At 36.8% G+C, this 270,284-nt stretch overlaps 18 protein-coding genes, 6 long non-coding RNA genes and 1 pseudogene across 47 annotated transcripts in view; 15 read left to right on the top strand and 10 right to left on the bottom strand.

Annotated features, from left to right (window-relative positions):
• The window catches only part of LOC145208042 (uncharacterized), a 2,416-nt gene extending 2,191 nt beyond the window's left edge, over positions 1–225 (bottom strand). Inside the window, exon 1 of the mRNA XM_080078871.1 lies at positions 216–225. Within this exon, the coding sequence (XP_079934997.1) occupies positions 216–225 (10 nt within the window). The remainder of the gene's footprint in view (positions 1–215) is intronic.
• Positions 226–235: 10 nt separating this feature from the next.
• LOC145207899 (uncharacterized) lies at positions 236–2,001 on the top strand. Its single transcript, XM_080078854.1, has 2 exons — positions 236–1,549; positions 1,954–2,001. The coding sequence occupies exons 1-2, from the start codon at positions 236–238 to the stop codon at positions 1,999–2,001; spliced, it is 1,362 nt and encodes a 453-aa protein (XP_079934980.1).
• Positions 2,002–4,275: 2,274 nt separating this feature from the next.
• LOC145227852 (uncharacterized) lies at positions 4,276–5,899 on the bottom strand. The gene is made up of 2 exons (XM_080092779.1): positions 5,731–5,899; positions 4,276–5,019 (listed from the first exon to the last, which is right to left on the bottom strand). Exons 1-2 carry the CDS (start codon positions 5,897–5,899, stop codon positions 4,787–4,789), a joined length of 402 nt encoding a protein of 133 aa, XP_079948905.1. The 3' UTR covers positions 4,276–4,786.
• Positions 5,900–11,153: 5,254 nt separating this feature from the next.
• On the top strand, positions 11,154–11,494 carry LOC145227862 (uncharacterized). Its single transcript, XR_013859993.1, has 2 exons — positions 11,154–11,206; positions 11,267–11,494. It is a non-coding gene; the product is annotated as an uncharacterized LOC145227862 (long non-coding RNA).
• A 9,061-nt stretch (positions 11,495–20,555) lies between these two features.
• LOC145214669 (uncharacterized) lies at positions 20,556–22,547 on the top strand. 2 transcript variants are annotated; one of them, XM_080083257.1, is made up of 4 exons: positions 20,556–20,823; positions 20,885–20,986; positions 21,139–21,280; positions 22,446–22,547. In XM_080083257.1, exons 1-3 carry the CDS (start codon positions 20,711–20,713, stop codon positions 21,275–21,277), a joined length of 354 nt encoding a protein of 117 aa, XP_079939383.1. In that variant the 5' UTR covers positions 20,556–20,710; the 3' UTR covers positions 21,278–21,280; positions 22,446–22,547. The 2 variants fall into 2 exon arrangements, with proteins under 2 accessions (XP_079939383.1, XP_079939375.1); XM_080083249.1 differs by lacking the exon at positions 22,446–22,547 and having other exon boundaries at positions 21,139–21,504.
• Positions 22,548–24,687: 2,140 nt separating this feature from the next.
• On the top strand, positions 24,688–31,995 carry LOC145214630 (methionine aminopeptidase 1D, mitochondrial-like). Of its 3 annotated transcripts, none has more exons than XM_080083205.1 (4): positions 24,688–24,747; positions 27,630–27,766; positions 27,825–27,977; positions 31,305–31,995. In XM_080083205.1, exons 1-4 carry the CDS (start codon positions 24,735–24,737, stop codon positions 31,944–31,946), a joined length of 945 nt encoding a protein of 314 aa, XP_079939331.1. In that variant the 5' UTR covers positions 24,688–24,734; the 3' UTR covers positions 31,947–31,995. The 3 variants fall into 3 exon arrangements, with proteins under 3 accessions (XP_079939331.1, XP_079939317.1, XP_079939322.1); XM_080083191.1 differs by lacking the exon at positions 24,688–24,747 and adding an exon at positions 24,754–26,766; XM_080083196.1 differs by lacking the exon at positions 24,688–24,747 and adding an exon at positions 26,701–27,525.
• Positions 31,996–32,638: 643 nt separating this feature from the next.
• LOC145214648 (pre-mRNA-splicing factor syf2-like) lies at positions 32,639–34,945 on the bottom strand. The gene is made up of 2 exons (XM_080083218.1): positions 34,441–34,945; positions 32,639–33,948 (listed from the first exon to the last, which is right to left on the bottom strand). Exons 1-2 carry the CDS (start codon positions 34,802–34,804, stop codon positions 33,590–33,592), a joined length of 723 nt encoding a protein of 240 aa, XP_079939344.1. The 5' UTR covers positions 34,805–34,945; the 3' UTR covers positions 32,639–33,589.
• Positions 34,946–36,486: 1,541 nt separating this feature from the next.
• On the bottom strand, positions 36,487–42,344 carry LOC145214656 (uncharacterized). Of its 2 annotated transcripts, XM_080083231.1 has the most exons (6): positions 42,199–42,343; positions 41,376–41,540; positions 40,907–41,066; positions 40,628–40,722; positions 37,247–40,310; positions 36,487–37,023 (listed from the first exon to the last, which is right to left on the bottom strand). In XM_080083231.1, the coding sequence occupies exons 1-5, from the start codon at positions 42,314–42,316 to the stop codon at positions 40,165–40,167; spliced, it is 684 nt and encodes a 227-aa protein (XP_079939357.1). In that variant the 5' UTR covers positions 42,317–42,343; the 3' UTR covers positions 36,487–37,023; positions 37,247–40,164. The 2 variants fall into 2 exon arrangements, with proteins under 2 accessions (XP_079939357.1, XP_079939364.1); XM_080083238.1 differs by lacking the exons at positions 36,487–37,023; positions 37,247–40,310 and adding an exon at positions 40,317–40,484 and having other exon boundaries at positions 42,199–42,344.
• Positions 42,345–50,282: 7,938 nt separating this feature from the next.
• LOC145225443 (uncharacterized) lies at positions 50,283–52,983 on the bottom strand. The gene is made up of 2 exons (XR_013859895.1): positions 51,694–52,983; positions 50,283–51,020 (listed from the first exon to the last, which is right to left on the bottom strand). It is a non-coding gene; the product is annotated as an uncharacterized LOC145225443 (long non-coding RNA).
• Positions 52,984–53,517: 534 nt separating this feature from the next.
• Positions 53,518–54,432, top strand: LOC145207764 (uncharacterized; annotated as a pseudogene).
• On the bottom strand, positions 54,366–55,872 carry LOC145207632 (uncharacterized). The gene is made up of 4 exons (XM_080078741.1): positions 55,839–55,872; positions 55,664–55,772; positions 54,496–55,587; positions 54,366–54,432 (listed from the first exon to the last, which is right to left on the bottom strand). Exons 1-3 carry the CDS (start codon positions 55,870–55,872, stop codon positions 55,377–55,379), a joined length of 354 nt encoding a protein of 117 aa, XP_079934867.1. The 3' UTR covers positions 54,366–54,432; positions 54,496–55,376.
• Positions 55,873–56,747: 875 nt separating this feature from the next.
• LOC145225419 (uncharacterized) lies at positions 56,748–61,797 on the top strand. 5 transcript variants are annotated; one of them, XM_080092123.1, is made up of 9 exons: positions 56,748–57,258; positions 57,514–57,595; positions 57,666–57,777; positions 57,833–57,952; positions 58,014–58,156; positions 58,227–58,360; positions 58,424–58,493; positions 59,639–59,745; positions 60,044–61,011. In XM_080092123.1, exons 5-9 carry the CDS (start codon positions 58,135–58,137, stop codon positions 60,167–60,169), a joined length of 459 nt encoding a protein of 152 aa, XP_079948249.1. In that variant the 5' UTR covers positions 56,748–57,258; positions 57,514–57,595; positions 57,666–57,777; positions 57,833–57,952; positions 58,014–58,134; the 3' UTR covers positions 60,170–61,011. The 5 variants fall into 5 exon arrangements, with proteins under 5 accessions (XP_079948249.1, XP_079948239.1, XP_079948269.1 ...); XM_080092113.1 differs by lacking the exon at positions 60,044–61,011 and adding exons at positions 61,019–61,140; positions 61,208–61,797 and having other exon boundaries at positions 56,750–57,258; positions 58,014–58,360; XM_080092143.1 differs by having other exon boundaries at positions 56,750–57,258; positions 58,014–58,132.
• A 4,531-nt stretch (positions 61,798–66,328) lies between these two features.
• Positions 66,329–67,448, top strand: LOC145206945 (katanin-interacting protein-like). Its single transcript, XM_080078557.1, has one exon. It carries the CDS (start codon positions 66,404–66,406, stop codon positions 67,082–67,084), a length of 681 nt encoding a protein of 226 aa, XP_079934683.1. The 5' UTR covers positions 66,329–66,403; the 3' UTR covers positions 67,085–67,448.
• A 16,298-nt stretch (positions 67,449–83,746) lies between these two features.
• LOC145222507 (DNA-directed RNA polymerase I subunit RPA12-like) lies at positions 83,747–87,717 on the top strand. 3 transcript variants are annotated; one of them, XR_013859358.1, is made up of 5 exons: positions 83,747–83,946; positions 84,155–84,295; positions 84,454–84,552; positions 84,706–85,353; positions 85,704–85,777. XR_013859358.1 is itself a non-coding variant. In XM_080088654.1 (5 exons), exon 5 carries the CDS (start codon positions 87,256–87,258, stop codon positions 87,613–87,615), a length of 360 nt encoding a protein of 119 aa, XP_079944780.1. In that variant the 5' UTR covers positions 83,781–83,946; positions 84,155–84,295; positions 84,454–84,552; positions 84,706–85,921; positions 87,235–87,255; the 3' UTR covers positions 87,616–87,717. The 3 variants fall into 3 exon arrangements, 2 of the variants coding, with proteins under 2 accessions (XP_079944772.1, XP_079944780.1); XM_080088654.1 differs by adding an exon at positions 87,235–87,717 and having other exon boundaries at positions 83,781–83,946; positions 84,706–85,921; XM_080088646.1 differs by having other exon boundaries at positions 84,706–85,777.
• Positions 87,718–87,824: 107 nt separating this feature from the next.
• On the top strand, positions 87,825–106,745 carry LOC145222482 (carboxylesterase 1F-like). Of its 3 annotated transcripts, none has more exons than XM_080088630.1 (9): positions 87,825–88,451; positions 91,586–91,775; positions 91,840–92,036; positions 95,760–95,923; positions 95,981–96,126; positions 96,247–96,462; positions 97,672–97,828; positions 101,498–101,744; positions 106,123–106,745. In XM_080088630.1, the coding sequence occupies exons 1-9, from the start codon at positions 88,294–88,296 to the stop codon at positions 106,274–106,276; spliced, it is 1,629 nt and encodes a 542-aa protein (XP_079944756.1). In that variant the 5' UTR covers positions 87,825–88,293; the 3' UTR covers positions 106,277–106,745. The 3 variants fall into 3 exon arrangements, with proteins under 3 accessions (XP_079944756.1, XP_079944753.1, XP_079944761.1); XM_080088627.1 differs by having other exon boundaries at positions 95,981–96,141; XM_080088635.1 differs by lacking the exon at positions 101,498–101,744 and having other exon boundaries at positions 95,981–96,141.
• Positions 106,746–108,610: 1,865 nt separating this feature from the next.
• On the top strand, positions 108,611–116,350 carry LOC145207490 (carboxylesterase 5A-like). Its single transcript, XM_080078691.1, has 9 exons — positions 108,611–108,762; positions 108,888–109,083; positions 109,823–110,019; positions 110,287–110,450; positions 110,571–110,719; positions 111,107–111,331; positions 111,426–111,582; positions 115,681–115,927; positions 116,170–116,350. The coding sequence occupies exons 1-9, from the start codon at positions 108,611–108,613 to the stop codon at positions 116,348–116,350; spliced, it is 1,668 nt and encodes a 555-aa protein (XP_079934817.1).
• A 206-nt stretch (positions 116,351–116,556) lies between these two features.
• Positions 116,557–168,182, bottom strand: LOC145209001 (ubiquitin-protein ligase E3B-like). 3 transcript variants are annotated; one of them, XM_080079966.1, is made up of 22 exons: positions 167,946–168,182; positions 167,065–167,159; positions 160,248–160,666; positions 160,081–160,185; positions 159,931–160,014; positions 153,843–154,006; positions 147,159–147,264; positions 144,605–144,808; positions 144,439–144,548; positions 142,359–142,528; positions 136,197–136,379; positions 130,394–130,565; positions 130,212–130,333; positions 129,487–129,598; positions 129,272–129,420; positions 122,625–122,731; positions 122,098–122,229; positions 121,761–121,951; positions 118,976–119,161; positions 118,416–118,627; positions 117,815–117,994; positions 116,557–116,923 (listed from the first exon to the last, which is right to left on the bottom strand). In XM_080079966.1, the coding sequence occupies exons 1-22, from the start codon at positions 168,080–168,082 to the stop codon at positions 116,724–116,726; spliced, it is 3,540 nt and encodes a 1,179-aa protein (XP_079936092.1). In that variant the 5' UTR covers positions 168,083–168,182; the 3' UTR covers positions 116,557–116,723. The 3 variants fall into 3 exon arrangements, with proteins under 3 accessions (XP_079936092.1, XP_079935696.1, XP_079936151.1); XM_080079570.1 differs by having other exon boundaries at positions 118,445–118,627; XM_080080025.1 differs by lacking the exons at positions 116,557–116,923; positions 117,815–117,994 and having other exon boundaries at positions 118,445–118,627; positions 119,040–119,161.
• Positions 168,183–169,940: 1,758 nt separating this feature from the next.
• Positions 169,941–170,354, top strand: LOC145236303 (uncharacterized). Its single transcript, XR_013861937.1, has 2 exons — positions 169,941–170,008; positions 170,049–170,354. It is a non-coding gene; the product is annotated as an uncharacterized LOC145236303 (long non-coding RNA).
• Positions 170,355–171,368: 1,014 nt separating this feature from the next.
• Positions 171,369–175,599, top strand: LOC145223477 (uncharacterized). 2 transcript variants are annotated; one of them, XR_013859484.1, is made up of 7 exons: positions 171,369–171,574; positions 171,808–171,882; positions 172,390–172,548; positions 172,962–173,921; positions 174,155–174,229; positions 174,737–174,895; positions 175,309–175,599. It is a non-coding gene; the product is annotated as an uncharacterized LOC145223477 (long non-coding RNA). The 2 variants fall into 2 exon arrangements; XR_013859483.1 differs by lacking the exon at positions 171,369–171,574 and having other exon boundaries at positions 171,581–171,882.
• LOC145223466 (uncharacterized) lies at positions 174,710–176,980 on the bottom strand. Of its 2 annotated transcripts, none has more exons than XR_013859480.1 (5): positions 175,950–176,980; positions 175,640–175,784; positions 175,466–175,567; positions 175,261–175,389; positions 174,710–174,882 (listed from the first exon to the last, which is right to left on the bottom strand). It is a non-coding gene; the product is annotated as an uncharacterized LOC145223466 (long non-coding RNA). The 2 variants fall into 2 exon arrangements; XR_013859481.1 differs by having other exon boundaries at positions 176,616–176,979.
• Positions 176,981–177,860: 880 nt separating this feature from the next.
• On the top strand, positions 177,861–258,663 carry LOC145223418 (integrator complex subunit 3-like). 3 transcript variants are annotated; one of them, XR_013859474.1, is made up of 27 exons: positions 177,861–178,443; positions 180,132–180,264; positions 180,512–180,598; positions 181,107–181,190; positions 181,254–181,367; positions 182,776–182,860; positions 187,300–187,433; positions 189,577–189,651; positions 189,829–189,936; positions 193,633–193,752; positions 194,423–194,577; positions 194,808–195,048; positions 199,381–199,537; positions 199,670–199,780; positions 199,864–199,959; positions 200,026–200,110; positions 200,427–200,538; positions 206,281–206,393; positions 207,104–207,268; positions 207,534–207,693; positions 207,914–208,058; positions 217,206–217,368; positions 217,559–217,741; positions 218,903–219,028; positions 222,002–222,142; positions 223,681–223,831; positions 225,326–225,860. XR_013859474.1 is itself a non-coding variant. In XM_080089848.1 (27 exons), exons 2-27 carry the CDS (start codon positions 180,193–180,195, stop codon positions 258,540–258,542), a joined length of 3,189 nt encoding a protein of 1,062 aa, XP_079945974.1. In that variant the 5' UTR covers positions 177,862–178,443; positions 180,132–180,192; the 3' UTR covers positions 258,543–258,663. The 3 variants fall into 3 exon arrangements, 1 of the variants encoding a protein (XP_079945974.1); XR_013859475.1 differs by having other exon boundaries at positions 218,903–221,832; XM_080089848.1 differs by lacking the exons at positions 218,903–219,028; positions 222,002–222,142; positions 223,681–223,831; positions 225,326–225,860 and adding exons at positions 256,264–256,370; positions 257,890–258,016; positions 258,289–258,409; positions 258,474–258,663 and having other exon boundaries at positions 177,862–178,443.
• On the bottom strand, positions 228,322–230,393 carry LOC145223445 (uncharacterized). The gene has a single exon (XM_080089873.1). It carries the CDS (start codon positions 230,049–230,051, stop codon positions 228,561–228,563), a length of 1,491 nt encoding a protein of 496 aa, XP_079945999.1. The 5' UTR covers positions 230,052–230,393; the 3' UTR covers positions 228,322–228,560.
• On the top strand, positions 241,290–255,874 carry LOC145223435 (uncharacterized). The gene is made up of 22 exons (XM_080089863.1): positions 241,290–241,430; positions 241,839–242,001; positions 242,337–242,494; positions 246,798–246,991; positions 247,230–247,325; positions 247,393–247,488; positions 248,982–249,080; positions 249,813–249,842; positions 250,026–250,133; positions 250,772–250,801; positions 251,040–251,150; positions 251,534–251,563; positions 251,638–251,745; positions 251,817–251,846; positions 251,907–252,008; positions 252,079–252,108; positions 252,237–252,344; positions 252,531–252,764; positions 253,253–253,373; positions 254,236–254,312; positions 254,598–254,711; positions 255,014–255,874. The coding sequence occupies exons 1-22, from the start codon at positions 241,298–241,300 to the stop codon at positions 255,212–255,214; spliced, it is 2,373 nt and encodes a 790-aa protein (XP_079945989.1). The 5' UTR covers positions 241,290–241,297; the 3' UTR covers positions 255,215–255,874.
• On the bottom strand, positions 258,229–262,023 carry LOC145223455 (calcium homeostasis modulator protein 6-like). The gene is made up of 7 exons (XM_080089880.1): positions 261,183–262,023; positions 260,733–260,929; positions 260,538–260,664; positions 259,482–259,590; positions 259,243–259,336; positions 259,017–259,138; positions 258,229–258,948 (listed from the first exon to the last, which is right to left on the bottom strand). The coding sequence occupies exons 1-7, from the start codon at positions 261,358–261,360 to the stop codon at positions 258,729–258,731; spliced, it is 1,047 nt and encodes a 348-aa protein (XP_079946006.1). The 5' UTR covers positions 261,361–262,023; the 3' UTR covers positions 258,229–258,728.
• Positions 262,024–262,822: 799 nt separating this feature from the next.
• On the top strand, positions 262,823–265,160 carry LOC145209030 (uncharacterized). Of its 6 annotated transcripts, none has more exons than XR_013854989.1 (4): positions 262,823–262,845; positions 263,194–263,383; positions 263,669–263,766; positions 263,865–265,160. It is a non-coding gene; the product is annotated as an uncharacterized LOC145209030 (long non-coding RNA). The 6 variants fall into 6 exon arrangements; XR_013854988.1 differs by having other exon boundaries at positions 262,834–262,859; XR_013854991.1 differs by lacking the exon at positions 262,823–262,845 and having other exon boundaries at positions 262,852–263,383; positions 263,669–263,745.
• Positions 265,161–270,284: the final 5,124 nt, after the last annotated feature.

Below are 270,284 nucleotides of genomic sequence, written 5' to 3'. Positions count from 1 at the left end.
TGACTGCTTTAACAAACTCCTCAGAATTCTTTACCGTGTATTCTGTGTTATCCACCAAGGGCGCCAATAGACTGTTATTCTAGACCGCAAGGAGTATGACGACAAGATTTATAAGCTTTTGCGCGATTCTGATACTTACAGGAAATTGCCACGTGACCCGACCCGAAAAACGGAGCAAGTTCTCAATAAGTTTGTTTCTATCTTGCATAAAGAACGGAAATGCATTTCGGATGCAATGTTTCATCAGTTGCACAGCACCGATGGTTCTGCCCCACGGCTGTACGGACTGCCAAAAGTCCATAAAACAGATGTACCCCTTCGGCCAATCGTGTCTTTTGTTGGAAGCCCGACTTACAACCTCGCGAAATACCTGGCTCGTCTATTGGCGCCCTTGGTGGGTAACACAGAATACACGGTAAAGAATTCTGAGGAGTTTGTTAAAGCAGTCACAACACAACGGCCACTGGATGAAGACGAAACGTTGGTTTCGTTTGACGTAGTCTCGTTGTTTACCAACGTACCAATTGACCTGGCACTGGAAATCGCTAAGTCAAGACTGCTGGAGGACTACAGCCTTAAGGATAGAACCAAGTGGTCATACGAGGACATTCATCTTGGACTAGAGATTTGTTTGCAGCAGACTTACTGCACATTTAGAGGCCAGTTTTACAAACAAGTGTATGGCACGGCCATGGGCTCTCCAGTGTCGGTGGTGGTTGCCAATATGGTTATGGAGTCGGTGGAAGAACGCGCTCTCCAAACGTTTACCACACCACCACGATTCTGGCAAAGATATGTGGATGACACGTTCTGCATCATCAATATTAGCCAGGTTACAGCGTTTCTAGATCACTTAAACAACGTGCAACAAGGGATCGCATTTACCATGGAATTGCAACGTAACAACCGGCTTCCTTTTCTGGATGTGAAGGTATTACTGGCAACAGACGGGAGACTTTCCACGCAAGTGTACCACAAACCAACGAGCACCAGGCGCTACTTGCATTTCACGTCTCACCATCCTCTGCACCACAAGAGAGCTGTGGTGAAAGCGCTAACAGATCAGGCCCGAAGGTTGACCACAGAACCCGGAATGCTCCAAACCGAATTACGAAGGGTGCACCAGGCCCTGCGGTTAAATGGCTACCCGAACTGGATCCTCCGTGACCGAAAAACCACGGGTGCTCGGAAAAAGGTTCAGTCCAAAGAGCGTGCTTTTGTTACCTTGCCATACATTCCTAGGTTAACAGACATAATACGTCGCATGTTAATCGACTTTGGGATCTCGGTAGGGATTAAACCAGTCAACACCCTACGTCAGATGCTGTCGCACCCCAAAGACCCCATTGATACAAACGCGGCAAGGGGTGTGGTGTACGCGATCCCATGTCAACAGTGCAAGGAGATTTACATTGGCGAAACGGGAAGATCTCTGAATACGCGCCGTAAAGAACATGAAAGGGATGTAGCCAAGAAAGATGCTAAAAAATCGGCATTAGCGCAACATGCTACTGTCCTCGGTCACACCATAAACTTCTCTGCTGCCCAGGTGTTAGCGAGAGAAACCGATTTTCACAAGCGAGGTTTCCTGGAGTCGTGGAACATACATTCTCACACCAACACGATGAACGTTAAAACGGACGTTCTAATGCCGATAACTTATCGGTCGCTTTTGCACCATTGAGCCAGGTGTTATCACACGACCATTGGTGCGCATTGCGTTTTTTCTACCGCCTTTTTGTGTGTGTTTCGCCGCCCTTTTCGCTTTATAATAACTTGTGTTTGCAATGTATGTCATTACCCTGATGAAGGTGTTTCGTATGGGACATTGGTTTTGCCAATGCAAACTTCCTCAGCCACTGTTATAAGCATACCAAACAGAACTAAATTCAAATTATAGTAAATAAAATGGATAAGAAGAATAAACTTTATCTATAGCCAAACATTCTCCAGGTGAAAAGCACAAGTAGAAGAGATCCCAGTAGAAGTGCGGCTGTGTGAGCCAGAACGCCAGCGCGCGAGCTTGAGTTGTTTGTGTGTACGTCACTGCACCAGCGGGGCAGCTCGTGGGCGTACGCTAAGCCCGCGAGAAATCCTGTGTGGATCTAGCCTAAGAATTGCTTTTGCGGCAATGAACCGAATTGTCAAGGCAAAGTTTTTCAGCCAGTTACTACAAGAGATGTGCCGAATATTCGGTTTGCCGAACTTATTCGGCCGAATCGGTCGTTTTTGCAAAGATTCGGTTTCGGCCGAATAATTTGTTGCGATTCGGCCGAAACCGAATCTTTGTTGAACACAAATTTAAGGCGTTAAACGTGTCTTTCTTGCTTATTGAGGTCCACGCAATCTTTCAAAAGCCCAAACATAACGAAAATCGAGTCAATTTTTATCTTTTTCAACACATTATCGTTTTTCCCACTGTAGTCAAAAAAATTAGTAATTGATTGGCAGGTTGCCAATCATGCTTGAGGCAATTTTAAACCCCACAGAACTGAAATGAGGACGAAACACGACCATTCTGCACTAGTTGCCTGGTAGATAAACATTTTTTCATTGCAAACGAGTACGACTTCGCGTGACGTCATAAATGATTCGGTTGATTCGGCCGTATTTATTCGGCAAAACCGCCAAATATTTGGTTTCGGCCGAATCAAAATTTAGCCGATTCGGTACATCCCTAGTTACTACTACACTAGCCAACATGGCCTATGTCTTGTCATCAGGTGCACTGATGAGAGCTAAAAGGTCAAAACAGTGTGCAGTATTTGCAGCTTACTTATCATCTACCTATTGGCTTATTAATCATATTGCCATCACTTTGGTTCCCCAGCATTTGCTTAGGCATTTAAAAATCAGTTTTTTCTGTAGTTTATATCCATTTGTGGTATTGAACAGATTTTGTGGGGCAATAATGTTCTGCCTTTTACTTCCAACAAACTGGAGGGCCATTAGATTAGGGTTGCCATACGTCAGGATTTTCCCTGACATGTCAGGGAATTTAGTGTTTAAATCTGCGTCAGGGAGAAATGTTAAAATGTACTTTAAAGTCAGGAATTTAATAAAAAAATATAGATTATACTATGAAATTAATGTACCAATGGAGAAAATTTCTTGTAGTTAGCTACAACCGCGTCTATACCATAAAACGTAAAGAGGTAAACTGGCGGCGCGCAGGTTAACGCACAAGGTTACTGTTTCGTTTTGCAGTGTGTGTGCGCGCGTAACAATACCTGTTTGTTACTAGTTGTCTGACAATACGCGTTAAATACAGAAATAAAAATCCGCGTCTCAAGAAAACGATAGATACGGCAAACACTAGCGGCACTATAGAGTCCGGTTTACTTCAGGTCTAGAAGGTAACGTCAGGTCAAATGTTTGGAAAATGCTTGTTTTTAACGTTATTTATGATTTTAAACCTTCACCTGACCCGAATAGCCCTAACCGCCGGCATTTCTACAAGTCTGCAAAAAAAGAAAGAAAAAAATTAAACTATTATAAACTATTTGACATTTGACCTAAAGTGAACCGGACTCCAGTGCCGCTAGTTTTTGGCGTTAAAGTATCTACCCAAGAAAACACAGCGATGCTATGTGGGAACTTGGGGAGTTTCATTTGCTTTAACTGTGTATCTAATATGCATGGAATTAAATAACATCAAAAAGTCGTATGTCGTGAGATATAAAAACGTTTTTACAGTGGCATTTTATTTCAAATTTAAAAAGGTTTTTAAAAGGGCGGCTCCCGGTGTTTTTTTTTCTGTGAAAATTGGAAATTGGTCCGAATAGTTTTTAGAGTAGCAAAGGTTGGCAACATGTGATATATGTGCTCAGGTTTTTTTTAAGGTTTGGTTTGGGTGACCGCTAAGTAGTTTTAAGAGACCGCAAGTGTTTCATTTAAATACCAAAAAATAGCCAAATCCAAATTTTGGGAAACCGCTGGAGAAATTTAGGGGACCGTTTCGGTCCTCCAAAACACCTTAAAAACACTGTATGTGCTTATTGTTTCAAGGATAGTGAGAGTAGCAAGCTTAGCCTAATAAACTTAACTAAAGAGAAGCCTACGCAGCAGTGGCGTAGGAGCATATGCTGCCGCCCCTGGCTTTCGTTGAAAATGCCGCCCTAAGTAGACTGCAGCAAATTGTTGAAATAGTTTTATGTTCAAGCATCTTTCATTAAAAATAATTACAAATAATGTGCCGCGTCTCAGAAGTTCTATATTGCTCGAGAAAGAAGCCTCACTGTCTCAGCGTTAAGGCCAAAAATAAAAGACAAAAAATGGAGAACAAATGTATTAGGCAAATATAAGATCAATAGCCGCCTCAAAATTAAACTTTTCGAGCTTTCGCCGAAGCAAAATCAGCGATAATATCTTCGAAATCAAGTTTTTGAACGTAGTCTCTTTCTATAGAAAGAATCGATAGAGCTGATAGCCGATCATCATTCATGGTAGAACGTAAATACGACTTATTATTTTCAGTTTTGAGAAACTCCTCTCACAGCTCGCAATTGAAACACCAATGGTAAGATAAAGTTTCAGACACAAGCATAAATATGGTGTCGAATCAAGTAGGTGTGATTTAGCTAACCACTGTAAAACATCAAACGCTGTTGCATTACGATCAAACGTGGTTTCACTACTTCGCACCAGCCTCTTAATCTGTCAATTTCCACAGCTAACTCCAAAAAGTCCACCTCGTCGTCATAAGTGCCTTTAAAAGCGTTGGTGAATCCATTGTGACTTTCGCTTTGCAGCAGCACGTGAGGATTCAAAGACCCAAACATATCATTCAAGTGGTGTATGCCGGTAAACCTAGTTTCAGTTTCAAGTTTAAGCTGTCCAAAGCTTGAAACATGCGTCGTCTTACTTCTCCAACAACACTAAGGCCAGCATCTTCTGCATGTTCGCCAGGCATTCTCTTTTTTCTGCAAACTCTCCGATCTTCAACTGGAATCTCTAGCTCTGTGCATTTTTTGATCGCTGCATCCACAGAACCTTTAACCAGATTATCTCGTTCTTCCACTAAAAAGTTGACAAACGCTTTCATCTTGTTAGAGCAGTGGTTCTTAACCTGGGGTTCGTGGACCCCCAAGGGGTCCGTGAGATGGTTTCAGGGGGTCCATGGAGGGAAATATGTTAAGTATCATTAACCAACAGAAGAATATTTTTAAGTTTCTCAACCACTTTTTCAATCCTGCATACGAGTGCACGCTGTTTATTACACCTTAATTATGCCAAGAACAATTACTTTTTGTGATTGTCTTCCCTATTGTGACATCATAACACACATGGACAATAGACTTTATAGGACAAGTGATTTGTGAAGTTATATATACCAGAAATATTATCAATTCGATGTGTTGGCCACTACAATATAGAAACGTCATTGATTTTAAAGGACTGTGAAGGTGGATTTAAATGCTTCAAAAGCATGACAGGGTATAATGCAACAAACGTGAAACATATAAAGACTTATGGTAAATTGCGTTGGGGGTCCGCACACTTACAAAATTCTTAAAAGGGGTCCGTGACTACAAAAAGGTTAAGAACCACTGTGTTAGAGCATTGAGCTAACAGCAGTCCTTTTTGCTGCAAGTAAGTTTGGGTATCATGAGATTCTTGCAGGATTACTTTCCAAAAACATAAGAAGGAAAAGAAAGAAAAATTTTGAATCGCTTCTAGAATACCATGAGCGTCACCTCGTGTATTAAGATTTTCGTTTAATTTTCTTACCATCAACACACTTGTGAGCACTTTTCAAACTTTCGTTCAAGCACTCGAAATCTATCAAGCGGTATCCTTTTGACATTACAACTGGCATCATAACAGTTTCATCTTGCAACGAGTTGTACCGTACCAGTAGATTTCTTCTGCAGTTTGGCTTGTGGTTTTGTGAGGACATTTTCCTCTAAATCAGGGGCGGGCAACTTCTCCAGTCGGCGGGCCTAAATGGGGGAAAATGAAGTACTTGGCGGGCCGGATTCCTGAATCGATACATTAATCGCGTATTTATCCAGATTTAAAACGGATTCTTGACCACCTAAACCTAAACCAAATACAATCAAGGACGTCACAGTTACAATACAGTCCAAACAATCTAACTAATATAACATAAAATTATTCAACACAGGAAATTTAATGCATACACCACAGACTTACATACTGCTGAAACACTAACTAGGCTACACGTGTGGAAACAAAGGAAACCGTGAAAGCAGGCCACACACATGGAGGGCAGTTATGTCGTAACAATGGACGTATGGTGCAATGGTAACAACGGCGGGAAAGTCTTTTGCTATTGGGGAGCGGTACTGTCCGTTACAACTATAATTTGACGCAGTAAGCAAGTAGTGGGGGATTGCGGCAGACTGTTGCCTCGGGCCACATTATCATGTAAGACCTGAAACTGTCTGCGGGCCGCTCAAAATCCCGTCGCGGGCCGGATCCGGCCCGCGGGCCGTATGTTGCACACCCCTGCTCTAAATGGACCCTTGTGGTACTAAGGCTAGTACAAGTACTTGGGGATACAGCACTACATGTAGGAGTAACAGCACTGTCATCAACTCTTTCTCTTTTTCAAGATGGAACTCCTCTAAGTGCAGATCTTTTACTTTTTGGGGGCATTTTATTTTTGCAGTTATTCACAACAGTATTGGTAAGCTATGCTATAGTAATAGAGTCAAAAGATAAAATTTCCTTTTTTATAAGAACAAAAAACGTTTTTTAAAAAATATTGACTTTTATCCAGAAGTGTCCCCTTAAGTCAGGGATGTCCAAACTTTTTTTGATGGGGGCCAATTTTTACCAGGTGAAGATGCCCGCGGGCCAACGTTTTTTCGGAATCAGAGCGCAAATATACGGGATTTAAGGAAATTGTGGGATTTAGTTCCATGGAAAGCTTTTGCTTGAAGTGGCAAGTCGCCAAAACCCCACAACGTAATCCAAACTCTGACGTTATATACGCAACAGAATTTGAAAAAAACAGCCGCGGGCCAAGTGAAAAGCCGCCGGGGGCCGCACTTTGGACACCCCTGCCTTAAGTCATTTTGCCGCCCCCTTGCAGCGTGCCGCCCCTGGCGCAAAGCCAGAACCGCCAAGTGGCTGCTACGCCACTGCTACACAGAAAGTTAATTGACACGGATCAGAGTATCGTATCTAACGGTTTCTCGTGTCGCTGTCCGCGTGACTTCCGAATATTGGATCGCAAAAAGGTTAACCCAACGGTTCTCAAACATGGGGTCCGCGGTCCTTTAGGGCAGTGGTTCCCAACCTTTGCACACCGTGGGACCGGTAAAAATGTAAAAAACATACCACGGACCGGCAACAAAAGATCGTAGTGAATGCAACAGATATTTGTAAGCTTTTTGTTCACCAAAGTTGTCGTTGTGCAACATAATGCGAGATTTAGGCATTGCCTATGTATTTAGGGCGTAAAATTAAAACCAAACGGAAATCAACTCAACTCAAATCATCTCAAAAGCGAAGAATAACTATGTTTTACAAAAAATTGTTGAATGCTAGACACAGTTTGTGACAAAACAATCATAGACGTCACAAAAGCTTTGTTAAACAATTTGCGGGTATCAACGGTGGAGAGCTATCCCAGTTTTACAGCCAAGCGTAAACTGACTTTCGCAGTTACCAACAACTTTGCAATAGGCCTACTTGTCATTGTATTTTAAAAAGTAGCTTGACATAAAGAAGATAGTTTGCGGACCGGCAAAATATTTACGCGGACCGGCGGTTGGGAACCACTGCTTTAGGGCTCCGTTAGGCAATTTGCGCAAACCGCAAAAAGCTGAAAGTACAGTTTGTGCAACTAAATAAGTTTAAATCAAAGTGAAATTGAGAATTGACCGTCTCCATTGCCAAACAATAGGCTTTATTGCATGTCAACTAACAAAAATGCAATTGTTCGCGCACAATGGTAATGTTTTTTGTCTTGTCTGTAATGTCAGATTTAGATCATTGTTATGCAGAAAATTCTGCAATCAATTTTCCTTTTTGTGAAAAACACATTCAGGCTTAAGGACCACAAGTCCTCGAATTAATGGCAAAGGGGCCGTTTAGAGAAAATGACGAAAGTTTGAGAGCCACTGGGTTAACGCAACTGAGATAAATTTTGTCAGGGATTGTATATCATAAAATATGGCAACCCTACATTAGATGGCTACACTAACCAATATGCCATATGTCTTTTAATTAGCTGCACTAATGAGACCTTATAGGTCGAATTAGTGTGTTCTGTCTACTTATACAGCTTATGTTTACAAAATCCTTATTAGTAAATCACTTGACTTTATACTGCACTCGGATATAATTTTCATAGTAGCCTACTGTTAGCTATAACATTATTATTAAAAAGCTAACATGAAGTGGTTTCCATATTTTTTAATTTGGAAAAAGAAGCACATTCTAAAGAAAGTACAGACACTTTTGACAGTTTAATTTTGATTTGTTTTCAGATCGCCTCTTTTTTGGTTTGGGACATTTTAGAAAAGAGCTTTTTGGCAAACGTGAACGACAAGACATAAATAAATAAATCCACGAATATTAAAACCTATTGGGTACTTTCTCTTTATCCATATCAACTTCCAGGATATCACATGTCCTTTTTAAAAGAGGTTCTATTGAAAAACGTTTGCAATGCACAAAACAGTCCAGCTTGTTGGTTGACCAAAAAACTTTCTCTCATTTCATTTCAGGTACACACCAGCATTTCAGGTACACACTTTGTGAAAGATGCAGTAACTCTAATGAAGGATAAGTAAGACCTCCAGGGGTTTGCTCATATAAAGAAATCAGCTGGCCCTGTGATTGCATGGTTGTTTATGTTGTCTAGCAATTGTTTTCGTACCTTAATTTTTTTTCAAATAAACTTTTTGCTTCACAGCACTCTCTGGCATAGTCTCTCATTTAATCCGTTTTTTTATGGAAAATCTACCCTTTGTTTACAGTTTAAATTGAGTAACTTTGGAAAAACATATGGTCTTCGTTTAAGCTTGACTTTTCGTCTGTCCGGAGTTCCTGGTCGGTGTCAAAGTCGTTAAACATCAGCTCATTAAAGATGCAGTCAGTTTGGAAAAGTTCCATTTTCACCAGACTTTAATTTAATCAGTAACAAGCTTTATGCACCCTTGAATATGTTAGGTAAAACCACGCAAAAATCACTTCAACGCGTTTAAATAAGGACTAAAAGGCAAAAAACTCAATAATTTTTTTCCCAACAGCACAATTCCAACCATACGTAGTAATATTACACATGGTAGATGCACAAAACCGACCACACACGCTCAATTTTGTCATTTGCCTGCTGTTAAAGCACCAACTCAATGCAAGCATCCGACAAGCGTGCAGTGTTAATCAAGCGTGACGGTAACAATAGCTGGATTACCATGTTAGTATCACTGATCTCTATAAACCAGTGGTGGCCAAACTACGGCCCGCGGGCCGCATCCGGCCCCCAGTCCTTTTTCATCCGGCCCGCCAAACACCTTGCCTGGTTTTTTTCAAGCACCATGTTTACCACTGTGAACAAGCAGTGCAACAGCGCTGGCTGCTACTAGCAGTAGCTTGTGGCAAGCGTTGTTATTTTTAGAATAAATGCCCTTGCAGTTTTATTTTTACAACAGTCTGCCAACCATGACGTAAGTAGCTAACGGCAACCAGTTACGACAAATTTTACGTAAATCTTATTTAATCCGGCCCTCCAGTGGCAAAACAGTTGCAAATTTGGACCTCTGGTACAAAAGTTTGGCCACCCCTGCTATAAACACTGGATTGCGCTACTCCGTTGAACGGTTGGGTGATTTTTGAAGCAAATTGAAGCGTAATGGCGGCTGAAAAGGAAGCCCCAAAAATGCATTGTGGGCAATGGGGAGAGAGTGGAAAAATGACGATAATTTTTATTTTAGGCATTTGTGTAGCGATTTTGGCAGATATGATTTGTAGATTAATAGGACGCATGTATTCGAGTGTGTAATAACCAATAAATATGCGTAGATTGACTGTGATGTGTATTAGTGTATGTGTACTCCAGATTGGAAAGAATGGCCTGCGCGGAGGATTTATCCTCCGCGCAATATTTTGGATTTCCCCTTGTAATCCGCGCAAATTTAGGCTTTTTACGTGTAATCCGCGCAAAAAATTGTTGTCCGCGCAACTTAGCACAGCTTTCGTAAGTAACTATAATAAACTTTCTTTAAAATTTTATATTTTCGTTTTACAATGAAGTTCTATGTCGTCACAAGCCTTATTTCGCGAAGAATCCACGTAAATCAGTCAAGCACATCGAAACTTTCCGATCATCACGCTTGAAATAACATTTCTATTTCGCTAACGTAGTCGTTAAAAGTACATTTATCTGTACTTTTAGGACGTAGTTTGACCATAGATAACTTAATTCACTAGATGCGCAACTCGGCGAAATCGCTCAGACAAGTCACGCTTGAATGAACCAGTACACATGGGCTTCTTTACAATGGCGGGCAATGGGTGAAGAGTGAAGATATTGGCAAAAAATCGCAATTTCTTGCATTAAACGTCAAACAACTTTGGAATTAAAGTGATAATAAACTTGCAGGTTACGTAAGTGTCATGTATCTCGTGTATTTTATTTGTTTTTAAAAGTTTATTGTGTGTTTTGAAAGGATCACTAACCGTTTTTGTTTGATTGATTTTTTATGTTAAATATACCGTGGACAAGACTAAATTCTCGTATTTGTGATTTAGTTGTATTTCTGTGTAATAGCTAGGTTAGCCACACCGTGCCAGCCAATGGCAAAAAATCTTTGTTTAAAATTTGCAATCCTGAATTTCAAAGCAACTCTGATATGAAGAAACATTAGAGCAATTTACAAAAATGTGTGCTCTCATTGCGTGACCAACTTAGGGAGACATAATACATGCTTCATAAAGAAACGTAATATTAATTTCCTTTTAACCCACTTCTGTTGTCAAAATCAAACAGTAAGTCTTTTAGAGCATTCATATGTGAAGATCACTTTGAAAAAAGCGATCTGCTGATTATTGGTTGCAGAAAAAAGTTAAAAATTGGATGCTTTGCCAAGTTAGTACACACTTCTTAAGTTAACAATTCATTTTAAACAACAAGTTGTACAACATTTAGAAAAGTGGTCATTTTATAGAAAAGGCAAAAATACCTTTTGGTAGAACAATATAAAAATAAAATTGTTAAAGCATACATAAGGTACAGTTATGTTTATTATGAATTAATCTGGGTTTCTGTATGTTAAAATTTTTGTGGTAGACTTTGCATCTCAAGCAATGTTGAGGTTGAATGGGCTCCATTTTATGGATGGTGAGTTAAACCACTATCCTTATCAACTTTAAATGCATTTTTAAGTATAACACCTGCTTTTAAAACAAGATAGTTTTTACCATTAGGTTTTTATTGTTTTTTTGCATCATTACAGGGGAGTTGGATAACTTTAAACTTTGTACGGAAGTAAGCAGGAAAAACAAGAATATTAACAAACATGTCATACAAGCATGGAAGGCACAACCATAATTCGCTCACCTCACTGCAAGCCAGTAGATATGGCAACACATTTAAAACTAGATTACCTAATCTTCAAACACAGTAACAGAAAAAGGGCCGGTAATGTGTAAAATGTGTGCAAAGTATGGCAAAAAATGGAACGCAACAGAGTGCAGCAAATGAAATCCAGTGCAACCAGTGAAGAAGAATTGGTAACAGTGGACGACCGAATTCATTAGGATATCTTGGTATGCAGATTCAAATGTTTCTCATTTAATTTTGGAACAGTAATGTGTCATTTCCCATCTGCAGGATTTGGTTGAAAGTCAAAAACACTCACTAATGAGTGGCAAGCCTCATTTTTTAAAAATGCAATGTAAAAATGCTTCAAAGACCATTAATCGGAGACAGTACCACCCTGATGTGGTTCATTGGGTAATTGAGTTGTTTGCTAGAGCTTCAGCAGCATATAATCATCTCAGAACCAGTGGTGTTCTTATATTGCCACCATCACGTACTTTACAGTAGTACAGGTATAAGTTGCAATTTTACACATAGTTTTTTGAACTGACATATCATCACACAATCCTAAAAAACACTGTAGATTGTTAAAAATATTGGCTCTGGTGCATGTGGTATCAACCAATCGGCAGTCAATGCTCTGTGGATGAAAAGTTAGTTAACAGCAGCAATTTATGCACTTTTTCATGTTTTTTTTAAATTTATTATTTTCATGTAGTCAGGAAAATTGGTATTCTAGGAAGGCCTAAGGCCACTTAGTTGGATTTATTGACTACGGGGCCAGAAATGCAGACACCATAATGGCAACCCATATATGTAGCAAGGTGGTACACATAATGCAAATTGTCCAATTCAGCGAATTCAAAGTCCAAACTTGCTACATAAATAAGGTTAATTGCCATTTTTTTATGATATTATTAAGAAAATTCCAAAAACTAAAACATTTTTATCAAACTAAACGTCGCAGCTCAAAAAACTATCGACAAGACGACAAAATATGTGTATGTTCTTACCAATGCACACAAAATGTGTACTTGTTCATTCAAGCGTGCAACGTCTGAAGGTAGGCAAAACCAATATATTCGCGTTCATGGTAATTAAATTAGATTTGTTAAAATAAAAATGTTTAAAAAATACATCAACATAACATAACTACACATTAAAAGTTACATCTTGTTCTATGTATTAATTCACCCGAGAGATTTTTTTTAAAATTTAGTCGGCAGACGAGTTGCGCATCTAGTGAATTAAGTTATCTATGGTTTGATGGTTTGACTATTAAATTGACTGTCGGCTGGGCAAGTTACATAAAATAATGTTTTCTGTATGACAAATAATTAAAAACAGGTAAGAGCAGTTTGGCAATCAAAAACTATCCTCACAAAACGAATCAGCAAAATGTTTGAATCGTTATGAAAATATAAAATTGTACAATCTAGCAACTGCTGCGTGCGCAATGGAGCAAAACCGAAGATTCGTCGTGTTTATTGCTTTATTTAGTTGTTCTTTTTGTCGACTGAATAATCTTGCAGGCGTTATATACAAATTGCGTTAATCGTTAAATCCACCTGTCAATCAAAAGTCTATCGATCCGCGCAGAAAATTGTAATTCCGCGCAAAAATCCGCGCAATTATTTTGACGAAAAAGATATCCTCCGCGCAAAAATAAAACTTTCCAATCTGTTGTGTACTGGGAATACATTATTCAGTTAATGTTGAAATAAATCATTATTAAGTGGTAATAAATGTTTTATTGTGCAATATAAGTAGTTTACATGCATTTATCAATATTTAAGACACAAATCCAACAAGAATGGCTATTTTCTTCACACAAGACGATGTGATACTTTATTTAGCATCACCTTGTGCTGATCCAAACTGCTGTTTTTGATTGTCAGCAAAGTCTTGGAGCTAAAATATGGCTGTTTAAAAGTTTTTTTGTAGTAGGTTCAACATTATTTTGCTTCTATGTTACAAACCATAAATCTAGTAAGCTCACAATTAGCTCATTTAATCTACCCTTTTCAGTTTGCAACCAACATGCGTTGAATAATTTTTTTCTAATGTTGTGAATTCTCAAACTACAAACTGTTAACAAAATTCTAATATCTCAAAGAGATACATGTGCATACAAATACATTTAAGACATCATAGCAGTTAGGGTGGACAAGTTTAACTACCCAAATGAGTTGCCTATTTATGTACTATTTCAGTCAGAATCATGAAATATTGTTTTTATTCTACTTAATAAGCAATTTTCTGCAAAAACACACCTGCACACCAGTTATCACCAACACTTAAATTCTTGCTAAACAGGACTGAAGGCAACAAATACACCAGACAAGTTCATACAGATATCCTGTATTTTTTGTTAGATGATCACCATTATAACAGATGGTGCATTCACAAAATAAAAAAACAACAACCTCAAAGTTGTTTAAGTTTAAAATGTGCAGCATATCATGTTACAGGCAGTGTCAGAAATGATTACAAAACATACACAGTGGAAGTAGAACAGTATACACACAAAAAATATTTAATCTGATTCCAATCCCTCTGTAATGCATTTGTTGTCGAAAAAGGTTGTATTGTAATCTTGCAGTGTCATAAAGCTTGAGGGTTTGGGAGGAGACTGAAACATTCCAGTGGAATTTTACCAGAGACAATAAAGGTTGCTTAATGGAGAAATATAAACCCTATTATGTCTGAAATGTTTGAAAACAAATTTATCATAAATGTAAAATAGAATTGCAAAATTTCATAATATCACCATGGCAAGATAATAAAGACCCAAACCAAATGCACTCAATCGAGAAAAAAAGTCAAATAGTGTTAAAATAAATGAAATATTATTTTAGTTTTTGTGATTTTAATTAAAACATTATTCCACATGTTGGTCAGAATTTCCTGAAGTTTGATAACAGTCAAAAACACCTACACCAATACACATCATAGTCAATCTACGCATATTTATAGGTTATTACACACTCGAATACATGCGTCCTATTAATCTACAAATCATATCTGCAAAAATCGCTATACAAATGCCTAAAACAAAAAATATCGTCATTTTTCCACTCTCTCCCCATTGCCCGCAATGCATTTTTGGGGCTTCCTTTTCAGCCGCCATTACGCTTCAATTTGCTTCAACCGTGACGGCCAGTAGCGCAATCCAGGGTTTATAGAGATCAGTGGTTAGTATACTATGGTCTCACAACGCCAACGCATCAACTGTGAGCTATAAACTCTAAAACTCTCTCTCGTTTTACTTTAACGCTAACCTTCAGGACCTGTGGCCCCAATAAGTAACCCCTTAGGACCTGGTACGGTACTTGGTGGCCCCAATGTGTCAAGAAGACCGAATGGCAAATTGCCGATTAAATCAAAAATACGAGTGAACTTCCACATGTGATAAATCCAAAGTCAAGACATTTGTAACATATCCTTAATTCTGTGCATTGCGAAAGAAAGGGGTTACGCCACGACGGAAAAATGACTTAATGTCTCTTGGCGAATGTTTCTAGTGAACCGACACGGGTGGTCCCGAGGGCCCCGGTTGAGAATCACTGACGTATAGTTCATTCAACAGGGGCTAAGTTTAAGCGGGTTTGGTCTGGGCTTAGCGAGCTAAACAAGGTCAACTAATGGCTTAATAAAATTAACACGTGCTAAGTGAGGGCTCTGTGGACAGATTGGGAGCGGGCTAAGCTGGCTGTGCGAGCGAAGCGGGATTACAGTTTAGGCGTAACCTGGAGAAAGAAGGCTCAATATAGCCATATGCAGCAATGGTTTCTAAAGGACTACTTAATAATAGGGCGCAAATAAAAGCGATTTTTTTATTTGAATTTTCGGAACTTGAATTAAATATATGTGTCGGTTTACCTACGTCACTTTGACAATTTGGAGCAAAATACTTCACTTTGGCATTATAAAGCAAAATAGTTCGATGTGACCGACAATTTAACTTCTTCGAGAAGTTAACACAAGGGGAAGTTAAAGTATTGGACCTTTATTTTAAACTAAACAATAATAGGAAGTGTGATGTATATTGCTTGACAATGAAGCCTATTAGCAAGCTTTAATGTAAAACAACACAACATTTTACATGTCCTGCAGTGCAGCTAAGACAAACACAACTGCAGCGTTTTGGTCTTTGGCACGCTGTACAGAGAGTAGGCTACAGACAGAATGTAAATGTGGTGCAAACAAACAATTCATCTTAACTTTAAATCCACAACATACTTGTTATTATAATTTTTACTAACTATAGAAAGTACTGAATTGTTTAGTGGCAAAGGTTTACAACCAATTGCCTGTGTAAGAACGGGTTTATCACGTTTCCACAATTTTACAAATTTTGACACACCCTATAATCATTATATAATGGAACACCAAAAAAGTTTCCTAAGAAAAAATGTGCACTAAAAACATTTTTTGCACTGAAAAATAAATGTTTGCACCAAAAAATAAATGTTTGCACTGAAAAAAATGTTTGCACTAAAAAAAATGTTCGCATCGAAAAATAAATGCTTGCACTAAAAAATAAATGTTTGCATCGAAAAATAAATGTTTACGCTGAAAAATAAATGTTTGCATCGAAAAATAAACGTTTGCACTGAAAAATAAATGTTTGCACTGAAAAATAAATGTCTGCCAAAAAGTTGTTGAATTGCACTTGTGGGCCACCGTATTATAGAGATCAATGTGCGCAACCAAAAAGAGTTGTGTTCAAATTTTTGGTAGAGCTACTAACACCATACGTTTCGCCTGATCCAAAAGTGCTTAATTTCGATAGGTGGCGTAAAGAGCTGAATTATTTATTTAGCGGCTATAAATGGGTTGGGTTGGGAAATATTTACATAAAACTTTTACATTAGTAACTAATTTTTTTTTGGTTAGTTTTATTGAATTTTAAGTGCTAATACCTTACCCCAACCTCAAATAAGTAACCCCTTAGGACCTGGTACGGTACTTGGTAAGAAAAAATGTGCACTAAAAACATTTTTTGCACTGAAAAATAAATGTTTGCACCAAAAAATAAATGTTTGCACTGAAAAAAATGTTTGCACTAAAAAAAATGTTCGCATCGAAAAATAAATGCTTGCACTAAAAAATAAATGTTTGCATCGAAAAATAAATGTTTACGCTGAAAAATAAATGTTTGCATCGAAAAATAAACGTTTGCACTGAAAAAAAAATGTTTGCACCAAAAAAAAAATGTTTGCACTGAAAAATAAATGTTTGCACCAAAAAATAAATGTTTGCACTAAAAAAAATGTTTGCATCGAAAAATAAACGTTTGCATTGAAAAAAAATGTTTGCATCGAAAAATAAATGTTTGCACTGAAAATAAAATGTTTGCATCGAAAAATAAATGTTTGCACTGAAAAATAAATGTTTGCACTGAAAAATAAATGTCTGCCAAAAAGTTGTTGAATTGCACTTGTGGGCCACCGTATTATAGAGATCAATGTGCGCAACCAAAAAGAGTTGTGTTCAAATTTTTGGTAGAGCTACTAACACCATACGTTTCGCCTGATCCAAAAGTGCTTAATTTTCGATAGGTGGCGTAAAGAGCTGAATTATTTATTTAGCGGCTATAAATGGGTTGGGTTGGGAAATATTTACATAAAACTTTTACATTAGTAACTAATTTTTTTTTGGTTAGTTTTATTGAATTTTAAGTGCTAATACCTTACCCCAACCTCATAGCCCTAACCGTTCCCATTTTTTGAGATATACCGTTTTGAAAATTAAGCACTTTTGGATCAGGCGAAACGTATGGTGTTAGTAGCTCTACCTCTACCCAAATTTTTCTGTGGGCCCTTTTGGGCGGCATCTAGTGGACGAACAACCCCATTCTATGCTCGAACTGTGTTTAACAATTTGTCATGACACCTAAAATATTGTGGTAAACTTTTGTGTTGTGGTGTAAATGTTTCGCCAAAATGAGACTTGGTGCATCGATGTACCGTGCACTTCATTGGACATGTCTAAAAGACGGGAATACGGGACGACGGAAATACGGAAATACGGAAATCGAGGTCTAAAAGACGGGAGAGACGGGAAAAGTGCCAAACTAAAAGACGGGAGAGGCGGGACTACGGAAAATCGCATATTCATGTAGAATGAAAGACGGGACTGGGTGAAAGTTCACAGACCGTGCTTATAGCGTTAGACGGGACTATGGAAAAGCGTTTGTTAGACATGACTAAAAGACGGGACTGGGTGAAAGTTCACACGCAGTTCTTTTTGCGTTAGACGGGACTACGGAAAAGCGTTTGTTAGACATGACTAAAAGACGGGACTGGGTGAAAGTTCACACGCAGTTCTTTTTGCGTTAGACGGGACTACGGAAAAGCGTTTGTTAGACATGACTAAAAGACGGGACTGGGTGAAAGTTCACACGCAGTTCTTTTTGCGTTAGACGGGGCTACGGAAAAGCGTTTGTTAGACATGACTAAAAGACGGGACTGGGTGAAAGTTCACATATAGTTCCTACAGCGTTAGAGGGAACTGGATGATTATGAGGATTGCTCTTAAATTCTTAGCAGCACATGTTCCTTATCTTTTCGTGGTTACTTTGACCGGTCCCTGAAAGAAGACTTGATAAAAACACAACTGCAGATTGATGGCCGGACAGCGACAACAAATGCCAGCAAAAGTTTAAGTCAGAAACTAAATTTGCCTCCCATATATACGCTTGAAAATATGACGGACGAAACATCAAGTTCAACTAACGAATGAATCCAAAACTTTAACTAAATTTTGCAGAGCTAATGTAGCCTAAAAACATGAGCAGTACCGTCTTACGCAAACAGGAATAGCCCGACTGTATGTTAAGAGAGTTTTCTAAACTGTTTTTTCATAATAAACAACATTCCCCTCGCCAAAACTGTGACATAAAAGCTCGTAACTGGCTTAGATTTATTGCCAGCGATGCGACTGTTAAAAACGTTATAATAAAACGTCTAAAGATAAACGTTTATGACCAGTTGAGAATGTGGAAAAGTTGTAATTGCCCAATATTTCCGCTCTCGAATGAATGCTTTTCGGACCTTTTTGAAACAAACGACCAACACAACCTGTGGTCCAAATACGAGGAAGGGCATTGCCAAGAAGGTAAAACTCGAGAGAAACAGATATTTTGCAACACCTGCTTACCTGACCAAAAAAACGTGTTCCGTCTAACGCAGAAATAAAAATTGAATACTTTTTGGGTTTGTTTCGTGCTTCTTTCTCTTTTGCCTCGTTTACAACTAGTGATGGACCGAACCCATCTAAAAAAGTTCGGGCCGAAACCTTTTGCGGTAGAACTGTTTCGGCCAACCGAAACTTCGGATAGTGATCGCGTATTGCAAGCATAAGAGTCTGTAGGCTACTTTGTTAAGAGCACATTCCTCGGCCATTATTTGACAAGAAATTAGACTCCCACATTTGAGGCCACCCATAGATATAGGAAGCAACAAATTGTTTGATATGGACACGTCGATCAATCAAACCAGTGGTGCCTTTTTCGCGCACTAACGCTACAAGAACTAAGGTACCTGCAGCTAACAAGGCCCATTAAAAAACTATTGCGTATAACTAAAAAACCATTTAACCGTTCCAGGCCAAATTCGGCATGATTGATGCAGAGGTTGGTATTAAACATCCATTAGATTTTGAGGACGTTTGCAAGTTTTGTTTTTGTAGAATAACAGGTTAAAAAAATTAGAAATTGGGCCTTAATACAAACCTATGCTGTTAATAAAGCCCAACATTTTCATGTTTTTAAAAATAGTCTAGAAACCAATCAGACTCAATTATACTTTGCTTCAGTCAAATAAAAGTTCAAACAAGCAACGTTATTAACTCATATTACACATATACTGTTAACTAAGACATATAACTGTTAATCTGAAGGTACTAAAAAAAGAATAAATGACCCCTTGACATTTGATAACCAAAAATACTAAATGAAAGATTACTTCCACAAACATCTTATTCGGACTTTTTATCTCCCTAAGAAAGCAAAAAAGCAAATTTTGTGCATATCAGTCGCCTTTAGTATAAAAGACACTTGAGAAAATGACAAACTATCGTTGGGCCTTATTGCAAGCAATGGCTGACAAACAAAACCGTAATAAAATTTATTTGAAGTAATTCTTTTTTCCAGATCGGATAATGCTCCAATTAAACTAAAATGACCCCATTACTAATATATCTTAATAAGTTTTCATTTCGACAACACAACTTTTTCATTTTTGCTACCAATTTTAACAAAAAATAATAAAAAGTTGAAAATAAACTCTTCTTAATTTGGATTGGTCATGATAACAATTACATATAACTTGCAGGTCCAAAACTTTGTAAATCATTTTAAGTACATATATATTTTAAAATTACATCAAAACGGAAGCATTTTTTCTGGCACATAAAAAAATATTAGCAGTGGGCCTTATTACCTTCCGGGCCTATATACCTTCAGGTACCTTATATGTGAATTTACATCCAGCCCCGTCTTTTAGTCATTTTTAACAAACGCTTTTCCGTAGTCCCGTCTAACGCTATACGAACTGCGTGTGAACTTTCACCCAGTCATGTCTAACAAACGCTTTTCCGTAGTCCCGTCTAACGCTATAAGAACTGCGTGTGAACTTTCACCCAGTCTCGTCTTTTAATCATGTCTAACAAACGCAATTCCGTAGCCCCGCCCAACGCTATAAGAACTGCTTGTGAACTTTCACCCAGTCCCGTCTTTTAGTCATGTCTAACAAACGCTTTTCCGTAGTCCCGTCTAACGCTTTTAGCACGGTCTGTGAACTTTCACCCAGTCCCGTCTTTTAGTCATGTCTAACAAACGCTTTTCCGTGGTCCCGTCTAACGCAAAAAGAACTGCGTGTGAACTTTCACCCAGTCCCGTCTTTTAGTCATGTCTAACAAACGCTTTTCCGTAGTCCCGTCTAACGCTATAAGCACGGTCTGTGAACTTTCACCCAGTCCCGTCTTTCATTCTACTTGAAAATGCGATTTTCCGTAGTCCCGCCCCTCCCGTCTTTTAGTTTGGCACTTTTCCCGTCTCTCCCGTAACCCCGTCTCTCCCGTCTTTTAGACCTCGATTTCCGTATTTCCGTCGTCCCGTATTCCCGTCTTTTAGACATGCCCCACTTCATTCCGTCGGAAGAACAGTTGTAGGAGTCACTTTGCATTATGAAATTAATATGGAAGTTACCTTCTTTTTCTAAAAGTTTGTCCTTGCAGTGTTGTAGAACAAAAACAAATAAACCCTTATCTGAGTCTACCTCGGGAGCATCACTGCCTAAGTAAGATTGGTGTTTTGACCATTAAGGCCATTCCCAATTCCTGTTGACAATATTTTTTCAGACCTGGTTTTTTTGGAAGACATTTTGGAAAACTGATTTTTGCAGGATTTTCCACCAGCATATTTATTTGGCAACAAATTCAATTGAATTCAAAATTCCACAAGTATGTTTGAGTTGGGAAACAATTGTTGACATAATTTTTGTTTAACTTTTTTCAAGGGAATTTTACAAATTAAAACCAGAAAAATAAACTGCTGGCAGTACACTGTGAATTATAGATATCATTAGCTAAAGATCAAGAGTTTTTTTTTTCAGGAATACAAAGGTGACCACATTAGGAGAGTTGGTGCAAAAACTGCCACAGTTGCCTTCAATAATTTACAGCATATTTAAAGTTGAACCCAAAAAGTCTGCTGCTGAGGTTCTTAAAGACCACAAACCTAGCCGAGGATAATAGGTAAAATCAGCAGTCTCCACCTGTTCCAGATTGGAAAGTTTTATTTTTGCGCGGAGGATATTTTTTTCGTCAAAATAATTGCGCGGATTTTTGCGCGGAATTACAATTTTCTGCGCGCATTGATGGACTTTTGATTGACAGGTGGATTTAACGATTAACGCAATTTGTATGTAACGCCTACAAGACTATCCAGTCGACAAAAAGAACAACTAAATAAAGTAATAAACACGACGAATCTTCAGTTTTGCTCTATTGCGAACGCAGCTGTTCTGCTAGATTCAACAATTTTTCATTTTCATAACGATTCAAACATTCTGCTGATTTGTTTCATCGGGATAGTTTATGATTGCCAAACTGCTCTTAACTGTTTTTAAATATTTGTCATGCAGAAAACATTATTTGATGCAACTTGGCCAGCCGACAGTCACTTTAGTAGCCAAACTACGTCCTAAAAAACATATAAATATACTTTTAACGACTACGTTAGCGAAATAGAAATGTTATTTCAAGCGTGACGATCGATAAGTTTTGATGTGCTTGACTGATTTACGTGGATTGTTCGCGAAATAAGGCTTGTGGCGACATAGAACTTCATTGTGCAACAAAAACATAAAATTTTAAAGAAAGTTTATTTTAGTTACCTACGAAAGCTGTGCTAAGTTGCGCGGATTACACGTAAAAAGCCTAAATTTGCACGGATTACTAGGGGAAATCCAAAATATTGCGCGGAGGATAAATCCTCCGCGCAGGCCATTCTTTCCAATCTGGCACCTGTTAACACTGCCACCTAAGTTTATGTAACATGCACTTCAACAAACATTCTCTTATCAATGCACTGCCCCTTTCCTGAAGGGAATACATGTTGTTTTTGTCCTTATATTTTTTCGGTCTAATGCTGGTTTGTGCCAAGCATTTGGTGAAGAAAGTGTGCTTCAAAAAGTACATGATCTAGATTTAGAACTTTCATACTTGTTATGGGTCCCCTTCCCTGAAGGGGACACATATTGTTTTTGTCTATATTTTTTTCCCTCGGTTCACCCACAACTTTTTAATCCCTCGGTTCACCCACAACCCCCCAAAACGTGAAATTTTTAATGCGGATTTGTTCCCACGTTTTGGTCAAGAAAGAATGGTTCAAAATTTTTCAAATTTACACACATTACAGATATTGGTCTAAAGACGGTCCATGTGAATTTTGACCCCATTTGATCCGTTGGTTCACCCACAGCCCCCCGAAACGTGAAATTTTTAAAACGGCTATACTTGCTAAAGCAGATGATTCTGGAGTTTCATGCTTTTTTGATTGGTACATTGCAGCGTATTTTAAAGTATTTTGTAACTTGAAGTTGTATATACCGATTTTCACCCCTTTACCCCCAAATATTTGTTTGTTTGTTCACATGTTAATGAGGTCAGAAATACAAGAATTAACCTGCTGAACATTTAAACAGCTGTGGATAGGGTGCTCCTTGTTGGCTGTTAAAAATTTCAGTGCAATCGGCTCAGTAATTACTCCTACAGCCCCAAATATGTTTTTACATGCTGTCTTTTGTCAAATTTGTGCTCGATCAGTGCACAGCTGACGCAATGGGAGTGATTGACGATAGCGGCGCATAGAAAAAAGCCTCTGCTTCACGCATGAACGCAGTCGTCACTTGACCATTTTCTCACTGGTTGGAGTTAAGATGTTACGATGTTAGTGATATTGCGCTGTAAACATTAACGCTGCGGGGTCACGACAGGGACAGGCAATGTGTATGACGTCATGACCGTATTTGCCTGTCGCTCAGTGCACAGCTGACGCAATGGGAGTGATTGATGGTAGTGGCGCATGGAAAAAAAGCCTTTGCTTCACGCATGAACGCAGTCGTCACTTGACCATTTTCTCACTGGTTGGAATTAAGATGTTACGATGTTGGTTATATTGCGCTGTAAACATTAATGTAGGTCAACTTATTCGTGTTTCGAAACGCAGACCGACAACGCAGCACGATTTGTTACACCTGTGTAACGTGACTTCTCAAACTGAAAGCGTTAATAAAAGTGTTTCAGAACAGGTTTTGGACATAAAAAGGCCAGCTAAGCAATCGTATTGTTGGTATTTATGAACTTAACGGCGCCAGGGAACGCTATGTGCGGATTAAGAAATCATAATTCAACAAACAAAGCGCTGCGACTGTTAAAAAACAAGTTTATAAATATGTCTTTAATACGTCAAATGTCATCTGTGCAATTCAAATTCTTACCTAGCATATGCATGCACCATTCATCCTGTTACGAACTCAAAATATATGTGTGTTTGGGGACCCATTGGTTTTTGCTAGCAAAAACAATTATGTTATAACAGGCCACAAAAGTATTGGTACCAGACTGAATGTATCCATCAAATATATATCCCTTACAATTATAATAAATGGTGCATAAATATGGCACAGTTTCTGTAAAATGGAATATATAGGAAAACCCATTCCAGTTTAACTATGATTGTGCCCTATTTTTACTGTTACCAAATCGCATATACACATGTGTAGTATATGCGATTTGGTAACAGCCATGAAAAAGATAGGGACCCAATGAAATGTAGGTGCTAAATATATATTCTTCATAAATATAGTAAATGGTATATGTGATGCATCGTTAAATATGATGTAGTATATATAACTGGCAATATATAGGAAAACCACTATTCTAGTTTTAGTGTGGTATTGTGACAAACGTTAACCTTTATCCGAATTATAATTCAATACCGCCTAATTTCTAAGGCTTTTATTATTGGGGGGCCGTAAGTATTTTTTCATGTTCTTTTCAACAATGCGTCCTCCTTTTTGTGGATGGAAATTTGGTAGCCCTACATAAGATGTGATTTAAACTCGATAAACATGCTTCGGTTTCGTATGTGTCAGGAAAAACTTTGTTGATCTACATAAAAATGAAAATATAAATTTGACTTTTTTGAAAGCCGCGATAAATAGTCTTTAAATTCTAGTTGTCAGCTTTGCCGCCACATGACCATGGGTCAGGGTCAACTTGTACGTATTACAAACACAGTTAAGAATGATTTTTCGTCATAACATAGCTTCTTTATTTTTGACAAATCAATTCAAGAATCAATACTTAAGTCATGTATAAATTAGGCAAAAGGGTATTGTTGAACACTGAGGAATGGTTGCTATTAAAACGGTGTCAAAAGTTAGGATAATGCTTTCTAATAATTTGTCCTTAAGGATCTAAAACTAACTACATTTGTTTACTGTAAATCCGCACAAACACGCATATGGGGACCCATTCGTTTGTGCTTGCAAAAACAATCATATGTGTAGATCAAATGATGTGTATAGTAAATTGGTAAATAGGAAATAGAATATATAAAATGGAAGTATATTAGAAAGCCATCTGTCTGGTTTATACTACTTCGTAAGTGTATGGCAATATAATGTAAACGGGATATGGACAAATGATTTTGAAGTGTGGGTTGATGTTTTCTACTAATTTGTCATTCTAATAAAGAATCTAAAAATAAAATCTAAAAGAAAGAATTTGAAAACCTTTTTACCATGACTGATTTGCATAAACATGTGTGTGGGGACCCCACAGATCCATTTGTGTATAGTAAATTGATAAATACAGTACACCAGCGGTTCCCAACCTTTCTGGTGCCGTGACCCCTTAAAACAGTTCCCAAGTTGTGGTGACCCCACGCATAGGCGTCAAGTTTTACAAAAATGCAAGGTGGTGGATTTAAATTATGACGTCACTAATGCGTGCAGCCAAACGAGCTCCAACTCAAAGCCCAATATACTTTTAATAAAAAGCAAAGTTCGTCAATTTTAACAAAAAAATGTTTTTAAAATAATATTGATTTGGAACAATTCGCTTTAACGTTTTTTTGGTTTAGCAATGTTTAGAAACAGTTTCGTGAAGTCGTTGCTTTTGTATCACCCAAAGTGACCACTTATTACAGAACAATCGCATTGTACACCATAGTGGCCAATACATTCACTGCCAACAATTGTGTGTTTGACGTCATACAAATAAGGCAGCACGCTTGTTCAAAAGCAAAACTTTCGTCAGCACGCTTGTTCAAAAGCAAAACTGTTCCCAAATTTGTTCAGATTTTACGGTGTTTCGTAAGATACCCGATACAAACAAACCCAAATATCCACGGTGTTCGCCACCACCCAGTCACTGCCTATGACCCCAGGGATAAAATTAGTAACATTAAAATTAACTTCTAAATACCGCAAAATATATTTCTCACTATACTTTCTTTTCCTAATACTTGTCTTTCGATGCATCATTGACAGCCTGAAATTTTACAAATTAAATTTTAGTTCTTTGACTATTAAGTTGGAGGATAGTGATATTATCGCGAGAATACAAAACAAGTTGGCAGGTTCTGATCAAGGCAATAATTAGCATTTTGTGAAAACAATTAAGTCTTCGAAAATTAAAGATCCACCCCAGATGTAGTTACTAGTTTACATACTTTAGTAAAACAATGAAGGGAAGGAATGTGGTGCCCAGTTCTTTTGTTTTTTATTTGCTAAATTAGTCTATGGCCTAAAATGAGTTGGGAGCCATTCCCTTAGGCGACCCCAGGCAAATTGTCAGGCGACTCCAGTTGGGTTCGAGACCCACAGGTTGGGAACCGCTGCAGTACACAATGTATAAAACGGAAATATATAGGAAAGCCAACTTTCTAGTTCCATTTTTTTTTACTTTTGAAAACATGACAATAGTAAGGAGGACCCATTCCTTTTTGTTTGCAAATAGAATTAAGTTAGTACAGGGGTCGCCAACCTTTACCACTCTAAGATCTGTTCGGATCAATTTCACTCAGTAAAAAAGCGTTGGGAGCCACAAAGGCGTTTTGCAATTTGAAATGAAATGTCAATATTTTGTCACAAGCCTTTCAAATTTTTGTTGTTAGTTAGTTTTTTGCATGTTAGGCACACATACTTAACTGGTCTTGTCATCCGTAAAAGCAAATTAAACTCCCCACGTAGCATTGGATGTTTTGTTTTTATCAGACGCTGATTTTTTGTTTAACACGTATTGTAAGCCAGGTTTTAACAAACAGGTATTGTTGCGCGCATAGGCGCCGAAAACGAGATGCCGGGTATGCCGCATACCCAAGAATTGGACCAACGTTAGTCATGCGTTTATGGAAATTATATTGATAAGATCCAATCCGTAACACGCACAATTGATTTCAATCGGGGTTATTGTTTCACAACCCATGAATTGTTCGCATTCTTTACAATTGTAACGTCTTCAAGAAGCATTGGAATTTAAACAGGGTTATACAAAGTACAACTAAGGTATTGGCGCTCGCTTACGGGAGGAAGGGAAACGCCGTAGCCCCGGGTTATAAGTCAACAACCACATGATGAAAAACTTTGGAATACAGTCCAATCTGCAAGGACAACGACTGTCTATATTCAACCAAAAAAAACAAAGCTTATTGTTATGTCGCAAACATATAGGTTGGTAGCTTTACAAAAATTGACGTGTCAGCTTATCGAAACTTTCTGGCATTTTAAGGCATCGTTAAAAGTACACTAAACTTTAAATTTAGTAATGCGTCACTTAACTCACTGGGTTAAATAGGCGACACGTTGTAATCGAAACCAGCGACTTTAAAAGGTATAAAACATTATCGTAGTTGGCGACGTATGATGACGTCCGAGCTAAATCTTTTTTATCTTTATTGTTCCGCCTTCCCGTAATTTCAGCAAGTGGGTGAAATGTTTTTGCAATGTGTTACCGCGCACAAACATGCATTGAATTGCAACAGAAGGGTTTGGCGGTGGAATTACGTTGCGTAAACTTATATACTGCAAGCTTTAACATAGTCTCACCACATATAACGACAAAAAATATATTTGGTATTTCATGATGTCATACAATATGGCATACCCGGGAAAAATTTAAAATCGGCGCCTATGGTTGCGGGCACATATACGCTGCAAACCGAAACAATAATCTCACATTGTGTATTAACCCACACGCCGCCAGTTATGCTCTTTCAAAATGTTCGTTTTATAGTAAAGACTCGGTCAATTGTAGCTACTAGAAGCGGGTTCGCTCATGTTATTGCAATGCAATTTTTTTACAACTTTTGTGTTCTTCATAATTGTCGGCATAAATGTCATCAAAACATTTGGTAATTTTAAAAACTGAGCCGCATCAGAGACATCAAAGAGCCGCATGCGGCTGCGGAGCCGTGGGTTGGCGACCCCCAAGTTAGTAGGTCACATAGTGTGTATAATAAATGGGAAATACGACATAGAGTGTATATCATGAAAATATATAGGAAGGTCAATTTTCTAGTTTTGTTTGTTAATAGTGCCAGCTTCCCAAATGACATCCTCTATGAAAATTTGGAGCAGATTAGTCAAGTTTACCAGTGCTATTGCAGATACCACAAACAAAAGGATTGTCCAACAAGGGGCGGTGAGCAAAGACACTTACTTAGTTCCCCCGGTTTGTACAAATACCTTCCAATTCTTAAATATGCCTTCTAAACATTTTATATTTATAGCATATCAGGAAACCTGATTATTCTCACAAGTCAATGCTATTGACCAGATTGTCTTCTTCCATTGAATTGAAAAACAAAGAGCAAATCAAACAACTTAAGGATGCATGTGTAATTGCGAAAAACATACTGGCAAAAGCAAAATTAATGGTTGAGGTAAGTATCACCATAACTTTTGCTAGAGATGGATAGGTAGTTTACTTTGTCATTAACTTTGTTTTAGTTAAATATTTATCTGTCTCACATATTGTTTTTGTCCGTATTTTTTTCTGTCTGATGCTGGTTTGTTATATGCAATTGGTCAAGAAAAAGTGCTTTAATTTTTTTTCAAATTTAGACACATGTTAGTTATTAATCCAAATTCGATCCTCCTGAAGTTTGACCCCGAATGACCCAGCGGTTCACCCATAGGCCCCCAACATGTATTTTTTTTAGAAACGGCTGTACTGACTAACGTACTTCATTTAGGAGTTATATGCTTTGTTGTTTGGTGCAATATAAGTTATTTTAAAGAATTTTGTACCTTAAAAAAAGATTTACCCATTTTCACCCCTTAAACCCCAAAATATTCGTTTCTGTCTAACGTTGGTTTCTTAAATATGTTTGGTCAAGAAAAAGTGCTTTAAATTTATTCAAATTTGCACAGATTTTAGTTATTAATCCAAATTTGATCCTTCTGAAGCTTGACCCCAAACGACCCAGCGGTTCACCTACAGGCCCCCAAAACGAAAAAAATTAAAACGGCTGTACTGACTTAAGTACATAATCTGTGAGTTTCATGCTTTGTTGGTTGGTGCAATGTAAGGTATTCTAACTTTGTAACTTTTTATTGGATTCACCCATTTTTAATGTGCTGAAATGTTAAACAATTGTTTGCAGTAGTTTTTCGTTTAGTATTCAAAAAATTTGGCCTTAATCGGCCAAATAGTTACGTTTACAGTCCATAATATGTGTACACTGTCAGTCAGATAGAAGTCTCAACTTTTAAAGAAGTAATTCACTGGTTTACAATTAAGGCGGGTGAATGCAGCAGGAGTGCTCAGCTTGATGTCTGAGACAGTTGTGTTGGTGATTAGAAATCAGCTGTTTTTGCGCAGCCATGCTATGTCGTTTTGTTAAGTTTTCACGCACATTTTCAGTTTTGGAAAATTGTGTTTAAAAACTGACCTTGAACGACAACTTTGATCAAAGCAAGAGATTAAATTAAAAGTATTTTTTTCGTTCTTTTTTAATGTTTTTGTAATTATATGACATTAATGGTGCAAAAAGAATACGGACAAATTTTTTTTATTGTTGGGTTAACGCTTTCAAAAAATTTGTCCTTAAGAATCTAAAAATCACCGCGACATTTGTTTACTGTAAATCCGCACAAATGCGCGTATAGTGAATTGGTAATTATGGGTCCCCTTCCCTGAAGGGGACACATTGATTTTACTCGAATTTGTTTGTTTTTTTCTTTTGTTCTTTCTTCCCAAAGTTTGTCCGCCACGTTTTTCCATCAAATGTTTGATGGATTTGGATGAAATTCACACAGATGGTAGATATAGGTATGTAGATGTGCATTCCACCTTGTTTTTGTTGATAACCCCAGTATTTACCCCGCAAGCCCCCTAAAATGGGTTATGTTCTGCCTAGAGTGTGTCCGACTCATTTTTCCATCAAATGTTTAATGGACTTGGATGAAATTTTCACAGATGGTAGATATAGTAATGTAGATGTGCATCCCACTTTGTTTTTGTTGTTAACCCAGTATTTACCCTGCTAGCCCCCTAAAATAGGTTATTTTCTTGCCGAAGTTTGTCCGACTCATTTCTACATCAAATGTTTGATGGATTTGGATGAAATTTACACAGATAGTAGATATAGTTAGTAGATGTGCATCCCACTTTGTTTTTGTTGATAACCCCCAGTATTTACCCCGCTAGCACCCTAAAATGGGTTATTTTCTGCCTAAAGTTTGTCTGACTCATTTTTCCATCAAATGTTTAATGGACTTAGATGAAATTTACACAGATGGTAGATATAGTTATGTGGATGTGCATACCGCTTCGTTTTTGTTGATAACCCGAGCATTTACCCCGCTAGGCACCTAAAATGGGTGAGTTTGTAAACAATGTTGGAAGTGGCTAAAATTAGTATAGCTTGCAGAGTATGACATTTATAGGTGTCGATTGTTGTGTTCAACCCTGTAGCCCCAACATTTACCCCACAAGCCCCCAAAGTGTAAAACGTATTTGTATGTTACTGGGCACCACAAACGAAAAATTCTTTGTCGCAATAGTCTTACAAGGGCAACCAGTTGTATGTTACTCATTGGTGGGTTGCTTGGTGGACATTTTTGCGTCATGGCAGTTAGGGGTTTGTTAAATCCCTATGATGTCAGAAGCATTAACGGTGGTTGCTCAAAACACTCTAGTGGTTGATTTTTTAAACATTGGCAGATTGGGCTGAAATTTTGCAATACTAATGATTGAGTCATTGAGGTTTCATTTTTTTAGTTTAGTGTCCAACCCCATTTGTAACCTTACTAGTCCCTAAAATGGGTCAGTTTATAAAACAGTGTCGGAATTGGCTAAAATTTGGGTAGCATGTGGACTATGGTTCTCTCTTGAAATGCACTATTTTTAACTTTACATGTGTGGGGACCCAAAAGTTTTTGCATGCAGAAACAACTAAGGTTATAAAAGACGATGGCTAATATGGGACCCAATACAAAATAAGCATAGGAAATATATTTATGTTTTAAAATAGGTTATAGTGTAAATACAACAACAAAATGTGCTAAGCCACCCTTCTAGTTATCGTATAGAATATATAAAATGGAAGTATATTAGAAAGCCACCTTTATAAGTTTTTTTTTAAATTTAGATCAGTGATTCCCAACCTTTCTGTGGTTGTGTAGCGCTTTAAGGTTACACATCGTCACCGCATACCACCCATACTTAGAAAGTATTTTCAATCAGACAACTGTTACATTCTGAATCTATAAATGCAGGGCAAAGCGTCATTTGACACAAAATTGGGTAAATCATATTTTAGCTCTGACATTGTATAAAAGGCATTTAAAATTTAGTACATTTATTCAATGTACCTTTTCCTCTTCTAGTATACCCTAATTCCCTCGAAACTGGTTTGATGGTGGGCACATAAGTGTTTCTGTTTGAGTTAATTCACAACAATTTAACACAAAATATTTTGTTCGTAAAGCTACAAGCATCCTAAATTTGCATGATTATAGCAAGTGATTTACAACCCAATGTTTTAAGTAACAAACTTTTTATATGTCAACTAGGCGATTTGTGTGCAAAAATACTGAATAAATAAAATACCAACAGTTGGGAACCACTGATTTAGATAAATCAAAGCAATAGCAATTCACATGGCAGCTAACTAGTTTGGTAAGGTGCAAAATATACAATTTTTAGCTGAATAAAATTGAAGATTGTTAGATTTGCAGTTTTGACCTGCCATTAAACTCTTTAGCCAGGTGTGACGACAGAGCACATTAATGGAGTAGTTCATTCTGAAATCATTAAATGTGGAGCCTTTCCCTCACCACTGAGTTACAAAGGGTTTCCAAAATCGTGCTGTACATCTGTTAACAATGTAGTCTGCCATGGTATTCCAGATGATCGCCCACTCCTTAACGGTGATATTATCAACATAGATATTACAGTTTTTGTGAATGGTTGCCATGGTGACACATCAGACACTTTTGCTGTAGGCAAAATCGATAAGAGAGCGCATAAGCTAATATTGTCAACACAACATTGTCTAAAACTGGGAATTCAAGCTTGCGTTCCAGGAAATAACTTCAGTAAAATTGGATGTGCAATTGAAAAATTTGCCAATTCTCGTGGCTTTTCAGTTTGTAAGGAATTTGTTGGGCATGGAATTGGATCATACTTTCATGGACCTCCAAATGTTCTACACACAACAAATTCTAGCAATCTTTTAATGAAGCCTGGTATGGCATTTACTATTGAACCTATTTTAATGGAAGGCTCAAACCAAATAAAAAGACTATCTGATGGATGGACTATTGTATCAAAGGACAACTTAAGGTCAGCACAAGCGGAGCACACAGTGCTGATCACAGATACTGGAGTTGAAATTTTGACTTGATGTATTACATGTTCATGTTTATTGGTAATAAATTACAAGCATGATTGTGGTTAAGTGGGCAAGACCAAATTAACCCCATCGCACTCCACCAGATCGGAGTAATAGGTAGTGTTGGCGAGCTGCTAACATAACGTGTTAACAATAGTTGGCAAATAACTGATAGATGGTGCAAAGAGCTTTAGAAATATTAGAAATATAGCAGAATTATGCTAAAAAGCCGATGGTTAGGAATATTTGGGTTAGGGTAAGTTTTATAACTAATTTAATATCTAACCCAGTGGTTCTCAACCTTTCCTGGACCGTGGCCCCCTTTTAAGTAAAGTAACTCTAAGTCCTGTGGCCCCCTGAAAAAAGGGTAATGGCAACCTTTGTTGGAATTCGGTACTAATTTCGGCTTTAAACAAGAATCCATAATCGTAAAAAACCTCAATATGGAAAAATAGTGTGTGAAATAGTCGATTAAATTAGGGAATAAAGTTATTTGCAACACACTTAATTATGCGCATTAAAAATGAAAATAGCTTTTAGTGGGTGTTTCTGGTGCACCTGTGGCCCTCCGGAACACAGCTCTTAAGAAAAGGTTGATTCAGGTTTATTAAAACAGCCTAAACCAGTTCGCGAGTTTGAGTTCACTTCCGGTTTGACTGATTCTAAGTCTATGTACACTATCTGACTCTGAAAAAGAAACATAATGAGGTTGTCTGTTTTATATGGACGTGCAGGTCCAAAGTACATGCATTAAAAACAACTCAGAAAACCTGATCGATAACGAAGGGCGCGGTTGTGTAAGCAGGACTCTGTGTGCACAAAAGGGTGAAAAATGCAAAGTATTTGCTTAACTAAAAGAAGTAAAAAAATGGTGATTCACAAGCTAAAGACTGGCGACCGAATTTATGCACATTAAAATTCAATATTAGAGGAGAAATATTCTTATTCTCAAATTACACAACATCTGGCCAACATAAACCTCCCTAAACCAAATTCAACACAGGTAGAGTCAAGCAAAAGTCCTACAACTCTTTTTATCAGACGTTCTGGCCAGATATTTAAACCTTACTTACTGATACCTGGTCCTACGCTGCAAAAAAATGGTAAGTCAAGGGGTCGTCACTTTCATCCCCAAACCAAAAAAATCCTATACTTGCAACCAATACGACCCATCTCCTTATTAAACACTGACAAAAACTATAGAAAGCCATTATCAACAGGATTAAAGCTCAAGTTGACCTTTTAATTACCTAAGATTAAAATGGTTTTAAGAAGGGGAGGTATATTTGCGATAATCTAATATAGTTGCAACTTTTATAAAGTTCCAGACACCATACTTTCTCTAGAAAATTTCAAAATGTTTGACACCGCAGACTGGAATTAGCCTGTTTGTCTTCTAGTTTGGACAGAATCTTATAAACTGGATTAAATGTTGTTATGCTCGACCTATGAGCAGAATTATGCCGCGGATTAGCCCAGCCAAGAAAATGGAGTCCTACTCAACACCAACATGCAAAAAGTAATGTACAAAATGTCGAAGGTAATTAACCCTTTTTACCAACTGCCCAAAGATATATTTTTATATTTCTTGTTTAAAGTGATTTATATTACTTTGATTAGTATTTTGATTGGCAATCAGAAACTCTGCTAGTGTTTTATACAGCTGTGCCCCTTTCAAGGTTTTGTTTAATTTCAGCAGTATATTTTCCATAAAATTTTTCAAGTCTTTCATTGTGTCTTGCATTACTTTCATTGATATAGTCAATGTCTTTCGACTCATCATGTGCCCTTCGTCTCCTAAAGTTTTTCTTTTTCTCCATCTGTGCTTCAAGGTCCTGTACCATCCTGTCAATTCCTTCTTTTGTGTCTTTTACTTGTCCAGGGAGCAGTGTGTTTATTCCAGCATAAAATGTTTCTTCTCCCATTTCTTCTTTTTGTTGGTTGTACTCTTCCATGTTTGGCTTAATTTGGCGGACAAGTTTTCGGTAATGACGAGCTCCTGCTTCCTGAAACGCTGCCCAAAACATTTTGTAGTTAAGCTTACTATTAAAATGATTACATTAAATGTTAGTGTGTTGTTGATCATTAAAGAGCTCTCTAGGTTATAAGTTATTTGGGTACATCTGCTAACTTTTACTGGTACTTAACTTTTTTAGATTCCATTTTAAATAATTATATCACCAAATGAACCGTTTTGTTAAAGGTACCAAATTTTAAAACCTTATTTAACATTTTTTGTTGTGCAAGTTAGACATATATATATTTATAATGATATAGAACAAATACAAAAATTAACATAAACCAATAGGTGTTGGGGCATTAATAATGGTTTGACAACACACATGTAAATTTTTGACCATCTAATGAAAGAAGACATTACAAGTCACATTATTAACACAATATGTGCAGTTTTTTAATGTATTTGCAAACAATGACACAATCAGGCAATTATATCTTGTATACAAGAAATACGAGCAGAACACACTGCAGAAATAACAAAACATACTTGAAAACCCTTGATCTGGATCTTTTTTCCTTTTTTTATTTGAGTCCCACCGATCAGCATCAGCTGCAGATACGTCCATGACCTTTCTTCTTTCATAGTCAACACCTATCTCCTCACATTTTTTTCGTTTCTTTATGTCATCAAGTTTCCATTCAACTCGCTGCTGTCTACTTTCCCAGTTTGATGGAAGCTTGTTCTTCCGGTCCTCCTCAACAACTTCTGCACGGTTTAGTCTCTTAGACTCAAATCTTCGATTTTTCAGAGACTTCAACTTTTCCAAATGTTTGTTGCATTTGCTTTTGGGAGAATGAGATGATGCACTTGTTTTGTCACATGAACCTTCTATGTTATTTAGTGCTTCCATGTTCTTGATGTCTATTATTTGCACCAAACGCACAGTCGCACAGGCAATGTTTACCAGTGAAGGCGCACAGCTATGCTAAAACCGAACGATTTTTGAAATCGAAAACTTACTTTAATAAATACTTGATTTAAATATTTCCTAACCATATCTTAATGATATAATACATTTCACGTAAGGTACTATGACAAAATAACTTAATATCTTGTAATCTTTAATTTTTTGGTATTATATTGGTATTAATCAGAGTTTTCTGTACTCTTTGTAATAATTAACCTAACCTTCGACGGAAATGTATTATATCATTAAGATATGGTTAGGAAATATTTAAATCAAGTATTTATTTTAAAGTTAGTTGTATACGGTTGAAATGCCTATAATCCAATGCCTCCCCTGGTTGGTGTTTTGGGGCCTACTCGACTGATCCCATGTGCACCAACCAAGAACTCTACAAAGGTTATAGTACTGTTCTTTGTAATTTTCTTGTTAGCCTTAAGGCCCGTTTAAACTGTGCGTATCGCGCTCGCTCAAATCTGCGTAAGCAATGATTTTAAAAGTAATGATGAGAAACTGCACCAAAAATCCATTGTTACGTCATTCTCCTGTAGAAATGGTTTCGGACACGGTCACGCTTCGATGCATGACAAGAAAGGTCCTCTGCTTGTATTCACTCTGTCAGGTATACAGGTGGAAAACACGAATTTGGAGCTGTGCGCATGTTTTAGCTTGTCTGGTTCTGTTTATATGTGTGACATAATTCTTGTTACGTACTCAATTCACGTAAAATAGCGTCTTATTTATTGTTGCGCACAGGTTTTGATGACGAAACTTGGGTTTTGCAAAACGAAATGTACAGTATAATTACATATGCTTCTTTAACATAATGTATTAGCCTCCAATTAATGATGTATTAATTGTTGTTAAATTAGCCCTGGAGAGTTGTTTTTATCTGATTTGCTATTGAGTGACCTATAAGAATGGCAAGAATGTGCTGCATACCCTTTTGCGACAAAAAGGCACCGATGTCAGCCTTTTTCGTGTGAAATCGAAATCGATGTGCAGCAAAAATGATCAAAACTGGGCAGAACAAATGGAAAAAATTATTCTGCTTTCAGGATCTGTAGCCAAGCTTATGAAAAGTAGAGGGGGAACTAAAATGATGAGACGTGCTTGGTTTGCTGATTTATTCAATAAGTGGTTTGACTTAATGAACACAAGAACAAATCCAGGGTACAATCCAGACTTACAGCCATACAGATCGTTGGAAGACCCCAGGCTTAATTGGCTTTCGGACACATTTTTGAAAGAGTTGATTCAATGGAAAAACTGCTTGACAGTAACAGCCTCCGAACAAGCAAAACAGTTTTTGAGCAATTCAACATAGGGCCTACTCATTACAACCCATGCAATGTTAGAGCTTATAAAATTTATGTTGAAATTCTCACCAGAAGGTTGCTTTTAAAATCATTGGCGTAAGTTTGTTTGTTTCATTTTTTCTGTCTGGCTTCGCGCTTGACTGATTTCGGGCGCTCAAGTCTCGTAGAAATGAGCGAGCGATCGCCTACCGAGCGTTTTTCTGCGTATCAGGCAGCTTGAACCTGCGCAAACGGTTTGTATTATCGCTGTGTGCGGGGAATCAAAGCCTTTCGTTTGTTGATTGTGATGCAATAAATGACTATTGCAAGCAGAGGAAACTCTTTAATATATCCAAAAAACTTTAATCTCTCACAGAAGCACTATTTAAACTGCACAAGATTGCAGTATACCTTCGGAGTTCCAGATCAAATCGCTTCACGAAATTATTTCGATTAAAGAATAATTTTTTTGTTAACATAGGGCACAAAACATCAGAATAAAAATAACAGAGGGGGAAATTCGAAGTTGGTGGTTGACTTTAGTGGGAAACCACACCAAAAAGGTTAAGAACCACTGGTATAAGAACTAATAAATAAACTTGCAGGCAGGTAGAACAGTGGAAAAGAAATAACACGTATTCCGATTTGATTCATGTAAAAAAAGTATGTGGTGCATATCTCGACATACAATTTTCTCCTGTGAGGCAAGTAACAGGTCGTATACATCAATGATTTTGCTGACACTTTAAGAGAGAGCTGTTTTTGTCGACAAAATTCTTCTGCAATGAAAGACTTTCTTCAATTTTTTTGATATGGAATGTTTCTGTTGATTTTTTCCAGCTTTAAGCATTTTTTCCGGATGGTGAACTGCAATAAAAAAATAAAGATAAAGTGTATGCTCATTTAACTTGACAATTATGGGTTAAATAAAAGAGGCTTGAGTTTAGTCACCAATAAGCAGTCTAAGTGTTATAAAACAAAGTTAATATTCAATATTAGGGGTTTTAACTGTGCTAAAATTCAAAATAACATCAGCCAGAAATACAGAAAGAGTTGAGTTTAGAAAGGCAGTAACAAGACAGCCACTTACTGTGAATCATTTCAATTCAAATCCAATATACAAGCCCTCATATGACAGTGTGCTGGTCCTCACTTTGCTTCATATAAAGGTAATAACTTGAAATTCTTCTCACTGAAAGGTCTCTTTGCATTGCTTCATTGCCAGAACCTTGATGCCAATCAGGTACTTCAATCTTGATTCTTGGCTCATTTTAGTGTTTAACATATTCATTTTACAGCTTAGAATGCATTTTACAGCTTAAAATGCATTAAAATGCATTTGTTTATCACAGCAAACATAATATTTGCCAATAAAAAACAAATTTAATGCTCCACTGCCATTACCGATAAAACCGTCCGCAATCGGGCTGTGTTATAACACAGGTTCTAAAGATTCTAATCCCGCCCGATAAGAAACGCATTATTCTGTCATTTCTGCGTAACACAGCCGATTTTAATCGGGGACTTCCAGACGGATCGGGTGCATGAAACGTCACGATTCGTCATGAAACCGGAGCTGCAGTTCCACCATAGATAACATATTAATGGCATATTTATTTTAAAAAAATGAAAAAAATGCCGATCAAGGCGGAAATTATACTTGTCAAAATTATACTGCAGAATAAAAAAATAAGTATAATGAAAGTTATCTGTATTATTGTGGTAGGACCATTAAGTAAAAATATCTAGGGGGTGCTGCAGCTCCGCAGCACCCTAGCACGAGCCGCCCCTGCACTTAAGTGGCCCGCGCAATCGTTCGTAAACTGCATGTGGCCCTTTGGCCAAAAAGGTTGGACACCCCTGTCGTAAGTAAACCAAACTGTGTAGCAAGTTAATTCAAATGTGAGCAAAAAATCAGAGCCTGTGAAACATAACGACCACAACGTTTCGACAAGTGCTATTGTCATCATCAGGTTATAAGAAATGAAAACGACAGAAGGCATGCAACTAGGTGACGCACAGCCGTAAAAAAGGGACGACACGAAGTAAAATTCCTGATCTTTGTTCAATTCCGGGTTATGTTTTTGTATGAAATTCAAGAAGCATTAATTTGTATCCGTGTTTTGTGCTGCCTAATACGTATGCGGGTCAGTTTACGCGGTGGGTCGGGTGCTATTGGAGGTGCGAGCAGACGTGTGACTTTGCATTGTTGAAGTGTTCCATTATACGTGTGCACAGGTTGTGTCGGGTTTGACTAATGTATGCCCCGCAAGAGCAAGTTAGACGTTAAACCACATTAGATCGAGACCTTGTAGGCTGATGTTCTTTGATGGGAAAAAGGCGTTGTAGTTTTTTCGTCTCGTGGATAAAAGCGGATTTTCCCTTCGCCAGTGCGGTCCATAAACCGGCCCAGTTCCTTTGCGGAATTGATGGGAAACTAAAAAGGGGAGACGCATTACAACAGCATGGGTTGAATTGGCTGAAGGTTTTGTCCGGGTAGAGAGTTTCGGCGTTGCCGCGTTGCAACATGGCCAACACAAGATTGCATTTGAGATGCGTCGGCGTGAAGCTTGACCACTTGGTGTGAAGCCCTGTGTATGTTGGTTTACGATAAATGGATGTGGAAACTTCGTTGCCAGTATGGAAACTATTAAGACCGCCTCCGATTTATCCACGAGACGAACAAACTATACAACGCCTTTTTCCCATCAAGAACACCAGCCAACAATGTCTCGATCTAATGTGGTTTATCGCCTAACTTGTTCTTGCGGGGCGTCATACATTGGTCAAACCCGACGCAACCTGTGCACGCATATTATGGAACACTCCAACAGTACAAAGTCACACGTCTGCTTGCACCTCCAAGAACACCCGACCCACTGCGTAAACTTTTCCGACCCAGACGTAGGCAGAACTAAACACCGATACAAATTAATGCTCCTCGAATCTTTATTCATACAACAACATAACTTTTGAATACCTGACTTTTTATATTTAAACAATTCGAATTGTGTACTGCTGTTGTTTACAACAGTACTATTATTGATTACTAACACCCGATTTCGGTACCTGGGAATGCTCTTTGAATTGTGTGTCCCAATTTTACGCATAAACAATTCACGAATACAGATTTAATTTTATCGGACCGGTCTTCAAAAAACTACAAATATTCTGCTAGAATAACGCTTGTATTAGTGTATCATCTCCGGGACACATGGGCAAAATGATTTAAAGTTTTTACCCTTAAAAATTGTACGGCCCGGTAACGAACTTCTCGCGGACCGGCACCGGGCCGCGGCCCGGCGGTTGCCGACCACTGAGCTAAAAGATACTTTGTTAAATATGCAACCTGGTGGCGAAACGTATGTGACGAAAGTGTTTTTTTATAATCAGAAGAGATTATAGTAGCCTAAAGCGAATATTTTTAAACTAGTGGAAACACATAACGGGACTTCATGACCCTAGCTGCTCCAGTGGGTTTATTTTACGTATTTATTTTACACATAATTACGTATCGAGCCCGACAGAAGGGTTTGTTAAGTTTCACTACTTAAATAAGTAAAAAACTAAAACGTTTACCACGGGGAATAAAGCCCGAGCGTATAAACCAAATACAAATAAGTAAGCCAAGAGCCTCCAAAATATTTATACAATTAAACTCTCTTGCGTGTGTGTTTTAAGGTCATGTTACACAAAGTTAACAGTAAAATAGTGTCGCACCACTGGCTACTAAAGTATTTATTTTCTAAAGTAACTTACACGTTGCATCTTAATGGCTGAATTCGATTCAGGATTATACTGTTTGTCAAACTGAACAAACAACAAACACCGTCCAATGTCACCTCGCTCTGGGCATCAATACATATTGCCATTGCGAAATGTTGCTGAATCAATTTACGATTGCCTTTACAAAGCCTAATCACAAACATAGCTTACTGCAATTTTGACTTTTTTTATGTTAAATGTGACCGTGCTGTTGTTTGTTGATGGAAAATCATGGGTGCGTTTTTAATGTTTGCATGAAGTAATAAGATTTCTCCAAAAGTCTTCTACTGACATTTTGTTTCTGTCAAGTGCATTCATTGGCTCAAAGATGTTGAGATTTGAAGTAATCCGCTGGCAAATGACTGGTATTATCTTCTTTTTCAAGCCACCTGAATGTTTTTTTAAATTGTACATTTCGTCCAATAAACTTGGAAATACAAAACCATAAACTTTATTGTATTTTTCTGACATTTATATGCGCCTTGTGATTTCAATGCGTCTTAGCAGTGGTCGTGACTACATCCGTAACAAAAGATCCTAACCATGGAAATTCCCCCATTCACCTGTAATATATTTGCGTCCCATTCATTCAACTAACAAAATAAAGGGATTGGACCATGTTGTTAGGTTTATAAAATACCGGACTGCTATACCGAGTATGTATTTAGTCAATGATTTTTTTTAAACATATTAGAAGTCATGGTACCTGGGTCTAAACTATGAACAGCATTTCGCAACCACGTATCTTGCGGGTCGTTCCCAAAGAGGCTATCGGACAAAACGATAACAACCTTTTCACAACTGAAAAACAAAACAGTCACTGGCGACAATAAACAGCAACATGAGACCATGAGCTAGCGAATTCATGTCGAATGCATATCTTGATATGAAAGCTTGCATTTATCACTTCGAGAAGGAAAATGTAAAAAAAGTAGTGCTGTATTTAAATACACAAACTAAGTCTACAACCTTAGTTTAAACTTACGCTTTCATTGCTGCCAAATGCTCGTCAGCAAACATACTTCCAACAGATGGCGATCCTCTGGCGTTGAAACACGAAATGCCAGCACTATCCAACTTGAATTTTAGTTCTTCTTTAACGAAACGCGAGTCATCGAGATGATAGAGAAGATACACTTGGGAGCCTGTTTAAATAATATAGTAACGATTAAAATTGACAGAGTATAGCTGTGTTTAATGCAACCCAATTCCTTCCTCATCGACTACAACAGAATAATACGCGTGTTGTGGAAACATAAATCGAGGTTTGGTTACAACGAGTACAATCGATTCTATTGTCTTCAAATACCAGTTATAACACCAAACGTAAAAGGAACCATCCCGTTACAGTCTGTTACCACATTAAAAATACTCATAGCTCTATCAATGTTACACCTCTGCCTATTATGCGCATCTGGAGTCTGCGCTGGTCAATGTAAAAATAACACTGTCACCATGGTCGATTCCGCTTTTAACCCCTTCAAGTCCTGTGATTCGACTGTTGTGTTCGCTGGATGACGAAATTGCGGAGCTTTGTATAGGACGAGTCGGGACATTGTGTTGTTGAACTGGAATCGGACAGCGAGAGTTGAGTTCTTCCATCCTCTGATGTTTCTTTTCTGTTGCAAACAATTAGTGTTTTCCAATTATGCCTTTTTCGTATTTAGTCCCACGCTGACAGGCTTTTATTGCACGTTAAGTCTCTTCGATCATTTTATGGCGGACAAACAGTATATTAAAGTGTTCCTGAGGTATTTAGTATGTGTACATTGGCGCAGCCAGGAAGGGACCAAAGGGGCCATGGCCTCTTCCAAATTTTTGAAGTGGTGAAACTTTATTTCAGTATTGTACATTATTTACTAAATTATTTTCACATTGCATTATTACTTATCACATTGTTACTAAATTATCAAAAAACGACTGTTGCCACCGAGTTCTAAGACGAAGTCCATATATATTTATGCAAGTGTGAAAACAGTAAATGAAGCTTTTCTTGTTCCTGTCGACCCCAGTTTGAAAACCACGTGCTTGATAAAAACGCATCTTATGTAATCGGTATCGGGCTACAACTTTTTGGTTGCCCACGCCACTGTATACGTACAGTAGGATACGCGCAAAAGTAAAACTGTGTTTAGCAGTATTATTTGAGCGATTGCTCTGTACCACCCATAACCGTTAACCAACTTCTACCGATAAACCAGAAAGTCTTTTACCTTAAGCTTTTCAGTACAATTGGTTTCGTAAAATAAGTAAATGACAAAAACAGAACATATTTACCAATATCAGATGCCAGTTGCTTAGCAGCATCATGGCGTTCTATCTTGTTAAGAATCCAAAGCAGTCGTTCAACCGTTTCTGGTGGCTCGCGAATAGAAAGTTGCTTTAATAACGCCATAGCTTTTCCTTGTTCCGCAAGCAAAGGAATCTGAATTTAACAACTGTCCTTTAAATAGGGTGATAAACCTTATGTGTCATGTAGGCCAGGGGTGTCAAACTCGTTGAGTTCAGGGGCCACATTGTAGTTTGGAAATTATGCCGAGGGCCGCATGTGATTTTTTATCCAGTTTAAACAACCTTTTCGCTACGACGGCCGCATTGCAGATCCTTAATACACCAACAGCCGCCAATTACCTACTGGATATATGTATATATATATATATATACCATTTATTGACGCCACAAAATCCCTGATTAATTTCTAACATGATAAACAGATTGAGCTGCACAGTGTGAAGATCAGTTTTAACTGTTTATTACGTCATAATCTATAGTGTGACGCTTTTGGTACCTGTTTTTTCGCATTGTTTGCACACAATAGGCCTACAAAAAGTCTGACGCATATGGCTGCTAGGCTGGTAATACTATTTCCAGTAACACAAAATCTGTTTAGAGCAGTTGATTTTTAATTACATAGCCGCTACATATATTTTAATTAACAAGTTCACGGCCGCACAAAACCTCTCCACGGTCGCATGTGACCTTAAGGCCCTATTCATACCACATGAATTTTTATGTATTAATTAAATTTCTGCAAATGTCTGTTTGAATACCAGCTTTCACTTCGAAAATTGAGAAAAAATTATTATAATTAGATAAAAATCTGACAAAATACTACAATTGTTGTTAAGTGTTCGTGGGCCGCATTGGAGGGCTTTGTGGGCCGCATGCGGCCCGCGGGCCGCGAGTTTGACACCCCTGATGTAGGCTACTAAAAATTAAATACGACTACCTGGCGGTTCTTTTTTCTGTAAATAAAGTAACACGTAGAGTAACTTTAAATAAAAATAAAACTTTTAAATTACTTCGGCACAAGAATATCCATATAATTCCGCCACATGTTTCCAGTTGGATGCAATTGGCATATCTCGATCTAAGTTTTTGGCTAAACCTTCTCGAGCCGTGTATCCCAAATCTCTAAGTAGCATTCTGTCTTTTGGGACCGTATTTTCCGTTGCCGGATACAAATCGGTGGTTTGATAAGAAACTCGCGGCTCCGGTGTATGTAAATAGCAGAAATAGTTTTCGGTTACTTCATACTGTGGTAATTTAGGGATAGTCTGGTTGATATTTGAAAACTCACATCCACCTCTTTTCAGTTCGTCAAAGGAATTCTGATGCATTTCGTTTTTGGTGTAACAATTGATTGTAATATAAAGGCTAATTGCCTACAAAAATTAAGTTGTAACAATAAATTAAAACACGTGCACCAAACTTACTTAACCAGAAAAATTTGTCTAAACCTTTAAAGCTCGCGATTGTTTAGCACTGTTAATGCATGCAACGTTCTTCCAAATCCAACAGAAAAAGCGACACAGTATGAAACTCTATAGGACAGGGGAACCTTTTTTGCACTTCGGACCGTTTTTTTTTAACTAAGAAGTTTGCGTAAGGTCACAGACATGTGAAAAACGTTATACGAAGTGTTGCCACTAAAATACAAGATTTTTTAAACAAAACTCTGTTATAACCAACGCAAAATATGAACACAATTTATAGTAGGATAAGGGAAAATGGCCTCAGCCTACCACCCGGATGATGTTTCACACAGGGAAACCCATTGAACTAGAACACTTGCTTTTGGTACACGCGTACGATTTTGCACACTGCAGATGTTTGCACAAATCCCTTAGCGTGGGTTTGGGCATAGGAGGAACAAAGGCAAAAATACAATAGCCAAATATCTATTTTCCTTACTGTCATTAATGTTTTGCTAAACGACCGTTTACGAGAAAAAATCTCGTGAAAAACGCGGCTAGAAGCTTCAAATAGACTCTAGCGCAGTGGTACTTAACCTTTTTTCCTTGCTGCACCCCTTTCAAATCACCAACCAATTTTCGCTCCCCCTTCTGTATTTGCTTAAATAGAATACACCTAACCAACCTTAATGGTTCAACATCCTCCGCACCCCCTAGGAACAGTTCTCGCACCCCTTGCACCCCTTGCACCCCTGGTTAAGAACCCCTGATCTAGCGTTTAACTCACTGCTACGCATTTAAACTTCCTATTATGCTGTTCTACTGTGTTTTTACCGCATAACAATCGTCAAAAATGTCAAAATAGCTTGGTGTTCACTACATAATAACTTAATACAGACAATAGCGCTTCGTGGGCGCAGGAATTTGAGCCGAGGCTATGATAAGAGGAACCAAATATTGGCGATTGCGCAACCACAGGTGTTTTAAACGTCTGTACGTACATTGTTGAATGCGGAACTTGATTTCACAATGAAAGGTCCTTCGGTAATCAAGCTGTTATTTGTCGAAGGCCTGACTACATTGAAAATCATGGTACATGGAAAAGAATTCATAATCTGCCTACATATATATTTCGCTTTTGTACAAATCCTCTGTCAATTCCAGACTCTTGGTGTCTAACTTTCGAAATGCACTCCTTTGGACAAATCACTGTTTATATTTATGATCTAATAACAAATTTATGAAACAAATGTTGTTGTTCTCTGCCACTTTAATTAGCCTACCCCATTTTGTACCGACGAACACAATGCTGTTTTTGATTGAAGCTGGCGATAACAACCCTTGTTGCTCAAACCCGAGAAATAAAGTTTTACGCTTTGCTGTACAAACAGAAGTGGTTCCGTCGGTTAAATTTGTGGGTATTCCCCTTTAGGTTATCCCTTATCATTTGGTGTAATTTATACTGCTGAATGTGCGCGCGTTGAATTACAGATATAAGGGTGCATCGTCATATAACTATCTCGGTACTTGATTCCTTTAAATGAAGCACCAGAAGAAAGTACGGTACTCTTTCTGCCTATCTTACTTTGCTTAATTGTCCCTGCTTTCCACACACAGCTTGTAGCGAATCCAGATAAATTGCATTCTTTCTTTTTGCTCAATTTACGTGTGTTGATTTAATTTGCCTGTTGCTACTTAGAAATTCTGAAAAGAAGTTTTTCACGAAGGAATTGAGTCGATTTTGTACGGTGGCTGGTACGTCTGAAACGCACAAAAAACGTGGAACACAATGTAAACGCGAAACACATTTAAAAAACAAAACACATAACTTAGAAAAGCAAAATACATTTGGAAAGTGAAACACATTAAAAAAAACATTAAAAAAGGGCGAAACTTAATGTCAGCTCAGTAAAGTTATTGTATTATGGCGTAATATTCTAATTATAATTTAATTATGACACAAAATAATGATAAGATTGTGCTTTGGGCTCAACAACAGGGTTGCCAGGTGGCCTAAAAATCGGTCAAAAAACGATAAATTGGCCTAATTTCACATGCTGTGTCCGACGCCTAAAAATCATTAGGACATTTAGTTTTTTGTCCTAATTTGTCCTAATTTTGCTGATTGAATAATTTTTTGTCTCCTTCTAATTTTTTGAAGGTTGCAAATTTTCTTTTACGATTTTTACATGCCGACAAACGTCATTGGTCGTCAAGAACTGTTGATAATTTGTCGAATCCATTGTCATTAACAATGCACATTGTCACTAAATATCATGCCTTGGCAATGCAAATGCGAGGCTCATATTACGAGCGCGCAAAATCAAAATAGCTGCGCACATCAAGCCAAATGAAATATAAGCAGTTGTTAGGTTGAGTTATTTTGCTTGGTAAAAGAGCACATTGGGATTTACTCTAAAACAGGGGCGGGCAACTTCTCCAGTCGGCGGGCCTGGGAAAATGAAGTACTTGGCGGGCCGGATTCCTGAATCGATATACATTAATCGCGTATTTATCCAATGATTTAAAACGGATTTTTGACCACCTAAACCAGTGGTTCTTAACCTTTTTACAACGGCCGAACCCCTACGATATTCTTCACCCTTTGGTCGAACCCCAAAGTTACATCCGATTTTTAACCCATTTTATTTGAGGGTCATAATTAGTTTTTGTTCAAACTTAGTGGGAACTGTTACAGTTTGTCATTTTGTTAAATTCTGACATAATAATACAAGCAACTTGTTTCATGGCTGCTTTAAATCCGGCAATTTTTGCTTTTACCAAAATAAGCATTGTATTTTTAGCATCTGTACACAAACATGAAAAAGATGAAGTAATAAACATGAAAAACAAACATGAAAAAGATGAAGTTTTTGCTGCCAACAAAACTTCGTTGTTTTTCTGCTTACGAACAACGCGAACAATGCTCTTTGTTACGTCAAAAAAATTTAGCGCAGGGGTCCCCAACCATTTTGCTAGGACGGCCGCATCGCAGATTCCCCAACGGCCCGCCATTTGCCTGCTTATTTTTGTTTTAAAATTCTTGGTTTATGTCATATATTTACCATCTAATAGCGCCCAAAAAGCCCAGATTAATTTCTAGCTCAGTGCATTGATTGAGTTGCACAGCGAGGAGATCAGTCTTAAGTGTTGATGATGTCATTATCTATATTGTGATACTTGTGGAACCTGTTTTGTTCGCATTGTTCGCACACAATAGGCGTACAAAAAGATAAACACATACGGTTATTAGGCTGGTAATACTCTTTTTAGTACCACAAAAACTGTTTAGTGTAGTTTAAAACACCCCTGACTCAGTTTAACCAGAGACTACTAAGCAGAGACTGCACACTGCCCATTTAGCCACGACATAAATGGGGCGATATCTTTGCCAATACGCAACGGATCGAACTAAAATTTTGTATATAAGTTTGAATTAAGTATTCAGATTTTTAGGAATTTTAATCTGATACTTATTAAACTTCATTTGTGTTTTAAAAATAAAAATGTTCTCTGCAAGTATTAAGATCGGTTCCGCTTGAACGCGACCACTAAGATTTCAGCGTTTACAATGGAAAAGGATAGGAAAAAGTGGTGTTGTCGCCTGTTTTTTTCGTGTTTTTGTGAAGCGTAGGCTTTTAAATCGGATATTAATGGTTGTTAAACCAACTATAATACTTAGATATAAAGGTAAAACACCCATCCAGCCCATGGAAATACAGGCCCAAGGTAGTGGTAGAAAGCGAGATTTCTGATATGACCACATGTGTTCAGTCAAAATTGCAACAGGGGTTGTAACCAAAAATTGTCACTTGCCACTTGCCACCGGTTCAGTGACAATTGCCACCGATTCAGTGACAAGTGTTTCGGTTGTCACCACTGATCTCTATAAACCCTGGATTGCGCTACTGGCCGTCACGGTTGAAGCAAATTGAAGCGTAATGGCGGCTGAAAAGGAAGCCCCAAAAATGCATTGCGGGCAATGGGGAGAGAGTGGAAAAATGACGATAATTTTTGTTTTAGGCATTTGTATAGCGATTTTTGCAGATATGATTTGTAGATTAATAGGACGCATGTATTGGAGTGTGTAATAACCTATAAATATGCGTAGATTGACTGTGATGTGTATTAGTGTAGGTGTACTGGATTTACGTTATTAAGTTAGTGTTGAAATAAATCATTACTAAGTGGAAATAAATGTTTTATTATGCAATATAAGTGGTTTGCGTGCTTTTTTAAGTATTTTAGACATGAATCCAACAAGATGGCTACTTCCTTCACACAAGATGATGTATTTCTTTGTGTGACATTACCTTGTGCTAATCCAAACTGCTGTTTTTGACTGTTATCAAACTTCAGGAAATTCTGACCAACATGTGGAATAACATTTTAATTAAAATCACAAAAACTAAAATAATATTTCAACTATTTTAACACTATTTGACTTTTTTTTCTTGATTGAGTGCATTTGGTTTGGGTCTTTATTATCTTGCCATGGTGATATTATGAAATTTTGCAATTCTATTTTACATTTATGATAAATTTGTTTCCAAACATTTCAGACATAATAGGGTTTATATTTCTCCAATAAGCAACCTTTACTGTCTCTGGTAAAATTCCACTGGAATGTTTCAGTCTCCTCCCAAACCCTCAAGCTTTATGACACTGCAAGATTAAAATACAGCCTTTTTCGACAACAAATACACTACAGAGGGATTGGAATCAGATTAAATATTTTGCGTGTGTATACTGTTCTATTTCCACTGTGTATGTTTTGTAATCATTTCTGACACTGCCTGTAACATGATATGCTGCACATTTTAAACTTAAACAACTTTGAGGTTGTTGTTTTTTTATTTTGTGAATGCACCATCTGTTATAATGGTGATCATCTAACAAAAAATACAGGATATCTGTATGAACTTGTCTGGTGTATTTGTTGCCTTCAGTCCTGTTTAGCAAGAATTTAAGTGTTGGTGATAACTGGTGTGCAGGTGTGTTTTTGCAGAAAATTGCTTATTAAGTAGAATAAAAACAATATTTCATGATTCTGACTGAAATAGTACATAAATAGGCAACTCATTTGGGTAGTTAAACTTGTCCACCCTAACTGCTATGATGTCTTAAATGTATCTATATGCACATGTATCTCTTTGAGATATTAGAATTTTGTTAACAGTTTGTAGTTTGAGAATTCACAACATTAGAAAAAAATTATTCAACGCATGTTGGTTGCAAACTGAAAAGGGTAGATTAAATGAGCTAATTGTGAGCTTACTAGATTTATGGTTTGTAACATAGAAGCAAAATAATGTTGAACCTACTACAAAAAAACTTTTAAACAGCCATATTTTAGCTCCAAGACTTTGCTGACAATCAAAAACAGCAGTTTGGATCAGCACAAGGTGATGCTTAATAAAGTATCACATCGTCTTGTGTGAAGAAAATAGCCATTCTTGTTGGATTTGTGTCTTAAATATTAATAAATGTATGTAAACTACTTATATTGCACAATAAAACATTTATTACTACTTAATAATGATTTATTTCAACATTAACTGAATAATGTATTCCCAGTACACATACACTAATACACATCACAGTCAATCTACGCATATTTATTGGTTATTACACACTCCAATACATTAATCTACAAATCATATCTGCAAGAATCGCTATACAAATGCCTAAAATAAAAATTATCGTCATTTTTCCACTCTCTTCCCATTGCCCGCAATGCATTTTTGGGGCTTCCTTTTCAGCCGCCATTACGCTTCAATTTGCTTCAAAAATCACCCAACCGTTCAACGGAGTAGCGCAATCCAGTGTTTATAGAGATCAGTGGTTGTCACCGGTTTCAGTGACAAGTCGGTTTGGTTTCGGTGACAAGTGCAAAGAAAATTAATTATTACGAATTGTTCCCGATCGTTGACAAGCTATTAAGTCGCAAGTTGCTGTGGAGTGTGGTGTCTTAACCAGGAGCACATGAGATATGGCTTGATGGAGATTTTCTAAGAAGTGGTGCACAAAAATGGGATTATTTTTTTGATGGGTATAACACTAATGTGTGTGTAATAAAGATCTCTTAAAATTTTTGGATATAGTTATTATAATTTGTGTGTACTGTGATATGTAAACTTTAGGATCAAACTTATTTGTGTGTTTTTTTTGCAATTTTGCTCCTTGTAAACATTATTTTTTTTCTTTGTCAATGTGGCTTTTGCAGTATGGATTATAATAAATAAATACAAAATACTTGAATACATTTCCTGAGCAGTTAGGCAAAGTCCTAGGCCAGTGGTTCTCAACCTTTCATGCACCGTGGCCCCCTAAAAGTACCTTTCGGGCCTCATGGCACCAGTAAGTGGTAACTCAGTAAGACCTGTGCCCCCCCCTAGCAAAAATGTATTTAACAAACTCAACTAAATTATAAAGACCATGACCTATCTGGATAAGTTTTTTTCTAAAAATAAACCACAAAATAGTCGATTAAATTAGGTTATTAAATCATTTGCAACATATAATTAATTCTAAGCTTTAAAATAGAAAACGGCTCACAGACTTTTGGTGGGTGGTTACAGTGAGCGTACACCCATGACTCCCTAAATACAGCTCATAAGCCCTGGTTGGAATCCCCTGTCCTAGGCAGATGCACTACAAGCTAAATAAATCATTCATCTTGTTTATTGATGAACTTGCATGTATACTTTTGCTGTTGCTCAAGGAGGTGAACAAAATCGTAAGCACATCTAACAAAACAGTAGTAAGAAAAAAACATGGTGATTAATGTCTGTGTCACCTTGCTGCAGAAACATAATTAAGAAGAAATATAAAGGCAATCTAATAATTGTCATATAACATATCATAATGCAGTAACAAACAAAAAGCTTGGCAATGCACATAGGCTTGTGTGTGTGCCAAAGGAGGAGAGTGCTTGCTCGACACTAAAGCTTAACTACAAATTTATCACCTCTAAACATTTTTCATTAAAGTATCGCATGCTAACACATAATGAGTTGGTTATAGATAACAGAACAACTAAACATCCATGTAAGCAAATGTCTTTGGGCAATCGCCAAAAGGACCATTAAAACCCAACATGGAAAGAGTATTGATGGCATGATAGATAACCATTAAAGTAAAATATTCCACCAACTAATGATTAAATGGTGGATATGGTAGAATTCCATAAACATCCACAAATTTATTCACTGCCCTCAAACAACATTTAATTTACACTGACTATTATCAATCAATACAATATGCTAAAACAATGAAATTTATGTAATGCTTGCATTCCTGGACCAGTTTATGTTCAGTTGCAGGTCAACAATATTGTGATGCAAATAAAATGTCCTCAAATCTTATACAGAAATATGCTTCGTAGAGAATCACACATCAATTCTGAAACGATAAATAGAGCCAGCAATTATACAACAAATACAGAGCAATGTAGGTTAGCTTTGTACTAGAACAAAAATTTAAGTCGAAGCAAGATATAAGTCAAAAATTGTCACTAGTTAAATGTTGCTTTCACTCTGATTTAGAATGCAACATCATGGCTTCAATTGACAGTCATGGCCAGTAGACACCATGGCTTTAAGTAGCTGCCATGGCCAGTGGGCATCATGGCTTTAAGTAGCAACATATATGGCCGAGAATAAGTTCAGCATCAAGTATTTAAATGAGATACCAGGTATAGCAACCTTGATATAAACGTCATAAAAGAACAGTTTATTGTGCAACAACATAGGGCAAAATGTTCCTTGCAACCAAGGAACTGCTAAGGTATTTCTTACAACCACCAAAAGGGATTGTGAGCTAATCAGAGGCAGAGCTAACTTTTCCAGCATGGGGTTATTTTTTCAACATGGCCTTAAGATTAAAGTGTCTTAACTCTAAAAAATCAAGTCTCAACTACGTTGAAGGGTATCAAGACAACTACATGTGATAATATGTAATTAGTCCAAAACAAAAAGTTGGAATCGCACAGTGTTCACAGCACTTGACTCCCTAACATTAGCAATTGGAAAAAAGTAACATAACACGTTTGGCATAGCTTGCTAAAAAAACTTACATGTTGCTGTCTCAATGAACATAATCGTCTGAGTGTTTGTCCATTTCAACTTTTGCATGTATTTTCATGCTCCTGTGAGACTTCATGTCAGAGAGTTTTTGTATGGTGAAAATTAAAATGTTTATGAGATTACTTTCCCATGTTGGGAAGCAAAGTTAAGTCCTTTTACGGATTGAATTAATCTCATTTTCTTCCAATCTTTCAGCTAAGTCAGGCTCACAATTGTATGAATTAAGTAGAAATTTCAACAATTGAAATTTGTAGACTTGTTGTTTTCAACGATTTCAATCTGACCAATTCACAATGGCGGGATTATTCCATGAACACATGCAAATTCTTTGCAAACTAACGACGATGTTAAGTTCAGTGAAAAGGTGTTCGTTCGGTGACAAGCGATCGATTCGTTCGGTGACAAGCGAACTTTTCATGCAGTGACAACCGAACCTTCAGTGGCAAGTCTCATCCGATCTTTCAACACGTCCAATCATAGAAATCAAATACATTTAACAGACGCAATCATCTACATCAGTGGTTCTCAAACTTTTTTATTGTCGGGGCCAAATGGTAGTTTTTTAAGTGTGTAGGGAGCCGCAAAAAAACAAAACCTTGAGAAAATCAATAAAGATTATTACTTTGAAAGCTAAAATAGCAATGTTTGGTGGTTTTCTGAGGTCTGGTGCGAGCCGCAATATATGTAGTTGGGAGCCGCATGCGGCCCCGAAAACCGAGTTTGAGAACCACTGATCTACATTATACATACACATCAAAAAAATTAGCATGCAGAATTTTTCTTTTTCACCTCACCAAAATTCAATCTGAGAGTTTTATTCGCATTATAATCGTCCACGAATGGATATTTGCTTGTCTCGGCATCGAGGTTTACATCTCTTGCCGGTGAGACATTTAACACATTTACTTGCCAACAAAACTTGCCCCTTGCCAACCAGACTTGTCTACAAAACTTGCCACTTGCCAACAAGACTTGCCACTTGCCAACAACGCTTGCCACTTGCCAACAAGACTTGCCACTTGCGGTAGAGCTACTAACACGATACGTTTCTCCTGATCCAACAGTGCTTAATTTTGGATAGGTGGCGTGGCTTACACCTCGCTTCTGCGCACCTTTTTTATCTATCGTTTTTATGCGACGCTTGTTTCGCACCTTTTTATCATTCTTTTATGCGACTAAAGTGTATATAAATGGGTGCAATTGATGTGGCCTTCATATCACTGATGATGGCATGAGCATTTGCCGAAACGTTTGAACAATAAAGCATGTCGCTTTTTGCGTTTGTTTGTCGTATTTTTATAAACACGATTTTAGGTTTAAAACCACAAAAATCGAAGTTACTAGTCAAATATTTACGTTTTAAATCTAAAAACACTGACACCTTGCGGATATTTTGTCACTTAGCTCAAACGTCATGTGACGTCACCTCGTACCAACTTGGTTTGGAGCTTGTTTGTGGTCGGTGGTTGTTTACGTTCTGCGACGCCAATTACGTTAGTCAGTTTAGGTATTTTGGTGTTTAAATGTTTTCATTTTTATACTCAAGTGTGCAAAAATGCCTGCAGTGTGTTCTTTGTATGGTTGCAATTCAAGAGGAAAATCAAAAGGCCAGCAATATGACACTTTTTCGCTTTCCAAATATATAGAGATTGCGGTCAGCTTGGATTAAATTTGTTAACGTGAAAAAAATGGAAGGGACCAACGAAATACAGTGTTCTTTGTAGCCTACATTTCACAGATGAATGTTTCACAAATAAAATGCAGTATGACAGGGGCATGGCAAAAGTTCTGGTGTTAAAGCCAAATGCCATTCCATGTATTCATTAAAACAGCCTTCTTCAGCAAGAAATGGCATTGAGAGCGGCTGCAAGAAAAGTAGCATATGGTATGCTTTAGTTAATTGTTTTCTGACATAATCTCATTTAACATTATAGTCTTTAATATTACCATTATGTCATACTAATTTAGTTTATTGTCATGCCATTTACTTGGTAATAACAAAAAAGTGTGGTTATGAAAAAAAGCTGTGATAATATCAGTACATTTTCATGTAGGGAACCACCCAATCTAAGCTATGAACCAAAATACATTGTGGGTAAAGGAAAACTTCTTTACCTCTTAAATGGTGTACCAGAAGTAAATTAACTGCAGATTTCCCTGGACACTCAGCTAAATTTGGTACATACACAATGATGGATGATGGATCTTTGCAACAATAAAATTGTTGCTATTAACCTTGTTCATGTGTTCAGTTGGTAATTTCATAATATTTTCTAGAGCAATGAAGTGGCAAACAGCAATGATATGGAAAAAGAAGGATTCTTGGGATGCATTGAAAACATCACAAGCAAAGGATTGTTTATTAAAGTCTTTGTGACTAACAGGCATCCACAAATCATTAAATACATTAGTGAAGAATCGTCAGAAACAAAACAATATGTTTGGCATGTAGCTACAAGTATGATAGAAATAAACATGAGCATACACCAGTATATTTGTGTTTATGGTTTTGAATTTAGAAATCGAAAAGAAACTGAGAGCATTTTCTAACAAAGCCTATTGCAAAGAGTTGGGACCTTGGGTGAAAAGCATATGCAACCACACGTATTGTTGTGCAGCAACGTCACAAGGGAATTCACAACTTTAGTTGACAAGTGGCTGTCAGTCTGGCAACGTAACTCTGAAGTCTTCCCCAGCACCATTCAACAAATTTTCTGTAGGCAGTATATCTGTAACGCATAGAGGTTCCTGGTGGCATATTGCATGTTAGTAGTTAGTACAGTAAAACTTACTCGCGACGGGTGTTAATTACCCTCATCATGATTTCCCAATTGACGTTTAAATCGATAACATGCTGCTTCAAATACATACACGTTGAGACATATAGATTCAAATCCAGGACATGCTTTTATACAAAGCAGATGCGATTCAGAATATTCGTTGAACTTGGCTAACTGCTGTTGCACTTACTAATTTCATGGCAGCAAACGCATGATTTTCTCTCCTCCATTATTACATAGTTAGTACATAAACACCTACAATAATTCTGTTACGTGGAAAATACCTTTTGTCAACAACAAAACATCTACCTTTTTAAGCAAACAGTTGTTATTTATTGCTTAACTGTCAACTACGTATCTACGTTAATTTTATCAGTTGTGAACAATAAAAAAATGTACGCATCAAAGCTAAAACAAGCAATAAAAACAACAGCTGACCAACGACATATTCCATAATTATTATTAGCCATAATTACTTCCCAAACAATACTGGTAAGCTGCCATGCCTGAAGTTTGTTTGTGGCAAAAAAAGCAACAGGCCTGGAAAAATTGAATAGGATTGATCGGGCATAAAACTGCAACGCATGGGTTGCAGCAACTTGGTTTTGACCGCGACAAGAACCTAAATCTACAAATCCAATCATGGAATCTGAATTTGCATCGTACACAATTGATTCTTTCACTAAGACACAAAGATAAACAATAGTTCCAAAAAATTTAGAGATTTCAGAATAAATACCTTTCATTTCATCCACAGAAACTGTTAAAAAGCGTTGGTGTGGTTGTGCGCAATAGAGCAAAACTGAAGATTCGTCGTGTTTATTGCTTTATTTAGTTGTTTTTTTTGTCGGCTGGATAGTCTTGCAGGCGTTACATACAAATTGCGTTAATCGTTAAATCCACCCGTCAATCAAAAGTCTATCGATCCGCAGAAAATTGTAATTCCGCGCAATTTTTTTGACGAAAAAAATATCCTCCGCGCAAAAACAAAACTTTCCAAACTGGTAGTCATTCAAAGTCCTGGCACTTGGCAAGCGAAGAATACCACTGCTGCGAAGTTCATTGTATGCAGCTTTGCTTTTACTTGCCAAACTCAAACAAAACCTGATTACAAAGCTTTGTTAAGTGGTAATAAATAAATAAATAAATAAAATTGCCCATATGTTAGAAATATTCTCACTTTATAATTTCTGGGTGATATCTTTCACCACTTGCATTTTTCTTATTCAGTTTGATTTGTTCCTCCCAAAAGATTTTGTGGAAATCATCAACCTCACCTGCTTGAGTTGCTACAAAATGTGTATAAAATGCCTAAAATGTTTGGTCAGCTGTGACATCATTAAAAAATGTCATACCACTTTCTACTATCATTTGAAAATCATTAGACATGTCATTGTCTACACCAGGGGTGGGCAACCTCCCAGCTAACACAAAACATTATGGCAACTTTCACAACATTGTTTAAAGGTTGTCATATGGTTTGTAAGCGTTTTTTGGTTGCATGGTATAACGTTAGCTTTGAACGTAACTCAAACGGTATTGTTACGGTTTAGTAAACACGACTTTGAAAAAATGTTTTGCTGTGGTTGTAATATAACGTGTTAGTAACGTCATCGTTCATACGTAACGCCATAAACGTTCTTGTAACTTTTTTGGACAAAATAATAAAAACGTTTTGTATTTACGTTATTATGTGGTTGCAGTTATCTGTTTTAAAAACGTTATTTTAGTTACGTATCAAACCGTACGTTTCTGTAACATAACTAAATAACGAGATAAAAACGTTTTGTATTTACGTTTTTAAGTAGTAGCATTTATCTGTTTTGAAAACGTTTTTTTCAGTTACGTATTAAACCGTACGTTTCTGTAACATAACTAAATAACGAGATAAAAACGTGTTGCATATAAACTGTTGGTAAAACGTCATGAAAATAATGTATCAAAGCGAACATACTTGTAACCTTTCTAAGTTACGAATACACAAAACGAAATGTTTTGACAATATTCACAACGTTGTTTAAAGGTCACCAAATGATTTTTTTGTGTGTTGATGAAAATGTTACACCAAGGTTCGGTGGTGGGCTATTAAGTTAACCGAAAAAGTCATAAAATGATTCATGAAAAACGTTCTAAAAACAACGTTTTGGTGTGGTTGTAATCCGAGGTGTGGGTAACGTCATGGGATATACGGTACGATATAAATGTTTTTGTTGGATTATTTTGGACGATATAAATATTTTTGTCTAAAACGTTTTAACTAACTGTTTTTGTGTTGTTACATATAGTGGTTTTAAAAACGCTTATTAAGATACGAATGAAATCAAACGTTCCTATCATCTTACCACACAACGACAAGCGTAAAGAAACGAATCAAATCCAACGTTCTTGCAACCTTACCACTCAACAGAACAAACACGTGCCTCTTAAACGCTTTTTTAATTAACGTAATTTAGTCATGAATCAAATACATCGCTAACTTTAAACCGGTATTTGCCGAAAAAAAGTTTTAGCATTCATGTTTTTATAATGGTAAACACATTACTTAAAAATCAATGACACAATTAATAAAGAGAAAAAAGGTATGCGTAAACAAACTTTGAAACGGTGCGGCTATAATGATGCAACCGCTTATGAATTGGGAACCACCAAGCTAAAATCAGGGGCGGCATGGTTCATGGCTGTAAGTGCGGCCGAACGTGCGTGCAGTCTTGTCGTGTGCGAGTGTGTTACAAGTTTAAGCTGTGCATCAAAGTATTTCCGAAAAGATAATAAATGGTACAGTATAGAAATTAAAACAGAGTCAGTGAACAGTTTGCGGGAGCTAACTTTTTGTTGAAAAAGTGTAATGTTTCAATTAGTTTTGCAGAATGCTAAACAATGTTTGTTTTAAATGACCCAAAGTAAATTTTGTTTAATGTAAGAGAAAATTTTCAATTTGTAATAGCATGGAAACCCTAAGAGTTGTATTCTAGGCCTTTTTTTATCAGCAAAATTGTATTTTTATATTTTTCATTAAATTTTGTTTTGCAGATGTCGTTTGCCATAGTGGAATTTATAAAGGAGCAAAGTGTCGAACTTGTACATTCAACTTGGATAAAAAAAAAGTGAATCTGTAAGTATCTTTTATTATTTTTGTCTTTTTGGTATTCTGATGGTAAATCAGTCATGTTTATATTTTCCAGACAACACAGTGTTTCTGGCCCAAACTAAATGCTAGACAGAAGGCAAAGAAAGGTGAAATTCCAGATCCTAAAACATGGGATACTTTTGAAATACGGATTTTCTCAGCTACAGGTAAATTGTGCTTTTATGACAATGAACAGTTTTTTACTGCTACTTTATGCTTCAGATGATTTTGAAATTGCACTGAAATGGGTAGCCAGGGCAGAATTAACCTCAAATGTGGAAAGTGATGATGAAGTGCCAGATGTTCGTTTAAGAAAAAAAGTGTGTCGATACTCTCCACCAGGTAACATTCTGCACTAATGTAGTACAAACCATACCTGTTTTCTAAAACATTTTCTTTCCAGTTGATAGATACAAACACATAGAAGCAAACAAGGAAAAAAGCTTGAGCACATCTTCAAATATAGTTCAAACAAAGACCAACAAATCAAATCCAGCGAAAGTGCTCTTCACAACATAAATGGTATGCATGTGCACGTTTACTTGGGTGGGTCCTTGCCAGATTATTGTAATTTTTTGCAGCAAAATTAAACATGTTATTGGAATTACAAACATAGTTAAACAAAGCATACCCAAAAATGATGATGGTAAAGTCCTGGAATTTGACATGCTGGAAAGACCGCTTGAATCCATACTGGAATTGAAGGATTTGGATAACAAACTTCATGACAAGGAGTTATGCAAATCACTGGTATAGTACATGTGTCTTGTTTACATATAAACTGCCCTGAATGCAAATCAATTTATCACATAGGTCAAATATTTAACCAATATTGGAGGGACCAGTGTTGGAGACAATGTGCGGCGTATGCTGAAGGCTGTTGGTTCGTATGGTTTATGGTCACAGTATAGCTATAAAGGAAGAAAAGGAAAGGAGGCTTTTTGTGGAACTGTTATGTGTAAAGTTATTTTAAGTAGGGTTGGCAAGCCGGTCAATTGACCGGTCAAATACAGTCAATTGACCAGTCAATTGACAGCACTTTATTTAACCGGTCAAATACTATTTTTAATTTTAAAAATCAAATGTGGTAAATTTTCTTGGCTTTTTGGTTGTTGAAAAGGATAATTTATTTCTAATAACCCTCAGGTAGAACAGTTTAAGGCATACTTTTGTAATGAGTGCTTTTTAAGCTAATGTAAATGTGTTTTGTTCATTTGAAATAAAGTCCATAACAATTAGGAGATACTATTCATTTGAGTTAATTCATTGGTATTTACTTATTCATTTTGCAAATGTTGCACATTTTTACTGACAGATAAAAAATCTAAGTAATTTAAAGCATCTGTGTAAACTTGTAGGTCTACAGTCCATTTTTCTATAGTTGATCCAAAAAATTTTTGTAGCTATATTTAGCTTATAATGGCCCAGAATAGATTTTTGTGGATGAGTTACAGGTCAGTACTTATTGGGATAAAGTACGTACATATCAAGCTTTTGTATATTCCTTTTTTGTCATGAATGGAGATCTGACAACAGCGTAACAGCATAAATTACGATGTTAAGCAGGATAAGCGAGTTTTGCAGTTAAATCTCAGTCAAAATTAGACTTTAATATGATGTATATAGAATATAATGAGAATCCAGTTCACAAATGTGATTACTGAATGAAAATTACAGGCACTCAGGTGGGGACATTGATGAAATGAAGCATGCAATGCGGTTGAAAAAGTCTGTAATATAATATAAACTGAACATTTCACAAACAAATTTACATGAGTTGAAACCTTCTTTTCCATTACTTATGGTTTAGCAGACGATTTAACTATCAACTTTTAACTAAAAATGCAATTTAATAGTGTGTATAGTATTTGACCGATATTTGACCAATTTGACAAGTATTTGACCGGTCAATTGACAAGATTTTATTTGACCGGTCAAATGCCCAACCCTAATTTTAAGTAAGTATTTTGCCGGCGAAAAAATGTGAAACTGGTTGCAAAACTGAAAATATGCATTTGTGATTTTTAGAAAGTGCACTGCGTTCTAACAAAGATCTTAAAGCCAGTGCAGTTAAGGTGGAGATAAAAGAATTTTTAAAGCATGCACCATACAAGCCTGGCGGAATTAACTATAAGGTACACAGATATTTTTTAATTTTTCACCCTTGATTTAAACTGCTCGAGTGAGTTACATTAAACTTTCACAGCTGATAGATACAGTTTGTAAATCAATTAGTTGCTTTCAATTTGCCCACTCCCCCCTTTAGTTCCCTTGCCATCACCAAAATGTAGCTTTATACACTAATGTTGTATGTTGTGCAATATGTGCTAATATACCCTTCTAGTTTATCAACACACTTTTTATACACAGATACTACAAGTGATACATTACTAGTTATTGATTTTGTAAGCTTAAACCATTTTTGTGTTTTAGAATAGACAGGCTGACATGAACATCTCAAGTTCAAGTTCTTCTGGCACACCCACTGTCCTGTCCTTGATTTCGTTTGTTTGTATTAAAATACTTAAAAAAATTGGTGTGCGTACAACGTTGCAGTAATCGTTATAGAAACGTCAATGGGAGTCCACACAATGTCGTTCACACAACTCACTTGAATAACGTGAGGAAAACGATACGAGTAACGTTAGGACAACCTAAACTTAAACCGCCAGTTGACGTGACAATCTTCGTTTTAACAACCGTTAAATTAACGTAACAAAATCGGCAAACTGAAACGTTGTGTAATCGTTGTTTTAACGTTATTATGGCGAAAAAACGTACGTTTGTTTAAACGTAATTAAAACGAAAATGGGAGTCCACACTTTATGGTTTTTATAACGTCACAGCAAACGTTTTTGGTAGTTTCAAAAAGTCATTACGCAACGTTGCCACGACGTTAAATTGTTTGCTGGACTGCGGCCCTTCAGTCAAGGTTGTGCGGCCCGCAAAGACGCTTCGATTTCAAAAGTACTGGCAAACGAGTCCAATTATAACATATTTTTGAGCTGATTAATGCGCCTGATGCTCGTTTTCTGCGATCTGGCAAAATGTGGCTAGATTTAAATACGAATTATACTTGTAGTTAAGCATATTTGGTAAGAAACCAAGCAAAATCACTTTGTGTTATACACAGGTGCGGCCCGCGATCCCATTTTGACATTTATAATTGGCCCTACAGTAACAAAGGTTGCCCACCCCTGGTCTACACCAACACAATCCTTGTCTTGTAAAAAAACCTTTACCTCTTCTTCTAGTTCAGAAATTCTTTTACATAGTTAACTACCTGTGGTAAACTTTTAACTTGTTTTCAAAAAAGTGTTACCTTTTTGTTTTTACTCTTAATGTGCTCTGCACTCTTTCCTTCAAACAATGTCCTAATTGCACTTTTTGCAATGTTGTGTTTTTCAGATACTTCTGTTATTGTTACGGTTATCGTTCATATCTAAGGATGAACAGTTGGAACACCTCGTTGAACCAGTAATAAAAATGGAGCAAGCTGATGAACTGCAGGAAAATACATTTTAAACAATGCAAGTTTTAATGTTTTACACAAAAGAGAATATTAAACCTCACCGGTTTGCTATAATTTTCACACAGGGCATCAAGTTCGTACTCAGTGGATCTCCCTGTTTGGTGGTGTAATGTGGGACGGAACCTAATCCTGTGCTTCCTTGACAAATATTTGATGCTGATATACTTTCAAGAAGTTGGCTCATGGTTACGCTCCTGACACACAACTTTTCGAAGTGACTGGCAAGACTAAACAAACTTTGTCTTCAAAAACTTTTTTTTCCCAACAATTTGGGATTTTTGCATTTTTAAAAGCTGAAAAGTTTTTATAACACAACTAAGGAGTCACTTTTCTTTCTTATGGTGGTTGCCTGACACTTTTTTCATTTTTAAAACTTTTCTGGGGCACATTTTGTGTTGGAAGACTTCCAATCTTCAGCTGTTTACGGCTGGCTTCTATTAAATAAAGAAAAAAAAAATTTTAACTCAACTTTGGCACTAAAATTACCAATAAGTTGAAACTGGGTAAAAAATGACGCTGTCTTTTTTGTATAGCTCCATGATGTGTTGATCGCTTCTATACCCAAGAATAATTTTTTCAAGGCTATCAGCCCATTGGAACTGTGATGAATTTGTATATTTTTTGTTTGGAACATGAAATAAAGTGAATTGTGGTGCCCGGTTGTCGCATTGTGGCAGACAGCAAAGCTTAGACATATTTTATGATTAAATCATTACCTAAAAATAGAAAGTTGTAGAACTTTTTCGCTCTGTTAGAGCTCATCAGATTGCCTGGCAGGCAATGAAATGGTCAAAAATACACTTACCTTTGCTGCTTTCAGTGATTTGTAGCTAAACCATAGTTTAGGTTTCCCTTGAAAATAAAAAAAAATGCTTCTTGTTTTTGGTCGGAATTCTAAAATTCATCGGTGAAAACTTTATGAACCTGACAAATAGGCTCTGACCCAATTTGCTTTATATTTACAAACAATTTCTCTTCCTTGTTGCACAAAACCTGTTTCAGTACGAGGTATAATTATACCACCGTGAACAATCTCTTTTTTCAACAAGTTTGTTTCTTTTGCATCAGAGATGGAAACATGCGATGACAATTTCGTATCGTTTTGCGCGCTATACGCTTAACCGTTTACATTTTTAAGCAAAAATAACGCATAGAACACAAGCGAACTACAACAAAATGCTGAACAAACTTCTATGCACTGAACCGTGACGCAGGACGAAGGAAAAGTCCTAAAAGTCCATTGTTACGTCAGAGGTTCCACTCATGTTTTTAATACTCTTTGGTTTAACCTTCCAGTGTTTTGATATTGAGCAAATATAAATTGCCATTTGTAGCGACTATAGACCCTAAAGTTTGACAAAAACGAGTATTTGTATTGTACTTTAAAAAGACCTTCGTCGAACCCCTGATTCGGCGTTGCCGAACCCCTGGGGTTCGATCGAACCCCGGTTAAGAACCACTGACCTAAACCAAATACATTCAAGAACATCACAAATACAATACAGTCCAAACAATCTAACAGTTCTAACTGATATAACATAAAATTATTCACCACAGCAAATTTAATGCAAACACCACAGACTTAGATACTACTCAAACACTAACTAGGCTACACGTGTGGAAACAAAGGAAACCGTGAAAGCAGGCCACACACTTGGTTGGCAGTTATGTCGTAACAATGGACGTATGGTGCAATGGTAACAACGGCGAAAAAGGTTTTTGCAAGATTCTGCATCCAACGTCTCAGCCCGCTTTTTCCTTGCCTTGCTCTGAATACACACATAGGGCACTAGCGTTGGGGTAAAAATAACACTTTATCCTCATCTTAGAGGGTTAGCTTAGCGCGGGATAAAAGGAGTTAGACCGGTGGTTCTCAAACTTTTTCATTATGTTTTCAAAACGGTCACTTTGCCATAATTTTGAGGGCTCGCGGTCCTTAACCCTGAGTGTATATTTCAGAAAAACGAAAGTTGATTGCAAAATTTTAGATAGTTATGCAAAATTGCGCGTAATAATGACCTAAAGACAGCTTGTGACATCACAGACAAGACATAAACATTGCAGTTGTGCGCGAACAATGGCATTTTTGTTAGTTGTCATGCAATAAAGGCTACTGTTTAGCAATGAAGGCAGTCGATTCACAATTCTACTTTGATTTGAACTGATTCAGTGGCACAAACTGACGCCAAATAAGATTATAGAAGTACTTTACCTTTTCGCGGTCCCCCAAAAATTGCCTCACGGACCCCTAAAGGACCGCGGACCCCAGTTTGAGAACCGCTGGGTTAGATAGACCGCCGGTGTTTTTATGTGACAATTATAAACGAAACAAAGCGGTGACGTCAGGTAACTTGTTCACTTACGACAACAAAATGAGCTAACAGGGCGCGAAACCAGAAAAAAGGCATTGTGTGCAGGATTTGGTCCGTGTGTCGCTGCCAGTAAAACGGTAATTGCACAAAAAAGGTTTAAAATCAAACAACGTAAGCACTGAATCAAATTAATTACTATATGGTCGACAACATTGTAGAATTACGAAAGATGTCGAAAATGTTTGCTGTACATTTGTACTTCAAAAGACCTTTTCGTCGCATCCCTGTTTTGGTGTTGAACCCCGGGGTTCGATCGAACCCATCAGGTTAAGAATCACTGATGAAGATGAACATCAATTTGTTCTGTGTCGATGGTTCGGAGTTGATTTTCTCCAAAGTGTAATTCCGGGATGTAAAGCCCATCAGGTCAGGACTGCCTGAGCCTGACTCAGTTCTTCTTCTTGATTTTCGGTCTTAATGGGTATTTTACTTAGGGCTACTCTAAAATACGCAATCTACTAAAAACAACTAATTAAGACGTTAATGGTTAGGGCTATTAGGACCAAAGTGAGGGTTTGTAATACAAACAACTTTACAATTTAGTCTCAGATACCTTTTGGGCCCAATTTGTGTTGACATGCAGTACCATGTAGTGTTTAGTACCACTCTCAACACATATAAGAATATTAAGCCCAAACTGGGCATCTAAAACTGAATTATATTTATTATTTTAACCGTCAACATTTTTAAAAGCTGCATACGTTTTATAAATAGATTGCGTAGTAGATTGTGTATTTTAGAGGAGCCCTTTTACTTATTCTTTGCTGAGCAAAACCACAACGCTTCCATTCGTATTTTGTTACATGGTGTGGTGTTAAAATTCTTTGTCGATGAGATCCTTATAGAGGTCTTTTTTCGTTTCCTTGTGTTCATTACTTCATTGATAAGAATATGTCACAGCCAGTGTTGCCAGGTTGCGCTTTTGTCGCCGAATTGGGCTACTTTCGACATCAAGTTGCGGGCTTTTTTCATTAGTTGCTGGTTGCGCCTTTTTGGGCGGGTTTGTAAATGACATTTTCTCCCGTATGACGAGTAATGATTGCATTATTATTGTGACGTGGAAAACGTTGTAAGTTCAATTTCGACAAGAAAAGAACTAATGAAACTGCCGAGCGTCGGAGATTTAACATCCAGCTGAGCAAAAGAATGCTCAGTCCACGCAATGCAATGTTCATTTTTCAAACAAAGAAATTTAATAAACGCCTTCGTTGTTACCACGTAATAAGAATTGTCTCTTGGCAAAGACCATTGTTTCAAAGGTCATTTTACTTTGTTATTAATGCGAAACATGTTTTTTTAAGTAGAGATTACAAAACTTTAAAAAAGCATGAAAAGTGGGTAAACAGAGTGTGTTCAATACGGTGTTACTGGAAACAGCTCAATTTCACGTTTGAAATGCACAAAAATTAAATCTGAAACGGAGAAACCTGAATAAAAACAGGTGAAAGTAGTAAAAATCAATTGTATTTCAGGTATTTGTAAAATTGGGCTCCTTTTGGGCTACTTTTGACGGGTAAAGTTGCGCCTTTCCACAATTTGACCTGGCAACACTGGACAGCGACCAAACAGGTTCGGATTAAAATTGTTAAGTTAGCAACAAAGCAGTGACAAGTTTGAATCAGTAAGTTGAATGTATTTTAATTTTTTAGTTGGCAGAAATAGGGTGCGTTTTGTGTTTTTGTGATGGTTAATTTTATTCCTTAGTCTTTAATTTGTCTGTTTCTCTGTCGGAATAAAGTTGTAGAACTTAGTTGGGTTGGGGTTGTACTTAAACAGTTAACTTTGAATATCTTTTGCTGAGTAATTCGTGGTTAGGCTTAAGTTAGTTAAGGACCTAAGGCAGGGGTGTCCAACACGTGGCACGCGTGCCAAAAGTGGCACGCAGAGCATTTGAAAATGGCACGCAAGTTTTTGCACATTCAGATGGTAAACATTAGGATTTGTCAGGCAATTTATATTTTTCTATTGATTCTTTTTGGCCGTTATTCTAACTTCAGTAAAGATGATCAGTATTAAGGTTACACAAATCCACTAATTAAATTGGTCGTTTTTAGACTCGATCTGTCTACTTTTAGGCGTTTGAAACTGGCAAATTCTTGATCATTCCGGGCCTTTATGCTGTCGTATTATATTCCATGTTATGGATTCTGCGCTTTAAGCGACATGGTATGCTATGAAAGGTTTCTGGAGTATCATAAACAAGTTTGACAACTTTTCTACCTTTAAGACGTTTAATACATGGTTTGGAAAAAGTACCAAACGTTGGCACGCGAGTATATTTTAAAACCTAGATTGGCACGGCGGTGCTTTCGAGTTGGACACCCCTGACCTAAGGTGACAGTGTAATATTAACACATTAAGGAAATAAGGTGTAATAATAACACCACAAATGCAAATGTGTAGCATGAAAAAAGCTTACACACAAATATAACAACGAGTGATCAGTTTTAAACATTTCTGTTGGTACTGCAAATACCAAAACAATACAAGCAAATTGCCAAAAAAATATTCAGTAAAGATTTTTAAAAGAATACTTCCTGGGGGCGCTTTTATATAACATAACTTATAGATCGAGGACAAACAGACAGTTATTTTTTGTTGTCATGATGTTGTCCCTGATACCAATCAGTTATAGTCGCAGCATGATTAAATAGATTTATGAGTATACTTGTCAACGGTAAACATAATCAGATCACAAATTGCGTTGATTTACAGTTGGCAGATAAACATGTTAATAGAGCTTAAATATAACTGCTATGTGCAGTATGACAAGTAACATGTAAAATTGATTTATATATTTTTTTTTTAACTTAGGAAGGGTTCATATACTGTGGTATACCAAAACAGGACATTTGTAAATACTTCCAAGATAATTTAAAATACTTACACATGGAGTGTCAAGGACCTGATGATACAATAATAAGCAAACATGACAAATATTTGATTTCCCTGGAAAAGCAAAACAAATATTTAAAAGGGTTAAACACAAAAAGTAAATCAGCTGAGGAACTTGAGAAAAGGGAAAAGGCGTTTTCCCCATATGTAAATGGAGCAAATGCAGTTCAATGCTGTTTTTCTCCAAGAAAGAAGCACAGAAAGCTGTCTTCAACAGTACATAAGTCAAGGGCATCACTTACCTGTTCAAAAGATTTTCATCAAAGTGTATTATTTACACCACGCCCAAAATCAGCATCAAACCTACCCACACAGTCCGTATCAATCAGAACAAGAAAATTCTGGGGTCAAGGATCAATTCAAATCAAAGCGGATGGAGGTGACACCTTTAGGGCGGTCAGGGGGAATTTGGATCACTCATATGTTGATGACTTTGAAGAATGTGATAGCTCAGACGAAAACATTGTAGAAACTTTTGACCGGCAATTTGAAGGGTCTGAAGATGAAGAAATCATTCCGGAGGCAGTGTCAACCAGAAAATGTTGGAATGATGCACCACAAGTTTCAGGTGGAGATGTTGTATGTGAACACATTTTTGAAACTGCCAACTGTTTAAATATTAACTTTGACGACATTCCCATTCTTGGACAAACAAATAGATTAAATATCTCTTGACAAACAGATTCACTTTAAATTTACAGTTTCAATTGAAATTACAACATTTGTTTTGTACGGTTTATTTTTAACTCCGAGTGATTGAAAAAGGCCTTTAGTTCTGCATCATACATTTCTTCAGTTAACGAAACGATCAATATAATAATTTTTCAGTTTATATCAAAATGAGCTCCTGAATAACATGCAGATACTTAGTAAACTGTGGTTATTGTTAAGCTGATGTCAAAAGTTAACAGTTATCAGAAAATAAAATCCTTTTCTTTCATTGGATAATTGTGCTGTTACAAATTTTAATTTTGCAGTGTGTTGGAAATTTTGTTTACATGATTTCTTTTAAATAAATGCAATATTTTTGTTTGTGTGATTTGCTGTGTTCGGTCAGTGCAGTGACGTTGAATTGTTTAGCATACAGTTTTTATACATGCAAGTGTGGTGGCAAACTTGTCTAACACAATGTACCTTTTGTTACACTGTCTGTGATCGCTAATATATTATTTAACTAATGCAAAGCAGAACAATTATATACTTAACATTTACTTCTTATGTAGTGTATTCCTTATGAAGCACGATACATTAATTGTTTCATTTTTTGTATGTTACCCAGTGAACCAACAAAAATATAGCAAAACATTCTTAGTTACCCCTTTAACAGATATAACCCCTTAATTACAATGTGCTGTAGGGCAATTTTTTGTTTGTGCTTGAGACTTGTTATATTCAAGGTTTAATGTTGTATTCTCGATCAGAGCAAATCAATAGAAGGAATAATACGAATACAAGCACGGTTTATATAGCACCTAAAAGTCATAAATCAATTAGCATAGCAGCACAAAAATGCGAATCATGTAACTAAAACGCAATGTGCGAAATGAGTACTACACAGGCCTCGTAATGTCTAATACTTGACACATTCCCCAACAAAAACACAAAGCTGCGCAATAACAATATTACGTCATTAACAACAAAAACATTGCGGAGGATTGCGACGTCGCTTGGACCGTCGCGGATCATCTGGACCGTAGTCGGTAGTTGTCTGGGATGATACTGGTAAATCACCAGAAGTTTATCTTCCACATGCTGATCTTCGACATGAGCATCTTCATTTACCGGTGTTGGAAGTTCACCGGGATTTTCATCTTCGAAAGATGCGTGTCGCGGACGGAGCTGGTCAATGTGGCGGCGCCACAGTTGTCCCTGAGATATCACCTTCACAGTGACCGATCGGGTGCCGTGAACTTCTGTTACAACGGCTGGAACCTAGCGTGGATCATGGTTGTGCGTCGGTCCGCAATCCAAAGCGTTGCACGACATTCCAACCTTTGTGCAAAGCGATGTTTTTTCGAGTTTGCGCGTGACATTTCTCTTGATTGCCTTACTTGGGCAATGTGTGGCGGTGAAGGAAAAAGTGTGTCCACCTTCGTTTGCATCTGACGGTTATTAAGAAGTTGACTAGGAGAATACCCGTTCCCACTCGGCGTCCTTCGATATTGCATGATACATTCGATTATCGCTTGCTTCGGGGGTAAGGCATTTTGATGCTCGGCACAACTGTGACATTTGTGACAAATATCCTTGATGTCTCTTTCAATGTTTGACCAGTAAACAGCTGTTCTGACCGGTTGCTTCATTCTCTGCATTAACAAATGACTTTGGTGCAAATAACTAGTACTTCACGTTGAAGTTTAGCAGGTATCACCGTGTGGCGGTCATGATATTAATGTGCACAAAGTTTATACTTAACGTTAGCATGTTGTTTGCAATAATGTTGCACAGCATGTAGGGGAAGTGTTTAACCTCTTTATAGGCCTAACTGGATGTAAGTGTTGGTATTTCCGTTCTCATGCAAGTCATAAGATATTTTGAGTCATTTTGTTATTCTAGAATGTTCTGCACAAACATAAGGTGTTTGTTCATCATTACGCATACTGCCTCGTGTTTATACTGTTGTTTCCGTTTCAAGTTTAAAGTATAACACAGCCACTCGTACTTGAGAAGAAGCATAGCAGCTCGGGAAGAGGGCGCTATGACTTTATAAATTGCACCTTTGCCATAAAATGAATTCTATAACTTAAAGGAAAAAAGGTTTCACGCAATAGCCAATATTTTGCTCTACTATATATAGCTTGTTTTCGACTTTGCCGCCGGTCTATTTTTGGTCTATTCTGGGTATATTCTTAGATTATTTTTAGTCTTCTGGTAGTCTATTTTCTTCTATTTTTCTCCCTTTGGGGATGTGGAAGCTGATTTAATCGTTCGCCTTTGAAACGTTTACTCAAGAATACAAAGAAAGACACGCTGTGGGGCTGTTAATCAGTCAGCTATTATTGAGATGCAAAGATCAGACTTACCAAACAATTTGCAATGAACATCATCGTTTACACTGTAGCCGCCTTTAACAAGTCGCCATCGAGGCAGGTGCTGCTACACCCGTTACATGGTACGGTTTTGTAGTGATTGTCTAACGCAGGGATCACCAAACTTTTTTCACGGCGGGCCGGATAACATTAAAAATATCTTGCGAGGGCCACATTGGTTGCAAGCCCTAACGCGCGTCTTTCCGGGACAAACAAAAGTGCAACCTTTTTTGTGCTACGGTCAAACAGTAAAATTGTTTTAAAAATTATTGAATCTCTTCTACAGGCACAACTCATTTATTCCATCACAATTAACAATGTATTGTCGTATGATTTCCACGTCTCAAAAAAACTTAGGTGTGATCGGATATATTTTGAAACCAGTCGCTGAATGCTGTATCGCATTCATGTACTGGGGCTCCTCTAAAATACGCAATCTACGCAATCTACGCAATCTACGCAATCTACGCAATCTACGCAATCTACGCAATCTGTACGCAATCTGCTTATAAAACGTATGCAATCTTTAAAAAATGTTGACGGTTAGGGCTTTTAGGGTCTGGGTGAGGGTTTATAATAAAATTAACACTATAATTTAGTTTTAGATGTCCAGTTTGGGCTTAATATTCTCATATGTGTTGAGAGTGGTACTAAACACTGTATGGTACCGCATGTGAACACTTGTAGAGAAAATTAGACCTGAAAGGCATCTGAAATTAAATTATAAAGTTAATTGTATCACAAACCGTCACCCTGACCCTAATAGCACTAACCGTCAACATCTTAGTTAGTTTTTGTTAGTAGATTGCGTATAGCTTGCGTAGATTGCGTAGATTGCGTATTTTAGAGTGGCCCCATGTACTGTCCGATATCCACCTTGTAACTTGGTTGTGGGGCATTTTAGGACAAGATGGTCTGTGTCTTGCTTAATTGCTCCACAGTGTGGGCATTCCGAACATGTGGGCAGTGCGAGCGTGTTTTGGTCGCAGTCGGTTCGCTGCTACCCAGTTACATCTATGTGCTAAGTCGAAACCTGGCAGTGGAGTTGTTGGGTCGTCTACTAGCTCTCCTCCAGCGGGCATGTTATTAAACCAATATTGTTTCCATTCTTCAGTCATATCGAAAGTGTTGTCAGTCTCTAAGTTGTAGATTGGATGCCTGGATTTTAGTCTACGTGTTTTTGGTGCTTGTCTTATAATTTTGGTGAGGGGAATTTCCTCTGGAAGTGTTTGAAGATTCTGTATCATCTTCATAGCTGATGCTCTGCGTCGTAAGTGTGGGAGAGGTATTGCACTCATTGTTGGTAGCCAAGTAATAGGGGTGGATTTTAGAGTTCCTGATATTATTCGCATTGTTCTGTTCAGTTGGATGTCCAATTTTTTAGTGTGAGTAGCTCCCATGTTGAAGCACAGTATTCTGCAGCGCTGTAACACAAAGCCAAGGCAGATGTTCTCAGGACTGATTGACTTGCTCCCCATCTAGTGGCTGCTAGTTTGTTGATCAGTGAGTTTCTAGTTTTTATCTTGTTTGATAGTTTCTGCAAATGTTGTCTATAATTTAAAGTTCTGTCTAATGTTATTCCAAGATACTTCGGATTGGGGTCCGTTGGCAGTTGCTTTCCATCAATTATAATATTGAGTTGTTGGTTTGCGCGGTGATTGTCCAGGTGGAAAAGAGTTGTCACTGTTTTAGTGGTGTTCATTTGTAGATACCATGTCGTGAAGTATTCCTGGAGAGTGGTGAGATCAGCTGTGAGTTGGTTTTGAATCGTTGTTAGACAATTTCCTTGATAAGTTAGTGCCCAGTCATCCGCATAGCCGAATTTAAGACATTTGGTTTTAGGCATGTCTCTGATGTATACGTTGAATAGTGTAGGGGCCAGTACGGAGCCCTGAGGTACCCCGTTTTTTATTTTAAAAGTTGTGCTGGTGTCGGAACCTACACATGTGTAGAAGCGACGAGTACCTGTCATTTTTGATATGATTCGCAGCATGGTTCTGCATTTTATTATTTTGGCTAGTTTTAGTAGAAGACCATCATGCCATACTGTATCGTAGGCAGCTGATAAATCTACGAATATTGCTCCAGTTGTGTTTTTTAGTTCATATCCTGTTTCAATGTGTGATGTTAAAGCAAGGACTTGTTCACTGGTGCAACGATGTTTTCTAAACCCAGATTGTTCAGAGGGTAAGAATGGTTCGACTAGTGGCGTTATTCTGGCAAGTATGATTCTTTCCAAAACTTTGTAGGTGCAGCATAGAAGAGAAATTGGCCTGTAACTGCTTGGGTTGGTTGGATCTTTTCCTGGTTTCAAAATTGCTATCACTTTTGCTATTTTCCAATCTTTGGGAAGTTTTCCAGTTTGAATAATGTCTGTCAATGCGGTCCTCAGCTATTGAAGACTGTTATTTCCTAGATGTTTCAGCATTTCAGGGTAAATTCCATCTATTCCAGCAGCTTTGCTCGCTTTTGTTTGCTTTAGCGCCTCTTTTAATTCTGACATTAGTATATGTGATGACAGGTTGGAATCTTCCGTGTATGTGCGGTATAGTTGTTGATATTCTTTTCTTACAGATTTTTCAAAAGTGTGGTTTGGTTTATGGTGTCCTCGTTGTTTAATTTCCTTTGCGATTTGGTTTGCACTTATCGGAGCTGCAGTTTTGGGCTTTGATGTTGAATTAAGGTCCAGTTTATGTAGAAGTGCCCATGCTTTGCGGCTTGAGTGTTTGAAGTCGAGATTTTCAACTGTACTGATCCATCTGTTTCTCCTGTCTTTATTAAGCGATGATAATAGTTGGTCTGCTGTATTATTCTCATTTGTTTCTTCGTAGGCTTTGAACAAGGCCTCACTTTCTTTTGACCAGCAGGGAACATACCTTTTTCGTCTACCTCTTGGAATGTAGCGTCTTGCACTTTTTAAAACTAGTTTGTGAAATCTGGGTATTGTTTGAGCTGATGGAGGAATATGGATGCATGTCTGGTCCACGGCTTTAGCAAAGTTTTCCCAATCAGCTTGTTCGAAGTTCCATCTGTTTTTTGGAAGGGAGTTGATGATAGGAATTTTTAATCCAACTGTAGTTATTATGGGCCGATGTTGGCTATGTGGAAAGGAGGGCAGAATTTCTGTAGTTGCTGGCAATGGATCAAGGTTATCGTTTTTTGATACGAGGCATAGATCTGTTGAATAATCTTTGTTCCATCTTGAGGAATGAAAGGTACCCTGGGTTTTGGGGTAGTATAGTAGATGAAGATTTGTGTCATTTATCCATTGTCCTAATTGTTCGCCTGCTTTGTCGTTTTCATTATATCCCCAGTCGGTGTTGTGGCTGTTAAAGTCCCCAATGTAAACAGTGGGGTGAGGAAAGGGTGGGAGAGGAGGATTCGGCCATTCTTTGTTTGGTGGTTTGTACAAGTTAACAACCGTTAGTTCTTTGATTTTTACTGCTCATCTGTGAGTGTTGTTGGATGTTAAGACTGATTGCAATTCTGTTACTTCAGAAGGGTTTTTGGCATAGGTGCATATCCCGTATTTGTCATGGCAGATTTTTGAAATAAGAGTGTATCCTGGTATTCGGGTCTTTGATTCCGGTGATGTTGCTGTAGCGTGGGTTTCTTGGAGTAATGCGATGTCGACTCTGTATTGTTGGAGGATTTTCCCAAGATATTCGCATTTGGGCATTGAACTTCCCTCGATGTTAAGTGAAAGGATCTTAGTCTGGTTACAGAGTTCCATGGAGCCTAACTTATTTTTCGAACCTGCTGGGCTCTGTAGGTTGTCAGCAGGAACGCGAACGTTTTTATTCTGGGCCACGTTCGATCCAGCATTTTGTTTCATTTCTTTGTAAAGCATCATAGTAAGTAAGGTAGTTATTCAGAGACGTGTACCCAGGATGGCGCGTTGCCGTTTGGGTACCGGGTTGGACTCGATCTTAGTGATTGTAAGCCCCTACACCAACGACAAGGTGTCGAGTCCCTTCGTAGGGGACAATTAACAATAGAAAGCCGTTTATTCGCGAACAATAATGAAGGCATCATTGATAGTTTTGGTTTGGTCTGTGATAAAACTAACAACTTTTGGATCATCTTTTGCGTTCTGTAAAATTAAGTGAACTTAGTCCTACATGTTGTTGCAGAAATACTTTTACATTAAATTAACTTTTAACGTTTAACTCAAGTTTTAGTTTTTCCAAGATATATATTAGGAGCAAACACTCGAAGGTCGGATGAAATGACGTCAGAGTTTGCGGTAGTTCTCGGATTCTAACTCGGTTTGGCCAAGCCCAAGTCAATTGCTACCTGCAAATTTTACTTTCAAAGCGCAGACAAGCCCCGACGAATGACGCATTATGATTTGTATAAAATGCATTGTGACATCACCATCAAAAACACGCAGCAAACAAAGTACAGTGAATAGTCACATCTACTTACTGGTCGCTGATGGAAGAGATATGACAAAAATGACTTTGACGTTTTGTTTCGTTTTACCTGCTCTATCTTTTCCCAGCGCCCCCTTAGTGAGAGCAAACGCCCCCAGGGGGGCGCTGGCGCCCCGTATTGAGAACCATACTGATATAGTCAAACCCATCTCTATAACCAAAGTAGGCCTACATGACTTTTGTTAAAACATGTAAATATGTAACAAAATATATCTTAAGTTACTTTTTTATCTGACAACACAGTTTCCTGTTTGCCGCAACGTGAACTCTGTGTCGGTTGAAAGTGCTCAATACTCATTTTGAGCCATGGTTATAGTACGTTTAGAAACTAAAATACATTGCTTTATTTGACACAACAAAGACGCCGCAACACCCTGTTTGGTGTAGGGTTGAATTATCCGGATAACGGATAACCGGTTAACCGATTAACCGAAGAGTTTTTTGCTATCCGATATCCGGATATTTTTGTGTCGGTTAACCGGATAACAAAAGAATAGAGCTGCCTGCGTAAGCATTTTATGCATTTTAACATAATTTTAGAAAACACGCAGTTACTGTGCAGTGACAGATGCAACAGACGACTTTATGTTAATCCTAATTAATACGAATATTCACTTTGTTGTACATATTCCCTACTGATGTTGTTGTACATTTCCCTATACTGATGTTAAAATTCACGAGAGAATTGAAGTCACACTTATAAAATAGAAAATGCATCCATTGTAAGGTGCTTTGCCCGAAAGGATAAATTTTGAGATTCGAAAAAGAAATGTATACGTTTAATAACAAAGTTTGGGGCTTATTTTCGCTCAGAAAATTGACTGTAGGGCAAAATATGAAACAACTGATGTATCATGCTTTTTCAGAACTACACTGCTTAAGCAGTAATTAAAATGCGTAAATTTGATATATGCCGGACAATTATAAACACTGAAACGAAATCTGTGCCACAATTGAATGATTTTGTAATAGGCTTATTATTATCCGGTTAACCGAATAGCTAAATTCAAAATATCCGTATATATCCGTTATCCGGATAGTGGAAATTATTGATATCCGAACCAACCCTAGTTTGGTACATGTTGTTAAAACGTTTTAACCACTATCAAATTAATAATAGTAATAACTTAGGTGTTTTATGACGCTTCAATGTATAAAAAGCTAAATAAAATTACGTAATTTTAGGCTTGGGGCAATGCTCTAGCTATCATTTTTTTGTCTGAGCGTGTTGTTGATGGGTAAAATAATAATGTGTGGGCCTCCAGCAGGTAAAAGGCTAAAAAATATTTTGGGGCTTCTGCCGACCACTACTCTGGTTATGTCAAACTTTAGATTAGTATAGTTTCTTTGTAAGTAACTTTATGGCAAAAAACATCATAACAGAAAAACTATGAGTGAGATGAAGCGAATCAAAAGACCCTTTCTTACAAACATTGCAGCATTGTTCCCAACCTTTTTTGAAGCGACCCAAACACTTCCCAAAATTTTGTTTTGTAGTTTCTCGCGACCCATAGACATGCATTCTTGCTATTTTGGTTGTATTTTTGTCTGTAAATCACAAAAGCTTTCTGAAATTCCTGGGCTAGATTAGAAAATCAAAAAATTAAACAAATATTATTCGTTTTTTTTTCGACCTAACAACTTCATCGAACTAAAGTCTAGAACAGTGGTTCTTAACCTTTTAATAACGGTCGAACCCCTACGATATTCTTCAGCTTATGGTCGAACCCCAACAAGTTACATCCTAGGTTTTTAACCCATTTAGTTCGGTGGGTCATAATTAGTGCTTGTTCAAACGTAGTGGAACAGTTACTGTTTGCCATTTTTTTAAATTCTGAAATAATAATACAAGCAACTTCTTTTAGAATTGCTTTAATTCTGGCAATTTTTAGTTTTTACCAAAATGAAGCATTGTATTTTTAGCATCTGTACACAAACATGAAATAGATAAAGTAATAAGTTTTTGCTGTCAAAAAATTTAGTTGTTTTTTTGCTTACAAACAATGCACACAATGCTCTTTGTAACGTCAAAAAAAAAAGAAAAGAAAACCATAGTGCAGGGGTGCAGCACAACCTTTTTGCTAGGACGGCCGCATGGCAGATTCTTATTTCACCAACGACCGCCATTTGCTTATTTTTGTTTTTAAATACTTGGTTTATATCATATATATATACCATATAATAGCGCCCAAAAAGCCAAGATTAATTTCTAGCTTGGTACACAGATCAGTCTTAATTAAGTGTTTATCATGTCATAATCTATATTGTGATGCTTGTAGTACCTGTTTTGTTCACATTGTTTGCACATCATAGGCGTACAAAAAGTGACGCAAATGGTTATTTGGATGTTAATACTCTTTTTAGCACCACAAAAACTGTTTAGAGCAGTTTAAAAATCAAAATATTTTGCAAAAGAGTTTTATTTACGTCACGGCCGGCAGTACATATATTGTATAATAAACATGTTCACGGCCGCACAAACCCGGGATAGGGATAGGCCTTAGTGTAACCTTCCAGTTTTTTGAGATTTGGCAAATAGAAATTGCCATATTTTAGCAACAAAAGATCCTAAAGTTTGACGAAAACGAGTATTTGTATTGTATTGCGAAAAGACCTTCGTCGAACCCCGGTTAAGAACCACTGGTCTAGAAATATACCTTGGCCCGAACTTTACAGCTGTTCATTACCAGCCAGACAACGCGCAACAACATAACTTATGACGTCACAAACTGAACTAATCTTTATCACGCAAAGTTGTCATAAAATTATTATTTGGCAACCATTTAAAGCCATGTGAAAATAAATAACGCTACGAAGCCCTTATTGTCACAAAAACAGGCGGCCCAACAAAATTTTCCGGCGACCTAACTTCGCGACCCATATAGGTTTGTGTTTTTTGTTCGTACACTGAAACTGAAGAAGGGTAGGCACAATATATATTCGGTTAAAAAATCATCATACCGATTGGTTCTGTTTGACCTAGGTTTAAGTACATTGGGTTTCAGATTAAAGCAAGTGTTTTCAACGCCAAAAAGTAAATGCAAATATGCAAAATAAAACGTTCAGACCATGCAAGCGTGTTGGGCGCAACATAAATTATAAGCTTATAGAATTAATTTATGAAAACTTTTATGCAAACGTATAGCTAGGTATCAGGGGCGGCTCGTGCTAGGGTGCTGCGGAGCTGCAGCACCCCCTAGATCAGGGGTGTCCAACCCGTGGCCCGCGGGCCACATATGGCCCGCAGGAAGGTTCTGAGTGGCCCGCGCGGTATTTTTCGAAATGACTCATATTATGAACTTTAATTAACGCTTGCTCAATTTATGGCGATCTTACATTCCGAGGATTGGCATTTATTGTTTGCTTTATTTCTTTGTCAATAGAGTAATACACAACTGTTCAAGTTACGTTTATTGCATCACAATGCACATTGTTACGCATCACAATTTCTGCCTTGTTACGTCTACAATCTTATTCTTGCTTCAAGAGTCAGTCAATATTTATTGCTTCATTGTTGTACATCTGAAATCAAACACTCGCGCAAAACGCATTCAGCAGTGAAATATCTCACGCACTCTGCAGTGATATAGATTATGCCAAATAAGAAACGAAAAGCAAGTAACGCTAACAGAATATACTAAGAAAAGTGGACATGTGGACAGCCATTTTAAGATTACAAATTAGCAGTTAACACTCAAGTGGCCCGCGCAATCATTCGTAAACCGCATGTGGCCCTTTGGCCAAAAAGGTTGGACACCCCTGCCCTAGATATTTTCACCTAATATTCCTACCACAACATTACAGATAACTTTCATGATACTTATTTTTTTATTCCTAAGTATAGTTTTTATAAGTATAATTTCCGCCTTGATCGGCATTTTTTTCATTAAAAAAAATTATAGCATTAATATGTTATCTATGGTGGAACTGCAGCTCCAGTTTCATGACGAATCGTGACGTTTTATGACGTTTTGCACTTGTGCGCACTTAGAAAAGCTACATGCCGGGCGAAATAGGCGACTGGTTGCTGCGGCTCGCGCAGCTCCACCAATCACGCAGCGTGTGAACCGGCCGCTGTAGTTGTGTTGTCTGTTCCGGGTCTATATTGTGCTCCAAAACCAAACCCGTTTGCTATATTCTAAGTTCGTTAGTGAGTACAGTTAAACAATTTTTTTGCCATGTTTTAATTTATTTGTTGGAAGGTTAGTCGTAAATTTTAAGATGACTGTAAGTGGGCTTCAGTTTTTGCAGTTATTATTGAATTAGAAAGTGTATCTACCACCTTGAAAAAGACAAAGGTCATCTAACACTTTGAAAAGTCACGATTAACCTTTATAATAAAAACCTGAATAAAAAGTTAAGAAAACTGGGATAAAACATCTTCTATTCCAAATATGTCATGCAGGAATAAGCAACCACAAGAACTACTCACACTGTAAAGTTAAATGCCTCACTGAAATTCAGGCAATATTAAATGCAGAACAAACAATTGCACAAGCAACAGAAATTTTGAAATACCTTAGTGATGACAACACAAGCAACAGGAATTTTAAAATACCTTAGTGGTGACAATTTCAAGTTTTGGTTTCTTAACACACCATGTGGACAGTATTTGCAACCAAGTGCAATCTTGTGTATTGATATAATGGACATGTTATGTTTCTTCAAACAGTAGCTGCTAAATTGCTTCACAGGAAATGTTTCTTGAGAATGAACATTCTACAGGGGAGATAGTAGTGACCACCAAACATATCCTGTTGTTAGAAAAGTTACTGAAACTTTCAAAGGAAAAGCCAGTCAGCCAGCAATTTCCATGAGTCTCTCAAAGGCAAAACGGTTCTTGAAAAGGATGTCAACACTGAAAAGGATGCAAACTTTTCTAAGGAACACCATTATTTCCAAAAAGACTTGCACTTGCAGTGATAGCAGTTTCTTGGTTGTCATTTGGAAATCAAGGAAGAAGCTATCACTTATTTTGCTTAAACTATAGCTTTATGATTAATTTTGGTTGTAAAATAGAAGCACAAGGTTTAATAAGATGTTTTAAATTTAAGTGAGAGTGTTGTAATTTCCAAAGCGTGCAGAGTTTTGTACTTCAAAAAAGGAATTATAAGCTATTTGCCACCAAATAAAGCAGCACGTTTAGCAGTTAAAGAAACTTACAAACAATTGATAGTTGTACACAAAAATTAAGACAAGATGTTGAATAAACAAGTTCTGACAGAAATGTAATGTGGTTGTTGAATTTGTCAGTTATGATACAAACAGCTTTATGGCTGTTTTTTTTTGTGGCAATTATAATCTGTGACGTGTAATGGAATATGTTGAAAATGCTGACTGTGGCTATAAGGTACTTAAATGATACATGACCATATTAATGACTGAATAGCAAGTGTGTTAGTTAGTAGTCATTGTTATAACCAGTTTTACTTAAATGTTGTCCAATTGAAATACTTCCGACCTTTTTCGACTCATTAATTAATATTTTTTTTCTATATACTGTTGTTGTGTTTTACCGTATTCACAACCGCTTTGTTTCGAGTCTGTGCCACGTGTGTTTTTGTGCCACATTATTACTGCATGTTATTGAGTTTGGCCTGTCGCTGTGCAAGTAAACAAAATTCCCCAATGATACCGTCTGCTGTTTACACCCGTGTACATTATTGCGTAACAACCATTACGTCTCAATGGAGTTGCTAATTAAGATTTGTACTACTTGTTTTTTCTACACAAAACAATGACTAGAAAACTAGAAATGTGGCTTTTCTATATATTGCCAACTTATATTTGTCCAATAAAGGCTAAAATTTGGAGCAGCACCCCCAGAAATTTTAGGCATGAGCCGCCACTGCTAGGTATACTTGAATGTAATAGTAGTGTTCTGCTTGCACGGATCGAGTTATTGAATCGGATAAAGTAAAATTAATAGTGAAATGTATTTTTTGCTTTTCTGGGGAGATTATGTCATAAATTTATCAATTGTTTAGGCTGCTATAACAATTGTGCAACAGGTATGAGCTTAATTCTGTATAGTTTCAAATCCTCTCACCCAACCACTATATAGTTACAGCATTTAAATGTGGCCTATTTTAACACGGAATTTGAAAAAAAAGGTTTTTTATTTTTTCATTAAATCTTTTCTTATTATCTTTTCTATTTTTTTAAGGCACAGTTGGTGGATATATATGAACGGTGGCCCACAAACATTTTTTTGCCAGCAATTTGTTTTTCAGTGCAAAGATTTATTTTTCGATACAAACATTTATTTTTGAGTGCAAACATTTTTTTTTCCAGTGCAAACATTTTTTTCATTACAAACGTTTTTTTTTTTCAGTGCAAACATTTTCTGTTGCTAACTTTTTTAAGCAAACATTTATGGCAAAATCACGTGAGGCTTACACGTCGTATCAAAAATAGCGAACTGAAATTGCGCAGGCTACAGTCGCTTAAGGATGCCGTCTAAAACTATACGCCGGCTTAGCCCTCGGACCCGGTGCCCCTGCACATACAAAACGCAGATAAAAAACTCACTTAACCTAAAGTCTTAATGTCTCTTAGCGAATGTCTCTAGTGACCCTACAACCGTGACCCCTCAGAATACAACTCCCCCCTAAATGTCTCTTGGCGAATGTTTCTCATGACCCTACGCGCGTGGACCCTCAGAATACAACGGGCGTTCGAGCACCCCGGTTGAGAACCACTGACGTAGTTCAATGAACAGGGACTAAGACTAAGCGCTTAGCGAGCTGAACAGGGCCTACGGGCTAAGTGAGGGCTATGTGGACTGATTGGGCTAAGCCGGCTGTGAACGCAAAGCGGGAGTAAAGTTTTGTCGTAGCCGGGAGGATGAAGGCTCAGTAAAACCATGGGCAGCAATGATTTCTAAAGGACTACTTACTAAAATGAGGTACAAATAAAGGGGATTTTTTTATATCGGAAATTAAATCAAACACACGTGTCGGTTCAGCTACTTCACTTTGACAGGCAATATGAAGCAAAATAGTTCGATGTGACGGACAATTCAATATTTTTTTGAGAAGACAAGGGTTAGGTGAAATGTTAACACAAGGGGTAGGTGAAACCCTTATTTTAAACTAAACAATAATATGAAGTGTGATCTATAGCAGTGGTCTTCAACCTGTGGGTCGCGACCCCAAGTGGGGTCGCCTAAACTTTTTCTGGGGGCGCTATAAATTCAATTTATTGGCGTTTAAAACTATAAACAAAAAATGAAACGTTTTTGTTCTAGTTCGCAACCTTTCCTCATGTTTTGCAATGCAGCTTAGTAGCTCGTGTCACAATCTAATCATTGTGATGCAATAATCTATATAAAACACCAGTTGTTCTACCCATTGTTACGCGATAGAGACCCATGAATGACATGTTGTGTCCAAAATAATACAGCGGGTACAGCTAAAATTGCATAAATTGACTGATTTCTGCAAACTGGTGAGCTTTAACGCGAATTAGATTAAAAAAACTTTTGGGTTCTAACATTTGAGCGTAATAATGCGCACTGGGTGCTAGTATTTAAAGCAGTGGTTCTAAACCAGGAGGGCACGCCCCCATAGGGGGGCGCCAGACATTTCCAAGGGGGGCGTGAGCCAAGGTTAAATTAACTTTAATTTTGCAAGTGTAGTGTATTGTTTGCGAGCACAAACGTTTTCAAAAAGAAACGAATATGATGATGCAATACCATTTCGTAACACAAATTTTGAGTAATTACATACGTGGCAAAGTTTTTATAGTTTGTCAGTTTAAAACAGGAGTCATTTTTTAACTACGGGCCGGATAAGTTTAACAATCACGCTCGAGAGCCGCATGGGTTACAAGCCCTGACGCAGCCTTTCCCAAACTGGCACTCGCGAGGTGATTTTGACCAGACCCTAAGGGTTCATGTCTTCCCACAATCTTATTTGTATTCAGATTGTGCCGCTGTTTAATTGTAAAATTATGAAAAATATAGAAGTGTCACATCCCAGCTAATGCACGTTTATTCTACCACAAAGAACTAAAAAGGCAATTGTTCGCACACAATTATTTACTATTCTTTGCTTTTGTCTGTGACGTAACAAACTGCTTTTGGATGATACTATGCCTTGTAATCTCGTTCCAGGTAAAATTATTACTAAAATGTATTATGAATGTTTGCACAATCTTTAACGCCCCCGGGCCGTAGTTAGGTGATCCCTGGTTTACAACAAACTTCTGGTAGTTTCATTGCTGCATGTGTTCGAACAAACTGTCGTTTTTTGCCTGTTTCAGGGGGGCGTGAAGTGCCCGACAAACACCTTAGGGGGGCGTGGACAAAAAAAGGTTAAGAACCGCTGATTTAAAGTCTACTTAAAAATTACGCGGGCATAAATAGCTTCAGTTTCGGCATTACTTGAAACAATTTTATCCCTATAGGAAAGAAATGGGGTCGCATGTAAAGTCTGCTTTAATTTTCTTTAAAATTGGGGTCGCTTTCAAAAAAGGTTGAAGACCACTGATCTATAGCGTATTGCCTGACAACGAAGCCCATTAGCAAGCTTTAATGTAAAACAACACAACAGTTGACATGTCCTGCAGTGCAGCTAAGACAAGCAACCCCAGCGTTTTGGTCTTTGGCACACTGCGCATCAGAGAGTACAGACAAAATGGAAATGTGGACAAGTGCAACAAACCAATTCATTTTAACTTTAAATCAACAACATACTACAAATCCACAACATACTTGTTATATTAATTTTTACTAACTAGAAAGTACTGAATTGTTTAGAGGCCAAGGATTACAGCCAATTGTCTGTGTAATGTATACGTGCCTATAGGATACAAGTTTAGCACGTTTGCACAATTTTGTAAATTTTGACACATCCTAAAATCGAACACCAAAAGAGTTTGCACCAAAAAAGTTTGCAATGAAAAAATGTTTAGACTAAAAAAATGTTTGCACTAAAAAATAAATGTTTGCAGTAAAAAAAAACTGTTTGCAAGGAAAAATAAACGTTTGCATCAAAAAAATGTTTGCACGGAAAAGTAAATGTTTGCACTAAAAAATAAATGCTTGCATGGAAAAATTAATGCTTGCACTGAAAAATTTATGTTTGCACTAGAAAAATAAATGTCTGCCAAAAAGTTGTTGGATTGCACTTGCGGACCACCATATATATGGCCAGGTTTTTTTTAAAGGTTTGGTTTGGGTGACCGCTAAGTAGTTTTAAGAGACCGCAAGTGTTTAATATAAAAACCAAAAAATAGCCATATTTGCTTAAAAGTAGTTGCAAGTCCAAATTTTGGGAAACCGTTGGAGAAGAAAACCAAAACACCTTAAAAAAAACACTGTAGGCTATATGGCACAGTTAACGCTCTGCAGCAAAACCGTATTATAAGTCGTTTCGTTTTCGCTATAAAATATCGAATTATGTCAAAAAAACAGCATTGTAGAATTTTAGCAAATTAGCTTAAGCAGCACCAAAAACCGCAAAGATCATTGAGTTTTAAAACAGGAATACTTTTATACGTTTTGCGAAATTAATTGATGTCTTTTGCTCATAGCGATTCACTGGGAAATCGATGTAAGTTACTTTTTGCATCTGATCTGAGATAAATTAAACAACATAAAACTATTTGGGTATAAAGTCTATCGATATCGATACAATCTATATTCTATTCTTTATATGTTTTGCGCAACCGATTCCACGCCAAACGAGGTAAATGAAAGGAAGTTCTAGATTGATAGCTTTTGTTTAAAACTTGCGTAAGTTCCTGGAACTATTAGCCAAATTACACAATCAGCTACATCCTGTTGCCCAGTAAGGTTACTTGTCAACAGCTGGTCCAAATTTCATGTAAGTTACAGCAAACACTAGGCTTTATATTTTTTGAGGTGCATATAGGCTGTTTAGCGTTGCTAGGATAAAGTTATTGTGTTTAGGCTAGACTTCCTGTTATCATCAACCTTTATGACAGGCTATCTGCTGGTTAGGACATGTAGCCTATGTGATATGTGTGTTTTAGGCAGTTAAGAAAATGGTAATGTTGGTTACTCATTGCATTCGGATGTTTGTGATCACCGGTATTCTTCGTGCAGGTGCGTTTTGACTGAAAATTTAATTTGAAGCATTTGTTTTGTTACACAAATAGAAACTACAATACAAAACAACATATAGTATTTTATGTTTTTACATGACAGTTTTGTAGGTGAAAAGTATAGCACAGTAATATTTAAAAACACCAACAAAGGTGGCAATTTTAGCATGACGCGTGAAAAAATCGGTAATATTGTTTTTTCCCTTTAGGTTTTTGTATTCATTGCTATTCATGCAAATACAACAGTGATGATCCTGGCACCTTTGGGTGTGGTTCTTTGAATCTCGATACGACGTACTTAATGGAATGTCAGCCACGTTACAGTTTTTGTTCAAAGGTTACAAGACAAGGTAATAGCCTACCTTTCGATTTTAGAATGTTTTATTTTTAGTTTTGCCCGGGCTAGGCCTACATTAAAGTAGCCTATTGGATCCCCGCATATAACTATAAGTTACGTTAAATTTCGATTTATTTTGTCAATTCGGCAAACAACAGTTTGTGTTTTTAGTTGCTGGAAATAAGGTTATTGATCGGTCCTGCGTGAAAGTTCTAGGGGCGTCAACATGCATTACAACTCAAAACGAAAGGCTATGCTTATGCCACGAAGGTAAACAGGATATAGTGTAGTTTAAATAAAAAAGTTCTAATTGTGTATTGGTTAAAGTTGGTGAGTTTGTATTGATACTCTTCATACATTTGGGGAAAAACTTTACAGACAAGCAGCTGGTTGAGCTTCGTCAGCTTTGTTTTGTTTTTTCAGACGGATGCAACAGAGCAGCATCAGTCAAAGAAAGAAATAACACTTTGAATACTAGTTGTTTAATGGTTATAACATTGGGACTAACACATTTGTTAAATCTATAATTTTTTTGTGAGATTTTAAATTTTATTTTACTTTACGCGGGAGATTTGTGCACATAAAAAACGAGATTTTTGTGTTTTGAAAAACACCCTAAATAGCAACCACGTGACGGGTTGTTTGTGTTTCGATTGCAGTGAATTAATATTTGTTGTTACCTGTTTCGCCGTGTCATTAATGTTTGCACAGTATTCGCTGAAGCTTTGTAGTTACGTCATAGGGTGTGAAGTTGCGCCCAGTGTGCAGCCGTTTGTAATCGCAAAACGCTTGTGTTTGGTTAGCGTTGTAATTTGCCAGTCTGCAGAGTGGGAAATTACAACGCTAACCAGTCTGCAGAAAAATAAATTTAGCACGCCGCATTTTTGGCGTTGCACGCGGAAATTTTGCATTAAAGGCATTAATTGCCCTATCTTAAACTCTATAGCTTGCTTTGCGCCTGCTGAAATTGGTCTTGCACGCGAATTTACAGGCCGTGCACGCGCGCACGCGGGACATATAGGTCCTGCACGCGCGAGATCTCGTCGGGAACTGCCATGTTCTGCAGACTGGGTAATTTGGATTATTCGTTTAGTAGAACTTTGGTGGTCGTGCAACTTTCTTTCCGGTGTACACGTTTTACAATTTTCCAGCAACTTTGTATAGCCACACATAGCAGTTTTTTATTTGCACTAGTATATATTGTTATTAGTTTTCAATGTTATTGTTGCAATTTACTTTCATTTAATGCGTGCAAATAAAGAATTGAATTGAAAATGGAATTAACAATAATATATCAGTTGACTTTTTTATTTCCTATGTACAATTAAAAAATTAGGCTGCACAACCTGTGGCCTTGAACAGCATGTAAACTTAAATGTATGTACTGGCGGTTGTGATGTAAATAACAACCTTTTTGCTAGATATTTGGATTGCAAAGCTGGTTTGGACTTTGAACATATATTTGGGGCTTGGAAATATATCAACTCGGAAACCATATGCTTGAGACTTTCTGTAAGCCTATTCTTATGGACAAACAGTGGGAAAAAACGAGTGGTCTTAAATACTGTATGTGACCGCATGTTATTCCGCTTAAAATACTGCATTGTATGTGAAATGTGGAAATACAATCCCAACAAAGGTAAAACAAACCAGATTCTAGTGTAATTTTATTTACAAACCCTCACCCAACCCGAATAGCTCTAACCCAGCGGTTCTCAACCAGTGGGCCATGGAAGCATTTTCATTGGGCCACAGACCAATCAAATGAAAAGCTTTTTTATAAAATTTACTTTCATTTGTGTCAGTACACTCAATTTTACAAGAATAATGGCTTGGGGAGGAATTGAGAAGGGATGTAAGTTTATTTGAATTATTTTATTTACGGTATAAAGTTACTTTGCATTTCTGCAACACCTTTTGTTTATAATGTAATAAACTACTTTGTGATTACAATAAAGCCAGATAGTAGCAGCATATCCATTGTCCAATTACTCTGGTCATAACTAATGATGATTAAAAGGGAAAGTGCTGTTTTATGATTTTTTTTTGCTTTAAGTTATTTTAAACTTAACATCTGTTAAAATATGATCTGCATTTTTTTTTGTTCTGAACCTATTTTATAGTTGTGTTTTTCTTTCATATAAATTTACTGGGCCACAGAATTTTTGTTTAATGAAAATGGGCCACTAAAGAAAAAAGGTTGAGAACCACTGAGTCCGCAAAATTTTATTTTCACAGAAGCATATTCAAGTCCTTTACAACTTCCTGTCAGGTGATAACATGCGCTATCATATGGTATTTAGTACCACCGGGAAAAACAGGCATCATTAGCTTCACAATATCGATAGTAACGTCATAAACAGTTACGACTGGTCGCTAGACTGTTTAGCTCAATCTGTGGAACAAGTTAGAAATTGACTCTGGTCAAGACTGATAAATCCTTATCAATGACATTTTTTGCAATCTTCTATTCCGGAAATACTAAAATTGAAATCTCATTATGTTTCAAAACAGGCTAATCCATTACTGTGTGTGATATAAATTATGGCTTTACCAGTTAAACCAATAGCCCCCTAAAGAGGTTAAGTTTTTAAACAATTTATGCCTTGTTTACAAATTGAGCATTTTATTGTGGTTTTTTAAATCATGTGGTTTTTAAGCTGTGTAAAACTCTATGTTTAACCCTAAAATACCAAATACTACCTGCTTGATAAAATCAATTTATTTAAAATTTGTGTGGTACTTCAGTGTTACAAACTGTTTGCAGCAAGAAACAAGGTTACACAAAGCATTGCCAAATACTGGAAATAGGTAACACTGTATGTGCAATGGCTATATGTGCTAAGCCACTCTTCTACCTTTATCTTGTTCAACATTAGGTCTTAGAAAACATCAGGGAAAGGGTCCTACTGTCAAAAATGGCATAAATAAACTCTTTTCAATATAATCCAGATATATATAGTGCCTGCGGAAATGAACTTTGTGGTGGAAACTGGGTTTTGTCCTGATTGTGGCGCAATTTTGCCTCTTCCAGTTGATCCTGTCATGTTGGAAGTTCACATTTCATGTTGTTGTGGATACAAAATAAAAAGCACAAACTGCAATAACATGGTGGTGACAAAAGCAGAAATTGTTTTCAATGAGATAAAGGAAAAGGAAAAAAAGATTAAAGCACACAGAGACATGATTGGTCCAACAATAGAAAGAACTTGCAATAAATGTGGACATAACAGTATGACGTACAAAACACAACAAATGCGATCTGCTGATGAAGGAATGTCTATTTTCTACTATTGCATCAAATGTGGAGGCATGGAGAAGGAGGATTCATAGACAAATATTATCCAACAGTCACTTATACCCAGGGTTGCCATCGACTTGAAACCAAAAATAAGGACAAACGAAAAATTAATTTTTTATGCGAAATAAAACAAACGTTTTTGAACAAATCTTTGCATTTATGCGAGCCGTGACATATCATATGCATTTTTTTGGCAGAAACGATCTGTTCCAGCCACTCCTTGTTCGTAAAAAATACTTCGTGCATCTCACAACAGCTCAGGTTTAGGTTTACTTTTACTTTTAGCAGGGATTTGACCAGTAATTGTTGAAAATAAGACAAAAGAAGGACTTAAGTCAAAAATAAGGACATTTCTTAGAAATAAGGACAATGAACTTTTCTAAGACATAGCCCTTGAAAATAAGGACGGTATGGCAACCCTGCATATACCTCTTGTTTGTGGTATGTTACATGTTTGCAATGCAAATGTGCATATGTTTAAATAGGAGCTGAAAACCTGTTACTTTACACAAATCATTCTAATTGGGAGTAAATTATGCAACTTTGTATAAAACAAACTTTGTACATTTGTTTCATATTGATTGGATGTATTAATTCTTTTGTGATCCATTTTAATATGGTTGATTGTTTTGACATTTTGGGTGCTACGTGTTTACTAATTGTTACTTTAACTTAGAAATTGTATATATGAAATCTCAATTTTTTGCTATATGATGCACAAAGTTATATACCTTCCTAATTATGGCAAAGTTAAGTGCTGTCTCGTGACAAGGGCAAATGATGCAAAAGCCATACCTGTGCTGAATTACCTAGGAATCCCATTTGCCCAACCTCCTGTTGGCAATCTGAGGTTTCTGCCACCACAAAGGTAAGTAAATTGATTTCATTGAACTGGTTGTAGTAATTATGGGTCCCCTTCCCTGAAGGGGACACATATTGATTTTACTCAAATTGTTTTTTTCTTTTTTTTTCTTCTCCCCAAAGTTTGGCCGACTCGTTTTTCCATCAAATGTTTGATGGATTTGGCTAAAATTTACACAGATGGTAGATATAGTTATGTAGATGTGCATCCCACTTTGTTTTTGTTGATAACCCCAGTATTTACCCCGCTAGCCCCCTAAAATGGGTTATTTTCTTCCCAAAGTTTGTCTGACTCATTTTTCCATCAAATGTTTGATGGATTTGGGTGAAATTTACACAGATGGTAGATATAGTTGCGTAGATGTGCATCCCACTTTGATTTTGTTGGTAACCCCAGTATTTACCCCGCTAGCCCCCTAAAATGGGTATTTTTTCCCAAAGTTTGTCTGACTTGTTTTGCCATCAAATGTTTGATGGATGTGGCTGAAACTTATACAGATGGTAGATATAGTTATGTAGATGTGCACCCCACTTTGTTTTTGTTGATAACCCCAGTATTTACCCCGCTAGCCCCCTAAAATGGGTTATTTTCTTTCCAAAGTTTGTCCGACTTGTTTTTCCATCAAATATTTGATGGATTTGGCTGAAACTTATACAGATGGCAGATATAGTTATGTAGATGTGCATCCCACTTTGTTTTTGTTGATAAACCCAGGATTAACCCCACTAGCCCCCTAAAACGGGTGAGTTTTTTAAACAGTGTCAGAAGTGGCTGAAATTTGGATAGCTTGTAGAGTATGCCATGTATAGGTGTCAATTGTTGTGTTCAACCCTGTAGCCCTAACATTTACCCCACAGAGCCCCCAAAGTGTAAAATGTATTTGTATGTTACTGGGCACCACAAACGAAAGATTTCTGTGGCGCAATAGTGTTACAAGGGCAACCAGTTGTATGTTACTCGTGTGCGACTTTGTGGGTTGCTTGGTGGACGTTTTTGCGCGGGCTTGTTAACAGCCCTATGACGTCAGAAACATTAACAGTTGTTGCTCAAAACACCTCTAGTGGTCAAAAGTTTAAACATTGGCGGATTGGGCTGAAATTTTGCAGTACTATTGATTGGGTCATTGAGGTTTCATATTTTTTTTAGTTTGTGTGTCTGACCACATTAGTTACCCCACTAGCCCCCTGAAATGGGTGAGTTGATTAAACAGTGTCTGGATTGGCTAAAATTTAGGTAGCATGTGGACTATGCTATTTGTAGGTTTCGATTGATGTGTTTTACCTTGTAGCCCCAACATTTACTCAACTAGCCCCCTAAAATAAATGAACTTTTAAAAAACGTCCTAATTATATAAAATTTGCAAAGTTTCTTGAACATACTAAGTCCTCAAATGTTATGTTTTGCCTTGTAGCACCACAACTTAACCAACTAATCCCTAAAATGGGTGACCCTTTTAACAATGTTCGAATTGATTAAAAATTGGACAGCTTGAATTTGCTATATTGAGTACAGGACCCCTATATGGGAAAACTTTAGAACAGGAATACTTGCTATAGTACATGATTGATGAGTTTGGTGGGTGCATTCAAAGCATTTTGTAACTTTTAGTTTGTCACAAGAGGGCTTTTTAGTTGTGATAAACTTAAAAAAATCTAATAAACTTTGTTGTTGGACATAAAATATAGACTGCATGCTACTAAAATCCTCACAAGAAGGTCAATAACTGGTTATTCAGCTTGGCTACTGCATGGCAAGAGGTTACTAGAGATCAACATACATGTTGCAAAACAAAGTTAGGAAAAATTAGTATCCCAAACTGTGTAGTCTATTAGTAGTTTAGAAAAAAAGGTTATTGGCATTAACTGACTTGGCAAATTGGTGGTATGATTAACTAGAACTATCTTTAATTAAATTCAAGTTTACTAAATTTTATTGATTATAATCAGGGCAACAAAAAAATATTTTTTTGCTGGTGTCAGTAATGTTTTATATGATTTTGACTAATTTTAGTACCCTGATCTCAAAAATGCAATCGGTTTATCTGTAACACGTCTAGTTTTCCTGATATGGTACATCCACGTTTGAAAAACAATCCATATTTAGTGAAACTAATTTTGAGTATTTTATTTAGAATTAACGTTTTTGCAAGACAAAATTTCAAATTTAATTTTAAATGTAACAGGTGGACACCCCTAACAAACAAAATTCAACACATAAAACAAAAAATGGTTTTAAATTTGTAAGTTTTTAGGTATATATATCGGGTATAGGCCTACACATGTACTTTTGGAACTTTAGAAATGACTGGCAGCAACATCGTCCTATTTAATTAACCAACAGTAATTAGCCAGGAATACATTATTCCACCTTTCCTGATACGTTCCATTTCACTGATATCCTGTTGGAACCTTTCAGCTTAATTCTCATCATTTTCCCCCCTACGTTTTAAGGGAAGTGTAGCTTTATACTCATTTTCATAAAAAAAATTCAGACTGCTTACAAAGTTAGTTACGTACTCTTTCTAGTAATTTTAGTCCCTTTCTATTGTTTTTGTCCATTACTGCAATATTCCAATCAACATTAGGTAAGTGGAGCCCATTGCTTGTCCTAAACCCCCAAAGTCACATCAAAGTGTGCAAGATATGCACATTTGATACAGATCTTTTTTTTCTTTTCAGTTGTGTTGTAAGGGTATTCACCAGTAATGTAGCATATAACATCTTGGTTATTCATGCAACATCTCCTAGATGACCTAGCTACTATTAATTTTAGTTTTACCACCTTGCTTTACTAGTCTAAAAATCACTCCTTGAAACACGTATAGTTTAAAGTTACCGCTAGCCTACACCAAGCATTTTTAGACAGAGCATTAGCACAGAATACATATTCATGCTATGAAACTGACTGCACTGTAGGAAATTGATGTGTATAATGTAACAAAACACTAACAAACACATAAAAGCGTGATTTTAAAGTCATTGAATCAATATTGTCATAAATTTTGATTTTGTAAATAACTCAAAAAGTTGACCTGATTGAAGAAAACCGCAATGATTTTTGAAGTCAGCACCCCAAAATTAGTCAATATCAGTTTTAACATTAAAGACACCAAAAATTCTGTTGACCAGTGAATTATTTAGGGCTTTGCCTTGGTCTGGTGTGTTGGCAAAAAGAAGTCAGAGACGAATCCCAATGCAAAATGTTTCAACATGGGAAATGGCATTACAGTACCTGCCTTATAAACATGCATTTACTCAGAGGGCCTGTGATGAAGATTGTTTATATTTAAATGTGTTTGTTCCAGAAGTTCAACACAACACAAAACTTCCAGTATGTCTTACCCCAAGATTTGTTTTGAAACTGATTGGCGTTGATTTGATTGTTGGACATATAGGTTATGATTTGGTTTTATGGAGGTGCACTTCAAGTTGGACCAAATTTTTTTATGGATGGAACAGCTTTGGCTGGGATGAATCAAGTTATAGTGGTTGTACCTAACTATAGAATAAATATTTTTGGGTTTATGGCATTGGGTTTGGACTCCAGATGCAAGGGAAATATGGGGTTACTTGATCAGCGACAGGCAATGGTGTAAGTTTTATTTTACTTTTTTGTTTGCAGGACTGACTTCCACTAAATATTCCAGGAATGATTTCATTATGTATGCTCTAAACTTTTGTGTAATTATGGGTTCCCTTCCCTGAAGGAGGCACATATTGATTTTACACAAATTTGTTTTTTCTTTGTTTTTGTCTGAAGTTTGTCTGACTCGTTTGTCCATCAAATGTTTGATGGATTTGGATGAAATTTACACAGATGGTGCATATAATTATGTAGATGTACATCCCACTTTGTTTGTGTTGATAACCCTAGTATTTACCCCGCTAGCCTCCTAAAATGTTTTTTTTACCCAAAATTTGTCTGACTTGTTTTGCCATCAAATGTTTCATGGATTTGGCTAAAACTTACACAGATGGTAGATATAGTTATGTAGATGTGCATCCCACGCGTCCCACCCCACTTTCTCATGGTTATCTCTTGAAATGCATTATTTTCAACTTTGAATGTGTTGGGACCCATGAGTTTCTGCCTGCAGAAACAACTAAGGTTTTAAAAGACGGTGGCTAACATGGGACCCAATGTAAAATGAGCATAGGAAATATATTAATTTTTTAAATAGGTTATACAGACGAATCCGGTTAATCGCATACCGGTTAATCGCATAATCCGTTTAATTGCATCGCAATCAAAAATCCCAAACTGTCGCCCATCGTTTGTTAAGAAAATTGTCCGGTTAATCGCATACCGGTTTATCGCATAAACCGGATATTCGCATCGATTTTCAACAAAATATGCGATTAACCGGATTGATGATCTCTATGTGTAGGTCAAACAGACCGAGTTTTTTGAATAAAAGACGACGATATGATAGTAAAATCCTCCGGAGGTAATGTACGCGAAAAAAACGTAGATGCATGTTTGCATTCTACACCAAATAACGCATCTAACGTTGAAAATGAAAAGTCTCGACTATAAAATATTTTGGAAAAGTCTTAAGGAGATTAAATCGGCGTTCAGTTTACCGCTGTGCGATAACTAGGAATCGTTATCTCAAAGCTGTGCACATTGTTCCTTTATTGTTGGCTTATCTTATCGCCAATAGTGATATAACCAGACATGGGGTCGAATACACGCGTCCTGTATTCGAATACTTTACGAATACCTGCATGACTGTATTCGAATTCATGAATACTTTGATAATTTTTGAGTGACAGCAATTCGAATGGTATTCGAATAAAACGAGTCAAGTATTTGTATTCATGAATTGTTGACCAAACTACAACGACAAGTAATTCGAATACTATTCGAATAAACCAAGGCATGTATTCGTATTCATGAATTCTACGCACTTTTTAAAGTTCGGCAATTCGAATAATGCGAGTCAGGTATTCGTATTCACGAATTGTTTCGTAATGTTAAGGTGGCAGCCATTCGAATTGTATTCGAATAAAGCATGTTAAGTATTAGTATTCATGAATAGTTGACCAAAAAAACAACAACGTGTAATTCGAATACTATTCGAATAAACCCCAAGCGTGTATTCGTATTCATGAATACTTACTTTTTGAGATGAAGCAATCCGAATTGTATTCGAATTAATAGTTCTAGTTATTTGTATTCACGAATTGTTCAGTTGTTGTAAGAAGCAAACAATTCGAATAACATTCGAATGCAGCGATTTGGATATTTGTAGTTGCGGAAAATAAAAGAAATAAAATGCCCCGAAACTTAAAAGGTATTCGATCAAAAAGTAACATGGGTTGATGAATTGCATATTTATTGGTAAAAATGTAAATCAACGAGCTTTTTTGCCACATTAGCTTGACTGATTTAAGTCTCCGTTTAAAAACTTCACCAAATTTCCGTGAAATGTTTGCTTCATGAACACGCTACACCTGTCATGTGCTGAGAACAACCCAATGTTGTAAGCTTTGTAACACAATTCCATTTATGTAACGTCACAATTAAACTTCTATATGTCATTGTTTCGTAACATAAACAAAAACTTGTCAAATCAGGTCACATTCACTGCCAATTTGAATTGTATTCGAATCTATTTGGCAAAAATGTGTAGCAAAATATTCTCGACTACTTCTAGTCCGGAGGTAATCGACAATTCGAATTGTATTCGTAAAAATGTAGTCATGTATTCGATTTTACGTATCTTACGTTGCCAAAGGCTGACAACAATTCGAATTGTATTCGTAAAAATGTAGTCATGTATTCGATTTTGCGAATTGTTACGTAGCCACAGGCTGACAACAATTCGAATGGTATTCGTACAAATGTAGTCATGTATTCGATTTTACGAATTGTTACCTTGCCAAAGGCCGACAACAATTCGAATTGTATTCGTAAAAAATATCGTGTATTCGAATTTGCTAATTCTTAGGTTGGCAATAACCTACAACAATTCGAATTGTATTCGAATAAATTTACTCAAGTTTTTGGTATCATGAATTGTTGGTTCAAAAGTTAACTTCAACTATTCGAATTGTATTCATGCACTATCGAACGAAAGGCAAAATCATTCGAATACAGCACGAAGGTGCCAAAACCTGTATTCGAATGCATTCGAATACGAATGACGAATACGAATGGCCCCATGTCTGGATATAACAAGCGTTTAAAAGAGTTCAACACGTTAAAATTACGAAACTGGTGTTCCGGCAGAGACGCTGATTGTAATTTCTTACTATGTGCGAACTGCACCAAATTCGAAGTATTAAACTGTATTGAAATTTGAAAAATGTTAAATGTAAAAACAAATGGTTAAAAATGTTCTTCTGTTATTGTTCATGACCCGCAAAACACGTAATGGTTGCAAAAAATGTTAGCTCGCAAGTAATCACACTATGTTGTTTAGATTCACGTAATTGGTAACGTGCCAATGATTGACATATTTTATGTCGTCTATTCGTGACCTTGCGCAACTTATCAGGTGGATCACCGATTAAGAAAGGCATTTATTCCTCTAGTATTTGTTGCTGGTTTAAATTTTTGAAGCAACGATCACACGTTGATCACGTGACAGTCACGCTAATCTTGCAGCTGCAGTTTAGCTGAGTAAGCTAGAAAGTAGCGCCACAATCTGAGTCTTTAAAGGTTTGCTAAAATGAATTATTCTTTTTGTCAATTGAATAACGGGTTATAATAGAAACTGATGCAGCTCGCCTTTGCACCTTTGCGCTGTAAAATGTGCCGAAGTTGGAAGTTTGACCATGTTTCGGTCGTGTACTTTCGGGTTTGGGCTTGCTTGCAAATATGCACAGCGCTTTGCCGCTTAACGCGTTGGTTTGAACAACAAAACGAAATAGGTCAGAAACAATTTTACGTGTATATTAAGCGAGAGGCCTTTATAAGGGAAACTACCCAAAACAAAGCTAAAACGTCATAAACTGTCGTCATAGGGAACGATTGCACCATAGCCACGACAGTTAGGAAGCATGACGTGTATTGCGCTGAGAGTAGCACTTTTTTCAATTCGGCCACAAAAGAGAGAAAATACTGCTCCGTTGCCATAGTTGAGCGTCACTGCAACTTACTTTTAGCTGGGAAAGTGTAAATGAGCACTTTTGATAACCGCGTGGACTGTTTACATAGCAACCGGATTATCGCATAATCCGGTTAATCGCATCAAATGCCCTTGGCAAATCGATGATGCGATTAACCGGATTCGTCTGTAGTGTATGTGCAACGACAAAATGTGCTAAGCCACCTTTCTGGTTTGCAATTATTTTCCCTTGCATTTAGATGGGTGAATGAAAATATTGAGCACTTTGATGGTGACAAACACAATGTAACAATATTTGGGGAGAGTGCTGGTGGTATATCTGTTAACATGCATATGATTTCTCCACTCTCTAAAGGATTATTTCACAAAGCGATAAGCCACAGTGGTGTAGCAACTTGCACAAGTGAGTGTTGGGAAACCTGGTTGACATTCACTGCAGTACTATAAACTTGTTGTGCAGAAATGTTTGTTAAGGACCAAGAACGAGCAATGAAAGAATTTTTAAAGATTTTAGGTATCCAAGATACGAACAAAGATGTGGTTCTAGAAAAACTTCAGTCTATTTCTGCTGAAAAAATTCTTCAAGCCAATGAAACTCTTCTACAAGTAAAAACTGCTCAAGTAGCTATAAACAGTTTTACTGTAGGAGCTTTAATTTTTTCATGGTGCCTCATGTCAGCAAAACTTGTGCAAGCTTTAACTTTATACACTACTTTGTTTATATAGGCCAGATATACCTGGTTACCAACATTGGACAATCATTTCTTTTCTGACCTGCCTGAAAATCTGTTAAGTAATAGCTGCAAGATTCCTTACATGTTGGGCTGCAATAGTGATGAGGGCAGCTGGACAATGCAGTTGTTGACTCCAGGCTATAAAATTGGTTTGTCACGTGATCAATTTATATTTATTGCATCTGCCATACTTCGGTGGTATGACAAGGTGAGACATTGCCTGTTTAACCAATGGTTTATTTATTGGTCCCCTTACCTGAAGGGGACACATGTTGATTTTACTAGATTTGTTCGTTTTTTTTTTCCCAAAGTTTGTCCGACTTGTTTTTCCATCAAATGTTTGACGGATTTGGATGAAACTTACACAGATGGTAGATATAGTTATGTAGATGTGCATCACACTTTGTTTGTGTTCATAATCCCAGTATTTACCCTGCTAGCCCCCTAAAATGGGTTATTTCCTTCAGGTAGATATAGTTATGTAGGTGTGCATCCCACTTTGTTTGTCGTGATAACCCCAGTATTTACCCTGCAAACCCCCTGAAATGGGTGAGTTTTTAAATAGTGTCGTAATTGGCTAAAATTTGGAGAGTATGCCATTCATAAGTGTCAATTGTTGTGTCCAACCCTGTAACCCCAACATTTACCCCACTAGCCCCCAAAGTATAAAATGTATTTCTATGTTACTGGGCACCACAAACGAAAGATTTCTGTGGTACAATAGTGTTACAAGGCCAACCAGTTGTATGTTACTCGTGTGCGACTTTGTGGGTTGCTTGGTGGATATTTTTGCACCGTGGCAGTTAGGGGTTTGTTAACAGCCCTATGACATCAGAAGCATTAACAGTTGCTGCTGAAAAGACCTGTAGTGGTCAAAATTTTAAACATTGGCGGATTGGGCTCGAACTTTGCAGTACTATTGATTAAGTCATTGTGATTTCATATTTTTTTAGTTTGTGTGTCGAACCCCATTAAGTACCCTACCAGCCTCCTAAAATGGGTGAGTTTTTTAAACAGTGTCGGAACTGGCCAAAATTTGGACATATTATAGAAATTACCATTCATAAAAGCTGTTTGTTGTGTTTTTCCCTACAGCTCCAATATTTACCCCACCAGCCACCTAAAATAAGTGAATTTTTAAAAATATCGAAATTAAATGAAATTTTCAAAGTTGTAGCTTGTAGAGTTTGCTATTTATAGGTGTATATTTTTTGTTTTACCCCGTTGTGCCACTATTTACTCCTTATTTTCTTTGAAACAGAATGGTAAAAAGGACATACTTTAAACAGTATCTGTGTGAATCTGATTTGTATAATTTTTACTCTACATAGTATTATTATTCAAGCCCAGTTTCTTCTGTAAGTATGTTGTACATGAGATCTATATTTGACTGTTTTATTTTTACCTTTAATCACAGAATTTAAACACCAAAAAAGCGTTGCCAATTCTGGTAGAAAAATACTCTAGGGGAATTGAAAACGGTGACAAGTTGTTTTACTCAAAAATTTTGGGAAACATCTTAGCTGACTGCATTTTTCTCAACCATATTGTCAAGGTAGCAAGAAAACATGCAGGTGGGCCTATTTTGCTATCATGTCCTGTAGAACACTGATTTTGCTCTATTGTTTTGTTTTTGTCTTTTCTTTCCTGCAGCTTGTATAATTCATTTCATCATAAAGGACTTTTTAAATTTGTACAATGTTTACAGGTGGTGAATATAGTCATGTAGATGTGCCACCTGTTTTGTTTGACCAAAGTAGGCATTTGATAGTTTAAAAGAGTTTATCATTTTGGCCTGTGTGCAGCATATGACCCGATCTAGTCTCAAAGGGGTCAAAGAAAAGATAGGCATTATTTGCTTTTATTTTAAAACCAACCCCAAATTAGGTTTTATTATGGGCCTCCTTCCCTGAAGAGGACGCATATTGATTTTACTCAATTGTTTGTTTTTTCCCCCAAAGATGTCTGACTCGTTTTGCCATGAAATGTTTGATGGATTTGGCTGAAACTTACACAGATGGTAGATATAGTTATGTAGATGTGCATCCCACTTTGTCTTAATACAGATGAATCTGGTCAATCGCATCATCGATTTGCCAAAGGCATTTGATGCGATTAACCGGATTATGTGATAATCCAGTGGCTATGTAAACAGTACACGCCGTTAACAAAAGTGCTCATTTTCACTTCCCCAGCTAAAACAAAGTTGCAGTGATGCTCAACTGTGACAACGGAGCAGTATTCTCTATCTTTTGTTGCCGAAAATTGAAAAAACTACTCTCAAGTCAAAACTAGATTTATTACTCTCAGCGCAATACATGACGTCATGCTTCCTAACTGTCGTGGCTATGGTGCAATCGCCTAATGCAGTAGTTCTTAACCAACATTACTCAACAAGCCCCCTAAAATTAGTAAATATTTTAAAAATGTCGGAATTAAGTAAAATTTGCAAAAGTTTATTGAACATACTATTTGAAGTCCTCAATTGTTGTGTTTTGCCCTATAGCACCACAATTTTATCAACTGGCCTCTAAAATGGTTGACTGTTTTAACAAATTGATTGAAAATTGGACAGCTTGTAGAATTTGCTATTCATAGGTGTCTATTTGTTTTATTTTACCCTATTAAACCACTATTTATTAGAGATGTACCGAATATTTGGTTTGCCGAATTTATTCGGCCGAAATCGGAAAAATTTTCAACACATTATCGTTTTTCCCACGGTAGTCAAAAAAATTAGTAATTCATTGGTAGGTTGCCAATCATGCCTAAGGCAATTTTAAACCCCACAGAAGTGAAATAAGGACGAAACACAACTATTTTGCACTGGCTGCCTGGTAGATAAACATTTTTTTCACGCCAATCGCGTAGCGTACGACTTTGCGTGACATCATAAATGATTCGGTTGATTCGGCCGAATTTATTCGGCAAAACCGCCGAATATTCGATTTCGGCCGAATCGAAATTTAGCCGATTCGGTACATCACTACTGTTTATTCCTTTTCTTTAAAAAAGAACGTTAAATAGGACATATATACATCAAACAATATCTGGGGTGAATCGGATTTTTATAATTTGTACTCTACATAGTATTATTATTTAAGCCCAGTCCCGATCACTGTGTTTTACCTTACAGCACCCGACTTTTTCATGGTTATCTCTTGAAATGCAGTATTTTCAACTTTACATATGTGGGAACCCATGAGTTTCTGCCCGCATAAACAATTAAGGTTATAAAAGACAGTGGCTAATATGGGACCCAATACAAAATAACCATAGGAAATATATTAATGTTTCAAAATAGGTCATAGTGTATGTGCTAAGCCACCCTAGTTATAATTTGTTAGTTTTGTCCAACAACTGGGTTGAGGCAAATTTGGTTTGGTTTTAAGTGGGGATGTTCAAAGTAGAAAAACTGGGTATTCTAGAATAGTTGTTTTGGATCTAGAATTTCAATCCAGTTTTCACATCATTTTTGCTGTGCAATCAGTAATGTTGACAACAATGAAACCATGAGTGTAATATAAACATTATAAAACATATTTCTCATTTAAAATGTAAAAAACACCCAAAACAGAAATAAACCAAGGGGGAAAACTTTGCACAACTGCATTGAAACAAATTGTACAAAGATCGAGAGAAATTAGCACAATTAAAGATAGCTAAATTATAACATTGTTATGGGGGAAGGGGTCGCGTCTTGATTTCACTCATTTTTTTTTCTCCGGCAAAGTTTGTCCATTAACTTTTGGCATTCACAGACAGTAGATAAAGTTGTGTAGATTTGTTGTCTGCTTGTTTGACTTGATAACCTGAGTATTTACCCCAATAGCCTCCAAAGTGTAAAACATTTTTGTATGTTGCTGCGCACCACAAACAAGATTTTTGTGATTTAATAGTATAATAAAGGCAACAGAACATATGGTTTGTGTGTTTATGCATTACTTGGTGGATGTTTTTGCACATGCCAGTTACAGGGATGTTAACAGCCTTATGACGTCAAAAGCCTTAACGAATGCTGCAAACAACACCTCTAGTTGTCAAAAATTTAAACATTGGCCGATTTGGTTCAAATTTTACATGACTCATGGTTGGGTCATTGTGGTTTCATATTTTATACTTTTGGATATAGAACCCCATCAGTTGCCCCACTAACCCCCTAAATTGGGTGAGTTTTTTAAACAGTGTCGAGATTAAATAAAATTTGGACAGCTTGTAGAATTTGTCATTTATAGGTGTCAATTGTTGTGTTTAACCCTGCAGCCCATACATTTACCCTGCCAGTCCTACTGAAATAAGTAAAATTTGTAAACTATGTCCGAATTACCTGAAATTTGGACAGTTGGTTCATTTTGCCATAATTACGTGTCAAAGGTGTGTTTCACCCTATTTAACCTGCTAGTCAGCTAAATATAAGAAATATATTAACATTTTAAAATATGTTATGTACACTGTATGTGCAATAGCAAAATGTGCTAGGCCACCCTTCTAGTTATTTAGTAGTTTTTATTGCCTCTGGTAGGATTAACTATGTTGTGAGCATGCTGAGGTAATTTGGTTTGATGATAGAGACTGACATAGATTTCTTAGTGTACAAATGTATTTATGTTTAACTTCAAACAACTGCAAAAAGGCACCCTAGCAAAAATAGTTGGGACATAGGTTGGTTAATTTTCAAATTCCTTTTATACTACCTACCCTATTGCAGTACAAAAGTTAAATTTGAGTGTGTACCTAGTATATTTTTATTTTTATCTTGGGTTAAAACGTTAACTTACTGTTTTTTGCGATATTCACATACGATCCCATATTTATAAATTGTTGTTGTCAAAGTCAGAAAACAATTAAACACTGAGAAGATGTTGCTAACCGCAATGCATAAACGTAATCACTTATACGTAATAAACAAGTGTCACATGCTGATCACTAAATATGCCACCTATGCTCCACCATCCGTATGGCAGTATTATAGTGCCTACTGACTTAATGCCAACCAGTCCATTGCAATGGGTACAATGGCTGGGCGTGGACGTAAAAGCGTAATGCACATGTTTACTAATGGCGAACGCACACTTATTTCTTTTCCAATTATCCGATATAAGAGCAAAATTGGATTTGATATACTACTTTGAACAACCCTAGTTCATGAATAATTTCGTTGGATAATTTGCATGAATGTGTTTGGCCTGAGAATCAGTGGTTGTATTGAGAATGCCCTGTGAAAAAGCATTTTGCTACTTTAGATTCTGGTGCCCCTACATACTTCTATCACATGACCCATACCTCACTCTTCAACCATGACATTCACTTTGGTCCACTATCAGCTCATAAGCCTGATTACATCCGGGCTGATCATTCTGATGATATAGCTTTCACCTTCGGAGCTCCTTTCCTACCCAATGGAATTAAAAGTGGTTTCAAGTTTTCTGATGAAGAAAAGAAACTGAGTGATCAAATGATGACATACTTCTCTAACTTTGCCAAAAATGGGTAAAATTCAAAACTTTTATCACCAGAGATATATTATTTTATAATACTATATTTCAGAAACAAAAAACATTATGACTCTCTGATTTTGACAGATCCCAAACTTAAAAACTTTCCATGCGGCAGAAGTTTTAAAAAGAATGTTTATTAATAAGTCATGTGTATAAAAGTGACACTCATGCTGTTGTTTTTACTCTACTAAACTTTCCAGAGAATTATTTTCGAAGGCCAAATATGCCCACAACATAATTATGGGTCCTCTTCCCTGAAGGCGGCATTTGTTTTTCAATCATTTTTTTTTCTGCCACAGGTTTGTTCTAGCCAAGTAAGAGTGCTACAATCTTATTTGAACTTACACACTTGTTAGTTAGTTATCCAAAGTTGGTCCTGCCCAAGTTTTATCAAAAGTTAATCAACTGTAATTCTTTCTAAAGTAAATGATTCAGGAGTTTTTTCATATTTGGTTGGTCTATTGTAAAGTATTTTAAACCATTTAAAAAATTTCAGTTGGATTCACCGATTTTCACCCCATCATCCCGAAACATTTTTTTTTATATTTGTTGGTCCTTCAGCAAGAAATACATCCCCTATTGCAGGGGTTCTTAACCTGGGGTGCACGCACCCCTAAGGGGTGCGAGAACTGTTCCTAGGGGGTGCGGGGATGCTGAATGATTAAGGTTGGTTAGGTCTATTCTATTTAGGCAATTACAGAAGGGGGAGCGAAAATTGGTTAGTGATTTAAAAGGGGGTGCGAAAATTGGTTGGTGATTTGAAAGGGGTGCAGCAAGGAAAAAAGGTTAAGAACCACTGCCCTATTGTGTTAAATTTTTTCACAGATGTTTGTTGGATGTTCCTTGTTATTGTCAAAAAAATTTAGGCTGACCGGTTATGTGTCAAAGCGCCATTGATTCCCACAGTAATGATTACTTAGTGTTCTCTGTTCTCCCTGTTTGGTATAAAGTTCTTTCTGTTTAGTATAAAGCTGTAAAGTTTCTACTTTTAGTTAAATGTATCACACTTTGAAGGGTGACAGAGGTTACTTACAATTGTTGTTGGTCTTGCCACTGTGCTGCCATATACAGTAGTTTATATGGTTGTATGTTTTTCAACTTGCACATTTTACCACTTTCGTGTTTTGTTTTTTAATGTCAGACAAAACTTTGTGGGTAAAACATAATAAAATGCATTTCACCGAAAACCAAGTTAAAAGGTCATTAATGCTTTAAATATTTTATTCAATTTTATGAACCATGCAGTCAATGTTCAGTGATAGATGTAGTGAAACATGTAGCTGTTTATCTCAATTTGACCACAAATCCACATTTCTTTGTCTCATGTACTTTCTACCGGTGGAAAAAAAGTAACATTGTGTCCCAAAAAAAACAAAGCAAATGAAGTTATCATAGTAGATGCATTTTTTCATTTATGAATGTGTATAGAGCCATTTGTTTCTGCCTACTGAAAGAATTATGTTGCAAACGTGTAAAGAGTAGAATAAATAATTGTGTAGTATTGCATTTTAGTATGCACTAACAAAATATTTAATGTACTGACAGTTATTGCTATTTCAGTAGATTTTTATTGTTTTATTTATGGGTCCCCTTCCCTGAAGGGGACACATATTGTTTTTGTCCGTATTCTTTTTTTCTTTTTTCTGTCTAACGCTGGCTTGTGAGACGCATTTGGTCAAGAAAGGGTGCTCCAAATTTATTCAAATTTACAGAGATGTTAGTTAATAATCCAAATTTGATCCTCCTGAAGTTTGACCCCGATTGACCCAGCGGTTCACCCACAGGCCCCCAAAACGTAAATTTTTTGAAACGGCTGTACTGACTAAAGTACAGCATCTAGGAATTTCATGCTTTGTTGTTTGGTGCAATGTAAAGTTTTTTAAAGAATTTTGTATCTTATTTTCGGATTCACCCATTTTTTTCCATTTAAACCCCGAAAGAAACGGTTTTAGTTTTAAGGCAGAAATACATGCCCTATGGTGCAGAAATATTTGAAAAAGTTAACAATTGTTTAAGCAGGATATTCGTTTAGTATTTAAAATTTTGCCAGTTACCTTTACAACTCATAATATGTGTACGCTATCAGTCAGATATAAGTCCCAAGGGAGGTATTCACTGGTTTACGATTAAGGCGGCAGAGCGGGAGTGCTCAGCTTGACGTCTGGACAGACGTTTTATGGGACAGTCGTTTCGGTGATTAGTAATCATTTTTTGTGTGCAGCAATGCTGTGTCGTTTTATTAAGTTATCACGCGCATTTTCAGTTTTGGCGCAGGTTTTACACGTAAGACGTAATTCGAACTCGATAAACGTACTTCGATTTCGTTTATGTCAGGCAAAACAGCGTTGATCAACATAAATATGAAATTTAATAATAAACTTAACTTTTTCGAACGCCGCGATAAATGATCTTTAAATTCTCGTTGTCAGCTTTGCTGTCTCATAACCATGGGTCACTAAAGGTCAACTTGTAGGCATTACAACACCGTTACGAATTTTTCGTCATAACGTATCTTCTTTATTTTTGACAAATCAATTCAAGAATCAGTACTTAAGTCATGTATCATAACGTAGCGTTTTTTTTTTTGACAATCAATTTAGGAGTCAATACTCAAGGCATGTATAAATTAGGCTTAACAGTATTGTTGAACACGAATGACGGCGTGCTATTGAAAACGGTGTCAAAAGGTCAAACAGTCGTTTGGCGTGTGCACCCTGAGAGGTTACTACAGGTCAATGGTAATCGTTTTGCGAAACAAAGTTAAATGAAAAACAATTTGTTATGTATACACTTGTAGCAAATTGCTTTTTAATTTAAAGTGTCTGTAACACAAACTGTTACAGCTTTCTAAAAAAAATTGTGTTCAAAACCCGACCTTGGAGGACTATATCTGGGTCAAAGCAAGAGATTAGATTTAAGTCTTTGTTACGTTTTTTTAATGTTTTTGTAATTACATGACAATATTAGTGCAAAAAGAATACGAACAATTTTTGTTGTTGTTGGTTTAATGCTTTCTAAAAATTTGTCCTTAAGATTCTAAAAATCACCGCAACATTTGTTTACTGTAAATCCGCACAAACGCGCGTGTGGGGACCCATTTGTTTTTGTTTACAAAAACAATCAGATGTGTAGATCAAATGATGTGTATATAGTAAATTGGTAAATATTGTATAGAATATATAAAATGGAAGTATATCAGAAAGCCACTCTTCTAGTTTCTGCTGGTATTTACAGACACTTCCTATTTTAAATTATATGTATGTTACATTACACCAGGGATCTTCAACCTTTTTGGCGCAATCGCCCCCTTTCCAAGGCACCGGCTCAAAATCGCCCCCCTATGAGATTGTTGTTTGTATGAAAGTTTTTGAGCAGATGCGGGCGGTTAGCTTCGCCTAGCAACACGAAATCTTTAGTCACAGCTTCAGTTAACAAATAATTTAATTGCTACTACAACACGCCAACTCTATTTCACGCAATTCTTTAAACGCATCTAAGAAAAATCTGCTCACTCATAGACAAAACAATATTACGATTATGCGCAAACAATTGCCTTCTTTTGTTGAAAACAATGGGACATTACTCAGTAGAGGAGAATCCTAAATGAGAAATCTTAAATGTTTGGGAAGCGCTTGTGTAGACCTATAAAAGCGAAACAAGTGTGAGGCAAAGCTTGTTACAGTTGTATTTAAAAAGTATGGCCTCTCACCAGTCAGCCACACATAGCCTCAATAAAGTGTCCCCTGTGGCTAATTGAATGCCCAACCTTGCTTTCGAGATCAAAAAAGTACAAACAATCCCCAGTAAACACAATGTATTCAGTTAGCAGCATGTTTATGCTGATGCGTCCCTTGTCCCTGGTGTTTGTTTGGAAGACGAATTATATCTGCTTGTGAATTAAAGGTAGCTGAGTCTCACAGTTCTTGTACGTATTTATGCAATCAGTAATGTTGAAATCGCCCCCTTTTAAAGTCAAATCGACCCGCAACTTCCAAAATTGTCGCCATCGCCCCCTCGGTCGACGAAATCGCCCCCGTTGAATAACCCTGCATTACACCATATCAGTGGTTCTTAATGCTCATTATATGCCACATATATTATTAACTTTTTTTCATAAAATGTTTTTAATGCAAATCAAATCACCAAAAATATTCAATGTGTGCTAAGGTAATTCCTACTTGCAAGGGTTTTACTCTGAGTCTATGTCCATATATTTTAACACATTGGAATGTATAGCTGTCACCTTTTACAATGGATGATATCATACTTGGTTTTGGTGCAATTCCTTTTTTGTCTCAAAATGTCACCAATTTGTCCACAAAAATATCTAACATAACCTCAGTTAAACATGTGTTTTACTGTTGATGAAGGAATCCGAATGATGGTGCACCAGTGGACCGCATATGGCCGAGGTATGACTTATACCAATGGCGCCACATGGTGCTGGACACTCCACTGGATGAGGGATCAAACTTTGGTGTGGAAACCCTGAAATTATACACGCAACAGTTTCCCAATCTTTAGGTCAAGTTATAATCTTGGTGTTTTCACATGATAAAGGAAATATTGTGGTTTGGGGTGGAGAACTTCCCTTTTTTAAAAAAATATGCATATGTTATGGTAAATAAAAATAATGCACAACCTAATATTTTTGCATCATAAGGAATCAAAAGTTATGCATCAAGGGAAACAAACTCAACTTTACAATTCAACCGGAAATGTTTTTTAATTTAACTGTTATCTTTTATGCATATGCTTTCTTTGTAACTTTTGCATCTTATAATTTGGAGTGAAATTGCACTTATTGTAATACTGTGATTTCAGAGCTATCTTTTTTTGATTTAAGGAGAATGCCTTTAATGGGCCTGGTATACTGTGATTTAAATGAAACAATTATACCAATCAATCATTTCCTTTTGCTGCTGTCATGTTTCTTGTTGTCAACTGTTATAGTGTGGATGCAAATAAACAGCAATAAGTTACGTAAAAACAACAGTTGCATCAGAAAGTGTATTTTGTTGATTACAAATGTATCTATGAACAGTGATGTGCTCAAGTTTTTATTGTGGAAACATGTTACCTGAAACTAGATTTTGACAGAAGTTGCTTCGCTTTATAATGGGAATGGCTTTAAATCGATGATTAAATCTCAGGGATTAAAAAAGAATTATGAGCCCCCTTACATATTGTTTTTGTCCATATTTTTTTCTGTCTAACTCTGGTTTGTTCCACACGTTTAGCCAAGAAAGAACGTTTACAGGACCCCAAACGTGAATTTTTTGAACGGCTGCACGTAGGCTACTACACCAATTGATCCAAGAGTTTCATATTTTGTTGGTTGGTTCATTCTAAAGTTTTTTAACTTGTAGTTAGATTCACCCCTTAATCCCGAAGTTTTCGTTTATGAGTTTACCAGTTCAAATTACAAGTCCTGATATTTACCGTAAATCCGCACAAACACCCGTGTGGGGATCCATTCGTTTTTGCTTGCAAAAACAATCATATGTGTAGATCAAATTATGTGTATAGTAACTTGGTTAATATGATATAGAATATATATTATGGAAGTATATTAGAAAGCCACTTTCTAGTTATTTAACGATTTTACGTCACAACGCAACTTTGTTTTGTTGGCAAATAAACTGGAAAAACAATACATAAGTTTTCTATAAATTATTGTTGAACACTAAGGACTAAGGTGTCAAAAGGTCATTAACGGTCGTTCGAATTTCGCGCGGCAAAAGATCACTGTAACGTACATCAATACACGTTTTGCGAAATATAGGTAGGCCTAATAAGTGAAGAACAATTTGTTATGTATAGCCTACCTTTGCTGCAAAATTCTAAATTTTTAGTGTTTCTTATACTGCTGGGTTTTTTTAGGAAAATTTTTAATAGTTTTATAACTATAGGCTAGGACAGCAAGCAATAGCCTATATCTATTAGAGATTAATTTCGCAGAGGATTGGAGGTATTTTCTACCGTTTTGTAAATTTATGACAAATAATAATTTGTAAAGAATATGGACAAGAGTTTGGTTTAACATATATTATTAACTTTCGGTACTAATTTCGGCTTTAATTCGGTACTAATTTCGGCTTTAAACAGGTCGAATAGATTAAACAAGAATCCGCAATCGTGAAAAAACTCAATATAGACGAATAGTATGTGAAATAGTTGATTAAATTTTGGAATAATGTTAAAAAGAAAATGGCCTTTAGTGGGTGACAGGGTGTTTCTGGTGAAATCTACACCCGTTTTCTAGTTACCATATTGTTTGTTATCGTTATATGATCTCACACCAGAACGGCCGTAGGACCGCGGACCTCAGTTTTAAGAAGCTGTAATAAACCCACCACATGATTAATAGTGAAGTAAGTTATTGAATGCTGGGGCAAAATCGTTTGCTTACCACCGTTTAAGCAAACTGACTAACATTGCGCTACCTCGTACAATCTGTCAGCAAGTGACCTTTGAACATTGACTGAGAACAAAAAAATGTTGGGTCGTCAAAAATCGTTTTTCTGTAGCAGAATCAACTAGGTTAAAACGTTGCACTAACCAATTCCTATAAAAAAAAAATTTTAAGGAGGTATGCCTAAATTATGCTTTGCGCGTATTGTTTCTTAACTCGTATTGATGAAAACAAAACAGTTATCGACTTGTGCAGTACGTTATATTGTTAACTAGTGAATGATTTACTTGGTGACTGTGAGTCCGGCGGGCTTGTAAAGTTACCAGCGAAACTAAAAGGATGTATTGGTTCGATTGACTTTAAGTACTGCAATAAATTGTACTTAAGTATGAAACAAAAAAATCTTGCAGGAAAAAACTTAGAAATAGAAAAAGGAACTTAACATGGACTGTCCAGTTATCGTAACATCGCAGGGGGCAATTCAAGGCAAAATATCCAAGGCAATCGATCCTACAGCTAAACCGGTCCTTAATTTTCTGGGCATCCGCTACGGTAAAGCTCCGGTTGGTAAGCTGAGGTTTATGCCACCGGAAAAGTGAGTTTTTTATCGTATTTCTAACCACCTTACTAACTTGTAATTCGCAAACAGCTAGTAGGCTAATCCCAATTTTCAGTAATTTTTGACGCCTAATATGATTTGATATATTTGTTTGTTTTTAGGTCCGGTTCTTGGAAGGGAATTTTTCACGCGGTCGAAACGTATGAACTTTGTCCGCAAAATGTTTTGGTTGCTGGTGTGTACGATGACTTTATTCCCTACAAAAATCCCTTGGGGTTTGATACTTCAAAACCAAGCGAGGATTGTTTAAAACTTAATGTTTTTACAACTGACTACAAAAAAGAAAAAAAACTTCCGGTATAACAGATTCATTTTTTTTTTTTTCATACAACCTGCGTTTTTATTTTTTATTATTCAGACATAAACGTAAAGGTGATTTGTAAACGTGCCTCTAAGCAAGAGTCATATTTTTTCAGTCACAGCATAGCCAATGTTCGGCTTTTCTTGTAATTGAAATACATTTTGAAATTACTTTTTAAATCTATGGTGATGCAAAATTAAGACGCAGTAACTATATAGAAATATAGAAACGCTATGTAGTAACTTTTCGCAAACAAAATGTTTTGTCTTGGATTTTTTCGTTACAACTAAAACAAAAACGATTATGCGCTCATCATCCAATTAGTTTCCAGGGAACGTTTCTATAATGTAGGTCATAGAATATTTCATAAATTAATCTTAATAAATAAGTCACATTAACCAACTTTAAGCCTTTTCTTGAGAAAATGAATACCGAGGATGGCCACCAAAAATGATTTAGCACCCGCAGTGGCATAAGTAGGCCGTATAAAAACAGCTTTTAAATGTTTCCAAAATTGGTACAATATCGACAATGATGTTTGTATTTCGACTGCGTCCTTAACCCTCGATCTTTCTGTACATTTCTTAAGATGTTTTTGTACAGACTTCGTTGTGTTTAGTACTTACAATTGTTTAAAGCTTAAACATTAAGTTCCGCAAACAATAATATTAGTATTCTGTGCTTTTTTAAAAAACAAAAACAAAAAAACTTGACATTAGTATTCTGGCTTGACAGGTATTGGTTTGGTTTACCGGAGGACACTACCAAAGACATTATGGAGGACGTATTGATGGAACAGCATTGTCGGGAATGAACAATGCTGTTGTGGTTGTTCCCAATCACAGAGTTAACGCTTTTGGATTTCTGTCTCTCGGCAAAGGATCTGTGTGCCCGGGAAACTTGGCGATTCTTGACGCAATTTTGTCCCTGAAGTACGAGTCACGAAAAAGTATAATTATGTAAAATGGATGGGATTAAATTGCAATAGCCTTTCGGTCGATATGTATGTGGTACTTATTGTACTTGACCACTATATAGTTCTAAACCACATCCAACCTTTGATTGACAACTGACCGAACAAGATGTTTTGCCACTTATTTTAACCACCTTCTCGATCTTCTTTCCGATTTAGTTGCGAAACCAAAGCAGAACAACTTACCTACGCCCAAACAAATACAAATAGCACCTTTTATTTATAGATGGGTGAAGGAGAATATATCATCTTTCGGTGGTGACCCAGAAAATGTGACCATCTTTGGAGAAAGTTCCGGCTCAGGAATAGTTCATTTATTGATGCTTACCCAATTATCGGCCGGCCTATTCCACAAAGCCATCCTGCTTAGTGGGGCTGTATTGTGTCCATGTAAAGTATTATAGGCCATGCTGTTCATCAAACAACATTACACATTAGTATAAGGAATATTTTATGACCAAAATGACGGTAATAGTTTATTTAAAAAGTGTTCCGTACTCTTACCTTCAGTTATATTTACGGACGACCTGACACCAGCTCGCGATCTTTTTCTGAAAACTCTTGGGATTGAATGGAAGAGTGAAAACGAAAAAAAAATTTTAGAAACATTGCAGTCTATGCCAGCTGATAAAATCTTGGAAGGACAGAAACATTTTAACGTAAGAATAATTAGTAGTTATTTTGTCATTGATGATTATTGCATGGCTAAACTAAAATCAATTATATAGAAACACAGTTTTTTTAAGACTTGACTTAACATAAGTCGGGTTATTGACCAGAAAAGACTGGGAACTCGCGGAACAATTTCGGGGCTCGGTCTGGATTCGATAGATAATTAGTTTCTTGTCTTGTCCACCACTGTTTCAACTTATCTGATGCGGTAAATTACCATACAGAAGGCAAATATAATCGTAATTCAATATAATGATAACCGCCACAAGGAAAGCGTAGAAAACTTACAGCAACTTAACTTGAGGTTGAGATTTTACAAGCCGGACATTCCACTGCTAAGATTCGATGCAATTAACGGTTTCGATACTTTGCAGGATTTTATTTTATTTCTTCCCAACATCGACGGCCACGTTATCAAAGAATCCCCGCGGCTTTTGATACAAGGAGGTCACGTGCATCCAGTGCCACTGCTGATCGGTTGTACCAACAGCGAGGGTGGCACATTGCTTTCTTTTAGGCAATACACCAACTTTATGGAGGGTATCAGCGAAGAAGATTTTACGACCACGTTCAACAAGATGTTCGCTATGATGCATCCAGTAGGCCAGTTGTATTTTTTTGTAAATTTTAATTACTCGTGTTTCAATTTATTAAGGTATTGTATGGGGTCATTCAACTGTTACTTAATCATAGGGTAAAAGCGTCAAGGCAGGCCTAGAAGCTTCAAAAGTATTTTACTCGATGAAAAGTAAAGAAGCCGACCCAGAGAGATACAGTTGGCTACATGCACAAATGGTTGGAGATACACTGTTCGTTGTACCGACCATCATGGCAGCGTCTGCACATGTCGGTGGGTTTTTTATTAAGGCATTGCAGCCTTATGTATTTGCGTGGCCCATTCATTTTTAAAAATTAGCATTTTTTGCCCCATACTCGGTGTTTCAAACTGACTTGTTTTGAGTCACAATATTCTTTATTCTCACAACCATATGATGTTGACGAAAGCCATAGATCGACCAAAAATGCACGACGATAGGCCTACATATTTTTTGTAACAATTATGGGTCCCCTTCCCTGAAAGGGACACATATTGTTTTTGTCCATATGTTTTTTTCTTTTTTCCCCCGTCTAACGCGGATTTGTTCCCACGTTTTGGTCAAGAAAGAATGGTTCAAACTTTTTCAAATTTACACACATTATAGATATTGGTCTAAAGATGGTCCATGTGAATTTTGACCCCGTTTGATCCCTCGGTTCACCCACAGCCCCCCAAAACGTGGAACTTTTAAAACGACTATACTTGCTAAAGTACTTCATTTAGGAGTTATATGCTTTGTTGTTTGGTGCAACATAAGGTATTTCAAAGAATTTTGTACCTTAAAAAAAGATTTACGCATTTTCACCCCTTAAACCTCAAAATATTCGTTTCTGTCTAACGCTGAAATGCGTTTGGTCAAGAAAGAGTGCTTTAAATTTATTCAAATTTGCACAGATGTTAGTTGTTGTTCCGAATTTGATCCTCCTGAAGTTTGACCCCAAACGACCCAGCGGTTCACGCACAGGCCCCCAAAACGAAAAAAATAAAAAACGGTTGTACTGACCCAAGTACATAATCTGAGGGTTTCATGCTTTGTTGGTTGGTGCAATGTAAGCTATTCTAAAAAAAATTGTAACTTTTTATTGGATTCACCCATTTTTACTCCTTAAACCCCAAAATAATAAGTTGTAGGCCAGAAATACAAGCTCTAATGTGCTGAAATGTTAAACAATTGTTTGCAGTAGGTTATTCGTTTAGTATTTACAAAATTGCCTTAATCGGCCAAATAGTTTCTTTTACAGCCCATAATATGTGTACACTGTCAGTCAGATAGAAGTCTCAACTCTCAAGGTAGTAATTCACTTGTTTACGATTAAGGCGGGCGAATGCAGCGGGAGTGCTCAGAATTCACTTGTTTACGATTAAGGCGGGTGAATGCAGCGGGAGTGCTCAGCTTGACGTCCAGACGGACGTTTTACGAGACAGTCGTGTTGGTGATTAGAAATCAGCTGTTTTTGCGCAGCTATGCTATGTCGTTTTATTAAGTTATCATTTTCAGTTTTGGAAAATTGTGTTTAAAAACTGACCTTGAACGACAATATGAAGGTCAAAGCATGAGATTAAATTGAAAGTAGTTTCCTGTTCTTATTTCCTGTTTTTTTGTAATTATATGACAATAATGATGCAAAAAGAATACGGACAAAACTTTTAAAGTTGGGTTAAGTCTAAAGTTGGTTACGTTTTTCCTTAAGAATCTAAAAATAACCAGGATGTTTGTTTACCATAAATCCGCACAAACGCGCGTGTTGGGACATGGGCGTCCGCACAAAAAACACAGGGGGGGGGGGGCATCGTCATATCGCCGTTCGAGAAATGGTATTTAAGGACAAAATCAACTGACAGTGGTACGTAGCACAGTACTCATTCTTGCCAAACCCAAAGTAGCAAAATATTACACACACAAAAACAATATCAACTATCATTAAAATATCTGGAATGTTGGCGAAATATTTTTACCGGATACGGGATTTAATACATTTACAAACCAAATCAGATGTCACAACAGGCACAGTGAAGATATCACATTGTGGCTTTTTAACACTTCCACCAATGACGTAAAAAAGCTTTCCGGACTCACAGAGAGGGTGCTGAGCGTGTGTTTTCAGAGGATATCATGCCCGAGGTAAAAACTCTGGCAGATAAACTTGGTGTCGACTTGACTGTACCCAGGCAATTCGCACGCCAGATCCACCGGTCGAATGTGGGAGGCACCATTGAAGAATATTATCGTCGTACCACCTATATCCCTTACATGGATTCCTTGATCCAATCTCTCGAAATTCGCTTTGGTGATAGCAACAAACCGTATTTCAACATTTTCAAATTGCACCCCAAAGAAATGCAGCAAACAGAAAGAGGGGAGTTTAAACACATCGTTCTATCTGTAAAGGAAATGTATGGCATTGACAATCTTGTCGAAGAAAGTCTAGCGTGGTATGACGTACAGAGGCACATGCCACTGAGCAGCTCCTTAGGCATGATAGAGCTGGTGAAGCACACCAACATGTTTCCTGCAGTGCAAGTGCCCCCCCCCCTGCGGACGCCCATGTGTGGGGACCCATTCGTTTTAGCTTGCAAAAAACAATCATATGAGTAGATCAAATTATGGCCAGTGGTTCCCAACCTGGGGTTCGCGGACCCCCAAGGGGTCCGTGAGATGGTTTTAGGGGGTCCGTGGAGGCAAATATTTATAGCACTTTTAACCAACCGTTCAATATTTTTAAGTTACCAAACCGTTTTTACAATCCTGTGTACATGTACTAACTGTTTATCAAACCTTTCGATAAGGAAAACATACTTTTTTGCGATTGTTCGTCCATCGTGATACCACAACACACATTAACAATCGAAATTATAGTGAATGTGTTTCAAGATTTGTACATCAAAAAAATTATCTCTTTGTTGCGCTAAAGGCTACAGTACAGAACTTTATTGAGATTAAGGGACTGTAAAGGTTGATTAAAATTCTGCCCCAAAAAGCGAAAGTAATAACGTATAATGCAGGAAACGAAAAACAAAACTAAATTAGCCTACTTGGGGGTCCGCGGACCTATAAAATTTATAAAAGGGGTCCGTGACTACAAAAAGGTTGGGAACCACTGAATTATGTGTATAGTAAATTTGTAAATATCTAACAATGATTGTGACTATTTTTTACTGTTACCAAATCGCATATGCATATGTGTGGGGACCCATTAGATTACGCTTGCAGAAACAATTTTGTTACCCAATGAAATGTAGGTGCCAAATATATATCCATTATAAATATAGTAAATGGTATATGTGATACATCGTTAAATATGATGTAGTACAGGGCTTCCCAAACTTTTTTGATCGCGACCCCTCTTAATCTCTTTAAATTTTCCGCGACCCTGCACGGATAACATGATAAACAATGCAAAAAATACGCTTGTTGTTTTTATTGAAACGACTAATTCGAGCGAAAACGAAAAGCAACCAAACGGTACTCAGAGTCTACTACTTTACACATCCAAACACCGATACCTTGTACGTGCTTTAGCCTTTAGTTTCTGTCACATTGTTTTGCAAATAGGCACTACTTATAACCTTGCACCAAGTTTAGGCCGTTGCAGTGCTTTGCAAACGGACATTAAACACTGCTTAGGAATCGTAAATTTCTTACCTATTTTTATTAGAGAACGTTATTGCGCCACACAATACTTAAACGTTAGTCTACAACTCTATATGTCATCTTTTTGTTGCATTAAAATGCCTGTCTATTTCAAACCAATTGCAAGTGTTGCGTTTCAACCGACGTTTGTTCGATCAATGGCGTCACTACAACCGCGTTTGCTGTTAGCTGAAAACGTTTTAAAACTGACGTAACTTGAACAAAAATGACATTTGACGTTATACAAAGGTCAAGGCCGGGGTGGTGCGGCATCCCCGTACTTTACGCCAGTGTATGGAGTACTTCCTTCAAAATTGGTACAGCTCTTTGCGACCCCTAGTTTGGGAAGCCCTGATGTAGTATATATAAACTGGCAATATATAGGAAAACCACTATTCTAGTTAAATCTTTTTTTATGCAATTCATCTTGTGCTATATGAGAATGTGGTGTGTAGCTTTTAATCCATAGATATTCTAACGTAAAACAATGTGATCAAATATGGGTTAATTGCACCGTCAAAAGTAGTGGATTATGCCTTTCGAGAGTATCTCGGGTGTGGTTTGATTTGGCATCAGACATAGTCATTTCAGTCGATCAAAAATCTCATAAAATAAATTTGTTTTTGTCGATTTGTTAATGCTTTTCTCAGTGGCTTCAGCACCAAATTTAAAAAATCTACAATGCAATTTACTGGAATCAATATTTATTAATTTTTAAGCACTAGGAAACCCGACCTATCTGTTTCAAATGACGCAAACACCAGACTTTAATCATTCTCTGTCAAATGGTCCTGGTATCAAGAACAAAGCAACTTTTTGCAAGTGTGACCACGCCGATGATCTATACTTCATTTGGGGGAATCCTTTCACCGAGGGTGACTTGTCGGGTGGTGCAAAGTTTACCGACGACGAATCTGAACTGAGTCGTCACGTGATGCGATACCTGGTTAACTTCGCACGTTCTGGGTAAGTCACTTAAAACTGCTTGTTTGCGAATTATTGAAAACAATTGAATTGACCGCGGTCGTCGGGAGCAAAAAAAATAAACAAAAACGCACCGAGAATAAGTTTGTCTGCACGTAAAACGAATCAAATTCTTTAGGTTTTAGCCCAGCTGATTTACTTTTCCTATTGTAAAAAATGTGCTCTACATATGCAACGACTATTCATTTTACGCGACTTAAACAGCCCAGGTTATTTCTTTGTAGAGACCCCAATAAGCCAGAAAAAGTGGCCATGCAATGGCAACCGTATACAATCCAAGGTGACCGTCCTCATCTGATACTCCAGATGCCCCTGAAAAGTGGCAAAAACCTCGCTCTCCGAGAAGTCGATTTCTACACAAAAGATTTACCTTCTCTTTCCAGCAATGTTACATCGAAAAACTAAGTTCAGCACGAAAAGTCGCAACATATAATTTTGTGTGCAATAAACGACCCACTTAATACTTTAGGAATGTGTTTTTTGATTAAAAATAAAACTTTATGCAACACGTTATTGTTTCAACACAAATTAAAAACAAAAGTTTAGAAAACTCGGCCACCTATTTTCTTAAGATTCATTTGCATGTAAACGGCAAACTGCTAGAAACGACAAAAAGTTCTATCGCAATGTATTTTACCACGTATATAATGTTGAACAAGACAACGGGTGACTTTAATTGAAATACCAAAAACTTGATAAAGTTGCAGTATTTGAATAAAAAAAAACAGGTCTAAAGGTCATGACAATTCAAAACCAGTGTTGTTTGCGATCGCTTGTTTTAGTTTCTCTTTGAGGACGTCCTTGCTGGGATAATTCGGTAATTTAAGAAGATTGAAACACGTCGAAGCGGTGGGCAATCGGTGGGGATATTTCTGTGACTTTGAATTGCTGCCTTTGGTAGCTGACAAACGAAGAAATCCGCGTAGCACATTAGCAACTGTATCGCCAGGATCTTCGTCGTCTGGCACCTCAACACATCTGTTGAAACGGCAAACATTAGCATTTTGCAACAACAACGATACACGAAAATATTTAAGAATGATTGGTTCAGGGATGCACTACCTGCGGCCGTAAACATGTACATTGAAATACATGTACTGGCGGCCGCGGCGTAAATAAAACTTTTTGCCAATTAATTGAATTCCGAAACAATCCTAAAAATATTTTGTGGGACTGGAACGAGTATTGTCAGCCTAATAGGCATATTCGACTTTTTGTACGCATATTGTGGGCAAACAATGAGAAAAAGCAGGCGCCACTAGCGTCACAATGTGTATGATGACGTCTTAAACAGCTAACACTGATCACCGTGTAGACTGTTCTGCTCGATCTTTGCACCAAGTTACAAATTAATAAGGGCTAACCATTTAATGACCATTTTAACGCGGTTTTGGTGAAATGCAGTTCATCGTTTAAATTAATTTCGTGTTTGGGTAAAAAAATCATGCATGTAATCTTCTCTGCACTTAACTAACGAAATTTTTAATTTTAAATGGCAGATGTTGCCAATTTGCACGCGCGTGATGCATAAAACAGGGATCTCCAAATCGTAAACTTATTAATCACTCTTATGGCGCGGCATGTTGTGCAGATTCTACAGCACAAAAGTTTAGAGTTTTACATCACAAAGAGTGGTCACTGTGCCGATTGGGCTAAAATTACAATTGTTAGAAACTTCAACACATTAGGAGCTGTATTTCTGTTTCAAAGGACCTGTAAACACAAAAACAATAATATTAGGGAATAAAAAAACGCAAATTTGGTGAATTCCACCAAAGGCTTTATTTTTATTGCATATAGCTGCTTAAAATTCTTTAAACCTAGACAAGAATTCATCGTGCAATTAAATTGATTATCTTTTTGACCCGCCTGATCGTAAACTGAGGTTGCAGTTGTTGAAAGCCCAGAAGTGGAGGCCTCGAACACGAAGTGACAAACTTAAGAAAGGCAGAGCGTTGCGAGGGAGTGTAATCACGCTCGAGAATGTCCCACAGCCAGAGCACGACCCGGTGGCGGGAATGAAATCCCCCGTAGTAGACCACATTTTTTCTGCACAAAGGTTAAGTGTGGTAAAATACTTTTCTAACCTATGTTTAAAGGTCGTTGCTTTAATTAAATAGGCCTAAAAACCCAGCGTATACGTACGAATTTATCTGCTTTTGACTACCAATCAAATCAGCTGGCAAAAACACATAATTTTAAACAAAATGTTGACACACGAAGCTATTACTATTTTGACACACACGCCCAAAACAGTTGCCGACCCCTGTCCTAGAAACATAAAATTCTTTGACTTCATATTTACAAGGAAAGATACCGACAGATACGCTTTATCGAGTTTAACCTGATATGTGTCATTGAGGGTTAACATTGGTGTAAACTGGGAGTTTAGTTCAAAAGTTTGCATATCTACTATCAGTGCAAATAATGCATACGAATAATAGTTTGCATTTCCTTGTGCAGTTTTTACTTATGAAGTATTTATCCAGGGATACCAACTTTAAGTCAGCAAGGTCCATGTCAACATTGTCTCCGGATATAAGTCTCTGCAGTTCGGGGGCAGAGAACATCGAAGTCCATTGGGGTGAAATAACAGAGCGAAAACCCCGTACAAATGCGCGGGTCTGCTGCTGTATTTGAGTGTGCATTCGGTAATGAGCCAATGTGTGAATGTACATGATTCTAAACACAGAAGCATTTTTTGACATACGTACGGAGTAAATAAAAGACAACATATACATGTCGCGAGTCGTTAGGCCAGGAAGGCTTATGGCCAACAATGCATTCGGAAGGAGTAACGAGGGATGTAACACCTTTTCGTATGCTCATAATCCAACAAACCTACAGAACTTGGGGCAGACAATATACAGTTTGTCATTTTTGAACAATATTTGTCATTCTTTTGTCAACATGCACGCCGTAACAGGTTTATCATGTTTAAGACTGCTTATAAAATGTTACATACAAGAACACTAACTGCCTGTAAATATTATATTTTGACACAATTCACGTGCGGTTAACGTATTTCACCTATTCTCGTTGGTGACCGAAATCGCCGAACCTCCCGGTACCAAATCGTGTGATTCGACCTTACCCATCACATCTTCCTCAAAGGTGAAAGTCAACCCCAGGTCCGCAATATCACCATCGTAACGTTTGATCCAAGTAAGATTGTTGTAAAACTCAACGTCCAAAGAAGGCAGTTCGTCGAGAGGACTAATAAAAAAACGAAAAAAAATCAGTTATAACGACACCAAATAAAGCTGCAGCACAACTAAACTAAAACTAGAAAGGTGGCTTTCTGATATAGGGGAAAGTCGTGTAATTTGGACCCCCTAAGTTTGAACCTTCATAAAATAAAAAGTAGTCCTTCAATTAAAGGGCGGTTTATGCGATTCGTTAAGTTATGACGCTAAGTATTCATTTGCAAAAAGGCAATGTTTGGATATTAACGTGAAAAGAGTAAAATGCATTTAAATTTTTTTCGCGAAGTGGTCCATTTTACACGCATAGTGTGTAATTTGGACCAAAGTCGTGTGTAAAATGGACCTCTTAAAATCCATACGACTTCTCTTCCATAAGTTCCTCAAAACGAACGTTAACAGCCTCAGATACCAACCTAATCAAGCTTTTATTACATTACCACAATGTTTCACAAAATATTTAAATTTTAATGAATGAAATCAAAAATGGGATAATAAATTAAAATGAAAAGCATCTTAAAGATAAAAAGACCATAAATGGAATTACTAAGCTAGCTGAAATGGAAGAAAACTCGCAGAATACTGCAAAACAGCAACATGGCAAATTAAAGAAATAATTGATTAACCAAAATATAATGAATGTAAATCCTGCACTGAGCTTTATTATAAGCTGCCCGGTCCAAATTACACACTTTCACACACAATTTTTTTACCCAATTTATTTTACTTTTGGAAAGTGTTAGCGGATTGTTCTTTGTATGCTAAATGCATTAATAATTGTAACTCACAAAAATCATACCCACTGAGATTTACACTAAACAGTAATTTAGAAACGCAAAAAGTTTGAAACCTAAAAAATTTTATCAAATTTGCAAATTCTGTTTTTCTCTTTATAACAAACGGAAAGTATAGCATCAAGTTTGGAGCTTGGCGGCCGTAAGCCTTATATCAAGTCTTCTTTCAAGTGGTATAAAAGATATTCTGCGACTTTGCGTATATTCCGAAATATAAGCAAGTTCCAAATTACACGCAGGGTCCAAATTACACGACTTTCCCCTACTTCAATTTTGTATCTTCTATACCAGGGGCGGGCAACTTCTCCAGTCGGCGGGCCTGATTTGGGAAAATGAAGTACTTGGCGGGCCGGATTCCTGAATCGATACACTAATCGCGTATTTATCCAATGATTTAAAACGGATTTTTGACCATCTAAACCAGGGGCGGGCAACTTCTCCAGTCGGCGGGCCTGATATGGGAAAATGAAGTACTTGGCGGGCCGGATTCCTGAATCGATACATTAATCGCGTATTTATCCAGTGATTTAAAACGGATTTTTGACCACCTAAACTAAATACAATCAAGAACGTCGCAATTACAATACAGTCCAAACAATCTAACTGATATAACATAAAATTATTCACCACAGCAAATTTAATGCATACACCACAGACTTAGATACTGCTGAAACACTAACTAGGCTACACGTGTGGAAAGAAAGAAAACGGAGAAATCAGGCTACCCACAAGGTTGGCAGTTATGTCGTAACAATGGACGTATGGTGCAATGGTAACAACGGCGGAAAGGTTTTTTACTATTGAGGAACGTTACTGTCCGTTACAACTATAATTTGACATAGTAAGCAAGTAGTGGCGGATTGCAGCAGACTGTAGCAGCGGGCCACATTATCATGTATGACCGGAAACTGTCTGCGGGCCGCTCAAAACCCCGTCGCGGGCCGGATCCGGCCCGCGGGCCGTATGTTGCCCGCCCCTGTTCTATACGATATTTACCAATTTACTATACAATATACACAGCATTTGATCTACACATATGATTGTTTTTGTAAACAAAAACGAATGGGTCCCCACACTCGTGGTTGTGCGGATTTACGGAAAATCTCCGCTATGCATTAAATCGCCGCAGTTGTAAACCAGCGAATTACTCCCTTGGGCTTTCCAGTGTACACATATTATGGGCTGTAACGGTAACCATTTGGCAATTGAGTCAAAATTTTGAACACCCGGTGCAAACTTTTTTTTTCTTAAAATTTTACATTTTAGCACATATCGGGCTTGCATTTTTGACCTAAGAAACTGGAAAAACTCAAACCGATTATTTCGGGGTTAAAGGGTTGCAAAATGGGTGAATCCAATAAAAAGTTAGAATATTAAGTGGAATATATTACATTGCACCATACGTTTTTGGGGCCTGTGGGTAAACCACTGGGTCATTTGGGGTCAAACTTCGGGAGGATCAACTTTGGATCAATAGCTAACATCTATGTAAATTTGAATAAATTTATAGTTCTCTTTCTTGACCAAGTCAGTGTTTAAAACATTACGTTTTGGGGGCATATGGGTGAAGCGCTGGGTCATTCGGGGTCAAACTTCAGGAGGATCAAATTCGGATTAATAAATAACACTTGTCCAAATTTCAATAACTTTAAAGCACTCTTTCTTGACCAAACGAGCGTCACAAACCAGCGTTAGACAGAAAAAAAAAATACGGACAAAAACAGTATGTTCCCCTTCCCTGAAAATACTCCAGGTGATGTTCTTATTTTATGACAAAAAAGTACTAAAAAAACACAAAGGTAGAGGACCGACAATTACCTGTATAACTTAGCCTGATGTTGGCCTAGTAAATTGCGCAGAAAGAAGTTTGCAAAAGGGATATCAAGCACAATGCCCTCGTATACAGCTTTACCGAGCATTCGTCCAACAAACGAGAAGAGATCAAGATGATTATACTGCATGTGAGACAGAGGTGAAGGATATAGCTTACTTTCACCACCACCTGTCACCTGTGCATAGGATCATGAAGTTTATCCCTTTCTTGTAAGTTGTAGTCAAGTTGTAAGTACCAAAGATACTTTAAAAACGTCACTGTAAGATCTAGGAACCCAACGCAAAAACCGCTCACTGAATCCCAACGCTTGCACAACTCTACCTTAAACAGATTCATGTCGGGGTTGAAAACTTTCTTGATAATTTCCTCCAGAAATTCTTTAAACACGCCATCCTGATCGATTCCTGCCTCGTCCAACCCCAAATCATTGAAAAACTTCACTCTAATGATTCCCTTTTAAAGTTGCAGCGTAAAGTCCGTTTAAATACTACAATATTGGGTACAAATGCTCAACTTGGCAGTTTACTTTTGCTACAGAAAACTGTAACAAGTAAAACCCATCAACAAAAACTAGAAAGGTGACAATTTATATATACTACATCCTATTAAATAGTTATTCCAATAAAATTTTTGTCATACTTGCAATGGGAGCACGTATGTTGACTAATTTCACTGAGTCACTATACCTTCACGGCATTTAACTACATATGTGCTTCTGCAAGTAGAAATAAATGGGTCCCCGTGTACACGCAAAAAAATCTACGGATGAAAACAATGTGTCCATTTCAGGAAAGAGGACCCCAAAATTTTTATTACGACTTGGCGGAGAATGGGCATTAAAATCGGACCTTAAGCGCATCAGAGGAAATGTTACTGAGTTGGTCAAATCCATCTTCAACCAGGCGACTTCTCCTCACTCTAATATGGATCGAAGCATCATTTCCCGGAGAGATACCTGTCACAAAGGAAAATCAGCATACAAACTAGAAGGGTGGCTTAGCACATTTTGTCGTTGCATTTACACTATAACCTATTTTAAAACATTAATATATTTCCTATGCTTATTTTGTATTGGGTCCCATATTAGCTATCGTCTTTTATAACCTTAGTTGTTTCTGCAGGCAGAAACTCAGCGGTCCCCACACATGCAAAGTTGAAAATAATGCATTTCAAGAAATAACCATGAGAAAGTCGGGTGTTGTAAGGTAAAACACAGTGATCGGCATAATAATACTATGTAGATTAGGTGAAAAAATATATACGCCGATACATATATATATGGTTCTGCTCAATTAAGGAGAATAACTAAAAAAAGCATGTCTTTAACATAGTGGTTGTCAATGCAAAAAATTAGGTAGTTTATTTTTTAAAACGAAAAGCAAGATGTAGCTTAGATTTATTGACCAAGAGTACAATCACATTACATTATTAGTTGAAAAACTTTTGAATATCCTGATTAATAACGCCTCTCGCCCTTTCATCTCAGATGTTTAAAATTATTTCAATTATTTGATTATTTGATTTAAAAGGAAAAAAATATTTGATTATTTGAAAATTTAAAAACCTTTATTTGATAACAGCCCTAGTAGTGGCATAATGGGGTAACAGACTTAAAATAGTATGTTCAATGAACTTCGCCAATTTCATATAATTAAGACTTTTTTCAAAAATTCACTTATTTTAGGGGGCTAGTGGGGTGAAAATGGGGCTACAAGGTTAAACACGACAATCAGCTCCTATGAATGGTCCAAATTGTCCAAATTTCAGCTAGTTCCAACATTGTTTAAAAAACTGACCCATTTTAGGGGGCTAGTAGGGTTCGACACACAAACTAAAAAAATATAAAACCTCAATGACCCAATCAATAGTACTGCAAAATTTCAGCCCAATCTGCCAATGTTTAAATAATTGACCACTACAGGTCTTTTGAGCAACAACTGTTAATGCTTCTGGCATCATAGGGCTGTTAACAACTCCCTGCCATGGCGCAAAAACATCCACCAAGCAATCCAGAAATGAGTAACATACATCTGGTTGCACTTATAACACTATTGTGCCACAGAAATACTTTGTTTATGGTGCCCAGTAACATACAAGTATGTTTTACACTTTTGGGGCTTGTGTGAATCAACACCTATAAATGACATACTCTACAACAGTGGTTCTCAACTGGTGGTCCATGATGACTTTTTGGGTGGTCCACAGGACGTTATAATTAGTGATCAACTGGAACTAGTTGCATGTTATTTATTGAATATTCAGTACAAAAAAGCTTATCTAAGTTATTGACTATTTATTGTTAGCTGTCAGTTGTTTAATATCACTTCTCGAAATTATGTATTGAAGGAAAATATTTTTAGCCAATATGCTTGTTGTGAATGCTTTCTTCATCTTATACTTGACATTTGACTGTTCCACGATATTAATTAACTTGAACTGGTGGTCCATGGCCTGAAACGGGTTGAGAACCCCTGCTCTACAACCTATCCAAATTTCAACCGATTCTGACACTGTTTACAAACTCACCAATTTTAGGGGGCTAGTGGGGTTAATACTGGGGTTATTAGGACAAACAAAGTGGGATGCACATCTACATTACTATATCTACCAGTCAAATACTATTTTTAATTTTTAAAATCAAATGTGGTAAATTTTCTTGGACTTGCTTTTTGGTTGCTGGAAAGGGTAAATTATTTCTAATAACCCTAAGCCGGTATAACATTTTAGGGCATACTCTTGTATTAATAAAGGCTTTTAAAGCCAATATAGATGTGTGTTGTTCATTTGAAATAAATGCCAAAACAATTCGGAGATACTTTTCATTTGAAATTAAGATCTGATTTACATTGTGGCAAACTTTGCAAGGTTTACAATGCAATTAAAAAGCATGGATCACTTCTAGCACCGTTTTATCTTAATAAAAATCGAGTGTGATATGTCCATGAGGGGAAGTTAGTTCATTAGTATATAATTGGGCATTTTTGCTAATGTTGCACATTTTTACTGACAGATAAAAAATCTAAGTAATTTAAAGCATCTGTGTAAACTTGTAGGTCTACAGTCTTTTTTTGTATAGTTGATCAAAAAATTGTTTGTAGCTATATATTTAGCTTATGATTGCCCTGAATAGATTTTTGTGGATAAGTTATTGGGATAAAGTACGTACATATCAAGCTTTTGTATATTCCTTTTTAGTCATGAATGGAGATGTGACAACAGCGTAACAGCATAAATTACGACTTTAACAGGATAAGCGAGTTTTGCAGTTAATTCTCAGTCAAAATTAGACTTTAATCTGATGTACATAGAATATTATGGGAATCCAGTTCACAAATGTGATAACTGAATAAAAACTAGAAGGGTGGCTTAGCACATATTGCCCTTGCATATACACTATAACCTATTTTAAAACATAAATATATTTCCTATGCTTATTTTGTATTGGGTCCCATATTAGTCACCGTCTTTTATAACTTTAGTCGTTTCTGCAGGCAAAAACTCATGGGTCCCCACACATGCAAAGTTGAAAATAATGCAATTCAAGAGAGAACCATAAGAAAGTCGGGTGTTGTAAGGCAAAACACAGTGATCGGCACTGGGCTTAAATAATAATGCTATGTAGAATACAAACTATAAAATTAGATTCACCCCAGATATTGTTTGAAGTATGTCCTATTTAACGTTTTAAAAAACTGACCCATTTTAGGGGGCTAGTAGGGTAACTAATTGGGTTCGACACACAAATTAAAAAATATATAAAAACCACAATGACTCAATCAATAGTACTGCAAAATTTCAGTTTTAAAATTTCAACCACTAGAGGTGTTTTGAGCAACAACCGTTAATGTTTCTGACGTCATAGGGCTGTTAACAAGCCCCTAACTGCCATGGCGCAAAAACGACCACCAAGCAACCCATCAACGAGCAACATACAACTGCTTGCCCTTGTAAGACTATTGCGCCAAAGAAATCTTTCGTTTGTGGTGTAACATACAAATACGTTTTACACTTTAGGGGCTTTTGGGGTAAATGTTAGGACTACAGGGTTGAACACAACAATCGACACCTATAAACGGCATACTTTTCAAGAAATCCAAATTTCAGCCAATTCTGACACTGTTTAAAAACTCACCCATTTTGGGGGGCTAGCGGGGTAAATACTGGGGTTATCAACAAAAACAAAGTGGGATGCACATCTACATAACTATGTCTACCATCTGTGTAAATTTCAGCCACATCCATCAAACATTTGATGGAAAAACGAGTCGGACAAACTTTGGGAAGAAAAATACCCATTTTAGGGGGCTAGCGGGGTAAATACTGGGGTTATCAACAAAAAACAAAGTGGGATGCACATCTACATAACTATATCTACCATCTGTGTAAATTTCAGCCAAATCCATCAAACATTTGATGGAAAAACGAGTCGGACAAACTTTGGGAAGAAAAAAAAGGAAGAAAACGAAAGAAAAAAAACAAAAACAATTCGAGTAAAATCAATATGTGTCCCCTTCAGGGAAGGGGACCCATAATTACAGACACACAGGTGGGGCCAATGATGAAATGAAGCATGCGATGCAGTCGGAAAAGTCTGTAATATAATACAAACTGGACATTTCCCTTGTTCACAAACAAATTTAAATGAGTTGAATTATGGTTTAGAACAGTGGTTCCCAACCTTTCTTGGACCATGGCCCCCTTAAAGTAACATTTTGGCCTCGTGGCCCCCTTTAAGTTACCTTGTAGGACCTGTGGCCCCCTTAAAATGTAGATAGCAATCTCGCGTTGGAATGCGGTATTAATTTTGGCCTTAAACAGGTCTAATAGAGTAAATGAGCGTGATAAACCTCACTACAAACAAATAGTATGTGAAATAATCGATTAAATTCGGGAATAAAGTTAAAGTGAAAATGACTTTTAGTGGGTGTTTCTTGTGAATCCACGCCCGTGGCCCCCCGGAACACAGCTCGTGGCCCCCCTGGGGGGCCATGGACCCTGGTTGGGAACCACTGGTTTAGAAGAAGAATTAACTTCCAACTTTTAACTAAAATTGCAATTAATAATGTGTATAGTATTTGACTGATATTTGACCTATTTGACAAGTATTTGACCTATTTGACAAGTATTTGACCGGTCAATTGACCAGATTTTATTTGACTGGTCAAATGCCCAACCCTAATATATCCCTATACTTAAATAAAAATGGGTGCCATATTATCTACCGTCTTTCATAACCTTAGCTGCTTCTGCAGGCAGAAACTCATTGGCCCCACGCATGCAAAGTTATAAACAATGCATTTCAAGAGATAACCATCAGTCAGTTTGGTGTTCTAAGGTAAGACACAGTGATCATTACTTGGCTTAAAAAATCATGCTATTGAAAGAACAAACTATGCAAATCTGATTCAATGCAAACATTGTTTGAAGTTTGTCCTATTTAATGTTCTATTTTTAAGAAAATAGGGGTAAATAGTGGCAAAATAAAGTAAAACATAACAATTAACACCAATAAATAGAAAATTCTACAAGCTGTTCAAATTTCATGTAATTCCGACACCGTTTAAAAAAATTCGCCCATTTAGGGGGTGGGGTAAATGGTAAAGCTATAGGGTGAGACTTAACAACTGACACCTAAAAATGGCATAATCTACCAACTGACTTAACTTTGGGTAAAACACAATAATCAACATTTACAAATAGCAAATCCTACAAGCTATCCAAATTTCATTATAGTTAAATGTTGTTTGCAAAATTAACCCATTTTATGGGGCTAGTGGAGTAAATGTTGGGGCTACAAGGTAAACAGATCAATCACTTCCACAAAGTTTGACAAAATATCTTAAGGGTTCCATGCCACTAAAAAGGTTGAAGAGCACTGTTCTACATGCTACCGAAATTTTAGCCAATTCCGACACTGTTTAAAAACTCACCCATTTTAGTCAAACTAAGCAGATGGCACATATACATGACCATATCTACCACCTGTGAAAGTTTTATCCAAATCTACCAAAGATTTCATGCCAAGTGCATGGACAAACTTCACTTCACCAGAGAAAAAAGTAAAAATAAGGAAAAAAGAAAAAAAAAGTTAAATCAAGATCCCTTCAGGGAAGGGGACCCATAATAAAAATAAATTAATAGAAACATGCTTCAGTTATTCTTCATAATTTGGAAGAACTTTATGTATTCCCATGTGTATTTTTTCGCTTTATTTTAACTGCTCTTTCTTAGATACTTGCTGAAATGAATAGTGATCTGTAAGATTTTATAATATTAGAAAGCATTAAAACAACTTTAAAAAATGTTTGTCCGTATTATTTTGCATCATTATTGTCATATAATCACAAAACCAGTAAAAAAGAATGGAAAACATAGATTGAAGGGGGCCACGGTCCACGAAAGGTTGAGAACCACTGGTCTAACCAAACATTTGGCCACCTGGCAGACCACACCTTTTGGAAACCCAAATACCAGTACAGTACATAAACTGCATTTTTTTATTCAAATTGTCATTTTAAAGATAACATTTGCTTTAAAGGTAGAAGAAAGGGACAGTTTAGACGCCGACTTGCTACAGACTAAAATTTGTAAAATTATTTCAGTTCAACAACTGGAGCTTTCCAGACATTTTAACGGAAATTTTGAGGCTCATTCTCGGTACGAATATCTTTTGCACAATTTACAAAAACTAAACCACTGAAACATTTAAGTAAGTAAATCAAAGATAAGTTTTAACTTAAAAGCATATAGAGCCAATAAATGATAAGCTGCAGACAGTGCACACTGTTTCGACCTATAAGGTCTCATCAGTGCAGCTGGTGACGAGAGATCGGCCGCATTGAATGGCTACACTAGCCAATGCGGCCGATCTCTCGTCACCAGCTGCACTGATGAGACCTTATAGGTCGAAACAGTGTGCACAAGTTTTAACTTGTTGTTTAATGTCACCATATCATTTTGCTAACCTTTTCTATGCACCAAAACGTTAAACCGCAAAAAAAGATCTAGTTAATATCTTCTCTGTTAATACGAAACAAGGGATTCAGGTAAAGTTTAAAAAATAAAGTGCAAACACAGGTTGGGAGAATTAAAGTGCGACCCACAGGTTGGGAACCGCTGCCCTAAAATGCATTTACATAATTGTATCGTACCCACTGACGTAGTAAGGGGGCTTTGACCTTTGTATAACATCATAATCGCATCTTTGTTTAATTTATGTCAAATTTAAAATGTGTTTCCCATAAACACAATTGCATTTGTAGTCACATCATTGAGCAAATGTGCCAGAAGAGCTCTTTAAACTTGATACTATGCCTGGCAGCAATAGCTTATATAAAACACTGAATATAAATCATATTTTATGACCTCGAAGTATCTTAAGTTGGACATAAAAGTCAAAACCTTACTATAATGTGCTTAAATTTTGTAAAAAGTCAGAAAATTATTAGATAGAAAGCCCAACATTGAACTTAGACACAACAAATGTTTAACTTACCCAGCAAGTTTTTGTCAGCAGCAACAAAGCTGTTGAACAAAATCACACGATCCTTATGAGGAATGATAAAAGGGATTTTTTCCATTATTAGTTTGGCACGTGCAACCCCTTTTTCAACCTCACCCCTTATAGTGCTTGGCTTAACATCTCTGTGGAAATTAAAAGTTATGCAAAATATTTGGAAATGAATTGCAAAACAAAGCACTCTGACTTACTTGCACAGCCAATGGCCATTTGGTGTAAAGGCTCTTCTTGCATCGCGGTCGTATAACATCATAAGCAATGTGTAGGCTGAATTAAATACTGGGTACATCGGACTTTGCAAATCTACAAAATAATAATGTACTTTTAAGTGAAGCAATAATTGTTTCCTTTTCCTCAAAAAACAAAATTGTGTAACATTCAATGTGGATAGATTTGTTTGGCCAATAAAGCATCTAATGCTCGGAGCTGGACCAAAAACTTCAAATGAGAAGTATCATAAAAATGACAAAATCAGTACCATAAAAAAGTGCAGTATCATAAAAATGACAAAATCATTACACACTTTTGGCTGTAAATGACATATTCATAGTTTAAACCAACTCTATGTTGTTATGATATACTATAAACTGTTCATAAATGTATAGACAACCTATTTAGCACCAAAAAGTGAACACAGAATATACATGAAAGCAGAAATACCAGAAAATACATGCAAAGCAGCATAAGTTAGGTTTCATATCATGCTTTTTTGGTTTTATGACAAAACGGATGAAACATGTCAGTTTGGTGCAATAAAATGTTGAACTTTTGTGACTGCTTATTTTGTTTGATTTACCAAATAAACAGTTACTATACATTCACACCTTAATGGAATCTGTGAGTTTTATGCTACTGATACTTGCAGTCTAATTATTTTGAAGATCACATGCTTGCCTTTGGAGATACTATAACATACCTGTAACGATGCAACTCCATATCACCTTGAACACAAACTGAAGAAGAAAATTCGAAACTGTCACCAATTCTTCAAGATGGAATGGAACCTGTTGGTCGTAAAACTCTACATCATCCAATATCCTAAAAATGAAAAATTTAGGCAGGCTGAATTTGTGATGTTTAGTTAGGTTAATAGCTTACGATAAGATATGAGCAGTCATGTCACAAAACAGAGTGAAAACGGCAAAAATAGGCTCAGCAGCATCAGGAGGTAGCATGAGGGAGGAGAGAAAGAGCTGAAGTCCACCAGAGGAGCCAATCTCACAGATAAACCTCCAAAGACGACAAAGAACTTCATCCATAAAGGTTAGGCCTAAAGTCGAAGGAAACATTTAAACTGTTTATTTGTGAATTATTAAACCATATGACTCATCACTTTTATATGTATTGTTGTTGTTTAACAGCATATTAGGTGTAAAAATGACAATATGTATAACAAAACCACTCCAGGAGCGGAATATGCTAGGAATCGAAAAAAAACACCATTCCCATACCGCCCAGTTCACAGTGCTTTTGAGGATTTTTCTAATCGTCATGCAAAGATCAAACTAAGTTGTTCCATTTAAAACTCAGTGGTTTTCTGTTTTATTTATCTGTACTGTTTGCTGTTGGTATCTGATAACAGACGGGACATGCCAAAAGACCGATTTGCCGAATCAGCAATCTTAACAAAGATTCAGAAGTAGTTTGTCATAAGTGGGGTAAAAAATAGCTGCTTAAAACAAAAGTAAAAGCATTCAACATGCCAAATATAGCCTATACTCAATTTTTATTTGCCCTGTAAAACTGGCTGAAATAAATCCTACATGTTATTGCTGGAATACTTTCGCAGTAAGTTAACTTCCAACAGTTATCTAAAGCTATATTTTTTCTAAGATTTATGTATATTTTATGGGACTAAATACTTTACAGATGAGGATAAAATGATAGCGCTGACAGGGTCCGGACTTTGGGCTGTAGTTAAGTGACCTTTGCTCTATACCAGCGGTTCCCAACCTGTGGGTCGCGACCCCAACTGGTGTCGCCTGACAATTCGCTTGAGGTCGCCTAAGGCAGGGCTGTCAAACATGCGGCCCTCCAAGGGTTTTTGTGCGGCCCGCAAGTAACTTTTAAAAGTTATTTTTTTACTCATGCGAAATACCCTGTCAGACCAGTGAGTTTAGATGATATGATACAATCATTCTCTACTAGTGGTATATGCAACGTTTCAGTAGGATGATCGAAATAGCCCACCTTTATAATCAACAATTGCGATTGTTGCGTCATTGTATTCCATTGTTTTTGGAGAAAGCAATTAAGCACAGTTGGTTCTTTCACACTGCGCCACTGTAGCCTATATTTGTACATAGTGGCAGTAATGAACTTTTTCTTTTAAATCTTTGAATTTTTGTTGTTATCATGTTACAATGTTTCAATAGTGCGCCCCTAGACTTACTTTAAAGTTTGTTTAGGTTGTTTGAGTTTGACACACCTGGCCTAAGGCATGGTTCCCAACTTGTTTTAGGCCAAGGGCCACTAGCCCCAATCAAATAAATACAGTAAATTTTAATTTAGGGCCTACTAATTTTTGACCTTAGGGTCATCGCAACTTGGCAAATGTTATCATGGGGTCACGGCACCAGAAAGGTTGGGAACCGCTGCTCTATACAAACATAGAGGAAACCACCAAAACATGTTTATTATACATTCACAATGAAAAGTCAATGTGCCAGACAGCTTTTTAGCTGTGTAGATGCTGGTAATCGTTAAAATCGTGGTTATGGCTGATGTTACATTAAAGTGATTAAACTTTACTTTTCTTTGTTCCTTTTTTAAGTCAAGTCATAGATAAAATGTTGCGATATGGGTAAAGTCATTTTGAGTTGGGATTAGTCTGTATGATCCCTCAGACATGTTGTGATGCACAGGTCGAAAAACACTTGTCAATACACACTCATGGCACACATGCAGCATAGTGTTCGAAGTAACAGCATCATATTTTTCATACAATATATGCCCTCTATTTGAAAGCAGTTGTATAAATACACATTGAGCTTACTTACGTAGAAAAACATGCAACAACTGAACTGCTGTATATTGTGGCAGAATAGCAAAACAAACAAAAAATGCAACATCCATCAGCTTTTAAAGAATTATACAACTAACTACAACACTACAGCTTTGTTCCAACCAATTAATCAACTCAAGTTTAAAGAGCTCTTCTGGCAAATGGGATTTTATTCTGACGTTTCGATGTCCTATACAGGTCGTCTTCATCAGGGTAAATAACACTGAATGCGACTAGTACAGTGCACGATAAACAAAGGAAAAAAGAATGGAAAGCAAGCCCGTTGTTTCATTTGTTGGTACTCCAACCTACAATCTTGCGAAGTACCTAGCGAAAGTTATTTCTCCGCTCGTGGGCAATACAGTATGGACTGTTTCGAACTCGTCCAAGTTTGTTCAAGAGATAGCACAGTTGCCACCCCTGTCCAACGAAGAGGTAATGGTGTTGTATGACGTCGTGTCACTTTTTACAAGTGTTCCTGTGGAATTGGAGAAGGACATCGTGTCATCCAAGATTTTAAACGACTATAGCCTTAAAGACAGAACCCCATGGGTCCCGTTGCATATTGTGGACGGTTTGCGGATTTGCTTGGGAGCAATCCTTTTTAACATTTAGGGGAAGCTTTTACCCACAGGTTCAAGGCACAGCGATGGGTTCCCTGGTCTCTGTGGTTGTCGCAAACATGACAATGGAAGCGCTTGAGGAAAAAGCCTTATCAACATTTGCCAACCCACCAAGACTCTGGCGGCGATATTTTGACGACATTTTTTGCGTCAATGCTAAGAACAAGGTTGAGGCATTTCTACGGCATCTCAACGAGGCGCAACCAGGCATTTGGTTTACCATGGAACTCCAATCGGTAAACTGTCTTCCATTTTTAGATGTTCAAGTCACAAGTACCAATAATGGTGTCTTGTACTCGAGAGTGTACCACAAGGCAACGAGTATCTCAATTTTCGATCTCATCACCCCACATACCAGAAAAAAGCGGTGGTTCATTCCCTAAAAGATCAGGCACAACGCTTGTGCACTCATAGCGACAACTGCGAGGCGGAACTGACAAAGGTTCGCAAAGCCTTGAAATATAACGGCTACCGAACTGGATTCTCCAACATGTCCCAAACAGGTAACCCATCTGAAAACAGAGGGTTTCGTGACACTTACATACCGAAACTGACGGATATTCTACGGCGTATGTTGCATGACTTCAGCGCAGCGGTTGGCGTTCAACCTGCCAATACTCTCCGCAAGCTACTGAGTCACCCAAAAGATTCAATCAACACCTTTGAACAACGTGGTGTTGTATATTCTATTCCCTGCGCCGAGTGTCCGTTAAAATATATCGGGGAGACTGGAAGGTCACTCAACACCCGCCGAAAAGAACATCACGGGATGTTGCCAACAGCGACACGAAGAAGTCGGCCCTTTCCAATCACGCAGTATCACAAGACCACCGTATTGATTTCAATGCGGCGTCTGTTGTGGCCAGGTAGCCTGACTACATGAAAAGACTATTTCTTGAGTCTTGGAATATTCACCAACGGGGCAACACAATGAACATCAAAACAGACGTGATGCTTCCAGCGTGCTACAGACACCTGCTTAAAGATTAGAGGCCCAATCATTTGTTATCGCGTGGTGTTTTTGTTGCGTTGTGACATGCTTGCATTCCATTCTTTTTTCCTTTGTTTATCGTGCACTGCACTAGTCGCATTCAGTGTTATTTACCCTGATGAAGACGACCTGTATAGGACTTCGAAACGTCGGAATGAAACACACATTTGCCAGAAGAGCTCTTTAAACTTGATACTATGCCTGGCAGCAATAGCTTATACAACTAGAAGGGTGGCTTAGCACATATTGCCCTTGCATATACACTATAACCTATTTTAAAACATAAATATATTTCCTATGCTTATTTTGCATTGGGTCCCATATTAGTCACCGTCTTTTATAACTTTAGTCGTTTCTGCAGGCAAAAACTCATGGGTCCCCACACATGCAAAGTTGTAGATAATGCATTTCAAGAGATAACCATGCAAAAGTCGGGTGTTGTAAGGTAAAACACAGTGATCGGCACTGGGCTTAAATAATAATACTATGTAGAATACAAACTATAAAATTAGATTCACCCCAGATATTGGTTAAAGTATGTCCTATTTAACGTTTTAAAAAACTGACCCATTTTAGGGGGCTAGTAGGGCAACTAATTGGGTTCGACACACAAACTAAAAAATATATAAAAACCACAATGACTCAATCAACAGTACTGCAAAATTTCAGCCCAATCCGCCAATGTTTACAATTTCGACCACTAGAGGTGTTTTGAGCAACAACCGTTACTGTTTCTGACGTCATAGGGCTGTTAACAAGCCCCTAACTGCCATGGCGCAAAAACGACCACCAAGAAACCCACCAACGAGCAACAAACAACTGGTTGCCCTTGTAACACTATTGCTCCAAAGAAATCTTTCGTTTGTGGTGCCCAGTACCATACAAATACGTTTTACACTTTAGGGGCTTGTGGGGTAAATGTTAGGACTACAGGGTTGAACACAACAATTGACACCTATAAATGGCATACTATACAAGAAATCCAAATTTCAGCCAATTCTGAAATTGTTTAAAAACTCACCCATTTTAGGGGGCTAGCGGGGTAAATACTGGGGTTATCAACAAAAACAAAGTGGGATGCACATCTACATGAATATATCTACCATCTGTGTAAATTTCAGCCAAATCCATCAAACATTTGATGGAAAAACAAGTCGGACAAACTTTGGGTAAAAACACCCATTTTAGGGGGCGAGCGGGGTAAATACTGGGGTTATCAACAAAAACAAAGTGGGATGCACATCTACATAACTATATCTCCCATTTGTGTAAATTTCAGCCAAATCCATCAAACATTTGATGGAAAAACGAGTCGGACAAACTTCGGGAAAAAAATACCCATTTTAGGGGGCTAGCGGGGTAAATACTGGGGTTATCAACAAAAACAAAGTGGGATGCACATCTACATAACTATATCTCCCATTTGTGTAAATTTCAGCCAAATCCATCAAACATTTGATGGAAAAACGAGTCGGACAAACTTCGGGAAAAAAATACCCATTTTAGGGGGCTAGCGGGGTAAATACTGGGGTTATCAACAAAAACAAAGTGGGATGCACATCTACATAACTATATCTACCATCTGTGTAAATTTCAGCCAAATCCATCAAACATTTGATGGAAAAACGAGTCGGACAAACTTTGGGGAGAAAAAAAAAGGAAGAAAAAACAAACAAAACAATTTGAGTAAAATCAATATGTGTCCCCTTCAGGGAAGGGGACCCATAATTAATCAACTCTTGGAAATAGAGTGTCTAGCAAGGGCAAAATGACATTTTGACATATATTTGGGGCTGTAAAATTACTACGCCATTATCTTACATATTTTTAAATTACATTTCGAGGTCTGTTGCTGTTCACGCCAAATGCATTGACCATAAAAAAAGTTTAAGCCCCCTTAAGTTAACAAATCTCAGTTAAACAAAAAAGAACAGAAAAAAAACTAAAACAATATGTCTACGATCCAATATCTGGGTGTAAAACACTACAACGTTTTGACAGTTTCTATTGTCATTGTCAGGTGCCCAAATAAGCCTAAAATTAAAAAAAATTAATAAAAACATGCATTTCCTTGGAAAAAAATACTATGCCAGAAAAATAGTAGAGTCACCATTCTTTTTGTTGAATATTTAAACGTTTTTAGTGTTGAACAGATTTTCTGAATTATTGTAACTCCATTTGCCAAACTCTTTCTTGCAATTAACCAGAATTAAATCGAAGAAAATGGTACACTTTACCTGTTTTAGCTGTCAGAACAATAAAGTCACGTTGTCACCCATTTACCTGTTAGCATTTCTAGCTGCAGTTGTTTATTAAAGATAGACAGGGACCTTCGATACAAAAGACAAGCACTACATGTGTTTTTAACTTCAACATAATCCATCTTTCTCCCTCCTGTAGGTAGGAGAACTTTTTCAGGGCGAGAAGAAGCAATCCTCTTTAGGAATGATCCAAACTTGTCTGAAACTAAAAGGGTGGGCTTAGCACATCTTGTCACTGCCCATACACTATTGACTATTTTAAAATGCCAATATCTTTCCTATACTTAATTTATATTTGGACCAGTCAAATACGGTGAATTGACAGCACTCTATTTGACCGGTCAAATTCTATTTTTAATTTCAAAAATCAAGTATGGTCAATTTTCTTGGGCTTGCTTTTCTGTTGTTGGAAAGGGTTAAAAATTTCTAATAGCCCTCAAATAGCAAAGTTGAGGACATACTTTTGTATTAATAAGTGCTTTGGAATTCAATATAGATGTACTTTGTTATTCGGAAATAAATGCACAAAACAATTAGGGGGTACTTTTCGTTTGCAGTTAAGATCTGTACAAAATGTACTCAAAAAGAGCAGCAGACGATCAGCGTCAGTGTAATGTTTTATTTTTGAAAAACAGAAATATTAATTTCGCCTATTTGGGCATCGTCAGTTTCCGTCTAAAAAGAAAAGAACGATAAAAACACATAAAAGCTAAAACGGTAAAATACTACGGTAAAATACAGCCGCAAAATCAGACTAAAGCGATGAAAAACAATGGAGAAGGTCTGCCTGATAAGTGTAGACAGATCCATCGGTCACCGCCCTGTCACACAGGCTGATTCTTGTAGTCTACTATGACATTACACTTACAGTTAAGATCTGCGTGCAATTAAAAGACATGGGTAACTTTTAGCACAGTTTCTATGTAAATTAAAATTGAATATAATTTGTCCATGAAAGGAGGTGGTTTACTCATACCATTGCGTATTTACTAGGCCAGGTGTGTATTTACTAGGTCAACAGGCCAAGCTATTTAGTGTGGCCCCTTAACAACACATTGATTCAGAGAAAAATGCAATACTTTTGAGAATTCAGCAAAATTTTCCACTAGTTTTTGGTAAATCTTCCCAGTTGCTATACTATACGCAACAAGTACAAGCTAAACCAGCGTTTTCCAACTGGTGGGCTATACAGTAGTTTGCAAGTACTTCACCGAATATTATGTAATGATTCCCTTTGTATGGTAAAAAATATTTTGTTGTTAAAGCCAGTGTTGCAGCGAAACTCTGTGTAATCTTTACAAACAAGAAATATACAGAAGCTTGGCATGTACATACATTGTTTATCCCAATAAATCTACTTTCCCTATAATTAATCCACAAAAATCTATCCAGGGCAATTATAAGCCAAACATCTACAAACAATTTGGGAACAAATTTCCAATTAAATGTGCAATGATTTGAGTAAACTACCTTCTCCCATGGACAAACTATACTCAATTTGTATTTATGTAGAAACTGTGCTAGGAGCTATCTATGTTTTCTTTTACTAAATTGCGCTGCAGATCTTGTAAACGAAAAGTATATTTACATTGGCTTTTACGACACTTATTAATACAAAAGTATGTCCTCCACTTTGCTAATTGAGGGTTATTAGAAATTGTTTATCTTTTACAACTAGAAGGGTGGCTTAACACATATTGCCATGCACATACACTGTGACCTGATTTCTTAACACACACACACATATATATCCTACACTTATTTCGTAATGGGTCCTAAATCAGCCACAGTATTTTATAACCTTAGTTGTTTCTGCAAGCCGAAACTCATGGGTGCCACAAACATGCAAAGTTGTAAATAATGCATTTTATAAAATAACTAGAAGGGTGGCTTAGCACATATTGCCCTTGCATATACACTATAACCTATTTTAAAACATAAATATATTTCCTATGCTTATTTTGTATTGGGTCCCATATTAGCCATCGTCTTTTATAACTTTAGTTGTTTCTGCAGGCAAAAACTCATGGGTCCCCACACATGCAAAGTTGAAAATAATGCATTTCAAGAGATAACCATAAGAAAGTTGGGTGTTGTAAGGTAAAACACAGTGATCGGCACTGGGCTTAAATAATAATACTATGTAGAATACAAACTATAAAATTAGATTCACCCCAGATATTGTTTGAAGTATGTCCTATTTTACGTTTTAAAAAACTGACCCATTTTAGGGGGCTAGTAGGGCAACTAATTGGGTTCGACACACAAACTAAAAAATATATAAAAACCACAATGACTCAATCAATAGTACTGCAAAATTTCAGCCCAATCCGCCAATGTTTACAATTTCGACCACTAGAGGTGTTTTGAGCAACAACCGTTACTGTTTCTGACGTCATAGGGCTGTTAACAAGCCCCTAACTGCCATGGCGCAAAAACGACCACCAAGCAACCCACCAACGAGCAACATACAACTGTGAGGTAAATACTGGGGTTATCAACAAAAACGAAGTGGGATGCACATCTACATAACTATATCTACCATCTGTGTAAATTTTATCCAAACCCATGAAACATTTGATGGAAAAACGAGTCGGACAAACTTTGGGAAGAAAATAACCCATTTTAGGGGGCTAGCGGGGTAAATACTGGGTTTATCAGGACAAACAAAGTGGGATGCACATCTACATAAATATATCTACCATCTGTGTGAATTTCATCCAAATCCATCAAACATTTGATGGAAAAACGAGTCGGACAAACTTTGGGGAGAAAAAAAAACAGAAAAAAAACAAAAACAATTTGAGTAAAATCAATATGTGTCCCCTTCAGGGAAGGGGACCCATAACTATGATAAATTTTGGTACTATAAGTTTAACCTGTGCAAAAAAAAGTCTGGAGAAATAATGATGATGCATGAGGTACAAACTAAACAAGTTGCATTTAAATCGGCAATTGTTTGCAAACCTATTTTATGGGTAAGTGGGGCTACATCGTAAAACTTAACCATCATTATCTTAAAATGGCATATTCTACAAACTGTCAAAATTTTATGAAATTCAGACATTGTTTAACATGATAACCCTTATTAGGGGGCTAATGGAGAAAGTGATGGGACTGCAGGGCAAAACGAGACAATGGACACCTAAAAATAATATATTGCACAAAGAAAAAATCGTTGGTCAATGGGGTAATGGTGGGGCTTACAGGGTAATAGACATCAATGGATGATGTATTCTATAAACTGTGTAAGTTTCATATATTTTTGACATTGTTTAAAAGTTTACCCATTTTAGGGGGCTGGTGAGGTAAATATTGGGGCTACAGGGCGACACACAGCCACCAAAACTATTATATACCAAAATTCAACAAACTCTCCAAATTTCATCCCATTTGGACGTTGTATAAAAAAACGGAAAAGCAAACCCAAGAAAATGTACCATATTAAATTTTTAAAATCAAAAATAGTATTTGATATGAACTTGACTGGTCACATGACCAGCTTGCCAACACTAGTCCGCACACATGCAAAGTTGCAGAAAATGAACCTCAAGAGAAAAGTGTAAAAAGTTTGGTGTTGAAAAGACAAACACAGTGATCGATACCTTTCTTCAATAATCATGTCATGTAAGAAACAAAGTATCCAAATCTTATTCCAATCTGACAAGTTTGTCCTATTTTATGCTCTATTTAAAGCATTGGTTTTCAACCTGTGGGTTGGCCCAGAACCCTTTCTCTTTTTAGACCAAAGTGAAACTTTATTCTAGCGATTATCAAAAAAGTATGGAAATTTTTTCTAGGGGGTCGATTTACATTTGCTTGCTTAAATGGGTCGCGGTATGAAAACGGTTGAAAACTGCTGATTTAAAGAAACAAGGGTAAATAGAGAGACTATGTGGTACAACACAACAATTGACACATATAAATGGCAAATTTTACAAGTTGTCCATATTTTATCCAGTTCGAACATAGCTATAAAAATTTACCCATTTTATGTGGCCAGTTCGGTAAATCGTGGGGGTACATGGTTAAACACAGGAACTGACGACTGACAATAGCATGTGCTATAAACGTTTAAAAATTCATTCAATTTGGAAATTGTTAAAAACATATTTTAGGAAGCTGGTCGAGTAAATGTTGCAGCTTAAGGGTAAAACACAACAAACAACTAAGATTTTCAAATTTTCAATAATCAAATATCTTTTTCCTTTCAAATCAAACTAGAAGGGTGGCTTTCTGATATACTTCCATTTTATATATTCTATATGATATTTACCAATTTACTATACACATCATTTGATCTACACATATGATTGTTTTTGTAAACAAAAACTAATGGGTCCCCACACACGTGTTTGTGCGGATTTACGGTAAACAAATGTTGCGGTGACTTTTAGATTTTTAAGGAAACATTTTTAGAAAGCATTAACCCAACAATAAACATTTTTTGTTCGCATTCTTTTTGCACTGTTATTGTCATTTAATTACAAAAACATTAAAAAAGAACGAAACAAATACTTTAATTTAATCTCTTGCTTTGACCCAGATATTGTCGTCCAAGGTCGGGTTTTGAACACATATTTTTCTAGAAAGCTGTAACAGTTGTGTTACAGACACTTTGAATTAAAAAGCAATTTGCTACAAGTGTACACATAACAATTCGTTTTTCATTTAACTTTGTTTCGCAAAACCATTGACCTGTAGTAACCTCTCAGGGTGCAACGACTGTTTGACCTATTGACACCGTTTTCAATAGCACGCCGTCCTTAATGTTCAACAACACCGTTTGACCTAATTTATACATGCCTTGAGTGTTGATTCCTAAATTTATTGCCCAAAAAACGCTACCTTATGACGAAAGAAAGTTCTGAACTGTGTTAGTAATACCTACTAGTTGACCTTAAGTAACCCGTGGTCATGCGGCGGCCGACCTGACAACGAGCATTTAAAAAAAACACATTTATCTTGCAAAAATGTCAAGTTTATTTTTTCAACTTTATTTTGATTAACAAGTTTTGCTTGACATATACGAAACCGACGCACGCTTATTAGGTATAAATCACGTCATAGGTGTGAAACCTTTGCCAAAACTGAAAATGTGATAACTTAATAAAACGAAATAGCATTGCTGTGCAAAACAGCTGATTTCTGATCACCAAAACGACGTCTCGTAAAACGTCTGTCCGACGTCAAGCTGAGCCCTCCTGCTATCGTAAACCAGTGAGTTACTCTCTTGGGACTTCTGCCTACAGTGTCTTTCTTGACCAAACGAGCGTTAGACACATTTACGTTTCGGGGGCCTGTGAGTGAACCGCTGGGTAATTCGGGGTCAAACTTCTGGAGGATCAAGTTTGGATTAATAACTAACATATGTCCAAATTTGAATAAATCTGAAGCACTCTTTCTTTACCAAACGAGCGTTACAAACCAGCGTTAAAAATTTTACGTTTCGGGGGCCTGTGGGTGAACCCCTGGGTCATTCGGGGTCAAACTTCAGGAGGATCAAATTTTGGTTAATAACTAACATCTGACAAAATTTAAACAAATTTGAAGCACTCTTTCTTGACCAAACGCATATAACAAACCATGTTTTAAAAATTTTGCATTTTGGGGGCCTGTGGGTGAACCGCTGGGTCAATCGGGGTCAAACTTCAGGAGGATCAAATTCGGGCTAATAACTAACATCTGTGCAAATTTGAATAAATTTGAAGCACTCTTTCTTAACCAAACGCGTCTAACAAGCCAGCGTTAGACAGAAAAAAGAAAAAAAAAAGGACAAAAACAATATGTGTCCCCTTCAGGGAAGGGGAGCCATAATAATTAAAAATTCCTAAGATGTAAGGGAAGGAGACACATAAGTATACAAATGAGAAATATATGGTTTGATACAAATGAGAAAGTAGGTTTGAAAGCATTTGATTTGTTAAAGGCTGCTAGACTGTATGCTACAATACACCATCTTTGTATACCAATATGTTTATCATGTAGCTGCCAAACTATTTGTCAAAATTTGACTGTACAAGTGCCTAATGTCATATATTATTAAATTAACAGTAAATATTTTTTTTTCATACAATACAAGAGCAAAGAGATTTATTTTATCAAGTGTTTTTTATGAATCTCAGTTTAATGGATCTATTTACTAATTACATTAAATGCAATTAAGAAACCAACAGGCAGTTACATTTTGCCTTGTCTTTCTGTCTGGAAGATATTCGTGCAGCTTGAGTTGGAATTGTTCCTTCCTCATGAAGGGACTTTAATGTTAAGACATCATGAAACACAGCTTTCACAAACAGCGGGTTCCATAATAATTCAATTTGTTTTTTAACAAGATGCATTGAGTCGGAGTGCCTAAACAGAGGCAGTTATTGCAACATCCAGTCAGCATATTTTGGCAATCCTTGGGATAGGTTAAAGCAGTGGTTCTCAACCTTTCATGCACTGTGGCCCCCTAAAAGTAACTTTCCGTTCTCGTGGCTCCCCAAAAGTAACCCTATAAGGCTGGTTGAGAACGATTGGGTTAGAGTGTGCAATTTCTGGTGCTATGAAAGCTTTGTACAATCATTGTGGTTTCTTCAGTTCAATTTATCAATGTGTAAATTCTGGATAAAATCTTGTGTTCATAATACTCAGATTTGGGTCACGGTCCAAAAAGTTTGAGAACCACTGCCATATAGTATAAGTGTTGGCTCAGCACAGTACTTCATTTTTTTTAAGTGTTAAAACTAGAAGGGTGGCTTAGCACATATTGTCATTGCACATATACTATGACCTATTTCGTAATGGGTCCCATATCAGCCACTGTATTTTATACCTTTAGTTGTTTCTGCAAGCAGAAACTCATGGGTCCCCCACACATGCAAAGCTGTAAATAGTGCATTTTTGAAATAACTATAATAAATTTTGGTGCTATGAGTTTAAACAGGACGAAAAAAAGTCTGCAGAAATATTCATGCTGTGTGAGATGGAAACTACACAAGTAACATTTAATTTCGGCAATTGTTTGCAAAATTTACCTATTTTAGGGATTAGTTGGGCTACATGGTAAAACTCAACAATCAACACCTCAAAATGACATATTCTACAAACTGTCCAAATTTTATTTTTTGTTTAAAAAGCAGACATTGTTTAAAAAGTTAACCCTTTCAGGGGGCTAATGGGGTAACTGATGGGACTGCATGGCAAAAGTGACAATTGACACCAAAAGATGACTTTTGCACAAACTGTCAAAATTTCAACCAATTCCTGCATTGTTTCACAAATTTACCCATTTTAGGGGACTAGTAGGGTAAATATTGGGGTCACAGAGTAAAACATAACTATCGTCAGCTTATTATAGCAAAATGAACAAACTGTCCAAATTTCATTCAATTCGGTGGGCTAATGGGGTAAACACAACAATTGACACCTATAAATGACAAATCTCACAAGCTGTCCAAATTTCACTTAATTCTGACACCGTTTAAAAAACTCACCCATTTTAGGGGGTTAGAGGGGTAACTGATGGGTTTTAACACCCAAAAGTATAAAATATGAAACCACAATGAACTAATTGACAGTCATGTAAAATTTTATCCAAATCGGACAATGTTTATAATTCTGACCACTAGGGGTGTTGTTAGCAACATTCCTTAACGCTTCTAAGGCTGTTAATACCCCCTCTGACTGGCATGTCCAAAACGCCTACCAAGTAATGCACAAACACATGTACCATATGTTCTGTTGCCTATATTATACCGTTACACCACAGAAATCTTTCGTTTGTGGTGCGCAGCAACATACAAAAACGGTTTACATTTTGGGGTCTAGCGGGGTAAATACTGGGGTTATTAAGTCAGACGAAGCAGATTGCACATCTACAGAACTATATCTACCATCTGTGAAAGTTTCATCCAAATCCACCAAAGATTTCATGCCAAAAGTGCATGGACAAACTTCGGCGGAAAAAAGAAAAAAAAAGAAAAAAACAGAACAAAAAAAGAAAGAAAAAAAACAGAAAAAAACAGAGTGAAATCAAGATGTGTCCCCTTCAGGGAAGGGGACCCATAATTATGTGTGGTATTTGTGTCATGTTTAAATGTCTATGGCTATACTTTCTTGAACACACATGTCTGCAAGAAAAAAGTTTAAAGTAGTTGATTGTATTTTGAACTACACAAATGCCTTAGATAAGTAACATGCAAAAATATTTTAGCTTTAAAAAAGCAAATGGGTGAGTCGGTTTCTTTAAACTTCAATTTGTCATTTTAAAACAGCCTTACTCTGATAAATTTCCTGAAAAATATCCCAACACAACATGCCACATGGACGCGCTGGTCTTTTGTCTGGAGGAATTTTCATTCAGGAAGCATAAAAACTGGTTAATGAGCATCTACACATATATTGCATTAACACATAAGTGATGCTTAAACATGTGTGAAAACTCACCACAACATCAACATGTTTATTTTGTAAAATAATTTTCTCCGCACACAAGATTTGAATAAGGTTTGCACACATGCAGAGTGCTTGCGTCACATGAACAGGCTTGGCATTTTGTGGTAAGATTCCATATTTAGAACAGGCATTTTCCACATGTAACAGTGAGATAACTTTTTCCAATGTGGGTGTTTCAAGAAATGTTTGTAAACACTGAAATTCAATCAGAAACAACAGGTAAAAAAATTACACAACTTAATTTTATAGAGACTGCTGAGGCCTTTTTTAAATGAAATACATAGTAGGACAGTTTTAACTATTAGAGTTTTTTGCTTGCTTGGTAAAAGAATACATCTGCACTAAAGCAACCATCAAGTGGGAAATTATGTTGAAACATAATAAAGCACGATAAAAGTGCAGGGCACAATTGATGGATTGGGGCAGAATATGCTATGGTTAAACATCTTTACAAGGCACAACATTATGTTACTGGAGCTCTGAGGAAAGTAAGGTTTTTGGGCATGACTGGCTCTGGGATGTTGGTGGAACCAATCGAGCAGGTCCAAAAACTAACCACCCTTGTTAGGGAAGGAGGATTGGGTTGGAACAGTTGACTGATTTGGAGTCGGAGGCAATGCTTTTGAGGATCCATAACTAGCATTGGTACTTAATTTTCCATTAGTTTACTGCATCACTTCTACTGAAGTTATATGTCACAATTGTTATAATAAGTAGTTTTTCTGTTTCATGTTTTTAAAGACAAATAGATAAAAAGAAACAAATGCAATTATTAAGTTCAAAGTTTTCAAGCTTTGAAACATTTGACCAAAATAATTTTATAACTAGGAGGGTGGCACATATTGCCATTGCACATACACTATGGCATATTTTGAATTAATATGTTTCCCTAACTTATTTTACATTGGGTCACATAGAAGCCAGTGTTTTTATAACCTTTGTTTGTTTCTGCAAGCAAAAACTCATGGGTCTAGTTTCGGCTTGCAGAAACAAACAAAGGTGATAAAAACGTTGGCTGTTATGGAACCCATAATAAAATAAAACTAGAAGGGTGGCTTAGCACATATTGCCATTGCATATACATTATAACCTACTTTAAAACATTACTATATTTCCTATGCTTATTTTATAATGGGTCGCATATTATCTACTGTCTTTATAACCTTGGTTGTTTCTGCAAGCAGAAACTCATGGGTCCCCACACATGCAAAGTTGTAAACAATGCATTTCAAGAGATAACTATGAGAAAGTTTGTTGTTGCTGTAAGGTAAAACACAGTGACTGGTACTGAGCATAAACAAATATGCTGTATGGACTACAAACTATTCAAATTTCGTTCCATTCATCCAAATAGCATATTTATTTACGCTCGGTACCGGGCACTGTGTTTATCTGACAACAACAAACTTTCTCATAGTTATGAATAGGGTAAATGATAGTGCTACAGGGTAAAACAACAATCGACACCTATAAGTGATTTGATGGAAAAACGAGTCGGACAAACTTTGGGGAGAAGAAAAATGACAGAAAAACAAAGAAAAAAAACAAAAACATTTTGAGTAAAATCAATATGTGTCCCCTTCAGGGAAGGGGACCCATAAAAATACAGATAAAAACAATATGTGTCCCCCATAATAACTGGGTATTCTAGAATAATTGTTTTGAATGCAGAATATCGAACCCAATTCTTACATAAATTTTGACTATGCATTTAATCTTGACAACAATGAAAGTAATGAAAGAACGCAAAACCGTTCACTGGCTTTTGGATGTCAAAATCGGAAAACTAGTAACCGACGACACAACGTTGCAGAAACGTGGTCACTGATGTGTAACAAAAAAGCGTCACATACTAACCATTAAGCATACTTTTCATGGACTGCCGCCTTTATGAGTCCTTTGACGTGGTTTGAAAGGGTCAATATACACGGTGCCGATGCAAATAAGAAATGGATGCACATTTACAAACAGTCAGAGAAACGGCAATATTTGATTCGAATCTGACTGGGCCCAAAACATACAAAATGCTTTAAAACAACTTCACAATGCAATTCCTGGGTTGTATAGCAAGTGCAACTGTTTTCAAAATTAAACATGTGCAATTTTTAAGGAAGGGGATCCACAAATATAGACTACTGTTTGGAATGTACAATCTTTATGCAATGAAACCAATCATATAATTACATGCATCCATCTGTGTAAACAAATTGTCTGCACATTTTTCTTTGCAGTTGGCCTGTTTGTGTCAAACGTCAATTTTAGCTGAAATAACAACTGAAACTTCTAGAAAACCCAAACAGCGATACAGACACCAACAAATTCATATGTACTCAACTATGTTTGGCGACCTGCAGTAAACCAAGCTGATAATGAACAAGCACTAACAAACACTTTATCAACAACTTAAAAAGAGTAATCACCATTGCTACAACCCAGTATAATTAGACAGGTTGAACTAAACTTAAGTAATTATAAGTCGAGTTTATTAACATCTTGTGGTAAACATTAAATATATTTATCATTGTTTTTAAATTTGAAACGATACCTGAGAAGCTTTGATGCTCATGTGCCAAAACAAAGAGGGGACAGATAATACTGACATACTAAACATAATAATAGATTCATCACTGAACTTGTTGGCTGACATCAATCTGCAATACAAACCATATGCCGGAATTTACAAAAGAATGTATAAAACAAAATGTGACGGGCGAACCAGCATACCACCACAAACAATCAAATTTACATATACATTTTTTAAGATTGTAATGATCATGTATTTCCTATGTTACATTGATAGGTTTTCCACTACCTTCCACAAATGTAGTTGTTAATTTAGCAAAATCTTAGGTATTTGCAATGTCATGCACAAAATATGTATAAGGTGACACACATATTTGACAACAAATTCTGTCAAAAAAACAGCCACTAACCAATTACGTGCTTACAGGTTGTCTGGTCACAATATACCTTTCTTATCTGAATAAAGTAAGACTACATGCAGGCCTTCCAAAATATTTTGGAGCACTGCGTTTGAGTTTGTAAAATCATCCAAGTTAAATTTAAATCCCAACCCTGACATCTGATTTAATTCAGACACTATTTAAAGTTTTTCCTTTTTAATGTTCTATTTTCAAGGTGAGGAGGAGTAAATAGTGGTAAAATAGAGTGAAACACAACAATTGACACCTATAAACAACAAATTCTACAAGCTGTCCAAATGTAATTTATTCATTGTTAAAAGAATTCACCCATTTTAGGGGGCTAGTTGGGTAAATGTTGGACCTCCAGGGTGAAAAACAACAATCAACATCTGTAAATGGCAAATTCTGCAAGCTGTACAAATTTCATTTCATTGTTTAAAAAACTTACCCATTTAAAGGGGGCATTGGGTAACTGATGGTGTTATACACCCAAACTAGTAAAATATGTAACCTCAATAACCCAATCAAAAGTCTTGTAAATTTTTGTCCAAATCGACCAATGATTAAAATTTTGACCACTAGAGACATTTTAGCAACAATCAGTAATAATTGGGAGGTCATAAGGCTGTTAACAATCCCCTAACTGCCACGCCAAAAATAGCCACCAAGCAACCCACAAACACCAGTAACATTATGTCTGGTTGACTTTATAACACCATTACACTACAGAAACCTTTTCTTTTAGTGACCAGCAAAATAGGGGGCTAGTGGGGTAAATGTTTGGGCTAGAGGATAAAACACAAAATCAACCCCTATAAATGGTATATTCTAAGAACTATTCAAATTTTCAGCCGATTCCCACACTGTTTAAATAATCACCCAGTTTAGGGGGCTAACGAGGTAAATACTGATTTTATTAAGACAAACGAAGCAGATGACACATCCACATGAATATATTTACCATCTGTGTCAGTTTCATCCAAATCCATCAAACATTTCATGGCAAAACAAGTTAGACAAAGTTTGGGAATAAACAAACAAAGAAATCATGAAAAATCAATACATGTCTCCTTCGGGATAGGGGACCCATAATTATGATTTGTGTCAGGGGCGTATCCAGAAATTTTTAAGAGGGGAGTCTAATATCTACCATCTGTGTAAATTTCAGCCAAATCCATCAAACATTTGATGGAAAAACGAGTCGGACAAACTTCGGGGAAAAAATACCCATTTTAGGGGGCTAGCGGGGTAAATACTGGGGTTATCAACAAAAACAAAGTACAAAACTGTTCTAATCTCATGCAATACATTGTTATAAGTTTGTGGGCCTAAATAGCGTGAAACACTGACATTTCAAATGGCATATTATACAAACTGTCAAAATGTCATTTCACTCAAATATTGTTAAAAAATTCACCCATTTTGGGGGGTTAGTAGGGTAAATACTAGGGCAGCAGGGTGAAACACAATAATCGACAGCTATAAATGCCAAATTCTACAAACTGTCAAAAATTTATCCAATTTGGACAGGTTTAAAAAATTCACCCATTTTAGGGAGCTAATGGAGTAAATATTGGGGCTACAGGGTGAAACACAATAATTAGGATCTACCAATGCCAAATTTAACAAACCATCCAAATTTTATCCAATTCAGACATGGTTTAAAAAATTCACCCATTTTGGGGGTCTAGTGGGGTAAATATTGGGGCTACAGGGTGAAACACAATAATTAGGATCTACCAATGCCAAATTTAACAAACCATCCAAATTTTATCCAATTCAGACATGGTTTAAACTAGAAGAGTGGCTTTCTGATATACTTCCATTTTATATATTCTATACGATATTTACCAATTAACTATACACATCATTTGATCTACACATATGATTGTTTTTGTAAACAAAAACTGATGGGTCCCCACACGCGCGTTTGTGCGGATTTACAGTAAACAAATGTTGCGGTGGTTTTTACATTCTTAAGGACAAATTTTTAGAAAGCATTAACCCAACAATAAAAAAAAAAATGTTCGTATTCTTTTTGCACTATTATTGTCATGTAATTACAAAATTCAAAAAACGTAACAAATACTTAAATCTAATCTCTTGCTTTGACCCAGATATAGTCCTTCAAGGTCGGGTTTTGAACACAATTTTTTTTAGAAAGCTGTAACAGTGGTGTTACAGACACTTTAAATTAAAAAGCATTTTGCTACAAGTGTATACATAACAAATTGTTTTTCATTTAACTTTGTTTCGCAAAACGAGTACCATTGACCTGTAGTAACCTCTCAGGGTGCACACGCCAAACGACTGTTTGACCTTTTGACACCGTTTTCAATAGCACGCCGTCATTCGTGTTCAACAATACTGTTAAGCCTAATTTATACATGCCTTGAGTATTGACTCCTTAATTGATTGTCAAAAAAACGCTACGTTTTGAAAAAAGTTCTGTGCTGTGTTTGTAATACGGACTAGTTGACCTTAAGTAACCCGTGATCATGCGGCGGCCAACCTGACGGCGAGCATTTAAAAAAAACTTATTTGGCAAAAAAGTCAAGTTAATTTTTTCATCTTAACTTTTATTAACAAAGTTTTTCTTGACTTATACAAAACCGAAGCACGCTTATTAGGCTTAAATCACGTCATAGGTGTGAAACCTTCGCCAAAACTAAAAATGTGAGTGATAACTTAATAAAACGACATAGCATTGCTGTGCAAAACAGCTGGTTTCTAATCACTGAAACCACGTCTCGTAAAACGTCTGTCCGACGTCAAGCTGAGCCCTCCCGCTATCGTAAACCAGTGAGTTACTCTCTTGGTACTTCTGCCTACAGTGTCTTTCTTGACCAAACGAGCGTTAGACACATTTATGTTTCGGGGGCCTGTGGGTGAACCTCTGGGTCATATGGGGTCAAAATTCACATGGACCATCTTTAGACCAATATCTGTAATGTGTGTAAATTTGAACAAGTTTGAACCATTCTTTCTTGACCAAAACGTGGGAATAAATCTGCGTTAGAAAGAAAAAAAGAAAAAAAGAAAAAAGAAAAAAAAAAAAAAAGAAAAAAAAAATATAGACAAAAACAATATGTGTCCCCTTCAGGGAAGGGGACCCATAAAAATTCACCCATTTTGGGGGTCTAGTGGGGTAAATATTGGGGCTACAGGGTGAAACACAACAATTGACGCTCTAAAATGGCACAACGAACACACTGTCCAAATTTCATCCAAATCAGACATTGTTTAAAATTTTACCCCTTTTCGGGGGCTAGTGGGGTAAATATTGGGGCTACAGGGTGAAACACAACAATCGATGCCCTAGAAAAGAACAATGAACAAACTGTCCAAATTTCATCCAAATCGGACATTGTTTAAGGTTTCACCAATTGTAGGGGGCTAGTAGGGTAAATATTGGGGCTACAGGGTGAAACACAACAATCGACGCCCTAAAATGGAACAATGAACAAACTGTCCAAATTTCATCCGAATCTGACACTGTTTAAAATTTACCCATTTTAGGAGACGGGCATGCGAGCGTTTTTTGCACAATGTGCTTGAAAATGTGCAGGTCAAAATGTGCGCACATTTTTCGAAAATGTGCTGGTCAAAATGTGCAGGTGCCAAAATGTGCAGGTCAAAATGTGAGCACATTTTTTGAAAATGTGCAGGTCAAAATGTGCGCACATTTTTTGAAAATGTGCAGTTGCCGAAACGTGCAGGTCAAAATGTGCAGATGCCAAAATGAAATGAAGTGTTGATATTTAACGTCAAACTATGCTGAGTTAAAGCACTTAAATAAATGTTTCATTAGTGTTGTGGTTATAAATTGTGCCAAAAATATTAGTTATAACCTATAAATTAAAATCGGATTTAAGAGAAACTTGTAAAAATGCATGTTGTGTTTGTCAGATATGGCAAAGCATGAAATTATCTAGCATTCAGGTTAGAGGAAACAGCTTCTATAGATTATAGTATACTCATATAGCAGTCCAGCTATTGTTTCCGTCACGCTTGATTAACACTCCACGCTTGTCGGATGCTTGCATTGAGTTTGGTGCTTTAAGAGCAAGCAAACGACAAAGCTAGGCTCATGTGGTCGGGGGTTTATGCATCTACCATGTGTAATATTACTACGTGTGGTTGTTATTGTGCTGTTGGAGAGTATTTAATGTACGTTTTTATCTTTTTAGTACTTCTTTAAACGCATTGAAGTGATTTTACCTAACATATTAAAGGGTGCATAAAGTTTATTACTAATTGAATTGAAGTCTGGTAAAAGTAGAACTTCCCCAACTGGCTGTATCTTTGATAAACTGATGTTCAACGACTTTGGCCTTGACCAGGAACTCTGGACAGACAAAAGTTCAAGCTTGAACAAAGATCATGTTTTAAAAAAATAAAATAAAATGAAAAAAATTTGTTTACAGAAGTAAGCAAAATTGTCAGCATGTTGTCAACCATGCAACCACAGGGCCAGCTGATTTCTTTAGTGGAGCAAAATTCTTGAGATCTCACTTATCCTTTATCTGGAGGTCTCACTTATCCTTTTATGAGTTACTGCAACTTTTACGAAGTGTGTAAATGCCTGACAGGAAGTTTACGGCCAGGCAACAAGCTAGATTTTTAATGCATTGCAAAAGTTTTACACTGATCCTCACAAAGTTTCCCAAAAAAGACATATGTGAAATTCTAGAAGTTGATAACAAAAGAAACGAGAGGAAAAGCGGATCTGGACTACCATATGAATATACTGTGATTAAACTCAAAACCAAGTCAAAGACCCAGCTGTCCAGTGATTTTTATTCGGTGAAAACAAATGAATTATTAGAAGTTTTCCATCCTATGGGTTATACTGCACAATTGACAAAAGGACTTTGTGTCTTTGGAAGAAACTCAAATGACAACCTTCAAAAAGAAAAGGACAACCACACAGTTGCACAACCTAATGTTTGACATTTTTTATTTGTTTGAGGCTCATTTACATGACATAACTTGGTATACGGGTATTTAATTAGGTTAGTTTTGAAACCCACACAAATAGTTGATGTGATGTCGTAATTTTAAGTTTGCTAAAACATTCATGTTATTGCTTCTGACTTGCTATTGTGTGGACCAGATAGGCTAGAAAGACCGACTGTAAGAATACCATAATACACCAAAATATCATTAGATGCTTTTGCAAAATTTGTAACTGTTTCCTGACTAATAAACAAACTAAATCTGATGTGAACAATTAGAGACATGAAGAGACTGAAACAGCCAAAAAGAAAAGTAGGATAGGAAAAAAAATTTTTGAGACCGCTGTGGGCATTCTGTATTATATTTTTGGTAAAAAATATGTACAATGTTAACAAAACAGGTTTAGAAAAGGATAATACTGAGATGTCATGAAAAAAATGATGGATGTGCAATGCAAAAGTATAAGATCAGTTATTTACCACTGCATTTGTTTGAAACCTCATTGTATTTTCAGTTCTTTGCCCTGAAAGGTCATATTCTGACCGGTTAAAAAACTTAATCCACTGCATTTAACAAGAAAAATAACATACCTATATAAGTTAATTGATTTGCACAGAACACTATTTAAAATAAAAATGCAGGGAAAGGTATATAATAATTATGTAATTGGGACAAAAAATTGTTTGTGTGAAAGGGACAGAAAGACTTTTACTGTGAAAGCGAGAAATTTTGGCACCTGCACAATAGTTTGGTATCTGCACATTTTGACCTGCACATTTTCGAAAAATGTGCGCACATTTTGACCTGCACATTTTGGCACCTGCACACTTTGACCTGCACATTTCGGCACCTGCACATTTTCAAAAAATGTGCGCACATTTTGACCTGCAAATTTTGGACCTGCACATTTTGACCTGCACATTTTCGAAAAATGTGCGCACATTTTGACCTGCACATTTTGGCACCTGCACATTTTCGAAAAATGTGCGCACATTTCGACCTGCACATTGTGCAAATTCTTGCCGTAAGCCCTGTTGCATTTTAGGGGGCTAGTGGGGTAAATACTGGGGCTATCGAGTCAAACAAAACAAATGGCACATCTACATAAGTATATCTTCCATCTGTGAAAAATTCATCCAAATCCATCAAACATTTCAAGGCAAAACGAGGTAGACAAACTTTGGGAAGAAAAAGAAAAGAAAAAAACAAATCGAGTAAAATCAATATGTGTCCCCTTCAGGGAAGGGGACCTATAAAATGACCATTCTTCTATAACTACTTTTGAGTTATCCACACAAAAAAGGTTAAAGAACACTGTGGCACAACACAACAGTTATTATTCTTACCTGCTGACAATTGTTAGTGTTGCTTGCAATGAACTGGTGTTGATAAGCGCAAGTCCATTTTTGCTTAATAATTGTGCAATGATGGACAAACAGCCATGTTGTTGCAGTTCACATAAAATACCAGCACAAACTTGAGATAAAACAGGATGCAAAGCTGTTCGTTTCTGCATAAAGCAAAAAATTAGAAATAACTAGAATAGTGGTTTTCCTATATATTGCCAGTTTATATACACTACATCATATTTAACGATGTATCCCATATACCATTTACTATATTTATTATGGATATATATTTGGCAATTACATTTCATAGGGTCCCTATCTTTTTCCTGACACTTTATAACATAATTGTTTCTGCAAGCATAATCTAATGGGACCCACACATGTGCATTTGCGATTTTGTAGCAGTAAAAATAGGGCAAAATCATTGTTAAACTGGAATAGTGGTTTTCCTATAACTTACATTCCATTTTACAGAAACTGTGCCATATTTACACACCATTCATTATAATTGTAAGGGATATATATTTGATGGATACATTCAGTATGGTACCAATATTTTTGTGGTCTGTTATAACATAATTGTTTTTGCAAGCAAAAACCAATGGGTCCCCACACACACATATTTTGAATTCATAACAGGATGAATGTGCATGCATATGCTAGGTAAGAATTTGAATTGCACAGATGACATTTGTCGTATTAAAAAAATATTTATAAACTTTTGTTTTGTAACAGTCACAAAATCAGCCAGAAACTGTTAACAACGTTTCAACATTTATTTTTCCTTAATAGCCCTTTGTTTGTTGAATTATGAATTTTAATCCGCACATAGCGTTCCCTGGCACCGTCAAGTTTCTACATACCAACAATATGATTGCTTAGCTGGGCTTTTTATGTCCAAAACCTGTTCTGAAACAGTTTTATTAACGCTTTCAGTTTGAGAAGTCACGTTACACAGGTGTAACAAATCGTGCTGCGTTTCGAAACACGAATAAGTTGACCTACATTAACGTTTACAGCGCAATACAACTAACATCGTAACATCTTAATTCCAACCAGTGAGAAAATGGTCAAGTGACGACTGCGTTCATGCGTGAATCAGAGGCATTTTTTTCCATCAACACTATAGATAAAGATATGGCGCCGATAGCGGCAGGAGGGGCCTGTCGTTAACCGCAATAAGACGCAAAACTGGGTGATACAACAATTGCATAACTAACGTTTTAAATGATCGACAAACATATCTTAATTGCACAGTGCAAAAAGACTGCCTGATAGCACGTCCAGTTATGCGCGAGGCCGAGATATTCGCTTTTGAGTGGGCAAGTTTGCGCTTTTTGCGCCCAATTGGGCTTTTTTTCGACCTGGTGTTGCGGGTTGTTTTTTATGAGGTGGAAAATGGATGACTCCAACTATTTAAACTTTTAACAAAGTTTCAACATTTTTTTCCTTACTAGCCGTTTGTTTGTTGAATTATGATTTTTAATCCGCACATAGCGTTCCCTGGCGCCATTAAGTTTCTACATACCAACAATACGATTGCTTAGCTGGGCTTTTAATGTCCAAAACCTGTTCTGAAACAGTTTTATTAATGCTTTCAGTTTGAGAAGTCACGTTACACAGGTGTAACAAATCGTGCTGCGTTGTCGCTCTGCGTTTCGAAACACGAATAAGTTGACCTACATTAACATTTACAACTCAATACAACTATATAACATCTCAACATCTCAAATTCCAACCAGTGAGAAAATGGTCAAGTGACGACTGCGTTCATGCGTGAAGCAGAGGCATTGTTTTTCCATGCGCCACTATCGTCAATCACTCCCATTGCATCAGCTGTGCACTGAGCGAGCACAAATTTGACAAAAGACAGCATGTATAAACATATTTGGAGCTGTAAGACTAATTACTGAGCCGATTGCACTGAAATTTTTAACAGCCAACAAGGAGCACCCTATCCACAGTTGTTTAAAATTTCAGCAGGTTAAGTCTTGTATTTCTGACCTCATTAACATGTGAACAAACAAACAAATTTTTGGGGGTAAAGGGGTGAAAATGGATATATACAACTTCAAGTTACAAACTAGAAGACTGGCTTTCTGATATACTTCCATTTTATATATTCTATATGATATTTACCAATTTACTATACACATCATTTGATCTACATGTATGATTGTTTTTGTACACAAAAACAAATGGGTCCCCACACGCGTGTTTGTGCGGATTGACAGTAAACAAATGTTGCGGTGATTTTTAGATTCTTAAGGACAAATTTTTAGAAAGCATTAAACCAACAACAACAAAAATTTTTCGTATTCTTTTTGCACTATTATTGTCATATAATTACAAAAACATTAAAAAAATGTAACAAATACTTTAATTTAATCTCTTGCTTTGACCCAGATATTGTCGTCCAAGGTCGGGTTTTGAACACAATTGTTTTAGAAAGCTGTAACAGTTGTGTTACAGACACTTTAAATTAAAAAGCAATTTGCTACAAGTGTATACATAACAAATTGTTTTTCATTTAACTTTGTTTTGCAAAACAAGTACCATTGACCTGTAGTAGCCTCTCAGGGTGCACACGCCAAACGACTGTTTGACCTTTTGACACCGTTTTCAATAGCACGCCGAGTGTTCAACAATACCGTTAAGCCTAATTTTTACATGCCTTGAGCATTGACTCCTAAATTGATTGTCAAAAAAAACGCTACCTTATGACGAAAGAAAGTTCTGAACAGTGTTTGTAATACCTACTAGTTGACCTTAAGTAACCCATGATCATGTGGCGGCCAACCTGACAACAAGCATTTAAAAAAACATTTATTTTGCAAAAAAGTCAAGTTCATTTTTTCATCTTAACTTTGATTAACAAAGTTTTGCTTGACATATACAAAACCGAAGGAAGCTTATTAGGTTTAAATCACGTCATAGGTGTAAAACCTTCGCCAAAACCAAAAATGTGAGTGATAACTTAATAAAACGACATAGCATTGCTGTGCAAAACAGCTGATTTCCAATCACTGAAACGATGTCTCGTAAAACGTCTGTCCGACGTCAAGCTGAGCCCTCCCGCTATCGTAAACCAGTGAGTTACTCTCTTGGTACTTCTGCCTACAGTGTCTTTCTTGACCAAACGAGCGTTAGACACATTTACGTTTCAGGGGCCTGTGGGTGAACGGCTGGGAAATTCGGGGTCAAACTTCTGGAAGATCAAGTTTGGATTAATAACTAACATATGTCCAAATTTGAAGCACTTTTTCTTTACCACACGAGCATTACAAACCAGCGTTAAAAATTGTACGTTTCGGGGGCCTGTGGGTGAACCGAGGGATCAAACGGGGTCAAAATTCACATGGACCATCTTTAGACCAATATCTGTAATGTGTGTAAATTTGAAAAAGTTTGAACCATTCTTTCTTGACCAAATTGTGGGAACAAATCCGCGTTAGACAGAAAAAAAAAATACGGACAAAAACAATATGTGTCCCCTTCAGGGAAGGGGACCCATAAATACTTTAAAATATGCTGCAATATACCCATCAAAAAAGTATGAAACTCCAGAATCATCTGCTTTAGCAAGTATAGCCGTTTTAAAAATTTCGCGTTTTGGGGGGCTGTGGGTGAACCGAGGGATCAAATGGGGTAAAAATTCACAATATCTATAATGTGTGTAAATTTGAAAAAGTGTGAACCATTCTTTCTTGACCAAAACGTGGGAACAAATCCGTGTTAGACAGAAAAAAAAATATATATATATATAGACAGAAACAATATGTGTCCCCTTCAGGGAAGGGGAAAACCTAACCACACCCTACCGCTAGGCTATTTTTTTTGCTTCTGGCTTGGTTGCAATTTAAGTTTAACATTGTCTTCAAAATCTTTTAAACTCACAATTTCTCATTGCATCAACTTGGACAATAGTAGACATAAATACTTGTTTGGGCTTCAGTCCGACTCAAATGTCAGTCATTGTTTAGGTCAATGGTGCAAAACCTTTTTTATTGTTGATGTCTGAATAACAGGTATACGTTTTACCAGTAGCCACTTTATTTTTATAAATTATATATAATTGTAAAGAATCTTAATGATTTTTTTACCAATCACCTAAATTGCACAAAGTACAGTGCTAAGACAGCATTAACCCAAAAGTTTTGTCCATATTCTTTTTGCATCATTATTGTCATATAATTACAAAACAGTAAAAAAGAACCTAAAAAAACTTCCAATTTAATCTCTTGCTTTGATTTTGATATTGTCGTCCAAGGTCAGTTTTTCAACAAAAATTCTTCTGGAAGCCTTAAACGAGTACCATTGACCTTTGGTAACCTCTTACGGTGCAGACACCGAACGACTGTTCAATGACGTTTTGAAACCATTTTCAATAGAATGCAGTCCTTGTTCAACAATACAGTTTTGCCTAATTTGTACATGACTAAAGTATTGATTCTTGAATTGATTTGTCAAAATTAAAGAAGCTACGTTATGACAAAAAATCAGTCTTAACTGTGTTTGTAATGCCTACAAGTCGACCGTGCGACCCGTGGTGATGCCGCACCCAAGCTGACAACGAGAATTTAAAGACCATTTATCGTGTCAAGTTTATTTTTTACATGTTTACGTTAATTCACAAAGTTTTGCTTGACATATACAAAACCAAAGCATGTTCATCCAGTTTAAATCATGTCTCAGGTGTGAAACCTTCACCTAAACTAAAAGTATGTGTGATAACTTAAGAAGACAACATGGCATTGCTGCGCAAACACAGCTGATTTCTGATCCCTGAAACGACTGTCTTGTAAACATCTGTCTGTCTGTCTAACAGTGTACACATATTATGGGCAGTTAAAGTTATTATTTGGCGGATTAAGGCAAACTTTTAAATACTACAAGTAACCTGCTGCAAACGATTGTCAAAAATTTCAGCACATTGGGGCTTGTATTTCTGGTTTTAAACTAATATCGATTATTTTGGGGTTTAATGGGTGAAAATGGATAAATCCTTTTTAAAGGTAGAAAATTCTTTAGAATACCTTACATTGCACCATTGCACCAACCAACAAAGCATAACACTATATGATGTACTTTAATCAGTACAGCCGGTTAATTTTACGTTTTGGGGGCCTGTGGGTAAACCGCTGGCTCATTTGGGGTCAAACTTTAGAAGGATCAAATTTGGATTAATAACTAACATCTGTGTAAATTTAAAGCACTCTTTCTTGACCAGCGTTAACCAGAAAAAAGAAATACGGACAAAAACAATGCATGTCCCCTTCAAGAAAGGGGACCCATAATTTACCTACTTTAGGGGATGTTTGGTCTGTTCTGTTGTGGACATGTGACAAGTATTGTTAGTTTACAGGTCAGGTTATTTTCTGTCACCATCAACAGTATCTCTTCCCAGTTTTAGATCCAGTTTCACATACATGTAATATAAAAGTCATGCAGCCAGCAACAAAGGAATTTTCCTGCTCCAGCTCTTGTACTATTTTGACTTGTGCTGTAAATACTTAGATTTCATCCAATTCTAACATTGCTTACAAAATGTATCCAGTTGAGAGGGCTAGTGTAACTGATGGGGTTCTACACTCAAACTAATAAAATACCAAACCACAATGACTCTAACTACATTCTTGTAAAAAAAATTCACCATCAACCATGTTTTAATATATTATCCACAAAAGGATTTCATGCCAAATGGGGATTAAAACTTCTAAGCCATGACTTGTCTGTGGCTGGGTAAAGTTATAACAATGGCCACAGGCTGTGCACTCCGGTTTATTTAATGTGTAATCTTAGTTTGAACTTGTAACCAACTTGCACCGATAAGTAATAATGACAACAACGATTGTTCAAACCTCTGTACTAAGATGTATTCTATGTCAATGCATAAGCTCTCTGGGAGCTATATTTTTCATTTTTTTAACCAATGGAGAAAGAAATGAAGCCGCCTTGATATGCTTCAGACTATTAGTGTAATCTTTGGTAGTGTTATTTAACCTCCAGACATTTCACCATTACTTTAGTTTAAAGCTTTGTTAAACTAATACAGTATTAAACAACTAACAATATTAGGTCTTACCTTCAAAACTTTCCAATGATTCACATCAGTAAAAGTAATTAACATCCGCAAATGTACAGAAAGTTGATCAGGTTCTTTACTAATCTGAAAAACATGTTTTTTTAACAAAACAATGGTAACAACACTTTTAACACATAGAATTCCAGCCACCTGAATGTTTTTGATAAATTTGCAGCATATCCACAACAGCTTTTTTAGCTGCTTAATCCAAACGTTCACCAAATGTTTGTGTACAGACAAAGCAACATATGCGATCTGAAAAATGCCAAGCTAGTGGCTTGAAGTTATCATAAACATTAGAGACAGTTTAAACTTACCTTTGTCGATGTTTCTTTATCAACATTGTTGAGTAAATACTGACAAACAAACAAAAAGCGGTCTTTGTCTTGATGTTGATGAAGGACGAACAGAAACTTTTGAATGATTCTGTACAGTTGTGTGTTAGGAATAACTTTTAATGAAACTTTCTTTTCAAGCGTTTTTGGAAAGCCACCAGTTGCTGAATTTGTGTGATTTTTTACTCCAGGTTGTTGGTTTTGGGTTTTAGCCCCACTATTCTGCTTATCTTTTGCATTTGAAGTTTGCTGTAGGGGCACCGCAAAGTTTCCATATGCACCTGTTAATGTGTTGGAACCAAATGAAGCAAACTTCCACTGATCAAGAGCAACCTCTGTCTTTTCATACTCAACTTCCTTCACAGGGGTTTGTTCTAAGTTTTTGTTTTCACATTGTGCACCTGTAAATGAAAAACTTTTCAACAACTGCCGATGTTTTGTAACTATACATACTCCATACATACATGTGCAATTTACATCAGTAAAAATACATTATGGAAAGGTAATTCTAATGACTATTGTTTTCTATTCCTCACACATTTTTATTTCCTTACGTACATACAAATCAGTGTTTCATACCGGAACGGACTGTTATACTGGAACGAAATAAATAATTTTTGGCTCAAATACCGGAATAAAATGCCAAAATAAAAAATATTCAATATACCGAAATGGAACGAAATACCGTTATTTCTTATTCTGGTATTTCGTTCTGGACATTTGACATGAAACAATCGATAAAACTTTCGCGCCGTTAAGCTATAACAAAAATTGAAGCTCCTACAATTTACATCCGTTCGACCATCATTGACAAATGTTATGTGGCGCAACTACCGACAATAATTCTTGTGTGTTGCAACTTTCTTTCTTTTTTCACTTAATAGTTGTAAAGACCACAAAGAAATGTTCTTTTGTTAAGACCGAAATACCGAAAAATAACGTTGCAAATTTATTTAGGTCAGACCGCAATGAAATGAAACTAGAAGACTGGCTTTCTGATATACTTCCATTTCATATATTCTATACGATATTTACCAATTTACTATACATATCATTTGATCTACACATATGAATGTTTTTGTTTACAAAAACTAATGGGTCCCCACACGTGCGTTTGTGCGGATTTACAGTAAACAAATGTTGCGGTGATTTTTAGATTCTTAAGGACAAATTTTTAAAAAGCATTAACCCAACAATAAAAAAAATTGTTCGTATTCTTTTTGCACTATTATTGTCATGTAATTACAAAAACATTAAAAAAACGTAACAAAGACTTAAATCTAATCTCTTGCTTTGACCCAGATATAGTCCTCCAAGGTCGGGTTTTGAACACATTTTTTTTTAGAAAGCTGTAACAGTTGTTTTGCAGACACTTTAAATTAAAAAGCAATTTGCTACAAGTGTATACATAACAAATTGTTTTTCATTTAACTTTGTTTCGCAAAACAAGTACCATTGACCCGTAGTAACCTCTCAGGGTGCACACGCCAAACGACTGTTTGACCTTTTGACACCGTTTTCAATAGCTCGCCGTCATTCGTGTTCAACAATACTGTTAAGCCTAATTTATACATGCCTTGAGTATTTACTCCTAAATTGATTGTCAAAAAAACGCTACGTTATGAAGAAAGTTCTGAGCTGTGTTTGTAATACCGACTAGTTGACCTTAAGTAACCCGTGATCATGCGGCGGCCAACCTGACAACGAGCATTTAAAAAAACATTTATTTGGCAAAAAAGTCAAGTTAATTTTTTCATCTTAACTTTTATTAACAAAGTTTTTCTTGACATATACAAAACCGAAGCAGGGTTATTAGGTTTAAATCACGTCATAGGTGTAAAACCTTCGGCAAAACTAAAAATGTGAGTGATAACTTAATAAAACGAAATAGCATTGCTGTGCAAAACAGCTGATTGCTAATCACTGAAATGACGTCTCGTAAAACATCTGTCCGACGTCAAGCTGAGCCCTCCCGCTATCGTAAACCAGTGAGTTACTCTCTTGGTACTTCTGCCTACAGTGTCTTTCTTGACCAAACGAGCGTTAGACACATTTACGTTTCGGGGTCCTGTGGGTGAACCTCTGGGTCATACGGGGTCAAAATTCACATGGACCATCTTTAGACCAATATCTGTAATGTGTGTAAATTTGAAAAAGTTTGAACCATTCTTTCTTGACCAAAACGTGGGAACAATAGCCGCGCTAAAAATTTCATGTTTTGGGGGGCTGTGGGTGAACCGAGGGATCAAACGGGGTCAAAATTCACATGGACCATCTTTAGACCAATATATGTAATGTGTGTAAATTTGAAAAAGTTTGAACCATTCTTTCTTGACCAAAACATGGGAACAAATCCGCGTTAGACGGAAAATAAGAAAAAAGAAAAAAAAATACGGACAAAAACAATATGTGTCCCCTTCAGGGAAGGGGACCCATAAACATCAGTGAACAACGAAATAAAAAATTTGCTCAGAACGAATAACGTTATTTGGTTTCGTTCCATTCCAGTATGAAACACTGATACGATATAAATGTGTGCTCTCGCCAATGGTAAAAATGTAAACACATGCGTTACGTTTTTACATTGATGCCTGGTCATTGTACCAGTTGCAAAAGACAGCAAATCAAATCATTGAGAGCTCTACAACGCCATAACGCCAAGTCACAACTCGCTATAACAACGCCATAACGACAGTTGTGCATTGGCCGCATAATTAACAATTGTCGCACTTGTTGTTACACATCTGGGCACGTGATTAGGTTTATGCCATGCACTTGCGACGTCTTACCGGCGTCTTATTGTTTTCCGACTTTGACAACAAAACATTTTTAACAGTCATGGCGTTAGGCAGCGATTGGAAGCACGGGATTGTCTATCAATATCACAAAAAACAGTGAAGGAATCCCAAAACATATGACGACTGGGTCATTTTTTAACCCCATACAAATATAAAAATGTAGTGAGTAAACGCAGCAAACTTCACGTTTTGTGTTGCAAAATCGCAGGCAGTTTAATTAGGATTTAAAAATTTATCACCCAATGTCCCAACTTTGTTTGCTAGGGTGCCTGTTTTTGCAGTTGTGTTAGGTTAACAAACATTATATATTTGCACACTAGGGAGTCTATGTCAGTCCTCTTCCACCAGACAAATCAAATTACCACAGCATGCTTGCAACACAGTTACTTCTACTTAATGCAATAAAAATCACTAAATAAAATTGTCATAATTAATTTTTAACCTTATGCTAATTCTTCTGGCTTTGTGGATTTTGGGGAATTTAGTTTCAATGCAGTTGTGCAAAGTTTTCTCAGAGTTTTTTTTTGTTTTGTTTGGTTCCTTTTTTACATTTTAAATCAAAAATATGTTTTATAATGTATTAAACTGGTCTACTTTCATTGTTGAAAAGATTAATGATTGCACAGTCAAAAATAATATAAGAATTGGATTCGATAATCTAGATTAGAAACAATTATTCTAGAATACCCAATTATTCTACTTTGAATATCCCTACACTCGACATTGGCAAATTCCATTTGGGCACTTTGAACCTTCTACAGTCCAAAAAATAACTTTGCCTTAGCTGAGTGTATGTCCAAAGTTGGTTTTAAAACATATGCAACTTTCTGGGAATATAAACCTAGTTATTCAAGAATAATTGTTTCGCATCCAGTTCTTACATTGTACTTACATACACTTGCGATCTAACATATATAACAACCATTACGTGTTTGGTGGGTCATGAAAAATATAACAGAAAACATTTTTAACCATTTGTTTTACATTTAACATTGTTCAAATTTCAATACAGTTTATTACTTCGAATTTGGTGCAGTTCGCACTGAGTGAGAAATTACAATCAGCGTCTTTGCCGGAACAACAGTTTTGTAATTTTAACATGTTGAATTCTTTATTTAAATGCTTGTTATATCACTATTGGCGATTAGGTAAGCCAACAAAAAAGGATCAATGGCCACGCCTTTGAGATGACAACTCCTAGTTATCGCACAGCGGTAAACTGAACGCCGATTTAATCTCCTAATAACTTTCCAAAAATATTTTATGGTCAAGACATGTCATTTACAACGTTGAAATTAGATTAGCGTTATTTGGTATAGAATGTAAACACTGGCGCCCAGTTATAGGGAGGCGGGGAGGTGCCGCCTCCCCGGGTATCTGCGTCGCTGGCTACGTCATAAACAAGTTTTGCGTCAATTTATGCACATACAGTTTTGTAGTACCTCTGTTACTACTGCACATTCACCGACTGTCTAGTTTGAACAGACAAACCTTTCTAAAAAATCAAACAACGCATGTTGTTACATCACAAACGTATACTTGAAGTGTTATATGCAGGGTTGCCATACCATCCTTATTTATAAGATTTGTCCTTATTTTGAAGGGCAATGTCTTAGAAAAAGTTTTTGTCCTTATTTCTACTAACTGTCCTTGTTTTGTCTTATTTTTAACAATTACAAGTCAATGCTAAAAGTAAACCTAGACCTGGGCTGTCGTGACATGCACTAAGTGTTTTCTACGAACAAGGAGTTGGAACAGATTGTTCCTGGCAAAAAAATATGACGTGTGATGTGTCAGGGCGCGTATAAATGCAAAGATTCGTTCAAAAACGTTTCTTTCGTTTGATATGAAAGTCCAATTGTTCGTGTGTCCTTATTTCGAGTTTATGGATGTCGATGGCAACTCTGGTTATATGCAATGAGCCATTGGATAAAAACATGCAAGAAGTGTGTACTAAAACTCGGTCAGCAACATCGACACAAATTGACATCGTTTACAAAGGGGGTAGCCAAATTTTTTCAGGGTGAGCCGGATAACATGAATATGACATTAGACGGCCACATAGCTTACAAGCACAAATGCAGCGCCGTTCCGCAATTGTGGTCTACAAAGCGCTTTTGTTAGACCAGCAGGAGCTACAATGTTATTGAGAGATAGCGCTACTGTCGAACAATAAAATTATGAGGCATAAATTACTAACTTCTCATTTATGTCATTACAATTAACAAAGAAAGGCACCTGTACACGCACAGCTATGAAAGCATTGATACTTTAAGAAGTCTTGTCTGTGATTTAACAAACTGTTTGTGGATCATTTTTATGCGTCCTGTGAAGTGTAAAACTAGGTAAACTTAAGACCACATGTTGTTATGGGAACACTTTCGTAGCAAATTAACGGTTAACTCATTGTTTTCCAAGATTTATATTTAGAACAAATACCTTCGCGGGCTTTACTTTGGTAATTCCTGATTTAAAATAAACTAAACTTAAATGCAATACATGCAATTTGCTGTGTAAATAGAAAACATGTTTGAAACCAATCAAACAACCTAGAAACGTAAGAAACGATTATTATAATGGCTTTTTAGACGCATGTGCGCCTTGTTGCGTAAAAATAAAACATGCTTTGCAATAATTGTTGCGGGGAAAGAAAAAATTTATTACTGTATAGTTGGGTCGGCATCAGCTGCTAATGTATACCAGTACAGAAACACTGCAAAGGGTGTAACTTGCGACGTTAGGTGACGTCCGGGCTGAAAATATTTCCGTCTTTACCGAGTTATAAAATTCTGCCTCCCCGCCGATTTTAGCAAGTGGGCGCCTACGAATGTAAACATGCATCTATGTCTTTTTCACGTACACCACCTGCAGAGGATTTTAATATCATATTCGAAAAACCTGGTCTGTTTGACTTTCACATAGAGATCATCAACCCGGTTAATCGCATATTTCGTTGAAAATCGATGCAAATATCTGGTTTATGCGATAAACCGATATGCGATTAACTGGACGATTTTCTTAACAAACGATGGGCGACAGTTTGGGATTTTTAATTGTGATGCAATGAAACGGATTATGCGATTAACCGGTATGTGATTAACCAGATTCGTCTGTATATGTATAGTCAAGCAAATACGAATAGGTCCCACACATGTGTTTGTGGGAATTGGTTATGCTATAAGTTATTTTGGTTGTTTTTAGATTCTGAAGAACAAATTAGTAACTTAGGAAGTATCAAACCAAGTTTCAAAGAAACAAGGTTTTGTCCAAATTGTTTACAAAAAAAAAGCAGAATGGTAGAAAGTACTTCCAATCTGCGAATTTAAGCACATCGCAATGTACTCTGCACATACTGACATGCAATCATTAGCAACACTAGCAAAAAAGTAATGTGTCATTTCATGACGTCATTTTGTAACATCATATAATGTGAGATGCCCAAAAATTTCAAAGTCAGCACCTATGGTCCCACACATACAAAGTTGTAAATAATGCAAATTCTGAGATACCCATCTTTAAGTTTGGAGCTGTAGGTTCAACCAATTAATATTCTGCTCAAATAGTCATTATGAGTGAGGCTACAAACTCCAAATGTCATCCAAACCACACCTAATAATGATATATTCTACAAACCGTCCAAATTTCATCTGAAATCAAGATGTGTTCAGGGAAGGGGACCCATAATAAAGGCAAATCAGGTTTGATTCGTAAATCAATGATGTGGTGTTGGAATTGGGTATTAATTTCGGCTTGAAACAAGATGAATGGAGTAAATCACAAACCACACTTACGATCAACCATAGTTTGAAAATCGTGTGGGATTTGCAACACACACTCAATTCTGCACATAATAAAAAAATGGCTCACTGACTTTTGGTGGATGGATGAAATCACTAACAATTGTTGCTAGTTTTCTTTTATATCATGCTTTTTACCAGGTTTCCTAATCTCCAAATAAAAAGGAATTTATACAATAATTTTTTTTAAATATTTGCTCATACCTGTTTGGTTTTGACTGTTTTGTTTTGATGTAGCCTTTTTCTGGTACCCAATCAATTCATCTAGTTCCTTGTACCATTCTTGTTTGATTTTTTTTCTGTAGATTATGGTAAAAATGAGAAAAAGTGTAAACATTTGTGCATTTGTTTTATTCAATTTGAATACATTTCAAGAATATGAATTGAAGGAGGCTTGTTTTTTGGAGAAATTGGAGAATATCTGACTGTGTTAATTGTCAATGCAAAGAGCATGCTTTTTGTGTTTGTTGGTCGCAGAAGGCCTGATTGCATAAAGTGTCAATAGGGGAGACCTGACTTGCATGATTGTTGATTGGAAAAGGCCTTACTGCATAAAGTATCAGTCCTTTGTAATTTATTGATTGGAAAATGCCTGGCTTTGCTGATCGTTGATTGATAAGACCTGACTTGATTGCACACCAAAAAGGTCTCACTTTGTCATTGTTAATTTAAAAAGGTCTGTCTTCTGATAAAAGCAACAACCCCTTAAGTCAGCCTTTTCTAATGACACTTTATGCAATTAGGTGTTCCCAAATCTACATACAAAAGTCAGGCTTTATGTGGTCAACATTTACAATTATAAAAATCACAAAAACTAAACTGTTTTAATTTGCAATTTACACAGTTGGGGAGTTTTCAATCAACCATGGCGAAGCCATTTTCTCTGCAATTCGAAAATCAGGCCTATTCAAATACTACAAGTAAGTCAGACAGCCCCCCCCCCCCCCCCCCCCAAAAAAAGATAGCCAGGCTTTTAGTCAACGTATTTTGAGAATAGTAGGATGCTCTTATGATATGACCTGTAATATTAGGTTCCTTTTTCCACAGTAAATTTTTTCCTCAAATTTCTTTTATTAAGTACCAACCTTGTCATGTGCCCACGAACAGCTGATTGTACAACAATTGCAGCACTTTCTTGTCGACGCTTTAAAGATCGTACTTCTCTTGCATGTCTAGCACTCTCAATTAGGTCATCACTTTTTGTATGCCCAGATTGATACATCTTTTTTCATCAGGCAGGCATTACATTTACACAATTGCAACAGTGACGTCACTAACAATACTTCCGCCACACTAGTTCTGGTTCAAAACCAAGAGAAAAACATAAGCTGCAGACAGTTTCATGAGACCATATGGGTTGAAACAGTGTGCATTGTCTGCAGCCTAGTGATCATTTTAGGGCAGTGGTTCTCAAAGTATGGGTCGCGACCCAAACATGGGTCGCGCAGGGTGAAAAAATGGGTCACGCTTTGGTGATTCAATTCTGTCCAAACGATATTACTGCATTAAGTAAACACAAACGAATTTACCTAATGTTGTAGTAGTAAAGTCCCCTCACTCGACCACGATGCACAGTAAAATGAACTAATCATTGACAATAGCCTTCTGATTTTTGCTGTTACGCACATGGCGATTGTTACGTCATAGCACGGGGAATAAAAGTTAATCATGCAAAACTGAACGTGGATACGTACCAGTTAGCGTTTGACGATGAGTATTCTTACACGGAAACATTTTTAGATTTGGGATTCACTTCTATCAATGACCATGGTGCTACAAAGCCACAATGTGTGTTGTGTTATATGTAGTATTGTCGAATCGAACTTGTTAAACCTGCAGCCATTTTGACATGGGCAGACTCATATGCGGCGACAACGTGGCCTCGCCCCTCGAAATTGTTACATTTTTTAATGTTTAAGGCTTTATCGGGAGATGTTCATAATACTCAGATTTGGGTCGCGGTCAAAAAAGTTTGAGAACCACTGTTTTAGGGGAAGTAACGTCAGTAAAGTAAAAGTCATTTAAGGTCAATTTTATGTCATTGCCATGCCCAGCCATAATGTTTTCTTCTAAATGCTGAGAAACACTGATACTTTAATAACATCTTGTTCATCAATGTCAATTTGTGCTTACTTTTCATGTCACATTAGCTGATAGTACAAAACTGTTGTACAGTAATCAAACAAAATGGGATCATGACCATTTTGAATGGTTGTGACAGATTTGCATAAGAGACTTTTGCCTTAGAAGTAAACTTGCTAGGTGAAGTATTTAAAGTAGGCGGAAGCAATTTTGCGGTAGTGGTATACAAGGCATATTTCCAAACTAAATAATAAACTTATCAAAAAAAGCAATTTTGTGACATTGATCACAGTTTCCCATCTGAGAGTGCTTGCAGACAAACAGTGCTGAAGTTAGGCACAAACAAGTTACAGCAAATAAGAAATGGAGTAGATGGCAAAAAGATTTTTCTGTTTGGCACACAATATTTAAATATTCTAATTAGAATCCAAAAAACACTCATGTCAGTTATTAGTTTTTATTATACCTTGATGCAACTTTATATTGCTTGGTGCATTTTTTCGGTTTTATAATGTCGATTATGAATCTTCAATGGCGCATTAGGTACTGTGCCCCCTTTGCTAGAAGCTCCAGTGATGACTCATTTTAAAGGTATGAATGTAGAGAATAACATTCGCAAACTTCAAAGAGCTGCATTAAATTTTAAGGCCAGCGCACATCAAATATTGTTGGGGGTGAATATGGCATATTGTTATTAATATTTTGACATGACTCCCCCATTGCTAGAACATTGTGTTTGGACTTATTTTAAAGCTTGTGTTTTGGAGAAAACTTTGCAACACATTTTATGGAGTACCCCCCAATATGACGTTTATATCGATGAATATTAATTTTAAAAAACATGTATTAATAACTACAAAATATTTTTTTGCGTGTTGAAAAGCTTTGAAAGCGTAGAATATTGTGTCAAAATTTCAGTGTCGTATCTCTTTTACTTTTAGAGCAATAGCGATCGTTGGTCAGTTTCACTCTGGTACAACGTGTATAGCAGGGCTGCCACTGAGAATTTTAAGATATCCCAAGGTTACCTCACCAAAAATCCCAAGGTTTGTCCAAAAATCCCAAGGTTTGTCCAAAAATCCCAAGGTTTGTCCAAAAATCCCAAGATAACCAAAAAATGGCAAATACACAGTTTAAATCCTAGCTGGCGCAGGCAACATAATCTATATGGTTACACCAGGTCCCAGTCATCTGTACTTTTGAAAAGACGCTAAGAAATACCAGAAAAATACAAAAGAAAAAGATATTTTTTGTACATGTTTTTAGTGGCACATAATACACCGAAAAGCCTGTAGCAATAGCCTGACTCATAAGTTTTGACAGAGAACTTCGATCAACTTACACTTCTTCGAACACAAAATTGATGAAGCACTGTTACGTAAATCGTTACATAAAAAGATGATTTTTGCAAATGGATATTTTTTGTTCGCAACAATAGTATTAATTGTATCTTAAACGTATTAAATGAATAATTTAAAAAAATCCCAAGGTTTAAAAAGTTTTTCCCAAGATCCCAAGCTCAACACTGAAATCCCAAGATCTTGGGAAAAATCCCAAGGAGTGGCAGCCCTGGTGTATAGTGCTTGGTGCAACCTCATCTACAAATATAAAGGAGCACCTAATGGTAGTGATCCACCGAAGTTTCGGTTGGCCGAAACATTTCGGCCGAATACGCTGTTTTTCGATGTTTCGGTTTCGGCCCGAACTTTTTTGAAAATTCGGCCGAAACCGAACTTTTTGATTGCATGGAATTAATGCCCAAATTAGCATTTATACCTGTACAAAACGTCATAAATTAACTAATTGTTGTATCTATAAAATACGAGCCACTTTGTCTGCAAAATATTGCACGTTTAGTAAAGATTCCAGATGGTGTAAGTGATTTTGATTTGTCATAATTCACTTCACTCGCATCAACGACACAAGGTTCAGTTGAAAACATCCATAAGAACAGGATTTTTGGCCGAATATTCGGTTTCGGCCCGAACCTTTTTAGGCGGGTTCGGTGCATCACTACCTAATAGTATAAAGGTCACAAGGTGCACCAAGTGATTTAAATGTGCACCAAACGAAATAAAGGTGCACTAAGCAATGGATTTTTAGGTCAATAAAAATTTCAAATATATTGGCTCACAAAGCTTTCACTTTAATCACTAATAAAATATTCTACGATTTTTAGGCACTTCCAGCGGACATACGTTCTCAATATTTTTTTAAGTAAACGTAACTTTTTTTTTTAGTAAACAGCTCTGATCTCACTTCAACGGGCTTCTCTAAAATACGCAATCTACGCAATCTACGCAATCTACGCAATCTACGCAATCTACGCAATCTACGCAATCTACGCAATCTACGCAATCTACGCAATCTACGGAGGCTTTTAGGGTCTGGGTGAGGGTTTATAATAAAAATAACACTATAATTTAGTTTTAGATGTCCAGTTTGCAACAGAGGTCGTGGCGCAAACACGCCCCGGTGCACATTCTGCAAACACGCCATCGTGGCGCAACACGCCCCGGTGCACATTCTGCACATCCATGTTGAGAACCTCAACATGCCGATGAACATGTTGAACATCACTGCATATACGTATTATTGCTAAGTTTAATCAAGAAATACAGCTCCACACTTGGTAAAAATACTTTTACTACTGTTTTCTGTAATATTTAGTCAAGTTTTGCGTTTAACAACGTTCAACATGCCAGTGAAGGTGGTAAACATGTTGTGCATCACTGGATATACGGATTATTGCTATGTTTATTTTTGAATTACAGCTTCACACTTGATAAAAATACTTTTTCTGCTGTTTCCTGTAACATTTAATCAAGTTTTGGGTTTGTTAACATGTTCAACGTGCTGATGAAGGCAGAAAACATGTTGCACATCACTGGATGTACGGATTATTGCGAAGTTTGATCAAGAATTACAGCTCCACACTTGGTAAAAATACTTTGCTACCGTTTCCTGTAATATTTAGTCAAGTTTTGGCTTGAGGTTGATTGTCAGGGGGAAAAAGTTTTACATTTTGTGTTCAACATGCCTATTAAACACACAAAATAAAACTATCCTTACTACGCTCAACAGATTTATTATAGAAAGTTTTTTTAGCATTTTTGCTTTAGACTTCATGTTGAACTATGCAAGGGTTACCAGACAGCCAATGTCTGGAGTATTATGGTCTTGTGGCCTAACCTGCAGTACCACTCTTTTCCCGAGGGACTCAAAAGTTTACATTTTAACTGTTGTCTGATGCATGATGCTACCTCCAGCATGAATTAAAGGCTATTTGGTGATTTGTGTGTTGAAAGCTAACAATACTCTGTTAAAAGGATGGGATGGGATCATGTGGATATTTATTAAAACCGTTCAGGATTTTGCTTTTGCAGATATAGTAACCCTAAACATGTGCAACAACTAAAGTAATATGCAATTTTGTTTATTTAACAGAATGAGAAATGGAAGTGAACAACAGAAAAAGCTTTTAACTACATACACAACATGGTCATACGGAATTAGGCATATGGAAGAATCAAAACTTTCTGGGATCCCAATGCAATTTGTATGATCCACCTCCAGCATCTGTCACATCCAAACTGAAAAACAGTGGTATGCACTAGTTATAAGTTTTGTGAATCAACACATTGGTTAGATAAAATTATCCAATTTCTAAAAACTTTTCAGCACTGGCTGCAAATTAGCTAATTTTTTTGCGATGGTGGACTAACATATTAAACCAAACTTATCTTCTTAGTACCCCACCCCAGATGTACATGCAGAAACGCATAGCTAACACGTTGAGGACTAATGATGCTGCTTTACAACAGTTTTAACATCGAAGATAATTATTTTGTACTTGTGATGGCAATAATGTACATTTTTTTCATCTTACATATGTACTTCTTATAAGATTAGCTTGCAGATGTCAAGCTTTTAGCAAATAATAATGGCAATGAAACAGCTTTTAAAAATACCTTATTTCTTTGAAATGTTTTGTGAGAATATCTTCTTGCTTTTTGTAGGGCCTGTCCTGTACTTGGAAAGTACACTTCCATTGCCATGCTGGAACTCAACTTTGCGGCTTTGAACAAACATTCAGCAATCTGGAACACCATAATTACTTTGTTTAATAAACATTTTACCACATTACTGTTTTTTTGCATTTACACTGTTTTTAACCTTAAAAGACAAAAATACCACAGCTGTGTGGATCTTGTTGAATTCTGTGTTTCATGGTTCTGTCTTTGGTAACTTTTAGATGCTTGTCCCTTTTGATTCTTTCTTTTTGCAAGCAATAAAAAAAGGTTTATGAATTGGCAGATTGTAGGGTTCTAGATATATCATTTAACTTACTGGAATTTTGACACTGCTCCTCAAATATGTGGTTGGTTTGAGTTGTACAAATTAATTCATGCTACAGATTCTAAATTACCAACAAGTTCCAATGATTTCTAGCTTTGATGTGTGCACCTAGGCTAACAACATTGCATGAAGTGATCTGCCAAACAAAAAGTTTAAATGTTAAATTGTCAAAAAAGCTTATTTAGGGTGTGGCCTGACAATATATTCTAGTTTTGTCAAAAAACTTTTGAAACCCAATTATAAGCATTAACAAAAGATTTGATTCTGATCTCACTTCAACGGGCTTCTCTAAAATACGCAATCTACGCAATCTACGCAATCTACGCAATCTACGCAATCTACGCAATCTACGCAATCTACGCAGGCTTTTAGGGTCTGGGTGAGGGTTTATAATAAAAATAACACTATAATTTAGTTTTAGATGTCCAGTTTGCAACAGAGGTCGTGGCGCAAACACGCCCCGGTGCACATTCTGCAAACACGCCATCGTGGCGCAACACGCCCCGGTGCACATTCTGCACATCCATGTTGAGAACCTCAACATGCCGATGAACATGTTGAACATCACTGCATATACGTATTATTGCTAAGTTTAATCAAGAAATACAGCTCCACACTTGGTAAAAATACTTTTACTACTGTTTTCTGTAATATTTAGTCAAGTTTTGCGTTTAACAACGTTCAACATGCCAGTGAAGGTGGTAAACATGTTGTGCATCACTGGATATACGGATTATTGCTATGTTTATTTTTGAATTACAGCTTCACACTTGATAAAAATACTTTTTCTGCTGTTTCCTGTAACATTTAATCAAGTTTTGGGTTTGTTAACATGTTCAACGTGCTGATGAAGGCAGAAAACATGTTGCACATCACTGGATGTACGGATTATTGCGAAGTTTGATCAAGAATTACAGCTCCACACTTGGTAAAAATACTTTGCTACCGTTTCCTGTAATATTTAGTCAAGTTTTGGCTTGAGGTTGATTGTCAGGGGGAAAAAGTTTTACATTTTGTGTTCAACATGCCTATTAAACACACAAAATAAAACTATCCTTACTACGCTCAACAGATTTATTATAGAAAGTTTTTTTAGCATTTTTGCTTTAGACTTCATGTTGAACTATGCAAGGGTTACCAGACAGCCAATGTCTGGAGTATTATGGTCTTGTGGCCTAACCTGCAGTACCACTCTTTTCCCGAGGGACTCAAAAGTTTACATTTTAACTGTTGTCTGATGCATGATGCTACCTCCAGCATGAATTAAAGGCTATTTGGTGATTTGTGTGTTGAAAGCTAACAATACTCTGTTAAAAGGATGGGATGGGATCATGTGGATATTTATTAAAACCGTTCAGGATTTTGCTTTTGCAGATATAGTAACCCTAAACATGTGCAACAACTAAAGTAATATGCAATTTTGTTTATTTAACAGAATGAGAAATGGAAGTGAACAACAGAAAAAGCTTTTAACTACATACACAACATGGTCATACGGAATTAGGCATATGGAAGAATCAAAACTTTCTGGGATCCCAATGCAATTTGTATGATCCACCTCCAGCATCTGTCACATCCAAACTGAAAAACAGTGGTATGCACTAGTTATAAGTTTTGTGAATCAACACATTGGTTAGATAAAATTATCCAATTTCTAAAAACTTTTCAGCACTGGCTGCAAATTAGCTAATTTTTTTGCGATGGTGGACTAACATATTAAACCAAACTTATCTTCTTAGTACCCCACCCCAGATGTACATGCAGAAACGCATAGCTAACACGTTGAGGACTAATGATGCTGCTTTACAACAGTTTTAACATCGAAGATAATTATTTTGTACTTGTGATGGCAATAATGTACATTTTTTTCATCTTACATATGTACTTCTTATAAGATTAGCTTGCAGATGTCAAGCTTTTAGCAAATAATAATGGCAATGAAACAGCTTTTAAAAATACCTTATTTCTTTGAAATGTTTTGTGAGAATATCTTCTTGCTTTTTGTAGGGCCTGTCCTGTACTTGGAAAGTACACTTCCATTGCCATGCTGGAACTCAACTTTGCGGCTTTGAACAAACATTCAGCAATCTGGAACACCATAATTACTTTGTTTAATAAACATTTTACCACATTACTGTTTTTTTGCATTTACACTGTTTTTAACCTTAAAAGACAAAAATACCACAGCTGTGTGGATCTTGTTGAATTCTGTGTTTCATGGTTCTGTCTTTGGTAACTTTTAGATGCTTGTCCCTTTTGATTCTTTCTTTTTGCAAGCAATAAAAAAAGGTTTATGAATTGGCAGATTGTAGGGTTCTAGATATATCATTTAACTTACTGGAATTTTGACACTGCTCCTCAAATATGTGGTTGGTTTGAGTTGTACAAATTAATTCATGCTACAGATTCTAAATTACCAACAAGTTCCAATGATTTCTAGCTTTGATGTGTGCACCTAGGCTAACAACATTGCATGAAGTGATCTGCCAAACAAAAAGTTTAAATGTTAAATTGTCAAAAAAGCTTATTTAGGGTGTGGCCTGACAATATATTCTAGTTTTGTCAAAAAACTTTTGAAACCCAATTATAAGCATTAACAAAAGATTTGGATGCAGCTGCAATATACTTTGTTATGTATAAATGTTTACCTCTCAATTCAACAATATCAAGGGGAGAGCTGCTATAAATGGTTCGGCAAAATTTAGCTCTTAATTTGTTGAAAAACAGAGTTGACAAATGAAGCACTTTTTATAGATTAGTGGTAGCTTTGCAGACTATCATACAATGATTTGATACCACCCATCTTGAAAATGACTTGGGTAAAATATTATATTTAGAGTTTTTCCTGTCTTAGCTCTGGTCAGATAGCTAGCTTATTTATGCAGCCAATTGAAAAACAGTTGGTCTATTTAGCAATAAATCTAATAAATATCTTAAAGCTGTGTATGTCACATCATGGGTAACATTAGTATAGTAATGTGCAATATGGTTTTAACCATAAGCAACATAGGTTTAATAATGAGCAACATAAGTTTAACAATGTGCAACCTATAAGTTTAACAACATGCAACATAAGTTTATCAAAAAATGACAAAATCTCTAAATCTTTCAAGCTATCAGAAATGCCGTAACAATGTGCAAAATTAGTTTCATCATCATCACCATGTGCACGGTGCAACATTGATGCTACCCCTTGCAACACCGTTGTTACCTCATACAACAAGTCACCTCGCGCAATGCGTACAGCCTGGTTCAAGTGCTGAACTAAAGCCAACAAGAAAAGCTTTTGAACAATGTTCTTGACAATAACTTACCCCACGTGAACGTTGAACCAAACCTTACCACCTAAAAATAGCACCTTGTGCAAGCTGACAAAGCGCAAACGTCATGTTCAGAAACTGCACCTAGTTAACCAAGGTGTATAACACGTTAACCTGGAGGTACAACATGTCAATCGCCATGTTCAACATCCTCAACATCAATGTGCCGAGTTCGTAACATCAATGTGCAATATCGAAACATTGATGTGCAACATGTCATCCCGCCATGTGCAATATGACAACCGCCATGTGCCAGATGTCAACCCGTATGTTGAACATGTGCACCAGGTGGAGTTTTTTGCTCGCGAACCCGTCTCCCAGTTTGGGCTTAATATTCTCATACGTGTTGAGAGTGGTACTAAACACTGTATGGTACCGCATGTCAACACTTGTGAGAAAATTAGACCTGAAAGGCATCTGAAATTAAATTATAAAGTTATTTGTATCACAAACCCTCACCCTGACCCTAATAGCCCTAACCGTCAACATCTTAGTTAGTTTTTGTTAGTAGATTGCGTATAGATTGCGTAGATTGCGTAGATTGCGTATTTTAGAGTAGCCCCATTTTGGGGCTTCGTTTTGCAGCCGCCATTACGCTTCAATTTGCTACAAAAATCACCCAACCGTTCAACGGAGTAGCGCAATCCAGTGTTTATAGCAGTGGTTCTTAACCTTTTTATAACGGCCGAACCCCTACGATATTCTTCAGCCTTTGGTCGAACCCCAACAATTAGTTACATCATTAGTGGGTCACAATTAGTTTTTGTTTTTTTGTCAAACGTAGTGGCAACAGTTACTGTTTGTCATTTTGTTAAATTCTGACATCATAATACAAGCAACTTGTTTCAGGATTGCTTTAATTCCGGCAATTTTTAGTTTTTACCAAAATAAAGCATTGTATTTTTAGCATCTCTACACTAACATGAAAAAGATGAAGCAATAAGTTTTTGCTGCCAACAAAATTTCGTTGTTTTTCTGTTTACGAACAATGCTCTTTGTTGCGAGGAGATCAGTCTTAAGTGTTTATGATGTCATAATCTATATTGTGATGCTTGTGGTACCTGTTTTGTTCGCATTGTTGGCACATAATAGGCGTACAAAAAGTCTGACACATATGGTTATTAGGCTGGTAATACTCTTTTTAGTACCACAAAAATTGTTTAGAGTAGTTTAAAACACCCCTGCCTAAGTTTGACCTTCCAGTGTTTTAATATTGAGCAAATACAAATTGCCGTTTTCAGCGACTATAGACCCTAAAGTTTGACAAAAACGAGTATTTGTATTGTACTTCAAAAAGACCTTCGTCGAACCCCTGATTCGGCGTTGCCGAACCCCTGGGGTTCGATCGAACACCGGTTAAGAACCACTGGTTTATAGAGATCAGTGGGAAAAGCCCTAAAAGTCCATTGTTACGTCAGAGGTTCCACTCATGTTTTATAATCTCTTTGCAACGAGGCAACAATCGCAATTGCTGATTCTAAAAATGGGCTATTTCGATCATCCTATTACAACGTTGCATATTCCATTAAAAGAGAACAATAGTATTATGCAAACTCACTGGTCTGACAGCGGGCTGCGTGTTTGACACCTCTGCGTGCATGACGCCGAAACGTCAGATGAATTGTACATATTTGTTAAAAACATGTCTGGTAAAAATACTATTTTCACGCATATAAACCTTGTTAGGTTGGCTTGGTTCATTTAGCGTCATCATAACATTATCTTTTTTTACTGTTGTGGATTTTAACATTAGGTGATCTCCCTTAACGCCTACACGCGTTGGTCGATATGTCTTGTGTTGTATCATTCATCAGTACTGTCAGTAAGTTTTAAGTTACTAAGATTGCTTCAAAGTTTGTTGTTGAGAAAGTAGTTTTTTTGACGTTTTTCACCTTACAATTAAAGATGTGTTTTGTTGGATGAAATAGGTTATAAAACTTGTTGCACAGATGTAATCTCGCAGGTGGGAGTATTGTAAAATGGATATATGACACTAAAAGGTCTGATATTTCAAACGCAACAGAAGCTGTAGTGATGTCAAAAATAATACTTTTTTGTCATTAGTGCATAATTTGGAATGACATAAACCAGTGTTTCTCAACCTTTTTTCTTGTACCGCCCCTTTTACGTGTTCTTTATTTATAAACGCCCCCCTCAAAACTGACAAAAATAAAAACGATTTTATTTCACGAACAATATTAATGCGATAATTGAGAGCCCAATGTCTAACAAGCTTTTTTTAGCACTTATTCATAGATTTTCTAATGGTTAATTCAACATGATACCACGAACTACATACAGACACAGTGTTCATTGCTTTTGACTTGGTACATGTGACGGGCCAAAACTGCAATTGTTTTGCTTGGTCGAGCACCGTGCATCTCATCATGTTAACGCTCGGTGTATTGTGACTCCCTAAAACGTTGCCAATTCCCTGTTTTTACTTACCCCCTTTTTACCCCCCAAGATGTATGGGTCCTTTCTGCATAACACATATGGAAAGCCAACGCCAAGTGAAACACCAACGTTTTTTATGTAACAAACTGCAATTGAGGGTGTTAACACCATTTGACATTTTTGAAAACAGTCACTTTAATTCTTGGGGACCCTACTTCTGTACGTCAGCAGTAAACAAATGACACGTTCAATTGTGATGTTACAAAAACCGTTTATGACTGGCCTTTTACATTATTGTGTAATAAGCAAGTAATTACTTGTAGTACGGTTTTGTAGTGATTGTCCAACGCAGGGGTCATCTTGCGAGGGCCACATATTACAAGGCCAAACGTGCGTCTTTCTGGGACCAACAAAAGTGTAATCTTCACTCGAGTCAGATCATGCTACTGTCTAATAGTAAAATTATTTTGAAAATTATAGAATCTCTTCTCCAGGCAAAACTCATTTATTCTTTCACAATTAACAATAGAAAGCCGTTTGTTCGTGCACAATAATGAAGGCATTGATAGTTTTTATTTCGTCTCTGATAAAACAAACAACTGTTGGTTCATTTTGTGCGTTCTGTAAAACTAGGTATACTTAGTCCTACATGTTGTTGAAGAAATGCTTTTCCAGTAAATTAACGTTTAACTCAAATTTTATTTTTTCCAAGATATATATTAGGACCAAACACTTTCGCAGACCGGATGAAATGACGTCGTAGTTTTGCGTAGTTTGGTGACCCCTGGTCTAACGGCTCAGTTAATGCGGCCGAGCGCTGATCATAAATTGCCATGTGCGACGATCGGTACCAAGTACTCGACAAGCCCCGACAAATGACGCATTGTGCTTTGTATAAAATGCATTGCGACATCACCATCAAAAACACGCAGCAAACAAAGTACACAATACAGCGAATACTGAGTCAAATCTACTTTTAATGGTCACAGACGGAAAAAATATGACAAAAATTACTTTGACGCTTTGTTTCGTTTTACCTGATCTATATTCCCCCCAAACTGTCAAACAGGACAAAGACATTTTAATTTATTACAGCTATATGTATATTTACAGAATTATAATATAAGTACAACCATCGACAAGTATAACACAGCACAAATTGTAAACAAGTGTCATGGCTCATTCCACATCAAATCTAAAACTCTTCAACATTCCATCCCTTGAATCAAAAGACGAATTTGAAGAGGTATTTAACAGAAAGGAGAGTTTTTTGTGCTGATTTTTTCCAGCAAAATAATTACAGTTACTATATTTTCTATGTATTTTACTTTTAATGACAATGTTTGCAATTTGGAAGTACTATTTAAAGCACACGGGTTTGTCTATTCTTTTCTTTCCAATCTGGCATATTTACAGATAATATTGCTACTTTTTTCACCTAAATTATAGTTTGTCAAACATAGTACAATACCAGTATACACTGTGTTATTTAGAAATTGGAAAGATGTTTTAATGTTGTTTCTGAACTTCTTGAAAACATTGCATCAGAGCGAGAAGCTAATGATATCCTTACCAAACATGTAAGCATTGCGCTGTTTTTATTTGCTATGTTCTTCTATGTGTCAAAACAATTAATGGAACAATTTTTCAGCATGGTTGTACAGTTGTCATGTTGTAGGTCTTACATAGAGTCATAGTTGGAGTTGGTGTTGAACTCCTTTAGAAACTAGGTGGTGGAGTAAGATTTTTCTTTATACCCTGATACCTAAAATCTAATTACGTTTAGAATGTCATTTTTACTTTGAGGGTTGATTTTTGTTTGCTTTCTTTCTTACCAATGGTTTAAAATGTGGATTGGCTTTTGTTTGGATGGACATAAGGTCCTTTGGTATTTTACAGCCAAAATAGCATGTAAATGTAATGTTGTCTTAGGTCAGTGCTTTTCAGGGTCAAACATAAATAGTTTTTTGCACTCTTAACTCTGTTACAGAAGATTTACACAAAGAAACTTGACCTGCTTATTTAGGGTTAAACTAACTATTTTATGTTTGTTGTTTGACTATGCCAAATTAGCTGTACTTGGTCTAGGTTTCTATCGGAAACAGTGAACATGAAGAAGTTTGCCTTGGTCTGCTGGGAAAGATTTTAACTGACCGACATACAGCTCCAAAGGTTGTCACTGCTAATGTGCATTGGAAACTGGCAAGTTTGTTAACTTGTGTTTTTGTATTTTAGTCTTTCCAAAATCTGATGATGGTGAATCGAGACAGCCTTGTCTGCATTATTCAACACTTAAACATCATTATAATTGAGAAATACAAAAAGTTGACTGAGATTTCTCGAGTTCTAGTAAGAAAAAAACTGATAATATTTGTTTACCCCATAGTGCCATAAAGTATTTGTTGTATATTTTGACATTGTTTGACAGCTAGTTGTGCACAGCATTGTGGTGTGTCGATTATTTTGTTTTATCTCATAACCGAATCAGTTATATACACTTTTAGAATTGTAAATATAAATAAGAACAATTTTCAGCATTGTTGTGTGTCGATTATTGTGTTTTATCTCATAACCCAATTAGTTACCCTTTAAGAAGTGTAAATATAAATAAGAACAATTTTTTAAACAATGTCTGAATGAAATGAGATTGTACGTCATCAAAAATGATTTTTTTCACATCTTGATTTTCCTCAGATTTCCCTCATCCTGATGGCAATGCAAAGCAAGTCAGTTATGACTTAAGGGGCACAATCTTTTTTCTATTTATAAATGCATCACAGAAAAAACTGGCACTTATTTAGCAATGACCTCCAGTTTTTGTTTATAAATTGCAGTTGTAAAGGATTAATGATTTAATTTTATGGTGTCTTATATAATGGTACACCCCTTTTGATTGTTAAGTGCTTATAACTTGTTTTTAAAATGTTATATTTGATTTTTGCTTATTGACTTCAATCTAGCTTTTTAAAATATAACCAACCCCAAGCATGTAGTAATTCTTTTCTTATTATTGAAATCTCCTTTCAAGTAAAACGACTGCGACGATTCAGCGTCATTAAAATCAGATCAAGAAAATTCAGTGTGAAAAACCACTAAATCTGTCACTATATTTTATTTGTTTTATCAAAACAAATGCATTTCGCTATAAAAAGCATCATAAAATGCCCTTCTTCAGCACTACCACAATAAACATTTCCGACTTTTCCAAAAAAAGTTAGGCATTGCACAATGTTATAATGTGGTTTTTGTAGAGGAACCTCGGACTGAAAAATTGGACGTTTGTGAAAACAAATGGCTAATTTTAACGGGCGCCACAATAAATGTTCAAGCGATGGTCCTTCCGGCTGTTCGGTAACTGTAATCGCTTTGTTGCTACAATCGTGTTTTTTTTTTCGTTTTGCGCCCTTATCTTTTCCTCGCCGTTTTTTCGTGGTTTTTATCAGCGCCATACCTGCCGGTCTGCATTTGCAGTCCTGTAAGACAGAGGAAAGACTTTTTGCGGTTGGTCTGGGGGTGTGTTTTTTTTGTATTTTTTGCTTTTATCCCGCTTTTTATTTTGTTTTTAGACACTGATGATGCTTTTTATAGCGAAATGCATTTGTTTTGATAGAACAAATAAAATATAGCGACAGATTTAGTGGTTTTTCACACTGAATTTTCTCAACCCCAAGCATATAATTATTTCTGTACACCATCATCAGTAACTTATATTTTTTTGTTAGTATACATTTTTTTATACACAAAGCATTTTTTTTAGTTGTTATGGCTGCTAAAGGAACTGATCAAGACAGCTGCAAATGGGTGTGAGGCATTGTGTATTTCACTCATGAAGCAAATTGTTGGTAAGATTAAAAATAGTGTTGATTACAGTTGTGAATGACATGAGGTTGCGTAGATTATTCTGGTTAATTGCAGAACCACTGTTTTTAATAATTACAGTATTTTTTCAACCAATAAAGATAACATTAGGATTTAAAATGCAGCAAGTTAAAACATGTGATTGATAGAAGTAACCTTACTACGAGCCCCTTTATACCATGTCCCATTGTTGGGTTTTACCCTGTGACCCAAGCTTGGGCCATGTGAAACTCCCAAACAGCATTGTCAAACAAGTGACAGCAGTATATGTTAAGACTAAGCAATAAAATAGGATGTTCTGTAACAAAACATTTATTCAATTAAATTTTCCAACCAAAACTGACTTGTAACGGCTAAGATCATATTTTTTTGTACTTTTAAAAAGAAACATCAGCTGACCAGGACACTGTTTGATTGTCTTGCATAAGAAGTCACAAAAAATGATCTGTTATTTTATTAGATTAAGTTGCAATGCAGTAGTTATTAGGTTATTATGGGTCCCCTTCCCTGAAGGGGACACATATTGATTTTACTCAAATTGTTTTTGTTTGTTTTTCTTCCCAAAGTTTGTTCGACTCGTTTTTCCATCAAATGTTTGATGGATTTGGCTGAAATTTACACAGATGGTAGATATATTCATGTAGATGTGCATCCCACTTTGTTTTTGTTGATAACCCCAGTATTTACCCAGCTAGCCCCCTAAAATGGGTTATTTTCTTCCCAAAGTTTGTCCGACTAGATTTTCCATCAAATGTTTGATGGATTTGGATGAAATTTACACAGATGGTAGATATAGTTATGTAGATGTGCATCCCACTTTGTTTTTGTTGATAACCCCAGTATTTACCCCACTAGCCCCCTAAAAGGGGTTATTTTCTTCCCAAAGTTTGTCCGACTCGTTTTTCCATCAAATGTTTGATGGATTTGGATGAAATTTACACAGATGGTAGATATAGTTATGTAGATGTGCATCCCACTTTGGTTTTGTTGATAACCCCAGTATTTACTCCGCTAGCCCCCTAAAATGGGTATTTTTCTTATAAATAGAGCACTAAATAGGACAAACTTCAAACAATGTGTGAATTGAATCAGATTTTCATTGTTAGTACTTTTAATAGCATGATTATTTAAGCAAAGATCTGACCACAGTTTTTCTTAAAACACCAAACTTACTGATGGTTGTCTTTTGAAATGCATAGTTTTTAACTTTGCATGTGTGGGGGACCCATGAGTTTCTGCCTGCAGAAACAACTAAGGTTATAAAAGACAGTGGTTGGCATGGGACCCAATATAAAAAAGTGTAGGGAATATATTAATGTTTCAAAATAGGTTATAGTGTATGTGCAATTGAAATATGTGCTGAGCCACCCTTCTAGTTTAAACAGTGTCGGAAATGGATAAAATTTGTGTAGTATGTGGACTATGCTATTTGTAGGTTTCAATTGATGTGTTTTACCTTGTAGCCACAACATTTACTCAACTAGCCCCCTAAAATAAATGAAATTTTAAAAAATGTTCTAATTATATGACATTTTGCAAAGTTTATTAAACATACTAAGTCCTCAAATGTTATGTTTTGCCCTGTAGCACCACAACTTAACCAACTAATTCCTAAAATAGGTGACCCTTTTCACAATGTTCGAATTGAATGAAAACCGGACAGCTTGTAGAATTTGCTATTTATTTTTTGTTTTAATCCATTATGCCACTACTTACTCCTTCGTTTCTTGGAACGTTAAATAGGACATACTTCAAACAATATCTGGGGTGAATCTAAATTTATATAGTTTGTACTCTACATAGTATTATTATTTAAGCCCAGTGCCGATCAGTGCGTTTTACCTTACAACACTATGGTTATCTCTTGAAATGCATTATCTACAACTTTGCATGTGTGGGGACCCATGAGTTTCTGCTTGCAGAAACAACTAAGGTTATAAAAGACAGTAGATGGTATGGGACCCAATATCAAATAAGCATAGGAAATATATCAATGTTTTAAAATAGGTTATAGTGTATATGCAAGGGCAATATGTGCTAAGCCACCCTTCTAGTTGTTTCATACAAACCTTTTTACATTTTTTTTTACATTAGCAAATTAAAGCCATGTAGCTTTTAAGTATGAAATGTGTTTATTCTTTGCTACCCAATTAGCGTAAACTAAACTGACTGGACAGGACTTATCCAAGGGTCATATGTGGTCCACCTGTTGTACAATGCCTGTGCATGCTGTAGCCCTACAACCCTGTCCCTAGGCTTTGATTTCCTGGGGTGGCAGGGGAGAAATCTCTGGGGTGGCAGCCATTATCCAATAGCTTTGCTGCCACCCCAGAAATTGCTTGGCTGTGTTAATTTATTCATTACAGATTAATGCATTACAGATATGTGTTTCTTTCATTGATATGCACTCTTTCAAACAGTTGGTCTTCTTTAAGCACGTGCAACTCAAGTGACATGAAATTCTTTTTGAATTTAACAACCCATAGGAAAACTGCTTTTGCACCACTCTCGTCAGCGATTTTCGCTCTTGTCCAAAGTTTACTAGGCCAGAGGGAGTCTGAACAAGATTTATGATGTAAAAATGTCAATTAAACATTATTATGTAGTCTATATGTTAATTGGCAGTTTGTCATTTTTATGTTACCTATCGTAATCCTTGTGCCAGAATCTGCAAAATCAAATTAGAATGGCCACCCATATACCTAAATTACCTGTCAAAACTGCAATGCCCATTCGTTGCTTTTGCAAAATTGAACATGTAAAAATAATTTGTATTTCTGCTTCATTACATATATCATATAGTAATGCTTCCTAGCACGACCGGACTTTTTCGGCTAACATCCAGTGTTTACCGTGATTATTATGCCACAAATGTCTTGTGGCATCATAACCAGCATGATGACTTGTGCTGTGTGTATGTTGTGGCACTTCCAAGTATATGTAAGTTTGTGTAAAGCACTATCGACGATAACAAGTATCTTGATTTCACTATGTTTTTTTTTTTTTTTTTTTTTTTTTTTCGGTGAAGTTTTTCCATGCACCCAAAAATCTAAAACGTTTTTGTATGTTGCTGCACACCACAAACGAAAGATTTCTGTGGTGTAACAGTATAATAAAGGCAACAGAACATATTGTACTTGTGCTTGTGCATTGCTTGCTGGGCGTTTTTGCACATGCCAGTTGGAGGGGTGTTAACAGCCGTGTGCTGTTAGAAGCCTTAACAAATGTTGCTAATAACACCTCTAGTGGTCAGAATTTTAAACATTGGCCGATTTGGATAACATTTTACATTAATGTTGATTGGGTCATTGTGGTTTCATATTTTATACTTTTGGGTGTTGAACCCCACTAACCCCCTAAAATGGGTGAATTTTTTTAAACAATTGCAGAATTAACTGAATTTTGAACAGCTTGTAGAATTTGTCATTTGTAGGTGTCAATTGTTGTGTTTAACCCTGTAGACCCTATATTTACCCTCCAGCCCGCTAAAATGGGCGAGTTGTTTAAACAGTGTCAGATTTGGCTAAAAATTGTAGAGCTTATAGAATGTGCCATTTATAGATGTCAAATGTTGTGTTTTACTCTGTAGCCCGATCATATACCCCATGTACCCCTAAAATGGGTAAGATTTGTAAACAATGTCGCAATTGGATGCAATTTGGATAGTTAGTAGATTATGTCATTTTTAGGTGTCGATTGTTAAGTTTCACCCTATAGCTTGAACATTTACCCAACCAGCCCCCTAAAATGGGTGAGTTTTTTAAACAGTGTCGGAATTAAATACAATTTGGACAGCTTGTAGAATTTGCTATTTATAGGTGTCGATTGTTGCGTTTTACTATATTTTGCCACTATTTACCCCTCCTTTCCTATAAATAGAACACTAAATAGGACAATGTGTGAATTGAATTAGATTTGCATAGTTTAAATGGTTAATATCATGATTATAAATAATTATTTAAGCCAGAACTGACCACAGTGTTTTTGAAACACCAAACTGACTGATGGTTATCTCTTGAAATGCATTGTTTTTAACTTTGCATGTATGGGGGTCTCATGAGTTTCTTCTTGCAGAAACAACCAAGGTTATAAAAGACAGTGGGTGATATGGGACCCAATATAAAATAAGTGTAGGGAATGTATTATGTTTCAAAATAGATTATAGTGTATATGCAATGGCAATATGTGCTGAGCCACCCTTCTAGTTGATATTACATTTTTGCATTTTGATATAAAAGAAAAATGTATTTGACCACAGCAGTATGACAGCAAAACCTATACTTAAAAATTAGTGCAACCTTTGTAAAGCTGTATCCAGTCATAACTGTTGAAATTTGATTCAAGGTGAAATTGTACATGAAATTAGCACTTGCTTTTTCATAAATCACTTGAAATCGAATGTTGCCATGTTTTACTCTCATAGGCGGTGACACTACACCAAAAAACATTTGGTTGTGTGAAAACTTGTTGGGAATTTTAACAACCAACCAGGCATGGGTGGAAAAATCAACGGCTGTTGTACAAATAACTGTGTACACTTTTCTACGTCTCCTACAGGTTTGTGAAAATACAATTTAGAATAGGATGTATATATTGTTTACCTATATGTTGTATTTGTCACAAAATGATGCATAAACCGTTTTAGTTGTTACGAGAAAAACTGTCTAGTGTGTTGTCAATTTCATACTTATACTACTTTTTGGTATACATTTAGTTTTTTTTTAGTATACATTTAGTTTTTTATTTATTTTAGTATACATTTAGGGCTTGGGGGTCCCCTTTTCAAAAAGTTGTGCGTAAATTAAATAGGTCAATAGTTTGTCAAAAACATTAGATCGATGTAAATCGAGTTATGTTATTAGGGTAATTTGTTACTTGCCAGGCACAATTTATGCCTTCTGCAGTTACCACCTTTAGTGCATTCGTGACTTTGTGCAACTTAACAGTAAGATTACCGCTTCAGCAACAGATTTAGTTCTTTTGAAATTGGACCCTGTTTTTTTAAGCAACGATTTTGACTACCTGACAGTCACGCTTATTTTGCAGCTGCAGTTTGGCTGAGTAAGCTAGATAGCAGCGGCGAAATCAGAAAACTACAAAGCTTTCGCTAAAATCACCTGTTCTTCCTGTCAATTAGATGGGTAGAGAAACCGCCAATTTTGGAAAAAAGTGCTTTGCCGCATAACGCGTCGTTTTGAACGACGTGTGACATCATAATGATGATGTCATTAGGGATTCCCCCCAAAAAAATTGTTGGACCCCCCCTTTAAAAATTTCTGGATACGCCCCTGCCTTCCCTGAAGGGGACGCATCTTGATTTCACTCAGTGTATTTTTTCTTTATTTTCCAGTGAAGTTTGTCCATTTTAGATGAAACTTTTACAGGTGGTAGATATAGTCCTGCAGATATGGTATTTGTTTCGATTGACTTAAAAACCCCAGTATTTACCCAACTAGCTCCCAAAGTGTAAAACAATTTTACATGTTGCTGGGCACCACAAATGAAAGGTGTTGAAGTGTCATAAAGGCAAAATGCGTTTGTATTTTGCTTGGTGGACATTTTTGCAGGGAGTTGTTTAACAGCGTATGAATGCAAAAGTGTTTAAATAATGTCGGATTCAAATGAAATTTGGACAGTTCTTAGTTTTGTGTGTCGATTGTTAATTTTCACCCTGTAGCCCCGCCATTTACCCCATTAACCCCTAAAATGGTTGCATTTTTCAATGTCCAAACTGGAGATTTTGATAGTTTGTACCTCATATAGCATCCAAAACTAGCTCTAAACTTAATGATTAGGTTTTCCCAGAATTTGAATTATTTACAACTTTGCATGTGTGGGGACCCACTCTGCTTGCAGAAGCAAACACAGGTTAGAAAAACATTGGCTATGTTTCAAAATAGGTTATTGTGTATGTGCAGTGGTAATATAGGCTAAGTCACTCTTCTAGTTCTTTACAGCAGAGGTTTCAAACTCAAATAATTTTAAGGGCCAAAAACAAACTTTTAAGTAAGTCAACTATCAAAAAAATGTTCTTCAATGCCATTAACTGCATTAAAAAACACTATTATATTAAATAACAAATACAGGGAAAGTGTAGCAGAGTGTGCTGCATTGCTTTGTGTGAAAACAATATAGTACAATGACACAACAATGGTAGTTGCTGATTCTAAAGATGCACTTTAAACAGTTACCAAAAGTTACCAAATGGGTAAAATTTGAAAAAAGAACTAAAAAAATAATATATTTTTTAAGGCCCAGTGGCTATTGTTACAACCCCAATGAAGTGTGTTTAAACAGCCATACCCAGATAATTATGGAAGATTTACTGGTTTTATTGCTATGGTAGCTTAAAGCTGATAGAAAAAACGATATTAGCCTCATGACTTAAGGTGTTATTGTTTTGTTAGGTGTCCTTAAAAATAATAAAGTTGCACCATATTATACTCAATCTATCCCACATACGCATGGATGGGGGTCCGTTTTGTTTCCAAAAACAATGATGTTGTTGGATTCTGTGTAAAAATAGGAATTCAAATGAAATAGAAATCTTTCAAATTAACTTTTAAACAATGATTACACAAAAAACCTTGCTGGATTACATAGTGTAAATATCGTTTTAGCTAAAACTGTATTTGCATTGACAACAAGTGCTAAGCCACCTTCTAGTTTTGGCTCGTTCTGATCTATTTACTACCTGCAGGATCATTTTCATCACAACTTTTCAACTCTACTCAAAAAAGAAGTTGCTTTTCTTGTTGCTCTTATGCGAGAAAAGGTTAGTGCAGTATGTTTTGACATTTGATATTTTGTGACAAAGAATATGTCAAAAGCTTTGACAACTTCAAATACTATCATTATGGCATTAAAACTACAATTCTAAACATTTGGGGCTAGTTGAAAATAGTTTATGATTTGTACTTGTAATAAAATATTTTTTTGCATTTTTCTATAGTGGGTTGAATGTTGTGGAATCGGACGAGATCTAGTTCGTCTTCTATCATCTGTAGCTAGGATACCAGAAATGGAAAAACTTTGGTCTGACATAATTCACAAACCTCAGGTGTTTTAGAAATAACCAAATTTATAATACTTTTAAAATCTGGTTTGTACACCTTTTCTCTAGAACCCTTGTTTACATGATTTTAGGTATTGAAGTTTTAATTGTTTTCATCAATTTTATGGGTTCCTTTCCCTTAAGAGGACACATATTGTGTTTGTTTGTATTTTTTTCCTGTCAAACGATGGTTTGTTCTAATCATTTGGCCAAGAAAGAGTGCTTCAAACTTATTTAAGTTTACACACATGTGAGTTAGTTATTAATAGTTGATCCCCCCAAAGTTTGACCCAGGTTGACCCATCAGTTCATCAACATCATCGACCTGTATCTGAAATTTCTTACTTTTTCATGTTAAAAGACATGATCAAGTTGTTCCATGCTTTGTTGTTTGGTGCATTGCAAAGTATTTTGAACTTTGTAACTTTTAGTGGGATTCACCTATCTCCCCTTTACCCCAAAATGTATATTTTTAGGTTTTCTAGTCTATTAATTATGGGTCCCCTTCCCTGAAGGGGGCACATATTGTTTTTGCCCATAATTTTTTTTATTTTTTCTGTCTAACGCTGGTTTGTTATACGCATTTGGTCCAGAAATAGTGCTTCAAATTTATTCAAATTTTGGCAGATGATAGGTATTGATCCAAATTTGATCCTCCTGAAGTTTAACCCCAAATGACCCAGTGGTTCACCCACAGGCCCCTAAAACGATTTTTCCAAAAACGGCTGTACTGACTTAAGTATATAATCTGGGAGTTTCATGCTTTGTTGGTTGGTGCAATGTAAGGTATACTAAAGAATTTTGAATTTTGAAATGAAATTTTTGAAACTTATTGGATTTACCCATTTTTCACCCTTTAAACCCCAAAATAATCGGTTTTAGTTTTAGGTCAGAAATACAAGCCCCATAGTACAGAAATTTTTTAAAAATTTAATAATTGTTTGAGCAGGATATTCATTTAGTATTTAAAATTTTGCCAGTTACCTTTACAGCCCATAATATGTGTACACTATCAGTCAGATATAAGTCCCAAGGGAGCAATTCACTGGTTCACGATTACAGCGGCAGAGTGGCTCAGCTTTATGTCCGACAGACGTTTTACTAGGCAGTCGTTTAGGTGATTAGAAATCAGCTGTTTTTGCGCAGCAATGCCATGTCGTTTTATTAAGTTATCACACGCATTTTCAGTTTTGGCGAAGGTTCTACACCTAAGACATAATTTAAACATAAAAAATGTGATTAGGTCGAAGCCTCGATAAATTACCATTAAATTCTTAAGGAGTTAAGGATTTTTCGTCATAACATAGCTTCTTTATTTTTGACAAATTAATTCAAGAATCAATACTTAAGTCATGTATAAATTAGGCAAAATGGTACTGTTGAACAGTAAGGACTGCATGCTGTTAAAAATGGTGTCAAAAGGTCATTAAACACTTAACAAAGTTAAGTGAAAAACAGGTTGTTATGCATACCTATGTAGCAAACGACTTTTCAATTAATAGTGTCTAATACAGGGGCGTACAACATACGGCCCGCGGGCCAGTGTCCGACCCGTCGCACCTATTTTCGTGGCCCGCGCAGACTTCAAAGTACTCTATTAATTATGAATTCATTTTACTGTTAGAGCATGGAATGTTGCTATTTGTTCTAGTGATGGGACGATACCACGTTTTGACGCGAGTACCGATACCGAGTAAGAGTACCACATGCCTTCGATACCGAGTACTTAAGTGTAGTGTTGTATTAGTTTTATATCACTGGCTAATTTATCTGCCATGGTCGGGGTACAGGTGTGCACACGCACATGCCGAAAAATGTAATCCCCACGTGATAGAGAAAAAGATATACGTAAACTGGAGGAACGTTTTTTTCCAATTTTGTGCTGTCCGAAGAAAATATTGGCATAATGTTGCCAGTATTCTTATGGTGTAAATCGGCCTTCGGTACTCGCACTTTGGTATCGAAAACTGAGACAAAATATTTCGATACCGAGTATGAGTATCGACACCACTGAAATCGTTCGATACCATCGATACAGAGTACCGAGTACCGGGTACTCGTCACATCACTAATTTGTTCACCATCACTGGTATTTTTGACTTTGTACAATGTCAAACCGTGATAAGCTTTCATCCACTGTGACGACATATTCCTGTTGTTGCATCATAGTGTGCATTATGAAAGAACTGCCTTTCTAGCAATGATTATAACATGATTTGTAGGTGCAGTAATTATATTGAGATTTATTCTACGAAAAGGTTAGCAGATATCCCATTGATCAAAATGTAACTTGATTGTGGGCGTTTTGCTATCAAATAAACTGTTTAAAAAATGTATGTATTGCTTTATTGTCTGGCCCTCAGCATTATTTTAACCGTAAGTTGTGGCCCACTGCGATAAACGGTTGCACGCCCCTGGTCTAATACAACAGTTAAAGCTTTCTAGGAAAATTTGTGAAAATTTTTGTTAAAAACTGGCCTGGAACGACAATGTCAAGGTCAGAGCAAGAGATTAAATTGAAAGTATTTTTCCTGTTCTTTTTTACTGTTTTTTTGTAATTATATGACAATAATGATGCAAAAGGAATATGGACAAAAACTTTTAGGTAAAGTTAATGCTTTGTGAAAAATTTGTCCTTGAGAATCTAAAAATAACCGCAACATTTGTTTGCCGTAAATCCGCGTAAACATGCATGTGGGGACCCATTTGTCTTTGCTTGCAAAAACAATCATATGTGTAGATCAAATTATGTGTGTAGTAAACTGGTAAATATGATATAGAATATATAAAATGGAAGTATATTAGAAAGCCACCTTTCATGTTGATCCAGTGGTTACCTTCACAGCCATGAGTGTGTGTTTAAACCATCACTAAATCTTCAGTCATTGTAGACTAGAAGTGGTTAACAATTGTGACGGTTTAATCAGTGGTGGGATTCAAATGTTATGCACGGCTTAATCAGTGATAGGATTTCAAAAAATGTTATATATAGCTACAAAATGGCTGCTTATTTGACAATATAATGATGTAAAAAGAATATGAACAAAACCTTTTTGAGCTGGTTTGATGCTTTGTACTAATTTGTCCTGTAGAATCTAAAAAGAATTGCACCTTTTTTGTGAGAACCTATTCGTTTTTGCTTGCAAAAACAATCATGTTAGTTGGAAACATAGTGTGTATAGAAAGTCAGTAAATAGGATACTAAATTTATAAAATGTTAATATTTAGGAAATCCACCTTTCTAGTTTTTTTTCTCTTTTTGGTCTCTTTGTTTCAAATATTTGGTCAAAAATAGTCATGTAGAAGTGCTGTGATTGCTGGTCTGCATTAATGCCTTAGAGCTGATCCCTGTTATGAATTTATCTTCACTGATTACTGGTCATCATGGTGATTTCCTAATATGCAGCTGATATATGCAGCATACATGGCAGGCAGCAATTCTTGAGTTTCAACTTCTGAGGAGCTCACCGCTGAGCCTATGTAGCTCAGTTGGTAAAGCTTGAGTCCTGCAAAGACAATACTAGTGGTTATCGACTTTATGCAGTATGCTATATAAAATAATGGTATTGAATAAATAACTTTCAAAGCAAACCATAGTCAGTGTGCAAAGCAAAAATTTACTATGACACCTTTTTAGTTTATGACAAGATTCTATCTTTATAGATTTATGTAACCATGTTTATTTGTTTCTATGTTCTGTAGTCACTAGCACCGTCATTTACTGGAATTCTTTCACTTCTGCAAACACGAACATCACGGAAGTTTCTTACTTGCAGAGTTACACACGAAATGGAAAACAAAATTAACTTCATGCTCCATAAGGTTGGTGACCCTCACAACTTTATTAATGGGACACATTTTGAGCATAATCTTTAAAGAGTAAATTTCTTCATGTTGCCATTAACCACAAGTAAAACGGTTTTGTGCTGTTAGATGTGCCTGGGTTACCTTGCTAACCACCTAAAATAGGTGACAATTTTACCAATGTTGAACAGTGGCAGTTTAGCCGTTTGTGAAATGTGACATTGTTGGCTGTTGATTGTGTTGCATTCTCAACATTTCTAAAAGGTTTAAAAACTTTACTTTTGTGTGAACCCATTAGTTGTTCATAGTTACAGAATAGTGATAGAATAAAACAGAAACATCTCAATACAAAAAAAACTTATGCTCAGAAAGGAGTTTCTGCTCGCAAAAACACAAAAAGGTTACAAAAAACATTAGCTGATATGGGACTAAATATGTATTAGATGTAAAAAGTTCAATGACCAAAATTGTGCAATGACAATATGTACTAAGGCGACATTTCAGTTGTTGTTTCCTGTTTTTATAGAATGACATGAAGTAGTTGTCCACATGGTAATAAAAAATCAGGCACAAAAGAGTCGTAGATATAATGTTTGATTCTAATCTAACACAATTGCTAACCAACTAAAAAATAGCTACACCAATTAATGTTATACTGTTTACTGAATTTTTTTTACGCATTTTTTAGGTTCGATTTGGCAACCACAAACGATATCAGGACTGGTTTCAACGTCAGTATCTCTCAACACCAGACAGTCAAACTCTTCGGAGTGATTTGATTCGATTTATATGTGGATGTATTCATCCTTCAAATGACATTCTATGTTCTGATGTTATACCAAGGTACTGAGTAGTTTGCTGACAGTTAAATGAACTTATGTAAAATATAACAATTAGTTAAAACTATGTAAATTATAACAATTAGTACCAATTAGAACTTATGAAAAATTGCGGAAAATAAGAGATATAACACTAAAGGTGCAACAAACTTACCAACCATCCACCAAACTGATTTACTTAAGGTTGCAAACTTAATAATGGAAACTTTTGTTTAAATTTGCTTACTTGTGTAGATGGGCAGTCATTGGTTGGTTGTTATCCACCTGTACATCACGAATTGCTTCATCATATAGCAACCTAGCATTGTTCTGGGATTGGTTGTTTTACTCCCCTGATAAAAACAGCATTATGGATATTGAACCAGGAATACTTGTCATGTACCAAAGCATTCGAAACCATCCAGCTATGACGACAAGTTTGTTGGATTTTTTATGCAGGACAATGGTTGAATTTCATCCTCCATTAGCTAGTCAGGTGTGTAAGTATCTGTGTTGGTACCCGAGTTGATTTCTTATTTTATTATGGGTCCCCTTCCCTACTGATGGGACGAGTACCCGGTACTCGGTATCGAACGATTTCAGTGGTGGGAAAAAAGTTCCGCTAGGTTACATATAATTTTTTCGCTATCAGGTGGAGATTACATTTTTCTGCATGCATGTGTGCGCGCCTGAACCCCGGCGATGGCAGATAAATTAGTCAGTGATACACAACTAAGTACAACACTATTTTTAAGTACTCGGTAATCATACTCGGTATATTTTTAAGTACTCGGTATCAAAGGTATATACATGTGTTACTCGTACTCGGTATCGGTACTCGCTCCAAAACCTGGTATCATCCAATCACTACTCTTCCCTGAACGGGACACATATTGATTTCAATTGATTTGTCATATTTGTTTTTTCTTCCCAAAGTTTGTCCGACTCATTTTGCCATGACATGTTTGATGGATTTGGATAACACTTACACAGATGCTAGATATAGTTATGTAGATGTGCATCCCATTTAGTTTGTGTTGATAACCCATGTATTTACCGCCAGCCCCCAGTATAAGCCCAGTATGATTATTGTGTTTTGCTTTAAAACACCAAACTTTATCAAGTTATCTCTTGAAATGGCCCATTTTCAACTGTGTGGGGACCCATGAGCAGCCCGCAGGAACAACTAAGGATATAAAAGATTGTGGCTAATATGGGACCCATTATAAATTAAATATAGGGAATATATTTAACGTTTAACATAGGTTATAGTGTACATGCAATGGCAAAATGTACTTAGCCACCCTTCCAGTTTTATATAAAGTTTATCAGACTGGATTAATGTGGATGTAAGTTTTGTATAAATCTGATTTAAGCACTTATCATTTTTGCCTTCTTTTTTTGTGGTGTTGAGTGTCAGTCTTAGTTGATTCTCAATTTTTAATTAAGTTACTCCGAATTTTGTATCCTCCTGCAATCCTAGGTTTTGATTCCGGGGTTGGCAAAGGTGGCATCCCTCCCCACGTGAAATCCCTGTGGTGGCAGCCATTATAATCACTTATGCTGCCATGTCGAATCAGCTGGTCTCCTAAGCATTTCCATATGGCAAAGAACAGGTTTATACAAAATCTAGCCTGCGGTTGGATTCGAACCCACTACAGGAGTCTTTCCGGGACTCGCACTCTACCAATTGAGCTATACAGGCTCTGTGGAGAAACCACCGGAAGTAGAATAACAAGCACCATTGCCTGCCTTGTATGCTGCACATGTCAGCTTCATAGTAGGGGATCGCCAGTTCAACCATATCGGCTAAGATGAATGTATTCATATTGGAATCAGCTCTGAAGCGTCAATGTAGACCAGCGATCATGGCATACTTATCGATATATCATAGTACGTTAGGCCTGTTAAAGGCGTTATGCCAAATCAGCCGATCTCCCAAGCGTTTCCTTATGGTGATGCACAGGATAGAAAAATCTAACCTGTGGTGGGATTTGAACCCCTGACATGATCCCTGGTCTGCATCGACGCTTCAGGGCTGACCCCAGCATGAATATATTGATCTTATGCATTACAGATATGCATTTCTTTCATTGACATACACTTTTTCAAACAGTCGGTCTTCTTTAAGCATGTGTGACGCAAGTGACGCAAATTTATTTTAATTGTATTTATGGGTCCCCTTCCCTGAAGGGGACACATATTGATTTTACTCAAAATGTTGTTGTTTTTTTCTTCTTTTTTCTTCTACCCAAAGTTTGTCCGACTCGTTTTTCCATCAAATCCTTGATGGATTTGGATGAAATTGACACAGATGGTAGATGTAGTTATGTATATGTGCAGCCCACTTTGTTTTTTGTTGATAACCCCAGTATTTACCCCGCTAGCCCCCTAAAATGGGTATTTTTTCCCCGAAGTTTGTCCGACTCATTTTTCCATCAAATGTTTGATGAATTTGGCTGAAATTTACACAGATGGTAGATGTGCACCCCACTTTGTTTTTGTTGATAACCCCAGTATTTACCCCGCTAGCCCCCTAAAATAGGTATTTTCCCCCAAAGTTTGTCCGACTCGTTTTTCTATCAAATGTTTGATGGATGTGGCTGAAATGTACACAGATGGTAGATGTAGTTATGTAGATGTGCATCCCACTTTGTTTTTGTTGATGACCCCAGTATTTACCCCGCTAGCCCCCTAAAATGTTTTTTTCCCCCGCAGTTTGTCCAACTCGTTTTTCTGTCAAATGCTTGATGGATGTGGCTGAAACTTATACAGATGGTAGATATAGTTATGTAGATGTGCATCCCACTTTGTTTTCCGGATAACCCTAGTATTTACCCCACTAGCCCCCTAAAAGGGGTGAGTTTGTAAACAATGTCAGAATTGGCTAAAATTTGGATAACTTGTAAAGTATGCCAATTATCGTTATTGCGCCATTACAGTTCGGGGGTTGTTAACAGCCCTTTGACGTCAGAAACATTAACGATTGTTGCTCAAAACACCTCTAGTGGTTGAAATTTTAAACGTTGGCAGATTGGACTGAAATTTTGCAGTACTATTGATTGAGTCATTGTGGTTTCCTACTGTGTGTTGAACCCAATTAGTTATCCTACTAGCCCCCTAAAATGAGTTTTTTAATTTAAATAGTTTTTACTCCATATAGCATATTTAGATATGCACAGTACCAATCACTGTGTTTGTCTTCACAATACCAAACTTACTCATTGTTATCTATTGAATTGCATTATTTTCAACTTTGCATGTGTGGGGACCCATGAGTTTTTGCCTGCAGAAACAACCAAGGTTATAAAAGACGATGGCTAATATGGGACCCAATACAAAATAAGCATAGGAAATATATTTATGTTTTAAAATAGATCATAGTGTATGTGCAAGGGCAATATGTGCTAAGCCACCTTCTAGTTTTTTAAGGAAACCAATTTTGCACCACTGTTGTCAGCAATTTTCACTCTTGTCATAAGTTTGCTAGACTAGTGGAAGTCTGAACAAGAGTTATGACAAAACAATGTCAATCAAACATTAATATGTAGTCTAAATGTTAATTGGCAGTTTGTCATTTTTATGTTACCTATAGTAATTCTTGTGCCAGAATCTGAAAAATCAAATTGGAACGACCACCCATATACATAAATTACCTGTCAAAACCGCAACGCCCATTTGCTGCTTTTGCAAAATTGAGCATGTATAAATAATTTGTATTTCTGCTTCGTTACATATAACATACAAGTATTGTGACATCATATATATATATTGTGACACACAAACTTATTGTAACATCATAACTAGCAGGATGTGTCTTTGTTAAGTGTTGCATCCAAGTATAAGTAAATTTGTGCGTAGGCATATCGAGGATAAAAAGCAGTATCGTAACAAGGAACCACTTGGCTTCACATAAAAAATTTTCGCCTATGCCTGCAAGTCAACAGTTACTTTCAACCTCACTCATTTACAGATGGATTTATTTCCCTAACTTATCGGCATTTTATGTTGGTATCTGGCTGTTGTAAAAACTGTGAATTTATAAATTATTAGCAGGTATGGTGTTACAGTGATGCTCACTTACAGCAACATAGATACCCTTTCCATTTAATCCAAAAATTAAATTACCATTTAGAAATAGATCAATGTTGATTTGTCATATGTTATGTTTTCTTGTCAATGGCAGATTCTTTGTGAATATGTCAAAAGCAGAAAAGTGAGCAGTCTGTTGTTAACAGAGAGACAAAAAAGTGTAAATTAAGAGATAAAAATTCACATCAAATGTGTTCCAAGAAAGATGCGTGATCCTTTAACAGGCCGACTTTCAATGTGGGCTACTGTTTGGAGTGCAATTGAATGAATTATGCCATTAACATGCATGCAATTAACCTGTTTTTTCTGTCATTTCCTTAATTATTATTTAAACATTATTATTAACAAACTTACAGCTTTATTATTACAAGTTTACAAAACATTATTATTAACAAATTTACACCAATGAACTTCTGGACAGGAGATAAATTTGTAGGAATTAAACAACTATGCAGGAATAAATGTTGGCAAAAGTTAAAACCCACATAAAATTTTGCAATAAATGTACCACCTTCAAGAAGTGTTCACTCATGCCTTATTCTTGTGTATGTGAGCAGCTTTTAATATGACCCTAACTTTTTTAGTGTAAAGTTTCTGAGGTAAAAGTCCAGGTCAAGTCAAGTATTCACAAACTTTCCCATTGTGGTTTGTAGTGATAGGAAGTGTTATTTGTCACTGGTAAATAAATCAGTTTTTTTTAATTGTTATTTTGTTGAAATACTGATTTGTTTGTCAGATTAAGCAAGGTGTTCATGGAGCACTTCGTTCAATCCTTGACAAGCGTGTCATTCAATCACTTTCACCAATTCTGGACAATCCTAAACTTGACCCAGAACTCCGAAGTTTGATTAGAAATAATTTGCATGAGTTCTGTTCCCCATCTTCACCAGAGGGTAGTCAACTCTTTTTTTTTCGTATACATAACTCTAAGATAGTATTATGTATCTCCTTAAATAAGGGCTACAAATAATGTTTTTGTCCATTTCCATAATTTTTGGTTTGTTTCATAAATTGGCAATATATAGGAAAACCGACTTTCAACCCAACACTACCAAGCGACTGTTCAGAAACCTTACCCTTAGCTACACAACAAACCAGTGACATTCTACAAGAGGAGCCAATGCTAATTGATGATGGTAAGTGAACAGTAAACTGCCTCAGTGAATTGGAATTAAACATTTTCTGACAGTCCTTTATCTGATCTACTGTTTTTGCCCAGATGATTCTGATGCTGACAATATTCAAAAAAAGACTGGGGATGTAGAGTCTAGTCAGGATGGAGGTGCAATGTTTAGTGATGAGGAAGATGAACAAGGTTTGAGTTTTGTTCAAGAAGTTCAGACCGAATAATCAAATAACAAAGCTTATTTTTCCTCACTAGCTAACAAGAAAAAACAAGTTACTTTAGGTGGGTGGGAGTTTTCGCCGAATCAAGAACCTCAGGATATTACAGCAGATATTGAGAGGTTTGTTAGGCGGTAGATAGCTGTTTCTGATAATACATATGCAAGTGCATAATTTTTTTTGTACACAAATAGTTGTTCTCCACCTGCATAATAAATTGAATTGAACATGTTGATATATATGTCTAAGAGTAGTGTTATTTTACCTCGATTCTAAACTGTGACTGATAATGTTTTAAACCTACCATTTTGGTGGCCTACAATTGAGGTAAGTTACAAATCATGCCAATATTTTTTTTCTGCCATTTGCATTTTGATACAGTTTTTTTACAAACACCTCAACAAACTGCGTACAATTGAATAAATATCTTTATTTTAGGCTGGACAATACTTCACGGGACCTTATTCAACAGCTACAGGATACTGAGAGAACAGATTTGGATGAAAGATGTGAAAGAATTCAGGATATTGTCGACCATGTTTTGTCACTGGTAGGTCCCTGTATTGATTCTATGAAGTTTGATTGACTCAAACATTTCATTTTAACATTTTATTGCCTTCAATCTAAACTTTTTAATTTGAAATATACCAAAGCAACATAAGATTTTACATGTTGTTTAAGTAATAGTAGCATACATGTGAAGAGTAAGACTATGAACTGTAGTGTACATTTGCATGTGTAAAAAGGGTCAAATCATTGCCAAAAAATTATATCTAGTTTAAAAATTATAACAAACATTAACACATGAGTATATTTAAAAAATAATAACACCTGGCGCGGCAGCTATAGTTGGACACCTTGAGTATATGGTATGATTTTGTTTACCACAGAGTGCTAATTATGGGTCCCCTTCCCTGAAGGGGACACATATTGATTTTACTCAAAATGTTTTTTGTTTTTTTCTTTTTTTTTCTTTCATTTTTCTTCTCCCCAAAGTTTGTCCTACTCGTTTTTCCATCAAATCCTTGATGGATTTGGATGAAATTTACACAGATGGTAGATGTAGTTATGTAGATGTGCATCCCACTTTGTTTTTGTTGATAACCCCAGTATTTACCACGCTAGCCCCCTAAAATGGGTATTTTTCCCCCGAAGTTTGTCTGACTCGTTTTTCCATCAAATGTTTGATGGATTTGGCTGAAATTTACACAGATGGTAGATGTAGTTATGTAGATGTGCATCCCACTTTGTTTTTGTTGATAACCCCAGTATTTACCCCGCTAGCCTCCTAAAATGGGTATTTCCCCCCGAAGTTTGTCCGACTCGTTTTTCCATCAAATGTTTGATGGATTTAGCTGAAATTTACACAGACAGTAGATGTAGTTATGTAGATGTGCATCCCACTTTGTTTGTCCGGATAACCCTAGTATTTCCCCACTAGCCCCCTAAAAGGGGTGAGTTTGTAGACAATGTCAGAATTGGCTAAAATTTGGATAGCTTGTAAAGTATGCCAATTATCGTTATTGCGCCATTGCGCCATTGCAGTTCGGGGGTTGTAAACAGCCCTTTGACGTCAGAAACATTAACAGTTGTTGATCAAAACACCTCTAGTGGTTGAAATTTTAAACGTTGGCAGATTGGACTGAAATTTTGCAGTACTATTGATGGAGTCATTGTGGTTTCCTTCTTTTAAGTTTGTGTGTATTGAACCTCAATTAGTTATCCTACTTACTCATTTTTATCTATTGAAATGCATTATCTACAACTTTGCATGTGTGGGGACCCATGAGTTTTTGCTTGCAGAAACAACCAAGGTTATAAAAGACGATGGCTAATATAGGACCCAATATAAATAAGTGTAGGAAATATATTAATGTTTCAAAATATGCTATAGTGTATGTGCAAGGGCAATATGTGCTAAGCCACCCTTCTAGTTTTTTATGGGTCCCATTCCCTGAAGGGGACACATATTGTTTTTGTCCGTATTTTTTTTTCTTTTTTCTTTTTTCTGTCTAACGCTGGCTTGTGAGACGCGTTTGGTCAAGAAAGAGTGCTCCAAATTTATTCAAATTTACAGAGATGTTAGTTAATAATCCAAGTTTGATCCTCCTGAAGTTTGACCCCGATTGACCCAGCGGTTCACCCACAGGCCCCCAAAGCGTAAATTTTTTGAAACGGCTGTACTGACTAAAGTACAGCATCTAGAAGTTTCATGCTTTGTTGTTTGGTGCAATGTAAAGTTTTTTAAATAATTTTGTATCTTTTTTTCGGATTCACCCATTTTTTACCCTTTAAACCCCGAAATAAACGGTTTTAGTTTTAAGGCAGAAATACATGCCCTATGGTGCAGAAATATTTGAAAAAGTTAACAATTGTTTAAGCAGGATATTCGTTTAGTATTTAAAATTTTGCCAGTTACCTTTACAATCCATAATATGTGTACGCTATCAGTCAGATATAAGTCCCAAGGGAGGAATTCACTGGTTTACGATTAAGGCGGCAGAGCGGGAGTGCTCAGCTTGACGTCTGGGCAGACGTTTTACGAGACAGTCGTTTCGGTGATTAGTAATCAGTTTTTTTTGTGCAGCAATGCTGTGTCGTTTTATTAAGACAATTAAGTTATCACGCGCATTTTCAGTTTTGGCGCAGGTTTTACACCTAAGACGTAATTCGAACTCGATAAACGTACTTCGGTTTCGTTTATGTCAGGCAAAACATCGTTGATCAACATAAATATGAAATTTAATAAACTTAACTTTTTCGAACGCCGCAATAAATGATCTTTAAATTCTCGTTGTCAGCTTTGCCGTCTCATAACCATGGGTCACTAAAGGTCAACTTGTAGGCATTACAACACCGTTACGAATTTTTCGTGATAAATGTTTTTTTAAATGCTCGTTGTCAGGTCGGCCGCCGCATGACCACGGGTTACTTAAGGTCAACTAGTAGGTATTACTAACACAAACTTTCTTTCGTCATAATGTAGCGTTTTTTGCAACAAATTTAGGAATCAACGCTCAAGGCATGTATAGCCTAAATTAGGTTAAACGGTGTTGTTGAACAGTGCTATTGAAAACGGTGTCAATAGGTCAAACAATCGTTTGGCGTGTGCACCCTGAGAGGTTACTACAGGTCAATGGTTTTGCGAAACACATTTAAATAAAAAACAATTTGTTATGTGTACACTTGTAGCAAATTGCTTTTTAATTTAAAGTGTCTGTAACACAACTGTTACAGCTTTCTAGAAAAAAATGTGTTTAAAACCCGACCTTGGACGACAATATCTGGGTCAAAGCAAGAGAATCAATTGAAATTATTTGTTTTGTTCTTTTTTTAGTATTTGTAATTATATGACAATAATAGTGCAAAAAGAATACGAACAAAAATTTTTTATTGTTGGGTTAATGCTTTCTAAAAATTTGTTCCTAAAAATCTAAAAGTCACCGCAACGTTTGTTTACCGTAAATCCGCACAAACACGCGTGTGGGGACCCATTAGTTTTTGTTTACAAAAACAATCATATGTGTAGATCAAATGATGTGTATAGTAAATTGGTAAATATCGTATAGAATATATAAAATGGAAGTATATCAGAAAGCCACCCTTCTAGTTTTTTAATGGTTATACTTTCTTAACACTTTCAGTGCGGCCAGCAATCACCCAAACATGCGTTCAGTGTGGTCTTTTGTTGATTGTTTTAATTATTGCGCACAATTGCATTGTCTTGTCTGCTGCAAGGCCCCAACAGCGTCAATAACGAATTACAATGGACGTAATGTTATAAATTATCGACAATAAAATAATATGAACAATAATTCACTACTACAACTTTTGCACAATTGTTACTTTTGCTAACAATTATACAGTGCAACTCCCTCAAGCGTTTGTTAGAAAAGTCTGCTTTGTTACATTGTTATGAAACAAGACTCCATTCACATAACCAAGTTTAATGCCCGCCAAGCGTCGCCCTAGACATGCGCCGATCACTCATTTCTGGCGTGGGCTGTTTGGTCTCTACGTACATTAACGGGCAGCCGCATTTTTGATCTAAAACTTTTGATGTTTATTAACGTCATTCCGTACTCTGCGCAAAACGTCTTTTGATGTAGATTTACGTCAACCGCACTGAAAGTGTCAAGTACTGTTCATGGATCAGAAGTATGAAACATTGTTGGTTGATGCTTTGCAGAGTGCTTAAAAAAGCATTTTATTTTTGTCTTTACTGATTCTTTAATTACAATCCTTATTGTGTTGCAATTTAACGAGATGTAGATAGGGTTCTTTTTGTTTGTTGTGGACAACTTAAGCATAATTATACAAACGAATCCGGTTAATTGCATCATCTATTTGCCAAGGGCATTTGATGCGATTAACCGGATTATACGATAATCCGGTTGCTATATAAACAGTACATGCCGTTAACATAAGTGCTCATTTTCACCAGCTACAACATAGTTGCAGTGACGCTCATAATTGAAAAAGTACTCTGAAGTCAAAACTAGATTTATTACTCTCAGCGCAATACATGACGCCATGCTTCCCAACTATCGTGGCTATGGTGCAATCGCCCAAGTGTTTTGAAGAAACAGTAGAAACGCACACAAGCTATTCAATTGGCGCCCACGCATCAGTTCGCTTAAATTGTGCTTTCTCTTGCAGTATATTTAAAAAGATATGTTACATCGCATCGTAGCCAAGGGGCCCAACATTTAAATTTGGCAACTTCCTCATGACGATGGTTTATGACGTTTTTGTCTTGTTTGGGGTAGTTTCCCGTATACACGTGCTCTCGCTTAATATACACATAAAATGGCCTGTTGTTTTTGACCTGTTTCGTTTTCTAGTTTAAACCAATGCATTAAGCGGCAAAATGCTAGGTGCATATTTGTAAGCAAGCCCAAACCCGAAAGTACATGACCCAAACCTGGTTAAACTTACAACTTCGGCACATTCTACAGCGCAAGGACGCTAAGGCAAGCTGCATCAGTTTCTATTATAACCCGTTATCCAATTGACAAAAAGAATAATTATGGGTCCCCTTCCCTGAAGGGGACACATATTGATTTTACTCAAATTGTTTGTTTGTTTTTCTTGTTTTTTTCTTTTTTTTCTTCTCCCCAAAGTTTGTCCGACTCGTTTTTCCATCAAATGTTTGATGGATTTGGCTGAAATTTACACAGATGGTAGATATAGTTATGTAGATGTGCATCCCACTTTGTTTTTGTTGATAACCCCAGTATTTACCCCGCTAGCCCCCTAAAATGGGTATTTTCCCCCAAAGTTTGTCCGACTCGTTTTTCCATCAAATGTTTGATGGATTTGGCTGAAATTTACACAGATGGTAGATATAGTTATGTAGATGTGCATCCCACTTTGTTTTTGTTGATAACCCCAGTATTTACCCCGCTCGCCCCCTAAAATGGTGTTTTTACCCAAAGTTTGTCCGACTCTTTTTTCCATCAAATGTTTGATGGATTTAGCTGAAATTTACACAGATGGGAGATATATTCATGTAGATGTGCATCCCACTTTGTTTTTGTTGATAACCCTGGTATTTACCCCGCTAGCCCCCTAAAATGGGTGAGTTTTTAAACAGTGTCAGAATTGGCTGAAATTTGGATTTCTTGTATAGTATGCCATTTATAGGTGTCGATTGTTGTGTTCAACCCTGTAGTCCTAACATTTACCCCACAAGCCCCTAAAGTGCTTGGTGGTCGTTTTTGCGCCATGGCAGTTAGGGGCTTGTTAACAGCCCTATGACACCCAGAAACATTAACGGTTGTTGCTAAAAACACCTCTAGTGGTCGAAATTTTAAACATTGGCGGATTGGGCTGAAATTTTGCAGTACTATTGATTGAGTCATTGTGGTTTTATGTATTTTTTAGTTTGTGTGTCGAACCCAATTAGTTACCCTACTAGCCCCCTAAAATGGGTCAGTTTTTTAAAATGTTAAATAGGATATACTTCAAACAATATCTGGGGTGAATCTAATTTTATAGTTTGTATTCTACATAGTATTATTATTTAAGCCCAGTGCCGATCACTGTGTTGTACCTTACAACACCCATCTTTCTCATGGTTATCTCTTGAATTGCATTATTTTCAACTTTGCATGTGGGACCCAAAATTAGTAAAAGTACATTATAGACAAGATAAACAGAACACCTTTAAAGTTCCAATAGGGGCCCAAATTTTTTTATTTAACTATCATTCCAAGTTAAGTTGTTGGAAATGGAAGTATTTGCGACAACTTCAACACTTGTTTGAAAACAATTCTTTTACTTTTACCAGGATGAGTTTGACACAGAAGTTTCAACTCCACTCTCATCATGTTTAACCTTCCTCTTATCTGATCATTTTCAAAAATCTGTTTTAAAGCTTTCGTCTTGTGACATTACAGATGAGTGAGTATTGTATGTTGAACCTATGAATCTTTATTTTACAACTTTTATCAAAATTAACTCAGCTCATGTTTTTCGACATATGTGAAACTTAAAAGTTTACAAAAATCTGTTAAAACTTAAAACTGTATTGTCTTTGCACCAGCTTTGTTAAAGCCTATCCATAAGTAATGTTTAGATCAGGGGTGTCCAACTCGAACACACTGTCGTGCCAAGTTTTAAAATATACTCGCATGCCAACATTACTTTTCCAAACCATGTCTAAAACGTCATAACGGTATGAACTCAATTCGAATATTTGGCCACTATTAAATAGCTAGAAAAAAAATATGTCATCAAATGCGAGTAAACTTGTTTATGATACTCCAAAAATCATTTGTTATGTTTATGTGACGCGACATACAAATACTTTGAAATAGGGCTTAAGTTTTGTCAAAAAACGAACAACTTAATTAGTGGGTTGTGTAACCAGTACTGATAAATCTTTACTAGAGAATAAAGACCAAGAACAATCAATAGAAACGAATTTAATTGCATGACAAATCCTAATTTTTACCACCTAAATGTGCAAAAGCTTGTGTGCCATTTTTAAAGGCCCTGAGTGCCACTTTTAGCATGAGTGCCACATGTTGGACACCTCTGGTTTAGATACAAAGATATTGAATCAGCATCATTTAATTTTAACAACTAGCAAAAAATTACCAATTTTGCAGATATTTGGAAAGTAGCATTGAAAAACCACTTCATGTGATATTTCGCAACCTGTATCAGAGCAGAAAAGATGAGGACTCATTTTCAGTCCTCTTACAACTTCTTTCAGAGATGTACAGTCTTCAAGCAAGACTTGGTTACCATCTACTCTTCTTCCTTGCTGTCAAGTAAGAAAATGAAACACACCTTTTTTTTTCTCTTTTAATGTGGACCAGTCGGGCTAAGGATTTTTAGTAGTTTTGAAAACAGTACAAAAAGTTGTTTCAAAACAAGTTTAGGACAGCCAGTTTCTCGCCACTTTGTTTTAATCTTATTGTAAAGAATTGGCCAGATTGTCTGTTTAAATATACCTTACTGTAGATAAATCTTTGTTGTACTCATTGGATGGTTGCGTTTAACCCAATGGCAAATATAACATGATATAATAAATAGGAAACAACTTTTTTCGGAGGACAACATGCAAATATATGAATCATTTGCACAAACTACTCAACTTGGCGATACTTACAATTGTTTAATGATGGACATCAAGCATTGTCAAGAAGATGATGCCACAATGCTGGTGCTACTGGTCCCACATATTTTCAAAGAGGTGGGATATAATTTGTGTGAAGACAAATCAGTGAACATGTTGCACACATTTACCAATTAACTGTAAGTTCCAAGACAGCTTGTAATTTTCTCCCTGTTGAAAATATATTGTGGTAACTTATTGTGGTGGTTAATCAACAAGCAAGGATTGTGAGACATTGTGGAACCACAGTTAATTTTTAGGTTTACTGTCCTAAAATTACAACAATAAACCTTTTCAGTTTCCAGAGCATTGTGTGGGCAACAGTGAACTTCTGAACATTATTGTTGCAATTCTGGACCCTCAACAACTCGAGGAACTCCAATGCTTAGTTATGATGGGCGACTTGGTCATTATGAAGAAGGAAAGCGCCCTCAATGTTATCCGTAAGTTTGTTCTGCCGTTCGAATATGGTAAAGTATTTGTTACTGTGTACAAAGTACTGAAATCTTTAGGATGTGATGACGAAACACTGGTATGAGAAATGAGTGAGGGAGTGAAACTCGCAACCTTGACCGTTTCTGCATGGTCAAAAATTGCGAATGTTTATGTTTACCATTGAATCTACGACAATAGGCATATACTGTAATAACTTAAAGCAGTATACACTGAATAGTGCCTTCAATGTGCTGTAATGGATCCAAAAACAGAATGCGCAACAAAAAACTACTGGTTTTGTTTGATGTGCAAAATGCTAAAGTTATATATATATCGCATATTTCTTTATTCTTATGTTGCGATTCATATCTTTTTTAACATAGAGAAATCTCACGAAGGAATCCAAATGATGTCATAAGAATCCGTGTTTTGAAAATCTCAATGTTGAAATATTGTACCCCTCTATGGTCTGGTCTGACAGTATCGTACCTAATTATGGGTCCCCTTCCCTGAAGGGGACACATATTGATTTTTCTCAAATTGTTTGTTTTTTCTGTTTTTATTCTTTCTTTTTTTTCTTTCCAAAGTTTGTCCGACTCGTTTTTCCATCAAATGTTTGATGGATTTGGATGAAATTCACACAGATGGTAGAAACAGTTATGTAGATGTGCATTCCACTTTGTTTTTGTCGATAACCCCAGTATTTACCCCGCTAGCCCCCTAAAATGGGTTATTTTCTTCCCAAAGTTTGACCGACCCGGTTTTCCATCCAATGTTTGATGGATTTGGCTGAAATTTACACAGATGGTAGATATAGTTATGTAGATGTGTATCCCACTTTGTTTTTGTTGATAAGCCCAGTATTTACCCCACTAGCCCCCTAAAATGGGTATTTTTCCCAAAGTTTGTCCGACTCGTTTTGCCATCAAATGTTTGATGGATGTGGCTGAAACTTATACAGATGATAGATATAGTTATGTAAATTTGCATCCCACTTTGTTTGTCCTGATAACCCCAGTATTTACCCCACTAACCCCCTAAAATGGGTGAGTTTTTAAACAGTGTCACAATTGGCTGAAATTTGGATAGCTTTTAGAGTATGCCATTTATAGGTGTCGATTGTTGTGTTTAACCCTGTAGCCCTAACATTTACCCCACAAGCCCCCAAAGTGGACACCCCAAAGAAAGATTTATGTCGCACAATAGTGTTACAAGGGCAACCAGTTGTATGTTACTCGTTTGTGACTTTATGGGTTGCTTGGTGGACGTTTTTGCGCCATGGCAGTTAGCGGGTTGATAACATTTTTTAGTTTGTTTGTCAAACCCTATTAGTTACCCCACTATCTCCCTAAAATGGGTGAGTTTATTAAACAGTGTCGGTATAGGCTAAAATTTGGGTAGCATGTGGACTATGCTAGGGTTGCCATATTTTATGATACACAATCCCTGACAAAATTTATCTCAGTTGCGGCAACCCAGTGGTTCTCAAACTTTTTCGGTATTTTCTTTAAACGGTCTCTTTGTCATTATTTCGAGGGCTTGTGGTCCTTAAGCCTGAATGTGTTCTTCAGAAAAAGGAAAATTTATTGCAAGATTTTAGCTAGTTATGTAAAATTCTGCATAACAATGATCCAAATCTGACATTACAGACAAGACAAAAACATTACCATTGTGCGCGAACAATTGCATGTTTGTTAGTTGGCATGCAATAAAGCCTATGGAGACGGTCGATTCTCAATTTCACTTTGATTTAAACATATTTTCTTCCACAAACTGACGCTAAATTAGAATATAGAATTACTTCCAGCTTTTTGCGGTCCCCGCAAAATTGCCTCACAGAGCCCTAAAGCGCCGCGGACCCCAGTTTGGGTTAACCTTTTTGCGTTCCAATTACTTCTATTGCGGAATAAATTTAGAATATTCGGAAGTCACATGGACAGCGACACGAGAAAACGTTAGATACGATACTCTGATCCTTGTTAATGAACTTTCTGCGTAGGCTTCTATTTAGTCAAGTTTATTAGGCTAAGCTTGCTACTCTCACTATCCTTGAAACAACATGCACATATATCACGGGTCGCCAACCTTTGCCACTCTAAAAACTATTCCGACCAATTTCAAATTGTCACAGAAAAAAAAACACTGGGAGCAGCCCTTTCAAAGACCTTTTTAATATTGAAATAAAATGCCACTGAAAAAACGTTTTTATATCTCACGACATTCGACTTTTTGTTGTTAGTTAATTCCTTGCATATTAGGTACACAGTTAAGGCAAATGAAACTTTCCACGTAGCATCGAACGCTGTGTTTTTTGAGACGCGGATTTTTATATCTGTATTTAACGGGTATTGTTAGACAACTAGTAACAAACAGGTATTGTTACGCGCGCGCAGACACTGCAAAACGAAACAGTAACCTTGTGCGTTAACCTGCGCGCCGCCAGTTTACCTCTCCACGTTCATGGTACGCGGTTGCGGCTAACTACTAGAATTTTTCTCCGTTGGTACATTAATTTCATAGTATAGTTATATTTTTTCTTAAATTCCTGACTTTTAAATACATTTTAACATTTCTCCCTGACGCAGATTTAAACACTAAATTCCCTGACATGTCAGGGAAAATACTGACGTATGGTAACCCTAGACTATGCTAGTTGTAGGTTTCGATTGATGTGTTTTACTTTGTAGCCCCAACATTTACTCAACTAGCCCCCTAAAATAAGTGAAGTTTTAAAAAAACGTCCCAATAAAATTTGCAAAGTTTATTGAACATACTATTTTAAGTCCTCAAATGTTATAATTTGCCCTGTAGCACCACAATTTAACGAACTGGTCCCTAAAATGGGTGACCCTTTTAACAATGTTCCAATTGAATGAAAATTGGACAGCTTGTAGAATTTGCTGTTCATAGGTGTCTATTTTTTGTTTTACACCATTACGCCACTATTTACTCCTTCTTTTCTTTGAAAAAGAACGTTAAATAGGACATACCTCAAACAATATGTTATTATTTAAGCCCATGCCGATTACCACGGGCGTAGAGTACGGGGGTGCCGCGTAGAGTAGGGTGTCGAACAGACGTCGACTGAAACGTAACCATAGTAATTGTTTGGCAATAAATAGGCATTTTAATGCGACATAAACATGACTTATAGACTAACGTTTTAGTATTATTTGTCGCAATAACTCTCTGCAATAAAAATAAAAATAGTTAATATATTGATTCCTAAGCCGAGTTTAATGTCTGTTTGCAAAGTTCTGCAACGGCCTAAACTTGATCCAAGGTGACCTAAGTTTAAGCGTCAACAATATGTAGTCGGCTATATTTAAAACGTGAATTGCTTTACTTTTATTTCCCGCCGTAACACGTTACTTTAAACTTAATCGTTGTTAAAATGGCTGATTCGGCAAATCGTCCTTTCGTTATATCAGACGTTATTAGACGCACAGCAAACGTTCCAATCGAACACAAAGAAATTGCACCAAGTGACTATTCGCAAATTAATGTGATAAAAACGACATGCTAAAGCACGTAAAAGGTGTCGTTATTTGGTCTTATACGGGTACAGATACTGTACATGGTATAGCCATCGTTTTTGGAAGATCAAACGGCACACCCCCGTTTTTTTTAAAACTCTACGCCTATGCCGATTACTCTGTTTTGCTTTACAACACCCAACTTTATAATGGTTATCTCTTGAAATGCATTATTTTCAACTTTGCATGTGTGGGGACCCATGAGTTTCTGTCTGCAGAAACAACTAACGTTATAAAAGACGATAGCTAATATGGGACCCAAAACAAAATAAGCATAGGAAATATATTAATGTTTTAAAATAGGTTATAGTGTATGTGCAACGACAAAATGTGCTAAGCCACCCTTCTAGTTTAATTATGGGTCCCCTTCCACGAAGGGGACACATATTGTTTTTGTCAGTATTTTTGTTTTCTTTTTTTTGTCTAACCAGCGTTGTGAGACGCGTTTGGTCAAGAAAGAGTGCTTTAAATTTATTCAAATTTTCAGAGATGTTAGTTAATAATCCAAATTTGATCCTCCTGAAGTTTGACCCGAATGACCCAGCGGTTATCGTTCAAAAAGTTAAAATATGGCTAGGCTAATCTAACTAGAGCGAAAGAATGTGCAAAAGTCTAACAGAAGGGCAAAAATCTGAACATAGACCTAACCTATTCTGAAAAGGGAATGAGCTAATTAAAAATCACTGCCAAAAAACTGCAGCTAAGACACAACGAAAATTATTCAATACATTTGTATAAACGAAAGATACATGAAGTATCTAAAGCAAAACCGAAGCAAGAGCTGCACCTAACCTGCAGCTGCCGTAAAATGACTTGGGACCTACCAAAATTTTGCACGTTTTGAGGTGTGTTGAGCATCACGCCATATCAACCTAATTGTTTTACTCACTTGATGGTTTATGATTCGCAATAATTGGGGCAATGGGCCAATTACAACAGTATAAAGTAGGCTACAAGGTGTAAAATGAATAGTTCACTGGCAGTGCAACCTCTACAACACCACGACAATGCAGTTTGTAAACAATTTTAACTTTTTAAAAAAATTTGACTTTGTAAACAATTTTGACAATTTTTGACCTATTCTAAAAATTTTGACTTTTTTTGACAAGTCAAAAAATATTTGCCCTAGTCATAATCTATATTGTGACGCTAGTGGTTCCTGTTTTTCCGCATTGTTTGCACACAATAGGCGTACAAAAATCTGACGCATATGGCTACTAGGCTAGGGTTGCCATATTTTATGAAACACAATCCCTGACAAAATTTATCTCGGTTGCGTGAACCCAGTTTTTCTCAAACTTTAAGTCTAAATGTGTTGACGTAAGTCTGAATGTGTATTTCAGAAAAACGAAAGTTGATTGCAGGATTTTAGCTAGTTATGCAAAATTGCGCATAACAATGATCCAAATCTGACATCACAGACAGGACAAAAACATTACAATTGTGCGCGAACAATTGCATTTTTGTTAGTTGTCATGAAATAAAGCCTATTGTTTAACAATGGAGACGGTCGATTCTCACTTTCACTTTGATTTCAACTTATCCAGTTGCACAAACTGACGCCAAATAAGGATATAGAATTACTTCCACCTTTTCGAGGTCCCCGCAAAATGCCCTAAAGGACCGCGGACCCCAGTCTGAGAACCGCTGCGCTGACCATTTTTGCGATCCAAACACTTCTATTCCGGAATAAATTAGAATATTGGGAAGTCACACGGACGGCGACACGAGAAAACGTTACATACGATACTCTGATCCTTGTCAATTAACTTTCTGCGCAGGCTTCTGTTTAGTTAAGTTTTTTTTCAACCAAAAAAATTAAACGATGGGAGTCACAAGGACCTTTTCAAATTTGAAGAAAAATGCCTCTGTAAAAATGTTCCGATGTCTCACGCATTCGACTTTTAGTTGTGAGTTAGTTCCCTGCATAATAGGTACACAGTTAAATGAAAGTTCCCACGTTCTCACATAGCTTCGAATGCTGTGTTTTCTTGATACGCGGATTTTTATTTGTGTATTTAACGCATATTGTGAAATATCTAGTAACAAACAGGTATTGTTACGCGCGCACACACATCAAACAGTAACAGGTACGTTAACCTGCGCGCCGCCAGTTTACCTCTTATCGTTTCATGGTATAGACGCGGTTGTAGCTATCTACTAGAAACTTTCTCCGTTGGTACATTAATTTTATAATATATACAGATAATTTTTCTTGAATTCCGGACTTTTAGGTACATTTTGACATTTCTCCCTGACGCAGATTTAAACACTAAATTCCCTGACATGTCAGGGAAAATCCGGACGAATGGCAACCCTATACTAGGCTAGTAATTCTGTTTTCAGTACCACAAAATCTATTTAAAGTAGTTATAATTTAAAATATTTGGCAAAAGAGTTTTAATTGCGTCTCAACCGCCAGTACAAATATTTTAATGAACATGTTTACGGCCGTACATATATCTGACAAAATAATAGAATTGTTGTTGAGTGTTCGTGGGCCGCATTGGAGGGCCTTGTGGGACGCAAGTTTGACACCCCTGGACTAAAGTACATAATCTGAGAGTTTCATGCTTTGTTGGTTGGTGCAATGTAAGATATTCTAAACAATTTTGTAACTTTCTATTGGATTCACCTATTTTTACCCCTTAAACCCCAAAATAATAAGTTTTAGGCCAGAAATACAAGCCCCAATGTGCTGAAGTGTTAAACAATTGTTTGCAGTAGGGTATACGTTTAGTATTTAAAAATTTGCCTTAATCGGCCAAATATTTACTTTTACAGCCCATAATATGTGTACACTGTCATTCTGGTAGAAGTCTCAACTCTCAAGGGAGTAATTCACTGGTTTAGAATTAAGGCGGATGAAGTGCTCAGCTTGACGTCCGGACAGACGTTTTACCAGACAGTCGTTTCGGTGATTAGAAATCAGCCGTTTTTGCGCAGCTATGCCATGTCGTTTTATTAAGTTATCACGCACATTTTCAAAATTATGTTTAAAAACTGACTTTGAACGACTATGTCGAGTTTAAAGCAAGAGATTAATTTGAAAGTATTTTTTCCCGTTCTTATTTACTGTTTTTTTTGTAATTATATGACAATAATGGTACAAAAAGAATACGGACAAAACTTTTAAAGTTGGGTTAATGCTTTCTGAAAGTTTTTCCTGAAGAATCTAAAAATAACCAGGGCGTTTGTTTACCGTAAATCTGCACAAACGCGCATGTAGGGACCCATTCGTTTTTGTTTGCAAAATGGAAGTATATTGGAAAGCCACCTTTCTAGTGTTTTCAAAAATGTTGTTGTTAACATCTAAAAGGCACAAACGGATGGTTGTAGCATTTCTTGACTTATCAATGATCTAACTATAGAGCACTTTTAAAGTAGGGCTACAAAATCTGACGAAAAACAATTCAAGAAAAGCCTAAGCTGACCGAACCATTCTGACACCGCGCTTTTGGCGCTTATGTTTACAAAGCATATCAAAGTTTTAAAGGTTAAATCATTTGCAACATGTGTATATTCATTTTGCAACGTGCGTATATTTTGCATTAAACCAGCGGTTCTTAACCTTTTTGTCCACACCCCCCTAAGGTGTTTGTCGGGCACTTCACGCCCCCCTGAAACAGGCAAAAAAACGACAGTTTATCGAACACATGCAGCAATGGAACTGCCAAAAGTTTCCGTTGCCTATGTTGTAAACCAGGGATCACCTAATTACGGCCCGGGGGCGTTAGAGATTGTGCAAACATTCATAATACATTTTAGCGATAATGTTACCTGGTCTAACAGAATTACAAGGCATAAGTGTCACCCAAAAGCAGTTTGTTATGCCACATACAAAAGCAAAGAATAGTAATTGTGTGCGAACAATTGCCTTTTTAGTTCTTTGTGGTAGAATAAACGTGCATTAGTTGGTATGTGGCACTTTTATATTTTTCATAATTTTACAATTAAACAGCGGCACAATCTGAATACAAATAATATCATGGGAAGACATGAACCATATGCGGTCTTGTCAAAATCGCCTCGTGAGTGCCAGTTTGGGAAAGGCTGCGCAGGGCTTGTAACCCATGCGGCTCTCGAGCGTGATTATTAAAATTATCCGGCCCGCAGTTAAACAATTGGGTGACCCCTGTTCTAAACTGGCAAACTAAAAACTTTGCCACGTATGTCATTATTCAAGTTTGTGTTACGCCATAAGGTATTGCATCATAATATTCATTTTTTTAAAAAAAACGTTTGTGCTCGCAAACAATACACTACACTTGCAAAAATAATTTTAGGTGATCCAAAGTTAAATAAATTTGTTTATTTTTTTTTGCTTTGGTCAGATATGTAACAAACATACAAGGCTGTTGCAACAAAGCGAATGTGCACCACAAGCTCAATGTGGCCTTAAATGTGTCTTTTGACGGTATTTGCGTGTTATATTTATTCCTAAGGGGTTACCCAACAGCCCATGTGCTGAATGTTATTTGATCTGGGGTCGCAAAACTCATTAAACGTATTCAGTTAAAACCTAAATCGCTTGCCCCGCTGTCTAAAGCATCCTTGTCTCTCCAACCGTGGTTCGATGTAACATAAGGTTTCCGCGAACTCCAACGATTCGATAGGGGTTCCCCAAAGAATACAAACATGTACGATTATTTTTATTTATTTACAGTCAATAGCGCTCCAACAATGATGTATTATATGTATTGTGACACAATAACCCACAACGTTGAAAATACTGAACAATCGTTTCTTTCATTGTGTTGCATATTTAACAATCTTTCGTACAACGGTGCTGAAAGTCATACAAAATACTCGTTTATAGTTAAGCAGCGCCTTAGCAACTACTAAATTTAGAAGAGTCAACTGCATTTTAAGTGTCGGGATGCCAAGTGAGAAACACGTTTTTTTTTCCTTACACGTTTTTGCTTCCGATATGGCCTGTGTCCGAGTGGTCCAACCGTAACTCATTCATGGGGCGCTACGAACACTTAATGTACGGTATACAATCTTCGAATGGGTTGCAGTACCCAGTGCCTCGAATAATACGCTTATCAAATAGCAGGTCAATATGTATCTATTTTGAGCCATTAAGAGCTTGTGTGCTCTTTGTGACAACCTACTCGCAGTGACATAAATACGATTTTTTTATCATCCTTGCAAACATTGGTACCTGCAGTGAGTTTGAACCAGATGTAGGCCTACCCGAGTGCTAGCAAATGTGCTTTGTTTTGTCGTAATAATATATATGTCCCACAACATAAAGTAGATTAACACAGTAAATTTAGTCATTTCATACCATGTAGCTCTCCTTTGTGGCACGCCAAATATTTACCAAACCCTAATGTGCTTCAATATCTTAGACTTGGACCACCCTGCCAAATGTTTTTCGAATTATCAATTGTTGGGGATCCTGCGAGTTTTGTTAAAGTACCTTGAGGGTTTCTTGGCACTAAAAATATTGAAGTCCACTGTGTGCTGAAACTATGAAACCTTAAATTTTTGACCTTGAAAGGGTTTGCCCTTGGTCGCAGAGGATCTTATAAAAATATAAAGCGTTTTTTATTTGTTGTTTAAAATACTTTTTGTGTCCAAATTTGTTTTTTATTACAACTGTCTTTTTAGTGACCAGTTTAGAATGGGAAACGTTTGAGCAATACTGTGTGTGGCAACTCTTTTCAGTCCATGATATTTCACCGGAAGTTATCCTTCCACTTGTGCAGAAGCTGAGTTCAAAAACCCATGCCGAAGCTCTTTCAATGATATTGCTTGCCTTTAAACACGTTAAGTACGTATATCTTTATTAACTACATCACATCCAAATATGCTGCGTGGATTTATACGATCAGCTTTTTCTGTACACAAGGGCGTCCAAAAAAACGTACCAGTTATATATTTCTGTTAAGAACAAATTTTTTAGTTTTTGTTCATTTTTGTAGGCAACTTTTGTAACCTGCGTAAATATTTTTTTAACACAGGCCTAGCCAGGAAATGGTTAAAAGTGTGATATCGCGTCAGTGCGATGACGTTGATAGGTTTGCTACGTCTCTGTTGCGTCACTGGGCGCTGGAGCACTCGAAAGATTTAGCTGAACATCTGACTGTGCTACTTACTAAAAGCAAAGCAAGAAATACTCCACCAAGAAAAGGACTAAGACAGAGGTACTTTGGCGGCATTTTTCTAACTTTTAAAGGCATTTCGTGTGTTGTTATTGTTAAATACAGCACATTTGTTAAGTAATATTAAAATGAGAATGGACCAAAACTTGTTTTTGATAAATGTTAACCAACAGAAAACAACCCCTTAAGAATATAAACGTATTGTTTAAGGGATTTTACAAATTAGTATGTGAAAAAACAATAGTCAGTTGTTATGTAACAGTTCATGACAATCAAAATTATTTCAAGTTCGATTGTTGATGTTTATCATGGTTAGTTCGATTGTTGGTGTCAGTTTTAGGACTAGTTAGTTAGATATAGTTCGTGAAGTGCAGTGCAGTGCAGTGCAGTTCTCAGCACGAACTAAAGTTAGCGATAATGGTGAGCGTTGATATGTTTGTTGTGCAAAAAGTGTGCATTTATGAATATTTAAACGTATATGTTTTTTTGCAAGATATAATGTTATGGCTGGTTTAAAATCCAGCTCAGATACGAAGATGAAGTTTTCTTTTAAACGCAAGTTTTACACTATCGTCAAGTGTGTTTTAGTTCTTCAAGTTTTTGTGGTATTTATTCTGCTTATTGTTTCATTACGAAAGTCGGGAACTGCTGGGCCCCCGCTAAACCCAGGACTACAACGACTTGTCGCGGATATCGACAATTTTTTCTGGTCTCGATTTCAAATTGTAACTATCAGCAGCGACCCAACTTGGGACTCGACTGGAGCTAAAATAGGCCTCAGGGAAGGGGCGTACAAGAGAAAGGCAGACCTAAACGCAACAACAGTAGAATTTTGTCCCAGTGTTTCACCTTTACTGAAAGGAAAATACGATTTATTGAATCCCACACAAAATGATGACCAGGATTTAAATGTGAATCCAATGGTGAACACTGGCGGTGTCTATCGACCACGGGACTGTAAAGTTAGTCACAAGGTGGCAATAATTATTGCCTTTGCGGGTCAAACGACGTTTTTGTACCGTTTTTTAAATCACATGCACTCAATTTGGCAGCGGCAGCAACTTGACTACAGGGTTTATCTCGTTCAGCAAGAAGTCGGCAAAGTTTTTAACAAGGGCAAATTACTTAATGTCGGATTTGCGGAAGCTCTACAAGATGATAACTTCGGTTGTTTTGTGTTCCATGATGTTAACTTACTTGCAGAGGATGACCGGTGTAGCTATGCATGCACTGGCTTTTCTGACTACCCGATTCATTTGTCTGCATATGTTGGAGGTCAGGGCTGTACTGACAAGCAATATGATTTGGGATTGTGCTCTCCAGTACCATGTAAGTCCCATTTTGTTTAAATTGTTCAATATAATACGTCCACTATTTGTTACTGTGGTAGTCACTATAACAGCGGCTGGCAGTTTGTCAAACTCGCATTATGGCTCTCCAGTTGGCAAAAATCTGACAATTGGTAAAAAGCCAAGATGGCCGAGTAGTTACAGCGGCATCGATTTGTGTTGTGGGTTCCAATCCTATCTTCGTAGCTTTGTTTCCCTGAGCAAGAAACTTGAGCAGCATTGCCCCAACCCAGTGGAACCTAATGGGTTGAACTAATTATGGGTCCCCTTCCCTGAAGGGGACACATATTGATTTTACTCAAATTGTTTTTGTTTTTTTTGTTTTTTTTTCTTTTGTTTTCTTCTTTTTTCTTCTCCCCAAAGTTTGTCCGACTCGTTTTTCCATCAAATCCTTGATGGATTTGCATGAAATTTACACAGATGGTAGATGTAGTTATGTAGATGTGCATCCCACTTTGTTTTTGTTGATAACCCCAGTATTTACCCCGCTAGCCCCCTAAAATGGGTATTTTTTCCCCAAAGTTTGTCTGACTCGTTTTTCCATCAAATGTTTGATGGATTTGGCTGAAATTTACACAGATGGTAGATGTAGTTATGTAGATGTGCATCCCACTTTGTTTTTGTTGATAACCCCAGTATTTACCCCGCTAGCCCCCTAAAATGGGTATTTTCCCCTGAAGTTTGTCAGACTCGTTTTTCTATCAAATCCTTGATGGATTTGGATGAAATTTACACAGATGGTAGATGTAGTTATGTAGATGTGCTTCCCACTTCGTTTTTGTTGATAACCCCAGTATTTACCCCGCTAGCCCCCTAAAATGGGTGAGTTTTTAAACAGTGTCAGAATTGGCTGAAATTTGGATAGCTTGTAGAGCAGTGGTTCTTAACTGGTGGGTAATTACCCACTAGTGGGGAATTTGAGGATTTCAAGTGGGTAATTTGAAGTTGGGTTTGTTGTTCCATGTGTACTCCACTGGTTCTTAACCGCTGGGAAATTTCCCACTAGTGGGAAATTTAGTGTTTTTAGAGGGAAATTATTTGAGTCAGAAGTCACCAAACTCGGGTCCGTGGGTTAAAATTAACCGTCGAAAGGTAATTTGATACAATATTTTCCGCAACAACATGTAAGATTAACTTCACCTAGTTTTATAAGGCGCATAAAAATCCAAAAATCGTTTGTTACTTCACAGACATTACTAAAAGTATCAATGACTTTGTTATTGTTCGCGTTTGGTCTGTTGATTGTGATGCGATAAATGACTATTGCAAGCACATGAGATTTTTCAAAATTCCACACAATTTTACTTACTCACGAAATCACTAAATAAGATCGCAGTATACCTTTAAGGTCCCGACAAAATCGCTTCACAAAATTATTTCCATTAAGAATAATTTTTTGTTAATGTTGGGCACAAAACATGATTTCAAAAAACAGGGGGGGAATTCGAAGTAGGCGGTTGACTTTAGTGGGAAACCACACCAAAAAGGTTAAGAACCACTGTTGTAGAGTATGCCATTTATAGATGTCGATTGGTGTGTTCAACCATGTAGCCCCATCATTTACCCCACAAGCCCCTAAAGTGTAAAACGTATTTGTATGTTACTGGGCACCACAAACGAAAGATTTCTGTTGCTCAATAGTGTTACAAGGGCAAGCAGTTGTATGTTACTATTTTATGACTTTGTGGATTGCTTGGTGAACGTTAGTTAGGGGGTTGTTAACAGCCCTATGACATCTGAAACATTAACGGTTGTCGCTCAAAACACCTCTAGTGGTCGAAATTTTAAACATTGGCGGATTGGGCTGAAATTTTGCAGTACTATTGATTGAGTCATTGAGATTTCATATTTTTGTAGTTTGAGTGTCTGACCCCATTAGTTACCCCACTAGTCCCCTACAATGGGTCAGTTTTTTAAACAGTGTCGGGATTGGATAAAATTTGGGGTAGTATGTGGACTATGCTATTTGTAGGTTTCAGTTGATGTGTTTTACCTTTAGCCCCAACATTTACTCAACTAGCCCCCTAAAATAAATGAACTTTTAAAAAACATTCTAATTATATGAAATTTTGCAAAGTTTATTAAACATACTCAAATGTTATGTTTTTACATAGTATTATTATTTAAGCCCAGTGCCGATCACTGCGTTTACCTTACAACACCAAACTTTCACATGGTTATCTCTTGAAATGCATTATCTACAACTTTGCATGTGTGGGGACCCATGAGCTTCTGCTTGCAGAAACAACTAAGGTTATAAAAGATAGTGGATGGTATGGGACCCAATATAACATAAGCATAGGAAATATATCAATGTTTTAAAATAGGTTATAGTGTATATGCAAGGGCAATATGTGCTAAGCCACCCTTCTAGTTTGTTTTAAATTGTTTAACTTACCAACCTCCTAAATCGAAAACTGATTTCAATTTAAAAAAATATTTAACAAAAACGATTTAATTAACTTAGAATATAACAGGCAGCTCGACGGCGACCTCGTGAACATAATGCATTTATGCTTTGCCGGCCCCATTAAAATAAAAATGAAGCAAACGAACTAATATTATAAATTTAACAAAAATCGAATAAAATCCCGGGGATTAAGGTTGTTTTTGTCCCGGAATCCTGGGATAAGCCAAAGTGGCAAATTTGAGAAACCTTACTGCGTAGCATGCTCGTGGTGTCACAACGTATTGAATTGGTCCCATGTTACTCATGGCTACATTAAGGTACACATTCCACGGTTCTAAATATTCCCAGTAAGAAGATAAAGTCAATATCTGAATGTGAGTGCAACGTTGTAGAAACCTTTGCTCCAAACAGTATGTTCATTGTGCAGGAGAGACACAAATATGTTGGTTTAACTTACCAAACAGCGTTATTTAAACTTACCAAACAGCGTTAATCGTTACATATACATCCTGTACTGTAATTTTAAAAAGTTTCAAATTGCAGACCAGATCTCAAAAGTTCATACCTTGACTGGAGTTTCCGTCTTCACCAAGAAACAGTTTATGACTGTAAATGGTTTTTCAAATTTTTATTGGGATGGTGAGTCTGCTGGGGACGATCTCTATCTCAGAACGTGGAAAAAGGGTGAGCTACATCACACAGCAATTGGTAACAAAAATTCTGGGTTTCCTTTCTGAAAACAAAGCGATTTGATTTCACTTATTTTTTCTGATATATTTGTCCATTTCGTTTGCAATGAATTGGTTTCTGTGTTATAAAAGTCCGGTGTATATGATTGTGCGCTAGATAAGGCTGTGATCTACTATCTGTCTTTGATAAATTGCAACTAAATTAGCTGTACACAATTTCCAGGCGCCGACTTCGAATTTTTTTCAGGTATGCCATTACATATGACGTCATAAAATACCAAATATATTTGCTAAATAGTAAATATGACGAGACCACGTTAAAGCATGCAGTATGCTCCTCGCAACGCCATTCTTACGCCCTTCTGCTTCTGTTGCAAATCAAAGATAAAAAAGATTCAGCCCAAATGTTGCAAATTACATACTTTGCCGTGCGTTGCCTGTATTAGTACACATCAGCAACTGATGTGGACAAAATATAACGTTTGTAGGCTAATACCTTTTTTTCAAAAATGCTTTCTTTACACTAAAAAAAAACGCACACACTTTTGGCCTAGCCATTACAGTAATCGTTTTATACGTTTTAAATTCGTCTGTTTCGATTACAACATGTCGCCTTTTTAACGTAGTGAGTTGTATGTGACGCATTATTAGTTTTAAAGTTTAGTGTACTTCAAACCAAGTCCTTACCTATCATGAAACTTGATGGTCAAACACGTTATTTTTTGTAAAAATACCAACAATATGCAATATTGTTTTTTTTCGGTTGAAACTAGACAGTCATGCTTGCGGTGGAGGCAGTTGGAACATAGTGTTTGCATATATTTATTCACAAATGCCAAGCTTGTTTATCACGTGGTTGGCGACGTAGTACCAATCGCAGAACTGCTCCCCCTCCCACTCACGTAAGCGGGCGTCAATACCTCATACCTCTACGCTCTATCTCTCTTCGCAACAGCATTGTTGAGCTTTTTATCAACCTTTTATGTTTAAATTGTACAAATTTCGCATTATAAATGCGAACAAATCTTGGGCTTAGATATAATGAACGCGACTTAACTCAAATAATTTAAAGAAGCGTATAACGCATGATTGACGTTTGTCGGATTCTTGGGTATGGGGCTTACTGACGTTTTCGTTTGGGTTTGGTGGTATGCATGGCATTTATATACTATTTTGAAGTAGGTGGTATCTGTATTGAAGGTAAATATATATATATATATTGTGTTGCTTGTACTTGGCATTGATCCTTGCTTTATACCCGCTTTTGTCCCACAACTACCAGTTACCCATAGTCCATTTAAATAAGTAAAATTTTCAAACAGAGATAAAATTGGTACAGTTTGTACAAGGTGTTGTTTTAAATGTATGCTGTTGTGTTTTTCCCATAACCTTACCGTTTATCTTGTTAGCCCCCTAAAACAGTTGCAAAATTAAAGCAGTATCGGAATGAATTGAAATAATGATACTTTGTACATCATATGTCATGATAAGGCCACCATTAGTATTGTTAACATATACTTTACAATTGTTTAGGTTACAAGGTGCAACACAGGCAACAATCCAATTGCGTATTTGGAAATATGGATGTCCATAAGTCCTCAAATAAAAGCCCCACCCCAATGGAGTATCTTTTGTTAAAGCAGTCACTTCATAGACAAAACTTTGATGGTTTAAATGATCTCAGGTATTTCAGTTTTGCATGTATAATTATTTGCCTTGTGCAGAGATATAAAAAGAATTGTGAGCCCATAATTGAGTAGTCTTAACCATGATTGCTTCACCACTTAGAAAAGTGACAGTACTTCTCAATTGTGAAGTAAACAACAAAGTTTGGTCATGTTTTTGGGTTAAAACAAATTGTTTCCTAATACAAAAACAATTTATACAACTTAATTTACTGTTTTAAAGTAAAAGAGAAAAATAATCACTTCTATAAGTAAACATGTTGCCATGGTAGTTATGGGTCCCCTTCCCTGAAGGGGACACATATTGTTTTTGTCCGTATTTCTTTTTTCTGTCCAGCGCTGGTTTGGTCAAGAAAGAATGCTTTAAATTTATTCAAATTTGGACACATGTTAGTTATTAATCGGAATTTGATCCTCCTGAAGTTTGACCCTGATTGACCCAGCGGTTCTCCAACAGGCCCCCAAAACGTAATTTTTCGAACGCTGGTTTGGTCAAGAAAGAGTGCTATAAATGTATTCAAATTTACATAGATGTTAGCAATTGATCCAAATTTAATCCTCCTGAAGTTTGACCCCAAATGACCCAGTGGTTCACCCACAGCCCCCCAAACGTAAATTTTTTAAATCGGCTTTACTGAGTAAAGTACATAATCTAGGAGTTTCATGCTGTGTTGGTTGGTGCAATGTAAGGTATTCTAAAGAATTTTCCAACATTTTATTGGATTCGCCCCTAAAACACCCAAATAATCGATTTTAGTTTTAGGCCAGAAATACAAGCCCCATTGTGCTGAAATGTTTAACATTGGGTTACTTGTTTGTTATTTAAAATATCAGCCAAATCTATCAAGTGGTTATCTGTAGGCCTACACCTCCAAATATGTGTTAAAACGTTTACTCAATCTTCTGATAGAGTTTAAGGCTATATCACTCTTGTCCCAGGGGAGTGATTCACTGATTTACAGCTTAATGCACAGCGGGTAATATGCACAGCGATAGCCTCGTTTTTGTTTCCGCCATGTTTACAATGGAGTTGGTGATTACGCTGACGGAAACGAAACCATGAAATTGCGGAAAATTTTTTTTTCTTGCTTTATTTTCACCCAGATGCAAAAAAAGAGTTTGTCATTTGTAACCTGCGATGTGATACGGTGTAGACGATTTATACATTTTCTATACAAGCTTGGTTGAGTAGCGTATAGGCAATGGCAAAAATAGCAAAAAAGTATAGATTTGCTTGGAATCTAAACGTAACTGGAACATTTATTTACCGTAAATCCGCACAAACACGCGCATGGGGACCCATTCGTTTTTGCTTGCATCAGATGTGTAGATCAAATTATGTGTATAGTAAATTGGTGAATATGATGTAGAATATATATTATGGAAGTATATTAGGAAGTCACTTTTTTTAACAAGTCCACTGGATAAAAAGCGAACAAACACTTTGTGATCGAAAACAATCAGTTACAATAAATTATTGTTTTTTTGTGTAGGTATATTGTTTTGGATCGCAGAAATCAACCTCTTTTTACCCAAATCACAGTTGATATTGGCAAACCTTCATCTGACCTTAAAATTTTGCAAACTGCAATTGAAAAGGCTTTTACTTTGACTAATGAACCTACATGTTTGCAATCACTAACATGGCTATATTATTATTTGCCACATTTTAATGCAACCAAAGTTTTAAGTGGCTAAGAATGAGTCTGAGTAAAAAAAAACTTGATTTTGAGAGAAAACTACACTAATGTAAATTTATTGGAAAAAAGCATTTCATTAGTACTACAAATTTAATAAAAAGTCTGTTGTGAAATTAAAAGCAAGCCTATTTTCTACATTTATTCATTGTTTTGAAAAGGATATTGTGATGTCATTATTTCCTTTATGTCAGTTCCACCGAATTTTATTCTTGTGTTTTGGGCAAAACCACAAACCGCCAATAGTTTTCTGCTGGGGTGTGGTTAATGTTTGCTATTTTTACAAGTTTTGCGGTTTGTTTTTGTAGTTTAAATAAATAAAAAATGCAGATTTGTTGTGTGATGATTTCATAGCATTTAAAAACAATCTTTCTTGATGAATTTTACTTTAGTTTTAGTCTGCAGCCTTACCTATCTGCACGTTGAAACACTCTGCTCTTTGAAACTTTTGAATAAATCATGAAGATATTGCTATTAGTACTTTTACTGTGTATGAGTGTAAAATGGGTAAAATGTGCAACATATTTTACAATGTGGAACGCTTGGTTTCCAAATGAATTGGCAGCGACACGGAAAAGAAGCCGGCAATGTTTTCCTGCAAGTAAGTTTTCATTGTCTGCATATTTTTTTCTCATTATGTGTGTTATCAGCCAATGTAGTTTAAATAATATTAAATAGTTATACATGTGTTAAAAAATGTCTTCACTCCAATGTTTTCGTGTGTATCATGCCTAATTTTGTATTTAGGTCCAATTGATGAATGTACACAAAATCATTACAAAGAAGAGTTTAATTCATGTCCGAACCTCTGTGTTCCAGACCCATCCACCCAAACATCAGGAGGTTGTTTGGGAACTTGCAACAATGCAAGTAATGTCGTAAATTTTCAGTGCGGAACCGACCCTGGATGCCAGTAAGTACCAGCCTTCAGTTATACACTTATACTGATGTCTGACAAACTACACAGCAGTATACTGATGTTTAAAGTCGATAAACATCAATTTTGCATTGTTACACAGTTTACATTCTTTGAAGTTTGTTATTTAGGTTTCAAATATTGTTGCAAATCTAAAACAGGATTAGACCCAACCACATACAAATTGAGTTTGTTTATTGACTTTTAAGTTTTAGGAAATAGGGGTCATGTATTAAAATAACAAATATCCAAGTTTGTTTGAAACTCTGTTAAATCTTTTTTTTTAGTTTTTTTTTAACTGTTTGATGTAAAAAGAATACGGACAGAACTTTTTTAAAGTTGGTTTAATGCTTTTTAATAATTTGTTTTTAAAGAATCTAAAAATAACCGCAACATTTGTTTACTGTAAATCCACACAAAAATGCATGTGGGACCTATTCGTTTTTGTTTGCAAAAACAATCATAAGTGTAGATGAAATGATGTGTATAGTAAGTTGAAGTTGGTAAATTGGATATAGAACATATGAAATGGAAGTATATTAGAAAGCCACATTTCTAGTTTTTTATCTTTTCACTTTAATATTTTTAGATTTTCTTTGACATACAAATGTTTTAATTTGGATGACTGTACTGCTGCATGGTCAACATGGTTGTTATCATCAGAATGTAGCATGAAATGCAATGGTGGAACACAACTTCGAACCCGAAGGTGTTTAGATGAAACAACAGGCAACCTTGACACCACTTGTCCTGGTAATTTGCGAAAGAGCAAGTTTTATTTTGGCTTTGGTTTTATTTTATTTTTAATGGTTTGGATTGAATTTTGAATCCTGATACTTGTTGCCAAGACCTTAAGAATGATTGCTTATCATGATTGTTTTTTATATCAGTAAAAAAAGAAATTGTTATAACTTTTTTCATATTTTTTTGGAACAAAGTAGTTTCAAAGCTTGAAAACATTTTACCAATTCTTCAGATTTCACCAAAAAAGCAATTTTCACACTATTAGTATTGTTACAAATTTTCATTTGCACATGCGTGGAATTACACATTCGCTTGTGCTTGCAGAAACAATTGTCTTGTAAAATACTGTGCAATAATGGAGACCAATTGCATTTAGATAACAAATGTACATTGTGGTAGTCATGAAAAATGGTGTATGTGGTTAGTCATCAAGTAGGATATAGTGCACAAAAGTTGCAAGTACAGTAAACATCAGTTAATCTGGACCCAATTGGAGCAAAAAAATTAGCTGGATTAGGCAAAGATCACAATAAGTCAATGTTGTTTGTTTTTTAGACTTCTGTTTTTAGACAGGTGAAAATGTGGATTAAATATTCTGGTTTAACTGAAATGATTTGAAAGAAATGCATTACAAATCATTCATATTTCGAGTTTTGTCTGAACTAAGAAGATCTGGCTGAACCATAGCCAGTTTATCGAGGTTTACTGAAGTATGAAGCCACCTTTCTGGTTTGTTTTAAGATTCTGAGGGTCAGTCAAGTCAACTTCAAACAATACTGTGCAACACTGAGCCTTGCCCTGTCTTGTCACAATGGGCTGAGATCGGAGATTGTTCTGGAGGGCTACAGAATCGGACAAGAACTTGTGAAGATAATCTTGGGGCGGCAACTGTGAGTTATTTTTTAATGCTGTCTATTTCCCATTATATGTTCCACATCTAAAAGACTTTACAAAAAGATAATTTATAACAATGTCGCAAACTAGTCGGGTCAGATATCCCTACTGTTGCTATTTGTGTTGTACGCTGTCTTTGGCACACCAAGAACTTTCGAGATGTTTACTGTATTCTCTTCCCAAATAGAATGACCTCGTTTACAAAACCACACCACAGCTCACAAAAACATCAGGTTACTCAAGGTCAGAACATGGCGTGATGCTAGAAACCATCAGACGCATTGTTACGTCATAGAACGTCTAAAGTTGTTAATGTTATGGGCGATTTCAAAACACTATACAAGTAAATTTGTGGCAATACCCCCTTTTTAAAGCGAAATACTAGAATTTCGACATCATAAAACACACAAATTGACACTATAATGAACGAACATGAAAACACAACGTCAGGCAAAACACGTATTTAATTAGGCCAACTCATGTAACCGCTTCAACGGTTGCATCTTGGACCTTTTTGAACTCCGCTTGATTTTTCAATGGCCATCCCTCGTTTGGCGGTACTACCCGATATTTTGCCTTGATCTTCGACGTCTTCTTTTGAAACCGCGTCAAAGCTGCGTTAGCTTTCCTCCACAGTGGATCTGGATCATCCGCTGGTCGGACTCCACCAATATTTCCAATAACCAAATCATGCGACGGGTTATTCAAACATAACGCTTCGACCTCTCCCGTAAAATATGGAGTATTCACTTCCATGTTGGCCACCTCAGCTGATACGACAGAACCGTCGGCCAAACTAAGAAAACCTGGCCTATCCGAGACTTGATCATCATGGACGAATTTCCTGTCAACCAGAACGCCCGTGCAACCTGTGTCTCTTAACACAGTGACCGTCTGGTTGTTTACCACGCCTTCACGTAAAGGCAGATTGGACTCCTGGACTCCCTCCATCGAACGTGCTGCCGCGCTGGACATCCTTACCGGCGGCAACGCACGCGAATAGCAATCTTTCGCGATGTGTCCCACTTTGTCACACAGAAAACATTTTCTAGGCACTCTAGCATCAGGTTTACGCTTCGGACAGTTCTCAGTCGCATGCCCTGCTTGCTTGCAGTCAGCACAAAGCTCGCGTACTTCTTGACGCACATCGTGGGCCATCTCTCGGTTGTGTGCTGCCAAAAACTGCTCGGCGATCCCAGTCAAACTATCTAAAGTTTTCGGTGCCTGTTCCATTAGATGAGTCGATAGCTCCTTCGGACATGACTTGAGGAACTGCTCCTTCACCAAAAGCGAACTTACATCTTTCCATTCGATGGAAAATCCAGACAACTTCACCCATTTTTGCAGGTAGTTCTGCAGTCGCACTGCGAACTGAGAAGGACTTTCTCCTTTCTCCGGCTTTGAATTTCGAAATTTACATCGATATCCTTCCTCGTTCAAGTCGTACCTGTTGAGTAGCGCCTGCTTGAGTTGGTCATAATCGACTGCGTCATCATCAGAGAGCCTTGAGTAGACATCCAATGCTCGACCCGTTAGCAAGGCACTAAGCGCGCTTGCCCATTCGGACCTGTCCCATTTGCAAGTAACAGCAAAACGCTCAAAACGCAACAGATAACTGTCCAGTTCATCTTTGCCATCTACGAACGCAGGCAGCTTCGGTGCTTTCGCTTTGCCCGCTGACGCTTCGCGTTGTGCTCCGCCGATTTCTGCCATTTGCAACTCCAAACGCTTTAACTCCAACTGGTGCGCTCTGTCTTGGGCCTCTGCCTCGATACGCCTTGTTTCAGCTTCAGCCTCGGCTGCGCGGCGTCGCTCCTCAGCTTCCGCCTCAGCCTGTATTCGCTTAACTTCAGCTTCTCTAGCCAAACGGCGCTCTTCTCGTTCAAACGCCTGTTGCTCGTTAATAAACTTTGCTAAATCGGCGCCAGCCAAACCCAGCTGTTTTCCGACTTCTACAATCTTTTCCATCTCTTTCTTGGTTCACTACCAGGTAAGACAACAACACTGAAAACTAATTCCCGGACCGAGCCCCCAATTGTCGCAAACTAGTCGGGTCAGATATCCCTACTGTTGCTATTTGTGTTGTACGCTGTCTTTGGCACACCAAGAACTTTCGAGATGTTTACTGTATTCTCTTCCCAAATAGAATGACCTCGTTTACAAAACCACACCACAGCTCACAAAAACATCAGGTTACTCAAGGTCAGAACATGGCGTGATGCTAGAAACCATCAGACGCATTGTTACGTCATAGAACGTCTAAAGTTGTTAATGTTATGGGCGATTTCAAAACACTATACAAGTAAATTTGTGGCAAACAATAACACTTACAGTCCAGTATAGATAAGACCAGTCATTACCAGACAATTAGAATTAATGTTTTTGTTATGGGGTGCTTCAGTCGGTTTTATAAGAAATGTTTAATAAAACTTTATTGCTTATAATATTGAGCAATGTTTAAAAGTGATTATTTTCGTTTCTAAAAACAGAAGACCCTTGCATACAAGGGCAATAAATGTTTATGTCGAATTTTAAAAACATGTTTTACTAATTCTTTACAGGGTTGTATGGGTGGCCTTCACCAGCAACTGCCATGTACATTTGGTCCGTGGTCCAATACTTCTTGTTCATCAGAGTGTGGGGAGGGCAACATGACTATGATTCGGAACTGCACATACCAAGACATGTTGTCACCTATATGTCCAGGGGCAAATGCTGATGGAATGCAGGTGTGTGAAGTGATTTGGTCATGGCACAAATAGTATTCATTGTTGTTTAAACAATGTGTTTTTAACTTAATGCATTTGTTGAAATAACCAAATGTAAGTAATTATGGGTCCCCTTCCCTGAAGGGGACACATATTGATTTTACTCAAAATGTTTGTTTGTTTTTTCTTTTTTCTTCTTCTTTTTTCTTCTCCCCAAAGTTTGTCCGACTCGTTTTTCCATCAAATCCTTGATGGATTTGCATGAAATTTACACAGATGATAGATGTAGTTATGTAGATGTGCATCCCACTTTGTTTTTGTTGATAACCCCAGTATTTACCCCGCTAGCCCCCTAAAATGGGTATTTTTTCCCCAAAGTTTGTCCGACTCGTTTTTCCGTCAAATGTTTGATGGATTTGGCTGAAATTTACACAGATGGTAGATGTAGTTATGTAGATGTGCATCCCACTTTGTTTTTGTTGATAACCCCAGTATTTACCCCGCTAGCCCCCTAAAATGGGTATTTTCCCCCGAAGTTTGTCAGACTCGTTTTTCTATCAAATCCTTGATGGATTTGGCTGAAATTTACACAGATGGTAGATGTAGTTATGTAGATGTGCTTCCCCCTTCGTTTTTGTTGATAACCCCAGTATTTACTCCGCTACCCCCCTAAAATGGGTGAGTTTTTAAACAGTGTCAGAATTGGCTGAAATTTGGATAGCTTGTAGAGTATGCCATTTATAGATGTCGATTGGTGTGTTCAACCATGTAGCCCCATCATTTACCCCACAAGCCCCTAAAGTGTAAAACGTATTTGTATGTTACTGGGCACCACAAACGAAAGATTTCTGTTGCTCAATAGTGTTACAAGGGCAAGCAGTTGTATGTTACTCTTTTATGACTTTGTGGATTGCTTGGTGAACGTTAGTTAGGGGGTTGTTAACAGCCCTATGACATCTGAAACATTAACGGTTGTCGCTCAAAACACCTCTAGTGGTCGAAATTTTAAACATTGGCGGATTGGGCTGAAATTTTGCAGTACTATTGATTGAGTCATTGAGATTTCATATTTTTGTAGTTTGAGTGTCTGACCCCATTAGTTACCCCACTAGTCCTCTACAATGGGTCAGTTTTTTAAACAGTGTCGGGATTGGATAAAATTTGGGGTAGTATGTGGACTATGCTATTTGTAGGTTTCAGTTGATGTGTTTTACCTTTAGCCCCAACATTTACTCAACTAGCCCCCTAAAATAAATGAACTTTTAAAAAACATTCTAATTATATGAAATTTTGCAAAGTTTATTAAACATACTCAAATGTTATGTTTTTACATAGTATTATTATTTAAGCCCAGTGCCGATCACTGCGTTTACCTTACAACACCAAACTTTCACATGGTTATCTCTTGAAATGCATTATCTACAACTTTGCATGTGTGGGGACCCATGAGCTTCTGCTTGCAGAAACAACTAAGGTTATAAAAGATAGTGGATGGTATGGGACCCAATATAAAATAAGCATAGGAAATATATCAATGTTTTAAAATAGGTTATAGTGTATATGCAAGGGCAATATGTGCTAAGCCACCCTTCTAGTTTTTTAACTAAACACACTTCTCAAACTTGGTTTTAGAATAACTACTTGGTTTTAGAATAACTATTGTATAGTGCAGGGTTAATCAATTAGTTTTGTCATAGGTCCAGATACAAAAAGTAAAAATCAGAGGTCCGGACACTTCTGTCAGTAATGCCAATCCAGCATGCCTTTGCCAATTTTGATTGTAACTAATCACGGTCTGACAGAAACACATTTGTTTAAGCTGAATGTACCGTATATACTCACGGATAGGTCACAACTTTTTTCCTTATATTTTTTTCAAAAAAATATAGGTGTGACCTATCCGCTCGACATAAGTGCAAATCGCCACCAAGTCGGAACAAAATTGAAAGTTTTCGGCTATTGCAAGTTCCGTATTTTCCGGTTGGCTTATTGGGCGGATATAACATATTTATTCGAGTATAATGCGCAAAATTTTATACTAATTTTTAATAAAAAATTGAGGGTGCTTGTTATAGACGCGAATTGTATTGGAAATTTGCTATCGAATACAGGTGCATGCGCTTGTGCACGCACATACCAATGCGAGACAGTTTCATGAGCGCACATGCACATGCGACGGCTCAGCGTGCGTTGGATTTTCCCGCTTTGTTGAGAAAACATAGATTTGCGGTTTCAATGCAATGCAGTTCAATGCTAAAAAACAACCAATTGCACCGGTTATTTATGCAAAAAAGTTAGGGAAAGGGCCTTTTAAATCCCTAGATTTTCAGTGCGACTTATGTGCGAGTCTACTCTAAATTAAACTTTTTTAACACAAAACTAATAGTACGACCTATACGGTGGCGCGACCTAGAGTATATACGGTATGTCAGCAAAACAAAAGCTTGTATCAGGCACTAAACGTTAATTTACTCTTTGCGAAAGTATATTGGCACAACTACATACAAACACATTTTATCTAGTTTTGTAGGATCACTTTCGCAATGCTTCAAAAGTGAGTTTATTGCATCACAGTTAAAATTATGCTCAAAGAATCACCGTTTTGTTAATTGTGAAATAATGGACCTTTTTTTGTCACAGATGCACAATCTGACCTTTTAAAAACTGCTGCTACACTTCAATGATTAAGTAATTAACACACAATTGTTAGTGTATGTAGCCGTAATAAAAAGGCCGTCGAGGTCCACATTCAACGCCTCAAAGGTCCGGATGTGGCCTTGGTATAGTGCTTTGACAATTTGCAACGTTTCATAGAACAAAATACCAGTATGGCTTGCAATTTGTATTACTCTTGCATTTAGTTTTTGTCATGGCAAAGTTCCAGTATAAGCATGTATCACATTTCATTCGTTGTCATGTAAATTGTAGATTGAAGTTATGATGTGTAATAACACTGGACTATGTGGGACATGGGCAGAATGGATAAATGGAACATGTTCAAAAACTTGTGGGTTTGGAATGATGCATAGGTCACGGGAATGTTTGCTCAATGGAACTGTAAGTAAATGGGAAAAAGACATTTTCACATTCTGTTTGTGCATAGTGTGAAATTTGTCTCCATGATTTATGATCACAATTGGTGGTGACTTCTGTACAAGTGGAATCTTTATTAATCAGAACAGTTTGTTCCACTGTACCAAACAGTTTTAAAGTGTGCTAAGTTTATTTTTATCCAACCTTGTTGACTGCATGATACTGCCCAAGTAGGGTTTGTGTTGTTTAATGACAAAACAGTAGTAACTCTTTACCAACCAAAGTGAAAACAGCAAGACAACCAAAAAATGCATGATGTGCAAAAAGAAAAATGCTTAATTTATACTCTTTCAGATCTCAACAACCTGCCAAGGCGGAAATGGGGAAATTATCCAAAATGAAACTATTTTTTGCAACAACAATACATGTCCAGAACTGTCAAGTTGGTCCACAATTGGTAGTTGCAGTCAGGCTTGCAATGGTGGCATGCAGGTGTGTATGGACAAGTAAAATTGTCCTCCCAAAATGCATCTACATACTGGTACCTAATGTTTACTACAGTAAAATACAGGGAGTATAGGACAAGTATTGAAATATCATTTAGTTTTTACAGTGTGAAACAAACTTAGATGTGTTTGAGATTGGACTGCTTTAAGTTCACCTTTATTTAGGTCAATGATTCTCAATCTTATACGGATCGCGTACCACCTGACAACTTTTTCTATCGCTGCGTACCACCTAAACCAGTGGTAACCAACCATTTTGTAGTCAGGGACCCCTTTTATAAATTGTGTAGGTCTGTGTCCTCCAACATAATTTACCAGAGGTCTTTGATACTAAACATATTTTGCCTCCATGACCCCCTGAACCATCTCACAGCCCCCTTTGAAGTCCACGAACCCCAGGTTGGGAACCACTGACCTAAATCCTGTTTGAATAGATAGACTAAGAAATAGGTCTATTTTCTCGACCTGGCGCTAGCATACTTAGCAATTTCAGAAGAATGTCTAAAACACGAATTTTCGACCTTAAATTAGGTATCACAGAAAGCTACTCGTGTACCACCTGAAAAGTTCCGCCGTACCACTAGTGGTTCGCGTACCACAGTTTGAGAACCACTGATTTAGGTTAAGCTGCCTAATGATTTCTGCTTATTACAAAATGTTTTGAGACATTTTTTTGAATGCCGTTTGAGATGGCCAACATAAATTAAGGAGCTTTATGGTGAGCTGATTTAGCTTTCAGCAAGGATTTATTATTATTAAAATTGGTTTGCTGCGAATCTAATGCATGATTTGCATGTATGTTTGTATTTTATTGGGTAAAATGCTGTTATACATTTTTTTGAAAAGGTTGTAACTAAATTGTTAACTATCAATGTATTGTCAAAGAATTTTACTCGAATGTGTGAAGTGAATGGAATTTCCAGTTCTGGTTGTGTTGGAAATCTAACAAAGCAGGAAGAATGCAACAATGAAGTAACAGCTATATTGTTTATACTATTTTTTACTACCCAAGTCACCCATACTTCATTAGACTAAAATATTTGTATTTTTTGCTTAAATCTAATACTGCCACAAATACTATTATAAATACAGTTTAACACAACAATCCAAACTTGTAGTTTGTTTAAATTATGATATTTTTCAGGCATGTGGTTGTTCTGAATGGAGGAACACAACTGATTGTTCAGATATGTGTGATAATGGAACCCTCATTGAAGAAAGAATCTGTATTATTCCAAGCGGGCCACAACCCATCGTAAAAAATGTGTTTTAGTATTAATGGACATAAAAATAAAAATATAATTTTAGAATATGTTGTGATTGTACGTAACTATGTTCGTGATAATTATTATGTTTTCATTTTTCTGCCTTACACTTTCTGTTTTTTTTTAGGAAACTAGACAAGTTATTTGTAACACAGAGGTAAGTTAACAAATCAACTTGACATTGCATTGTGTGCTTTTGATTTCACCATATAATTGGTTTTCTTTCCAAAGTTTGCCCGACTTGTTTTTTCATGAAATGATTGATGGATTTGGATGAAACTTACACAGATGGTAGATATAGTTATGTAGATGTACATCCCACTTTGTTTGTCTAGATAACCCAAGTATTTACCCCGCTAGCCCCCCAGACATGGTTAGTTTCTAAACTGTGCCGGAATTGGCTGAAATCTGGATAGCTTTTAGATTATGCCATTTATAGATGCCGATTGTTGTGTTCAACCCTGTAGCCCCAACATTTTCCCCACTAGCCCCCTAAAATGGCTGAGTTTATTTAACAGTGTCCGAATTGGCTTAAAGTTTAATAGCATGTAGAATGTTCCATTTGTAGGTTTCGATTGACCTTGTAGCCCTAACATTTACTCCACTAGCCCCCTAAAATGGGTTCATTTTCTAAACAACATTTAAATTGAATGAAATTTGGATAGCTTGTAGGATTTGCCATTTATAAATGTTGATTATTGTGTTTTACCATATAGCTCCAACATTTACCCCACCAGACCCCTAAAATAAGTGAATTTTTGAAAAACACAAAATGAAATTTGCAAAGTTTATTAAACTTACCATTTAAGTCCTCAATTGTTGTGTTTTGCCCTGTAGCCCCACAATTTACCCCAATGGCTCCTAAACTGGGTGCCGTTTTTTAACAATGTTCAAATTACATGAAAGTTGGACAGCTTGTAGAATTTGCTATTCATAGGTGTCCATTTTTCTGTTGTACTTCATTATGCCACTATTTACTCCTTTTTTAAAAAAAAAATATAACGTTTAACAGGACATACTTATCTGTGGTGAATCTGATTTGTATAGTGTGTACTCTACGTTGTGTTATCAATCACTGTGTTTTACATTACAACACCCGACTTTTTCATGGTTATCTCTTGAAACGCAAACTTTGCATTTGTGGGACCCATGAGTTTCTGCCTGCAGAAACAACTTAGGTTATGAAAGAAAGTTGCTAATATGGGACCCAATATATAATAAGCATAGGAAATATATTAACGTTTTAAAATATGTTATAGTGTATGTGCAAAAGCAAAATGCGCTAAGCCAGGGCTTCCCAAACTGGGGGTCGTAACAAACTTGAGGGGTCGCAGAGAGCTGTACCAATTTTGCACAAAGTACTCTATACACTGGCGTAGAGTACGGGGGTGTGGGGGTGCCGCATCTTTGTTCAAGTTACGCAGGTTTTAAAACGTTTCCAGCTAAGCGCAAACGCGCTAGTAGTAACGCCATTGATCGAACAGACGTCGGTTGAAACGCAACAATTGCAATTGTTTTGAAATACACAGGCATTTAAATGCAACATAAATATGACTTACAATAGAGTTATAGACTAACGTTTAAGTTTTGTTTGGCGCAATAACTTTCTCTGATAAAAATAGGTAATAAATTTACGATTTCTAAGCAGTGTTTAAATGTGTTTGCAAAGCCATGCAACGGCCTAAACTTGGTCCAAGTTGGCCTCAGTTTAGGCGTCAACAATACATGATTTGAGCATGAATTGCTTTTACTGTTGTTTTCCTCCCTAACAAACTACTTAAAACCTAAATCGTTAAAATTGTCGATTCGACAAATCGTCCTTTACGTATACGTGCGTATGTTCTCGGCGCACGGCAAACGTCCAAACCACACGGAAATTGCGACAAGTGCCTATTTGCAAAACAATGTGACAGAAACTAAATGCTCGCCTAAAGTACGTAAAAGGTATCGGTGTTTGGACGTGTAAGGTAGTACACTCCGAGTACCGGTAGGTTGTTTTTAGTTATCGCTCGAATTAAGCGTTTCAATAAATACAACAAACGTATTTTTTGCACTGTTTATCATATTATGCGTGAAGGGTCGCGGAAAATTTTGAAGAGATTTAAAGGGGTCGCGATCAAAAAAGTTTGGGAAGCCCTGCGCTAAGCCACCCTTCTAGTTTGTTTTGAATGTGATATTTTTCGATGGTAAATGAAAAAAAGCCAAACGTCTTTCAGATTTTTTGGTATTATGCAGGTTTTAAACCAATAACCTTGCAAGTTGTTTTAATAGGTTTGCGAGTATGGGTTGTGGGAAGATACTTCACCATGTTCAGTAACATGTGGAGGTGGAAACAAACAACAGGAACAAAAGTGCATTACTACGGGATGTGATAAAGTGGTGAGATACTAGTTCTCAACATATGAATTGTTTTGGCAGCAAATGCCTTTTAAGTTTTTAAACGTGTTAAATTTTTTTTCTTGTCTTTTGTATAAACGCACCCAAAAATAGTTCTCCTGAAAATTTTCAATGTCATGTTTGTCATAGCGAAACCGGACAGTGACGTGTAACACGGATGCTTGTTTTGCTGTCGGTGGTGGGAGTTTCACTCTTCTGATCGTCGTCGCGTCAATAGTAGGTGCTGTAGTACTTGCTCTGCTCGTCTATGTTGTCCTTCCGTTCTGTTGCGCACCTTGTGTTGCCGCGGCAACGCTGCACGTGGACACATCAACAGCTTTTGTTATCGAATCGATGCAAGTTGCAACGCTAGGCGTTATCGTGGTAAGTCCAAACTTGTCACTTTAAATTAATGCAAAATGTACAAAGGACTGTCGCGCAGTGCTTTTCAAACTTGGGTCGCTTCACATAAGTGGCTCGACATTTAATTTGATTCGGTCGTCGATAACGTTTCTGACAAACGAATTCTTGCAGTAAGAAATTGCTCCTTGAAGAAATGCTGCACTTCTGGTTTTGAAAAAAAAATGGGTCGCCACCGATCTGTTATTAATATTTGCATAATAATTCTGTTGCTATAATAACTGTCGAAATGTCTGTCTGTATTAATTGTTTGAATTTATCTACCTGTTCAGCATAAAGGTGAGATAACTACACAATGTTATCATCATTTACTTTCTTTAGTGGTATGGGAAAACAAGTTTGCAAAACAAACCGCTCCGAAGCTTTCCTCACTGTTGCGACACAGTTGAGAGTGTCGAAGGTTCGTGCATTCGTTTGCAAAATTGTTTCACATCATTAAAAGGTGTTTTTTGTCCAAAGCTGCCAATGATGTTTTAATGGCTCCAGTCGAAGTTGGTCCTGCGGGAGCACACGGCACAAATGTGAGAATAACGTTTTAACATAGTTGACTAGATTTTTGTTAAAAAAAGGTTTATTATCTTTTTAAGGAATCAGCCAACAACAGAACCCCACGTGTAACCACTGTATTGGACGAGGATATGAAAACTCCTACGTTGCAACAATGGGCCAAAGATATGATTGTAGGATTTGTTTTGATAAAATGAATTTGTTTATTTCTATCGTTTGTCTTTGCTTTTGAATTCCTATTTATATGTCCAAAAATATCATCGTGACTGACACGAACCAACTCTCTAGGCTGCAAGAGCCGGGGCAGGGGATGACATCGTACCTGAAAATAATGTGACCAATAATAACTCCCGGGTCAATCAGCAGTCGCCTTGGGTTCACCCTAGCACAACAGGAAGACAACGGCCTCTGTCAGCTGTTGTCACAATTGCAAGGCGGATGTCCACAAGATCTGAACTTGAATATAATAAGTTGAAATAATTGGTTAGTATAAGGTTGTGTCTATTCAATTGGACATGTTCACAGCTGAATGCATTGGTTGCAGTGGCTTTGTTTGTATACTTATAATCGGGTTACCATACCTTCCTTATTTCTACGAAATATGTTTGTTTCCACTTCCAACCTAATTATGTCATTATTATTAGACACACTAACTTGCTAGACAAGTTGGCAAGACTATTTTATGTGAACATTTATCGTAAAGTCAAAGTTTAAAATAAACAATTTTAAATTAGTGAGTATTTACCTTTTTTCGTTGTTTGTAAGGATAACAATCTCTTACCGGTCGTCCTTATTTTTAGCTTTAGATCGATGGAAACCCTGTTCTTGGATACAATTTTAAAGCTGCGTTTGGTTTGTAGATATCTGCTTCGCAAGTTGTACGCAACACTTAACTTGTAGTAGCTTCTACCAAGTTTGCAAAAGAAAATTAGAGCATTTCTCACTAATAATCCAAATTTTTGTGAAGACAAATATGTCTCTGTTTAGTGATTGTGGCATCTTGGTTTTATATCATAGTGGTAGTTTTCAATTTATTCTTACTGGGTGAAATTTGGTAACGGGACATCATGAAAGGTTGCGGTCCTTGGTGTATGCTTGCAGTGTAATTCAAAACTATGCACGTGTGCAACACTCGCGATTATGCTACTACTTTGGTAGGTATATGCATCGTTGAATTTATTCGCTTTTATGTCGTAAAAACTCCTTGAAGATGGTGTTTTACTTTGAATTGGAATATAAGTCGTGTTATTAATTTTCAGCTTTGCAGATTTATATGCTGTATTTTTCGTGACAGAATATTCAATTATAGGGTCCTTTTTGCTGATTCGCAACAAAAATCGCAGACAAAAACTAAGGAAACTTACGAAAACATTTATGTGTGGAAACTGCCTTGACTAATGGTATTGAAATTGGTTAAATATGCCCGCCCTGCGTTTTAATTTTGATGTAAAACTATTCTTCATTCCGACGGCTCGCTTTGCGTTTTACGTTGCTTTGGCTGCAATCGGTTGTTGTTGATAAGCGTTAAATAAAATAGACAGATCAAACAAACATAACCAATGGGATGAGTGATTGTTGAGGAAACGAATGTTTTAGAAAACATTTTGATTAAGGCTTAAGTAATTTGTTGCTGGTTATCCACTGCTGGAAATGGTCATGACAAAATGCATTTAGTTTAATTTTCAGAAAAATCGTGTAACTACTTTTATTTAGCCCAGTTTGAGCGCATTAAGTGGTAAACTGGTAACACGGGTTTCAGAACGAGTTCTGCAAAAACTGATTATTGTATTCACGTTGTAAATACTAAAGTAAGTTTTTTAAATTGTTATCTAAAAGCCACGTGCTTTGGTATTCGTTTCTATTTATAGGCAGCGGTTTTGTCGATATTATGCCGGCATTTTGGATAAAAACAAAGTCATTTATAATCCCACTTTTTATTCTTGTTGTCATTTGCTGCAATTCGTTTGTTTCTATTTTTTTGAAGTTATATTGAGAGAGAAAAATTCGTAATGATTTTAACTTTAGCAAGTTTACAAACACGAAATTGTCTTAAAGCTAACAGACGCAAAATTGCCAGTGAGACAACTGAAGGTTTCGTAAACAATTCTATTGTTTCAGCGAAGTCACGTGACAGGACGGTGTGACATCACTCCTTCCCCCTCGAAATTCGGGCGAAAATGAAAAAATAATAATTAAAAAAATATTTAATGATCTTTACCGGTTTGGGGCGTGGCGGCTGTTCTTTATGAAGCACTTTAGTGTAACAAAGCGTTTCGTTGGTTTGTTCTGTTTTGGTGTGTATTAGTTTAAATGCAGCCGTGATCTTCACACTTTGAGTTTTTGTGTAATAATGTAAAAATACCTATGTTACCATTTTTACTTTATTCTAGATGTTTGCCATGGAAAAAATTATAATTTTGTTGGTTCTTTCAAATTTTGCGAGCGGGATTCACCACTTCGGTGATTGGTCAGCTTTTCAACCTGACCAATTTGCTGCTACGCGATACAGAAGCAGGGAATGTGTTTCGCAAAGTATGACGTGAAACTTTTGCTGTGTGCTACTTATTTGACTTTTCATTAAAGTACAGACTGCTATACCTGGTGACCAGAAAGCACTTAAAAACTATTGTTCTTCAAATGCTAAATTATATTGGTCACAGATAATTAAACATTTAAAAGATCATATCTGTCTATTTTGCAACACCGCTGACACGTAGTTTTGATTGTGGCTAATCGCATATTTTAATTGTGTACCCATAACTTTGTTCAATTATTTTTAGTCATAAGCTAGCAAAAGCCAATTTTAATTTAGCAAGGATTTGTGTGTGGTTTTGTTAGCTGTATTATTTTATAATTTAGGGTGATTTGCAATTTGTGTGTCAAGTATCTAACCGTCATCAACACAGTGGTTTTAATTGTCGCATCTCCATGATATTGCAGATTACTTGGATTGTTATGAGAACGACTATTTCTTTGAGCAGTACACCGACTGTTCAGGATTGTGCTCCAATTTTCAGATTAACGAAACCTTTCCGTGTAGCGGACAATGTGACTTAGCAACATTATCAAGACTGAGTATATGTGGGTCCAACCCCAACTGCAGGTACTATCTAACAAATACACATTGTGATGTTACGGTTAGATCCTTAACCGTCTCGTGCGGTGTTTCTCAAACTTGAGGGTTTGGGCACTCAAATACAAATAGCGAAATTTTAAGGCTAAAAACAAAAAGTTATTGGAACGTTAATGTAATGGATGAGAAGGCGTACTTTTGCTGTGTACTAAGTTTGTCATCTGGCGCGAAAGCAAAGTATAGGTTTAGCACTCTGCAAAAACTAATGTTTCTTGACACATAGTTTGGGAATCACTTTTTAAAATTACTTTTTGTATCATGCTAAATAATTGTAATCGATCTTGATGACAAATTTCCAAACCTAGATACGTGCAGAAGTGGTATTGTTTGGACACCAGCTCATGCACTGGATCCTGGTCATCCTGGTCAACCGTTTCTCCTTGCAACAAACTGTGCGGGAGCGGAAACATTACCACAAGGAGGGAATGTACCCAAGGGGGGACTCCAAGTGTGCTATGTCCAGGTTAGTTTATTTGCCACTCTACTAACGGCAACCTTAATCAAACAATAAATGGAGCTTGCTTGGCCTAGATATATCCCTGCGTTTAGGAGACATTATGTTGCATGAAATAGGCTATTGCTGCCAGGCATAATGTATAACAAAGTATTGCTCATCCAGCAGTTTTATTATAAATAATCGACGTTTCGACGTCCTATACAAGACGCCTTCAGGATAATGACATAACTTGCAGGACAAAATTCTTATATAGCGACAAAGTGCAAAACACACAAAAAAATAGCGATAAGAAGATCGCGCGGCTGCAAACTCGCACCACGCAAATGAAGCTGTAAAAGCGCCCGATAATTTATGGGCATTAGAACATCTGTTTTAACGTTCATTGTGTTGGCGCGTGAATGGATGTTCCAAGACTCTAGGAAACTTCGCTTGTGATAATCAGTTTCCTTCACCAACACCTGAGCAGCAGAAAAATTAATGCTGTGGTGGTGAGTAGTTGCATGGTTTGCCAACGCTGATTTCCTAGCATCATTCTTGCCCACATCCCTTTCGTGCTCCTTCCGGCGCGTATTTAGACTTCTGCCTGTCTCACCGATGTAAATGTCGTCACACTCTCCGCACGGTATAACATAAACCACACCCCTTGTCGCAGTAGCATCTAGCGGGTCTTTTGGGTGCGACAGAATCTTTCGTAGGGTGTTTGCTGGTTTGACCCCAACCGATACACCAAAATCGGTCAACATACGACGGATTATATCTGTTAACCCTGGTATGTAGGGTAAGGTGACGAAGGCACGTTCTTTGTACTGGATCTGTTTCCGTGAAACCTTTTTGTGATCACGGAGAATCCAGTTCGGGTAGCCATTTAACCGCAGGGCCTCATTTACCCTGTGCAATTCCGATTGGAGCAATGCAGGGTCTGTCGTCAAGCGTACGGCCTGGTCTTTAAGTGCTTTGACAACAGCCCTTTCTGGTATCATGGATGATGGGATTTAAAGTGTAAATAGCGCGTGGTACTGGTCGGCTTGTGGTACACACGCGTGGAAAGTTTACCATCCGCCGCTTTCAAAATTTCCACATCTAGAAACGGAAGACTGTTGTTGCTTTCCAATTCCATAGTGAATGCAATTCCTCGTTGCACATTGTTTAAATGTCGCAGAAACTCTGTTACCTGGTGTTTTATCGATGATACAGAATGTATCATCTACATACCGTCGCCAAAACCGTGGCGGTGTGGTAAAAGTTTGCAAGGCACGTTCCTCCACAGACGCCATGACCATGTTGGCAACGGCCACTGACACAGGAGAGCCCATGGCTGTGCCATACATTTGCTTGTAAAAGGCACCTCTGAATCTGAAGTATGTTTGTTCCAAACAAATCTCAAGCCCCCTATGTATGTCTTTATGAGTCCATGTGGTCCTGTCTTTAAGGCTGTAATCATCGAGTAAACGAGACTCCGTTATCTCCAATGCTAGATCGATTGGTACGTTGGTAAACAATGAAGTAACATCAAATGAAACCAACGTTTCGTCTTCACACAATGATTGTTGCGCTTTCAAATCTTTCACAAACTCTGCAGAATTTCTGACGGTAAATTCAGTGTTTCCGACCAACGGTGCTAGAAGTCGAGCTAGATATTTGGCTAGGTTGTAAGTGGGGCTTCCAATAAACGACACGATTGGACGTAAAGGTACATTCTTCTTGTGGACTTTCGGCAATCCATATAACCTTGGAGCAGAACCATCTGTGCTGTGCAGGTGGTGAAACATCGCGTCGGAGATGCATTTCTTCTCCTTGTGCAAAGCACTAACAAACTTTTTAAGAACTAGTTCCGTTCTTCGGGTCGGGTCACGTGGCAATTTCTTGTACGTGCTTGAGTCGTGCAAAAGCTTTTGAATTTTGTCGTCATAAACCTTGCGGTCCAAAATAACAGTGCTATTACCTTTATCCGCCGGTAGAATAGTAATGTCGTCATTGGCTTTGAGATCTGTGACTGCACGACGCTCAGATGTCGTAAGATTGCAAGTATTGCCCCTGTGACTTTTAATACAATTAACGAGCTTGCTTTGTATTAAAGTTTTAACATGCATCGGCAAAGAATATATACCCTTCTCAACACAGGCCAACATACTTGCCTTCGGAACTGTTTTTGGTGCAACTGCAAAGTTTGTTCCTAGTTGCAGAACCTTTAGCTCCACTTCATTCGGCTGATAGCTGGACAGATTAACGACCCAATTTTTCTTTTGAAGCATTCCGGTTGCATTTGTGGCTTCCTTGCGTTTTGGGGCAATCGAACAGAGATGACGTTCCGTGTTAATCGTGAGTTGACGTTGAAGGGCTTCGTTACCCGATTTAACATACAATTCAAAGCGACACATGTGATGATGTGAAAGAATTGCGGCTAATCTACGCAAAAGCTCTTCTGAGAGCTCAGAGCATTCCCTTATCCGATGGTGAGAGAGGCCTATGCGCAGTTGAATGAAGGCCATTCCGCACTTCCACATTATCTTTTTACCCGCTGCCGAATTATGAGGCGATCTAAACCGAAGCGACCGAGGCAACACATTGTCACTAAGGCATCTATGGTTGAAAAAAAGGTGCATCTTGTGTCTCACAATGGTACGTCTTAGATCAACGTATTTCCGCAACTGCGAAAGGACGCTGGGTCCGTACAGACCTTTAAATTCATGAAATAGGCTATTGCTGCCAGGCATAATGTATAACAAAGTATTGCTCAACCAGCAGTTTTATTATAAATAATCGACGTTTCGACGTCCTATACAAGACGCCTTCATCAGGATAATGACATAACTTGCAGGACAAAATTCTTATATAGCGACAAAGTGCAAAACACACACAAAAAATAGCGATAAGAAGATCGCGCGGCTGCAAACTCTTATGTTGCATGTTGATCAATTAGGTACTTGAAATTGTTGAACGTAATTTGTAAATACGCCGCATTGCGGACGTTTTAACAATGCCTGTTGTCTATTACTAGGCCTCTGAAATGCGTTCAAACGCATTTTCAATTTCCCGTTAACCTTAATTTCCGAACATCCGAATACAGTACTAACAGTACACATGGTGGGCAAATTACGAATTTACGCTTCCCCGGTCAAAATAAAGTTGCAATGACACTCAATTACCGCAACAGAAACGTTTTCTATCTCCTTAATAGTTAAAAACACTCGGTCGTGACTTGGTCAACGCTTACACCACAGCACATAAGGTGACGTCAGGCTTCCAAACTTTATGCTGCAATAAGTCACGTGGTTTAAAAAAAAAACAGCAACCCACGGGACACACGCCATACATAAAATATTACCCTCAAGCTACAAGTGGGATACTTCCCACAGTGAAGTTGCATACCGAATGGAAAATGATACAACGGATGCGCACTCCACATTTTCAACAAGAGAAAAAAAATCTACCCAGTGCTCAAAACGCAGTTAAATGAATTATCAGCAATGATACCCATGCATTTGATGAACTGTTAAGCAACGCCTAATTTTGTTTAATCTTTGCTCTTTTTTGGTAGTTATGCTTGTCTTAAAGTAGATGTAGCGGTTTGTCCTCGCACCATTATCTTGAATTTGGAGTAAGCGAATTTGCATTTAACCGGATTGTTTTCATCTGTATTGGCGGGCGTGCATCATTTCAAACTTCATTTTGACTGGTAAAACTGGTTTGAAAAGTTACAAAAATGTGCATTACAGGCTAATTGGGCATGTGCAGTTGCCACGTTGTTAGCAGGCTTATTGTGCGAAAACAATGTGAAATAAACATGCGACACAAAGCTTAAAAATATGGACGCCGCAAGCATTCAATGATCGCTAATTTAAATGGGTAAATTTATGGAGAAAGATATAGAGGTCAATCTGGAATTTCAACCACTAATAGCTGGTATTGTTTGATAGAAATCCATTTCGTTGACTGTTATTATTAAACAACAAACATTAGCACACACGGTTTAAACTATTATAAATCCAGTTAGAGCACTCAAAGATTCATTCAGTTGATCGCAAAATCCGTTTAATTGCACATATTGTAAGTCTTAACCATTGTTGATAGCTATTTGTTAAAAAATGTCCGGTTTATCGCATAATCCTGGTAATTGCATAAAAAAGCTTGGCAAATTAATTCGTGTGTACACCCTTTTACAATAGGTCACTGTGTATGTACAGTGGCAATAGTTGCTATCATATGCTCCAACTAACTGTGCTTCTAGTTTAATTAAGTCTTTCACTATGTCCCCAATATTGCAATATAGAGCGGCTTAGCACTTTTACCGTCTGCTTTAACTGTACAGGGGCGATGGGAGAATCGTCTGTGACGCTTACGTCATCATGCAATACACGTTCGTGTCCTTTTTACGAGAATTGGACGACCTTTACTTCTTGCACGCAAACGTGTGGAACTGGTAGTCAAAGTCGCAATCGAACTTGTTACGGTGAAAGTTTAATTTCCAACCAATGTCAAGGTGCCGATGCCAGCGGTGTGCAGGTAAGCAATACCGGTTAGTTGGTTTTACCAGACAAAAGTTGTGGACTCGCTCCTACGGTAATTTATGACTATTAAGTGCTACATTTTTGCTCTACACGGTGCTGGAAGTCGAAACCTCCCACAGAGAAAAGCTAAAAACATGTTCCAATATGTCTCGGACATTTAAAAACACATATCTGATCCAGTTGTTTTCATTCTTGAGTTTACATTAGATTTTCTCAACTCTTTCCTTTCACAGACGGAAACACAGGACTGCAATACCAATTTATGCCAGCAATACGGTCCATGGAGCCCTTCAGACTCGTGTAATGTAACCTGTGGTTTCGGAATGCAAGTGAGTGAAAAGTTAAGCTAATTAAGAATTTTCGGGCAAGAATCAAAAATTTATTTTTATTATCCAGCCGTACACTCGTGAATGTTTGTTAAACGGATCTCCAGCCACGGGATGTGTTGGTCCTGATACAAAACTAGAAGCATGTACTGGCGCAGATGGACCGGTGAGTTAGCATGCCGCTCGCATCATGTTTTGTTTGTAATAATTAAACAAAAACAAAATTATGGTAATATTTATTGCCTGGATTACCATCTTTTACCACATCACCAAGTCGCCACGTCACCTGTGGTGCGGCAACTTACAGTCACGCAACGGGTAGCGGTGTTTAAGTTACGTTGCTAATGCAACCCATTCGGCTACGCAAGCGACCCCTTGCTTTTTTTGTATTATATTGCTTTATCCAACGACAACTTTAACAAGTCGTCAAATTACCATTTTCTAAGTGCATTTATGTTTATTTGATATTTGGTACCCTTCCCAGGAGGAGACACATTGTTTACAAAATTTTTTTGTCATTTTTCTGCCTAACACCGAGCTTTGTCACAAGTAAGCGTGGTTCAAACTATTTCGAATTTACATTTTTCAAATTTATTTGTAGTGTAGTTAGGTGTCTAAAGTGCATCGTGATTTTTGAACCCGAGGTCCCAAAACTTAAAGCACTTCAAAAATTCATGACTCGTGAGTTTTAGACTTTTTAAGTTCATGAGTTTTAGACTTTTTAAATAGGTGCATTCCATAAAGTATGCGAACGTTCTTTCGAACTTTTAGATAAATACTTTTACTTTATGTCAAAAATATCAATCCCAATTTGGTATTTTTTTTGTTTATTCTTTGTTTAAAATTTACCCAAATTGGCCCTGTAAATATCCAAAATACCCCAAATGTGTGTTTAAGCGTCTGCGTTTTTTTTGTAGAAAGCATTGATAGGTTGGTTTCAAACATTTAGTTAACATGTGAATTTTACATTTTGTGCAAGGTTCCGCCGTACTTTGACATAAAATAAAATAATTTTAATGAATGTAACAGAAGTAGGCTACATCAAAGAAAAAACATGCATTTTTACCTAACACACTCCAAGCACACAATACAAGTTGACTTTAATTAAACGATTCACTGAAACGCATTGACATGCTACTTGTATAACGGTCGTTTCTAGATTTATCTCGCAATTTTTTAGTGTATCAAGGCTGTGTTTATTACGTCACAATTGATCAATGGTGCAACCAAAGTTAACTAGATTGTACAGGCAAACGTTGCTGTTTGCAACAATGATATTGTTATGATACATTTACGTTTGAATTTGTTCACCGAAACGCTGAGAACCCCTGTGCAACGCTTAAAGGAACCCCTGTAAGGGTAGTACGGAACCCCGGTTGAAGAGCCCTGCTGTAGAGCGTTTGTTCGTTTTACATTTTTACAACATTATATGAATCTGAAACAACCATAGGCAGATTTTAAAAGATTTGAGTTATAGCTTTTTACTAATTTGACATTTTTTGTCTAAATATATATGCGCAATAAGAACACCGTAACCAATTCGCCGTGTACACGTGTGTGTGGAGTCATACATTTTTGTTCCATAAAGATAGGGATGACGTGAAATATAGGTATTGGCACTAAGAACGGTCACCTTTCTAGTTTTGTGTGTCTTTGTAGACTTGCACATGCACTACTTCGTGGACTGACGTGGGTTTATGTAGCGAAGTTTGTGACGGCGGATTAATAACTCGAACCCGAAACTGTTTTGGAACTCAGGTCAGTATCTACATATGGTTTAAGAGTTATCCAAAAGCGGGTTGTGGAAGATTTGGATACGTTTCCTCTGTCCCCACCAAATAAATTTTTGGGGCTCCTTACGGAGAGGACTTGGCAAACTTTTTCGCTCAATGGATTATTTTGGCCAGGCATTTTTTGCAGGCCGCCCTTTAATTGAATAATTAATATCTTGTACATCATGTCCTGCGACATGGTGTGTTGTTTCTGCTCGGCGTAGTAATAAATCACTTATGAGTCAATTAAAATTTGGAGTTGTAAAGGTCGTAAGTTTTTTACTTACGAAGTTTTTTTTTTACTTGAACTATTGACAGTTTTGTGATTCGAAAAATCACTGCAACATTTTCTTATCTTACACGTCAATTTTCCCAAAAGCATAGGATAACAAACATGAAAATTTACTGCTGGGCAGCTGTTGTGCCGTGAATGCAGAACACAACTTGCAATAATAACTTACGATTTTTTAAATATCTATCTGCATAAATCGTTCAGGTTTCCCCAAAACTTTGAGCGTGGCTTTATTACTACTTTAATTTGAATTCTGTTTTCGTGGTTCGAGATCTTACCCGAATTAGGGAGACGCCCACCCACAAATTCGGTTGGAATCGGGTGAATTAGTGGGTCGATCCTCAGGGCGGAGGACCGGCATTTTTTGTTCTGTTTTGTTATTACTAAAGTATTTGATTTTTATCAAACAATAAAATTATTTTTCAGGAAACTCAGGAGTTCGTTTGCAACAGCCAGGTTAGTTTTATATTGTAAATAAATAACCAAACCAAGTTTTTAGCTTATAATTTTTTACGGCAAGAATGTCGGGTTTTGAGCAACCTCTGATGCATGAATCATCAAACCTTGCTTATTGCTAAGTTATTGTGTATTATTTCACTGCGGTATGACTTTATAGTGACGTTTAATGTTTCATCACAGAGTTGTACTTTTGGGCCATGGATAAATGTGTCGGATTGCAACGCAATCTGTGACGGAGGGATCCGATTTCAACAGAGAGTATGTAACGTTGCTGGTTGCACCAAATATGTAAGTTTCATCATCAATTTTTTTCAGTAGGCTCGCATATTTAATCGTTGCATGAAATACATCAAATATCCAGTAGAGCTGCTAAAATTAGAATTCACAGTAGACAAAGTTTTGTAAATGCCGATAAGTGGCATAAATGAGTTTTTATTCATGGAACGAGTTTGAAACTAAGTATTTGAACTAGCTTTTTATTATAAAACCTCACCCCACCCAAATAGCTCTAACCGTTTTTACAAAAATTTCTAATCGCCGGTGCTTTTGCTCCACTTGTATTTTCTAAACTTGACATGCTTTCTAGATGTAAGAAGACTTATCTGATTCCATTCACACTGTGGTGAATATTGTAAAACCTAACATATTAAAAATCATAAACATGATATTTTTACTTTGTGGCCTACGCTCTTTTATTTCAATTGAAGATCTCTAATAAAATTTGGAGCACGTTAGGCCAAGAAACCAATACCACTTTACTGGTGAAAATAACGGCCCAAATAGACGTAAAAAGCGACATGCTGTATTGTTCAAACGTTTCGGCAAATGCTCATGCCATCATCAGTGATCTGATGGGCCGTTATTTTCACCATTAAACTTATGAACAGATCCGTATACAGTGTTCCAATACCACTTTTTTATTGCAGGAAACCCAAGAAGTTGACTGTAATACAGATGTAAGTTTTTTGGAACTTTTAAACTTTATTCTAGAAATAAAGCAGTATCATAAAAAAGTTGAAATGTATGTGGGACGAACAACTTTCACTTACGTTATGTTTTTTGTACGCACTTGTGCAATAATTTTACACAAAGTTTTGTTACAACCTTCCATACATGACATTTAAATGGTTGTGAGCTTGTTTTGTGTTATGCTATGTTGTATATACGTTGATGACCCACGTAATTTACACACAGCCTTGTACTTGCACCGCCTGGGACGATGGTGGTAATTCATGCAGCGTGTTATGTGGAGGTGGAACATTGATTGAAACTAGAGTATGCGAAACTTCAGCACGACCACAAACTGTAAGTTTTGTTGTTTTTGAAAACAACTTTTAGCTAACAGTTTCACAACTTTAGCTAACAACCTAACATTTTAAACAAGATGTTATACAAACACCATTTATGGGGCTGTGTTTGACCTTACAGCAACAAAACTTACTCATGGTTATCTCTTGAAATGCATTATTTTCAACTTGCATGTGTGGAACCATAAGTTTCTGCCTTCGCAGAAACCAACGAAGGTTGTAAAAATATTGGCTAATATGCTGGGGCCCATTGAGTTCAGGGAATATATTAACGTTTTAAAATCAATTATATTTTATGTGCAATGGCAAAACGTGCTAAACCATCCTTCTAGTTTTAATAGATTTTGTAACAAGTCGTTCCTTCATATTAATTCTTTTCAGGAAACACGAAACACAACTTGCAACGACCAGGTGTGTGGAGTAATAAATCTCTGTTAGCAAAAGGAATTTACAAATGATATCACAATGTGTTATTTTACCTTAAGGATTGCGGATGTACGTCATGGATGGATTTCAGTGTATGTTCACTTACTTGTGGTAATGGAACCAAGTGGCAATACAGGAACTGCACCCAACCTTCGTCGCAAGAACGGGTAAATCTATAACGATATTACACATGATCACTTGTATGCTCTCTGTGACGTCAACTTTTTTTATTTTTTAGGAAAATCGTACGACAAATTGCAACCTAGAGGTAAGTAAAATATTTAAGTAATTACGTTGAAGGACGTTGTAACGATTTTATTGTCTTTAGGTTTGTGATTGCACTGAGTGGTCTGACACATCAGAATGTTCAGTTTTATGTGGAAGCGGAAATAAAACACAGCAGCGGTTTTGTTCTTCTGTCAATCAAACTGTAAGTACTAGTTCATGCATAATTGCTTGATGGCATTGTTGTATGTTTTAATCATTTTTTGTGTTTATAGGAGGAGCAGATTACGGCTTGTAATGAACAGGTATTTTCTTTCGTTTATCTATCTGATTCCTTTATGTCCTGCTCGATCCATTTCTTCTTCTTTGGGTTGCAGTTCACGTTTATAATGTATTTTACAGCAGTTGTGTTTCTCTTTTAACATTTGTACAGACATGTGGATGCGATGAATGGGAAGATAATTCAAATTGTTCAGAAACTTGCGGCGGTGGAGTGAAGTCACAAACCCAACAATGTGTCACGCCTGCCCAAACAGAACAGGTCAGGCAGTGGAAATACGTTTTTGCGCATAGTAAGCTAAGCTTTGATAAAATCAATCAAAATAAATGCTAATGTATTAAATACGATGATTTAAAAAAAAATTCGGCTCTCTGCTAACAAAAGTTAATACGAACGTGGCCAATCTAATATTTGCGCTGGATGTCTGAACCTGTTTTACATCAACAGAACAACCGCACAGTGGATTGCAACACCGATCCATGTTTCGTAGTTGGTGGCGGTGCATTCACGTGGTTGGTCGTTCTCGCATCTATAGTGGGAGCAGCAATTGTGGTGGGACTTATTTACCTTTGCATTCCATTTTGTTGTGTGTGTTGTGTTGTGGCCACTGAGAGAAGAGTCACAGCGATATCCGCCCTAGTCATTAACTCCATACAAGTCGGTTCCCTGGGAATGATCCAGGTAAGATTTCGTGAATCGCGCCTTTTTTGCATTTTGCCACGAAGCCAGGCTCTTTAAATAACATAACTGTGTTTTTTATACGTTACTTGATTGGGATAATCACACAAATAGCAATAATGTGGCCCAAAGATAAAAATGTTGTAAAACTGCAAATAAGATACGGAGTGAAGCCGTTCGTTTTAAAACAAACTTTTAAAAATCTTTGAATTAAACAAAACAAGGGGTTTAGACTCCTATTGATGGATAGCTAACAATCAGCAGTTCTCAATTATATTAGTAAAATCTTATTTTAACGTAAACTTACGTGGGAAGACCTGTTTTTAGCCTGTAGTTACTTTGATAATGTATTTCTGGTCGTAACAAAGGGTGTATTTTTGTAAAAAAAAACATGTTATCGAAACAATAAAAAAAACATGTTATCGAAACAATAGGCTGTGATTTAAGTAATTGCAAAAAATATGACTAAAAGCGCTGCTATTTGGGTAAAGTGGCGAGGAAAAACCCGCCTGCAGACGAACAACGCACCATGTTGCTGGGCCTGCTGTAGTTGCTGCGTGTGTTGCGGTGCCTGGGGATGTACAGGCTGCTGCAAAGAAGATCAACAAACAGGTTGGACTAAACAAACAAATTAATCACGAAGTAGAATGTCTGATTTATGTTCGAATGTGCCAAAACCGATGCAGAGCTGTCAGCGAAGATAAAACGTTGTAGTTTTTTTAAGTTTTGTATCTTTTTCTATTATTGGCACGTAAAACCTAGACCAGGGGTTCCCAAACTTTTTTGGTCTGTGGCCCAAACGTCTATTTAGTAGCGATTTGTGGCTCACGTCGTGCTGTAAATTTGGGAACAATTTCTATGAACTTTCATTATACTTCCCTTTAGCCATATTTGCAGCTATTATTTAGTAAATTTAACTCAATGTTTAAAGTAAGCTTCGATAAATAGCTACTTTTCAATGCCCGCTACTCACATGCTTGACTCCACACCCACTTTTAACTGCCATCTCCCAAATAGCAGCTAAAACCCATTGCTAGGTGACAGACCTTACTTGTTAAATAATTGTTGTTTTGCAAATAATATATTTTTCAAAACAAAATCTACAGTATAACAAAACAGTAGAATCTGTTCAAATGGCTCTGTGGCCCATTGAAAATGTCTTGGTGGCCTAGTACTGGGCCAGGGCCCACAGTTTGGGAACCACTGAGTACTAGACCATAAAAAAACATGGTGTTAGAATGTTTTGCTTAGTGACTGTTCAACAGAAACTAGCTCTAGAAAATATACTAGTGGATAGACGTCAAAAGTAAAAACTTTTAGGTCAACTATAATCGTGTCTCTAACGAAGTAACATAATATTGTCTAATAACTCATTTATTTTGTGCTAAACCGATCAAAGTTGAACCAATTCAGTTTAGTATTTCGCAATAATTACGCCTTACGCTTACAGTATAGCAGACATGATATTTTTTAGATGGAAATAACGTACCTATGGTCCGTATATTTGGTTCCCGCTCACCCGACGATGTTACGATAGAGGAAGGGAAACTGGTAAGCTGAAAAACAATGCCAAACTTTATCAAAACCTAGTGATGAAAATAAGGGTTATGGAGTCTTAAAAATTATATATCTGACTGTAACTAAAAAATGCTGCCCTTGCACAATGTATTGCTGTTGTTTAATGAAATGGGCTGAAAGAAAGAGTCGCCATGTACATCACGACTCCAACTCCGACTCCACAGCCCTGGTGAAAATTTAAAAAGCATTGTTAATCTTTGAAACATTTAACCAACAAGTTAAGTGTAATGATGTCACAATACTTGTGACGTTTCGCAGGCTGGTGATAATACAGCGGACACTGCTATGACGTCAGTAGAGCTACGGAAGTCAGGTGAAGGAGGGGATGACGCGCATATTCACGACTTGACGGCTTGGGCTACTCAAATGATGGTCGGTAGAAGGGGGTGTTGCATGAATATGAGAAAGTAGTTGTTTGTGATTTAATGACCGAAGGTACAAACTATGGCAGAACTTCAAAAAAGAATGATACAGATGAAAACGTATTTCGAGAAAACACCACAAATATTTTACAATCAACAATCAAATGTCTTTTACTAAAAAAATTTAACGTGAAATTAACCTACTTGACTACTTCACTTCAAACAATATTCGAGTTCCCCACAAAATACGGCACTTTCTGAAAACGTGGTTGGTGGTTTTACTAAAGATATATATATAATATATATTGTCAGAACGACAGCAAAAATATTTCGGAGACAGAAGTGTACGACCTGAACAATCGAAGCAATAATAATTCTTGGCAAGTTGCTGATTCCACTTACGCCTGGGTTCACTCCAGGTCATTCTCTGGACAACGCCCCTTATCTACCTTTCAGCGCCTTTCAAGAAGATTCTCATCACGTGATGAAAATAGTTATGCTGTGATGAAGTAGTCAATGATTGTTTAATTAGTCACGTGTTTTGAGTGTTGTTTATGGTAAAGAAACATTCGGTAAATTTTAAACGATTCAGTTATTACATATCAGTTTAATTATGGGCAGTTTTCGGCATTATCTTTTCTTATTGTATAGTCATTTGTTGATAATAAGTCATCTTTTACTGCTTTGCTTAGCACAAAACATTACTGTTTTGTTCATGCCGTTGTATAGGACATCTACTCCTTCGCGTACACTGGTGTTTTTATTACGTTACTCCGCAAGGTGTGGCAGACCACTGTGCGTCACTCGAAAAATCACCGTGCAACTTTAACACTTTCATAACGAGTCGACGAACATCCTGTTATTCGGATACTGTACTCATAAACTTTGTGGCATCTATGCAAATCAGCTGAACGCATTTACTTGCTTTTTATATTGTCGTTTTCATTTGTTGTGTTTGATTCACTTTCTGTGTTTTTCAGAAAACTAAACAAATGTAAATACCATTATGCAATCTTCGCTGGAATTGTAAAATTGTAGTAGACCTCCTGTTACAGTAACCGCAACGTTGCTGGCATATAAGTATAGAGTAACCTTCGTTATGTGCTTGTTTATGTAAAAAAATGCTTACTTTTGCTAAACATATTTGTACAATATATATGTTTTTTTGTTTAACGGTAAATATTCTTTGTACCAGAAATAACAACCAACTATTGATCTCGATCTAATTAATAGCCCAATTAAATTTTTCTTACTTTATGAGTCCGAAATTTGTCATTAATACTTGGGGTCTTGACGTACTTTTTTAATTGATTACGTCAAAAACTACGAACCTGTGATTACACCGGTGTTCAGTTTGGCGTCCCTTGCAGATTTGCCTGCGTCGCGAAAAACTGCGTCGGCGTAAGATTCCGGTCGGGTGTGCTAAATCGGATTTGCGACGCAACGGAAAATATAACGCTATTTAGGCTGCAATTTATTGTTGCATAGCAAAATGATTTAATGTTGCGATCTACACTGTGTATGTTATTTGTGCACAACATAAATAGGTAATTGTTTTTCAGCGTACGTTCCCACAATTCACTGCTGCAACCGTCTCAACCAACCACAACGCAGATGTTAAATCACGTGAACAACCTGCGTAAGACGGGACTTCCTAAAAGCGGCAATAGTAAGTGATTCAAATACATTCAAACAATGTTACCTAGTAGCCTATATTTAAACAAGTGTCTTCGTTATCAAATGTCATTAAAGCCAAATGAAGGTGGGACTAGCCGATTTGAAACTTTTTGGTTAATTTAGGACAGGGTGTGCAACATTTTTCGTCGGTGGGTCATATCAACAATTCCGGACATCAAGCGAGGGCTAATTTTTTTCATGCACACAATAAATTTGACATTCTTCCTAAGCATCAATACATTTATTTTCCAAAACATACAGAGTTTCGCCGCAACTTTTACTTATTACGTATAGTACAACAACTAAAGAGATGTACAAAAAAAACTAGTGGTAATATTTGCTGAATTCCCGAAGATTTGCATTTTTTTCTCTGAATCACTGTGTTGGTGAGGGCCACACTGAATAGCTGGGTGGGCCCGTTTGTGACCCGCGGGCCGCCTGTTGCACACCCCTGATTTAAGCTATCCGGTTGTTATGTTTCTGTCCACAGGCCTTTTAAAGAACAACAAACACATGCATTATTAGATAATGGCAGGGGTGCACCATGTACACTAAAATATATGCACCGACATTCGTGACGTAAATCATACCCTTGCTGAATATTTCGATTTCAAAAAAAGTAGCGTTTGTGGGACTGAAAGAGCATTACCATCTTAATAGCCATATGCGTCAGACTTTTTATACGCCTATCGTGTGCAAACAATGAGAAAAAAACACCAGCGTCACAATGTGTACGATGACATCATAAACAAATCATACTGTTCAGCTCGATCTGTGCATCAAGTTAGAAATTAATCTGGGCTTTTCAGGCGCCATTAGATGGTATATATACACATATGTATGAGATAAACCTATAATAGCCGTTTCAATCACAACGAATTTTTTGGAGCTTTTGCGTCAATAAACCATTTTTGTGTGTCCACTGAAGCAGAATATAATAGCGGTAGCTTTTTTGATGAACGGTGGATAGCCACTCATGTTTGTACCAGAAAACGTTTTCAGCTGTAGCAAAGCACAACAAATGCGGCATTATGACATGCTTCATAAACTTAAAATGAATGATAAAAAAACTAAAAATCGAAACCAACTGGAAATCGATACTTTGCATGACTGCCTTAGCATGGCCACAACCAATTTTCTTGGATACAGAAGCATTAGGAAGCACGTCGGCCACAAATATCGCATTAACGCTGATTTTGAATCGTTTGTTAATTTCTGGAGTCACAGTATTAGGCACTAGCCCGCGGAGTACGATTTTTAATGGCCTGCAACAAAAAAGTTGGGACCACACTGATGTAAGCTGTTATCTTGTTTGGTGAACTATAAAACTGCATGTGACAGAAGTTTAAATTAGCTGGTCGAAAGCTGTTGTTGAAAAACACTTTGTACACTGTTTAACGGTTTAACTAAAAATAAATAAATAAATATTGAAAGTGTGTCACTGTGAATGAAAGACACACTTTCAATATTTTTTTATTTCGTGTTTTTATAAACAATTATCTCTCATTTAGTTTTCAGCCAGGACTCGATCATCGCATGTCTGGTTCACGTTCAGCAACATTGTGACGAAACATGCCAGTCACGATTTAGTGATTTATTTGCGTTGGTGAACGACTCCGATGATGAAGTTTTGCTCAGGTAAGTCGACATTTGGTCGCAATTGTGTACAAACGCTTTACAGTTTGTGTCTTCCCGTCAAATTTTACTGACCACTGTGTAAATATTTGTTCGCGTTTGAGATAGCTGGGCTACTATCGGTTTGATATAAAGGTTGTATGCAGCAACGTTTTTGCATTTGTTACTTCCTGTTAACTTCTGCGTGGAAGAATACCTTAATCACCATGCAAATATACCTGGTTTACAATTTATTTCACAAGCAAGTTTTTACCAAAGGTTTTGATTTGTGACAGAGACCTTCGCGCATCTAGAAAACGAAACAAGCCGAGTTCTCATCGACATACGTCACAATCGAAATCAAAATTGTCACAAAGCAAACGAGATTCAGATGACTCGAACTCCGGAAGTTCGACAGTAAGTCTTTGTGCTGATCGTCGCACTGCATATTACACATGTGGGACTTATTACATGTTTTCAGGATGAAGAAGATTTGAAGAGAAAAAGAAAAAGGAAAATTCGTCCCAACGATTCTTCAGACAGTGATTAAACTCCAAACTGTCGGAGACGTTATTCATCAGATCAAAACTTGTAAAGTTTGCTTTCAAGCAAATTCAAAGTGATGTTTCATGCTTACAGCAGCAAATAAATAAAACATACAGGCAACAATATTTCACGTCTTCTTTTTTTCAAAAAATGAGTAACTTGGTACGGCACAAATGTTGAAAAAACTCCGTCAGCATTGTGTATCTTGCATCGATGAAGAGTTTAATAGTCTGGCAGTTTCATCTATGTGCGTTTCCAGGGCAGTCTTTTCACTCATCTCTACCACGTCAACACCGATTACGTCATTACCTTCTTTATCGGTGGACCGCGACGAGCCTTGCTGGCGATCTAGTGGTCTTGCTTCATCCATGCATGACGTGTTTTGATTTTCACTCCATTGGTCGAGTCGACTGTGGAAAATGATCGTAACCGTTTCTGTGTTGGGATTCTGCCAATACTTTGACCGGAAGACTGTTACCTGTAAACTTCGTAACCCTTGAACTTGGTGTGCGTAAAAACTGTGGAGATTTTATCCCAGTGCGTCTTCTCCCGTCTATGTTGAAGAAAGTTTAAAACGTTTTCCTTCGTTTCCTCTGTAATCTGACAAAAACGTTAATGGCTTACACTTAAAGCTAATGAGCAAATCAGTAGCTCCCTAAGTAAATGCTAGTTTCAGTTTTAAGATGGATGGCATCAAGTTATACCTCCTTTTTCGCCAACTCTTCAAACTGTTTCACTTCAATCTCCTGATACCATTTCATGTAGTGACGTTGATGATATGTCAGGGGAGAAAACCACCTAAACAAAAATGCAAACTTTTTTTAAACGCCGAACAAAAATTTACAAACAGTCGGCTGCATTTGCTAACTGAAATGTTTTTTAACGTCTAATAGCGTTTGATTACCATTACCTGTTGTGGGTTCTGGTGGTGTTAAACAATTACCTGTAAAACATGTACACGAGTGCTCCCACAATTAACACAGAAGCAATGAAACACCATCCAATAACCTGTGAAACTTGCTTCTGACGTTCGTACTCAACTGTGAAGCGTACTAAAAGAAGAAAAAATACTATTTTCCCTTTGCGAAGTAAAGGGACTAGACCAGGGGTGGGGAACCTGGGGCCTTTTTGGGCAGTAAGTGCGGCCTTCGATGCCAAAGTGTCTTTAATAACCTTGACTGTGGTAATTTATTCACCTTTATTTCCTTAGATTACTATTTAATTGGTTCTAGACAAGCTGTTTCCATACTAGTTTTTTCGTGGGACTACTAACACAGCTTATTGGTCAACAACCCCATTATACGACAATAAAGCAATTGCTTGCGCAAAATGAAATATTTTAGATTTGTTTGTGTAACAAACTTCTCTTAGATCTAATATGCGTAAAAAACTGAATGTGAAGGTAAATTAAATCCTGAATGTTGTGGTGGGGAATTTATTTTGGTTTAACACTGCATTCGGCTTGAACCGTCCTATTCGGAAAGTTACAAAACGACCAATAAATGTAAATCAAAATGTTTGGAAAACACTGTTCTAGACCTGAGAAATAGTTGCGGCGACTCACACCAGTGTCGCCAAAACGTTGGGTGGCCTTTCTGAATCGAAAAGTTTCCCACCCCTGGCCTTGATTATAGCCGACATTTGATGCGCAGTTTGTCAAATATATGTTACAGGCAAAATTTTATCAGAGCTTTACAAATAGCAAAAGATGCGATTAAATAGAGTAAAACTCTCAATTACATCCTCGGATTGAAATAGTGTCGATTTGGTACATCCAAACAAATGGCTTATGGCGAGTGGGTAACACAATTAGGTCCCGTGTAACAAAGTAGGCTATCTTACACAAACAAGTCACATTTTTGAGAGTTTAGTCACACTTCCGCTGCGGGAACATATTTTTTGGTCACCAAAATTTCCACATCATATCGGTGACGTCAGTACGACAAAACAAATACCTTTGTGATATTTCATTGTTGTGCTATCGGCGAAATAAACTTACTTTTGTTTGCTGGTGTCCTTATGACGTCCCTGCACGTCATGTCGTACGGTTGACGGGTCATCGCACAAGCGTAGTACTTTCCATCAAGAAATGCGATGGAGACCCACGCACACGGGGCAACCATTGACTAAAAACATAATAAACTGACGCTAGGCAGTTCGATGCCTACTGAACTTCTGCCAGAGTTAAACTCACTTGCATAAAAATTTCAGATAATGTTGCACATCCGGCAAGTAAACCTCTGGCTGCTTCACTATGTCTGTTACAGCATCCCGTCATAAGTTTCCATGTCCTAATATTCATGGCATAACCCATAAAGAAGAGCGTTATGGCAGGAACGATGATAAAAACGCAACCGTAGATGGCGTTGCCGCTTACGACTTCTCTGTCACCTGGTTGGTGTTTAAAATTTAAAAATTGATTAGGTGGTGCTACTGTAGTCGAAGAAATATGTGACTACCTGTTGAATTATTGTATCAAACAATTACCAAAGCAAAATATTTTACCGATACCAAAGTCCCCAAAAACAATTATATATTGTAGGCCTACATTTTTTACAAAAACAAAATTAAGATTTTACGAAACATTGATATGGAGCATACTTTGTCTAAAAATGTCCAAGAAGGCTACAATACATATCTCCACCTTGGTTTGAAACGTTGGTTGGGGGACAGGGGCAGTTAAATACCGCGAAGGAGAAGAGCTGCTCAGACCCAACAGTAACGAGACAAATCACAATATTTATCGCGGAACCCGAACTTGTTTTCACTGTTTTACTTGCTGATAAAAATGCAGCATTCAGATTCTGCGCCATTGCAGCCATTTTTTTACTACCGGCAACTTTACCACTTTGATTTAGAACCTGCACAAAACACTTTGACTTAGAATCTGCACAAACGGGTGCGCTCACTTAAATAACCTGCTGAATGTGGACTTGAACCTAACAACGACGTTTTTATGCCAATTAGTCAAATCTCACCGAACATACAGATTTCAGACAGATCGTCGTCTCAATCGTCAACCGTTACAAACACGTTAACCAAAATTTCTTCAAACTCGTCGATCGTTTCAAACGTCACTACGAAATTGTGACGTCTTATTGTGTAAGCATGAGTCAACCTATAATTTTTTTCGACAACTTGGATTGGATTTAACTAGTTACTACATGCTCTTGTTGAACGAAGAAGAAAACATCCAACACGTTCCTATTACAAAATATACATATAATACATTCTAGATTTGATTGGCAATGTCTATTAGTAATATTTATAATATTGTGGCAAGTTTACCAGTTACTCACAACTAATTTATTGACCCGAAATCTTTGCTCTTTTGAAGTTAACACAGGAATCGCATGACATGAGCGTTTTATAAAAGCTGGGTCCACGATTGTCAACAACTTTTATTGACGAGATGTTGGTGACAATAAAAACAGCTGAAATTATTTCGTAGTGCTAATGAGCAAAACAAACTTTATCAAATAGTCTTGTCACATAATGCTTTATGAAACCTTGATCCAATGCGAAATATTACAATTAAATTCTGCCTAATCTTCCACTTTGAGCGCTTAAAACGTTTTTGCCATACCGACTAAGGTTTTCGTAGATTTACTTTGAGTCACAAAGAAAGTATTGGCGCAAATACGTGCTTCACATATCGACGAGAAACTGCGATTCGCGATATGAGATTTCAAATGCCGGATAAATCAGAAGAATAATGCCTGCGGCAAGCCTCGCGATTAATAGTTAAGCATCGCTTTGCTGGAATTGTCAGCAAATTGTTCAAATGTGGCTTTAAGTTTCATTGAAAGATCGTTTGCTTACAGACTACATAAACTACAATGAACCACGTGCACAATTTTTAATGGATTTTCTAAGCAGCTAATAGACAACACAACATGGCTTCTCAGTCCTAGACTTTGTACAACTGGGTCACAAGACTTCCAGTTCTCACAGACTTACAATGCACAGCAACTCAAGAGGACTGAAGACCCGGCTTAAATTGTTAGCCAACCATGACGAAATGATTGTTTGGATACGCATGGCTAATTTCTATAAACGGGACTGTTCGCCCGAATATTTGCTGACAACATATTAATTCTAAGAATATGTTGTGTGGTTCAATAAATATGGTTTTGCAATTTTAAAATGAATAAATATGGAATACTTTTAACGCTGAGCGCAACAAACTTAGGTTGATGTATTTGCCCAATAAAAGTTTTGACGGTCAAACCATAGATAACTTAATTCACTAGATGCGCAACTCGGCGAGGTAAGCACTTTTTTCCAAGGAATGCAGCCTGACTACGGTAACTATAGCCAGGTGATTGTTTCCGTCATGGTAGTTGGTTTCAATTTGGCGCGTGGTGATACCGGTTTTGTTGCTTCTTGTTATAATGTGACATGTAGTCTGCAGTCTGCACCAACTATTTTTGTTAAAAAGACTTTACGGATAACATTTTGAATTGTAATTTATTTTGCGCAAAGTCGCGAACATCGTCTGCAACCTGTTTAATATCACACAATGTATTTTTGTTTGTTTTTTTAGAAAGACTGTAGCCTATAAAGAACAGCTACACTGTACTATAGTTTACAAAAATTTTAAAATATTTTATAGTATACTAAAATAGTATAATACAGGTCATGTGCCCTTTAAGTCTACAGCATCAAGTCAGCCACTGGTGAAAGCATTTGGTTCTGATGGGCGAAACCTTTTTTCCTGACTGACATGCCATGACCATCACCATTGGGAACATATTGCTCAACTTTAACAATTTTGCCTGCCAATTACAAAAGCAACAAAATGGTGTTGAAATCAGGGACAAGAAATCAACCAATAAGTGTGAGGTAGGTATCAGATGGCAGAACACAAACATATTTTTTGTGTCAGATTAAGAACAGACATAAATAACAGAAACTTCACAAGTTAACAGAAAAAAACCCTAATTTTTGAAAGGATTTTGCTTCATTAAAAATGTCCAGTTAACCAAAGACCCCTGCCTTAAAAAATGAATACTCACTCAAAATAGTACATACTGTGTTCCTCATAAAAACTTAACTTTTAGTTACTAATTTTACTAATTTAGAAAGTTCAGGTTTTTACATCAATATTGATTCTGAATTTATAAACAGATCTCATAAACAAGTAAAAGATGCTTCTTGCAATGAGGTGATGTTTACACAAGATGATAGCATCAACAAGAAATTTGGTCAGTTACTATTGTCATCCAGTGAGTGCATGGTGTTTATGACTGAAAAAAGTGCAACTTCTAGAAATACTTAAAAACATTTTTTTTCTATTTTCTAATACAGATTTTGTTGGTTGCAGACTTGCAGTACACTTTCTTTCTGTGCAACCCACTCTCACATAAAACTCCAGCATGCACGCCTGTGTTATCGGGCTGATAATTGTGCGCAGGTATTTTTGCAGTGTATATGGCTATACTAAATTTTCTTCCAATGTACAAAATTTATTGCTCATACAATATGTAAATCTGTTGCCATGGTAGTTTTATTTTTGTTGAAAAGGTTTAGTATTTCTTTAGCAATGTCTACATCAGGGGTTCTTAACCAAGGGTTCTCGTACCCCCAAGGGGTGTGAGAACTGTTCCTAGGGGGTGCGGGGATGCTGAATCATTAAGGTTGGTTAGATCTATTCTATATAATTAAGAAACCCAGGGGGGTGCAAAAAAAAGAAAAAAGGTTAAGAACCACTGGTCTACATTCTACAGGCAGTCAGAATAAAGATTACATATTGTCTGGGTGTTGGTTATTACCCATTGATAAATTAATCATTTCTCCAACCAATTAGAACTTGGTTGTCGAATACAGTAGTACAAACATTTTTTTTTTCTTGTATGATATTTACCACAAATGACATTTGAAGATAGTTTATATAATGGAAGCTGTTTTTATGCATGCTGAGTGCAGATTTTTTTCTTGGTACTATTGGGTTATTTTTACATTTTGTGAGGAAGACTCAGTTAAGGTTTAATTAACATCAGGAGCTAAATATACCAATAACTTGAGGTTTTTGTTCTAATTGACAAACCTGTCACATCTTTCAGCAAATGTGTTTTTGGTATTTTTGTTGGTAAAAACCTTCTCACTACGGTCAAATTTTACTGTAACTATTTCAATCAAATTGTATACTTTCAGTTTAATATTGTAATAAAAATGAATATTCCTTATTTTCTTTCTGAAGTTTTTGAAAAACTGATGTTTGTTTTTTGATTCATTTACAATATGATTACCTAATTTGCCTTTTTAATGATAGTCACAGGCTTGTACTCCATATAACTAAAGGACTCATATTTTATGTGTGTTTAATTTATGAATAAAACAGCCTTTTGCAATGCACTGGCACAAACAGTAAAATGTTACAAAACAGAAATGTGAAAGAGAATGTGAAACATGGATTTTTTTGTTTAAAACAAAAATATGGCTTCTGTAATTACAATTGTATGATTAAATGCTTTTTTAAGAAAATCGCAAACATGTTTGCTTCAAACTAGCCAGTAAACTGTGTTTTATGTTAGGATATTAATGCATGATCAAAACATTGTGTATGGTGTAGTAGGTTCTGGGTGGAGTTTATACCAAAAATAAAAAGGCATTTGCACAGCTTTGTGGTCTTCATTTCTCAGAAAAGGTTTCCATTTAAAAAGGGAGAAGAGTTTCGTTTTGGGAGTAATTTAAGTCGCAATATGGCTGGGTCTCCAAACTGTGTTAAAAATTCGATGTTGAATAAAATAGTTCGAGTATATATATTAAAAAAACAGGACAGTGAAGTTCACGAGTAGGAGCAAAACTTCATCAGAATCAACCCTAACATTGAATCTTTTATATGGGAGTGTTTATACGCATTTAATGTTTAATAAGTACCTCAAACTCCTTTTGAGAGCGTACACAATATAACTTACCTACCTAAAACCAAGAACACAAATTGGCGCCAGTTTGTTTACAACGGTATGTGACGTCATAATGCGTACATTTTTATTCATGGTAGTCAGGCTGCATTCCTTGGAAAAAAGTGCTTACCACTCGGCGAAATCACTGATCTCTATAAACCCTGGATTGCGCTACTGGCCGTCACGGTTGAAGCAAATTGAAGCGTAATGGCGGCTGAAAAGGAAGCCCCAAAAATGCATTGCGGGCAATGGGGAGAGAGTGGAAAAATGACGATAATTTTTGTTTTAGGCATTTGTATAGCGATTTTTGCAGATATGATTTGTAGATTAATAGGACGCATGTATTCCAGTGTGTAATAACCTATAAATATGCGTAGATTGACTGTGATGTGTATTAGTGTAGGTGTGCTGGATATACGTTATTAAGTTAGTGTTGAAATAAATCATTACTAAGTGGAAATAAATGTGCAAATTGCATTGCAAGGTAACTCATTTTCTCTAATTTGAAACTACCACATGTGAATTTTGCCACATTCTTGTCACTTTATATGCGTAATAAACCACTCTATATAAATGTCTCAACTGAAAAACTTTGTCATAATACCAGAGATGATTTATTGTAGAAAAACAACCCAGTGACCCAGTGAAACTTTGTCTCTCGTTTCACATTATATAGCCATCTTATATCGCAGTTTTTATAGATTTTATAAAAATTCTACAACTACAAGACAAATATAACATCATTCTTCGGCCAACAATTAAATCCTAACTCCTGACGACCGATTATTGCACTTATTATTAACTTGCAGTCTGCTATCAAGTACATACAATTTCAGCGAAAAACGTGCAAAACTTCTATGCACTGAAGCGGAACGGCGTACGAAACTAAATTCAGCTTAACAATGCAAATAGTCACGTGACTGGCCCGAGTTTCATCTCATGGTTTATAATCTCTTTGCGTGGTCAGACTGGAAAGACTGCATAAAAGTGCTTACCGCATCTAGTGAATTAAGTTATCTATGGTCAAACTACCTATACGTTTTGCATTGCATTTTTGTTAAAAAGTAAATTGGTTTGTTCATATCACAAATTTAATGTCTTGGGGTATTATTTTTTTCACCTTTCTGTCGTGGCCCAAACAATGTTTTACGAAGATCTTGTAACCAATTGTTTGTTCAACGTCTTCACTTTGCTTTTGAACGTAACCAACCTCTTTGTTAAATCTGATTGTTGGAAAGGCCGTAGACCGCGACATTCGCCAAACTTTGTGGCCTATTTGGAAACTGCTCTTCGGCCCACTTATGGGTCATAGCCATGGGCGTCCGCAGGAAAAAATACAGGGGAGGGCAATACTATCGTCACATCGCCGTTCGATAAACGGTATTTCAGAACAAAAATCATCTGACAGTGATACTCATTCTTGCCAATCCCAATGCAGCAAAGTAGCGCAATAAATAGAATATTAACCATCACTGAAGTATGTGGTAGGTTGGCAGATACTTTTAACGGAAGTAGGATTTACATACACAAACCTTATCAGATGTAACAACAGACATAAGTGAAGCCTTCACTTCACTGTGAAGGTATCACATAATGAGGTAGATACTTTAACACCAAAAACTAGCGGCACTGGAGTCCGGTTCACTTTGGGTCAAATGACAAATAGTATATGATAGTTTATGACGGGCTCCTCTAAAATACGCAATCTACGCAATCTACGCAATCTACGCAATCTACGCAATCTGTACGCAATCTACTTATAAAACGTATGCAACTTTTAAAAATGTTGACGGTTAGGGCTTTTAGGGTCTGGGTGAGGGTTTATAATAAAAAGAACACTATAATTTAGTTTTAGATGTCCAGTTTGGGCTTAATATGTGTTGAGAGTGGTACTAAACACTGTATGGTACCGCATGTTAACACTTGTGAGAAAATTAGACCTGAAAGGCATCTGAAATTAAATTATAAAGTTATTTGTATCACAAACCCTCACCCTGACCCTAATAGCCCTAACCGTCAAAATCTTAGTTAATTTATTTTAGTAGATTGCGTATAGTTTGCGTAGATTGCGTATTTTAGAGTAGCCCGTGTATGACTGTTGTTTAAACCGCTAGAATGCAACTGTTGCTGTAGTGTAGTGGTAAAAACAAGCCCTCATGCGCATAATTTTTGGGTTCAAATCCCGTTTAATTTTTTATCTTTTTTTTTGCAGACTTGTAGAAATGCCGGCGGTTAGGGCTATTCGGGTCAGGTGAAGGTTTAAAATCATAAATAACGTTAAAAACAAGCATTTTCAAACATTTGACCTGACGTTACCTTTTTGACCTAAAGTGAACCGGACTCCAGTGCCGCTAGTTTTTGGTGTTAAAGTATCTACCACATAATGACTGTTTGACACATTCATCAATGACGTAATAATATGCTTGTTACCGAGCTATTGTTAAGTAATAATGTTCGATTCATTTAATCTGTTGTAAAACCTCATCTTGTTCTGTTACAGTTACAGCTTGTATTCGGTGCGTTTAACGGGGTGGAGACCCACGACGTCTTCAGTTTACGTCCCAGGAAAAGTTTTTGTATAACACTGTGTGAATGTTTGTTGTGTTTTGTTTTAAGATGCGAATTTTCCGACCGTTCGCGTTTTTCTTTTTTCCTGGGGGGCACGCGCCCCCTCTTGCCCCCGCTGCGGACGCCCATGGTCATAGCCCCTAGGTTGAGAAACGCTATATCTCAGGAGGAAGGAAGGTGTGGCAAACACACAAGTATGCCTGTTTGTAAAACGACGCTTCTTAACCAGTGGACCAAGTAACATAAAAGTGTTTAGTATGGATGTTTTTATTTCGTCATCGTCACATTGTCCATCGCTGAACTGAATTGTCATCTGCCACCATCCAACACCCTGTACGACCCACCACTCGTACCTATACATCAGTGGTTCCCAAACTTCATCTACTCGTGTACCATTTTTTGGTTCATGCAGCGTTCTCGTACCACCTACAATAATTGTTAGAACTTAATGAATAAAAATGTTACTAAACTTTACTAACTAACTTTACCTTAGAAACTTTAGGCTTTAGTAACCAAAGGCTCGTAAATATTAAACAAAAATTAGTCAAACTTTTACCGCCCTCGCTACGGTGCTACTGTCAACACAACTAGTAGCTTATTATAAAATCTGACTTTAAGGACTTATTACGTCGTAATAACAGATTCATTACGTCATAATAAACCTATTTTGTCACAAAGAAACCCGGCTTTACAGTTCAATGCGTCAATACACCACAAGGAATTAGAATTTAGTAGGGAATAGAGTATGAAATTTCACGCTCTACGTAACTTGTGTGAATTAAAATAATGCTAATCAATAGAAGCGATCGTTTGGGGTGAACTTAATAAGTTGCTCGCGTACCACCTTGGAGACCTTCGCGTACCACTAGTGGTACGCGTACCATAGTTTGGAGACCACTGCTATATACATCAACAAGTAGATGTTTTTGAAACAATACCACTCTTTACCATAGGCGGTAAAGGGCGGTCTGTTTTAAAAGCTTTATTATTGCCTGATTTATAAGGTTAATTGGGAACAAAGTGCCAAATTGCAGTTTTTGCATGCTAGGGTACTTTAGTAAAACGATTGCTATCCCACTGTACCAATAAGATTGACAGAAGTTCAAAGTATATAACAGGGCTACTCCAATAGCGGACCGTAGTCCGTTTTCGGACCTTTGAGCCGTTAGTTGTGGACCTCGCAGGGGCGGCTCGTGCTAGGGTGCTGCAGCTCCGCAGCACCCGAATTCTGGTTGTAAAAAGGAAGCACAAGGTTTGTTTTAAATTTAAGTGAGAGTGTTGTAAATTTCAAAGCTTGGAGAGTTTTGCACTTCAAAAAAGGAATTATGGGCTATTTGCCACCAAATAAAGCAGCAAGTATAGCAATTAAGAAAGTTAAAAACAATGAATAGTCTGTACACAAAAATTAAGAAAATGTGTTTAAATAAACAAGTTCTGACACAAAGCTTTATGGCTAGTTTTTTTTGTGTGGCAATAATCTGTGAAGTGTCATAGAATACGTTGGAAACGCTGACTGTGACTATAAGTTACTTAAATGAAACATGGCCATACTAATGACTGAATAACAAGTGTGTTAGTTAGTGATCATTGTTATAACCAGTTTTTCTTAAATGTTGTCCAACTGAAATACTTCGACCTTTTTCGACTCATTTAACTTATTAATAATTTTCTTCTATGTATTGTTGTGTTTTACCGTATTTACAACCGCTTCGTTTCGAGTCTGTGTCACGTGTGTTTTTGTGCCACATTATTATTGCATGTTATTGAGTTTGGTCCGTCGCTGTGCAAGTAAACAAAATTCCCCAATGATACCGTCTGCTGTTTACACTAGTGTACATTATTGCGTAACAAAAATTACGTCACAATGGAGTTGCTAAATTATTACTTGTTTTTCTACACAAAACAATGGCTAGAAAACTAGAAATGTGGCTTTTCTATATATTGCCAATATTTGTTCAATGAAGGCTAAAATTTGGAGCAGCACCCCCTGAAATTTTAGGCACGAGCCGCCACTGGGACCTCGGTACGCTTTTGATTATTACTGCCCACACTTCTGTTACATTTCTGTATCAACTACGTAAAAAATGCTTTGTGGCAGCAGTTTCCAAACTAGGGTCGGCAAAACGATTTCTTGGGAGACCACTACACTTATTACACAATACACATACAAGGAGGCAATTGTTTGTGCACAATTTTACATAGTCTTGTTTGTCTGTGATGTAAAAGGTTGCCTGGACAAAGTAGCCTAATCTTGCAAAACCGCCCGCAAT

Source organism: Phallusia mammillata, chromosome 1 (assembly GCF_965637545.1).
Source record: "Phallusia mammillata chromosome 1, kaPhaMamm4.hap1.1, whole genome shotgun sequence".
NCBI lineage: Eukaryota > Metazoa > Chordata > Ascidiacea > Phlebobranchia > Ascidiidae > Phallusia > Phallusia mammillata.
This window is presented reverse-complemented; position numbering and strand designations above follow the sequence as displayed.

Excerpts from the sequence above, each read along its gene's own strand:
- LOC145207899 (XM_080078854.1), top strand. The coding sequence starts at position 236 with ATGTTTCATCAGTTGCACAGCACCGATGGTTCTGCCCCACGGCTGTAC. Across the intron at positions 1,550-1,953 it reads TAAACTTCTCTGCTGCCCAG|GTGAAAAGCACAAGTAGAAG; the intron begins GTGTTAGCGAGA and ends AACATTCTCCAG.
- LOC145227852 (XM_080092779.1), bottom strand. The coding sequence starts at position 5,899 with ATGTCCTCACAAAACCACAAGCCAAACTGCAGAAGAAATCTACTGGTA. Across the intron at positions 5,020-5,730 it reads TGCTCACAAGTGTGTTGATG|TGGAAGAACGAGATAATCTG; the intron begins GTAAGAAAATTA and ends TCAACTTTTTAG.
- LOC145214669 (XM_080083257.1), top strand. The coding sequence starts at position 20,711 with ATGAAATTAATATGGAAGTTACCTTCTTTTTCTAAAAGTTTGTCCTTG. Across the intron at positions 20,824-20,884 it reads TCGGGAGCATCACTGCCTAA|ACCTGGTTTTTTTGGAAGAC; the intron begins GTAAGATTGGTG and ends ATATTTTTTCAG. Across the intron at positions 20,987-21,138 it reads TTGAATTCAAAATTCCACAA|GAATACAAAGGTGACCACAT; the intron begins GTATGTTTGAGT and ends TTTTTTTTTCAG.
- LOC145214630 (XM_080083191.1), top strand. The coding sequence starts at position 26,667 with ATGATGAAAAACTTTGGAATACAGTCCAATCTGCAAGGACAACGACTG. Across the intron at positions 27,767-27,824 it reads ACACTTACTTAGTTCCCCCG|CATATCAGGAAACCTGATTA; the intron begins GTTTGTACAAAT and ends TTATATTTATAG. Across the intron at positions 27,978-31,304 it reads AAGCAAAATTAATGGTTGAG|CCAGGTGTGACGACAGAGCA; the intron begins GTAAGTATCACC and ends TAAACTCTTTAG.
- LOC145214648 (XM_080083218.1), bottom strand. The coding sequence starts at position 34,804 with ATGGAAGCACTAAATAACATAGAAGGTTCATGTGACAAAACAAGTGCA. Across the intron at positions 33,949-34,440 it reads TCCAGATCAAGGGTTTTCAA|CGTTTCAGGAAGCAGGAGCT; the intron begins GTATGTTTTGTT and ends TGTTTTGGGCAG.
- LOC145214656 (XM_080083231.1), bottom strand. The coding sequence starts at position 42,316 with ATGGCGTTATTAAAGCAACTTTCTATTCGCGAGCCACCAGAAACGGTT. Across the intron at positions 41,541-42,198 it reads GCAACTGGCATCTGATATTG|AAAAGAAACATCAGAGGATG; the intron begins GTAAATATGTTC and ends TGTTTGCAACAG. Across the intron at positions 40,311-40,627 it reads TGTTCATAGTTTAGACCCAG|GTGGCTTGAAAAAGAAGATA; the intron begins GTACCATGACTT and ends AAAAACATTCAG.
- LOC145207632 (XM_080078741.1), bottom strand. The coding sequence starts at position 55,872 with ATGTCTAATGATTTTCAAATGATAGTAGAAAGTG. Across the intron at positions 55,773-55,838 it reads TCAAATGATAGTAGAAAGTG|CAACTCAAGCAGGTGAGGTT; the intron begins GTATGACATTTT and ends CACATTTTGTAG. Across the intron at positions 55,588-55,663 it reads TATCACCCAGAAATTATAAA|GTTTTGTTTGAGTTTGGCAA; the intron begins GTGAGAATATTT and ends CTTTGTAATCAG.
- LOC145225419 (XM_080092105.1), top strand. The coding sequence starts at position 58,130 with ATGGTATGCATGTGCACGTTTACTTGGGTGGGTCCTTGCCAGATTATT. Across the intron at positions 58,361-58,423 it reads AGGAGTTATGCAAATCACTG|GTCAAATATTTAACCAATAT; the intron begins GTATAGTACATG and ends TTTATCACATAG. Across the intron at positions 58,494-59,638 it reads GCGTATGCTGAAGGCTGTTG|AAAGTGCACTGCGTTCTAAC; the intron begins GTTCGTATGGTT and ends TGTGATTTTTAG.
- LOC145206945 (XM_080078557.1), top strand. The coding sequence starts at position 66,404 with ATGGAGTGTCAAGGACCTGATGATACAATAATAAGCAAACATGACAAA.
- LOC145222507 (XM_080088646.1), top strand. The coding sequence starts at position 83,886 with ATGGTAATGTTGGTTACTCATTGCATTCGGATGTTTGTGATCACCGGT. Across the intron at positions 84,296-84,453 it reads TTCAAAGGTTACAAGACAAG|TTGCTGGAAATAAGGTTATT; the intron begins GTAATAGCCTAC and ends TTGTGTTTTTAG. Across the intron at positions 84,553-84,705 it reads GCTATGCTTATGCCACGAAG|ACGGATGCAACAGAGCAGCA; the intron begins GTAAACAGGATA and ends TTGTTTTTTCAG.
- LOC145222482 (XM_080088627.1), top strand. The coding sequence starts at position 88,294 with ATGATGCACAAAGTTATATACCTTCCTAATTATGGCAAAGTTAAGTGC. Across the intron at positions 96,463-97,671 it reads TACTTCGGTGGTATGACAAG|AATTTAAACACCAAAAAAGC; the intron begins GTGAGACATTGC and ends CTTTAATCACAG. Across the intron at positions 101,745-106,122 it reads TCTAACTTTGCCAAAAATGG|GAATCCGAATGATGGTGCAC; the intron begins GTAAAATTCAAA and ends CTGTTGATGAAG.
- LOC145207490 (XM_080078691.1), top strand. The coding sequence starts at position 108,611 with ATGGACTGTCCAGTTATCGTAACATCGCAGGGGGCAATTCAAGGCAAA. Across the intron at positions 108,763-108,887 it reads AGGTTTATGCCACCGGAAAA|GTCCGGTTCTTGGAAGGGAA; the intron begins GTGAGTTTTTTA and ends GTTTGTTTTTAG. Across the intron at positions 110,020-110,286 it reads GACGCAATTTTGTCCCTGAA|ATGGGTGAAGGAGAATATAT; the intron begins GTACGAGTCACG and ends TTTTATTTATAG.
- LOC145209001 (XM_080079570.1), bottom strand. The coding sequence starts at position 168,082 with ATGTATCAATCTGGGCATACAAAAAGTGATGACCTAATTGAGAGTGCT. Across the intron at positions 144,809-147,158 it reads TGAGCATCAAAGCTTCTCAG|TGTTTACAAACATTTCTTGA; the intron begins GTATCGTTTCAA and ends ATTGAATTTCAG. Across the intron at positions 130,334-130,393 it reads ATGACTGCTCATATCTTATC|GATATTGGATGATGTAGAGT; the intron begins GTAAGCTATTAA and ends TTTCATTTTTAG.
- LOC145223418 (XM_080089848.1), top strand. The coding sequence starts at position 180,193 with ATGGCTCATTCCACATCAAATCTAAAACTCTTCAACATTCCATCCCTT. Across the intron at positions 181,191-181,253 it reads ACCGACATACAGCTCCAAAG|TCTTTCCAAAATCTGATGAT; the intron begins GTTGTCACTGCT and ends TTTGTATTTTAG. Across the intron at positions 193,753-194,422 it reads TTAACTTCATGCTCCATAAG|GTTCGATTTGGCAACCACAA; the intron begins GTTGGTGACCCT and ends CGCATTTTTTAG.
- LOC145223445 (XM_080089873.1), bottom strand. The coding sequence starts at position 230,051 with ATGGAAAAGATTGTAGAAGTCGGAAAACAGCTGGGTTTGGCTGGCGCC.
- LOC145223435 (XM_080089863.1), top strand. The coding sequence starts at position 241,298 with ATGGAAAAAATTATAATTTTGTTGGTTCTTTCAAATTTTGCGAGCGGG. Across the intron at positions 241,431-241,838 it reads CAGGGAATGTGTTTCGCAAA|ATTACTTGGATTGTTATGAG; the intron begins GTATGACGTGAA and ends ATGATATTGCAG. Across the intron at positions 246,992-247,229 it reads CCGATGCCAGCGGTGTGCAG|ACGGAAACACAGGACTGCAA; the intron begins GTAAGCAATACC and ends TTCCTTTCACAG.
- LOC145223455 (XM_080089880.1), bottom strand. The coding sequence starts at position 261,360 with ATGGCTGCAATGGCGCAGAATCTGAATGCTGCATTTTTATCAGCAAGT. Across the intron at positions 259,337-259,481 it reads CTCGTGTACATGTTTTACAG|GTGGTTTTCTCCCCTGACAT; the intron begins GTAATTGTTTAA and ends ATTTTTGTTTAG. Across the intron at positions 258,949-259,016 it reads AAGGGTTACGAAGTTTACAG|TCGACTCGACCAATGGAGTG; the intron begins GTAACAGTCTTC and ends CATTTTCCACAG.